Source organism: Molossus molossus, unplaced genomic scaffold (genome assembly GCF_014108415.1).
Source record: "Molossus molossus isolate mMolMol1 unplaced genomic scaffold, mMolMol1.p scaffold_m16_p_19, whole genome shotgun sequence".
NCBI classification, from domain to species: Eukaryota; Metazoa; Chordata; class Mammalia; order Chiroptera; family Molossidae; genus Molossus; species Molossus molossus.
In genome coordinates this window covers 44,576,357-44,819,310 of record NW_023425354.1, presented here as the reverse complement: position 1 = coordinate 44,819,310, position 242,954 = coordinate 44,576,357, and the positions used below count along the sequence as shown (strand labels likewise).

Here is a 242,954-nt window from a genome sequence, read left to right as displayed (position 1 = left end):
TCCCAGAGGCCCCTTAAACTATCTTCATTTCTTTGGATTATTTGGGAGTGAGAAAATGTTTTAGAACTAGATAGAGGTGATGGTTTACACAAGATTGTGAATATACCAAATTGTATGCCTTCACATGTTTAAAATTTTAGCCCAGCCTCTGTGGCTCAGTGGATTGAGCGTCGTCCCATGGACTGAAGGTCCTGGTTCAATTCCCAGTCAGGGCACATGCCCGGGCTGCAGGCTCAATCCCCAGTAGGGGCATGCAGGAGGCAACCAACTGATGTTTATCTCTCACATTGGTGTTTCTATTTCTCTCTCCCTTCCTCTCTTTCTAATAAAAAACATATTTTGCCCTGGCTGGTTTGGTTCAATGATTGGAGCATCAGCCCGTGAACCAAAGAGTTATGGGTTCAGTTCTGGTCAAGGCATTTACCTCAGTTGTTGTTCAGTCCCCAGCCCTGGTCGGATGTGCAGGAGGCAACCAGTCAATGTGTCTCTCTCACATCGTTGTTTCTCTCTCTCTTTTCTACTCTATCTGAAGATAAATGGAAAAATATTCTCGGGTGAAGATTTAAAAAAAAGTTTAAAATGTTATGTGAATTTCACCTCAATTTTTTTAAAAAAACTGTTAAAGCAAACAAATAAAAAACCAGTCTGGCAACATGGCAAGAATTTGAGGATTGCTGTCTGACAGGCCTAAGTTCAAATTCCAATTTTGCTTCTTCCTAGCTATGTGCTTTGGGCAAGTCCCCAGCCTTCTGAGCCTTGGTGCCCTCACAAGTGATAGAAAGAGAAGAAGAATATATATGTCTGAGGAGTGAGCTGTGAGGATGAACTAAGAGGAGAGCTCGTAACATTCCCAGCACAGAGCCTGGCCCACAGGAAGCACTCAGTGAGTGTTGACTGTTGTTAGTGTTGTGATGATGATGGTGGTGGTGATGGTCCTTGGCCTCTGCCATTTGGTTGAACCACATGTGGGTGGTCTTGGGAAACAAAGGGAAGTTCAAAGTCCAGCCCTGGAACATGAGCACATGCAGGCAGTCCAGCATCAAGGCCAAGATCTTATACCCTGGAGCTGGGCTCACCACTCCCTGGCCATTGGATTCTAGGCAAATCAACCTCTCTGTGCCTCAGTTTCCTCATCTATAAAATGGGGGTAATAGTAATACATACATCATAGGGTTGTTGTGCTTAAATAAAATGATGTGTGAAAAATGCGTAGATCTTTGCCTGGTATTGAGGAAGTGCTGTGTGTTCGTTAAATATAACGAGGTTATCCCTGGTACACGCAGATGAGACTTTGGTTTCAGCCCTGTCCTCGGAGCTGACGAATGACAGAGTTACATCCTCAAGTATGAGTCTATTAACACCAACGCAGGCCCACACACACACTCACATTCGTGCAAACTGCACAAGAGCATGGCAGCTAGTGAGTACCAACGTAGAGCTGCCCCACCCAGACGCTGCTGTGCCAGGCAGGGCTTGTCATGGTCAACCCCTTTCAGGGTTCAGCCCTCACCATGCCAGGCCAGAATGCCACCCTGCCTTGGCTTTCAGAGCCAGGCAGAGACCAGGGAGCAGCTCATGGGACTAGAACTCCCAGGACTGGTCAAATCTGGGAGGCTGGGTGTTGGCCAGGAGGGCAGAATCGGAACACAACCAACTTCCCTGAACTCCTTGGCTTCCAAGTGTGGGCTCCTACCAGGATCTGACTCCCTGAGGGGTTCTAGATGAAGAGGCTTTTCCCCTATTCTCAGACGCATCTGGGGAATAAAGCTGAGCAACATCACGGCTCAGGAACAGGAGGCCGGCGGGGGCGGCATCAAGTCATGGATGATCAGATAGGAAGCCTGGGTTCCAACACTATGAGGACACTTTTCCTCTCGGGGCCTCACCTTCCCTGTTTGAACATTGGTGGTCCTGGTGGTGGAGGGATTGCATGATCCTAGAAGGTCCATTCAGCTACAGTTTGTATATATGTCTTCTCTCAACTCCTGGAGGCAGACATCCCATGGCAACTCCTGTGAAAGACCCAGGAAGTAGATCCCATTCATTTTCTAGGAGTCACCAGGCGGGTGCTGCTGCCTTCCGACCTTCCAGGAGTCCTGCTTTTCAAAGAACAGAAAAAAATTCCACATGGACACTGACAGGAAACACTGTAAAGGAGAAAGTGTGGACTGCGGAGGACCACTGTGTGCGTGCTCTGGAGCCCATCACAGAGAACCTGGGAAGGGAATAGGTCACCCCCATGCTGGTTGCAAATCCTTCGATGGCAGCCTCCTCCCAATCACAGCACGATCAGGAGACGGGGCACCGCAGAGTCTGCAGTTTTGGCATGTTGATGTATATGTTTAAAAGGGAATGTGTAGCCCAGCCAGTGTGGCTCAGTGGATTGAGCGTCGTCCCATGGACTGGGAGGTCCCGGCTCCATTCCCAGTCAGGGCACATGTCCTGGTTGCAGGCTCAATCCCCAGTAGGGGGCGTGCAGGAAGCAGCCCATTGATGTGCCTCCCTCACATTGATGTTTTTCTCTCTCTCTCTTTTCTTTTTTATCCTCACCTGGAGGGCAAGCATCCCATGGCAACTCCTGTGAAAGACCCAGGAAGTAGATCCCATTCATTTTTCTAGGAGTCACCTAGAAAAATTTTTCCATTTTTTTGGTTCAGATAGAATGGGAGGGAGGGAGGGAAAGAGAGAGAGAGAGAGAGAGAGAGAGAGGGAAACATCAACGTGAAAGGGACACATCGAGTGGCTGCCACCTGCACAACCCAACCAGGGCCGGGGACAAACCACAACCGAGGTATGAGCCCTTAATGGGAACCGAACCCAGGTCTCTCGGGACTGCAGGCTGATGTTCTAACCGCTGAGCCAAACCGGCCAGGGCCCTTCCTCTCTCTCTAAAAAATCAATAAAAATGTATTTAAAAAAAAAGTAAATATGTACCTCTGGGTATTTTCCCAAAGAATTGAAAGAAGGGACTCAAGTCGTTACTTATACACCCATGTTCATAGCATCATCATCCACAATAGCCAAAGTGTGGAAACAATCTAAATGTCTATCAATGGATGAAGGAATAAGCAAGATGCAGTATATCCATACAATGGAATATTACTCAGCCTTAAAAAGGAAGAAGATTCTGACACATGCTACAACATGGAAACTGTAGAACATTATGCCAAGTGAAATAAGCAAGACACAAAATGACAAATACTGTATGATTCCACATATGTGAGATACCTAGAGAAAGCAATTCATAGAGACCGAAAGCAGAAGGTGGTTGTCAGGGGTGGGGGCTGGAGGAGCTGGCAATGGCATGTTATTTAATGAAGACAGAGTTTCAGTTTGGGAAGATGAAAAAGTTCTAGAGGTGCAAAGTGGTGATGGTTGTGCAACAGGTGAGTTACTTTTGTTACTGAATTGTACTTAAAAATGGTTAAAAAGCCCTGGCCAGTTTGGCTCAGCGGTTGAGCGTCAGCCTGCGGACCAGAGAGTCCTGGGTTCAGTTCCCACTGCTAGGGGCATGTACCACAAAAAAAAAAAAAAAAAGGTTAAAAAATACATTTTATTTTATGCATATTTTACCCCAATTAAAAAGAGTAAATGTGCCCTGGCCAGTTTGGCTTAGCAGTTAGAGCATTGGCCCACAGACCAGAGAGTCCCAGATTTGGTTTTTGCTAAGGGCAAGTACCTTGGTTGCAGTTTGTCCCCAGCCCTGGTTAGGGTCATGTGGGTGACAACCACTCGATGTGTCTCTCTCACAACAATGTTTCTCACTCGTTCTCTCTCCCTCCCTCTCTCCTTCCCACTCTATCTGAAGATAAATGCAAAAAAATTTTAAAATGTCCTTGGGTGAGGATAAAAAAAATAAAAATAAAGAGTAAATGTGCCCTGGCCAGTTTGGCTCAGCGGTTAGAGCGTCGGCCTGTGGTCCAGAGAGACCTGGGTTCGGTTCCCGCTAAGGGCATGTACTTCGGTTGCAGTTTGTCCCCGGCCCTGTTTGGGTTGTGCAGGTGGCAGCCACTCGATGTGTCCCTTTCACGTCGATGTTTCTCTCTCTTCCTCTCTCTCCCTCCTGCTCGGTCTGAACAAAAAAATGGAAAAATGTCCCGGGGTGAGGATAAAAAAAAAAAAGAGTAAATGTGATGATCGTAAAGTAAAAAAGTGGCAACATTCTAGATTCCATGTTTTATGGGATTGGTCAAATAAACAATGGTACCTCTACAAATGTATGACATGTATTCATCATTATAGTATCGTACAGAGTATGTTTCATTGTCCTAAATATCCTTTGTACTCTCCCTATTGGTCTATGTTGATCTGAAATGTGTTCAAGATATGACAGTCAAGTGTAAATAAGAGTGTTCAAAAGGTATGTCCAGTATGGCCCCTTTCAGGTCAAAGTTATCTAAATAAATACAAGAAAAACTTACAGTTGGCCCATCATAATTCACTTGGCCGCTTGTCCCTATAAAGTGACTAATACAGAAGTTTACTGGAGATTATTTTTCATGGAGACGCTTCCAGAGGGGTTCCCATTAGAATTTACATTTGTGTTCTTTTTTGGTTTGTTTGTTTTTATTCCTCACCCGAGGATATTTTTCTACCTATTATCAGATAGAGTGGGAGGGAGGAAGAGAGAGAGAGAGAGACAGAGAGAAACAATGTGATCCATAGAGCCACACTGACTGGTTGCCTCCCACACAACCCCACCAGGGCCGGGGACAGACCGCAACCGAGGTACGTGCCCTTGACCAGAATCGAACCCGGGTCTCATTGGTCCGTGGGCCAGAGGTCTAACTGCTGAGCCAAACCGGCCAGGGCTGTGTTCTTTTTTTTAACAAAATAAATTTTTTGGCCTCACAAAATAAAAGGTGAGAGGAGATCACTCGGGAATCAATCTTCAGAAATTCTCAGAAGTCTTCTTTGGGCGGCAAGCTGCAGCAGACCCAACAGCGCTGAACAAGAACGTTAATTATCTTGAATGAGAAGTCGGGAAGTGGGAGATTTCAGGATTGGTTAACTCAGAGGCACTATGACATCATCGAAGGCTCCAGTGTTTTCCATCTTTCCTTTCTGAACTCTTGACAGCGTTAGCCTTTGATTGCTTATCTTTTACGGCAAAACAAATGCCACCCAAAATGTATGACTTTGAACAACAGTAGACATTTATTACCTCTTGTGGTTTCAGTGGGGCAGGAACCTGCGAGCAGCTTATTGGATGTTCTGGCTCGGAGTCTGTTGTGTGGCTGCCGGAGAGATGAGCAGGGGCTGCAGGCATCTCTAGGCTTGGATGGGGCTGGAGGGTCCATTTCCAAGGTGGCTCACTCACATGGCTGGCAGGTTGGTGCTGGCTGTTGGCTCCTGGCTGGCAGGTTGGTACTGGCCGTTGGTTCCTCTCCACAGGACTGCTTGAGTGTCCTCACAATATGGTATGCGTCCTTGAATGTCCTTACAGCAATGTGGCTGGCTTCTTCTAGAGGAAGCAATCCAGTAGGGACCAAGGCAGAGACTTCACTACATGTCCTGATCTAGCCTTCCAGGCCTGGATTCTTTTTTTTTAAATATTATTTTCTTTATTGATTTTAGAGAGAGAGGAAGGGAGAGGGAGAGAGAGATAGAAACATCAATGAGCGAGAACATCAAATGGCCGCCTCCTGCATGCCCTGCACTGGGGATTGGGCCCACAACCTGGGCATGTGCCCTGACCAGGAATCGAACTGGCGACGTCTTTTTGGTGCATAGGTCGACATCAACCATTGAGCCACACAGGCCGGGCAGGCCTGGATTCTTTTGTGTTCTGTGGGTCACACCGGCCAGCCTGATTCACGGTGGGAGGGACTGCACAGAGCATGAATACCAGGAAGTGAAGCTCACTGGAGATCATCCTGCAGGCTGGCCACACAGCCTCCATCTCGAGGCTGGACACCTCAGAGGAGAAGGAGGGCGATTTCTCCAGCAATGTGTTCATGTGTACGTATCAGGGAGAAAAACCTTTTCTAGAAATCCTCCTCAGGACTCACTGGCCAGCTCAGGGTCACAGGTCGGTGTCCCAGCTGTGAGAGAGGCAGGGAAGGTGGGCACCGCCATGTGCCTGTGTCAGTGAGGAAGAAAAGAAAGGAAAGAGGCCGTTGGGGGAGCAGACATCTTCCACAGATTGCTAACTACCCCAGTGTGAGCCCGTCGCCTGCCCTACGACTGAGCAACCACATTCCCAGGCAATGGGTGTAACTTGACCCTTGATGTTCAGAGGGTTTAAACAAGCTCCTGGTGTGGGTTTCTAAGGGGGAAAGAAGAAATGTTCTGGATGGATCTAGGAGGCCTCAGATGCCAGAGATTGTCCTAATCCTGGGCCCTTGAAGCTAGGGGGCACCCTAGCTAGCAAAAAGTGTACAGGAAAGAGAACTGCTGAACACGGAGCTGCAAGCTTGGGATCTCAAGGCGAGGGGGTGCCGGGGTGCTGAGCTGAGCATGCTTTCAAAAAGACAATCATTCCCGAGCAAGTTCCGGGGACTAGCTTCAATAGCGACACCATGTGGTCATAAGAAGTAACAGCAGTCATGAACTGTTCCAGGTCTGGTGAAAGCCCTCAAAGTTCATGGATAATTCAGGGTGGTCTCAAGATCCTGGATTCCTTGCTAATAAGACACATGCAAGCATGAGTGATTTATAGAGCATCTACACAGGGTAAAAATATGAAGGATATATCCCAAAGGTTTTACAGTAGTACTTATCTCAGGGTCACAGAACTATGGACAATTTTTTCCATTTCTTTTTTCTTTTCTTTTTTTAAATTAATTTATTTTTTATTAATTAATTTTTGTTACAGATGTTTCTCCTTTTCCCCCCACTGATTCCTCCTCCCCCTCCCTCCCTGCCCTGTCCCCAGTTTGTTGTCCATGTCCACTGTTCATGCATACATGCATATAAGTTCTATGGTTTATCTCTCCCCCACCACCCCCTCCTCTGGGGATTGTCAGTCTGTACCCCACTTCCATGTCTCTGGGACTACCCCATTCCTCAGACTGTTATGTTCATTGTATTCCACAAATAAGTGAGATCATATGATACTTGTCTTTCTCTGTTTAGCTTGTTTTACTTAGGATGATACTTTCCAGGTCCCTCCATGTCATCTCAAAGGATAAGAGATCTTTCTTTCTTACCGCTGCATAGTACTCCATTGTGTATATGTACCACAGCTTTTTTATCCATTCGTTTACTGATGGACACTTGGGCTGTTTCCAGATCTTAGCTATTGTAAATAGTGCTGCTACAAACATGGGGGTACATATATTCTTTCTGATTGGTGTTTCAGGCTTCTTGGGGTATATTCCTAGAAGTGGGTCTTTTTCCTTGGTCAATAATAATAATGGCAAATACTAGCATCGCACTTACCGTGTGTTGAGAAAACTAAGGCACAAAGAGGCTAAATAACTGCCCCCTCTGGCTCTGAACAGTATGCCCCTGTCCTCCTGACACCTTCCTGTCCCGTGTGTACAGACTCGTTTTACTGCAGGGCACCGCGTATGTAATAACATAAAAAAAAGAAAAGACAGTGCATGTATAGTTTCTTACCATCACACACACGCAAAGTAATGCTGTGAAACACAACAAAATTAGTATGGCTGTGTGGTACACCTGTGCTCCGGGTCAGGGCTGCCAGAGCCACGTGGTGTGGCTCCATCGGGAAGATCTGGGCTGTGTGCCTACAGAGGCCCCTCCCCCTCTTCACCAGGGCTCTCCTGATTTGGTAGCAGTTTTGAAAAGTTCTCCTTTCCCTTGGCATCAATGAATACAGGGACTACCCGTTAACAGGGACCTATGCCTGGTGAGTTCTGGGCCTGGACTAGGGAAGGGGTATGGATGAGGGAGGCTGGGAAACTAAAGAAAAGAAAAGCAGCCCTGGCCGGTTTGTCTCAGCGGTTAGACAGAGAGTCCCGGGTTCGGTTCCCACTAAGGGCATGTACTTTGTTTGCAGTTTGTCCCCGGCCCCGGTTGGGGTTGTGTGGGTGGCAGCCACTCGATGTGTCCCTTTCATGTTGATGTTTCTCTCTCTCTTTCTCTCTTCCTCCCTCTCTCCATCCCGCTCTGTCTGAAGATAAATGCAAAAATGTCCTCGGGTGAGGATAAAAAAAAAGCAAAGCAAAGGAAGAAAGAAGTGGGCAGAGAAGGATGAGAAAGGGGAAGGGAAGGTGCTAATCTACCCCATCCCTGGCTCTCTCAGCTCCCTGAGCTTTCCAAAGCCACCCCATCTGCTTCATGAAGTCACCTTCCTCTGGTGCCTCCCAGCTCCACGCAGAATGCACCTCCTCCAGGAAGCCTGCATGCCCAGCTGAGTGCTTGTCTTTTCCATGCTACTCACAGCTCATAATGGACATTTCCCGTCTTTCCCACTGGTCAGCGAGCCCTTAAAGGAAAGGCGGTGTGTGAGCGCTTTCTGCCTCCCCGGAGTCTGGCCCCACCTTCAGCAGAACAGGAAGACAGAATGAATGTTCTGAAGGCGGGAATGAACCTTGCTTCTTAGGCCACCTGCCACACCAGCCTGGGAGTAAAAGTAGGCTCTCAGCCCTGGCCATTTGGCTCAGCGGTTACAGCGTTGGTCTGCAGACCAGAGAGTCCCGGGTTCGGTTCCCACTAAGGGCACAGACCTCAGTTGCAGTTTGTCCCCGGCCCTGGTTGGGGTTGTGTGGGTGGCAACCACTTGATGTGTCTCTCTCACATCGATGTCTCTCTCTCTCTTCCCTTTCTCCCTCCCGCTCTATCTGAAACTGAATGCAAAAATGTCCTCAGGTGAAGATTTAAAAAAAAAGTAGGTTCTCGATCTCAGCAAAAGTATTTCTGTCACTGTAGCCTGGACCAGCCGAATAGTGAGAACTCTATCCTCTTTGGAAAATAGGAGGCCATGCACTTCTTTTGGGACCGTGCTGAGGGAGTCTGGCATGTACACCGAATGCTCTCCCAAGTATACAGCACGCAGATGGTCTCTGCGGCCAGGGCCGTGTCTCTGGGGGGCTTGCTGTGTCTCTCGGAGACCTCAGGAGGCCTCACCTGGAGTAAGGTGCACAGCTCCCTCCCCCTTTGGCGTGAGCTGGGGTGTGAGGGGCAGAGCACAGCCTGAAGGTGGGCAGAGCTGTCAGGGCATCGCTCTGCCCTCCAGCCTGGGAGGTCTGCTCCAAGCCGGAGGCCCGGATTCTCTCACGCTATTAGGGTAAATTATTTTCCAGGGGACAACCTAGACCCTTATGCAAATAGACAACAGCTGTCTTTCTCACGTATCTAAGCGTAATAGAAAGCCCCAGGCAGACACAGCTGAAACTCAAGCTTGAGTCATCCCTCCCAGTGAAAGAATTGAGAAACCTGGGGCACACAAGGCTCAGGTTAGTCCCAGCTCTGTCTCCAGGTGTCCCAAGCTCTGGCTGTAAGCTCACGCCACCAGAGAGAAGAGGGAGTCCCTGGCTCCGGGCTCCATGTGAGGCTACCCGACCACCACGCCCCTGGAGCGGCGAGGCCCTTGCAACCTCCCGAGAGCAGAGCACGGAGAAGGGGAAACGGTCTCCCCAACAAATAGACCGGGATAATAGCCACATGCAAAATGATGACGTGGGACCCTTACCTCACAGCACATACAAAAATAAATTCAAAATGGATCAAAGGTTCAAATTTAAGAGCTAAAGCAATAAAACGCTTAAAGTAAGCCCAGTGGAGGATCCACTTACAAAATGTCTCACTCACACGGCTGGCAACACGGTGCCGGCTGCTGGTGGGAGGCCTCAGTTCCTCTTAACGCGGACCCTTCTCCAGGGCTGATGGAGTGTCCTCATGACAGAGCAACCCGCTCCCCGCAGAGGGGGCAAGCCGAGAGACCCAGACAAAACCCGCAATGCCTTTTACGGTCTTGCCTTGTAAATCACTGGCAAACACCTCCACCGTATTCTATTGGTCACGCACACCAGCCTGAGTCACTGGGGTGGGGACTACACAAAGGCCCGGCTACTAGGAGGCAAGGCTCCTGGGGGCCATCTGGGAGACTAACTAATTTCCCCATGTTCCCATAGGAGACCCAGAACCCGTCCCATCCTTCCTCGCACCCCGTGCCCCCAACCACAGTTACGGTCATTCCCTAGAACCTCATCCTCTTATCCTACTCTCTACTTCCCCAGTCTGACCCAACCTCCTGCCCTCATCCCTCTGCGATCCACAGCCACCAGCACCAAATTCCCCTCCACTCTTTTTTATTTTTTTTCCCTTTATTGATTTTAGAGAGAGAAGGAGAGGGAGAGAGAGATGGAAACATCGATGAGAGAGAACATCAACTGGCCGCCTCCTGCATGTCCCCCAGTGGGGATCAGGCCCACAACCCGGGCACGTGTCCTGATTGGGAATCAAACCAGCGACCTCTTGGGGCATGGGTCAATGCTCAACCGCTGAGCCACACTGGCCGGACTCCCCTCCACTCTTAAATTCTTCTCGTCTCCAATCCCTTTACATCTTCTAGCCCCAAATGAACCTGACCGTCACCCGATGACAGTCGAACGTTCAACAGGATGTTGCTTGCTTTGTTTCCCCTCCTACCCCCTATTTCTCAGGACCCTGAAGGCCTTTTTGCTCCCCATTGCCATTCGAAACCATTTGCCTTCCTTGTCTTTCAAAAGCTCAGTCCCTGTGAAGCTCCTGGGTCAGACCCAGCCGTGCGTGGATCCTCCTTGTCCGTGTCTTCAGTGGGCCTCCTCTCGTCCCCTCATTCACTCAAGGCTTCGACGACTGACTCAGCCTCGTTCTGTCCTCCCTGCTCCTGTCACCACTCGGGTGACCACACCATCCACACAGACGCCCCTGCTTCTCCCAGAGGAGTCTTTTCTCCATCTCAGCCATCTCTCCTGTGTAGTCATCACCAGCATCAAGCACACCCTTGAAATCGCAACTTGAAGAGTTCTCCTTTCTGACCACAGCTCCCCCTCACTCTGTTCCCCTGGCTGGGACTCCCTCACCAACCTTCCTCTTCAACCCCGGGGACCTCGAGTCCCCGAACCCACGTGTGTTCACTGGTCGTCACTTCCCTGCTCAGCAGCATCCACTTCATGGGTGTTCGCCATCATCACCCTTTTTTTTTTTTTTATCCTCACCAGAGGACATTTTTCCATTTTCTGTTCAGATAGAGTGGAAGAGAGAGAGAGGAAGAGAGAGAGAGAGAAACATCGACGTAAAAGGGACACATCGAGTGGCTGCCACCCACACAACCCAACCAGGGCCGGGGACAAACTGCAACCGAGATACATGCCCTTAGCGGAAACTGAACCCGGGTCTCTCTGGACCGCAAGCCGACGCTATAACCACTGAGTGAACCGGCCAGGGCCATCATCACCCTTAAGTCCTTCGACCCCTGTCCCTCAAGTGACCTGCCAAAGCTCCGGCCTAACCCTGCATTGCACACTTGTGCCCGAACAGCTAGAGGTTACTGGGAAAAACAAAATAAAAACAACAGAACATGCACCGTGCCAAGAAACTTGTTTTAAATTTACCCCCACAGACCTCCAGTGACCCGTAGACAGCACCCAGAGAGCCTCCTACACCCCTGGGATGTTCTCTTTCCCACCCTCCAAAGTGACTATGTCACATCAAGTCCCCACAGTGTCCCCTCCAGTCTCAACTAACTCGCTCGTCCACACAGTGGGGAGCAGGGGAGACGCAGCGCATGAGAAAGGGTCCCTCAGCTTCTCACTGCCCCGCCCATCACGGAGCTTCCGGAGGAAGAGGCCTGGCTCGGACCGATGGCCGGCCCTCCTTCCATCTGGGTCTCACCATCCGTCCCCTTCTCAGAGACTTTAGTTATCTGCTTCGTCAGTCTCCCCCCTCCACCAGATCATCCCTGAGGCACAGAATCACTACCTATCTTTTTATAAAAGTTATTCTAGCCCTTCTCGGTTTGGCTCAGTGGTGAGAGCGTCAGCCCACGGATCAAAGAGTCCTGGGTTCGATTCCAGTCAAGGGCACGTACCTCGGTTGCAGTTCGTCCCTGGCCTCGGTTGGGCTCATGCAGGAGGCAACCAGTCAATGTGTCCTTCTCACATGGCTGTTTCTCTCTCTCTCCCTCCCTCCCACTCTATCTGAAGATAAATGGAAAAATATCCTTGGTGAGGATTTTTTTTAATTAAAAAAAAGTTCTTCTAACTCACACTTCCCTCTAATCACCAGGCATTTCTCTGAGCCCCTTCACAGCATTACCTCAGAATCACTGTCTGTCCTCACTGTCTCCCTTCCTTGCCCTGAATTCTTGTCCCACTGCCCCTCGGGTTTGTCCTGACCTCTCAGGGAAGACTGCTCCAATCGGCCTCCTTAGAGCCGAACAAATGGTCAATTCTGTCTCGCTGCTCTTGGCCTCTCGGCAGTCCCAGCTGACCCCACCCTCTTTAAACAGTCCCCCGCCCCCCAGCTTCTGTGGCCTGCACGCCCTTCTGGTTCTCCTCCTGCCTCATCGGCTCCTCTCAGCTTCCACGGCTGGGTTTTCATACTCTGCTGCTGCTCTGGGAGCACACCCCAGAGCTCAGCCCTCAGCTGTCTGTTCTCTCTCTCCCTCCCCCAGCCAGCACCACGGGGTCGAAAGTCATCTCCATGACTCCCAAGTCTGAATATCTGAATCCTCAGCCTTGACCTCACCCTGAGCCTCAGATGGACATTTCCAACCATCTCCTTGACATGTCCACCTGCATGTCCTGCAAACATGGCAAACGCATCATTGGTTCCTCGTCTCAAATCCTCCTCCCTCACACCTATTAAGTCGTCATCATTCACCCAGAAGCTCAAGTAAAAACCGAATGAGTCTTTTCCTTCTCTCACCCCCTCCACATCCAGTCCCTCAATAAATCCTGCCAACTCTGCCTCTGTGACGCATTTTGAATCCATTCTTTTCTCCCCATCTCCATCACCAACGGCCGAGGTTTGGACCACGCCTGGACCATTGTAGTGGGATGCTGACTGGCCCCTCAGCTTTCCCATCAGCCCACAAGACACACAGCAGCCAAGTGATCTTTGTCAAATGTACATCAGATAAAGTCAGTCCCCTATTAAAGTACTCCAGGGTGGAGGGAGGGGGAGGGACAGACTTTCCAAAGGCTTTGCACCACACATAGAGTAAAACCAAAGCCCTCAGGCCAGATCTTACCCTGCTGTTATGGCATCACATCTCTTATCACCATCCCCCTTGCTCACCCTGTTACAGCCACTCTGCTTTCTCTGTTCCTCAACAGAGAAACAGAGAGCTCATCCCCATTTCAGGGATGTAAACAGTCCTCTGTTTAGAATGTTGCTTGATGAGAATTTTGTACAGCGGGCTTCTTCTTATTCAGATAGCAGCTGAAACATCACCTCCTCCAAGAAGCCCTCCCTGACCTCTCTGTCCCTGCTCTATAGTTTAAATGCTCTGCATAGCTCTTGTCAACTGTCTGATTGTTTTCTCGCTTGTTTTTCTTTTTCTTCTCTCCCACTATCTCTCTCAGTAGCTGCTGTGTCACCAGCACCATGGCCCCTGGTACTCAGGCCATGTTCATTCACATTTTAGTAAAGAAAAGAATGAGCCCTGGCTGGTGTTGGTTGAGCAATGCCCCATGCACTGAAAGCTTGCTGGTTCTATTCCCGGTCAGGGCACGTTACTGGGTTTCAGGCTAGATCCCCCGTAGGGGGCGTGCAAGAGAACAATGTTCTGTTCTCACATTGATGTTGCGCTCTCTCGCTCTCTCTCTCTCTCTCGCTCTCTCTCTAAATATTAATCAATAAGTAAAAAAGAATGAATTTCTGTGTGGCTCTGGGCAGGTCAGTGCTATTCTCAACCTTTAGGAAATGAAGTTATGCGGCTGGATAAACTCTTTGATTCTGAGGATCAACCAGCCTTTAGGGAGAGTCAGAGTTATGATGATCAGTGACCACCAGATGTCGCTAAAGACTAAGACGAGGGCCTTCTTTGCTAGGTTGCAGTTCTACGGCAGGGCCTAAGGGTCTAAATAGTCAGCTCACCACTGAGAGGATCTCCAAGGACACTTGGAGTCACCACGCTCCTAAAGGCGACCTTGAAATAGGATCTCTCCAGTGACTCACCAGCCAGGCAGAAAACCTGGGACTAGACCCTGGGTTGTCTCTGGGCCTCAGTCTTCCCATCTGTCCATTGAGTATAGACTCATTGTCCAGGTTCTTCTGGTTAAGACCCTTCCTCTGTGGCAGAATCGTGGTGGCAGGAAGGAAGATGAGAAAGACAAAAATGATCCTCTTCTGTTTTCAGGGACCCTTCCTTTGGGGCAGGGACACGTTCTTCTCTGGGTGTCCAAGCATTCAATGAGAAGTCGCCTCTGACAGGGTGTAGCGTTATCATTATGCCTGTGATGAGGTAGAAACAATCACATTTCACAGAATTCCTCTTGTGCAGGTTGGGGAGGGCCTGGAAGAGGAGGGGCAATGTATTTTTCTAAATTAACAAATGTTAAAATTATTATTGGCTAAGGGTTGGACAAAAGTAGGCCACTAGCCAGACTTGCCGGCAGGCCAGAATTTGCAGACCCCATTAGAGGGAACCCTGACAAGCCACAGTGGGTCCCAGGCATCTCGTAACAGAAGAGCCACAGGAGAAGCACTGATCCATCCAATGTCTTCACGTTCTTCTGTCCATAAAACACACACGCAAAATACGACGCTCAACAAACTTATGCGTGAATTCAAGGGAGAGATTAGTTCGGGTTCTGAGGCAGAAGAGAGAGGGAGTTGGAGACGAGCAGAAATTCCTGGGACTTCAGGGTAATGACTCTCAAAAACCCAAAGCTTCAGTAAAAACAAATTTTACTACACACCCCAAAGTGAACCCTCATCCCTGTCCTGAGTCCACCCAGCTCCCAAAAAGAAGGGGGCACCTCTCTGGGGCATATTCGAGTTCAGGGCTAATGAAAGACTTGGGAATAGAGCCTCCTGGTCCTTGTCAAATACCCAAGGGCAAGCAGGGAAGGAGTTTCCTTCCCACGTAGGTGCCATAGTCCAGGCTGGCAGGCGAATTCTGGGGACAGACCCCAAGTCAGACGGCAGAATAAAATGAATGAAGACAAATTTATATACATACAGATATATATGTACATACCCATCTATATATACAAGCATATATAAATATATATATCAATTTTACTGAGATATAATTTACATACCATACAATTAACTCATTAAAATTGTACAAGTCAGCCCTGGCCGGTTTGGCTCAGCGGTTAGAGCGTCGGCCTGCGGTCCGGAGAGACCCGGGTTCGGTTCCCACTAAGGGCGCGTACCTCGGTTGCGGTTTGTCCCCGGCTCTGGTCAGTCGTGCGGGTGGCAGCCACTCGATGTGTCCCTTTCATGTCGATGTTTCTCTCTCTCTCTCTCTCTCTCTGTTCCTCTCTCTCACTCCCACTCTACCTGAACAAAAAATGGAGGAGTGTCCTCGGGTGAGGATTAAAAAAAAAAAAAAGAAAAAAAAAATTGTACAAGTCAATGGTTTTCAGTATATTCAGAGTTGTGCAACTATTACCACAATCACCTTTAAAACATTCTATCACCATTAGCAGTTACTCCCCATTTTCATCCAACTTCTTCTTTCTTACCCCTACCCCACCCTGGCTCTGGTTACCACCAATCTACTCTCTGTCTCTCTGGATTTGCCTGTTCTGACACTTCCTATAAATGGAATCATACAATATGTGGCCTTTGGTGCCTGACTTCTTTCACTTAGCATGTTTTCAAGGGTCATCCATGTGTAGCATGTGTCAGTACTTCACTCCTTTCTACGGCTGAATACTTCACTGTGTGAATACAGTACAATTTGTTTATCAGTTGATGGACATTTGGGTTGCTTTCACATACTAGCTATGATGAATAATGCTACTATGAACATTCACGTATGAGTTTTTGTGTGAACCTCTGTTCTCAACTTATTGGCTATATTCCTAGTAGAGTTGCTGGGTCAAATGGTGACTCCATGTTTAATCACTTGAGGAACTGCCAGACTGTTTTCCAAAGTGGCTGCACCGTTTTGCTTTTCCACCAGCGAAGCGCGAGGGTTCAGATGTCTCCATATCCTCTGCAAACATTTGTCATCTGTCTTTGATCCTAGCCATCCGAGTGAGTGAGAAGTGGTATCTCATTGTGGTTTTGATTGGCATTTTCTTCATGACTAATGATGTTGAACATCTTTTCGTGTGGTAATTGGCCATTTGTTTATGTTCTTAGGAAAACTGTCTGTTCACATCCCTTGCCTATTTTTAAACTGGGTTATTTGTCTTTTTATTGTTGAGTTGTAAGAGTTCTTTACATATTCTAGATACAAATTCCTTATCAGCTACATATTTGCAAAAATTTTCTCCCGTTCTCCCATGGGTTGTTTTTTTTTTCACTTTCTTGATATTTGCTTTATATGTTTTAAGGATATGATTAGAGTTCTGAGAATTGTTGAATCTTAGCAGGTTGTTCCTATCATGACGTAGGCACTCGTTTTCCCTCATAAATATTTTCGGTCTTGAGTAATATTTTGTTTTATATCTGTATAGATACACCAGCTTTCTTTCGGTTATTGTTTTCTAACCATTTACTTTCAACCTTCCATATCCTTGTTTCAGATGTTTCTTTTGTAAACAGCATGAATCTGGACTCTTTTTCAGATTCAGTCTGACAGCCAAGTTGGTGCATTTACAATGATCATGGCTCAGGCTAATCAGAGGCACTGCAGTCTGCCATGGGCAGGACAGGAGGAGGGAAAGGACCTGGCATTTACCAATCATCACTTGGTGCCAGCCCTTGCTATGCATGGCCCACGGGTGGCCTTGCTCAGTGCCCATTACTCCTATTTTACAGAAAAGGGACCAAGACTCTGCACAGTTAAGTCACCTGAAGTCACACAGCTAGTAAGTGGCAGAGGCAGGGCCTTAGCTGGCTCTAGACAGAATCCCCACCGTCTACCGGGGCATCCAAGAACCCTCCCAGAGTGGCAGAAATCCAGCTAGGCCTTGAAGGTCTTGTGATAGAAGAGAAGGAAAAGGGTTTCCATGCAAGGGGAATAGTCACACTAGGTCCCGAGGTGCATTAAGGTCAAGAGAGTGGCCTTTTGTGCCTGGTTTCTTTCACTTAACATTGTTTCCAAGGCTCATCCATTTATAGCATGGGTCAGTACTGTTCCTCTTAACCCAGCCCACACACAGGTGTAGAAATGCTGTTCCCCACGCTCATTCCCGTTCCCCACCTGATCCTCCCTGCATTTCTCCTGCCCATGACATGCCCAGTGGGGTCAGGCTAAGAACTCCCACAGGAATCTGGGAAACAAGGTGATTCTGCACTAATAGTGGGTGGAGAAATGTTTAACAACCCACAGTGGGGGATGGGGAGAGGAGTTGTAGCATTTGCCAATTGCCATGGTATAAATATTCCTACCATGGCCAAACTATCAACATCACTAAACACACAGGGTTGGGAAGATATGCATCCAATCAGCTCTCGGAAGCCCAGAGGAGCCAACTCCAGCCCACCACCCTGCCTACGCCCTCCTGGAGAAGTCTGCCAAATGGAAGGTGGGAACTACACAGGAGGTCATACCTCCCCAGTGGGTACAGACACTTGGTGCCTCTCCTGCTCCTCCTCTTTCAGTAAAGTTTGGCCATCTCTGCCCTTCGGGCAGTGGTCCAGAGACACAGCCTGTCAGAGTTGGAAAAACTGGGGCCAAAAGAGAGCCCAGTGAGTTGCTGAAGACAACTGATGTACCTGTGAGTGTTTGTGTGCCCTGTAGTGTGTGCACAACCCCATGCACCTGTCCATGCCTGTGCATACCTATTTGTGCCTGTATGTGCATGAACACACCTGGGTGCACCAGAAAATGGACCTGTAAGTGGTGATTTTTTTTTTAATGTGATGCTGGCCAGGCCGGTGTGGCTCACTGGTTAAGCATCAACCCATGCATCAAGAGGTCACCAGTTGGATTCCTGGTTAGGGCACATGCCCAGGTTATGAGCCAAATCCCTGGTCAAGGGCATGCAGGAGGCAGCCAGTCGATGTTCTCTCTCATCGATGTTTACATTTCTCCCTGCCTCTCCCTTCCTCTCTCTCTAAAAATCAATAAAGAAAAAAAATTAAAAATAAAAATATGATGCTTATGGCCCTGACCAAGTAGCTCACTTGGTTAGATCATCATCCCACCAAGGTTGCAGATTCAATCCCCCATCAGGGCACATACAAGAATCAACCAATGAATGCATTAATAAGTGGAACAACTAATTGATGTTTCTCCCTTCCTCCCTCTCTCTCTAAAATCAGTACCTTAAAAAAATAATAAAATGTAAATGTGATGCTTTTAAAAAGTACCCACGTGCCAATATGCCCCCATTTGTGACAAGCTATTCATTACGAACGATTCCTCTTTGCCTCAGCTCTTCTGAATCCCTTCCCTGCTTCTGTTCCCACAGGCATGGGGACTTCATCCAGCCTAGGTCCTACATGTGGCCCAAGACAAACCTAGAAACCAGCTCCTGGGAGATGGGCTGGGCCAGGTGGAGGTTCACAGGATACAGCCAAGTCCTCTGGTGAGTGGGAATTGTGGTCAAGGAGGGTGGTGAGTGGGAAGAAGCCAGGGGAATGGGGGTAGGCGATCAGCAGGAGGCAGGTGAGGTGGGGAGGAGCACAGTGGCAGAGCCATGGGTTCAGAAAGGGGCTGCTCAAAACCAATGGAAGGGCCCTTCACCTCCCTGCCTGCATGTGCCCTTGGCCCCACTGCATAGAGGCTTGTAGGAGGCAGTGGATGGACACGTGTCTAAATCAACCCAAGGACCAAAGCCCATCAGCAACCAGCTGACTCCATCATTCAAGTCAAATGTCACTTTCTTGGCTCCAAATACCTTTGCTGGTGGCAGAGCCCCAAGGAGAGGCTTGATTCCAGCTGGCCAGGGAGAAACTGAGTTCCCAGAAGAGGAACTGGAGCCACTGGACCCTCTGGGGTCCCAAATGCAGGCAAATCTCTCCATTCACCTGTCCACAGGACTCTCTGCCCACTCCTCCCTTTTCTACTCCCCCCTCCCTCCCCATCTCCCTGCCCAGCTCATTACATCCATCTCTGAGCTGGTCAAAGTCCTCCCAGAGGATTCTTTGCAACTAGGTACATATGTGTGCCTGGGTGTTCATGTGTACCTACATTGCTTGCACAACCCTGTGTATGCCTGTCCATGCCTGTGCATACTCTTGTATGCCTATATAGACATGAATACATCCGTGGTACCTAGACAATCAGATACATACATACTATGTGTGCTTAGACCATGTGTGCCTAAACTTTGAACCCTCTTTTCTTGGGTTACTTTGCCAATAGTCCATATATCTTATCCAGGATCTGGCCCCAAACCCAAGCATGTGCCCTGACCAGAATCAAACTGGTGACCTCTCAGTGCATGGGAAGATGATCAACCAACTGAGCCACACGGGCCAGGGCAGGCTCCTATTCTTTTTTTTTTTTTTTTTTAATTCCTCACCTGAGGATATTTTTCTACTTATCATCAGATAGAGTGAGAGGGAGGGAAAGAGAGAGAGAGAGAGAAACATCGATGTGATACAGCCACATCAACTGGTTGCCTTCCTCATGACCCAACCAGGGCCGGGGATGAACCGCAACCGAGGTACGTATCCTTGACCAGAACCAAACCCGCGACTCATTGGTCCGCTAGCCGGCGCTCTAATCGCTGAGCCAAACTGGCCAGGGCCAGGCTCCTTAAACGCCCAGAGATTGTTTGTTCTCCGCCTCCTACAGCCACTTACCCATCCACAGGCAGCTCTACCTAAGAGAAAGCTCCACCTCACCAGTCCCAGTTCTTCCCTCGGGGCCACCCAAGTGCAGCCTGTCACTGGGCCTCACAATGGTCCCAGGAGGCCGGGCAGGAGGCAGGAACTGCTGTGTGGCCGGCCTCTCAAACAGGTGCCCGGGTGTGGGCTGGTGGGCTGGTAGGGCTCCTGAAGACTTGAGGAGCTCACCCCCTGGAAGAGAAGAAGCTCTTCTGACCAGCAGAACAGCCGCAGAAACAAAGTAGAATGCTGACATCAAGCAGGTGGCAGCTCTCAGGCCTGAAGCTTCTGGAGACACCGGAAGGAGGGCCTCCTCTCTCGGTGTGGGTGGGTGGGGAGGAGGGGGTCCTTGTGAACTGAAACTAAATGAAAATTGCCCCCCACTGAGGCACAGGTGGGCCCTGCAGCAGCTGGTGTGCTGTGTAGCATGGCTGATGAGGGCGAAGGTGAGGTGGGGGTGCCCTCGCGTGTTGGTGAAGTGTGCTGCCCATGTGTTTTCATGGACCTATGCACTCTGTTCCCTTGGGTACCTGCTGAAGTTGCCGGGTTTCAGGGTGCACTATCTGTAGCTTTGTAGAAACTGCCCAAATGCTTCCCAAGGTGGTTTTCCCAATGTCTCCTCACTGCACTGCCCCACCCGGTGCAGGTCGCTGCAGGTCCTCCAGGTGCCTTTTACAAATGAGACCCAGAGGTCTGGGACCTGCCTGGATTGGGACCCCACTGTGCCAATGGTCCCCGCCTCGTTTGGGGCCGGACTTTTTTGCCTGACCCTTCAGTAATTAGTATTTCTGATTAAAAACAAAAAACAGCACTGGCAGGTTTGACTCAGCGGTTAGAGTGTTGGCCTGCGGACCAGAGAGTCCTGGGTTTGGTTTCCGCTAAGGGCACGGACCTCGGTTGCAGTTTGTCTCTGGCCCTGGTTGGTGTGTGGGTGGCAACTAGTCCATGTGTCTCTCTCACATCCATGTTTCTCTCTCTCTTCCCTCGTCTCTCCCTCTGGGTCTATCTGAGAATAAATGCAAAAATGTCCTGGGGTGAGGATAAAAAGAAAAAAGAGAGAGAGAGAAAAAAGAAAGAAAAGAAAACCCTGGGGTGGGGGCAGGGAAGTGATAAACCAAAGATCTTCTATGCACATATGCATAACCAATGGACATAGACAACAATACTGTGAAGGGGAGGGGGGCGGGAGTGGGGAGGAAGGTGTCAATGGGGGGAAAATGAGAAACATCTGTAAGAAAAATAAATTTTAAAAAATAATAACTAAAAAATAAACAAACAAAAACCCTTGAGTAGTTTTAAGTAAGTTTACTGAGATGAAGACCTCAGGAAGTCACATCTATACATGCAACCAGCCTTCCATCTGGCAAGCAGGCAAACGATGCTTACCCAGATTCTTAAAATCTAGTTTGCCAATGATTGCTTAATATTTTTTTCATATTAAATGTTTCTACCCAGAGGGGATCCTTGGGATCCTTCAACTGGATTTTTCTGAAGTATCTCTCTTTGCAACAGATTTGAAATGAAATTGGAACTCACATGAGCACGGCCTCTCCTGCTCTATTCTCATCAGCGTTATCACCACCATCCTTTTCAACAGAGAAACTAAGAAAAGAAACGACAGTTATCGAAACAGAAATTGCATGGGGGAGACTATCCGTTTTCACATCACTCTGTTTGTTTTTAACTTTTCAGAAAGGTTCCCTAAGGTTCCTTGAACAGCCTCCTTCAACCTGTGGTGGCCTCCAGCGCACGCCCACCTCCACCCCGCCCCCAGCCGCACCGGCGCGTAAAAAGGAGAAGAAAAACTCAAGTATTTAGCAGCCTCTGCCAACTGCAGGTGAGAACTTGAGGTGCAGGATCCGAAAGGATCTTGTGAGTCAAGAGGAAAATAGAGTTTGATTTACATAAGTCTCGTTTTGACCAGATTTTCCCCCAACGTCTTCCCACCACCACCACCCAACCCCCACCGGTCCCAAGTCCCTGTCCCTAACGCGCACCTTCGGGCCCAGCTCCCAGTTCCCTCCCAGCCAGGTCCCACCGCCACCTTTCAGACACTGCCGGAGAGCACAGACGAGTCACCTCCGCCTGGAATACGACCCAGCAGGAAGTGTCAAGAACTGCACTCCGCTCACATGTCCACGGCCACTGGGCTAACCAGAGAGGCTGGAACCCGCAACCCCGGACCCGAGCTCTGGGCCTGCTGCCCAGGTCCGCGGTCCCAGCCTGGGGGTCCAGGTCTCTAACCAAGGATCTCCTGGAAGTCGGCCCAGAGGGTCCACCCCAACCCCACCCCACCCCCGCAGTCCCCCAGAGCCCAGGAAACCTCCCAGTGCCTGCGAAGGGGTTCCACCGGCTGCCCCTCTCCCATCTGCTGTCTTAGTTTTTCTAACTGTCTGCCGGGGACACCCTTTGTCAACTGTAGAGAGCTAAGCAAATGACCGGGGTTGGTATTGTTCTTACTGGCTGGCAGGCGCTTGGTTTCAGAATCATTTGAAGTGTTCTCCGCGCCCGGGGGGGGGCCCCGGGCCGCCTTGGTCTGTTTCCTCCAGGGTGAATTGCAGGTTGGAAACCCCACGGAAACTCCAAGAGGGCGGTTTGCAAGCCGCGTGGGGCGTGCAAAGAGCTTGAACTGTGGAGTCCCGCCGGCGGGCGATGGCTGAGGTTCTTCCTCTGCCCTCCTTTTACCTTAGTCAAATCACTTCACTAATCTGAGCCTCAGTTTTCTCACGCGTGGAAGGGGAGTGAGGACCCTCCTCAGAGTGGTATCATGTGACTATCTGCCCAGAAAAAGAAGGTAAAGCTCGTGGAGCTCCCTTAAGAACGGCAATTGTGCCCGGCTGGTGTGGCCATGCACCATGAGGGCCGGTTGATTCCTGGTCAGGGCACATGCCCAGGTTGTGGGCCCGATCCCCAGCGCGCGGCATGCAGGAGGCGGCCAATCGGTGTTCTCTCTCATCATGTTTCTATCTCTCCCTCTCCCCTCCTCGCTCTCTAAAAGTCAATAAAGAAAAAAAAATTTTAAAGAAAACATTTGAAAAAAAAGAATGACAATTGTGCCTGTGCTCTAAGACAGCAGGACCTGTGAGCGGTGGGGGTGGAGTGGGGGCGGGGGGACCGATGTGGGAGGACTGGCAGGGTTGCCTGTTTTAGCAAATTAAAAGTAAGGGTACCTAGTTCTATCTGAATTTCAAATATGCAACTACTTTTTTTTTTTTAGTATGTTCTGTGCAATACTTGGGATATACTTATACTAAAAAAAAATTATTCATGATCTGAAATTGGAATTTATCTGGCAACTCTAACAGAGACGAAGGCACTTATTATGGGTTCTTTTGCCACCTGAGAGAAGTCTTCGTTTGGGACTGGGGACTCAGGGAGACAGGGTAAGAGCCACTGGAAGAAACGGGTTAAAGCAGAAGGATCTTGAGCACAGAGACCTGAAAAGAGCACTGGTTTCCAGGCCTGTCTGACCACCTTCTGCTCTCAGGCCACACTCCAGAGACTTGGATGGGGGCGGGGCTCACTGGGCCTGGTACCCCGGGCCCCACCTCCGGTTTACCTGCTCCTTCTCCAGCTCCACTGGTCTAGCCACCAGGCCAACAGCCCACTCCCCAACCCACCCTTCCCTGAGCCACAGGGACAGGAGAAGGCTTCATGGAAGGAGCTAGACCAAGGCGGTAAATCAGGAGTAAAGTTAGCTCTGTGTTAATTATATCCCAGGGAACCGGATTGTGTAATTGCTGAAAGCCAGGAGCAGGACACACCCCAAAGGTGGTTTAACCTGCTGTGGCCAGACTGGCCAAATTAACCATCTCTCAGTTGGACACAGGACCACTCCATTCTTATTACCACTGGGAGGACATTCATCCAACAAACACTTCCTCCTTTGTCTATTTGCAGGTAACCTCCAATGTCACCTCCAAGTCACTCATCTTCCACCCTAATGTCCCCTATCACCTGTCTGCCACTCTCCCTCCTCCTCACCGAGTCAGTCCTGCATGGCCACCGCTGATGAATCTCAAGGTCCATATGCCACTGCCTGGCTGCAGCCTCCTCCCCACTCCCCATCCAGCTCTATTTCCAATAAAAGCAGGTCTCATCTTGCCATTCTCCTGCTGCACATCAGTCTGTTTTGCATCAGAGGCCAAGTCCCAGCCCTCAGGGACAGAAAAGCAGGACAAACCAGGGTGCCTGAATAAAACATGCCTCTTCCAGTAACACAGGAGAAACTGTTACTCATCTTAGGAAAGGGGGTGGGGAGACAGCTCTGGGGCGGGCTCAGGGCACGGGCTACTCAGCCTCCTGTCATCTACTGCGGTGAGGGGTAGGGGGACACAATGGCTCAGCCTAGGGTAGGGGCGAGACCCCACTCCAGTGACAAACTGTTCTCTGGGTTTCTATCTTAGATGCTCAGCCTCATTTATAATATAAGAAAGGTAAATTAAAACTAAGAGATACCGTTTTTCACCTATCAGGTTGACAAAATAAAAAAACTAACAAAAGCGAATGCATACAGTTAAAGGTGTCTGAAACAGGCACCAGCACACATTGCTGGTGGGAAAGGTAATTGGTACAACCCCTTTGGAGGACAAATTGCTAATATCTATAAAAAAAATGTACAAGCTCTTTGTCCTAGTAATTCCACTTTCAGAAACTTATCCTGTAGGTATACAGGTGCCCCAAGACATATATAATATGCACCAGAGTGTTCATCAAACCATTGTTTTCATAGTTAGAGTTTGGAACCTAAATAGGAGGCTAGTTAAATAACTTATGTGCTATCAGAAAGAATGAGGCAGCTAGGTACTAAAATTAAGTAATCCTAATATTTATTATGTGCAAGAACAAAGTGCAGAACAGTGGGTACAGCATCTAAAGTTTATGATTTTTTAAAAATGTACATGCTTGATATGAGTAGAATATCTCTGGAAGGATAAATAAGAAAAGTCAACAACAGTGTCCTAGGGTAGTGTTCTGGGAGGCCATGAATAACAGTGGGAGGAGACTTACTTTTTGTGCCTTTTTACAAAAATTTTTACTGATTCATTTTAGAAAGAGAGAGGAAAAGAGAGAGAGAAACATCGACTAATTGTTCCACTCATTTATGCATTCATTAGTTGCTTACTGTATGTGCCCTGACTGAGGATGGGACCTGCAACCTTGGCATATCAGGCTAACACTCTAGCCAACTGAGCTACCTGGCCAGAGCCTTTTTGTGCCTTTCGAATTTTGTGAAATACTAACAAATTAACCAGAATATCATTAAATATATGTATGAGTGTATATAAAATAATTTTAAAAGTAGGTGACATTTCCACCACAGTGTTTCATGAGAGAAGATGATGAGCATGTTAAAAAGCTTTAGGGCTTGGCTGATGTGGCTCAGTAGATTGAGTGTCCTCCCAGGAACTGAGAGGTCCCAGGTTAATTCCCCGTCAGGGCACATGCCCAGGTTGTGGGCTCAATCCCTGGTGGGGGCATGCAGGATGTTTCTCTCTCACACTGATGTTTCTATCTCTCCCTTCCTCTCTTTCTAAAAAATCTATAAAAACATTTTAAAAATAAAAATAATAACATAAAAAGCTTCAGGGCCCTGGATCAGGCCCTGCCCCTCCCCAGACCTCAGTTTTCCAGCCATACAATAGGAGTTTGAAACCAGAAGGCTATTCCTAAATCTTACAGGTAACCAAATAAATACCGGGGTAGTGAGTGGCCTTAAGATGACATTGGATAGCCTGGGGAAGGGGGGCAGCATCAAATGGCATTTATGAAACCAGGAGGCAGTGCCCATCACCTGATGAAGAAGGGTCTTACTCCACCTGAGCAGGTGACCAAGGCAAAGCTGCATTTGCCTGGACTGGAGGAGTCTGCTGGGTCTTTGCCAGCTCCTGTGGATGTGAGTTCCCCGGGGCTTGGAAGTTTCTGTTCTCCCATCACCTGTCTGCCCACCTGTCTCTGCCCACTGAGGCCATTGGCTGGCCCAGGGGAGGAACTAAAGATAGCAGTGGAACAGGTTCTGTGGGGCTGAGGGAAGACAAATCTCTCCTCTTTGACTCAGGTCGTGGCCTCCCTTTGGCTCCCTCCCTACTGGATCAGGCTCTGCCTTGGACTCCTCTCCCCACCTCCCTGTGCCCGTTCAAAGGAGGAAGCTTTCACACCATGCTAGAGTTTGACCCATCCAGCTCCTTCCCCAACCAGGCCTCCTTCTTTAACAGAGGGTGTCTGTGCAGGAGGCTGGGAGACCTGAGATGCCCGCTACACTGAGCCTTCCGGGGAGGTGGAGACAGCAATCCGAGCCCTCGGAGCACACTCAGTGGACGCCATCTCCTTCCACGGGCTCCTGCAGGTCAGTACTGGGCTTTTCTCCTACCATGGGAGCTGAAGAGAAAATACATGGGAAGTGCAGGAGTCAAAGCTGGACATGTTTCCTGCCCCTCATTCTCTCTTCTTTCCTCTCTGTCCTAGATCAGCCATGACTCTCTGACAAAGTCACTCTTGTTCTTGGGGCCTCATAGTCCACCTGTAAAAAGAGGGGCTTGGGCCCAGAAAGCTGCATGTTACCAGGTGCTCTTAGGTAGCTCTGATGCAGGTGGTCAGTGGGCAGGCTTAAAGAAGCCACCCTCCAGTACATTGCAGAGAGGTTTTGCCTTACATTTCTCCTGTGTCCCCTCGAAAGCCAAGGGTCTGAACTGGGCAAGCAGGAAGCTGGAGCTTCTGGGAAGGACGCAGATGATCTTCTTGGTGGGCCTTAACTCTGAAAATGCTGCCATCATTTAGCTTCTACCTGAAGCCTGAGTAAGAAGCCAATGAAAGAAGAATAGAGTCAAGCAGAGAGAGAGAGATAGACCTGCCAAGGCCTGTGGACATCAGTTGAGCCCTGATTTAGTTACCGAAGCCAGCCCAGTTCTTGAAGTCAGGGGACCCAATTCATCCTTAGGCAGTAGGGTTAAGTATTGGGTGATTCTGGTTGTTTGCAATCAAAGGATCCCAATGAATACACAATTCTATTCACATTTTTAATAATAGGAAGATGATGGAGATTATACAGTAGGTAGAGTTGCATACCAATTTCTGTTACAACTTAGGGGAGAGGCCTCCAGCAAAGTACTTAACCTTACTTCATCTGTAAAATAGGCATGATAATACCTACTGCACAGAATTATTGTTAGGACTAAATCAGATGACAGAAGTAATAATAGTACACAATAAATATTTACTATGATCAATAAATCTTGACCAATACCTCACACCATATACCAAAGTTAATTCAAAGTGGATCATAGACCTAAAAATGGAAAGATCTAAAACTACACAATTTTAAAGTAAAATGTATGGGAAAATATTAATGACCTTGAGTTTGGCAAAGATTTCTTAAGTATGAAATTAAAAATACTAATTACAAAAGAAAAAATAGATAAAGTGAACTTTTCTTTTTGTTGTTGTTGTTCTCTTTTTATTATTATTAATTTATTTTTGTTGCAGATGTTTCTCCTTTTTCCCTCCTAAACACCCTCCTCCTGATCCCGCCCCTGATGAAGTGGACTTTTCATCATAATAAAAACTTTTGCTCTTCAAAAGATACTGTTACAAAAGTGAAGAGGTAAGAATCTCCAAAACATATATTCAACAAAGGACTAACTCAATAAGAAGACAAACAATCTAATTTTTTTTTTTTTTTTTTTTTTTTTATCCTCACCCGAGGACATTTTCCCATTTTTTTGTTCAGGTAGAGTGGGAGGGAGAGAGAGGAACAGAGAGAGAGAGAGAAACATCGATGTGAAAGGAACATATCGAGTGGCTGCCACCCGCACGACTGACCAGGGCCGGGGACAAACTGCAACCGAGGTACATGCCCTTAGCGGGAACTGAACCCGGGTCTCTCCAGACCGCAGGCCGACGCTCTAACCGCTGAGCCAAACCGGCCAGGGCAACAATCTAATTTTTTAAATGGGCAAAAAATTTGAACAGATACTTTGTCAAAGAAGAGCTATGGATAGCAAATACACTTTTGAAAAGTATATTCAACATCATTAGTTATGAGGAAAATGCAAAGTACAATCCCAATGACATGCAACTAGAATGGCTACAAACTTAGAAAACTAAGGCAAGTGTTGGTAAGGATATGGAGCATCTGAAACTTACATATGCTACTGGCGGGAATGTATAATGGCCAACACTCTAGAAAGCTGTCTGGCAATTTAATTAAAAAGTTAAACATCTACTATACAACCCAGCCATTCGATCCTTGGGTACCTACCCGAGAAAATTAAAACAAAGACTTTACACAAATGTTCATAGAAGCTTTACTGGTAATAATCCCAAGTTGGAAACAACCCAAATAGCCACCAACAGATGAATGGATAAACAAACTGTGGTATATCCATAGAGTGGAATGCTACTTAGCAATTAAAAGGAACAAACTATTTTATTCACAAACATGGGTGAATTTCAAAATAATTATGCTGATTGAAAGAAGACCAAAAAGAATACACTCTGTTTATTCCCCTTATGTACAATTCTAGAAAGTGACAGCAAGGGAGTCAGTGGTTGCCTGGGGCAAGAGTGGAAGGAAAGAGGGAGAGGTTACAAAAGGTCTCAAAGAAACTTTTAGGTGTGATGGATAGGTTCATTATCTCCACTGAGGCGATGGTTTCATGGATATTTACATATGTCAAAACATAAAAGTGTACACTTAAAATATATACAGTTTATTGCATGTCAATTACACTGTAATTTTTTGAAGTGATGGTAAACATGTGTTGATTACATCTAGGTACAACCAGATACTACAAGTGCACACAGAAATCAATCTGAATGCTTTTAAGCACAAAGAATGGAAAACCCAACTTAAAATGACACAAGGTCAGCCCTGGCCGGTTTGGCTCAGCGGTTAGAGCATCGGCCTGCGGTCCAGAGAGATTCGGGTTCGGTTCCCGCTAAGGGTGCATACCTCGGTTGCAGTTTGTCCCCGGCCTTGGTCGGTCGTGAGGGTAGCAGCCACTTGATGTGTCCCTTTCACATCGATGTTTCTCTCTCTCTCTCTCTCTCTTCCTTTCTCTCCCTCCCACTCTATCTGAACAAAAAATGGAAAAACGTCCTCGGGTGAGGATAAAATAAAATAAAATGACACAATTTCTTTAAACGCATATGTCATCTACCTGGAAGGCCTACAGGCACCGTTGATTAATCCCCTCCTAGCACCAGATACCATATTTAGCTACGTTGTGGAATCCCCATAATTTTCAGGAAACTTAGCTGCAGATAACAGAATCTACTCTTAACTAGTTTAAGAAGCAAAAGAATGTATTTCAAGACATAAATAGATCACACATTCTCTGAAAGGGATAGAAAATTGGGCTTGGAGGCTATATAACCAGGAGCAATATCCCAATTTTACTCCAGGACTGTTATCAGCCAAGCCCCTGCTTTTCACCACCACCAGGCATTACAGCTCACATAAGGGAGAGAGAATCCCTACACCAAGGACCTTTACTCCCACTGCCCCCAAAACTCCATGTCTCTGCCTCTTCCTTATATAGCTCTCTTCTGAGTCAAAATCAGCTGCATCTGCCTGGGTGAGCCTGGACCACATACCTGTGCCCTAGCCACATAAGAAGCTGGGTAGAGATTCCTTTATCTTAAGAAGGCAGAACTCATCATAGGAAATTGTTTGAGTATATAAAAGATGAGCTCTCAAAAGATGCTGGGTGAGCCCTAGCCGATTTGGCTCAGCAGTTAGAGCATCAGCCCTCCGACCAATGAGTTACTGGTTCGATTCCGGTCAAGGGCATGTACCTTGGTTGTGGTTCATCCCCAGCCCTGGTCGGGTCATGGGGGCGGCAACCAGTCAATGTGGCTCTATCACATCAATGCTACTTTCTGTCTCTCTCTCCCTCCCTCCCTCCCACTCTATCTGACAATAAATGGAAAAAATCCTTCAGTGAGGAATAAAAAAAAAAAGATTCTGGGTGACCACAACATAAAAAAGATCCACTATAATCCCTACGTGGAGGAGATGATTACTTATTGCAGTTTACAGTTAAGAAAACTGAGACACGCCCTGGCCAGTTTGGTTCAGCGGTAGAGCGTCAGCCTGTGGTCCAGAGAGACCTGGGTTCGGTTCCTGCTAAGGGCATGTACCTCAGTTGCAGTTTGTCCCTGGCCCTGGTTGGGTCTTGTGGGTGGCAACCACTCGATGTGTCCCTTTCACGTCGATGTTTCCCTCTCCTCTCTTCCTCTCTCTCCCTCCCACTCTATCTGAACAAAAAATGGAAAAATGTCCGCGGGTGAGGATAAAAAAAAAAAATTAAAAAAAAAAAGAAAACTGAGACTCAGAGAAGTTAAGCTACTTATCTATGGTTACCCAGCTGAGCCTTACTCTAGGATTCAAATAAGGTCTTCCTGTGTCTACAGCTTGAAACAGCACAAATGAGAGGAATGGAGAAAGCTTGTGCCCCAGCCTCACCAGACCCTCTCACATGAAGACATTGCTCTCCGTGTGACCCAGAGACATGTCCCATTATTCCAGAAGGGAAACATTGTAACTGTCAGGACAGTCTAGTTCACACTGTAGAGGAACCTGGGAATCAGCCACATAAGTTACAAAAGGTAAGTCACAATTTTCTTTGTCCTGTGATAGTGTAAACATCACAGCTTTTTCATCAAGAAAGAAACTAGAATATAAAGAAAATCCACACCAATGTACCTCTTGATGGAAGTCCCTAATACCACATATGAAGGAGTCTTGGAATAAAATCGAATCCAAATCTGATCAAATCTTGAGATCTGACTACCCCTTTACAGAAAACAGAAGGAACAAGAGAACATGTTAAACATACCATGATGAGCCCTGGCTGATTTTGCTCAGTGGTTAGAGCATCAGCCAGAGGACTAATGAGTCCTGGGTTCAATTCCAGTCAAGGGCATGTACCTCTGTTGCAGTTCGTGCCTGGCCCTAGTCGGGGCAATGCAGGGAGCAATCAGTAAATGTGTCTCTCTCACACGATGTTTCGCTCTCTTTCCCTCTCTCTCTTTTCCTCTCTATCTGAAGATAAATAAAAAAATATCCTCGGGTGAGGATTAAAAAAAAAAATACCATGATGATGCAATCTAAAATCCAGATCTCAGAAAACTACAAGGTGGGGCAAAAGTAGGTTTAGAGTTATCAGTACTTGAAACACAGTTTACTCTTTTTTAAATATATTTTAATTGATTTTAGAGAGAGAGAGAGAGAAAGGGAGACAGAGAGAGAACATCAATGTGAAAGAGAAACATCAATCAATTGCCTCTCACACGCACCAGGACAGGGGATTGAACCTGCAACTTGGGCATGTGCCCTGATTGGGAATTGAACTGGCAACCCTTTGGTGCATGAGACAACACTCAACCAACTGAGCCACATCGGCCAGGACCAGAGTTTATTCTTATGTTATTATTTACTCATTATTGTATTATTTTCCATATGAACAACTGTAAACCTACTCTGCCCCACATTGTATATAGAAACAAACGACTAGGTTTCTTCAGCAAATAAATTGCAGAGAAAGACAAAAAGGTGAAGGGGAACCTATTGATTGAAAACAAAGACAAGAAACATAATCAATCAAAAGATATGGACCTTATTTATTATTTTTAATATGTTTTATTGATTTTTTTAGAGAGAGGAAGGGAGAGAGAGAAACATCGATGTGAGAGAGAAACATTAATCAGTTGCCTCCTCCACTCGATGTATCCCTTCACGTCGATGTTTCTCTCTCTCTCTCTGTTCCTCTCTCCCCCTCCTACTCTACCTGAACAAAAAAAAAAAAAAAAAGAATCAGTTGCCTCCTGCACGACCCCTACTGGGGATGGAGCCTGCAACCTGAGCATGTGCCCTGACCAGGAATCAAACCGGGACCTCTCAGTCTGTGGGATGACGCTCAATCCACTGAGTAGCACCAGCTGGGCAATATGGATCTTATTTAGATCATAATTCAAACAAATTGTAAATTAGTAAATAGCTTACAATTCTAAATGATAATAATAATAAACTAAATAGTAATCGTAATGATGATGAGACAGTGGGGATATGTGAACACTGAACATTGGTGATATTAAAGAATTATTTACTTTTTAGATCTGATAATGATAATTGACTAGGCTTATAAAAAGGATTCTTTATCTCAGTGCTTTGGAGCTGCTGCAGGCTTCAGGAAGATATGGCCAAGTCCAAGAATCATACCGTGCCCAACCAGTCCTAAAAATGGCACAGAAACAGCATCACGAAACCCCAATCACAAAGACACAAATCTCTTAAGGGGCCAGACCCCAAGTTTCTGAGGAACTTGGCTTTGTCAAGGAGCACAACAAGAAGGGCCTGAAGAAGATGCAGGCCAATGATGCCAAGGCCATGAGCGCAAGAGCTGAGGCTGTCAAGGCCCTTGGAAAGCCCAAGGAGGTCAAGCCCAAGGCCCTAAAGCGTGGCAGACATAAGCTCAATCAACTTGCCTACATCGCTCACCAAAACTTGGGAAACGTGCTTGTGCCTGCATGGTCACGGGTCAGGCTCTGCCAACCAAAGTCCAAGGCCTAGGCTCAAACCAAGCCCCACTGCTACAGCTCTGGCTCAGACTCCCAAGGGTGCCCAGGCCCCCATGCAGACTCCAGGGCAGAGGCCTCTGTCTGCCAATATGAGGATGGAAGGACTGGTGTGACCCCTGGACTGCTGTCTGCATGGGACTGGGGTCCGCCTGTGCTATTTGTTTTTCTTTATTGATTTTTAGAGAAAGAGGAAGGGAGAGGGAGAGAGAGATAGAAACATCGATGAGAGAGAACATCGATTGGCCACCTCCTGCATGCCGTCCTCTGGGGATTGGGTCCACAACCTGGGCATGTGCCCTGACCAGGAATCAAACCGGTAACCTCTTGGTGCATAGGTTGATGCTCAACCTCTGAGCCATACCAGCGGGGCCACCTGTGCTATTTGTGTAAATAAAACTGAGGCAGAATTTGTCAGGTTAAGAAAAAAAAAAAGAGGAGTCCTGTGTTTTCGAGATATTGAATACTACAGGTGAAATAATATATCTGGGTTTCATTTTCAATAATTTGGGATAGCCCTGGCCGGTTTGGCTCAACGGTTAGAGCATCGACCTAGGACCAAAAAGTCACGGGTTTGATTCCAGTCAAGAGCACGTACCTCCATTGCAGTTTGTCCCTGGCCCTAGTTGGGGTCTTGCGGGAAGTAACCAGTCGATGTGTCCCTCTCATATCGATGTTTCTCTCTCTGCCTCCCTCCCACTCTACCTGAAGATAAATAGAAAAATACCCTCTGATGAGGATTAAAACATAATTAATAAATACATTAATTAATTAATTAAAATAATTTGAGGTAGAGTGGAGAGAGGTAGCTGGGTATTGGCCATGAGTTGATAGTCATTAAACCTGGTGATGGGTACAGAGGGGTTCATTATTCTATTTTTTTTTTCTTTATTGATTTTAGAGGGATAGGGAGAGAGAGAAACATTGATGAGAGAGAACATCAATTGGCTGCCTCCTGCATGCCCCACACTGGGGATTGGGCCCACAACCTGGGCATGTGCTCTAACTGGGAATCAAACTGGCAACCTCTTGGTGCATGGGTTGACGCTCAACCACTAAGCCACACCAGCCAGACCATTATTCTATTTCCACTTTTGTGTATATCTGAGATTTTTCCATAGTAAGAAGCTATAAACCAACAAACAATGAACTTCATGATGTAGAGAATGGCACCACACAGTGCCAGGTTATACCCAGTCCTCACCCCCAAATTTAGATGTCAAACACTGTTTCTGCTTAAAAGAGTCAAAACTAGCCCTGGCCAGTTTGGCTCAGCGGTTAGAGTGTTGGCCTGCGGTCCAGAGAGACCTGGGTTCGGTTCCCGCTAAGGGCACGTATCTCAGTTGCAGTTTGTCCCTGGCCCCACTCGATGTGTCCCTTTCACGTCGATGTTTCTCTCTCTCTCTCTCTTCCTCCTACTCTAAGTGAACAAAAAATGAAAAAATGTCCTCGGGTGAGGATTAAAAAAAAGAGTCAAAACTAAGTGAAAGAAGTAATAAAGTGTGCACTAAGTTTGCCCTGCAGCCCCCCTTCCTCCCATGAGGTACATAATGAGTGAGTAAACCAGGCTAAATTATTTTATGGGGCAAGAGAGAGCCTGCTTCTGCTAGTGAGTATCAGTTGGATTTCCAAGGGCCTTTGTTAACACTTGGCAGTGTGCCCCTGTCTTAGTTTGAATTCTCCCAGAAGTAGACCCTGAGACAAAGATTTAATGCAGAGGTTTATTTGACAGGTGATCCCAGGAACACCTGTAGACAAGCAGGGATGTGAAGTAAGGAAGTGAAGAAAGCCAATAAAAAGCATTGTCAGGCAGGTTACCACTGTGGGGAGCAGGCTCAATTTTTCAGGGACCTCTGGGGGCCAGCACAGAACATGTCCCTCAGCCCGGGCAGTGTGCTCAGTGACTAAGCGCTGACCCATGCACCAAGAGGTAACCGGTTTGGCTCCCCGTCAGCTCTCATGCCCAGGTCGTGGGCCAAATCTTCAGTGGGGGGCATGCAGGAGGCAGCCAATTGATGTTTCTATTTCTCTCTCCTTCTCCCTTCCTTTCTCTCTAAAAATCAATAAAGAAAAAAAAAAGAAAGAAAAAGGAAAAAAAGAACATGTCCCTCAGAATTTTGATAAACTGAGGTAGCTACCAACTCCCATCAGTCACTAACTGAGAACTGCAGGGCGCCGGACAGGTATGTTAGTTCTCCTACACTTTGGGCCTGCCAATTGGCAGAGCCAACTTCAGCCAGAGAAAGCCCCCCTACAAAGAGATGCAGAGAGTGACATTGGCAGTGCCCCACCTTGGTAAGCCCAGCAGTTCCTTTGGAAGAATTATTGTGTTTTGATCATATCATTATATCAACATATTCATTGCCAAAATATAGCTAATAAGGTAATCAGGTGTGGTTATGCTTTTTTTCGGGGGAGGGGGGTGATGGTGGGGTTTTAGTGCGTTGAGTGTTTATGAGACTTTGTCAAAGATAAATGGGTGTGAACTTGCTCTTGTATAGTTCAGAGTGCTCTGTCCAGAGTAATGCTCGGTGCTGGGAACACCGCCATTCAAGGTGAGTCCTGCTAAAGAACTGAAGTACAGCTTCCATCTCAGAGTCTTTAAGGCACTGGGTGAAATGCTTTTGATTTTCTTTGGGAATGATAACCCCTTAAAGGTAAGATTTCTGTCTGCGTCCAGGGTTGAAATTAGATCCTGAATGTGGCGAGATTGCTTTTCACCGCCAGCCTTTTCTCATTTGCACACACCTGCTGAATGAATGCGTGAGAGATAAGTGAAGGAATGAATAAACAATGAGTGTCTGAAAGAGCGAATAAGTGAATTTTTAACTATGCCAGGAATATTACAGGGTCATCATCTATCAACCTCCTTTGATCCCCCTTGAAGCAAACAATTAAAAAAAAAAATAGGCCCTGTTGTTGGGCAAAGTTAAGTTCAGCAGCCACAACCCTCAGGATTTGAACCATTAAGAAATCAACTCATATCCTGGCTGGTGCAGGAAGCAACCAATCGATGTGTTTCTCTCATATTGATGTTTCTCTCCTCCCCCCCCGCCCCTTCCTTTCCACTCTCTCTAAGAATCAATGTAAAAATATCCTTGAGTGAGGATTAAAAAAATAATACATTTTTTTAAATGAGCTTGGCCAATGTGGTTCAGTGGATTGTGCATCGTCCCACGGACTAAGAGGTCCTAGTTTGATTCCCAGTCAGGGCACATGGCCGAGTTGCGGGCTCAGTCCCTGGTGGGGGGCATGCAGGAGGCAGCCAATTGATGTATCTCTCGCATCAATGTTTCTAGCTCTCTCTCCCTTCCTCTCTCTCTAAAAAATCAATAAAAACATATTTTTTAAAAAAAAAAAGAAAGAAAATAAGATGTGTTAGGCCTTGAAGGACAAACAAAGAAGGGAATTTTTTTTTTTTTAATCCTCATCCGAGGACACCTTTCCATTTATCATCAGATAGAATGGGAGGGAGGGGGAGAGAAAGAGAAAGAGAAACATCGCTATGAAAGAGACACATCGACTGGCTGCCTCCTGAAGGACCCTGACCAGGGCCAGGGACCAGTCGCAACTGAGGTACATGCCCTTGACCAGAATCGAACCTGAGACTCACAGTGCTTTAATCGCTGAGTCAAACCAGCCAGGGCAAGAAGGGAATTTTTCAGCATCGATGGAGTGCCAAGCACTGTACTATGCCTTTACCTGCATTTTCTCATTTGATCTTCACAGTGATCATGAGGTTGTATTCCCCTGTTACTAGGTGAAAAAGCTGAGTTGGCAGGCAGGGTGTCCACATTTCAGAGCCAGCCTTTGGGAAAGGGACACAAGTAAATGGGTGATTCCAGCACAAGTACTCCTTCTCACCAGCCAGTGCTCGACACTCATTAAAAATCCAGAAACCTGGTACCCCAGAGGGGACCTCCTCTGCCAGGAGGACAAGAAGACTTTGGTTGCCGCCACAGCAGCCAGGAAGAGAACCACTGCTTTGTGGGCTTCTGCAGTCTGTGCGGTCTCCAAGAGTGTGGGGTGTTTTTCTTAGTTCAAACAACTGTGGACTTCTGTGCACACTCCAGTGTCTACAGCCCATCTACGGACCTGGAGAAGTGGCATCAGGCTGGGGCGTGCCATTTCCAAAGTATGAACACTTTTGTCACCCTTACCCACTTCAGGGTGACCCAAGTCCCTTATGAGCCATTGTTTTAGTCATCTGCTTGCAGAGGCTGTCTTTTATGGAGAAGTTTGTATTGCTGCACTTGTTACCCACAGCACACCAGGAACTGCTGTCACCAAGACCACACTTGCAAGCTGCATGTGCTGCCTGGAGAGGGTTCTGATCATAAAAAAGCCAGAAAAGCCCTGGCCGGTCTTGCTCAGTGGTTAGAGCATCGGCCCATGGGACCAGAGAGTCCTGGGTTTGGTTCCCGCTAAGGGCATGTACCTTGGTTGCAGTTTGTCCCCGGCCCCAGTTGAGGTAGTGTGGGTGGCAACCACTCGAAGTGTCTTTGTCACATCAATGTTTCTCTTTCTCTCTTCCTCTCTCTCTCCCTCCTGCTCTATCTGAAGATAAATGCAAAAATGTTCTCAGGTGAGGATAAAAAAAAAAAAGCCATAAAAAGATATAGCAACTACCAGGCAATTTGTCAAAGAACGCCTTGGTCAAGCATTTATTTTGGGAGATTTACTGAGGGAAGAACATTTTTCTAATTCACTCATTCATTCCACTTCATTCTTTCATGTATTCATATAAGTAACATTTAAATAGTGAGAACCACACATTGTTGCAGGCCTTGGGGATACATAAGAAAGATGATATGATGTCCCTGTGCTCATGGAATTTTCATTCTTGATTGTGGTTAACTTTCTAAAATGATCTTTAATTACAAATAACAGCACATCTAATGCATTTAAGCAGAAGAGGACTTTATTGAAAGTTATTTGGTAGCCTAAACAATTTCTGAGGTGGCCAGACAGTCACGCTGAGAGGCTGTAGACCCAAATTAGATCGATTATTCAATCCAGTAGCCACGAGCCACATGAGCACCTGAAGTACGGCTAGTCTGAATTGAGGTGTACTTTAAGTGTTAATTACACATTGAATTTCAAAGGCTTAGTATAAATTAAGAATATAAATTATCTCATGAATACTTTTTTATATTGATTACATGTTGAAATAATATTTGGGGTATATTGGGAGTTAAATAAAATATATTATTAAGATGATCTCACCTTCTTAACTTTTTTTTTGGTACGTGCCCCTGGCGGGAACTGAACCCAGGAATGTCCACTGGCCGACGCTCCAATCTCTGAGCCAAACCGGCCAGGGCTCACCTTCTTAATTTTTAAAAAAATGTGGCTATCAGACAATTTAAAAGTATTTATGTGGCTCGCTCTAGATTTCTATTGGATGGCACTGCCCTAGAGCTAGAAATACTATGCCAGTTACACAGGGGTTGGGGAGGAAGAGGGATAAATAAGCAGCGCATGGAGGATTTTTAGGGCAGTGAACCACTCTGTATGACACCATAATGGTAGATATATGCCATTATACATTTTTGTCCAAACCCATAGAATGTACAACACCAAAAATGAACCCTAATGTAAACTATAGAAAAAATAAAATAAAATATACTCATTACACAGCTATTTAAACAGGAGCGGGGGAGCCTGGCCGGGGTGGCTCAGTGGCAGGAGGCAGGAAGGACTCCACCACCACTGGATTCCTGCCCAGGAGCTCACTTAGCAGTGTCTGAGCCTCGTCACTATGCCAGGACCTCTTCCCCTGCTGCCTCTGAGAGCTTTGCCTCCCTTGTCCTGACAATGCCACTTTCCTCATGGCCCGTATCCTGAACTCAGTTCTGATGGGGATACATGTAATTGGTGGCCAGGTCAAATTTTGAGCCCTGGCTGCAAAGGATGTTGGGCAGGCAAGTCCTGGCATCTACCTATGGTAGGTAGGAAATTTCCAAAATATAAGAAATGGGATCAAAAGGTGCTGAATGTCTGTACATATAAGAAATCTCATTGCATGCACCAATCACCGTTCTGGAACATGTGTTTGCAGTACGTGGATCACCAGCTCGCGAAGGATCTAAACATGGGGTATGCACACACATTTAAAGAACCTTGTCTGAGCTTCCACATCAGTCTGAAAGAATGATGCCAACAAGGCAGATTCTCCTGATTTAGAGTGTAGTTGTTTTTTAAATAATAGGAGTTTCTGATCATCACTTCAACCCTTTCGCTAGCATCCTCAGTTCTCTTGCCCAGCTGTCTTTGATACCAGTCCGTAATCATTCCAATTCCCCGTCTTCTATATCTGGCCAAGTGAACACTGCTTAAAAAGCCAATCACACATCTGAGCAGATTGGTACCATTGTAAATGTGTTCCAACATCAACGGGAATCTATGGTTACCTGGCCATCCTTCCTTGTTTCCCTCATCAGCTCTCTCTACTGTTTTCCACAGTGGCTATTTCATAACCCTCCCCACCACCTTATCCCCATGCTCAGCAAATAGCCTTGCTTCCCATTTCATGGAGCACACAGAAGAGAACTCTCCCAGACTCCTGCCCCCACACTGCAAACTCACCTGAATCCACATTAGTTCTTTCCTTCTTCCCTCTAGTTACAAAGGAAGGAGTATCCCCCCTTCTGTTTGAAGCCCACCTGTGCTCTGGGGCACACCTCTTACACTTCTCAGGGACCCTGCTTAATTCATCACCCCCTTGTTTTCCTGAATCATTTTTTTTTTCAATCCTCACTCAAGGACATTTTTGCATTTATCTTCAGATAGAGCAGGAGGAAGAGAGGGAGGAAGAGAGAGAGAGAGAGAGAGACACACACATCGATGTGAGAGAGACACAACGACTGGTTGCCACCCACACGATCCCAACCGGGGTCAGGGACAAACTGCAACTGAGGTACGTGCCCTTAGCGGGAACCAAACCCAGACCTCTCTGGTCTGCAGGCTGACGCGCTAACCACTGAACAAAACTGGCCAGGGCATCTCCTGAATCTTTATCATTTTTCTTTCCACTGTCTACTTACTGTCAACATTCCAGATTATTTTCAACTGCTTCATCTTAAAAGACAAACAAAACCCCAAACCGACAAAAACCTTTTCTCCTTTGGAGCCACTTTCTAGCCATTGCCTTCTATTTTTCAACTCCTTGATAGTCCCGTGTCTTGAAAAAGTCACCTATGTCATTCATTCCACACTACTCTGGCTTCTACCCCGGCACCTCTGTTATCAGCGTGCTTACTCAGGTCAACAACAACTTCCTTGTTGCTAAGGCTGGCCGGTGAGGGAGCAAGGCTGAGATGAGTGGCACCTGGGACAGATAAGGACTTCCTGGAGTCCTAAACACCCAGGATAGGTGAGGAGAGGTCAGGTTTTCAGAGAACTAGATCTTAACAGGCTCTGAGTCTCAAAGTCATCGTCTCTGGCCACACTGTGCTTTGTGAGAACAGCAGGAAATGAGAGCTGAGGCCTGAGTTCTAGCTCTGGGTTTATCGCTGTTTCCTTGGGACCTGGACAGGTCCCTCCCCCTCTCTGGGCCTAGGTCTCTCTGATGAGATCATCAAGGTTACTGTGAGGAACCCAGCAAGCACTCAGAGTACGTGGGCTGCTCTGGAGCCTGCAGAAAACTTGGAGTTCTGGCAAATATTTCCTCTGAGGGATCCAAAGGCCTCACACTCAGGACCTTCTGAAGGGACACAGGTCCCATCCTGTTTTACAGATGGCAAAACTAAGGCACCAAGGGACAAAGAAGCTAATGATCACTTAGGAGGAACTGCAGGCATCTATGCATGCATTATTACTCCACCACGATCCAGAAAGGAATTGATTTGCTGCTCAAACCTATGACAGCAGCTGGGAGAGTAGGCTGCAAGGTAGGATCGTCAATAGAACTTAAGACCAAGTTTCTGTCTTCAGAGTGAAGCGTAGGTATCCCTCCTCTAAGCTATTGCCCTGCCTTTTTTCTCTTTCATAGTCAAATTTCTTGAAAGAGGGGAGACTCCTTCTTCAAACTCTGCAGTGACTTCCCACTGCAGATAGAATAAAATCCACTCGTCACCTTGGCCTAGGAAGGTTTCCTCTAAAGTACAGCCTAGTGTTCTCTCTCCTCTTTCCTTTTGCCCCAGCCCTACAACCTTCTTGATGCTCTTGCATCAGTCTTAGGGACTTTTCACTAGTGGTTCCCTGTTCCTGAATCACTCTTTCTCAGGCTGCCTCCTTCTCACCATTCAAGTCTCAATTCAAAGGTCACCGCCTCAGAGAAACTTCCCTGACCACCTTTTAGTGAAGGTAATCTTTCCAGTCAGCCTTTTCTGATACCCTATTTTATTTTCTTCACAGCATATCTCAGTATGTGCGATTATCTTCTTTAAAAAAATTTTTTTTATTTCTTCTACTCCTCACCTGTGGGTATGTTTCCATTGATTTTTAGATAGAGTGGAAGAGAGGGAAGGACAGAGAAATATCGATGTCAGAGAGACACATAGATTGGTTGCTTCCAGCACCATCCCTATCAGGGCAGGGGATCAAACCTGCAACCCAGGTACATGCCCTTGACGGGGAATTAAACCCGAAACCTTTCAGTCCTTGGGCCAGCACTCTACCGCTGAGCCAAACAGGCCAAGGCTGCAATTATCTTTTTAATTTGTTGACTGGTCTACTGGTTGACTATCAGTTCCCACTAGAATGTACACTCCTTGAAGATCTTGTCTTTGTTATTGTTTGATACTGCTGACTCAAAAGTGCCTAAAATAGTACTGGCACATAGTTGGTCCTCATAAATATGTGCTAACTCACTTCCTCTACTGCCCATTGGGCTATTTGTTCCTCTGTCTCTGCACCTCTGGCTTTGGCCTGTGCCATTCGCTGACCTTGCTCTCACCCAGGTCCCCATGATCTCTGTCACCAAACGACATTTTAGTGCTTTCAATCAGTTTCTTATTTAACCTCCACGTTGACCACTTCCTTCTTCTTGAAAACACTTCTTCCTTTAACCTTTACTACCATCCATTCCCCTGGTTCATCCTCCTTAGTTTCTCCTAAGTCTTCTTGCAGATTCCTCTCCCTCTACCACACCTTTCAAAATTTGTCTTCCTCAGTATGCTTCATACTTTCCTTGAACCATTGTGTTCACCTGTACACCAACTGTTTACATATTATCCAAGTTTTTTCCATTTGAAAGTTTCTTTCTTGCCTTATTGTGTGGGTAAGCATCACCTGCATAGTTGAACAGAAATGGTGATAGTGGATGCACCTATCTTGTTCCTGTTTCTAGAATGTACACTCCTTGAAGATCTTGTCTTTGTTATTGTTTGAAACTGCTGACTCAGAAGTGCCTAAAATAGTACTGACACATAGTTGGTCCTCATAAATATGTCACCATTTAGCCTTACATTGATTTTTTTTTTTTTTTAAATAGCTCCCATTTAACAGGTTAGGGACTTTTCTATTTCTAATCTATTATCATTTACAAAAAGTGGATGTTGAATTCTATCACATTCTTTTTCTGTACCTACATGCCTCTCCCCCTCCTCTTTTAATCTATTAATGTGGCAAATTATGTTAATTGATTTCCTAATAATAAACTAACCTTGTATTCCTGGACATATCCAACTGGAATATGATATACTACTTTTTTACATATTGCTGTATTCAATTCACTAATTTTTTTCTTTAAGGTTTTTGCATCTATGTTTATGATTTATATTGACCTGCAACTCTCCTTTTCTCAGACTGCCCTTATCAGGTGCTGGTATCAAGATTTTGCTACTCTTATAAAATATATCATCTGCTCCTTACTCTACAATAGTTTGTCTAAAATTAGAATTATATGATCTTTGCCCTGGCTGGTTTGGCTCAGCAGTTAGAGCATTGGCCCACGGACCAAAGAGTTGGGGTTTCGATTCTGATCAAGGGGATATACCTTGGTTGTGGTTCGGTCCCTGGCTCTCATTGGGGTCTTGTGGGAGGCAACCAGTCGATGTGTCTCTCTCGTATTGATGTTTCTCTCTCTCTCTCTCCCTCCCTCCTACTCTATCTAAAGATAAATGGGGAAAAAAGTATCCTCGGGTGAGGATTAAAAAAAAAGAGAGAGCCCTGGCCGGTTTGGCTCAGCGGTTAGAGCGTCCGCCTGCGGTCCAGAGAGACCCGGGTTCGGTTCCCGCTAAGGGCATGTACTTCGGCTGCAGTTTGTCCCCGGCCCTGGTTGGTTGTGCAGGTGGCAGCCACTCGATGTGTCCCTTTCGCATTGATGTTTCTCTCTCTCTTTCTTCCTCTCTCTCCCTCCCACTCTATCTGTACAAAAAAAAAAAAAGTAAAAAAAAGAGAGAGAGAGAATTATATGATCTTTGAAATTTGGTAAAAAATATCAATAAAACCATCTGAGCCCTTAATTTTCTTTGTAGTAAGACATTTAACTACCAATTCCATTTATTTAATAGTAATGAGATTAATTAGGCTTTCTGTTCTATAATTCAATGGTTGTTAGTATATTCACAGAGTTGTACGACTATCACAATTAATTTTAGAACATTTTCATCATTCCAAAAAGAATTCTATACCCATTAGCAGTTCCTCTCTATTCCCCTCCCTCCAACCCTATCCCTAGGCAACAACTAATTTACTTTCTATCTCTATAGATTTGCCTATTTTGGGTATTTCATATAAATTGAATCATATACTGTGTGGCCTTTTGTGTCTGACTTTCATTTAAAATAATGTCTTCAAGGTTGATTCATGTCATGGCATGTAACGGGACATCATTCCTTTCAATGGATGAATAATTTTCTATTGTATGGATATACCACATTTTTTATCCCTTTTTTTTTTCTTTATTGATTTTAGAAAGAAAGGAAGGGAGAGGGAGAGAGAGAAACATTGATGAGCCCTGGCCGATTTGGCTCAGCGGTTAGAGCATCAACCTACAGACCAGAGAGTCCAGGTTTGGTTCCCACTAAGAGCACGTACCTCAGTTGCAGTTTGTCCCCGGCCCAGCTGGGGTTGTGTGGGTGGCAAACAGTTTATGTGTCTCACATTGCTGTTTCTCTCTCTCTCTCTTCCCCCTTCTCTCCCTCCTGCTCTATCTGAAGAGAAATGCAAAAATGTCTTTGGGTGAGGATAAAAAAAAAAAAATTGGCCGCCTCCTGCATGCCCCTCACTGGGGATTTAGCCCACAACCTGGGCATGTGCCCTGACCAGGAATCAAAGTGGCAACTTCTTGGTTCATGAGTCGATGCTCAATCAGTGAGCCACACAGGCTGGGCTGTTTATCCTTTCAGTAGTTGCTGGATATTTGAGTTGTTTCTACTTTTTCACTATCGTGACTAACAATGCTACAAACACTCATGTACAAGTTTTTGTGTGAACAAATATTTTCAGTTCTACTAGGTAGATACCTAAGAGAAGAACTGCTGAATAATATGGTAATTCTGTGTTTAACTTTTTTAGAAACTGCCATACGCTTTCATCAACCATGTGTGAGGGTTCCAATGTCCTTATATCCTCCCCATTACTTTTTACAATAAATGCTTAACTCAATAAGTTTTCCATCTTTCTTCCTTTTTATTTTTTATTTTAGGAGTGTATTTATTAAAGCTGGGGGCCGTGAGAGTTTAGGAGAAAGAAAATAAAAAGTTCATGCCTAGGGTAAGTCATGGGCATGCTCCAGAGAGAGCCTCACTTTCTTCATTTAAAAAAATTTTTTTAATCCTCACCCGAGGATAGTTTTCCATTTTTTTGTTCAGATAGAGTGGGAGGGAGAGAGAGGAAGAGAGAGAGAGAGAGAGGAACATCAACATGAAAGGACACATCGAGTGGCTGCCCTCCGCATGACCCTGACCAGGGACGGGTACAATTGCAACCAAGGTACATGCTCTTGACCGGAATCAAACCCACGACTCATTGTTCTGTGGACCGACGCTCTAACCACTGAGAAAACTGGCCAGGGCGCTTTCTTCTTTTTAAATATGTGTTTATTGTTTTTTTTTAGTGAGGAAGGGAGAGGGAGAAAGAGGTAGAAAACATCAATGAGAAAGAAACACTGATCGGCTGCCTCCTGCATGTGCCCATTGGGGATCAAATGGAAACCAGGGCATGTGCCCTGACTGGGAATCAAACCGGCAACCGCTTGGTGCATGGGACGACACTCAATCCACTGAGCTACACTGGCCGGGTTCACTTTCTTCTTTTATAATGTAAACACTGAAAGTTATACATTTTTCTTAAGTATTTTTTTTTACTTTTTAACCTCAAGAAAAGTTAGTAAAATTAATAATCCAAGCCCAACCAGTGTGGCTCAGTGGTTTAGTGTCTACCCATGCACCAAGAGGTTGCCAGTTCAATTCCTGGTCAGGGCATATGCCCAGGTTGTGGGCCTGACCCCAATGGGGGCATGCAGGAGGCGGTCAATCGATGCTCTCTTTCATCAACGTTTCTAACTCTCTCTTTAAAATCAAATAAGAAAAAAAATTTTTTCTAAAGTAATAATCCAGAGAAGCTTATCCTATAGCTTCAAGAACACCTTGGCACACCACTCTGTACTACCTTCTGCCAGATACACAAACCAAAATTTAATAAGCATAGGTCTAGATTAATCTTGAAAGATTATTCTATTATTGCCCAACCGGTGTGGCTCAGGTGTTGAGCGTAGACCCACGCACCAAGAGGTCACTGGTTTGATTCCTAGTCAGGGCACATGCCCAGGTTGTAGGCCAAATCCCCAGTGTGGGGCATACAGGAGGCAGCCAATCAATGTTTTCTCTCATCGATGTTTCTATCTCCTTCTCCCTTCCTCTCTCTCTAAAAATCAATAAAAAAAAATTTTTTTAAAAAGATTATCCTAGCCCTGGCCGGTTTGGCTCAACAGTTAGAGCTTCAGCCTGCGGACCACAGAATCCTGGGTTCAGTTCCTGCTAAGGGCACGTACCTCGGTTGCAGTTTGTCCCTGGCTCCAGTTGGGGTCATGTGGGTGGCAACCACTCTATGTGTCTCTCTCACATCAATGTTTCTCTCTCTCACTTCCTCCTTCTCTCCCTCCTGCTCTATCTGAAGATGAATGCAAAAATGTCCTCAGGTGAGGGTAAAAAAAAAAAAAAAGATTATCCTATTATTAATTTAATAGGATTGACTCATTCATTCAACAGATATTTGTTGAGTACCTATGGTATAGTATCATTACATTAAAATTTGAGAACAGAGGTGAAATAGAGTCCTGCCATCACAAAGCTTAATGACTATTGAAAATTTAAAAAAAGCAATACTTGCCCTGGCCAGTTTGGCTCAACGGTTGAGCATTGGCCTGCAGACCAGAGAGTCCTGGGTTCGGTTCCTGCTAGGGGCACATACCACACACACACACACACAAAGCAATACTGTATGATAAATATTAGGACAGGAGATGTATTACACGCTGGAAATAAGAAACATTTTAAGAGTAAGATTTTTAGTTTTGAGATTGAGAAAGGTTTTCTAAGAAAAATGCTTTCCTTTAAGGACCTGAAAGATGAATTAGTAGGAGTTTGCCAAGTACATACTAGAAAAAAGTGTTCTCGGCCATTGGAACAGTAAATGGAAAGACTCAGAGGTATAAAAAAAACCTTGACCTTTGAGGGAAAGAAAAGAAGTGTATCAGGATAGAAAAGGGTCAGGAAGAGGCACAGGATGAGAGAGTCAGGATGAAGCTGGAGAGTTCCTGGAGACTAGACAATGAAAGGCAATAAAACCATATTGGGGAGCTTGGACTTCATCCTAAAACAGCTGGGAGGCTATGGGAGAGTTTTAAAGTAGGAGTGAGACAATAGCAGGTTTTCATTTTGAAAGTTTTGCTCTGGCTACAGAAAACAGATGAGGGGAGCGAGGGTCAAGACCAGTGGCCCGGAGACCCTTATGGAATTGTAGCCATCATCCAGGCTTGGATTGAGGAGTGTCCACATGAATGGAAACTAGGAAACATTTAGACCTTGGTGGTCAATCAGATGTAGGAGTGAGGAAGGAGGAGCACCAAGGCTGACCCTCCTGTTTCTGACTTAAATGACTGGGCACCATTGGTTGTGACAGAGCAGGTCTGGGGAGATAATGGGTTGTAATCATGGTAGTTTGAAGTGCTCATGGGATACTTCTCTACCTCCTGGATTTATCTGAACCTGGCTGTCTTCAAAGGATTCAGTTTTCTCAGCCCTCTCAGAGGAAGGCTGTCTCCTCTCACATCCCATGGATCTCAGGGCCAGCAAGCTTAGCATCTTCTCCTTGTTCCCTACGCTGCTTTCCAACCTTTCCTCCCTTCTTCCTTGTTCTAACCCCCCCAACCCTAGCTTTTTTTCCCCAATCCTCACACAAGGACATTTTTTCCCCTATTTATCTTCAGATAGAGTGGGAGGGAGGGAGGGAGAGGTAAACAGAGGGAGGGAGAGAGAGAAACATTGATGTGAGAGGGACATGTAGACTGGTTGCCTCCCATAGAACCCAACCAGGGCCAGGACGAAGTACAAAGAGGTACGTGCCCTTGACTGGTATTGAACCCTCGACTCATTGGTCCACAGGCCGACGCTCTAACCACTGAGAAAAACAAGCCAGGGCCTAGCTCTTTTTTTTTTTTTTTTTCCCCTCATGATTTTAGAGCGGGAGAGAGAGAAAGAGAAACAGATTTGTTGTTCCAATTATTTATGCATTCATTGGTTGATTTTTGTATATGTCCTGACTGGGGGTTGAACCTGAAACCTTGGCTTAGTGGGACGATGCTCTAACCAATGAAGCTACCCACCAGGGCTTTGACCCTAGCTCTTTTGAGCCATCTAGCTATACCATTCATCACTCTCTCTTTCAAAAAAATTTTTTAAATTGATTTTAGAGAGAGGAAGAGAGAGACAGAAACATAAATGAGAGAGAACATCAACTGGCTACCTCCTGCATGTTCTCACTGGGGATTTGGCCCACAACCTGGGTATGTGCCCTGACCAGGAATCAAATGGGTGACCTCTTGGTGCATGGGTTGATGCTCAACCACTGAGACACACAAGCCGGGCCTTATTACTCTCTTTATTGCTTTTATCTGTGGACCCATTCACCAATGATTTTGGCTCTTGGTTCACAGTCTTTTTCTTCATTCTAGTCTGGCCCTCATCCTGGGGGACTTAATTACCCACATGGATGACCTATCTAGTACTCCTGCCTGTCATCTCCCTGATTGCCTTCCCTCCCATCCCCACCAGGCAGCCTCTCCCATGTTCACATGAGACCATCTCACCACCCATGGCCATCCCACAACCAAATTCTGGATTTCAAGCCACCCACCCTGACTACCATTTCCTATCCTTCCAGCTCATTTGCTTTAGCTTCCACACCACACAATTCTTTAATCTCATCAAGACCTCATTATTTGTGTCAGTTTTTCACTATTCGACAGCTCCCTCCTGCTTTTCCTTCCTTCTCTACTCAGCTTAGAAAAGCATCCATTACTACACTCTCTTCATACATCTTCAACAAACTTGCCTGTCTCCATCTGGTTCTCCTTTACTTGACTGGCTAACTTCCAACCCTAAGTGTATCTACTATCAGCCTTCACCATGCCTGCACCTGAGCAGATGAACATTACCAGAAAAATTACTAAACTGTACCTATTGGTTCCACTTTCAGTTCATAACCTCAAACCTCATGTAAGCACTCAACACTGAGATCTCTATTTCCTCACCTTACATTGAGCCCACTCTGCTTTGCCTGCTGTTAGCACTGCTCCATCAAAATCTTTCTGTCAAGGTCAACAACTTCCCCGGTTCACAATTCATGAATACTTCTCAGCCCTCATCTTTCTTTACTTCTCAGAAGCTCGTGGTAGTTGACCATTTCTTTCTTTGGAAACAATGTCTCCTTTCTTAGCATTTGTAACACCACACACTGGTTTCTCTCCTTTATGTTCACTCTTTCTCAGACTCCATGGCTGGCTCCTCCTTCTCTACCTGACCTCTAAATGTCTGGGTGCTTAACCCCCCCCCCCCAAACTCATTACACTGTCTCCCTAGGCAACCTAATGCTGATCTCTCTATATTTATATCTATAGCTTTAGACTCCTCTGCGCTCCAGTCCTATGTATGCATATGCTAATTCGACATCTCTGCTTAGATGTCTAATAAACAGCTAAAATAGAATTCAGCCAAAATAGATCTCTTAAAACCACCCCTCCCCCAAAACTGTTGTTCCCTTCCCCCTTTTAGAAATCAAGCCAATCATTCCAGGAATCAGAAACCGAGGAGTCATCTTTCCCCTTCACCTACATTCAATCTGTCAGCAAGCCCTTTATATTTTTCTTCCAAAATTTATCTCAAATCCATTCTCCATCCCCCTCCCCACTCTTGCTTTACTATCCCTCCCCCCATCCTAGTTCAAGCCACCATCTTCTGCAATAGCCTTCTGACTGGTCTTCCAGCAAACTCTTTTCTATAAGCACCAAGAGGAGTTTTAAACAATGTCAATCAGGTCACACCCCTCTCAAAGCTTCCCTTGCAACTACACTAAAATCCAAACTCTTTGCTGTGGTCAACAAGGCCCTTGTAAGATGATCCCTGACTGCCTCTCTAACCTCCTCTTAGCCTCCTTTTCAGCCAGCTCCAGTGGAGCGGCCCCACCCATGCTGACCTCCTTTCTAGTTTTTGGATAAACCAAGCTCTTTCTTACCTCCTGGCCTTAGCATGCCTCTGCTTGAAATTCTCTTCCCTAGAATCCTTAAATGGCATCTCCTATTTGTAATTCAGATCTCAGCCCAAATATAAACTCTTGAGAGGACTTCCCTAACTACCTTTACCTACATAGACCCTTTTTCTCAGTTATTCACTCACTCTATTTATTTCCATCCTATCACTCACTTATAATCCAAAGCTGATTTGTTTACTGTTTGTTTACTTTTTTACTTATTGTTCTTTCCCATTGGATGTCAGTGCCATATGGCAGGCTTGGTCTTGGTTTACTCCCAAACTCCAGGTCTTAGAATTCCCTCTAGTTCATGGTAAATGCTCAGTAAACATTTGTTAAATAAATGAATATAGATTTAGACAGTTAGGTGTGCAGTTATGAACCTCTGGTGAAAGATTGGGGCTGAAGATAAAGATTTGGGAATAAGAAATAAATCTTAATAAACATAGAAGGGAACTTTCTTAACCGGTTAAAAGGATCTACAAAATAATCTATAGCATGAGACAGTCCATTTAAGAAAAGAACAAGAGAGACTACTACCACATTTTCTATGCAAGTCTGCTGGAGATTCTAGCTAGCTTAGTGTGGAAAAAAGAGAAATATTGCTTAAAAAAAAAAAATTTGAACATATATTATTTATGTAGAAAATCAAAATCTATAGAAAAATATTAATTTAGAGTTTAGTGAGATTGTTGGTTAGCATACAAAAAATATTGTTTTTTAAAATTTTGTTACTATACCAGGAAAAGGCAGACTATCTCATTATTCTATGCTTATCTCTATATGTATGTAAATAATTTAAAAAATATCATTGTATCACCTTTAAAACTCACTGTGAACACAGTGAATTAAAAAAAGAAAACACCCGCCTGGCCGGTTTGGCTCAGCGGTTAGAGCATCAGCCTGGGGTCTAGAGAGACCCCGGTTTGGTTCCCTCTAAGGGCACGTACCTCGGTTGCAGTTTGTCCCCGGCCCTGGTTGGTCGTGCGGGTGGCAGCCACTCGATGTGTCCCTTTCACATCGATGTTTCTTTCTCTTTCTCTCTCTCCCTCCCACTCTATCTGAACAAAAAATGGAAGAATGTCCTCGGGTGAGGATAAAAAAAAGAAATAAATAAAAAAAAGAAAAAGAAAACACCCTATAGACTACCAAGGAATGTTATCATGATACTTTATTTATTTATTCATTTTCTTTATTGATTTTGGAGAGAGGGAGAGAGAGAGATAGAAACATTGATGAGAGAGAACATCGATTGGCCACCTCCTGCATGCCCCCCACTGGGGTTCGGCCCGCAACCTGGGCATGAGCCCTGACAGGGAATCAAACCGGCGACCTCTTGGTGCATGTATCGACACTCAAGCACTGAGCCACACCAGCCAGGCTATCATGATACTTTAAAATACCAGACAAAGCAAGACAATTCTAAGATTATCCAAAAGAGAAAAAACAAAACACAATAGGTCACTTACAACAGAACAAGAATCAACAGTAGCACTGGATGCTAGAAGGCAATTGACCAATGGTTTGATATGTTTAAAGAAAATTTATTTGATTTTAAACATAAAATTCTATACCCAGCTAAACTGGCATTAAATTATAGATGTTTAAAATTTTGTTACTTTTGGATATATAAAAACTTAGAAAATCTGTCTCATATATACTCATCAGTTATCTAATATGCTCCAGAAAAAGAAGGGAATAAACAAAGAAGAATTACACTTGAGATCCAGGATGCAGCAGACTCAGTTCAGGAGAACAGCCAGACTTCTATATAACAGGCAGGGTCCAAAGCAACCAGTTCAGATCAGAGACATAACAGAGGCTTCCAGGATGGAGGTTTCCAAGAAAAAGAACTTGATAGAATACAAATTGGGTGGGTTAGGGAAGGGAAGGATATTATTTATAAGTTAATTATTAAAAGATAATTAAGAAAATCAAGTATAATAATGAGAAACTCTCAGCTCACCCCCCAAAAAATCAGTGTAAGGAATAAATCTAATTATAATCCATTATAGTACTTGGATCCTAGTCAACATTTTAAAAGTCACAATAGTATAAAAAATATTTATTGATATAACTAAATATGATGATTTAATGTAGGAGAATAAAGGATGAAAGGTAGCATAAGACAGTTAAATTCTTATCAGTATGGCAAGAATAAATATGTAATGCTTAAATGGATAAATCAAGAAAAAGCATTATACATATGTCATTTAGAATAATGTAGGTAACGACCAGAAGAAACTGCTGAGTTAAAAGGGATTGCTTCTGGCAAGCAAAATTTAGGAATGGGGAAGGAGTGTGACAAAACGTTTGTTTTTTGCTAAAAGGCTTACGATACATTATGGATGTGTGGGACAGACTGACAGAGGTCAGAGGGGAGGGGAATGGAGGGTAGTGGGATGAAAGAAGGTGAGAGATTAGCTAAAGAACATATATGCATAGTCCATGCACACAGATAATAGTATGGTGATGGCCCGGGTGGGGCAGGGGGAGGGCGCTGGGTGGAGGTAGGTAAAGGGGGACATCTGTAGTAGTGTCAAAAAAATAAAAAACAACAATATACCACTACACACCTATTAGGGGGGAAAAAGATACATTATGAACTATGTATTTTCTACTTTGATAAAATTAAAAAAATTTTAAAGCAAGATATTTGTTCGGAAAGGAGGAGTGTTGTTGGAAATAGACTTTTTAATGACAAAGCTAAGGAAGTTTCAGAGCCCCTGTGAGAGCTGGGATTTGTTCTAGGGGAGAGAGCAAGCCATGTTGCAACCAGCAGCATTTGGATAACCTGCCTAAAGTAATTTCAGGGAAAGAAATGGATTCCCAAAGTGATTTATTTTCTTATCCAAATAGAGTAACTTTTGAACCTTATTTAAAACAAAATTTCCCCTTAAAATGTGTTCTTCAAGTTCGATAAACTTTAGGCCTCACAAAACCTGTGTTAGTCCCTGAGGGTTGTGGTCCCCAAAGGAGTTCGGATTCATTCATGTTAATTTGTTCCTTTTAATTCTTGCTCTAGAGAGAGAGTGAGAACAGTTTTTTTGTTTAATAATAAGAATTGTATTGGAACCTACTCCTCCTTTGGCTGTTTACCTTACCTGGAACTCAGAGAGACTTTAATCCCTTAGAAGGTAGGAAAAGAGCTACAGTTATGTATTTCTATAGTACAGGTACAAAGTTAATACAGGTTTTATAAATATGTGTTGAAGAAACAGATAAATTTCAGTGCCATGAGGTACTACTTTTCCTTCTGCTCCATGTCTTTTTTTTTTTTTTTTTTTTAATCCTCACCCGAGGACATTTTTCCATTTTTTGTTCAGGTAGAGTGGGAGGGAGAGAGAGGAACAGAGAGAGAGAGAGAGAAACATCGATGTGAAAGGAACACATCGAGTGGCTGCCACCCTCACAACCGACCAGGGCCGGGGACAAACTGCAACCGAGGTACATGCCCTTAGCGGGAACCGAACCCGGGTCTCTCAGGACCGCAGGCCGACGCTCTAACCGCTGAGCCAAACCGGCCAGGGCTGCTCCATGTCTTTATTGAGACTGTATTATGCAAAGTATAAGGCTGAAGGAATGAGCAGTTGTGAAGTTGCTTTGTCCAAACCCTAGAGCCCACTCTTTGATTTTACATAGTAGATGCCTTTCTGAATGACAATTTGAATTATGTATATCAGATTTTGCTAATCTCAACTCCCCTTACTCACAGAGATTATTTTTAGTGATGTTTAAACATTTCATACTATGAGATGTGAAAGTTTGCTTATTTCAAGAATCTTTTTGTGCATTCTTTCTGTAAAGTGAATAATCAACATATTAAATCTATTTGGGGGATCTGCTTAAAATGGGTCACACCGGTACTAAATTCGGCTTTAACAATGACTAATTCGCACACCACGTGTGGAATTAGATGGCTGTTGGGCACATCAACCATTTCTTTCGGCCCCTTCGCTTCCATACCACCTGCTTCAACCAGAGGCGGTGTCTTGACCCTCCGTGACCTCTTTGTCATGGCGTCTGCGGGGCGTCTACCGCCTGAGGCCCTGGCAGTAAGCCGGGCGTCGACCTTCCCAAGATGGCGGCGGCCCGGGCAAATGCGCGTAGGGGGCGGGATCCCGTCGACAGAGGCGGGGCAGGGAGGCAGAGGGGTAGGGCTTGCTGGCTGGCCGATCCTGAAGTAGGCAGCCCCAGCGCGCCTGCGCGGAGCGGCCCTGCGCGCAGTGAGGCTGTGGCGGGGGAAGGCACCGGTGGGGCGGACGGGCGGGCTGAAGGAGGGAAGCGGGCGAGCGAAATCCCAGTGCGCGCCGCGGCGGCCCGGGTACCCTCCCCTTCCGGGCGTGAGGCTGCGAGGAGAGCTGAACCAAGCGGACTCGCACCGGCAGTGAGGCGCTGCTACCGCCGCCCCAGTCCGGCCTCCCTTGGCTTCGGCGCTCCCGTCGTGGGGGCCCGGTTTCCTCAGCACACCCAGCTCTAGCAGCCTCCAGAGCCTGTCCCCGGCCCTTCGAAAGCCCCGGCGCCAGCCCGGGCCCTTGGCGGGGAGGATGACGGAGCTGCAGTCGGCACTGCTACTGCGAAGACAGCTGGCAGGTGAGCGGGCGGCCGGGCGGCGGGGCGCCGGGCCGCGATCGTGGCGATCCGCTGCGGCTCGCCTCCCTGTCTCCTCGGGGCCGGCGGCCGGGACGGCTGAGGGGTAGCGGCAGCCGCCGGCGAGGCCGGGTGCGGGCTCGCGAGGGTGGGGAGCCCGAGGCGCCGGTCCCAGCCGGGCCCAGCACTTCTTCCCTGGCTTTCGGGGATATTGGGGGCGGGGACGCGCCCCAGCCTCAGCGCTCGGACAGGGCCTGGAGCACAGTGGAAAGGAGGGGAGGCTGCCCCCTCCCCCACTGCTGGGTGGGACGTTGCGGGGGAGGGGCTGTGGATCCCAAGCCCGGTCGGACCCTCCCAGGAGGGGCGGGTCCGGGGCTCAGGTGCTGCGGAGGCCGCCGGACCCTTGGGGGCAGGAAGGAGCGTCTGGGCCCGCCCAGCTGCGAGTCCCTGGCTCGGGTGTCTGAGCCGCGGGCGGACAGCGGGTGGCGAGAGTAGGCGAAGAAACTGGCCCCTGGCGGGATAGGTGAGGCGCGCAAAACTTCTGCCGGGGCAGCGCCGGGTCCGCGGAGTTGTGGCAGACAAAGCGCCGGCCTCCGTGGCCTCGTCACTGGCGCGCGGGGGTCAGAGAACCTGGCGGGGTGCGGGACGCCGCCTCGCCTGCCTCTGCCTGGCACGGGCTCCGGCTGCACCGCCCGGCTGGGGGAGGGTAGGAGCTGGCCGCGGGGAGAACCGCTCGCTGGCCGGCTCGGGGCTTTGTGCTCGGAGCGATTCCGGGTCCTGCTTAGGCCTGCAGAACCGCGGGACTGCGGCCCGCCGGCTCTAGCCTGCGGCGGCGGCCGGGTCTGCCTCCTCAGAGGTGACTGCGTCCCCCCTCCCCCATTGTCCCGGCCTCCGGCCGTTTGCGGCTTCCAGGTTGACTTTTTAGGGGGTTGGCTCCTACTCTGCTAGGACTGTATGAGCGGAGCATGCGCGCTGGAGACGTACGTGTGCGGAGTGTAAGGGGGGAGGCGGGCTGGTGGCTTCACAATGCCGCCCCACGTGCTGCCAGATTTAAAGAGAAATGAACCAGCAGTTACTCCTGCTGTCCAGCGCCCAGCGTGTGTCCTTTTCCGTTCAGGCGAATTTTCACCTCCCCACTGTACAGCCAGCAGCCCTTAGCCCTCGGCAGAAGTCAAAGGCTAGAATTTAGAAATCTGTTTTTGAATTAGATTTGAGAGTTTGAGTTGCTAGTTAAATCACCTTTATGGCATCTTAGAAAAAGGTTGTCAGGGGCTGTTGCAGATTGTATAATTAGGTTTATTATTAGACCATGAGCAAGCAGGTTTGGACAAGTATTAAAGTTACAGATGCTCAGGGGGAGTGACTTGAAGTTAATGGAGAAGTTGTAGTGATACCTATATCCGTCACGAAAAGGTGTATTGGAAAAATAGTGAATGAATGATATTGCATCTTATATTTTCAAACACATTACCTTTCTCTAATTTTTTGTTTTGGACAATTAAGATGTTTGTTTCCCTAAGAATTCTTTAATCAGAATAAGTTTTTGTTACATAGTGAACTATTAAACAATATGAAAATATTAAATCCATATTAAAATAGTACTCAACGCTTACATAATGAGAAAGATATACATTTAAAAAGGTGTAAAAGAGTTAGGCAGTTACTAAGAAAGTGAAGTATGACCAATAACAGCAGTAGCAATATTTCAAATCTGTTTCCTACCTATTTATGAATTAGCTATATATTTTGATAACCACTTGGCTCAGTTTTGCGCTCTTTTTGACTAGATTAATCCCACATATTGATAAACCATTTCCCAAAGTTCTATATTAATGGTTGACATTTTGGTAAGGCACACTATAATATGCTTTAGGATCTGAGGAGAGGATGATTTAGTTTGTAAATTTTTAAGCCTCATTATAAAGTTACTAAGCTGCTTTTCTTGCCTTCTGGATCAGAAATAATAGACTGTTCTTAATTTCTTAAATTTTTGAGGGATTTTAATTAACATGCTCAAAATGTACAAGATAGAGGCCAAGGCAGTGCATTAAGTGAAATGTAAAAATATCAAGTTTATTGGCAAGACTTGATAACTATATACTAAAATAAAGGTTCTGTCGTATTTTAGTAGTACATTGTGTGAGCTTTGTGGCTCTTCAAATATCATTTAAAAACAGGAAAGAATGGTAATCTGTAATCTCTTGAAATCTTTTAGAGTGTACTTTTGGAAGGCATTATAATAGGTACTTTAGAAATCTTGAAATGTATTGAATTTAGTAGACACACAAACCTGTAAGCCATTCTATCTGCTAGAATTTCACAAACTTACTGCAGTGGCCAACAATGGTTACATTTATTGAGCCCCTAGTCTGCTAGTCCTTAAGAATTTTACTTCATTACCTGAGGGGAGAATTTATTGTGTGCTTTGTTTTGTAGGTAACTGAAATGAAGAACCTGGTTACTTTCAGAGTTGAGCAGAATGATCCCTTGGGTTGCAGTTTCTCACCTCAATTCTACTGACTTTTTGGGTGGATTATTGTTGTGCAGTCCTATACTGTGCATAATAGAATGTTTAGCAGCATTCTTGGGCCTCTATCCACCAAATAGGTGCCAGTAGTACACCCCCTCAGTTGTGACAGCCAAAAATGTCTCTGTTGCCAGATGTCCCCCGAGGGACAAAATCATCCCAGGTTGAAAAATTACTGGTGTAAGGTGTTTTAATTAAGACTATTCGGCTATTGAAAAGGAAGTAAGGAACACCCAACAGGTTCCTGAAATCAGATAGGTTGTGTATTTCTTTGTGGATATTATTAGACTGTGACTTTATTCCTTTGCGAATTCAGCAGTGGCAATTTAGCTTTTGCAGTGCATTATGCTAAACACTAAGAAATCCCACAGCACAGATAATTTTAAACATTAAAAAAAAGTTACTGTAAGCACTGGATAAAAATACAGAGAGTATAAGAAGGTACAGTCTTTCCACCTTGCCCTCCAGTTCTTTGCTTGGAAGCAACAGTCATTGATAATTTCTTGTGTGTCTTTTCAGAGATATTCTTTTATATGTTTATATGGGCTAAGGTTTACTGAGGACTAACTGATACCAGGTGCTGAGTGCTTTACGTATATTTCATTTAATCCTCCCAATAAGGAATAGAGACTTAGAGAGGTTAAATAACATGCCCAAGGTTACACAGGTAGTAAGTGGTGCTTCTAGATTCATATTCAGGACCTTCTTATTTAAGGGACTTTGTTGTTTTTAATTGGCTAATTTCTGTCTCAGGGAACAATAAACACAATCATGAAATAGGGTTTTATAAATTTAAATATTTAAAGTTAACTTATCCAGTAACTGCCAAAATGATTGAGAAAACATTCTCATCCTAATAGATTTCTTGCATTAAAATAATGTGTATTAAAATCCAAGTGATATTCTTAAGGTAATCATAGAAAGATATTTTTTTAGCCATTGTGAACTTCAGATCAACATTCTTCAGAATCAAGGAAAGTATCTTTGAATTTAGTGTCATAGACTGAAAGTACTGCACTAAGCTTTTTGGTGTTGGCAGTTAACTCTAAGAAAAAAAATTGGGACTGATTGGACTTATTTTCTATTCTAACCATACTAAATTTTACTATATGACAAGCATTTATAAGGAATAAGAGGAAGTTTGTTTTTTAAAGATCACTTGAGTTTTTTTTTAACATTGATAACATTGTTTTCCAGTAGTTCTCACAGATACCTGTCATTCCAGAAGTAGGAAGAAGAATCTCTTTATGCAGTGAAATAATCGAGCTTCTTTTAACTTAGAAATTTTGATTACATATTTTGGAAAATTCCCCAATTTTTGTCTCCTTGGCTACTCATGTAAGTAGGTTGTTGTGATGAGTGAGTTGTGTATTTTTCAGATATGTGCAATAAAATCACTTGGGAGTTTGTTAAAAATACAAATTCCTGGCCTATCTTCACAGTCTACCTGTCTTGATGGGGGCCCAGAAAACCCCAGTTTTTATAGCAGCTCTTTGGGTGGCTGTGAAACAGGTGTTCTGAGCTATGCTGCAATAATAGGTGCCCTAAGTTATTCCCCCCACAATCAGAACCACCTGCAGGTAGCCCAATTCCCAGTGTTTGTTATGTGCTGTTTCATTAGCAGCCCTAGTGTTCTTAGGATATTGAAAGAATACTCTTACAAGGAGGGGTTTGGATGATTCAGTATTTCTTATTGGCCTTTCTAGACTATATTGGCACTCTGACATATAATTCCATTAACCATCCTTTTTTTTTTTAAATCATCCTCACCCGAGGACATTTCTACATTTATCTTCAGACAGAGCTGGAAGGAGAGAGGGAGGAAGAGAGAGAGAAACGTCGATGTGAGAGAGACACGTCGAGTGGTGGCCACCCACACAACCCCACCCGGGGGAAAAACTACAACCGAGGTATGTGCCCTTAGCAGGAACTGAACCCGGGACTTTCTGGTCCACAGGCTGAAGCTCTAACCGCTGAGCAAACCCTGCTAGGGCTCCATTAACAATTTTTTTTTTGTCCTCACTCGAGGACTTTTTTTTTTTGCATTTACCTTCAGATAGAGCGGGAGGGAGAGGGAGAGAGAAACATCGACGTGAGAGAGACACATCGAGTGATTGCCACCCACATGCAGGGGACAAACCGCAACTGAGGTATGTGCTAATAATCTATTTTTTAAAAATTATTGATTGATTGATTTGAGAGAGAGAAACATTGATTCGCTATTCCACTTATTTATGCATTGGTTGGTTCTTGTATGTGCCCTGAGTGGGGATTGAACCCTCAACCTTGGTGTATCAGGATGATGCTCCAATCAACTGAGCTACCTAGCCAGGGCTGAATATTAATAATCTTAATGTTAATGATTGTTGACCCACATATTTAGAAATGGAAGAAAGGTCAAAGTAAATTTACGTTGCATCAAACTACTAATTGCTTAATAGAGTTTGGGAATTTTTATTTATTTATTTTTTATTTTTATAAAGACAGAGTGGCAGGGAGTGAGAGAGAGAGAGAGAAAGAGAGAAGCATTGATGTGAGAGAGAAACATTGACTGGTTGCCTCCTACACGACCCCCACCACGGCTGGGGATAGAACCGCAACCGAGGTACATGCCCTTGACTAGAATTGAACCTGATGATGTTGTTGGTCCGTGGGCTGATGCTTTAACTACTGAGCAAAACTGGCCAGGGCGAGTTTGGGAAAAAATTTTTTTTTTTTTTTTTGTGGTACATGCCCCTATCAAGAACTGAACCCGGGTCTCTGGCCCGCAGGCCGATGCTCAACCGCTGAGCCAAACAGGCCAGGGTCGAGTTTGGGAATTTTTATATCCACAGACCCTTACACTATTATAGAGAGAATGCAGCTACTACATACATATTCTACTGAATACACTGTCAGAAAAAGAGCATAGATGAAACCCTGTAGTTGAAGGAGGGGTGTAGGATGATTTACAATCCTTTAGTGGAGGTAGCATCAAAGAATTATGCATTTGCTATATTGTGTTACAAAATATAAAATAGTCTTATAATATGTACATATATCAAGTCATTATGTTGTGCATCTTAAATGTATGCAATGTTATATGCCAGTTATATCTCAATAAAGCTGGAAAAAAGTCTTAATTTTTAAAAGTATGTTTTTATTTATTTTTAGAGAGAGAGGGAGAGAGAGAAACATAGATCAGCTGCCTTCCACACAACCCTCTAGTGGGTACCAGGCCCACAACCCAGGCATGTGCCAGTACCAGGAATTGAACCTGCAACCTCTTGGTGCATGGATCCATGCTAAACCACTGAGCCACACCTGTGGGACAAAAATCTTAATTTTTTAATGAATAAGTGAATTTTAACTTTTAAGTTATAATTTTAGTTAATTCAGTGAATATTTTTGATAATACAATGAAATTTAGTTTTTTATAAGTAACAGCAGTTTAATTTTCTATAAACTACATATTGAAACATAATTTCTACATTAGTTGTTTTAAAAAAAAATATGTTCTTGATTTTAGAGAGGAAGGGAGAGGGGGGAGAGAGAGGGAGAGAGAGAAATATTGATCAGTTGCCTCCCTTACGCACCCCAACCGGGGTGGAACCCACAACCTGGGCATGTGCCCTGACTGGGAGTCAAACCCATGAACTTTTTGGTGCATAGGGGACTACATTTAGCCAATTGAGCCACACTGGCCAGGGTGTAGTCTTTTGCCCAGCTGGTGTGGTTCAGTGGACTGAGTATTGTCCCATATACTGAGAGGTCCCTGTTCGATTCCCGGTCTGGACACATTTTGGGTTTTGGGCTCGATCCCCAGTAGGGGGCATGCAGGAGGCATCTGATCCATGTTTCTCTCTCACATTGATGTTTCTTTCTCTACCTCTCTCTCTGGGGGGGGGGGAATATATATATATATATATATTCATGATGACCTCACTTTATAGCCCTGGTTGGGTAGCTCAGTTGGTTAGAGTGTCATCTCCATATACCAAAGTTGGGGTTTGATCACTTGTCAGGCCAAATAAAAGAATTAGCTGGTTAATGCCTAAATAAGTGGAACAACAAATCTCTCTTTCTCCCTTCTCCCTCCTCCCCCCAAAAATCAAGAAATAACATACATAATGGATCTCACTTTCTAAAATGCATTTGATTATATTGAAATGTTGTAGTAAATGAATTTGTAGGTTTTAGTATATTAGTATAATCTACTGTAAAGTAGTACCAAGTATACAGTTTTATTACATAATTTATATAAGTTAATACACATTATATTTGGTGTTAGTCTGTAAAAATTGTAAAATTAGATGTGTTGATTGTGGATAGAATGATATCTAGTATGGAAACCGAAAGTGCATTCACTACCACTATATTATTGTTGCTTGTGACTTCTTTGTCTCAGGTGAAGAGTGTTTGTTTGCATTAAGATGAATTTCAGCCCTGGTGGGTTTGGCTCTGCGGTTGGAGTGTCTGCCCAAGGACCAGAGAGTGTGGGTTTGGTTCCGGTCAAGGGCGTGTACCTTGGTTGTGTTTTGATCCTTGGTCCTGGTTGGGGTTGAGTGGAAGGAGGGCAATCAATGTGTCTCTCTCTTCCCTGTTTCTCTCTCTTTCCTTCCCGCTCTTTCTGAGAATCTGTGCAGGGGTATCCTTGGGTTGGGATTAGGGAAAAAAAAGATACATTTCAATTCTTGAATTATTTGGTCTTGGGTCATTCAGTGCAAGTGTTTTGAGGGGAATACACTAATTTATGGTAAACTGGAGAGAGAGAAAGAGAGAAACATTTATTTGATCTGCTTGATTTTTAAAAAAAATAATAGTTTAAAATTTTTTTTTTTAGAGTGGAAGGGAGAAGAGAGATAGAAACATCAATGTGGGAGAGAAATGTTTATTGGCTGTCTCCTACACACCCCCTACTGGGGATGGAGCCTGCAACCCAGGCATGTACCCTAATGGGGAATTGAACCGGGACCTCTTAGTCCATGGGACCACGCTCAATCCAGTGAACCACATGGGCAGGCTAATTGGTTGATTCTTGTCTGTGCCCTGACTGGGGATCGAACCTGTACCCTTGCATCTTGGGACAACACTCTAACCAGCTGAACTACTTCACCAGGGTCTTACATTATATACTTTTTAAAAAATCTTTGCATTAATCAGTGTAGAGAAAACAGTAATTGGAATTACTTGGCATGACAGACAGAAATCTAAAATTGACAGATTTAAAACAAATAGGTGTTCCTGAAAGACAGCTTACCCTGTTGAAGATTTCCAGTAAAATAGTCTCAACTCAACTTCAAGGGATGGCGTTAATTTGTAATTAAAAAGAAAATTCATAAGGAATCTAAGCCTACTCACTTCATGAATATATAAACTTATCATCTGGCTGGTTTGGCTCTGTTGGTTGGGCATCTGACAGTTTGATCCCCAGTAAGGGGCATGCAGGAGGCAGCTAATGTTTTGCTCTCACATTGATGTTTCTCTCCCTCTCTTCCTCTTTATCTCTAAAAATCAATTTTAAAAAATCAAAACAGCCCTGGCCGGTTTGGCTCAGCGGTTAGAGTGTCGGCCTGCCGTCTAGAGAGACCTGGGTTCGGTTCCCACTAATGGCACGTACCTCGGTTGCAGTTTGTCCCCGGCCCTGGTTGGTTGTGTGGGTGGCAGCCACTCGATGTGTCCCTTTCACGTCGATATTTCTCTCTCTCTCTCTCTCTCTCTCTCTCTCTTCCTTCCTCTCTCTCCCTCCCACTCTATCTGTACAAAAAATGGAAAAATGTCCTCGGGTGAGGATAAAAAAAAAAAAAAATCAAAACAAAAAAGAGGGAGGAGGGCAGGGTAGAAAGGAAGTTAAAATCATTGACTACCTTTCACATGTACATTTAATGATCCTAGGACTTTTTATATGTGTTCACATTCAGTTATCACATCAAATCTTTGAAGTAAAGATCGCTACCTTTTTGACACCTTAAGAGATAAGGAAACAGGTTTATATTATAACTGGTAATTTCCCCAAGGAAACCCTGTTGGAGCTGTCCAGCAGAAATAGGTCTGTCTGCTAATGAAACCTGAGCCCTTTCTTTATCAGTGAGTGGTTTGTTTAACATTTTGGGGGTTCTTAAACTCCTTGGAGAATCTGGTAAGAGTTAAAGACTTTCTCCTGAGAAAAGTGGACACATGCAGTTTGGGTTTGTGATCTTTATTCTTTTAAATTTATTTTTATTTTATCCTCATCCGAGGACATTTTTGCATTCATCTTCAGACAGAGTGGGAAGGAGAGAGGGAGGAAGAGAGAGAGAGAAACATTGATGTGAGAGAGACACATCGACTGGCTGCCACTCACAACCCAAACTGGGGCTGGGAACAAATTGCAACCGAGGTATGTGCCCTTAGCAGGAACCAAACCCGGGTCTCTCTGGACCGCAGGCCGACGGGCCGACGTTCTAACCACTGAGCCAAACCGGCCAGGACACGTTTGTGATTTTTTGAGTGAAACTCATTTATGCACATAATGCTGTCTCTCACAGCATTCATTCAGCAAATTTGCTGCCTGTTTTGTGTGTAAAAGGGGTGCCAACTGAGTTATTGTTTTAATATTTCAGGAATTTGTAGTCTGTAGGAAATCTCATAAGAGGGCTGCTTTAAAGTATTAGAGAAAGTCAGGGAAAGCTTGTTTCTACCTGTCTGGTTCATGGATGACTGAGGAGTTGGTGGCATTTGTGTTTGACAAAAGGACATGTAAACTTTAATCAGATAGAAGTAGAGAAAGTATTTAAGGCTGAGGGAAAAGAACAAGCAGGATAAAAGGCTTATGTTGAAAGTAATTCAGTGTGCCTAGAATATATGATAAACCGAACTAGTAGGAAAATAATACTTGGAAAGGCTAGTATTTATGGAAGATCTTAAAAATGTTGAAGTATAGTATTCTGTTTGACGTGAACAAAGTGCATTTAACAAGTGCTTCCCAAATTATCTGTGGTGAAAGACTAGTTTTTAAAAAATGTCCAATTTATGTAGTGATACTTTGAAAAACAATAAAAATGAATTGTTAGAAAAATGAATTTAAAAAGACATAAATTTGAATCCGTACTTTATAATACTAGGTTCATCATTTAAAATGACTTTCAAATTGTTGTGAGTTTCTAAATGCTTAATCTAACTTGCTGTGTCATGGAGCAGTAACAGTTTGGTGGATTGGCACCGATTCATGGAGTACACTTTGAGTAGCACTGCTTTGGACAAGGTGGAGTATGACATTAGATGATATTCTCTCCATGAGGACAGAGATTTTTGTTTTTGCCTATTGACTGGCATCACAGATGCTTAGAAGGGTGACTGAAGCATAGCAGACAAACGGTAATTATTGAATGGAGCAGAACTATCATACCAGATTTTTTTCTAAGGATTTAAGCATATGTGAACTAAATCTTTTAAGGTAGAAAGTAAAACAATTAGAATAGTTCCATTCAGCCCGGCTGGTGTGGCTTCGTGGTTGAGCATCGACCCATGCACCAAGAGATTGCTGGTTCTATTCCCCCATCAGGTCAGGACACATGCCCAGGTGGTGGGCCAGGTCCCCAGTGGGGGGGGGGGGGGGAGCATGCAGGAGGCGGCCAATCAATGTTTTCTCTCCTCCCTTCCTCTCTAAAATCAATAAAGAAAAAAAAATAGAATATTTCCATTCAGTAAACATTAATTCCTTCTATATGTCAGGCCCTAGGGATACAAAGATTCATGATACAATCCCTGGCTTCCCCTTCTAGTGGGACAGGTAGACTTTTATAAACAAATACTGGTTAATAATTAGAATATAGATACTTTACCAAAGTAGTGTAGACATTCTTGCCCCCTTTACATGTCTGTTCTGTCCCCCTCCCCCATTACTTGCTTAAAGTATAGCTTTGACCAGTGGCAATTGTTGAAAGTGTTTCAACACGGTCTTTTTCTCTCAAAGCAGTTTATCTCCTTATCTGCTATGACTGTCGATTTCTAACTTTTTTTTTTTTTAATCCTCACCTGAGGACATTTTTTCTTTTATTTTCAGACAGAGTGGGAGGGGGAAAGAGAGAGAGAGACATTGATGTGAGAGACACATGGATTGGTTGCCTCCCACGAAACCCCAACCAGGGCCAGGGACTGAACTGCAACCGAGATGCATGCCCTTGACCAGAATCGAACGCAAGACTCTGGTCCGTCGGCCGACGGCTGTAACTGCTGAGCCAAACTGGCCAGGGCCTAACTCTTTATAATTTATAGATTACAACAAATATCATAGGTCCCCCCCCACCACCACTTTTTAAGTTTTTTTATTTTTTTTATTTTTATCCTCACCCGAGGATATTTTCCATTTTTTTGTACAGATAGAGTGGGAGGGAGAGAGAGGAAGGAGAGAGAGAGAGAAACATCGACGTGAAGGGACACATCGAGTGGCTGCCACCCGCACGACCAACCAGGGCCGGGGACAAACTGCAACCGAAGTACGTGCCCTTAGCGGGAACCGAACCCGGGTCTCTCCGGACTGCAGGCCGACGCTCTAACCGCTGAGCCACACTGGCCAGGGCTTTTTTAAGCTTTTTTTTTCATGTCTTCAAAGTTTCTCTCTGGCCCTGTTTAGCTACCTTAGGCTTCCTACACAGGTGGCTGACCACATTTTCCAGAAGAGGAAACTGAGTTTGACTTATTCACAACAGCCGAACTAAGACAACTAGATTTCTTTGCTCTCTGGCCCTTTCCTTTAACAGTATTTAAATTAGGTCCATATAGAGAATATAAAATGCATCAATCCCATTGTCCCTTTCCTACTTAGGTCATAGAATGTCTGTGGGGTCATATGTTCCTTTGATTTTCTCACTTCTTTTGAGGATGAGTCAAATGTATTTAAAATAAATGTCAAGGAACCTAAATCAAGGTATTCTGGAGGAAAATGACAATTGTATGTTTTAAAATATTTTTTCTAATTACAAATAAACATGGAGAAAATGAAACATACATATGCTGCCCTGGCCAGTTTGGCTCTATCAGCACTCTACGGCAGACCAGGACCCACTTCTGCAATGTTCTTGGATTTCATGGTGAGCAAGGGTTGGTTCGAGAAGTTGCAAAAGAGGTATCATCTGAAGGATATCGTTCTCCATGGAGAACCTGCCTCTGCTGACCAGCCTGCAGCAGAGGACTATGTGAACAACACATTCCAGAAGATCCTTGATGAGGGCGAGTATTATCCAGAATGCGTGGATGAGCTGCTGGAGACATATTAGGATCCCTTAACTGACGAGGATCTGTTGAAGATGACTAAGTCTGCGAATGAGGAAGAGGAAGAGCAGCCAGAGGTTCTTGGGGTCAGGAGGAGGAAGATGGTTTTACACTTGAGTGTCTCTCACAAGTCGTGAGAACTATTAAGATAGTACAGGACAGGATTGGCGAATGGGACCCACAAATGATGTGTGCATTGTGGTTCCGGAATGCACTTGATGGAGCACTAGAACCCTACAAAAACCTCCTCATGCATATGAAGAGACAGCGCCAGAAACTGCTGTTCTTCAGCTGTGCACCCAGAAACCCACTCCTAGTACTCCTTCAGGGGAAGAAGATGACGACGCACCTGCTGAAGATACTGCACCACCTGATGATCTACTGAGGTCGTGCCTTCAGAGGAGCAGTAATCTTGCTCTTCTTTGCTCTTCAGTACATCTCTTCATCTTCATTGCTTCATCATCAAACAAGTTGCACTATTTTCATAGGTTAGTAGTTGTGTGTAAGAACTGTGTGTGTATGTGCAATTAAATGTACAATAATATAGTTGTAACATCTAATATGCCTTATTTTCTATTATTTTGTTTAATATATTGGGTAATATGAGTGTAATGGTGACTAAAGGGTGTTATTTCATGTTTAGAGGGCTTTAATAATGTTAAAGACGTATTTAGGAGGTTGTAGACAGATTTTCTATGCTTTAACTGTGAAAATATTCTATTTATAAATAAAGAATCCTACTTTGCGGAAATTTATTTATCGCTGTAGAGTCTGGAACTGATTAACCGCGATAAACGGGGGCCGACTATAAATGTGGTACTTGCCTCCTCCCACAACCACATCAGAATTACAATTAAACTACAGCATAACCATCATTCAGAACTGCCTGAAATTGAGCATAATGGAAGTCCTACAACTAGGAAATTAAAGAAGCAGCCACATTGCCCAGCCAATGTGGCTCAGTGGTTGCGCATCGACCCATGCACCAAGAAGTCCCCGGTTCGATTCCCGGTCAGCACATGCCCAGGTTGTGGGCCCAATCCCCAGTGGGGGGCATGCAGGAGGCAGCCAATTGATGCTCTCTCTCATTGGTGTTTCTCTCTCTCTCTCTCCCTCTCCCTTTCTTTCTCAGTAAAATCAATAAAGGGAAAAAAATAAAAACAAAAAAGTAGTCACATGCAGACTGGTAAGAGGGGTGGAGGCTGTGCCACTGGATCTTATAGGACACCTGCAACAATAGGCCACCCTATGAACCTTAGGAGACATAGCCACTCTACCTAATACATAAAAACAATCACAGGGAAGCAGCCAAAATGAGAAGACAAAGAAACATGTCCCAAATGAAAGAAAAGAACAAAACTCCAGGAAAAGAATTAAACAAAATGGAGATAAGCAATCACTCAGATGTAGAGTTCAAAACACAGGTTATAAGGTTGCTCAAGGAACTTGGTGAGACCTCCAAGGAACTTATGGAGACCTCCTAGGAACTTAGTGAGAACATCAACAACATCCAAAAGGACCAGTCAGAAATGAAGGAGGGAGGGAGGGAGGGAGGGAGGGAGGGAGGAAGGGTAAGGAACCTCTGGGACAACTTCAAGCGTGTCAACATTTGCATCATAGGGGTACCAGAAGAGAAGAGAGAGAACAAGAAATTAAAAACCAATTTGAAACAATAATGACAGGAAACTTCCTTAATTTGGTGAATGATATAGGCATGCAAGTTCAGGAAGCACAGAGAGTCCCAAACAAAATGAACCCAAAGAGGACCAAACCAAGATACATCATCATCAAAATGACAAAGGTTAAATGGAAAGAATCTTAAAAGCAGCAAGAGAAAAGCAGTTTGTTACCTACAAAGGTGCTCCCATAAGACTGTCAGCTGATTTCTCAAAAGAGACTTTGCAGGCCAGAATGGAGTGGCAAGAGATGTTCAAGGTAATGAAAAGCAACGACCTACAGCCAAGACTACTCTATCCTGTGAAGCTATCATTTAAAATCGATGGACATATCAAGAGTTTCCCAGACAAGAAAAAGCTAAAGGAGTTCATCACCACCAAACCAGTATTATATGAAATGTTGAAGGGTTTTCTTGAAAAAGAAGAACAAAAATATGAACAATAAAATAGCAATTAATACTTACCTAACAACAATTGAATCTACAAACAAAATGAGTGAGCAGAACAGAAACAAACATAGATACTGAGAACTTTTTGTTGCTTGCCAGATGGGCTGGGGGGATAGGTGAAAAAGATGAAGGAATTAAGTACAAATTGGTTGTTAGACTGATGAACCTCAAAGGGAGGCGGGGAGGGAGGGCGGGATGAGATAAACCAAAGCACTTCTGTGCATGTATGTATAAACAATGGACATCGACAATAATGTGGGGAAAGCTGGAGGGGGGTGGAATTGGGGAGGGAGGGGGTCAATGGAGAAAAATGGTGGGGGGGGACATCTGTAATACATTCAACAATAAAGATGAGTTAAAAAAAAAAAAAAAAAGTAACAGTGGCCTTGGCATTAATTATAAGTTTCTTTCCGTTCCTGGTGCACATTTTTACAAATAGCTTAATTTGGAGAGTATACCAGAAGGTAACACTGCTCAAATCCAGACATTCTGTGAATGCTTTATTTATTTTGAAATGGTCAAGGTGGCATTTAGTTTTAAAGGTCTTGGCAGTGTTTTCAGCCAAATTTGCATATCAGTAAGGAGATTTAAAAATGTCGGATTCATCCTGGCCGGTTTTGCTCAGCGGTTAGAGCATCAGCCCGTGGACCAGAGAGTCCCTGGTTTGGTTCCCGATAAGGGCATGTACCTCAGTTGCAGTTTATCCCCAATTCTGGTTGGGGTCATGCGGGTGGCAATCTCTCTAGCATTGGTCTTTCTCTCTTTCTCTTCCCCCTTCTTTCCCTCCCGCTCTGTCTGAAGATGAATGCAAAAATGTCCTCGGGTGAGTATAAAAAAAATGAAAAATGTCTGATTTGCTTTTCATCAGCTGTAGTCTTGTTCTTTAGGTAAATGTTTGAATGCTGACTTGAAATATTATTGGGTTTGGGAGACACCGGAGAAATTGATTCTCATAGAAAGCAATTAGTTTAGCAAGGAACACAGTCAAATTTGTAATTACCAAAAAAATCTGAGGATGATATTGCAGGAGGAGTTAGGGAAAGCATCACTGAGGAAGTTAAGCTAAGAAAAGGATAATTAATAGGAAGTAGCCAGATGTTTGAAAAGGTCAGGACATTTGGAGAAACTAAAACGTCCAGAATGGTTGGGGGTGGCGGCTGCGAGTCAATGAAGAGTATTAAGCCATTTTAAGTATCCATTGGGCTAGTCTTCACTTTAGTCATAAGACTTCAATTGGGCTCTTGAGGATGTCTGCTCTACCCTAAGTTTACTCTCTGTTGGCCACATAGAATATATGCCTTTGGCTAGGGAATATAGTCTTAGTTTTGCTGCTATCATATTCAGTTTTGCCAAGATTAAATTATATTTTTAAGGGTTGACTAAAGTCTCCACGGTCAGTTCTTTCCTCTGGGGGTCTTGGATAGATATTATAGTCTAGTTCTCTTGAAATTATATTCAAAATTGTCTGTGCTTTTGTAGAGGGAGGGGAGGATCTGTCCCTACATCTAGATTCTCATAGGGTTTTTTTCCCCCTAATTTTTATTTATTGATTTTAGAGGGAGAGAGAAACATCAATTTGCTGTTCCACTTATTTATGCACTTACTGGTTATCTTCTTGCATATGCCCTGACCAGGGATAAAGTCCCCAACCTTGGTGTATTGGAACGACGCTCTAACCCACTGCACTACCTGACCAGGGCATAGATGCTCTTAGGGTTTCAAAACTACCAGCCTGCTGATCTCTTTACTACCCTTGGTGTACAACAAATTATCATTGGCTTGGGTACCCGAAAATGCAACTTCAGACTGTTGAGTCCTGTGCATCAACCTCACATGGAGGCGTCTTTACTGACTTAGGCTTTTGGTGATTTTGTTTCTATCTCTACCTGTGGAGGTATGCTATCAGTAGCAGCCCTGTGAAATTCATTTTGGGTGTTGTGAAGATGTTACATTACAGTGTCCTTTTTAAGGGGAACTTGAGGAGTAAATTGTTTTTGTTAGCAGTGCTAATGCAGTGGAACCTTGGTTCTCAAACTTAATTCGTTCCAGAAGGCTGTTCCTGAAGCGCTTTGTTGGAAAACGGAATCATTTTTCTCATTAGAAATAATGTAAATTGGCCCTGGCCGGTTTGGCTCAGCGGTTAGAACGTAGGCTCATGGACCAAAGGGTTGCAGGTTTGATTGTGGTCAAGGGCATGTATCTCCGTTGCTGTTTGGTCCCCAACCCTGGTCAGGGTCATGCAGGAGGCAACCTGTTGATGTGTCTCTCTCACGTTGATGTTTCTCTCTCTCTTCCTCCCACCCTCCCTCCCATTCTATCTGAAGATAAATGGGAAAATATCCTCAGTGAAGATTTAAAAAAAAAAAAAAGAAATAATATAAACTGAATTAATCTATTCCAGACCCCTAAGTGATTCCCTGTTTTAACCTTTCCTATGTACAATGCATGTCTAATGTACTATTTAATCTATAAATAAACACTTTAAAAACAAGGACATGAGCCCTGGCCGGTTTGGTACAGCGGTTGGGGCATTGGCCTGCGGTCTGGAGAGACCCGGGTTCGGTTCCCACTAGGAGCACGTACTTTGGTTGCAGTTTGTCCCCGGCCCTGGTTGGGTTGTGTGGGTGGCGACCACTCGATGTGTCCCTTTCACGTTGATGTTTCTCTGTCTCCCCGTCCCACTCTATCTGAACAAAATATCAAAAGGTGTCTTCGGGTGAGGATAAAAAAAAACCAATAATAATAAAAAAAATAAAAACTAAAATAAAAAGGACATGAAATGTAAATGAAAATTTATGTACACACTAGAACTTACTTTAATGTTGAGAGCTATTGATAACTGAATATAGAGAGGAGGGATGAAGGATGGAGGGATGTTATTTGTCTCTCTGTTTCACCGGAAGTTGCTTCAGGCTCACTGGGCCTCTGTCTCACTAAAAACCTATCCAGTGTTTGTTTTGCCTGAGTTTTAATACTTGCCTGAAATGAAACAGCATTGTCATTGAACAAGTTTATTGCATGATTTGCCACTCCTTTGTCAGAGTGATACTTTTGAATAAAACTTTGCATTTCTCTTCATTTCCTAAACATTTCCTTGATTAGTGAAATAGGAAGATCCTCTCTCCCTTCTTCCTCCTCTGAAGAGAGCTCCTCAACTGCCATTTGCTCTGCTTCCTCTGAAGGTCTTGGAGTTCCTCGGTGATCAACTCAGTGTTGTGATCCTCCACTGACTCCTCCACATAATCATCATCATCATCATCCACCTCCAAGCCATGGTCTTGCCAAAAGATACAGTATCTACCACAATAGACCCAGGCTCATCTTCAGAGTCTCTCTTTCAGTAACAGACTCAGGCCACAGTTTCCTCCAGGCTGATTGCACAGTCTCTGAAGATACTTTTTCCGTGCTTTGTTTGTGAGCCTCAAGCAAGTGAGGATATTAAAAGGTTCCTTCTAGATTGATTTTCCTGGAGGTATTCTTCTCCACACTTGGGGCAAATATTTCATGAATCCACTCAATAAAAAATTGCCTGGTTACCCAAGGTTTGCTGTTAGTCCTTCACATCACGTTCAGCTTGTTTTTTATGACATTATTTTTCTTGAAAATGAGGGTTTTCAGAATAGTAGACAAGTAGAGGCTGCAATTTAAAGTCCCCATTGGAGTTCCCACACAACAGTGTCAGCCTGTCCTTCATTGGCTTGAGTCCTGGCAGTAGTGACTTATCCTCCTGTGTGATGTAGGGGTCCTCCTTGGCATTTTCTTCCAGAGGAGACCTGTCTCATCACAATTGAATGTTTGGTTGGGGAACAGATTCTTTGGCCTCTACGTATTCTTGAAATTCTGTGATGAAATTATCAGCGGTTACTTTGTTAGAACTGGCAGCCTCCCCATGCCTCACTATGCTATGAATGCCACTTCTTTTCTTAAATTTATTGAACCACTCCCTACTAGCCTTAAACAAATCACTTTCAGCATTCGTTCCATGGGTGTCTTACAGGAGGTTAGTGTACAGCATCTTTGCTTTTCTACATATCATTGCCTCTGAAACATGAAAATACCTGTATTCACAGCACAATTTCCTGAGATGTTAACAATGCAAGGTTTAGTGTAAACTGACTCATACTCACACATTCTCTCCTTTGTCACCTGAGATAAGCCTGCTTCATCATACAGGTATAAGCATGAAAGGGTTGTCAGGTCAAGAACTGAAGTTTGACTTCCCATCAAGATGGCGGCGTAGGTAAATGCGGTATCACGTCCTCCCACAACCACATCAAAGTTACAACTAAACTACAGAACAGCCATCATTCCGCCTGAAATCAAGCTAAATGGAAGTCCTACAACTACAGAATTAAAGAAGCAGCCACATTGAGACTGGTAGGAGGGGCGGAGGCGGAGGGGCTGGTCCCACACCCAGGTGTGGTGGATAAAAATCAGGAGGATACCTCAGCTGGGAATGTCCTCCCTGACAATTGAGGGGTCCCCATCCCACACCAGGCACCCCTCTTAGGGTTCCAGTGCCAGGAAGATAAGTCCCCATAACTTCTGGCTGGAAAAACCAGTGGGAGCTGAGCTCAGGGAGCCTGAGGTGGCTGGAGCTTAGGCAGCAACTCTTTAAGTGCCTGTGCATGGACTTACTGGACTCACTCCCTCTAAGCTTAGAGGGGAGTCACCTCGAGGGGTGCCAGAGACATACAGGGAAGAAATGAACTGTTCAGCATTGGAGTGAGGGCTGGAGAGGGGGCTTTCTCCGGGACAAATGTGCTGTCAGAGGCCTTTGTTCCTTTGATGAGCCCTTCCCTGGGGTGGCAGACAGCCGCCATATCTGGGACTCCAGCAACCTAGCTCACACTGGTTGCCCCGCCCAGGTGATTCCCTGAGGCCCCACCCCACCCAACTTTCAGGCCCAACCAAGCTGTTGCCAGTTGATTAACCATAGGATTGGCCTGTCTTGGATCCTACTTCAGGTTTTCCTAAATTCTTTCAAACAAGCAGCATCTGGTCTCAGCTAGCCCCATACCTCTAGTTAAGTAATACAAACATGGAGGCAGCCAAAATGAGGAGACAGAGAAACAGGTCCCAAATGAAAGAACAGAAAAAATCTCTAGGAAAAGAACTAAGCGAAATGGAGATAAGCAACCGAACAGAAGCTGAATTCAAAATACTGCTTATAAGGATGCTCAGTGAACTTAGTGAGAACCTCAGTGAACTTAGTGAGGGCCTCAAGAGCATAAAAAAGGACCAGTCAGAAATGAAGGAGGCATTAACTGAAATAAAGAATAATTTACACAGATTCAATAGTAGAGTAGGTAAAGCCAAGAAGCAAACCATCAATTTGGAATATAAGGTAGCAAAAAACACCCAATCAGAACAGCAAAAAGAAAAAAGAATCCAAAAAAATGAGGAGAGTGTAAGGAGCCTCTGGGACAACTTCAAGCGTGCCAACATTCGCATCTTGGGGGTGCCAGAAGGAGAAGAGAGAGAACAAGAAATCGAAAACCTATTTGAAGCAATAATGGCAGAAAACTTTCCTAACTTGGTGAAGGAAACACACATAAGTCCAGGAAGCACAGAGAGTCCCAAACAAGATGTACCCCAGGAGGCCCACACCAAGACACACCATCATCAAAATGCAAAAGGTTCAAGACAGACAGAATCTTAAAAGCAACAAGAGAAAGGCAGCTAATTACCTACAGGGGAGTTCCCATAAGGACTGTCGGCTGATTTCTCAAAAGAAACTTTGCAGGCCAGAAGGGAGTGGCAAGAAATATTCAGAGTGATGAAAAGGAAGAACCTACAACCAAGATTACTCTATCCTGCAAAGCTGTCATTTTGAATCGATGGCCATATAGAGTTTCCAAGACAAGAAAAAGTTAAAGGAGTTCATCACCACCTAAACCGTTTTTTTTTTTTGTTTTTTTTTTGTTTTTTTTTTTTATCCTCACCCGAGGACATTTTTCCAATTTTTGTACAGATAGAGTGGGAGGGAGAGAGAGGAAGGGAGAGAGAGAGAGAAACATCGACGTGAAGGGACACATCGAGTGGCTGCCACCCGCACGACCAACCAGGGCCGGGGACAAACTGCAACCGAAGTACGTGCCCTTAGCGGGATCCGAACCCGGGTCTCTTCGGACCGCAGGCCGACGCTCTAACCGCTGAGCCAAACCGGCCAGGGCGCTAAACCGTTTTTATATGAAATGTTGAAGTGCCCTTTTGAAGAAAAAGATAAAATATATGAACAAACAAAATGGCAATGAATACATATCTATTGACAATTGAATCTACAAACCAAATGAACAGGCAGAACAGAAACATTCTCATAGATACAGAGAACATTTTGTTGGTTTGCCAGATGGGAGGGGGGTTGGGGGAATGGGTGAAAAAGGTGAAGGGATTAAGAAGTACAAATTGGTTGCTAGACTGACAAACCTCAAAGGGAAGGGGGTTGGGGGTGGGAAGAAATAAACCAAAGAACTTATATGCATAACCAATGAACACAGACAACAGTGTGGGAAAAGGCGGGAGGGAGGTGGGAGTGGGGAGAAGGGGGTCAGTGGGGGGAAAATGAGGAACATCTGTAATACATTCAACAATAAAGATTTAAAAAAAAAGAACTGAAGTTTGTTCCACAACTGAGACATTCTGTGAACAACTTGGTTGAGAATTGAATTGTTCAAAATGGGAGACTTTCGAGAACCGAGGTTGGACTGTAATTGTCTTTAATCAGAAAAATAGTGTTTTCAACTTTAGTGGCACTTAGTTATGTGAATATCTGATCATATTTCCATGTCAGCTGCTAGAAATCTTGAATACATTGAACTAGTTATTCATCAAAAATTAATCCTTAGAGCTGAAATTCAAGGCTGTTAACCTTGTAAATGTAGAGGTCTGTGGGCATTTTAAAGGCATTTTTATATTATCAATATTTCTGTTTTCATTTAATGTCTGTCTCTACCTTGTTTCTCTTTTTCTCATCTGTGTATAATTTATTTATTTATTTATTTTTTAAATTTCTTTTATTTTTTATTTTTTATCCTCACTCGAGGACATTTTTCCATTTTTTGTTCCGGTACAGTGGGAGGGAGAGAGAGAAACAGAGAGAGAGAGAGAGAAACATCGATGTGAAAGGAACACATTGAGTGGCTGCCACCCGCACAACCGACCAGGGCCGGGGACAAACTGCAGCCGAGGTACGCGCCCTTAGCAGGAACCGAACCCGGGTCTCTCAGGACCGCAGGCCGACGCTCTAACCGCTGAGCCAAACCGGCCAGGGCTGTGTATAATTTATATTTGTATTTTATGTGTCTCTGTAAAATACTTTATACTTGGGGGCAAGAAAGGACATTCATTCATTTGTTCATTCATTTATTATTTTTTAATCCTCACCCAAGGATATTTTTCCATTTCTGTTCAGATAAAGTGAGAGGCGGAGAGAGGGAGAGAGAGAAAGAGAGAAACATTGACTGGTTGCCTCCTGTATGACCCCGACCAGGGCTGGGGATAAACCGAAACCGAGGTACATGCCCTTGACCAGAATCGAACCCATGACTCATTGATCCGTTGGCTGATGCTCTAACCACTGAGCCAAAACGGCCACTGCAATATCTGATTTCTTAATCCCCATTCCCTTTCTTCTCTCCTTCCTTAGTCATATATAATAATTTGTAGTGATTCTATTAAGACACTTGACAGAATGATTCATGGCAGCCATGTGAAAGACTGGATGCTAGTATAAGTCGAACAGTTATAACCAGAGTGGTGGGTGATTGGTTCATGTTAACTTGGACGGAAATTTTGCTGGTTTGAATCAGGGTTCCTGAACTTGATTGGTTCAATTTTGAGAAATAATCACTTGGTTGAATACTTTAGTGTAGGTACTAAGTTTGTAGAAATCACAGGAATTGAATAACCATTAGGTTAGTTGGTAAAAAGTGGCATTTAGAAAATTTTCTATAGTTGGGCAGAAAATTTGCTAAAACAATTGATAATAGTATTTGTGTTTAAAAAACAAAAACAAAACTTTGCCAGCATGAACTCAGGGAAACCTAGCTTAACCATAGGTGCTTGTGAAAAAAAGACCTATATTAATCACCTTTTGTGTTAGTCACAATAGACCGGGTTATGCTGTAGGTAAAAACACATGCAACCTTAAAATCTCAGTTGTTTAAAATACAAAGGTTTGTTTTTCATCGGTTTAGGTTAGCAGAGATCTCTGCTCATTGAGGTTACACTCTCAAACTTTGCCAGGGAGAGCCATTGTCTTTCTGGAGGCTCTGTTTAACCAATAGTTAACGGGCAGAAGTAAATGGAGGCACTTCCACTTAAAACTCACGGGCCAGCCGAGATGGTATAGCACAGTGGATTGAGCATTGTCCCATGGACTGAGAGGTCCTGGTTCGATTCCTGATCAGGGGACGTGCAGGAGGTGGCCGATTGATTTTTCTTTCTCACATTGGTGTTTCTATCTCTCTCTTCCTTAAAAATCAATAAAAACATATAAAAGTAGACAAAAAAGTCCTGGGCCAAACTTAGTCACATGGTGCCTCTGAACCACAAGGGGGCCAAGAAATGCCTTACTTGTTTGCCAGCAAGGGCGGGGAGGGCAGAAATATTTGGCAACAGTACTAATGATTACAACATTATATTGCTAGCATATGACACAGTACTTGTTGGACAGATAGGAGTAGGCACTCACTAAATATATGTTCAGTGGTGGCACTGTTCAGGTAACTGCTAAATTTAAATCTTTGTAAGGGTTGTTAGAGGGAATGGTTGGCAGATTACATTAGAAGAATTAAGCAGTCTTTTTTTTTTTTTAATCCTCACTCGAGGACATTTTTCCATTTTTTGTTAAGATAGTGTGGGATGGAGAGAGAGGAAGAGAGAGAGAGAGAAACATTGATGTGAAAGGGACACATCGAGTGGCTGCCACCCACACAACCACCCAGGGCCGGGGACAAACTGCAACCGAGGTATGTCCCCTTAGCAGGAACCGAACCCGGGTCTCTCTGGACCGCAGGCCGACGCTCTAACCGCTGAGCCAAACCGGCCAGGGCTAAGCAGTGTTTTTATTTTTGAATTTCTACAATTGTATTTGCTTCCTCATTAGTACCTTTTTCTGTGGCATCTTCATTTTTCTGTGTTCCTCCTTTTTTGACTTCTATTGAAAATGTAAGTTGTATAAATGAAACTGTAGTGTCTTACCTACTTTGAAGGGCCATACAACTATTTTGAGTTTATTGGCTAATCAATATAGCTGTCTAATTAATATAATTTGCATTATTTCAGGTTAGGTCTGGATACAGTGTTCATACTTATTGTTGACTAGCATTAATATATATTTTTAAATATGTTTTTATAGATTCTTTTAGAGAGAGAGGAAGGGAGAGAGAGGTAGAAACATTGATGTGAGCCCTGCCGCTGTGGATCAGTGGTTGAGCTTTGGCCCATGCCACAGGAGGTCACTGGTTCGAATACTAGTCAGGGCATGCGCCCAGGTTGTGGGCCAAATCCCCAGTGGGGGGCATGCAGGAGCCAGCCAATCTATGTTCTCTCTCATCGATGTTTCTATCTCTCTCTCTCCCTCTCCCTTCCTCTCTTGGTGGTGCAGGGGTCGACGCTCAACCATGGAGCCACACCGGCCGGTTCCCTTCCTCTCTCTCTAAAGTCAATAAAGAAAAAAAATATAAAAAACAAAACAAAACATTGAAGTGAGAGAAATATCAGTCACTGTTTTCTGCACACCCCCTACTTGGGATTGAGCCCACTACCCGAGCATGTGCCCTGACGGGGAATTGAACTAGGACCTCTTAGTCCACGGGACAATGCTCAATCCATGAGCCACACCAGCCAGGCCACTAGAATTAATATTTTATGTTTGTTGGAGAATTATCTACATATAAAGCCTTCTTTCAGTAGGTAGAGAATTCCTATGATGAGAATTCAGGTTGATTTTTACATTAATGGCAATAAACAATATTTTTGTATTTTAAAGGTAGTCATTTTTATAAAGAGAGTAAGTTGTAAGTTGTATAGCAATTCTGAATGCTATATCTTCGAAATATCAATAGCAGAGACTAGCATCCTAATATAAAATTAGTTTGAAAAGTGCAGTCTTGAATTAACACTTTATGGGAAATAATCCATTTTTTTGGTTTTGAATAGAACCATAGGTTGTTTTCTCCAAGAAGGCTTGCTGTGTTCTTCCTCCCCCTTCTCAGTTTGAGTCTATGGAATCTGTTCTATTTTTACTTGTGGATCCTCATACCAAAGCTGTCTCTGATTTCATGCTCTGAAGAGCAACAAGAGATCTTCTCTTGTAAGATGAGAATTGTGTAAAGGGGACTGTTAGAAGAGTAAATAAGTCTTAGTAAGTTGGTAAACATTTATTGAATGAGGTGTTTTTCAAAGAAAAGTAATGCTGTACCAAATGTCTCTTGGTACGATGACTAAAAATATATAATAAATCCAGTTACTGGCTTTATGCCTGATATATACTTAATAGAAATAAATTTTTTATGTTGTTGAATAATATGTTTAATTTTTTAACTCTTTAAGCTGCAGGGTAGAGAATGTCTGGCCCGTGGGCCATATAAGGCCTGTGAAATCAACACCAGCTAACATCATGTGCCTTTATCAAATTAGCCTGACCAAATATAGCAGGCTAATTTTTAAGTTGATAATTTTGTATGGCCTGAGAATGATATTACAAATATCCAAATGGCCTTTGGCAGAAAGAAAGATGCCCCATCCTTGCAAAGGTACCATGAAAATAATGTATATGGGCCCGACTTGTGTGGCTCAGTGGTTGAGCATCAACCCATGCATCAGAAGGTCACTGGTTTGATTCCCAGTCAGGGCACATGTCCAGGTTATGGTCCTAACCCCCAGTGGGGGGCCTGCAGGAGGGAGCCAGTTGATGATCTCTCTCATTGATGTTTCTATCTCTCCCTCTCCCTTCCTCGCTCTCTAAAAATCAGTAAAGAAAAAATATATCCAATATATCTATATCGATATCGATATAGGGTTCCCATAGATATATGGGATATTTACAGATTGATAGAAATAAGCTAGGACTGTTGAATTAAAAGCAAGTCTTTCAAATCAGTTTTTTTTTTATTGTTGCCCTGGCCAGTGTAGCTCAGTTGGTTGGGCATCGTCCAGTGCACTGAAAGGTTGTTGTTCAATTCCTGGTCAGGGCACATGTGTGCACTGCAAGCTCAATTACCCATAAGGGGGCCTGCAGGAGGCTGCTGATCTATGTTTCTTTCTCTCTCACATTGATGTTTCTCTCTCTCTCCTCTGTCTAATATTCCTTTTTCTAAAAATCAATAAAATCTTTTTTAAAAAAGTTTGACAATGTATAGTCACAAGTTAAAAAAAATTTTTTTATTTACAGTATTACAGATGTCTCCCACAAATCAGTTTTTATCTTAATTTAATTATAAAATGAGAGTTAGCTACTTTTTAAAATTCAAATTAAGCAACATTTATACCTTTTAAGGCATTAGAATCTGCTTGGAGCTTGGGTTGAAAAGATTATTTGATTGTTAGACGATTACTTTTGCTAAACATTGCAGAGAAGACCTAGTGACACTTTTTTTCCCTCAAAAAAAGTAATGAACATTATGTTGTTTGTTTAAGGCTGGGGCTTGTATTTCTGGCTGCCCATCTGGTGCTATCATTTTACTTGTTCTTTCTGGGTCTCTGGCCTAACATGACATCACATTAAACTTTACTTATGAAGCAATTTGTTTTTCAAAGCTGATGTAAAATTTTCAGATAATTATGTTTTCAAGTTGAAGTTTGATCTTTTATTTCTTGGGCATGAAAATACATATAATAAAGCAAAACTTGTTTGCATTTTGAATTCTAGGAAATTTCAAAAGGCAGATAAAATATTATTTCCCCCCCACCTTATCTCTCATCACTTTTAAAATTCTAGTTTATATATTCATAATTTATTCTTTGAAATTGGTATGCTCAATTCTTTCCTTTATGTATGGTTTTTGTTTTGCTTTGTAAGTTACACTATCTCCCCCCCTCCGAGTTTTGCCTGTTCTTTGCTCCCACTTTTGTCCCCTAATGGGTGTTAAGGTACACTTATTAGACTTTAGCAGGTAGCCACACAGAACTTTGTATATTATTAGCTGGATAGACAGTTGGGTTTACTTTGTACTGATACTGGAGTAATTTAGGAGAAAAAGGATAGATAGAAGATTTGGGGAGACTAGGCCACAGGGTATGATGGCTCATTTATTATTTTTTCCTACTAAAAGGAACCATAAAGAACTTACCAATTTGTCAGGGACTGGAAATGTTCAGAACATCTTGTCATAGCAGAAAACAAGAAAGCCATCAAAGATAACTGGCCAGGGTTCCCATTGGATAAATTACACACTGGGACAAATTGGGTAGATAAAAAGAGTAATAATTATGGGTTAAAACACATCACCTATGTTAAAATCCATGATTTCTAAATACTAAAACAACAAAACATCTTAATGCACCTTTGGAGGATGCTGTGGAACTCATTTATTCTGATAGCAAAGGGAAAGAATGAAGCATTTATCTCTCAAGACTTGACTGGATAACTAAATAGTTGGTGAAGAGATGTTTTTCTTTGAAATAGTATTCCAGATAGTAAATGAAGAAACAAAGAATTAGAATATCATCATTTTGCAACCTATAATGAAATAGTTCTAGGCAATCAATGATCATTAAGAACTATTAAAGCTAATGAGTTGAAAGCCTGATAGCAGTTCAACCCACAGATCATAAAAAGAGGGACAAATCAGACATGTGCCTCTTGATGTGATGCAGTGGCACCACTTTTGAAATTTTCTTGCCAAAAAATTTCAAATCTGAATCTGATCAAGCCTCTAGCAATTTATAGCAAATGCAAGGTACAGAATTAACATGTTCAAAGACATCATTGGTGGATACAATCAGTAAGATCTAGAAGGAAATTCTATAGGACAAGTGTCTTGGTTTCTTCAACAAATAAGTGACAAGCAAAGGTTCAGGAAACCTATAAATTAAGGGATATATTAACCAAATAACAATATGGGGATTTTGTTTGGATGAATCTTGATTCTAACCAATTAATTGTAAAAATAGTCATATGGAACAAAAGGGAAACATTGATCACTGGATACTAACAAATTATTGTTAATTTTTCTTAGGATGTGATAATATTGTGATTATGTTTTAGAACTTATACTAAAATATTGATACATGAAAGTATGACATCTGGAATTTACTATAAACTCTCTAGGTTGAGGGGTCATGGGTGAGGATATATAGATAAACAATGTGGACCAGGGGATAATTGAACCTGAATGATGGTAGATCATTGTACTATTCTACTTTTCTACTGAAAATTTGTTAAGTTTTTGAAAAGGTCACTTGTGTTGATGCTTTGGTCTGATCTGAATTATGTAAAATTCAGTTTTTATGTATTAGCTAAATGAGTTTTCCCACTCGTTAAATTTTTTTCTTGAGCTAAGACCAGTAGAGCTTTCTGGTGATGGTATTTATAATTTGAATGATCTGTGAAGCTTAAATTCATGCCTCATTTCTCCAAATGTAGGGTTACTTGAAAATTTGTCATCAAATTTATGCTTGTCTAATGGTATACATTTTACCATGATGTACCCAAACTTATAGTATAAAACATGGTATAAACATCCTAGAATCTAATAAGTTTACCTGAATATTCAAGAAAAACCATGAATTAAACATGGTTATATGTTATAGAGTTAAAGTGAATATTTTGCCTTAATCTTTAAAGAAAAATTTAGATTTGAAAGAAATTTCTATTTGGGGATATTTATGGTTCTCTCTAGTTATTAGAGTTTTTTGTTTTGTCAACTTCCTAGTTCATTTATGTGTCTTGTGGTTGGGTTAAGGATTTTTTTGTTTTTAATCCTTACCTGAGGATATTTTTCCATTAATTTTTTTTTCTTTTTTACAGAGAGTGGAAAGGAGAGAGAGAGAGAGAGAGAGAGAGAGAGAGAGAGAGAGAGAGAGAGAGAGAGACATTGATATGAGAGACACAAAGATTGGCCACCTCCCTCACGACCCCAATTGGGCCCGGAGATGGAACCTGTAACCCAGGCATGTGCCTCTGACTGGGAATCATACCCTTGACCCTTAGGCCCTAGGACCGATGCTCCAGCTGCTGAGCCATACTGGTCAGGGCAAGACTCATTTCTTTTCATTTGACCACTTGCTTTAGTACTAGGGCAAGCTCTATTGAAACCTTTTTTCATATTATTGATTAGGCTTCTAGGTTGTAGATTCTTTGAGGTATAAACTGTATGTTGTTGTGTGCTCAGTATTAATAGCAATAACCAGCCTGGCCTGTGTGGCTCAGTGGATTGAGCCTCAGTCCCATGGACTGAGAGGTCCCTGTTCAATTTCCGGTCAGGGCACATGCCTGGGTTGGAGGCTCCATCCCCAGTGAGGGGTGTGCAGGAGGCAGCTAATCGATGTTTCTCTCTCACATTGATGTTTCTTTCTCTCTCTCTAAAAAAATCAATAAAAACATTAAAAAAAACAAACCCCAATAACCATACTCTTTATTGCTTGTTTTCTTGTTTTACTATTTATTCCTCACATTACCATGCCTTACTATTGAGGATAACTTTGGCTCTGCCTTCAATAAGTAAAGGATTAAATGCTATTTTAGAAACCTGCTAGAGTACTAATGTATTTGTTTACCCCGATTTTTTCTTTTGGCTAATAGTTATTCCTGTTTTTCCAGAGACATCCCCAGAGTTTTAGTCTCCTGAGTTTATATCTGTTGCAACTGAAGAGAAATTTACCAATAATATATGTATATTTTTTTCCCTTCTGGAAAAAGTTCAAAGAAGAGTATAGTAAGATCTCTTATCCTCTTATAGGAAAGAGGGATTGGCTTTGTTTTAGTTTTATAGCTTTCAAGCAGCAGGATCGTGTAAAAATGATTTTACATAGCACTTTCAATTTCAAGTGCTGGCATATCAAGTTTTAATTCTACAGTCATAACAAATATTTGAGTGCCTACTTTCTAAGCATAGTAGTGCTTAGACACTTTAAAGAACAGAACATAAAAGCTTGCTGGCACAGTGTTTATATATTTAGTGTGAGAAGATAGATAAGCTAGATAATGAAGTTTAAAATGTGGTGTGTTGGTGTGATAAGTGCCCCACAGAGAAAATAAAGTGGGGAATTGGAATGGAAAGGTGGGTGAGGCATTGATGTCGCGGGGCGGGGCGGGGCGGGGCGGGGGTGGGTGGGTGGGTATTTCCAGGCAGAGGCAGTGACAAGTACAAAGGCTCTGAGGAGGGAAGAGGGACCTAGTTTGTTAGTGAAACAGCAAGGTGTAGGGTGGCAGTTTGGTCCTTATAGGTAAGGACTTTGGCTTTTACTCTGAGGAAGATAAACCATTAAAATTTTTCCAGCATAGGAGTGACATGATCTGATTTACATTTTAACAGGATCACACTTTATGATGCCGAGAATATAGACTATAGGAGACAAGGCAAAATAAACAGAGTGGTTATGACTTTAGCAATAAGTCAGATGAGATACTGGCTTGGACAAGGGTGGTGGTAGTGGAAATAATACATGATTGAATTCTGTGAGGATTTACTAATGGACCAGATTTTTTGAGTAATGGTGTGTGTGAGAGAAATGCATCTAGGATGCCTTCAAGGTTTTTGGCCTGAGTAACTGAAAGGATGAAGTTGGCATTAACTGAGATGGAAGAGTCTGCAGGACCAGGAGGAGAAATTAACCCAGGTGCTCGGTTTTGCATATACTGATTTTGAATTGCTTATTAGACATTGAGGTAGAGCAGTCATACAGGCAGCTTATCATATATAATCAGGTATTCTTTTAAGAGGTTTGGCTTAGAGACATAAACTAGGAGATTGTTAGTTTATAGATTGTATGTAAGCCATGAGACTGGATGGGATCAGTAAAAGAAGAGGATTAAGGACTAAGTCCTTGGGGCACAACAGCATTAAGAAGTCAGAATTATCAGAAACTAGGGTAGGAGTATAAGGGTGAGTGTTGGGAGGTAAGTGGAAAACCAGAATATAGTAGCTTGGAAGCCAAGTGAAAAAAGTTTCGAGGAGGGAGATCAGCTGTGTCAAATAAGAGGTGAGGTAATAAAAGGAGTGGTAAATGTTTACTAGAGGTGAATGGTGACTTGAACAGTTTCAGTGCAGTGGTGGAGGCAAAATCCAGACTGCTTATGAGCATGAGAGACTGGGAGGAGAGAATTGCAGGAAATGAAGATAACTCTTAAAAGTTGTGCTATAGCCCTGGCTGGATTGTTCAGTGGTTAGAGCATTGGCCTGTGGACTGACGGGTTTTGGGTTTGATTCCCAGTTAAGGGCACATACCTGGGTTGCAGGTTTGGTTCCTGGCTCGGTTGAGGTTGTGAGGGAGGCAACCAATTGATGTGACTCTCTCACACCAATATTTCTCTCCCTCCCTCCCTCTTACTCTTTCTAAAAATCAGTGGAAAAATCTCTTAGAGTGAGGATTAATCCTCCCAAAAAAAGTTGTGCTATAAAATAGGGGAGCAGAGAAATGGTATGATAACTGGAGCAAGTGTGAGCTTCATGTTTGTTTTCATGAAGGTTGAAGAAATGCTAGCATTGTTGATGAGACTGAATTCCGTAGAGAGGAAAGAATTGGTGACACAGGAGGATAGGAATTTCTGGAGCCATGTCTTTGAGTGAGGGGAATGAGATGGGATCTAATTACTGCCCAGTTTGGAAGCCTTATCGAGTAGCATGGGTAGTTCATCCAAAGTAACAGGAGAGAAGGTGGAGTAATAAGTATATGGGCAGAGATTCAGGGAAGAAGATGGATCAGTGTAGAGTGTGGAAAATTTTAATACTTCATAGGATTTTTGTGAGTGTTAAATAGGTCAATACTATACAGAGATGATTATAGAATATAGTTAAGTGCTCAGTAATTGTTGACTATTAATATCATCACTTGTAGAAGTAACTAATGATTTGGTATATGAAATTGTTAAGGTTGTAATATTTATTTATAAAGTTTACAGTGTTATTTACATGACCAGATTCCTTAAATCACTTGTGTGTATAATCTGGAAATAGTGGCTTTTCACATGAGTCAGATGATAGTTTGGGGACTAGTTGTAAAGGTGGGGCAGTTAATGTAGGAGTATTAGAGGGAGAGTTGGAACCTGGAGATACTTGGGAAATTTACTCAAACTCAAACTGGCTTTAGGTATATTTGTATTTTGAAAATGAGATGGAGAATATTTAAAATCTGTAAGTACATTTTAGGATGATGTGAGGGATGAAGAGTGAAAACAGTAGATGTGGTGAAGCCTTACCTGAGAGCCCAGAACTTCTGTTAGAGACAAGGTTCTCTGATGGAGAGTAAGAGCTCGATGATACAGAATCCTTGGTTCTGACTGGGTTGTTGAGTAAGAAGTAGTAAGACTAAGGCAGTCAGATTTGATAAGACAAGACCAAAGATGTAAAAACCTTTAGGAGGCTTTTAAATGATCTGGGAAAGTTGGAAACTAGAGAGCATGGTTAAAAAGGAGTTGATTTGAATCAAAGGCTAATAATTAAAAATTAAAAATTTACTTTTTGACCTAAGTTATTTTAGTAAAAGTATGCTTTCCAGCACCCCTCATTTGATAACTGAATGTTAACATTTGAAAACAATATTTGGAGATACATAAAATTAATGTTTAGACATAGTTCCTGTACTCTATAAAAGCATGTCAAACTAAGGGAAGTATTACAACAAAGATAAAAGTTTTGATGCCATATATTTTCAAAAGAGGAGGAGACTACCTTTAGTGAACAAGGTTTCATGGAAGAAGTAGCATTATGAGATAGCCCTTGAAAATGGAAGATAGAAGTGTTAGTGAGGACATTTTAGGTAACAGCATGCATTATTAGGAAGGAAAAATCGTGTCTGCACATGGTATAAATAGTTCAGGTTAAAGTTAAACCCAAATAAATTTCTCAAAGTATTTCCCCTCCCCACCCTACCCCCACCAATGAATCCTTTGGAAGGTTGTGGGTGAAGTGAGTGAGAAAAGGAAAAGGGTGAGAGGATGAAGCAAAAATAAGCTATGGTAGAATAATCAACCATAAATAAATTACGTGTTTTTTTTATTATGAAGAGAATATGCTTGAAAAACATAGGAATATAGACAAGAAGGAAAAAATATATAAGCACAAGCAAAAACACTGTGAACAATTTGCTATGTTACTGGTTTTTAAAATTAAAATTAATTTTATTAAAAATTGCAACAAGACAAGCAAAGTCAAATTTTCTTGCAATAAAATTTTCTAAAAATAAATGAGCACAAGGACCCAGTAGAAAAATGGACAAGGGCATGAGTCTATTTAGGGACAATTACAGATGGCTTTGGAAAATATTCAAGATGCTGGACTTCACTCATAGAAGCACAATTTAAAGCTACACTGAGATACTCTTTTTCATCCAAACACAAGCCCAGACCATCTTATAGTGAATGAAACTATCAGTCCTGGAGTCCTACCCACAAATGCAGTTTTTAGTCTCCATTTTAGTCTCCTACTCTTAAATATAGAAAATCAAATTGTATTAATTAAGGGGAAAACTTCCTTATATGAAAGAAATGAATAGAGATAGAAGACAAGTAGGAGGAAATATGCCCCAGACAAGGAAGAAACATTAAAAAAAAATTAAGATAATAATGGAGATTATGTTTGTAAACATGAACAGAATTCTCTAAAAAAGGAAAGGACCTCTTAGAAGATAAACATAAAGACATCTTCAGGAAAGTACAACAAATAGGAAACTGTAAAAAGGAAGAGCAAATGTTTTTAAGAGGAGCGAATACTATGTGTGAATATAACTGATTAGAAAGTTTAAAAAACTTTAGAAGTGTGGTGCGTTAGGAGAAGTTAAGTGGTAATTTCCCTCAATTGTGTCAGTTATTCTGTAGAAAAAATTCCTAAAAATGGAATTTAAAAGAGGGTGAAAAACAAAGTTTAATAATGCCAAATTGCCTTCTATATATTATATCAATAGACATTTCCATCTACTGCTTGTTGGCTTATCTCTCTGCTGGTAAAATTGAGAATCATTTTCCAACCTTAAGATATAAATGACTTATTTGCATTTTTAAAAAGTAGGTTAAATATGCCCTGGCCGTTTTGACTCAGCGGTTAGAGTGTCAGCCCATGGACCACAGAGACCCAGGTTCGGTTCCCACTCAGGACACATACCTCAGTTGCAGTTTGTCCTTGGGCCCAGTTGGGGTCGTTGGGGTGGCAATCACTCGATGTGTCTCTCACGTTGATGTGTGTGTGTCTCTCTCTCTCCCTTCCTCTCTCCCTCCCACTCTATCTGAAGATAAATGCAAAAATAATAATATAATAGGTTAAATAGTTCATGAATATTTTGGACATTTGTATTTACTCCTTTGTGCAGATATTGGATTTAGTCTTAATTGATTTGTCAGTACCCTTTACTTATTCAGGGATTAACTCTGTTATACATGCACATATTTTCCATTCAGGTTTGTCTTTTGGGTTCCTCTTCCCTTCCCCTTTTAAACCTTTCAAAAACATAAAGGTTCAGTCATTTCATTTTTGGCTTCTAGGTTTTTGTATATGATTTAAGACTTTTCCTAAACCAAGATTATAAAGAAGTTTCCACTGTATGCTTCATATTTTCTATTTTCTTTATGTACTTTTATGATTTTGTTTTCTACATTTAAAATTTTTGCCTATTTGAACCTTTTTTTTAGTTTTTAATTTTATTATTATCTTTTGTTAATCCTCACTGAAGAATATTTTTCTGTTGGTTTCTATCCCCCCCCACCCCCCCGGTAAAATAGAATGGAGCTGGAGAGAGAAACATAGATGTGAGAGAGAGATGTGCCCTTGACCAGGAATTGAACCTGCCACCCTTCAGTCTGTGGGCCGACGCTGTAACCACTCAGCCAAAATGGCCTGGGTGACTTTTTTTTTTGTAAGGAATTAGGTAGAGATTGACTTTATTTTCTCTAATTAACTAGTTGTCCTAGCACACCATTTTTTACTAATCCATTCTCCCTATCTGATTGGAAATGCTGTCAAATTCATTATATAACACATTTCCGTGTGCATTTTGGTTTGTTTCTGTTCTCTAGGTCACCAAGTCCATTCTTAGGCTAGATTATACTATCTTAAAGTTTTTCGTATATATATGTGTGTGTGTGTGTATCCTTTTTTGTTAATCACTTATGAGCAAATAGATTAAAAAAAAATCTATTAGAAAGGGTTTATAACAAACAACTGCCTTTCTCCCTTCATATTTGGAAAGTCCAATATCAGTTTTGAGATTTTGGTTTAAAAAAAGTCACTTTTTTTTTTTTTTTTTTGGTCTGGAAGCTTTTAGGATTTGGTGTTTTGAAATTTCCTATTGGGGCTTGTGAGCCATTATAGGGACTTGACCTTCTACTCTTAAGTGAGGTGGAGCGCTAGGGAGGGTTTGCAGCAGAGAAGCATGATCTGACTCTTATTTTAATAAGATCACTCTTTAAAATAAAAGCTGCAGGTCAGCTGGTGTGGCTCAGTGTTTGAGCGTCATCCCATGCAACAAGAGGTCGCTGGTTTGATTCCTGGTCGGGACACATGCCCAGGTTGTGGGCCAGATCTCCAGGTGGGTGGCATGCAGGAGGTGACCAATTGATGTTCTCTCTCCTTGATGTCTCTCTGTCTCCCTTTAAATCAATAAAGAAAAGTTATTTTAAAAATTAAAAAAAAAAAATGAACCCCCCTCCCCAAAAAACTGCAACTTTCAGCTTTACTGAATAAGAGATGGGGTTATTGGAAGATGTAGTTAGAATAGTAGTTAGAGTGCACTTTTTAGTAGCTAGGAAATTTGTCTCTGAACACTTAAAATTCAAATGGTGCAGAAGATGCACTTTTTATTTTTTAATCCTCATTCAAGGATATTTTTTCCATTGATAAGAGTGGGAGGAGCCCTGGCCAGTTTGGCTCAGCGGTTAGAGCGTCGGCCTGCGGTCCGGAGAGACCCGGGTTCGGTTCCCGCTAAGGGCATGTACCTCGGTTGCAGTTTGTCCCCGGCCCTGGTTGGGTCGTGTGGGTGGCAACCACTCGACGTGTCCCTTTCACGTCGATGTTTCTCTCTCTCTCTCTCCCTCCCTCCCACACTCTATCTGAACAACAACAAAAAAAGAGTGGGAGGAAAGGAGGGTGGAAGGCAGAGGGGGGGAGGGGGGAGAGAGAGAGAGAAACATTGATGTGAGAGAGATACATTGATTGGTTGGTTGCCTCCTGCTCGACCCTGACCCTGGCCAGTGATCGAATCTGCAACTGAAGTACATGCCCTTGACTGGGAATCAGACCTGTGACTCTTTGGTCTGAGGGCTGACACTCTTAACTGCTGAGCCAAACCAGCCAAGGATAGATGCATTTTTTAAATCAAACTTAAAATAATTTTTAATGCATTGCTTTATTTTTTAGTAGCTTGTTTTAATTTTATCTACTTTGTTTTTATTAGTATTTATATGTAAGGAAGCTGTTAATTTGTTTACTTTTGTTTAATTGGTTGCTTAGTTCTAGTTTTTCATTTGGTTTTATTAGCTTTCCTAGCTATAAAAGTATTTTTAAATCTCTTTAAATATTTTTTAAACCTGAGTACATTGCTTGATTGTTCTAAAATAATGTTAAATGCTTATTTTTATTTATTACTATTAATAGTTTATTTAACTATTAATGGTGTTACATGCTTTCATTTTTCTTTCAAGGAACTTTCGTTTTATGAGTGTTCATCTTCATTTCCTGTCTTCCATAATAGTTTTCATGGCAGGCATCCTTGTTTTGTCCTCTACCTTGAATGTCCTCTGACTTGAATGGAACTACTTCTGGTTTTTACCTTACTGGCTTAATGTATTATCTGTATATAAATTTTTAAATAAATGTACACATATACACAGCTTAATGTATATTATGTAGTGTGTTTTTAAAAAATATTTATACTTGCCCGACCAGTGTGGCTTAGTGGTTGAGTGTTAATCCATGCACCAAGAGGTTTGATTCCTGGTCAGGGCACATGCCCAGGTTGTGGGCTCAGTCCCCAGTAGGGGGTGTGTAGGAGGCGGCTGATCCATGGTTCTCTCTGACATCGATGTTTCTGTCACCCCTTCTCCCTTCCTCTCTCTCTAAAAATCAATAAATATATTTTTAAAAACTATTTGTACTATATCCACTTCTATTTTATTGGAATTCTCTTTCCTTTTATGAAATATTTCCAACAATAAAAATGAGTGCCTTTTCTCCTTCAACTTTAATATGATGTTAGCTCAAACGATTGAGCCTCTTGAATTTGTGGATGAATGACACCTTTTAAATTTATTATTGGGTTATAATCACTAATATTTTATTTTAGAGAGGTCCTGTGACGTAGAGGTTAAATGCCAAATCTCTGAAATCTCATTGTGTTGAGTTCAAACCCCAGTCTCTGTTATCTAACTTCTGGGTCTGCTTCCTCAACTGTAAAATGGAGATAGGTGGGTTTTCTCAGCTCATAGGAAAGGAGTAGTAAAAAGTTAGTAGGAACTAACACTAATGTTCTGATGTGCAAGTTGTTAAAATACTCGACCCTTCCTTGACTCTGACTCTTCTTCCTCATGACCTAGCCACTCAAAGGGAATAATATGTGGCACAAAAAGAGAATCTTTAGGACTGTGCTTCAGCATAGCCTAGCTCTGGCATCCTTCTGATGGATTGATGACTATTCTATACCTGCTGTTAAATATTCGGAATATAGTAAGTATATATAATAGTGTTTCCTTTATATTAATTTTATTTTTCCATCACCATTTATCCTGATACCCTCTTCCACCTCCCCACCCCACAATTATTCAAAAATTTTTTCAAGCGTATTCTTTGTGCTGTATATGTATGATTGGCCTCATGAAATGTGGAAAACTTTCTTTTCTGGATATAGTTTAATAAAGTTTTTAATGAAGAAATTACCTTTTGAAATTTCCTATGAACTACCTTTTGAATTTACTATGAAAATGCCTGTGTCTGTTGTTTGGAGTGGTTGGGGAGATAACTCTTGACAATTTATTTAATTTGGAGTTTTTGAGGTGTTTATTTTCCAGTTTTCTCGATTCCATTTGATAATTTACATTTTCCTAGAAAACCATCCCTTTTATCTGCATTTTAAAATTTGGTAGCTTAAAATTTACCGGGAACTTATTTATTATTTTTTTAGATAAGTAGAGAGGGAGGAAGGGAGAGAAGGAGAGAGAGAGAGAGAGAAAGAGAAAGAAACATCAATAGGAGAGGGTCACATTGACTGGTTGCCTTCTATACAACTACAACCCCAACTGGAGCCAGGGATTGAACCCGCAACCGAGGCCGACACTCTAACCACTGAGCCAAACTGGCCAGTGTCGTAATTTATTTATTTGTTTATTTAATCTAGCTAATGGTTTATCAGTTTGGTGTGTTTTTTTCCTTCCCTTCAAAATGCAGCTCCTAGGTTTTAGAATTAAATGTATTAGCTTCTGCTTTCTAGTATGTAACATAGGACTTTCTTAAATTCCTTTATTCTGATTTTTAAAGTTTCTTTTATTTTCTAACATTGAGTTGAATGCTTAATAAATTTAATTTTAATTCTTGCTTTATCCATTGGTAATATTTGGGCTGTGGATCTTCCACTGAGTATAGCTTTATTTGTGTACTAAAGGCTTTTATATAGGTAGCTTTTATAATTGTTATTTACTTGATAGTCTATATTAATTTTGATTTTTCATCTAGAGTAATTTAGGAAGAGATAGTACATAAGTAGTCAAGTCTCCTCCATTAAGGAGAGTAGTTTAATTGCTTCATTGTCAGATTGTGGTATCTATTATTTCTATTTATTTATTTATTTATTTATTTATTTATTTATTCATCCTCACTTGAGGACATTTTTCCATTTTTTGTTCAGATGAGGGGGAGAGAGAGAGAGAGAGAGAGAGACAGAAACATTGACATGAAAGGGACACATTGAGTGGCTGCTACCTGCACGACCAACCAGGGCTTGGGACAAACTGCAACCGAGATATGCGCCCTTAGCGGGAACCAAATCTGGGTCTCTCTGGACCGCAGGCCGACGTTCTAACCGCTGAGCCAAACCGACCAGGGCTATTATTTCTACTTTTTAAAATTTTGAGGTGTTAATGGCATAAATAGATGATCAGTTTTTATAAATGTTTCATAAAGATTTCATCTCATTCCTTCATATATGTTCAGCCATTTTATCATTTGTTCTGTTTGATCTTTCAGGGCTGAAATGGTTTTTACCTTCTACTTTTATTTCTGCCCAGTTTTCTTTAAATTTTTGACTCCAGATATATATATTTGTAGGTTTTGGTGTATATAGTTTTATAACCGTATCTTCTTTGAAAAAATTTTTTTTTCTTTATTGATTTTGGAGAGAGAGAAATAGTGATGAGAGAGAACATTGATTGGCCGCCTCCTGCATGCCCCCCACTGGGGATTGGGCCCATAACCTGGGCAGGTGCCCTGACTGGGAATTGAACCAGCGACCTCTTGTTGCATGGGTGGACACTCAATCTCTGAGCCACACTGGCGGGGCAACATTGTATCTGAGCCACACCAGTGGGGCAACATTGTATCTGAGCTACACCAGCAGGGCAACATTGAAGGCGGGGCAACATTGTATCTTCTTTATAGATTGTAATCTTGGTCATTATAAAATGTGACAGACTATCCCCCACCTTTTTTTTTTGGCTTCTCTTAGTGTTCACTTGGAATTCAGCTGGTTTTAAAAGAGTGTTTACACTTGCCTGATATTTTGTCTGACATTTTGCTTTTAACATCTCAAAGTCTTTGTTTTAGATTTGTCTCATGTAGACCCCATGTAGTTAGATAATCTGAGCTGCTTTTAATCAGTTATATTAATGTTGTATGTTTAGTTTTGCTTCTGTAATACTTTGTTGTTGTTGTTAATCCTCACCAGAGAATATTTTTCCATTGGGAGGAAGAGGAGGGAGGAAGGGAAAGAGGGAGAGAGAGAGAGGGAGAGAGGAAGAGAGAGAGAGAGAGAGAGAGAGAGAGAGAGAGAGAGAGAGAGAGAAACATAGATGTGAGAGAGAAACATTGATTAGTGTCTCCTCCCAAACCCCGACCGTGGCTGGGAATTGAATCAGCAACCTATGTACATGCCCTTGACTGGGAATCAATTAAACAGATGACCCTTTGGTCTGCAGGCTGATGCTCTAACCCCTGAGCCAAACTGACCAGAGCTGTTATACTCTTTTTTTTATCCTATTTTTCACTAGGTTTTCTTTTTTCCCCTTTAAACCACATGCTGTATTTTCTTTCTTTATACCTCCTCTCATTTTGGAAGTTATACTGTATTTCATTATGCATAAGGTACCACTGATTGTAAGATGCCTCATTATTTTGACAGCCACTAATATGGTTAAGCACTCAAAGAAACTGACATACTGTCAACTGTAATACACATGCTGATTTTAACACTAAAACATAAAAAAAGTGTATCTTAGATGAAATATGGTAGTATGTCTATAGATCTGTGGCTACTATTACAAAGCTGTAGCTTGAAAATATTTAAATCTATTATGCTTACCAAATAGATTATTCTTACTCTTTTTGTTTTGTTTTGTTTTGTTTTTACTCCTCACCCGAGGACATTTTTCCATTTTTTGTTCAAATAGAGTGGGGAGGGAGGGAGGGAGGGAGGGAGGGAGAGAGAGAGAGAGAGAGAGAGAGACATCGATGTGAAAGGGACACATCGAGTGGTTGCCACCCACACTACCCAACCAGGGCCAGGGACAAACTGCAACTGAGGTACATGCCCTTAGTGGGAACCGAACCCGGGTCTCTCTGGACCGCAGGCCGACGCTCCACCGCTGAGCCAAACTGGCTAGGGCCCAAATAGGTTTTTCTATTTGAATACTCTATTCTTAGGGTTTTTGTGTGTTTAAAAATGTCTGTCAGTGGCTTCCTCAAGTGAAATTATATTTGTCTAGTTATAGAATTTTTAGCTACATTACTTTCCCCTTAATACTTAGTAGACATTATTCCATTATCTTCTGGCATCTAGGGTTACTTTAGAGAAGTCTGGGGTGAGCCTGACTTTTTTTTTCCCCTTTGTAGGTGACCTACTTCTGCCTGGGTATTGGTAGAATTCTTTCTTTATCCTTGAAGTTCAGTAACTTCATCAGGATATATCTCGGTCTTGGTGTGATTCTCTGTTACCTTTTCCTGTACATGGTAAGCCATTTCAATCTGCAATTTAGGAGTATTTTCTTGTATATCTTTTAATATGCTTTCATTTTTATTCTTTCCTCAAGGAATGTTAGTTTTATGATTGTTCATCTTCATTTTTTTTTTTTTCCTAAATGCTTCTTTCTTTGTTCTCTTCTGTTCTATTCTGTGTAATTTTCTCGAGATTATCTTTCATTTCCTAAATTTGTTTTCATCAGTATCAGATCTACTACTTCTTTTATACAGTGTAGTTTTCATTTTGCCAGTGGCTTTAGTACTTCATTCAATTTTACTTATTTATGTCTGTGAGCTGCCCTTTCGACTTGTCTGGTTTCTTTCCCTCTTTAAAAATAAAAAGCCTTGCCCTGGCCCGTTTGGCTCAGCGGTTAGAGCGTCGGCCCGCGGACCAGAGAGACACGGGTTTCATTCCCGCTGAGGGCATGTACCTCGGTTGCATTTTGTCACTGGCCCCAGATGGGGTTGTGTGGGTGACTACCACTTCTCTCACATTGATGTTTCTTTCTCCCTCTTCCCCCCTCTCTCCCTCCTGCTGTATCTGAAGATAAATGCAAAAGTGTCCTCTGGTGAGGATCAAAACAGGTAAAACCACATTGTTTTTAGAAGGTGGGTAAAATTAGTTGCAAAGCAACTAATATCAAATTTTATTCTCCAACGAAACAAAAGAAGTGATAAGTAAAATTGTTTTATCAAGTCATGCTGTAGTAATGGCATGAAATATGGAAAAGCCATTATTCACTTGCAGAGTAAAAGACATTTCATTTTGCAGTTGGGGAAGCTTTTTTTGTATACAGTAGAAATCTGTTTTTGCCATGTGTGCTTTTGAATTCTCTTTCCATTTACTTATTTATACATACATACATACATTGATATGTTCCACTTATGCATTCATTGGTTGATTCTTGTATGTGCCCTGACCAAAGATGGAATTCGCAACCTTGGTATATTGGGATGATACTCAAACCAACTGAGATGAGCTACCCGGCCAGGGCGCCATGTGTGCTTTTTGTATGAGGGAGGAGTTGGTCTCATTAATTGTTGAAATCTATTGATAGTGTCCCCCCCCCCCCATTCAATGAGTTTTAATGTAGACTAGAAAAAAAAATTTATTGAAGTCATGACTGATGGAAGCTCTGTCATTCATGTGTGCCATAATCAAAAGACTTGCTGTGTGACTTTCACCTGAACTCGAATTTGCTCTTGGTTTTATTTTGAAGAAATGAAGGTGATCAACAGTGTGCCTTCTTGATCTTCATTCAGGGTTGAAGGAAATAGTGAAAATTGTGAATGTGTGCCAATTGTGGTTACCGAGAAAGAGACTTTTATTGTGATTTATAAAAAAGAAAGTAGCCCTAAGAGTATCATCCTGAGTGAGGCAAGCCAAACAGAGAAGGACAAGTATCATATGATCTCACTTATTTGTGGAATATAATGAACATAACAATCTGAGGATGGGGTAGTCCCAGAGACGTAGAGGTGGGGTACAGACTGACAATCCCCAGAAGAGGGGATGGTGGGGGAGAGATAAACCACAGAACTTATATGCATGTATGCATGAACAGTGGACATGGACAACAAACTGGGGACAGGGCGGGGGGGGAGGGAGGGGGGAATCAGTGGGGGGAAAAGGTGAATGTGTAACAAAAATTAATTAATAAAAAAGAAAAAAAAAAAAAAGGAAAGTAGCCCTAGCCAGTTTGGCTCAGCGGTTAGAGCGTCGGCCTGTGGTCCAGAGAGTCCTAGGTTCCGTTTCCGCCAAGGGCCGTACCTCAGTTGTAGTTTGTCCCCGGCCCTGGTTGGTTGTGCGGGTGGCAACCACTCGATGTGTCCTTTCATGTCGATGTGTCCTTTCATGTCGATGTTTCTCTCTCTCTCTTACTCCCACCCTATCTGAACAACAACAACAACAACAAAAAAGGAAAAAATGTCCTCAGGTGAGGATAAAAAAAAAATTGTTTTTTAAATAAAGTAAAGCCCTGGCCAGTTTGGCTCAGGAATTGAAGCGTTGGCCTGCGGACCAGAGAGTCCTGGGTTCGGTTTTTGCTAGGGTTACGTACCACAAAAAAAAAAAAAAAAAAGTGAAAACCTTCTATACTTCAAGTATCTTAGCTGTTTAGGGAATAGGTTCTCCTATGTTTTTAAAAATGATGGTTGAGATACAAGCGTTCTTTATTACTGTTGATATTAACAAAGGTTATTTTAATTATTTCAGTAGATTTGCACATTCAATGTGGTACAGTTATGTCAGCAACATATTCAGTACTGTGAATAACCTTAATTTACTACTCCAGAGTCTAATTCATAGCTTATCCTTATAATTAAAATTACCAGAATTTCTTAAGGGTTCCAAACTCTCATGCTTGACTGCCAATTATTTGTCATCTTCCTAAGATTATATATATATTTATAGACTATTCTATTGATTCAGTAGATCATTACTGAGGGTGTACTACATGCCAGGGACTTTTAACAAGTGAGGGGCTAAATTAGTAAACAAACGAATCTATGAGCTTTTAGGGCATGCATTCTAGTGGAGGTAGGGGAGATAAATAAAATTAATAGAAAGTTAGAGGAAGTAAAATGGGATAAAATAGTGTGAAAGAGTAATAAAGAGTAAGGGTATAAAATAGGGAGTTTGTAAGAGTGTGGGGTTATAATTTAAAGCAGAGTGACATTTGAATAATTGAGAGGCCCTGAAATGGGGACAGACTGGGATGTTGGAGGAAAATGAAAGAGCAGTTAGCTGAAGCCAAGTGAACGAGGTAGCAAGTAGAAGGTTGAAAAGATATGCTGGTTTATTGTAATTGGAGCTTTTGAGCCATCATACAAGCCATTACTCTGAGTGGGAACTCAAAGTCAATGGAGTAGTGACATGATCCTAATTCACATTTTTACAGGATCACTCTGGCTGCTGGGTTGAGAATAGACACAATAAGAGAGATTTTACATAGTACCCCAGTACACACATTTAAGTAAACATTTATAACTGAAATGAAAGCAGTTTTCTTTTTATTATGAAAAAGAAATGCTCTTTATGTCTCACTAGATCTATTTCATGACTGCACAACTTACGTTTGAAAAACACTGCTAGCCCTGGCCAGTTTGGCTCAGCGGTTAGAGTGTCGGCCTGCAGTCCAGAGAGACCCGGGTTTGGTTCCTGCTAAGGGCATGAACCTCGGTTGCAGTTTGTCCCTGGCCCTGGTTGGTTGTGTGGGTGGCAGCCACTCGGTGTGTCCCTTTCACGTTGATGTTTCTCTCTCTCTCTCTCTCTCTCTCTCTCTCTCTCTCTCTCTCTCTCTCTCTCCCACTCTATCTGAACAACAACAACCAAAAAAATGGAAAAATGTCCTCAGGTGAGGATAAAAAAAAAAAAAACACTGCTAAATAAAATTACAGCCTCTGCCTTATGGGAAGGAAGTAAAACACAGGATGTTACATATTAAAGGAAAATCAACAAAGTATAAAATTAAAAGGAGTAAAAACTGAAAATCAATATTATATACACATTTAGCTTAATAAATCAAGTAATCAAATATCAAAAGGCCTAATAATGATTAGACCCACTCCCCAGAGTCAACTAATTTTAAAAGTCTTTTTGGTTCAGATTTCCTGGGGCCTAACTTCATGTTTCTGAATAATATGCATATAGTGTTTATTTTTTTATTTATCAACTTTAGACATTCTTTGTTGACTTCTTGCTATGACAGATGTTTTCAGTCCCACTTCTCACTATTGACCTTCCTTGTACAACGGTCACTGAACTGGCGCCTCTCTGGGGTTCTGCCCAGAAGATTAGCCTTCCTCTTTCGCTGCAGCCCCCCTATGTGAGTATTCTGCTCTTTTGCTCCCTCCACTTTGCTTAATCAGTTCATATTCTTCCATTCATTTTTTTCATCTTTCAGAACTGTGAACGATCTAACCTAGTGTTTTAATATTTTATTATTTTTAAAATTTTTTTTATTGATTTTTAGAGAGGAAGAGAGAGAGAGAAACATTGATCAGCTGCCTCCTGCACAACCCCCTAATGGATATGGAACCCACAACCCAGGCACGTGTCCTGACTGGGAATCAAACCAACCACCTCTGGGTGCATGGGACCATGCTCAAGCAACTGAACCACACCAGCTAGGGCTAGTCTTTTAATATTTTAAATTTAAAAAGTTATTTTAAAATTTAATTAAGTTATTAGGAAGGAGAGGAAATAAACACATGTACTTATACTTGCTCCTTGAACTGGAAGATAAATTAGCGGTTTAGGCCAAAATTTTTTGTTTTGTCTCTTAAGTTTGTATGTAATTTTTAAAAAAGAGTTATATATAGTTATAATATTTTACCTTTTAAAAACATATTGTAAATATTTTCCTATGTCACTAAATAATTCTTCAAAGTTTTAAAAATAGATGTATATGCCCTGGCCAGTTTGGGTCAGCAATTAGAGCATGGGCCTGCGGACCAATGAGTTGCAGGTTCAGTTCCAGCCAAGGGCATGTACCTTGGTTGCAATTCGTCCCCGGCCCTGGTTGGGATCATGCGGGGTCCATGTGTCCATTTGCCGTTGATGTTTCTCTCTCTCCCTCCCACTCTAGCTAAACAAAAATGGAAAAATGTCCTCGGTTGAGGATAATAATAAAAAAAATATGTATAGCATTCTTTTATATGCTGGTATCATACTATTCTCCAAATGTTGACTTAAGGTTTTTGTGAATTATAATTCATTTAAATTATAGCTAATGCTTCTGCGGAATTTTTTATGTTAACTATGGTCATCATATTGTACCTTACATCTTCAATACTTATTAAATTTATACCCTGTTGAGAGTCTTAATAAATATCACCAATTACCTGTAAATGGTGCCAATTTATATTTTCACTATCATTGTATTAAAATGCCACTTTTTACGATGTTCTTAATTCTATCAGGGACTTCTAAAAATGTTTGATTTGCTGGGCCAGCGTGGCTCTCAGTGGATTGAGTGTCATTCCATGCACCTAGAGGTCCATTCCTGTTCAGGGCACATACCCAGGTTGCAGGCTTGATTCCCTAGTAAGGGGCGTGCAGGAGGCAGCCTACTGATGTTTCTCTCTCATTGATGTTTCTGTCACTCTCTCCTCTCTCCCTTCCTCTAAAAAAATAAAATAAATTTTTTAAAAATGTTTGATTCTGCTAGGTAAAAAGAATATAATTGTATTATTATTATTTTTGTTAATCCTCACTTGAGGATATTTTTTCATTGATTTGTTGTTTTTTTTTAAGAGTGGAAAGGAGGGAAGGAGGGAGGGAGAGAGAGAGAGAGAAAAACATTGATGTGAGAGAGACACATTGATTGGTTACCTTCCACATGACTCTGACTGGGATCAGAGATTGAACCTGCAACTCGGGTACGTGCCTTTTATTGGAAAAGAACCCACAGCCCTTAGGTCTGCAGGCTGACACTCTAACCACTGAGTGAAACTGGCCACAGCTATAATTATGTATGTATGTATGTATGTATTGTTGAAAGTATTACAGATGCCTCCTGGTTTCCCCATTAACCCCCTCCCCCTTCCTGCTTTCCCCAACCTAATATCTGTGCCCATTGGTTGTGCATATATGCATATATAATTTATTTTTTAAATTCCCAAAACTTGACAGTTTTGAATTGTGAGCTGGTTTGAAGGTTTGCAAGAGCAGTTGTTTGCCTTTTAATTTTTTAATGGCTATTTTGACACATAGAAAATTTTTTTAGTTGTCCAATTAATTAGGCTTTCTTAAGTTTTCTTTCTTTCCTTTTAACACTTAGAATGTTTCCTGTTCCTGCCCTGGCCAGTTTGGTTCAGCGGTAGAGTATCGGCCTGTGGTCCAGAGAGACCCGGTTTCGGTTCCAGCTAAGGGCATGTATCGGTTGCAGTTTGTCCCCGGCCCTGGTCGGGTCGTGTGGGTGGCAACCACTCGATTGATGTGTCCCTTTCACGTCGATGTTTCTTTCTCTCTCCTTCCCACTCTATCTGAACAAAATATGGAAAAATGTCCTCGGGTGAGGATAAAAAAAAAAAGTTTTTTTTTTTTTTTATCCTCACCCGAGGACATTTTTCCATTTTTTGTTCAGGTAGAGTGGGAGGGAGAGAGAGGAAGAGAGAGAGAGAGAAACATCGATGTGAAAGGAACACATCAAGTGGCTGCCACCCGCACGACCGACCAGGGCCAGGGACAAACTGCAACCGAGGTACGTGCCCTTAGCGGGAATCGAACCCGGGTCTCTCTGGGCCGCAGGCCGACGCTCTAACCGCTGAGCCAAACCGGCCAGGGCAAAAAAGTTTTTTTTTTAAAAAAAGAATGTTTCCTGTTCCTAAGATCAACTAAGACTAATTTTTGAAAATAGCTTCGAAATGGGTGGTGGGGAGGAACTTTTGACAACTGTTGCTTTAGAAACAATTTGCCTGTGGCTTTATTGACAAAATCCATTAGGGTAATTTAGATTTTGTATTGTTACTACCTCTAAATATGATCAGTTGCCTTGTACAATAGAGATATTCTATTATTAGACATTTCCATGAAAGCACTTTATAATGTGTAAAGTTTTTTGGATAAATGAGATGTTGTTGGTACTAGTAACTCATTGCTCTAGGTGATCTGGCTAAACTAGTCTTTCCACTCAAAAGAGCTTTCTTTTAATGAATCATGGAATGTCACCAGGGAATGTGTCACTTTTTGGCATAATTCCATTAGGGACTTCTACTGGTGATAGTTTAGTTCTTCTTGGGGAAAAATTAACTTATTTAATTTTAGACTATGAGAACATTACTGACATTTTAAGCTATTTATAAGTAGCAGAATATTATAAAAATGTTTTTGAAAAGCCTAAGTGGAAATGGACAAGGCATTATAGTAAAGTTATATAGGGAAGAGAGAAATTTATTTATGAATTGGCTACAAAAGGTAGATCAATATTATATTGAAAGGATGCCTATTTTCTGAGGTTGTTGAAATCCTTAACCATTATAAAAATAAATTTCTATTGATGAGAAGTTGCTTAGTCATAGAGAGAAATATCAGTCTCATTTTACCTGAACATAATTATTTAGGGTTTTGCTGTATTTTTTCTCCAACCTTTTAAACATGCATTTGTTTATAAATGATTCTGTAGCAGGAGGCTACGCATTGATGTAGAGGAATGAAACTGGAAGCAAAGAAGTGAATGCGACAGCATCCTTTTTGTTTTATCATCTTCCCCTCTCTCTCTAGTAGTCAGGGTACAAGGCAGTGAATTCAGACCAAAATCTTGGGCTTTACAGTATCTTTTGTTAATTCTCTTGAGATATTTATTATGTCCATTAAACTACCCAATACATTTTGGTATGCATAAGATACTAACGTGCTTTTACAAAACAATTTAGTATGTCATTATTTTAAAGAGCATAAAATAATTGTAGCTGTAGATTTACTTTAAAAATTTGTGAAAAGTATTTCTAGTATTTTTTTAAAGATCAAGACTAGCATAGGAGATGTAAAGTACAGCATTGGGAAAATAGTCAATAATACTGTGATAACTATGTATAGTGCTAGGTGAGTACTTGAATTATCAGGGGGATCACTTTGTAAATTATATAGTTGTCCAACCACTATGCTGTACACATGAAACTAATACAAAATAATATTGACTATCAATTGTAATTTAAAAATAAAATTAAAAGCAAAAGACTAGTTTATCTTCATGTTCTCATTCTCGGCTGGGAGAACCAGACTAGTCATTATTTTTCAATTCCAGGCTTGAGTTCCCATTCTGTAAAAGTGATGGCTTGAAATTTGGTGGGATTTATTTTCCCTTCCAAACCTAGGAAGTTTATTTGGTACCGTTTGGGGTTGTTTCTTAATTTGTGTCTTTAACAACGAGAATGAAGGTAGTGGCTTACCTTGTGCCTTATACACACTAAAATAGGCTTTGAATCTAGAAGAAACTCAATCTAGACAGGGGTGGGGAACCTTTTTTTCTCCAAGGACCATTTGGATATTTATAATATCATTGTCAGGCCATACAAAATTATCAACTTAAAAATTAGCCTGCTACATTTGGTCAGGCTAATTTGGTGAGGTGTGTGATGTTAGCTGGTATTGATTTTGCAGGCCTTTATATAGCCCGTTGGGCTGGACGTTCCTGACTCCGAAGGAGAAACACTACAGAAAACAAAGGAGAAGAGGTTCTCACATAGGAAGAGAAGGGCAGATTTGTTTTCAAATGTCATTTATATTAAGGTTGGGATAGCAGATGTTTCATTATGTGTTTGTTTGGCTGCAGTGACTGCTGAGTACTGTATTGAGACATATTCTGAGTTACATGATTGTTTATTAATGGTACATTCCTTGGGTATGGGCAACATAAAGTTTTGAGAGTGATTCAGGGTGGTGGTACCCTCAGTCTATATATACTTCAGGATCTGTCACCCAAGGAGGTAGGAAAATGTTTGTCTTCCAATTGACAACAAGCTCCACATTTGTCTACGTCTTTTCTTATTTTGCCTGTGTTTTGGTGTCATATCCAAGAAATCTTTGCCAAATCTAGTACAGTCGTCCCTTGCCACTTCGCTCTTTGACTTTCCGGGCTTCGCTCTATCGCGACCATGATAAGAGTGAAGCCTCAAAAGTCCAAGCACCAAGTGACAAGGGAAAAAGACCGTGATAGAGTGAAGCCAGGAAAGTCGAAGCGCGAAGTAGTGAGGAACAACTGTAGATAAATAAAGAATCCTACTCTGTGGAAATTTATTTATCACGCTAGAGTCTGGAACTGATTAACTGCGATAAACGAGGGCTGACTATATTATGAATTTTCCCCTATGTTTTCTTCTAAGAATTTTATAGGTTTAGCTCTTAAATGTAGATCTTTGATCCATTTTGATTTATTGTTACGTATGGTGCAAGGTTAAGAGTCAATCTTCATTTTTTTATTTCATGTGTGTATCTAGTCTTAGTATTGTTTGTTGAAAAGACCGTCCATTCCCCAATGAATGGTCTTGGCACCCTTTGTGAAGATCATTTGACAATGTATGCAAGGGTTTATTTTGGGGCTTTTATTCTATTTCAGTTGGTTTATATGTCTGTTTTTGTGCCAGCACTACACTGTTTTGATTATTGGGCTTTGCAGTAAGTTTTGAAATCAGGAGATGTCTTCCAATTTTTGTTTTTTTTCTTTTTCAAGATTGTTTCGGCTATTTAGAGTCCCTTGAGATTTCATATGAATATTAAGATGAGTTTTTTTTCAAAAACATTTATGAGACTTTTGAAGAAATTTCTTACTGTTCCTTTTATGGATTGTATTTCTATTTTAATTGACTTTTTGAATCAGTGGCCTTTCAGTGCATGGAACAATGCTCAACCAGCTGAGCTGTATTGGCCAGGGCCATTTATTGATAGGGATTGTATTGAATCTGTAAATTGCTTTGGGTGGGCTTTTTGTATGTTTAAAGAGAAGATAACAGTTGTTTAAAGGTCTCTCTCTTTAAAAAATTGTTTTATTCCTATTCAGTTTTTTTCTAGTGTTTGTCTTTTTACTCTTATGCTCTATGTTTACATATGCAGTATAGTTTGTGTGTGTGATACATGCAGTATAAAACATGTGCAGTTTAGAGTTGTTAATTATTAAAGTAAGGTGTACCCACTACCAGGTGAAGAAATAGTGCATGAAGTTTTAAAACCATTGAACTAGAACATGGATAATCAAGTGGTTCTGTCAACTGAAATAGGAAAACAGAACTGTATTACTCAGGATGCACTAGGAAGAATACTATATTGGGTATGTGTTTATTAAGTAGGGGTGATTAGAACCCTGGAGACACAAAGACAGGATTCCCAAGAGCAGGGTGGTGTAGCTAGAGTAGGGAACCTAGAGTGCCTAAGTCTGAAAATATTTTGCTGTAGAGACTAGTTAGTTAGAGTCTACATTGGTAGTCTGTTTTGCCCAGAATTAAGAGGGAATGAGATTAAGAGTAATATAGCTAGAAAACAGTGTCTATTGAAGCTGAGCCATAATGTAATAAGAATTGGAGCTGTTTTGCAACCCAGAGTAAGTTAATCTGGTTGTTTCTAATTACTACTGTCAAGCTACAAATTCTTTGTGTAATTATAGTCAAGTGTGATTGTGGATCCTGTTGACTCGCCTAGATTTAAGTGTCATTTTTGCGAACTGTAATGGTAGGTACTTAATAAATATTCTGTCAGTGAACAAATGCTATATGAAATAAGGTGTTTAGCATGGTATTTTTCATTAATCCACGCCTGAGGATATTCTTTCCATTTATCTTCAGACAGGGAAGGAGGGAGGGATGGAGGGAGAGAGAGAGACACATCAATTGGTTGTCTCCCACAGGACTGGGAACCCAACCGCAACTGAGATATGTGCTCTTGATTGGAATCAAACCCATGACTCTTAGGTCCGTGGGCCGACGCTTTAACTGCTGAGCCAAACCAGCCAGGGCTAGCATGGTTCTTACTTAAAAGTATAGGATTTATACTTAGGGTCCATATATTGTAGCAGTCAGATGAGTTTTTGTATATCCCCTTCCCTGAAATAAATGGCTTCTCTTGAGCATCTTATAGTACAGAATTATAAAGACGAACATAAATTAATTTTTATAGCCAGAATGTGGTAAATTCAGCAATATAAAGTGCCGGGAAGCACAGATGAGAAACTTAATTTACATTCCTGATTTGGGAAGGTTCTTAGAAGGCTCAAACATTTGAACCACCCTTGGTAGATTTTCAACAAATGAAGGTAAGGGGTTGATTGAAATATGAATTACTTTTTAAGGACAGGGGATTGACCTGAGTAAAAGGGGTAGGATATGGTTTAGGAGTTGTAGTTCAGTGGTTGTCAGCATATGTACCACTGTTTGTATATTTAGAGGTAGTGAGGATGTATATAGTAAGAGACAGAATGGAAAAGTTTATTTTAAAGTAAGAGTTCTGTGTTCATGACCAAAGTTATATCTAAGAAAGATTAATCTAGTGGCAGTTTGTAGGTTGGATTGTTTGGGAAGACACTATTAGTGGGGGCATCAATTAGTAGGCTAGTTGGATATAGGGAGGGAGTAAGGAAGAGGGAGCAATAGGTAATGATGGCCAGGTTTCACTATTGGGTGACTGAGGGAAGTAAATGAAATAAAGTCAAGTGGAAGAACAGGTTTGGGAGGGAGGATGAGTTTAGGTTGAGGGCCTGGATTCTGAAGCCCATGAGAGGTAAATTTGGAAGTAATTCCCTATAGGCGATAATATTTAAAGACTTTAGTGTGTGCAAATGCCTAGAAAAGATTGTTGGGCAAATAGAAAAGGGTGCAAATGGTAGGATATTCCTAGAAGACTATGTTTGGAGTGCAGATGGAGGAAAATGAGCCATTAAAACACTGAGAAGTGGTGTTCAGAGAGGGAGGAGAAAACAAGAAATGAAAGAGGAGAATCACCAAAGTTTGAGGGAGGTAAGTCTAAAGGGAAGGCTTGGGGAAGTATAATTCATAAGCCCAAGTTGTATTTGGAATGTCAGTGATTCAGGAAAGTAGAGGATGAGAAGGGATTGAATGGAGCTAGATTTTAGAGAGAGGGTTTGTTGAAGATTTGGTTATGTACCATAAGAGATTAGAGGATCAGAAAGGCTGTGTGTGTGTGTGTGTGTGTGTGTGTGTGTGTGTGTGTGGTAAAATGTAAATAACCCAAAGCTTATCATTTTAATTATTTTGAAGTATACAGTTTAGTGACATTAAGTACATTCACATTGTTGTGCAGCTGTCATCATCATCCAGAAAGGTGTTTAAGTAGGGAAAATGATGAGATAAAGTATTGCTTAAGTATTTTTTTTTTGGCTTGATGAGTTGTTGGACTGTTGTTTTTTCCCCGTCTTTTTCAAAAAGTGATTCATGGTGGCTTATGGGGATTCTTGGAATACCTAAATCTCTGCATGCACTCCACTTGAAGGTTTTGTAAAGTCATACCTCCCACCCCTGTGCCATATCCCTATCCTCTCTCCTCTTATCCTGCTTTATTTTTTTAAAGGTATCATTGCTTGACATTATCTGTATTTGTTTGCATATATTTCCCCACCAGAATGGAAGATCCTTAAGACTGTTCTGTCTCAAGAGATAGTAGGGACTATTTTGTTCATTGCTACATCCCCAGTGCCTAACATATACTTACATTTTTTAATAAATGAATAAACTAAAACAAGTTGACATTAATTAGAAGTGAGAGCAAAAGGGAAAAAAAATGGATACAGGCATAAAGTATTTGTAGAATTAGATTATAATTTAAAATATGCAGGAAATAATTCTGTGTACTTACTATTGGTGTAAACTGGCTCTTAAGTTTTCTGGCAGCCAAAGTGTAGAGGCAGATTTGATCAGTTACACAATTCATGGCATAATTAAGATTTAAATAAGGCACTCTGAAGAAGCCTAAATATTATTTATTTATTCATTTATTTTAAAACGTTTTTTTTCTTTATTGATTTTAGAGAGAGAGGAAGGGAAAAGGAAGGAGATAGAAGCATCGGTGAGAGAGAACATGGATCAGCCGCCTCCTGCATGTCCCACAATGGGGATTTGGCCTACAACCTGGGCATGTGCCCTGACTGGGAATTGAACCAGCAACCTCTTGGTGCATGTGTCAACGCTCAACCACTGAGCCACACCAGCTGGGCAAGCCTAAGTATTATTGACGTTAGAAAATTATTTCTCCTGAATACCGTCCATCATAAGGAAGGTACTATTTGAATATAATAAATAACATCCTCAAAACACATTCTTAGTCCGGCCAGTGTGGCTCAGTGGCTGAACGTCAACCCACGCACCAAGAGGTCGCAGGTTCGATTCTCGGTCAGGACAGATGCCCAGCTTGTGGATCTGATCCCCAGGGGGGGCATGCCGGAGGCTGCCAATCGATGTCTGGCCCATCGATGTTTCTATCTCTCTCTCCCTCTCTTTCCTCTCTCTGTAAAATCAGTAAAGGAAAAGAAAAAAAAAAGAAAAAAGAACAAATACATTCTTACAGTAAATACAGAAGAAAATATTCAGTATTATTAGAAAAGCTGGTATAGTTTTGTCATATTTAAAGATTAAACCTAGCCCTGGCCGGTTTGGCTCAGTGGTTGGAGCGTCAGCCTGCGGTACAGAGAGACCCGGGTTCGGTTCCCGCTAAGGGCACGTACCTCGGTTGCAGTTTGTCCCCGGCCCTGGTTGGTCATGCGGGTGGCAGCCACTCGATGTGTCCCTTCACATCGATGTTTCTCTCTCTCTCTCTCTTCCTCTCTCTCCCTCCCGCTCTATCTGAACAAAAAATGGAAAAATGTCCTCGGGTGAGGATAAAAAAAAAAAAGATTAAACCTAGACTAATGATATTGAAAATAGCAGTGCTAAAAGTAGATGGAAACTGCAGATTTTGGAAGGAAGAAATTTCAGAGGTAGATACATAGATGGATATTTACATTGAAAGGATTGGTAGTAAATGAAAGGAGTGATCAAAGATAAGTCTTGAGTTTGCATGATGGATTCAGAAAATGGAATTGAGAAGGGAAAAGATGTATAGGATGAAAATAAACTTAGTGCCCAATGGAAGTGGCTTTATTTTCTAATTATAAAAATAATATAGTTTTACACCTTCCATTTTTTCCAGAAAATAATAAAGGATATTTTTAAAATTCACATTTTAAGTATTGTATTTTCAAAGTATACCAACAAAGGCTTTAGGTAACATCTTCAGTTTTTTTCTATACAAAAGTAATGTTAGACATTTTTTGTGTGTGTGTCTTATCAAATGAAAGTAAAAGAATGGCTTTTATTTCCAAAAAAGGTCTATCTTCATCGAGATTGCACATTTGCTTTCTAGTATTACCATCTTTATTAATAGTTTGCTGTAATTCACTGGGGAAAATTATTGGAGCCTCACTATCAGCAGAAGCTGTTTTATTAATGATACTTAATTTATGCATTCTAGCACTGTTTTTAAACCTTTGAAACAGTTCAGAACTTGCTTTGTAATGCCACTTTGATACATTTATATATATATGTTTATTGTTGACAGTATTACAGATGTGTTCCCCATTTCCTCCCTTTTGCTCTCCTCCACCCAGTCCCTGCCCTACTTCACTATTGTCTGTGTCTAACACAGACTTATATAAGTATATAAGTTTTTTTGGTTAATCTCTTCTCATCCTGCAGCCCCCCAACTTAGATTTGTCAGTCTGTTCCATGTCCCTGGACCTATTTTGTTGGTCAGTTTATTTTGTTCATTAGATTCCACAAATGATTGAGATCATATGATATTTGTCTTTCTCTGACTGGCTTAGTTCACTTAGCATAATAATCTGTCTTTCTCTGACTGGTTTAGTTCACTTAGCATAATAATCTCCAGGTCCATCTATACTATCTTAAAGGGTAAGAGATTCTTCTTCTTTTTTTTTTTAATCCTCACTGAGGATATTTTTCTATTTATCTTCCAATAGAGTGGGAGGGAGGGGGTGAGAAAGAGAGAGAGAGAGAGAAACATCAATGTAAGAGAGACACATAGACTAGTTCGACTAGTTGCCTCCCACACAACCCCAACCAACACTGGGGACGAACAGCAACTGAGGTTCGTGCCCTTGACTGGAATAGAACCCTCGACTCTTTGGTCCACAGGCCAATGCTATAACCGCTGAGCCAAAACCATCAGGGCAAGAGGTCCTTCTTTTTGACAGCTGCATAGTATTTCATTGTATAAATGTACCACAGCTCTTGAATCCACTCATCTACTGGTGGACACCTGGGCCGTTTCCAAATCTTAGCTGTTGTAAATAACACTGCTATGAACATAAGGGTGCATATATTCTCCCTGATTGGTGTTTTGGGTTTCTTAGGATATATTCCCACAAGTTGGACAGTTCCATTTTTAATTTTCTGAGGAAACTCCATACTGTTTTACATAGTGGCTGCACCAGTCTGCATTCCCACCAGCATTGTACTAGTGTTCCCTTTTTCCCATATCCTTCCCATCACTTGTTTATTGATTTATTGATGGTAGCCATTCTGTGAGGTGATACCTTATTGTAGTTTTAATTTGCATCTCTCTGATTAGTGATATTGAACTTTTTTTTTTTTTTTTTATCCTCACCCAAGGACATTTTTCCATTTTTTGTTCAGGTAGAGTGGGAGGGAGAGAGAGGAACAGAGAGAGAGAGAGAAACATCGATGTGAAAGAAACATATTGAGTGGCTGCCACCCGCACAACCGACCAGGGCCGGGGACAAACTGCAACCGAGGTACGCGCCCTTAGCGGGAACCGAACCCGGGTCTCTCAGGACCGCAGGCCGACACTCTAACCGCTGAGCCAAACCGGCCAGGGCTGAACATTTTTTTTATATGTCTCGTTGCTATTTGCATGTCCTCTTAGGAAAAGTGTCTATTCAGGTCCTTTGCCCATTTTTTTAAAATAAATAAGTTTTTATTGATTTTTCAGAGAGAGAAGAAGGGGAAGAGAGAGAGAAACATTCATGTGAGAAACTTCTATCAGTTGCCTCCTACACGCCTCCTACAGAGATTGAGCCTGCAACCCAGCATGTGCCCTCACCTGGAATGATCTAGTAACCTCTTGGTGCATGGGATGATGCTTAACCAACTGAGCCACACCAGCCAGGGCTGTTATCTTCATTTTATTTCTCTTGCATAGAAAGTCTTATGTATGGTAGAGAGGGGTATGGTCATAGTCAAGCTCTTATCTTTTGGTTCTCTTCTCTATTATTGATTTGAGAGAGACATACATCAATGTGAGAGAGAAACATCAATCTGCTGCCTCCCATATGCACCCTGATGGAGAAACAAACCCACCACCTCTTGGTGAATGGGAAGATGCTCCAACCAGCTGAGTGAGCCACACTGGCCAGAGTGGTTCTCTTCTCTTTAATAAGCCTTGTCACTTCCAAATATTTGTTTAAATGTATGTGCTTTTCTAGGCCTCTTACTTAACACCTGTATTTTCACAGGACATTCCATTTTAATTAGAAGCTGTTTTTGCTTAATGTGGAGATCACTATAATGTCTAACAAGCCTCTTAGTAAAGGTTATATTCCATGTATGCCATTTCTAATCAGGCTGTAGCGTTCTCTCCTTTGGCTAATGTGATCTAAGGGGTAGGGGGGAGAACACAAATAAAGTACACAGTAATTAGAGTTAGAGAAACATAATCTGTTAGTATCGTGTTAGGCAAAGGTTTGAGGAGGAGTTTAAGGCATGAGTTAGTAGTAGTATACCATTGATATTTCCACATAATCACACCTGTTATTTTCCTTTCTGGAATAAATCTTGGATTGGAAGTGGCATGGCCTGCGGCTTAGATTATTTTTCTTTCCTGTGCAAGAGAGGTATTGGGCCTATTTAGAGGAAATAGTGGAAGAACCAGGAATCATCTTTGTATTTTAATATGCATTTGTGAATTAGAACATTTTACTGTAGTCCCCTCTTATATGTGGAGGATACATTCTAAGATCCCCAGTAGTTGCCTGAAACTGGATAGTACTGAACCCTATATATACTGTTTTTCCCCCATTGCATATTTACCTTTTCCCTTAAAGAAAGCACTTTACAGCTTCTCTTTGGCATATCCTAATTGCCAACATCACTACTACTCTTGTGCATTAGGGCCATTATTAAGTAAAATAAGGATAACTTGAACAAAAGCACTGTAATTAGTCGATCTGATGACCAAGACAGCTACTAAGTGACCACCCACCTCATATACAGCATGGATACTCTGGACAAAGGGATGATTCATGTCCAGGGCTGAATGGAGTGGAATGACACAAGATTTGACTATGTTACTCAGAATCATGCAATTTAAAACTTATCATTGTTTATTTCTGGAATTTTTTCATTTATTTCTTGACTGAGGTTGACCACAGGTATCTGAAACCACGGAAAGTAAAACTGTGGATAAGGGAGGGACTACTTTGCATTTTATTACCCGTTCCAGATTTTCCTTTTGGCATTTCCTCCTTTTTTTTTTTTTTTTAATATGTGAATTCATGCACTAAAAGTAGATTAACACTTGGTCGTATGTTAGTAATGTTTTCCCCTGTAGTTCAAGTAGTTACATTTTTATGTAGACAAAGTTATCACTCTTTTATGACTTTTGAGTTTCATGTCTTGCTTAGTCCAGCCAAAGAATTAAAAAAAATAGCCCTGGCCCTGGCCGGTTTGGCTCAGCGGTTAGAGCGTCGGCCTGCGGTCCTGAGAGACCCGGGTTCGGTTCCCGCTAAGGGCGTGTACCTCGGTTGCAGTTTGTCCCCGGCCCTGGTCGGTTGTGCGGGTGGCAGCCACTCGATGTGTCCCTTTCACGTCGATGTTTCTCTCTCTCTCTCTCTGTTCCTTTCTCTCCCTCCCACTCTACCTGAACAAAAAAAAAAAAAAAAAAAATAGCCCTGGCCAGTTTGGCTCAGCGGTTAGAGCGTTGACCTGTGGTCCACAGAGACCCGGGTTCGGTTTCCGCTAAGGGCACGTACCTCGGTTGCAATTTGTCCCTGGCCCCAGTTGGGGTTGTGTGGGTGGGAGCCAGTCGATGTGTCTCTCTCATATTGATGTTTCTCTCTCTCTCTTCCTCCCTCTCTCCCTCCCACTTTGTCTGGAGATAAATGCAAAAATGTCCTCAGGTGAGGATAAAAAAAAAATTATTTTGGTAAATGTTATATTACGTATAAATGTATAATGTGAATATAAGTTTTGGATTTATTCCCCTCTCCCCCAATGGACAATTCTCTAACTCCCAAAAACCCTGTTTTTGTCTAGTGTATTCCATTGATCTGTTTATTCTGATATTTATTTCACTTTGTTTTAATTGCTCTATTGTAAAGATTGTAAGACTTTCTGTTTCATTTTGAGTCTATTATAACCCTGATATCAAAATCTGACAGCATAGAAAACACTTTAGCCCAATCCCAGTAAAGATACCAACATCCTTAGTAAATTTTAACAAGTTGAAACTGGAAATATAGTAAATGACCATTGAGATTCTATTTAGGATTACTGAAGTAATATAGTCAGATTATTACTACTACTATATATTAATAGATTAAAGAAGAGCCCTGGCCGGTTTGGCTCAGCAGTTAGAGTGTCGGCCTGCGGTCCAGAGAGACCCGGGTTCGGTTCCCGCTAAGGGCATGTACTTTGGTTGCAGTTTGTCCCCGGCCCTAGTTGGGTCGTGCGGGTGGCAGCCACTGGATGTGTCCCTTTCACATCGATGTTTCTCTCTCTCTCTTTTCCTCTCCCTCCCACTCTATCTGAACAAAAAATGGAAAAAATGTCCATTGAAGATAAAAAAAAGTAGATTAAAGAAGAAAAAATACCATGATTGTGGATCAATAATAATGTACACAAACACTGATAAGACATTTGAAAAAATTCAGCTTTCATTCATGCTTGATCTTTAAAAACAAACCAAACAGCAAACAACTTAGAACCCTAGGAAAGGAATGAAACTGCTTTAATGTGTATATAATGGTGGTTGGGAATCGGTATTAGTTACATGTATGTTTAAATACATATTAGTAGTAAAAGGATGTATATCACTACTTTTGTTCATATTTTTTGGTAATGTTCTAGCCAATGTAGGAAAACAACACCAAAAGTAAAACACAAGTAATGGAAACAAACCAAATGAGATGTTACCAAACAATGATCTATTTTTTTTTAATCCATAGAATCAACTGCAAGTTAAAAACACGCTATATTTAAAACTTGATAATTTCATTTAATACATATTAAGAAAAATATGAAAATCATAAAAAATATAGGTAAATGACAAGAACAGCATGTCATATTGTAATTGGCACATAAAATAAAGGTCACGTCACTAATAAAGTAGCAGTAAATTATATTTTTGTCTACCAGATTACCATATAACATATTATTTGTAGTTGTAGTGAATTTAAAAACAACTATAAATAGGGACTGTACTAATTAAAATTTAGCACTATTTATAACAATATTTTAAACTCAGATATATTTTAAGTCTATATAAACAATTTTTAAAATATTTGCCTGCCTGTTCTGTATTTATGAGGAAGACTATGAAAGCACCTTCTGCTTAGAGTACAAATAAGTACAGGATGGATATGACTATCTTGACTTCTGGAAAGTTTTCATTAATATTAAAAGTTGAATTTGACTAAGCTAGTCATTCAGATTGATAATCTAATATTAACACATAGCTTTAAATTTTTTAAATATTATTTTCGTTTCTTGGTGGATTTTAAAGATGAGTTAAAACACTTTTTAAGGAAATGCTATTATAGATAGGTGGGAAACCAAAGCCAAGATTCAGTGCTGTAATGGAAAAAAGTAGCAAATTTAGAGTTCGATGACCTGCCTCTTCAAGTCTGAGATCTACTAATAGCTTGCTAAACTTCAGACCTTGGGGAAAAGATGGATTTTTTACTAGAATTCTCTGAAACAACTGGCTGATTATATTGAGATAGGTGGATGGGAGCCATATTTATATCTTTATGTTGACATAAATTATAAGGGACTGTGATACTTATTGAGTGCTTACAATGTGCCAAGTACTAGATCAGACACTGTACATACATGAATGTATTCCTCAAAAAGACCTTACGAAATAGACAATTGTCCTCATTTTACAGATGAGGAACTTGACTAGTCAAACAATCAATAGTTGAAACAAAACAAAAGATAATGAGATCATTAAAAGAAACTAGTCAAGAATATTTTAACCTGGACTTGAGGGAATACAGCTTTATTAAGCATGACAAACCAAAGAGCCATCAAGAAAGAATATTGTTTTTTTTAAAAAACTTATATTAAAAGTGAAAATTTAAAGACCAGAATCTCTAACATTAAAAAAAAAAAAAAGGCAATTATAAAGAGCTACAGTGCTTAAAAACTCACCCAAATCAACAAGAAAAAGCCAAATCACTTCATGTAAAAAAGGGCAAAATATATAAATAGGTAATTCACATAAGAAATATAAATTGTCATTGGTCAGTGGGAAAGGATAATTCTCGGTGTTAACAAGGCTCAAGGGAAATAAGTACTTACAGTGTTTCTGGGAATATAAATTAAAATAAACTTTTCATGAATGATATGCATGTTACTTTGACTCACAATTCAATTTACAGGAGTTTAGATTCTAGGGTACACTTCTACAGATGTACAAGGAAAGTACAATCATGTTTTATGAAAGTATTTATTTATAATTGAAAAAAAGAATGGGGAGGGACCAAGTGTCTTAATAGTCATGCTATACTTAAGTGACCATAAGGTATAAAAATATATAATGTAATTTTCTGTACTATATGGTGGTATACTCAAAATCTAAAAGAATATATAGCACAGTGGTTATTTTTGGGATGAGGAAGCAGCATGACTGCTTACATTTTATTTTCCTGTGTTATTTATAATAAATGGCTTTTGTTGTTGTTAATCCTCATCTGAGGATATTTTTCCATTGATTTTTAGATAGAACTGGAGGAAGTGGGAGAGGGAAAGAGAAAGACACATCAATTGGTTGCCTCAGGCATGGCCCTTGTTGGGGGTCAAGCATTGAACCTTCAACCGAGGTACATACCCTTGATGGGGAATCAAACCCCTGAGACCTCTTGGTCCGCAGGCTGATACTCTAACCACTGAGCAAAACCGGCCAGGGCTAATACATGGCCTTTTCATAATTAAAAGTGGGTTTTTTGTTTTTAATCCATAATCTATATCTTAATCTCACTTGGTTTCTTGCCTTTCAGAGGAAAAACAGAAAAGTAATACCTTTGTTTTGTTTTTTATTTTATTTTTCTATCACCATTTATTTATTCCCTCTATGCCCTATACCACGCTCCCCACTCCCCAAATCACCACACTATCTCTTTTGGCAGAATTCTTTGACTTATTGATAACCAGAATGAGAGAATAAAAAACATACATAGATTTCTTCTCTCTTTTATTCTCATTTTGTGTGTGTGTGTGTGTGTGTGTGTGTGTTTGGTAATCCTATTTTTATATTGTATGATTTATAATATATTTTTAATTAATATGGTTTTCAGTTTTAGTTATGTATTTATTGGGGTCAGTACACTGGTCTTTTCTATCACAGAATTCTTTATTTTGATTCATTTCCCTGCAGTTATTTCAAGAAGTACCACTAAGTTTATACTACTTGTGAATGCTTATTGCCATCTATTTTGGCCTCTTCTTTAGGTTTCACATTCTTTGTATCACACTTTTTCTTAGAATTTTTTATTCATTGACTATTACCTGTGTTGAGTGTTGTGGAGAATCTGAGGCTAACCTGATTATACCTGCCCACCGGTATTTGACTTGATTTTTTTCTACCTGGATGCCCATGATTGTTTTTCTTTAATGCTCAGGCATCTTATTTGACAGATGTTTTGGTACTGTTTATTCTGTACCAGTTTTTTCCTGGAGTATACTTTTAACCTGTTTATTTATTTGTTACAGAAGAGTTTTATATATTTATTTATGACATTGTAATATTCTAATCTCTTTAAGAATACCAGTTGGACTTATGTAAATCTCCTTTATCTATTACCTTTACTCTAACTGTATACTTGTCTGTCTTTTCATTTAAGGTATGATTTTTTTTATTTTTTATTTTTTAAAATAATTTTTAAATATCCTCACCCGAGGACATTTTTCCATTTTTTGTTCAGGTAGAGTGGGAGGGAGAGAGAGGAACAGAGAGAGAGAGAAACATCGACGTGAAAGGAACACATCGAGTGGCTGCCACCCGCACGACCGACCAGGGCCGGGGACAAACTGCAACCGAGGTATGTGCTCCTAGCGGGAACCGAACCCGGGTCTCTCTGGACCACAGGCCGACGCTCTAACCGCTGAGCCAAACCGGCCAGGGCTAAGGTATGATTTTTTTAAAAGTTATGACCATGATTTGTTTCTTAAAAAAAATTTTTTTTTTAAATGACAGTAATTCCAGTCTTTGTTTTTTATTTTTGTTTATTTTCAAAGATCTTCTGGCCTACCTTTAAAGTCTCTGTTGCTTTATAATGTCTTCTTTCAGGTCTTTTTTTTTTTAATCCTCACCCGAGGACATTTTTCCATATTTTGTTCAGATAGAGGTGGAGGGAGGGAGGAAGGGAGGGAGAGAGAGAGAGAGAGAGAAACATCGACGTGAAAGGGACACATCGAGTGGTTGCCACCCACAGGACCCAACCAGGGCCAGGGACAAACTGCAACCGAGGTACATGCCCTTAGTGGGAACCAAATCCCAGTCTCTCTGGAGCGCAGGCCGTTTCGGGTTTTTCTTTAAAAAGACCATCTTTCTATAATTTCCTTGAGACTTTTTTCTGAAGTCTTCCTGGGTTTTTATATGTATTATAAAGTGGTTGAAGTGAATTTGAAATGAATTGGACTAGGGATTCAGGAAACCTCCTTATTATGTTAAGAGAAATTACATTTTAAGGCTATTCATGAAATTGAAGATAAAGGGGCAGTACGGAAATAAATGTAAACTTCACTTTGAGGTTGCTGAAACCATAAGCATAGGTGAAAACAAAGGGAAGGAAAGCTAATTCTATGTATTGATATATGAAGTAGAGTAACTTACCTAGTTTTATTATGCAAAAACAAGTGGATTAGAATAAAAAAAAACTGTTAGTAAATAAAAGGGAACTGGTTTTTGAAAATTTTTATATACAGAAACCTTAACTTAGTTTGAGCAATACTTAAGAAAATCAGGATGAAATAAAGTGGTTAACAATTCTCACCCTTAGTTGGTGGCAGTAGGAATAGACCCTCCCATTCACCTACTTTGGGGGTGATCATACCATGCCATCCCTGCTGAGAACCACTTGTATTCCCTGTGTAACTTGGTTGAGGGTAAAAGGAAATTTGAGAACCACTGCTGTAAAGTAATAGAGAGTGCCCAGCCCATGTGGCTCAGTGGTTGAGCGTTGACCCATGTACCAAGAGGTCACTGGTTTGATTCCGGGTCAGGGCACATGCCCGGGTTGTGGGCCCAATCCCCAGTGGGGGGCATGCAGGAGGCGGCCAATCAATAGTCTCTTTCAGCCCTAGCCGGTTTGGCTCAGCGGTTAGAGCGCCCACCTGCGGTCCGGAGAGACCCGGGTTCGGTTCCCGCTAAGGGCGTGTACCTTGGTTGCAGTTTGTCCCCGGCCCTGGTCGGTCGTGCGGGTGGCAGCCACTCGATGTGTCCCTTTCACATCGATGTTTCTTCCTCTCTCTCCCTCCCACTCTGTCTGTACAAAAAATGGAAAAATGTCCTTGGGTGAGGATAAAAAAAAAAAAAAAAAAGAATGATTCCTACATTTCATGTTTCTGTATATGTGTATGCCTGCGTTTAGTCGTTCTGTTTAGGAACTGCCCTACGTCTTCTTATCCGAGCTGAATTAAATTTTAAAAAAAATAGTCTCTTTCATCTATATTTCTAGCTCTCTCTCCCTCTCCCTTCCTTTCTCTAAAATCAATAAAGAAAAAAATAAAAATAAATAAAGTAATAGATGGTACATTGACTAGAAACCAACTGGAATATAAGTTTAGAAAGATGACTCTTTGAATTCAGAAAAAAGTACTCTTATTTGGAAGCCAGAGGAATTGAACTGTCATAAATTTAGACAAAAAAAGAAAATTTGCCTCTTAACCAAATTTTTGGAGGGGAGGCAAGAATGGCACCAGGTGTAAGAAGCTAGACTTCTGTTAGGATTTCTCTTGCTTTTGCCTATTTAACTCTATTTTGGCTTGATATTGGCTATTGGCAGTTCTCAGACCTTTTAAAACATAGCTCCCCCATGATTTGGGACTCCTTTCTTCTATAATTTCAGTTTGAAAAATCCTGCAGATCTAATTCTTTTGACTTTTGTCAGGTATTCATTCACTCATTCTTATAACCAAAGGATCTGGGGTCTTGTTTGGCAGCTCCTACTAGAAACAAATAGTTGGTGTGATGTTGAGATGGGTAGTATTTCCCAAAAGAAGTATTTAAGGTATGGCAGAACACTGTATTCTTTTACTTTTAGAATAGCCTATCGTCTGGTGAGCAATTTTAAAGGAAGAAAATGGGCAGCTAACATTTATGTACTCTAAGATGGAGAATCTTTTGCATATACAATATCTCTCATCTGTCTTGTAAACCCTACCATGGGTTTTACCATATTTTACTGATCAGGAAAATTAGACCCAAAAAAAGAGAAACTTGTTTAAGATGTAAGGCTAGTGAGAAAGTTTGCATTCAAACCCAGCTCTGACTAACATAATACTATGATCTGTGCTCAAAACTATCTCCCAATTTTTTTTAAAATCTTCACCCGAGGATGCTTTTCCATTGATTTTCTAGATAGAGTAGAAGGGGGAGAGAGAGAAACATCGATGTGAAAGAGACATATCAATTGGTTGTCTCCTGCATGACCCTAACTGGGGCCTGGGATTAAACCTGCAACCCAGGTATGTGCCCTTGATCAGAAATAGAACCCTTTGGTCCACAGACCATTGCTCTAACTGCTGAGCCAAACCAGCCAGGGCTGTCCCAAATTTTTGTTGTGAGATTAAATTCAGAATTCCCTCCCAAAATTGTCTTTATCAAATTTGTTTCTAAAAAAAATAAATGAGATCACCAAGTAGGTTGAAGTTTATATAAAACTATAGATTATAGTGTCAAAGCATAACAATTTCTGTATTGCGAGGAATTCTGCTATGGCAAATCTTGGCAGAGATTGTATGATGATCCTAGTGTATTTAACCATAAGCAAGAACATATTTAGGACTTAATGTTGAAGAACCCCTACATCTAAGTATTTGAAGAGGGGATAAGCAAGGTGAAATATTGCAAGCAGCAGACCTTCCATAACTATTGTTTTAGGAATTTGGTCCTGAATTCTGCCAGGCAAATCTTTTCTGAAGCATATTGGCAAAATCTTTGCAAGATATGATCTTTGACCTGTTTTGCTTGTCTGTTTCATATTTCATGTTTTTGAAGCATGGTGTAAGAAACTCATCTTGGCTGTAAATGATTTAGATTAGGAAATCAGCTAGCCCTAGCCGTGGTCCATGGCATGATGTAAAAAATAAAAAAACAAAACAAAAAAACAAATTTTAAGCAAACTTTTAAACTTTATAAGATATCTATAAAAATGATTAAATTGATGCATCTTAAAATCTATAGAGGAAATATAAATATACCTTTGCAGTTATTTGCTAATACATTACTTTTTTCAATAGTAACTTGCAGGAAATAGGAAGCTTGCAGGAAATTTATGTTTCCCCAATTAATTTGGTGACTGGGTTTGTGGTGATTTATATGTTTGTGGTGATTAATATGGCAATTTATTCCATTAATAAGGTCAAAATTATTTTGACAAACCCTCTCAATACTTAGGAGTAATTAGTTTCTGGATAAAAGGTTCTATCTGTGATTTTAAAACTTAAAAATGAAGCCAGTATAAAAATAGTCACTTTATAGAAATGTACCTTACAGCCAGCTGTGTGTTATATAAATAATCTTGACAGAAATGCACATTCCCTAGAGCAGGAGACTACAGCCATCCAGACAGAAAAGAAAATCAGTACTAGGCTATAAATATCAGTTTGTATTTGCCTTTGTAGCTGTTAGACTTGGTCTTGGCATAGTATATTTACAGTGTTAAAGTAGCTTATTTCCTTAGGAGTAAAGTATAAAATGACAGTATTTGGGTCTTTGTTGTTATTCTGAGACCTTGTATTTTTGCTAAGGCTCAATGATTGTTTACTTTCATGATATTGACAAAATATTTTTAAAAATATGTTTTTATTGATTTTTTAGGGAGAGAAACAACTATGCTATTTTGTCAACTTAATCTAGGCATTTTAAAAAGAAAGACAACCAGACATTGTCTCCAGATAAATAAACCACCACATAAAAGGTGATCTCACCTGACTCATAAACCTGAACCTGGTCAAGCCCCTGGGCACAATTACGATTTACAGAAAATACAGACAGAAAAACATATTTAAGGACAACTCTGGGACACAATTAGCAAAGTCTACACTGAAGGATATTGTAAAGGGCTAGGCCTAGAATCTTCAATAAATATACTGTAAGGAGAACAAAAAGAGGACTGAATTCAAATTTTAAAAAAATTTATGACACAAATGAAAATTTGAAGGCTGACTAGATATTAAGATACTAGTTGTTAATTTTTAAAAGTGTGGTAATGTTTTTACCCCTATTTTTAAGAGCTACAGAAATATTTAGAGATGCTGAAATATTTACAAATGAATGATTGCAATGTTTGGGATGTGCTTCAAAATCATAAGGGATAGGGGTAGAAATAGATCAAACAAGAATTGATCATGACCTAATAACTTTTGAAGCTAAGTGAGTACATGGAAATTCATTACACCATTCAGTCTACTTTGGTGTTATTGTAAGTTTAAAACTTTTCTCAATAAGAGTTTAAAGAACAGTGCTGAAAAAGAATTTAATGTAGTCTAAAATAATGTCTTAAAATATTTTGTCTCCTTGACCAGTGTGGCTTAGTTGGTTGAACTTGTCCCATGTACCCAAAAGTCGCTGATTTGATTTCTGGTCAGGGTACATGAGCAGGTTGTGGGCTTGATCCCTAATAGGGGGCGTGCAGGAGGCAACTGATCCATGTTTCTCTCTCACATCGATATTTCTCTCTCTCCCTAAAAAAAAAAGTTTAATGGTGCTAATATTAACAAGCATATAAATTATATAATACTCCTAAAGAATTTATATAAACCAATACATTGTCACTTTAAGAAATATAAATCAAGCCTGGCTGGTGTGGCTCAGTGGTTGAGCATCGACCCATGCACCAAGAGGTCACCGGTTTGATTCCCGGCCAGGGCACATGCCCAGGTTGTGGGCCCGATCCCCTGTGGGAGCATGCAGGAGGCGGCCAATCGATGCTCTCTCTCATTGATGTTTCTTTCTCTCCCTCTCTCTCTGAAATCAATAAAGAAAAATTGAAATATAAATCAATAAGGTCTACAAAAGATTGGAATTCCAAAAAGCAAAACCTTCCCTACATTTCACAAATGAAAAATCAAGGGACAGGGAAGGTGAGAAAAGTATTGCCCTCATCTCCAATATGTAAGAACCATTATTTGTCTAAGAAAATGATGGGTTATTTCTCCCCTAATGGTCAATTTTACTGAAAGTTTGTCCTTTCTGTATACATGATCCTTAAAGAAGCAATTTTTCAGGTTGTTTAAGTATCAAAAAACTTAGAACAGCCCTGCCGAATGCATCATCATCTGCCATTACAGAGTAAGAGCCACAATTGTGTAATTCGGTGATGCAGGGTCTTGACCTTTGCAATGACTGTATTGGCAGCTTAATTATTACTAAAAAAGTTGCCAGAGTCATAACCTTGACCATTGGCAATTTGCTTTTGGCAAAATAAATCTTAGCTTCCAACAACTTTCTGGAGGTGGTTAAACAGGTTACTTGCATCCTTATTTATAACACATACACATGGTGAATACATAAGCATATAGAAGAGGCCTCCTTAACTCAAGTATATGAATGATATATATCCTTTTAATCTTATTCCCTTTTGCTATTCATCCAATTATGACATCAGCCTGGTGTATCAGCTATATTACTGAGTATTCACTGGGGCACAAATGCAGAATAGAAAACCTATAAGAGAAATGTAGATTTTTTTTTTTTAAATGCCCGTAGTGGGAACTGAACTTGGAACTCTCTCGTCCGCAGGCTGATGCTCCAACCGCTGAGCCAAACTGGCCAGGGCGAGAAATGTAGATTTTAATTAAAGGACAGAAAGTGAAGCATTTCCAAAGGTTAACAATAGAAATGCTTAGATTCTTTACTTGGCTCTTTTCATTGAATTTATTTTTTCCTACTGTGAGATTTAATTTAAAATGTAAAGAAATTTTATTGCCAAAAAGGTTTGCAGAAATTGCTTGTACAATACTTTTTTAAATTTCCAATATATACCCTATAAATATAAGCACAGAGATATAGATGTTTCCACTGGGGGGGGGGGGTAGGTGAAAAATTAAGTCATTCTGAGTCATCCAAAGGACCATTGAACTCATTTATTAATGCAGTTGAGTCATGTGATTAGTAATTGAAAGTTTTTATGCTATACCATTCAACTCACAAGCACTTCTTTTAAATTTTTTGAAATGTCTTTCAAGTAAAAATTGTTTTTACATAAGAATGGTGGGCATGCAGATATACATCATGGGGCAAACGTAGATTTACAGTTGTGAGTACACCAGTTTATTTTTGCATTATTTATTTATTATTGTATTACTTTCCATATGAACAACTGTATACCTACGTTTGTCCCACCCTGTATACAGTAATACCAAGGTTACCTTGGTTCCTTAAGCAAAATAAAATGTTAATGTTTCATCTAAGAAAATCTAAATCTTAAAGACCTAAAAAGTTGGACTTAAAAACTAGCAGAAAATAAAACTTTTATGTTAATATGAAAAACTCCTTAATATCCTCTGAAGGAATTGAGCCTATGAAGTCCATGACAACCTGACCATTGGCAACCAGAAACACTTCACAGATTTCCCAAAAAAGGAAAAGCTTAATCTGTTACCACACTCGGAGGTGTTTACTGAGACAAATAGTCATTTATTTTATTATTTTGTTGTTAATCCTCACCAAAGGATTTTTTTCTTCATTGATTTTCAGAGTGTGTGGGGGCAGAGAGAGAGCCATTGATATGTTGGTTGGTTGCCTCCTGCATGTGCCCCCAACTAGGGCAGGGATGGAACCTGTAATCCAGGTACTTGCCCTTAACTGGGAATCAAACCCCTGACCCTTCCTTCTGTGCTCAGGCCAACGCTCTAACCATTGTGCAACACCGACCAGGGTGACAAGTAGCCTTTTTTTTTTAATCCTCACCCGAGCATATTTTTCTATTTTTGTTCAGATAGAGTGGGAGTTAGGGAGGGAGAGAGAGAAACATCAACTGATTGCCTACTGCATGACCGTTCCAGGGCCAGGGACAAACCGCAACCGAGGTACCTGTCTTTGACCGGAATCGAACCCATGACTCATTGGTCTGTGGGCCGACGCTCTCACCACTGAGCCAAACCGGCCAGGGCACAAGTAACTATTTTAAAGTGTATGTTGCAGTAGTATTCAGTGTGTTCACCCATCATCTCTTTTTAGTCAGCCTGAAAACTTTTTCATCAGCCTTTAACCCCCAACCCCCATACCTGTTAAGTAATCACACCCCATTTCTCCCTTGTCCATCCATTGGTAAGCTCTATTCTGCTTTCTGTCTCTGTGGATTTGCCTTTTCTGGATATATCAAAGAAGTCATACACTATGTGACCTTAGTGTCTGGTTTCTTTCACTTAGCCTGATGTTTTTGAGGTTCGTTTAAATTGTAATGTGTATTAGAACTTCCTTTTTATGGCTGCTAATATTTCAGAGAGTGTGTGTGTGTGTATACTATAGTTTATCCATTCATTTGTTGATGGACATTTAGGTTGTTTCCACCTTTTTATTATTATGAGTAATGCTGCTGTATAAACATTTGTGTGCAACTTCCTACGTGGATAGATGTTTTCATTTGTCTTGGGTATAGACCTAGGAGTGGAATTGCTGGGTTATATTGGAATTCTATGTTTAACCTTTTGGGGAATTGTGTGTGATTTTTGACTTATTATTTTATCCCCCACATCACCAAGCTTGGTTGATTATTCTATTTCCTAAACATTTGTTTTTCATCATTGTTCCCACTACTATATACCAAAGGTACACTTTCCAGAATTAACTTTACTAGCTTCTTTTTTATTTTCCTTGTCATCACTGTGGCCTCATTCTGTGTCATCTTTCACATACTGCAAATTGGTTTTCGAAAATATAAATCTTAGGAGGATACCTCATTAAAACAAAACAAAACACAAACCCAGAGGCTCATCATCATAGCCCCTCTGGATAAAGACTAAACTTACGCGTCTTATAAGGGTGTAAGTAAGACCAGCTGTTCAGCTCCTTCTGTCTAATTTCAACTTAATGCCTTCACTTTCTTCTAGCCATATAGTGATGTCTGTATTTCCAGTTTTTGTATATGCTCCTCTGTCTAACTCTAGCACCTCCACCACCCAAATCCTTTGTATTATTTCAGATGTCTCCTCTCTATTTAGCAGCCCTTTCTGTCTCTTTATAATGTGCCTTCTTTTGTGAACCTCCAAATTCCTGTACTAATGTTGGAGCATTTACAAACATTGTGCGAATCAACTGATTATAGCCAAGTGAGATAGTACAGACTAAAAGTATAATTAGTAGGAATTCAGAAGTCAAAAGAAGATTTTGGTAAATTACTTAAGAAAGGCCTCATGGAGGAAGGTGTTACTTGAACTGGACTTTGAAGGAAGCATTCATGAAGGTATGGTAATGATCTGCAACTACAGGTAGATGAACCTGTTGAATATCCATGCATCTAGACCTACGAGAACTCATGCTAGGGGCAAAAGCCATGACAAAAGTGAGACATTGGACATTCTTCAACATTACTTTTGTGTTATTGACACGAAACTAGCAGTGGACACAATTATTTCTATGGAAGAAACGCATGGAAAGAATGTGTAAATGATTTTAAGAACTTAACGATGTATTGATAAAAGTGAGAAGCAGTGATATACTTTATGGGAAGTGTAAGAAAACTTTCAAGGGTAATTCTTGACCATATATGCTAATTTCAGATCTTACCCACCTACATTTATAAAACTCCATGAAACTTCTGACAGAAAATGCAACAACTAGGTGATTTCTAGATACATTATAGAATCTTCCACAAGAATTTTGTGTACAATGTTGGAGAAATGATCTGTATTTATCTAGAAAAAGATTGGAAATTAGGTAACTCCACATAGAAAGTAACTGTTTTGCAGTTGTCTGTGCTCTACCCTGTCCCTCAATTGACAATAAAAATGGGACTTTCAGCTCTTCTTGTAGTTAGCACTCAGTAAATGTTTTGCATGCATAAACTAAACTCCTGTGCATTTTCAGTATCTTTTATATTATAATAACTATGTAAAGATAAAAACGCATTTCTTGTTTTTTGAAATACAATACTGATTTAAAACTATGTATAAAAGTCTACTTTGCCTGTTAGGCAAACATATTAGACTTATTTTTAAAAATCTCCCCTTAAATTTTGAGAAAAGAAGCCATTCATGTTTAAATATAAACTTTCACTTTTGGCTCTCTCTGCATACCCTAGTATTTTGGGGTGTTAAATTTTAGTTGAAAAAACACCACCTCTGATTCCTCAAAAATATTAATATTTTCTTCTCAGTTACCAACACACTTTGTTCAGTCTTTTATAGCACCTTGAGTTGTAGTACACTTCGTTTTACCATTAAACCTAGCTCCTTGAAGAGGATGGCAGGAATTACGGGAATTACAAACCTGTTTAAATTCCCAGCAAGTGTTTTCTGAGCTTCTCTTGTGTGGGCTTTGTTTTCAATTCCCAGTTTCAGCCAGTCAGTGCTCCCTGTCTGTACTTACCAGTTGGTGATATATATACATACATTTATATACTATCATGATTGTGGTGATAGCTTCAAAGGTGTGTATACAAATATCATTATGTATCAAATTATATAATTTAAATATGTGTAGTTCACAGAATGCAAATTATACCTCATTAAAGCTGTTAAAAAATTTCTCACATGATGCCCACCATCAATAGATCATTACTTTATTACGCCCTGTGTCTCCAGGAACTGTTTAGACTTTGCACTCCTCACTTGTTCTAAGGTCCCATCTTGGCCTGTGTCCCCCAACCTCACTAGTCCTTTGCCTCTGTTCTTGTCCCCAGCCTCCATCATCCTCCATTCATGCCAGAGCCACTCTCTCTGGAAGAGAAAAATCTCATGATTATAGGCTCCAGGTATTATTCTTAAGCCGCTCCTGTGTGCTGGAAGCTGTGGCCGACAGAGGGGTCAACACACACAGGCAGGACACATGGAGCCTCTGCTCTCTCCGAGCTCAGAGTCTGATGGGCCACACATGAACATCAACTGTAGGTGTGTATCCCCCAAGATTACAGAGGAGTTGTCAAATAGATATACAGATATTAGTATAAATGAAGGTTGGTTAAGCTCAGCAAATTCCAATGAAAAGGTATTAGGTACTCTGTTGGTGTCTGAACGTGCACCCTAAAGACCACAGCATAAGAATTGCCGAAAGTACTGGTTTAACTTCCCTCTGAAACAGTTTCTGGGGGATGGGCCTGGGTATCTGCATTTTAACAAGCTCTCTACACCACTGTGTCTCTATACCACTGTAGAGCTACCTAGAGTGGTAAGAACCTAGCTGGAAACCAGGGTATAGAAGTAAGAGGGCTGTAGAAGCTGATCTTCTGGGCAGTTTGGTTTACCCTTGTGTTAAAGAGTTTGAAATGTTTTGGTCATCAGGTAGCATTTTGCTAATGGATACAGGTATATCCATTTAATAGTTTAGAATTAATAAGGTGTATATTCAAGTTTTGTAATTTATTAGTTGGGTGAAAATTGTGTGTTTTAATTTTAAAGTTTTGATCAAATTTTTCTTTCTCCACAGAACTCAACAAAAATCCAGTGGAAGGCTTTTCAGCAGGTTTAATAGATGACAATGATCTCTACCGATGGGAAGTCCTTATTATTGGTCCTCCAGATACACTTTAGTAAGTACAGTGAAACTGACATCAAAGTGGAACTCTTTTAATTAATTGAAATGTAGACTATTTGGCCAACTGAAGTGAATTTTATTTTTAAAGAGCAGGTGAAATGGCTGTATTTAGTATCATTTGTATGGAATGATCCTGTTTAGGGTTTTTGTGTCCTGCTGGAAACTTTTAATGTCTAAAACCTGTTACTTTCTTAATATATAATAGTTTCAGAAATTCGATGGTCTCAATACCTAGGATAAATTTATTTTTTATTAAAAAAATTCTTTTTTCCTTTATTGATTTTAGTGAGGAAGGGAGAAGAGGAGAGAAAGAGAAACATCTACGAGAGAGAACAGCGATTGGTCGCCTCCTGCACGCCTCCCACTGGGGATTGGGCCCACAACTTGGGCATGTGCCCTGACCAGGAATCGCGACCTCTTGGTGCATGGGTTGATACTCAACCATTGAGCCATACCAGCTGGGCCCTAGGATAAATTTTTACAGAAAAAGCTGTCTTTAAGGTGAAGTTGTATATAAATAATACATTTTTTTATGTGTATCCTAGAAATTTGATTGGTTTTATCAGGCTAGGGAAGAAGAAAATTCTTTATTGAAATGTTTCTCCTGCTTAATTTGCCTTGTCTTCAAAGGGAACATTATAATTTTAAAGATAAGGCTTTATCATTTTAAATATTTTATCAGTTTAATTAAAGGATACTATTAATCCAGGAGGTTTCATACAGAGCGTAGTGTATACAAAAGTGTCATAAGCAAGCTGAAAAGACCTTTCAAGATCATCAATATTAATGGTTCTCTAATTGGGTCCCTACAGAATACTGGTTAGAATGAAGGTGTTCTAACCCTAAAATGAACTCATGGTCATCTTTTCCCAGTTTATAAAAGTGTTCATTATAGTTAATCATATTTAGCTAATCACTTACAAACTGATGTAAAGATAGACAACAGAATGTAGTGGTATTAAAGAGCAATAGAAAAAGATGGAATTTTAAAAATATTTTATGTAATACATTTCTAGATTCAAAGGTCACAGTCTTGTTTTCTGCTTGAAGTGTTTACAGACTAACTTAAACTTACTAATATTTAATGTTCTATAAGAGGGATCATGACTACCTTGTACCTGACTGGTACACGTTTCATATTTTTTATAAAAGTTGAGGTATTGGAAGAAAATACAGCGACCTTTTCAAAGACATACAACTGAAGGACAGTAGGGACAGATTTAGATCTGAATCTTTTGGGGACTAAGCACTCAACTGTGGTCCTTGATGGTACTAAGCAGGCAAGGATTTGGGTACATCACACATTATTTTTTGTAGTTTCATTTTAGGTGTTCTAAGGTGGTAACTCTTCTTCACCCCATAAAATACGTGATGGAAAAGAAAACTCAGAGCTACTTCTGTACCAGAGTAGACTGGTATATGACATATAGAGCTGAGCTGTAGTGTGGATTTGGGGTTTTCTGTAGTCTGAAAAAAATTGTTCTGTCATTTATTGCCAATCAAAATTTTTGCTGGTGTATTTCCCAATGGTATCTTTGCATTGGTGGTTGTTGCAAATTAAAATAACTCAATTTAAAATAACCACCATGTTAGTTTTGTAGATTATAGTAGCCCTTAAAAACCATCCTAGCCTAGCCAGTGTGGCTCAGTGGACTGAGCATCATCCCATGGACTGAGAGGTCTCCATTCAACTTCCAGTCAGGGCACATGCCCAGGTTGTGGGCTTAATCCCCAGTAGTGGGCATGCAGGAGGCAGTTGATTGATGTTTCTCTCTCACATCGATGTTTCTGTCTCCCTTCCTCTTTCTATTTAAAAAAAAAAAAAATCAATAAAAACATATTTTAAAAAAGAGGAAAGAAAACCATCCTAGAAATATTCCCCCACAATCTTAATATTATTTGAAAGGTAATTTCTTAACCACAGTTAGTACACAGAACCATACATATAACCTAGTTTATGAGCTTGATGAAGTTCAGGTCTATTCTTCTAGGTTTTGCAATCAAAACACATTGCAGGAAAGTTTACTCAGGGGAAACAGCAATATTTCAGTGATAGAATCTTGTTATTCTTACAGTTGATATGAGATGAAAGAAATTCTTCTAAACTGATTCTATATAGAGAATTGATTCTGCATCTACACTTGAGCTTCTGTCAGGACCTCACAAAATTCTTACACTGTTTTCATGCAATGGTGGCAGTTGTCTCTGAATATTATTAGTTGGTTCATAAATTTTGTGTACCTTCAGCTTCACCAAAGAAAGCCACTTTTGATATGTGTTGTACCAATTAACAGGCCATCGTTTCCACCAAATAAAAACCTATTTCTGGCCTTCAGCATACATTTAAAAAGTGCTGACTGCTTGATATGAGATGTGGGTAGCAGAAGCATTTGTAGCAGCTCCTTTGGAGTATGGACCTACTGATGAGACCATTGATGGCCACTTCTATACTGTCTGTTCCTGATGAGAGCACCGGCAGCACCTGGGCTATAGTTGAACCTCAGTGCCATGTGTATTTTGAGCATCTTGTGAGTAATGAAGCCTTAATGTGGTTGACACATATTAATCATACAAAATTACCTGGATCTGATTCCTTAGATCATTAGATCTTTTCTAAAATCCATGTGCTGGAAGTTATAAACTTGTGTTTTTTTTTATCCTCACCTGAGGACATTTTTCCATTTTTTGTTCAGAGTGGGAGGGAGAGAGAGGAAGTGAGAGAGAGAGAGAAAGAAACATCGATGTGAAAGGGACACATCGAGTGGCTGCCACCCGCATGACCAACCAGGGCCGGGGACAAGCAGGAACCGAACCTGGGTCTCTCTGGACTGCAGGCCGACGCTCTAACTGCTGAGCCAAACTGGCCAGGGCTAAACTTGTTTTTAAAGCCCTCAAAAAAGAGGTTTAAGATTTATTGAGGTTAGGCCATTTCTTTTGGCAATGTCCTACTTAGGGTGGTTGCAAAAATAAAGCATTACACTGGCATTTACATTACTCATTTATTTAGTTCTCAAGAGTGTGTGCGTGTGTGTATTTTTTATCCTCACCCAGGATATTTTTCCATTGGTTTTTTTTTTTAGTTGGGGGGGTGGGTGGGTGGGAACATTGATGTGAGAGATGCATTGATTGGTTGCCTCCCTCACAACCCCAATAGGTGCTGGGGATTGAACCTGCAACTGAGGTCCTTAATCAGGAATCAGACCTGTGACTCTCTGGTCCACAGACAGACACTCTAACCACTGAACAAACCAGCCAGGGCAATTCTCAAATTTTTTGAGCACTCTTCTGTTAGATGGGGACATGACCTTAAGTTAGCTAATAGTCACTGCTCCCAAAGAGGTTATACTTTAGTTGACAAAATAGATCATTGCATAGTCATTTAATACACTTTAGTGATAGCTATGATGCTGATAGGTATGGGGTATTATGAGAAGTTACTGGGAACATGGCAGGTATTGAATGTGTCATGGAACTTTTCCCAGAGGAACAGATGTCTAAAATGGGAACTGAAGAGTTGGTAACTGTATTAGTTACTAGGCTTTTTGGCTGTAGGCAACAGAAATCTGATTTTAACTGGCTTAGAATACTTTGAATAATTTGTTGTCCTGACACAAAATGGTTACAGCAGTTTTAAGCATTTCAGAATATCACCCAAGAAAAGAGAAGATAGTTTCTTCAGCAGACTGCCTCTTGTCTCATTTGTCATAGTTGAGTGACTTCCTCATTCCTTACCCAATAACTGGCAAGATGAATGAGATGGCCACATCTGGTTTAGATTAATTATTCTGGGCTGGAAGAAATTTGGGACTGTCAACAGCAAGGTAAGAATTAACTAGACTGATATTCTGACAATGACAGTGAGGGGTGGTGGTAAGTGAAAGTGAAACTAGGGATTAAGCATTTCATAGGGAGAACTGTATACATAGGGGCTGGGAAAAGGGTGGAACAAGGGTATGACAACTGAATAAAGTAAGTATAAAGAATTTTAAGAAATGAGGTTGGGTAAGGAGTTGAGTGCCAGTTTAAATTTATAAAATACTGTTAAAGAGTTTGAATTTATCTTTTGTCCTAAGAACAAAGCACAACCATTGATAAATTTTATGTCAGGAGTTAAATTTATATATATAATTTTTTTAATCCTCACCCAAGGATATTTTTCCATTTATCTTCAGATAGAGTGGGAGGGAGGGAGCGGGGATGGGGGGGAGGAAGAGAGAGAGAGACATCGATGTGAAAAGAGACACATGGAGTGTTTGCCTCCCCCACGACTCCAACCAGGGCTGGGGATGAACTGCAACCGAGGTACATGCCCTTGGTCGCAATTGAACCCGGGACTCTCCGGTCCATGTGGCGACGCTCTAACCTCTGAGCCAAACCGGCTAGGGCTAAATTTATATTTTTAAAAGTGTATTGAATTACTAAGGATTATAATTTCAGAATTATGGATTTTATTTTCCCTCAATTTACTTGTACTTTATTTCTGCAACAAAAATATGTTTTTAACAATGTTTAAAATTTTTCTTTGTCTATACCATAAAAAATGGACTGGGAGTTGGGGGCTGCTCATGGCTGCTTGAAATAGGGAGATCAGCATCCTTTGCTTAGCGGATAGAGAGAGAGCGTATGTGCCTAGGGTAAGGTGATGAGAAAGGCAGAGTAAGTTAGCCAGGAAGGTATAAGGAGAGGAAAAGTTTTATGGAACTAAGTTTTCTAAAATTCTACGAAGAATCAAGTATCAGAAATCAAGTATTTAACAGTGTTTGTTTATTTAACAGTAAGGAAATTACTAGTGTTCTTGTAGTTATTTCAATGGAGTGAAGAGAGTAGGGCCATGCAGTTGTTTTTGAGGAGTGCTATTGGGAGTGAATGAATACATGGATCTTAAGTATAAATAAACTGCCTCAGAAGAGAAACAAGCTGACAATAGGGGTCGGGGTAGTAGGGACAAAGGATTGAAAGTATGTTAATGTGGGCTTACATGGTACCCAGACCTAAGTGATTAATTCACCACTTAATAATTAGATAATGTATATAGTTATAAAAGAATACTCAAGCCCTGGCTGGCTTGGCTCAGCGATTAGAGCGTCAGCCTGCGGTGTAGAGAGACCTGGGTTTGGTTTCCGCTAAGGTCGTGTACCCCGGTTGCAGTTTGTCCCCGGCCCTGGTTGGGTCGTGTGAGTGGCAGCCACTCGATGTGTCCCTTTCACGTCGATGTTTCTCTCTCTTTCTCTTTCCCTCTCTCTCCCTCCTACTCTCTCTGAACAAAAAATGGAAAAATGTCCTCGGGTGAGGATAAAAAAAAAAGAACACTCAAGTTCTTGAAAAGCTGTTGTGGTATTTCATGGTGGCAACATTAGCCTTCATTTAGTCACTAGAGGGCAGTCCACACTGTATAGTCTATGTAAGCAACTGGTATATTTAAGCATTACTTTATTTGAGACTGTGATAGTTGCCATAAGTATTAATTGAACCATTATGTTTATCTTTACACAATATTGAGTTTTTATTACTTCTCTGTCTATTAATCTTTCTAGTGCTGTTAAGAATTGGTTCTTGAGGCTGTCTTTCTATGAAAGACATTCTGAAACTGGTGTAATATATCTTCTGTTTTTGTTTTTGTTTTTTTTAATCCTCACCCGAGGACATTTTTCCATTTCTTATACAGATAGAGTGGGAGGGAGAGAGAGGAAGAGAGAAAGAGAGAGAGAGAAACATCGACGTGAAAGGGACACATCGAGTGGTTGCCACCTGCACGACCAACCAGGGCCGGGGACAAACTGCAACCGAAGTTCATGCCCCTAGCGGGAATCGAACCGGGGTCTCTCCGGACCGCAGGCCGACGCTCTAACCGCTGGACCAAACTGGCCAGGGCTATCTTCTGTTTTTGTACAACTGATTATCAAGTAGTATGGATAGACTACTATCCACAGAAATAAAAAAATTCAGGTAGGAGTGGCAGTAGGTTGGTTTTTAAAAAAAGTATTTTTTCTTGCCCTGGCCGATTTGGCTCAGTGGTTGGAGCGTCAGCCTGCAGACCAGAGACCTGGTTCGGGCCTCTCGGTTGCTGTTTGTCCCCAGCCTTGGTTGGGGTTGTGTGGGTGGCGGCCACTCTATGTCTCTCTCACATCGATGTTTCTCGCTCTCTCTTTCTCCCTCTTTCCCTCCCGCTCGATCTAAAGATAAATGCAAATATGTATATACATATATATATTGTTTTCTTTATTGATTTTAAAGAGAGGAAGGGAGAGGGGGAGAGAGAGAGATAGAAACATTGAAGAGCGAGAACATCGATTGGCCACCTCCTGTGTGCCCCCCACTGGCTTTGGGCCCACAACCTGGGCATGTGCCCTGACTGGGAATCAAACCAGTGACCTTTGGGTGCATGGGTCACTGCTCAACCAGTGAGCCACACCGACCGGGCATGGCAGTAGGTTTTTAAAGAAAGTCTCAGAGTCCCAGATAGCACTGTATAATTAATTCTATGTTTATAAATTTGTATTAGTGAATGCTGAATGTACAGTTTTCTATCTCTTACTCTCTTTTTTTCTTTCATCACTAATGGCTGGTCTGTTCACGTAATATGCTGTTTTGTTTCTTGCCACTGGCAGTGGTGTAGAAAAATTAGAGAACCTTAAGATTATATGTATCTTTTACAGTATTATCTTACCTTGAGACGATATAGAAAATAAAGAGTTGGCTAACCAAACTAAATTCTCTGATTAATATTCTTTTACAGTAACAATTTTTTAAATACTTTTGTTTAAGACTTAGAGACACAAGCCATATATTCTGCAATGAAATTTTTGAGGGGAATGAACTGTACGCATGTATTACTTAGAAATTGATTGATCACTGGCAACTGGCAACGCAGTGTCATTTATCATTTAGTGCTTAAGAATATGGGCTTTGGAGACTATCTGTGTTTAACTCCCTGACTACCATTTTTATTAGTTGTGTGACTTTGAACAATTACTTAAACATTTCCTTAGCACTTTTATTTCTAGGGTTAAAACCCTATGGCTAGGAAGTGTTTGGAATATTCAATGTTCTATTGCTTGTAATAGCAAATAAAAAAGGGAAGCAATCAAATGTCTTATTATTATAATGGATAAATTGTGGAATGTGGCAGGTAAAATAAACAACAGTCAAATATTAACAGGAATATATGTAAAAGAACAATGTTGAGCAACATTTCAGATGACAGCATACAGTTTATCATTTAAATACAGTAAATATGGCAGAATGGTGGGATCTGACAAAGAAGAATGATAGGGTCTCTGTCCTTGTAAAATTTTTATGATGTAATACAAAAACAGTAAGGGAGGCCTCATGGAATAAACTTGAATTAGGCCTAGGTTTCTCAACCCTTTCAAATGGGAAACTCCTGGTTGCATACTTTTTTTTAGCATCATGCTAGTAATTGTACTATTAATATCTGTGATGAAGAGAATATACAATGGAAGAGAAGATATTTTCAATTCATCGATGCTTTTTCAATATACTCTGAATTGGTTCATCACAGTAGCATCTTTGTATATTTGAAAAACATTGAACATGTGACATATTACTATTTAGTTTAAAGTGTTTTGCACCCTGTGGATCTTTTTTGCTAATTTAGCTGTTCACTATAAGTTTACTCCCACAAGTTGGGACTACTGGACAGGACTTAAAAAAACACACACACACAACACAAACTTCTACAGGTAAAGGAGATGTCAAGGAGTCCCCCTTAGGAGAAAAAGTATAAGGAATAACATGGTTTGTTCAGAATGGGAGAAGGCATTGCAGACAGAGAAAAAAGTGTGTGCTTTAAATGTTTTAGGATAATCCTAGTAATTGAACTTGATTGCCATTTTAAAAATTGAAAGTAATATGAACTAGGTAATTTTTTATGATAGGGATTTCAGTCAGCTAATATAAAGCTTTTAAGGAGATCTAATCAATTAAAGCTTAAGGAAAAACAAACTGAATATTGAGGAGTCTCAGCAGTGGAAAAAAGAGCTTGTGCTTTGTGGCAGTGTTTTGATGTCCTTTTTACATTGATTCTTGGCTTTTTTCATGAAATTGTGGCTTTCATACTTATTTTTTTTTAACCATAACCCATAATCAGAAATAATTGACATCATGACCCCAATGTATACTTAGGTGTATACATCTTAGTGAGTAGAAATGTGTGTAGATTATAAAACTGAAACAAATTACTTGTGATAAGCACCTTTGTTTTCTATTCTTCTTGTATTTGTTTAAGAAGAAAACTAGTTAGTGACTCACTTAATTGGTTTTTAGCCCCAGTTTGAAAAACTAGTTCATATAATTAATTATGCCTAAGACCAGTTTTGGCACTAACTTATACAGTTGGGGTAACATAGGCTGAGAAGATAGACATTTCTATCAGTATAATGCATTCTTTACAGGTTTTTTATCTCTTTGATAAGATAATCTTACAAATTATGAAAGTTAAGGCCAGTAAGGCAGGCATAAAATTTGTCATTTTTCTTCCTTTCTGCCCCTCGATCTCTGTTTTCTTCCTGTGCAGAAGGAAAAGTTCTTTTTTGATTAGGTTCTTTACTAACCTTATTTTCTTTCTTTTGTCTAATTTCTCAGTTGTTCTGTGTGTGTGTGTGTGTGTGTGGTGGTGGGGGGGGGTAATCCTTACCCGAGGATATTTTTCTATTTATCTTCAGAAAGAGTGGGACAGAGAGGGAGAAAAAGGGAGAGAGAGAGAGAGAGAGAGAGAGAGAGAGAGAGAGAGAGAAACATCAGTGTGAGAGGGACACATTGACTGCTTGCCTCCCACACGACCCCGGACTGGGGATGAACTGCAACCGAGGTATGTGCCCTTGGCCAGAATCGAACCTACAACTCATTGGTCCACAGGACTACGCTCTGTTGCTGAGCCAAACCAGTCAGGGCTCAGTTGTTCTTTTTAATAGTATATCTAGTCTTTCTGCCAGCACATTTCCATTTACTTGCAAACAAATTAGTTTTTCCCTTTTTTAATGCTTTTCATTTGTATTATTTCCCATCTAGTTGCCATCTTCTTTAACTGTTAATCTCATATTGTCCTGTTTGTAATGCTTATACTTTACCATTTCATTCTTTCTTTAATTCTTGACAGTCTTTTTCCTATTGCTTTAACCAAAATTGTATTATCAGGGTTACTTTTTTGAATTTTTAAAATATTTTTTCTTTATTGATTTTTAGAGAGAGAGAGAGAGAGAGAGGAGGGGGGCAGATAGAAACATCAATGAGAGAGAACATCAGTTGGCTGCCCTCCTGCATGCCCCCCACTGGAGACTTGGCCCAAAGCTTGGGCATGTGCCCCGACTGGGAATCGGACCAGTGACCTCTTGCTGCATGGGTCAATGCTCAACCACTGAGCCACATTGGCCAGGCTCAAGGTTACTTTTTATACTCAGAGTCTACTGCATTTTCTGTGTTCAGGACAGTTTGGTGTTAATGATCTACCTCTCTTTTATTAACTCTCTCCCCAATTTTGCTTTTATGATCAGAAACAGAAGATAAAAATTAATACTTGCTATGGTTAAAAAGGGAAGCAATATGAAATGTACAAAGCAGAAAGTAAAAAATTCCATAATCCTGTGCTCCAGAGTTAATGTATTGGTATCATGTTTCTATACATATTTCTAATTGTATATAAACATACTCCCACCTTTTCATCTTTTAGAGATAAATGGGCTTATCCAATAGATACTTGTGGGGTTTTTTTTTTTTAAATTTAACAATAAATTGCTCATGTTATCCCAGTACTTATTACTGATATTTTTCTTGATATTTCCTTCTGCCACTAGAATGGTAAGTATCATGAAACCAGTGCCTTGCACAAGTAGATAACCAATGTATATTTGCTCAATAAATGAAAACCATTTAATGAGTGAAGAACTTTATTTCTCACTGATCTAAAACAAACACAATCATATGACCCTCCTCTGATGGTATGTACATTGAAAATAAAATAATCTGATATGCAAATGGCTGTTGCAGTAAACTGGTCAGTGTGATAGAGGGACACAATGGCTTGTTAAAATTGGATAAAGTCTTTCTCAAGAGGTAACATTTAAGCTGAGTTTTGAATGACAAGGGGAGAAGGGTATTTCAAACAGAAGGTATAGTAGTACCAAGAACACAAGGCAGGAGCTTAGTCATTTTTGACCCATAAGGTTGACTTCTTCTTATTGTTTTTTATTTTTAGCATTTACAACACATTGTATTATTTTGACAGTTCTTTAACAACACTTCCTAAGTAAATGACAATGCTCTGGAACTGCACTAATACAGCAGTCACTGGCTGCATGTGGCTATTAAAATTAAATAAATTTAAAATTCAGTTACTCAGTTTCACTAACTGTATTTTAAGAGGCTGGTGGCTACCATATTGTGTAACACAAATATGGAACATCTCCAATGTGTAGCATGTTTTTTTATTGCACAGGACTGCTTTGGAAAGTCACTAGCATATAAACTCATTGAGTGACTAAATGCTTTTTATTGCTATACTCCTAGTGTCTGGCATGTAAAGGCTGAATAAATATTTGTTAAATGATGAGATAAGTAAGTGGATCGATGCATGGAAGGTCAGCACATCTGTTCCTAGACAGGGCACAACAAAATGTGCATAAACTCTGAGATGAGAAACAGTTTGTTATGTTTGAAGAACACAAAGAAGACTGGCTAGAACAGAAAGAAAAGTGGTAATTTGAGATCAACATTGAGATTTGGCAGCTTGACCCTTATGGATAATGTTAACCTTCTAAATTTTAAGTGCAGTGGGAAGTGACAGAAAGATTTGTAGCACAGCAATAGTGTGATCTGGTTTGGATGTCTTTTTTGAGCTCTTTCATTTTACTAGCTTTTTGAGAGTTTAATAAGGTGGTAGGTATGACAGTTTTTACCTGGGTATTCGAGTAAGTAAACTGTCTGAAATCCAGATTATTCATGTATTTATACTGTCATCACTAGCACCCTTGATTTTATGTTTGTTTTAATAATTGTCTACTTATAAGCAGGAACTTACAGGCAAGGACTGCCTTATGTTTTTGTTTTCCAGTGAAGGTGGTGTTTTTAAGGCTCATCTCACTTTCCCAAAAGATTATCCCCTCCGGCCACCTAAAATGAAATTCATTACAGAAATCTGGCACCCAAATGGTAAGTTTATTTAGTTTTACATTTACATTTACAAATATAATGGCCTGTCACTAAAGTTTTCAAAATCAATAAAAAAAGATGTAGTTCTCAGTGAAATTGCTTTGGAATTTTTGTACTAAGTTCATTGTGTTTGTTATGCACAGTGGCCATGCGTTAGATTCTTTAGACAAGAAGGAGTAACAGAGAGATCACATGAAAAAAATAGTTTTTTACTTACTTACTTTTCAGCTCTTTTGAGTCTCATGATATTCCAAACTTGAGGCAAGTTTGGTGGGTGATATGATACTCAGCATTGATAGAACTCTTATAATTGAGATAATTTTCAAGGCATTAGGTAACTCATTGACTTTTACAAAGAGCACAGACATAATTAAATCTCGATTGTTTAGTTATTTTTTCTCATCTTAGCTCTTAGACCTTTTAATCTATATTCTTAGTTATAAAAAAGGGAATGTCCTACCTACTTCATAAGGCAACTGAAGGCATCGAATAAGGTAAAATACTGTATGTTTTAACCTTTGGAAAGCATCTAGTACCGCTGTTCATGGAATGCAGACATTGAATTTTTTTACTCAGAGATGTGCTACCATTTAAAATCCACTTTGTGAGTCAAAGGTTAGGCTAGATAAACTATGTTTATTATACACAGTCTCTTTGATGAATTTTTGGCCTTGTTTTATATGAGCTTGCAAGGCTTTGTGGCTTTTTTATATAAGTTTTTGGACTATCAGTATTTTGCAACCAGCTATCTTTTTTCTTTTTTCCTTTATTGATTTTTAGAAAGAGAGGAAAGGAGAGAAAGAGAAACATCGATGAGAGAGAACATCGATTGACCGCCTCCTGCATGCCCCCCACTGTCCAGGATTGGGCCCAGAACCTGGGCATGTGCTCTGACCGGGAATCAAACCAGTGACCTCTTGGTGCACAGGTCGACACTCAACCACTGAGCCACTCTGGCTGGGCTTTTTATTTATTTTTATTTATTAGTTTTTAGAGAGAGAGGAAAGGAGAGAAAGAAAAGTAGAAATATTAATGAGTGAGAACATCGATGCAGTCAGCTGTATTTTTAAACAACTATACTCATTTGCATTTTGTTTCTCATAGTCAAGACTCGGTTGCAAGGAAGAAGAACCCTTATTTATTAGTTTAAACAAAAATCAGTGACACAGTAATGGCGTTTTGACTACATTAAGGCATATTGCATGGATAAGGAAGTACGTATTAGAACCCAAATGGCTTGAAAAACAGGTGGATCTTATGGGAGGCTAGAATTGGCAAACAGAAAACTATTGGGAATCAAGGGAACCACCACATTTCATCACATTTAAGGTAGCAGTGATTACAAAAGGCACACAATTATTTTTGTTCAGAAGGGCGAAAAGTATCTCTAACAATTTATTTGTGGGAGAATGCATTAACAATAGTCCTACATGAAAATCGATACATAAATTGATGACATTCACCTTTTGTTTCTTTGACATTTCTTTCATCTCTTCCTAGGCTTTTGGCAGTTTTTCCTGCTTCACTTGAATTATTTGATGTGTAATAGCAATCTCTTTACACCAAAGAAGGTGTGACAAAGCTCCTCACTGTTGGCTACACCAGACTAACCATAGAATTTTTGGCAAAGCCTCTTTGAGCCTTATTTCTCTATCTGTGAGAATTAAATGAAAGCACGTATGTATGCAATGCGTGGCACTTCTTTTCTGTAAAGAGGCAGTATAGCAATGGCCTAGGTAGTTTGAGAAGATAACTGATGAAACAGTGGTTTTTTTTGTTTGTTTATTTTTTAATCCTCACCCCAGGATATTTTTCTATTTTTGTTCAGAAAGAGCAGGAGGGAGGGAGGGAAAGAGAGAAAGATCTACGTGAGAGGGACTGAAAGGCAACCAAAGTACATGCCCTCGACCAGAATTGAACCCTTGACTCATTGGTCCTCAGGCCAACGCTCTAACCGCTGAGCCAAACCAGCCAGAGTGAAACGGTGGTTTTTTTTCCCCAAAGGTTGAAGAGACTCTTTTGTCTTGCAGGCCATAAAGGAAGAGGTATTAGAGAGTGAAATAGTTAAAACTTGTAAAGAATGGATACCTGAGGTGGTAGTGGGGCAAGGATAGCAAGTACAGGAAAAGTTAGACTAGGAAAGAGTGAAAAGTCATTTTGAAATAGGAATGAGAGGAAAAGAGCATTTGAGTATCTTCTAGGCACTGGAAATATAAAGATGATTGATAAGTTATGGTCTCTTTCTATAAGGATATTATGATCTATATAATAAGGCAAAAGTGGCCCTGGCCGGTTTTGCTCAGTGGTTAGAGCGTCGGCCTGCGGTCCGGAGAGACCCCGGTTTGGTTCCCGCTAAGGGCATGTACTTTGGTTGCAGTTTGTCTCCGGCCCTGGTTGGGTCGTGTGGGTGGCAACCACTCGATGTGTCCCTTTCACATCGATGTTTCTCTCTCTCTCCCTCCCTCCCACTCTATCTGAACAAAATATCGAAAAATGTCCTCAGATGGGGATAAAAAGTAATAATAAGGCAAAGGTGGACATGTAAACTTTTTTTTGTTTTTAATCCTCACCTGAGGATATTTTTCTGTTTATCTTCAGATAGAGTGGGAGGGAGGGGGAGAGAAAGAGAAACACTGATGTGAAAGACACCTTGATTGATTGCCTCCCACATGACCTGGACCAGGGCTGGGGACAAACCGCAACTGAGCTATGTGCCCTTCACCGGAACTGAACCCTCAACTGTGGTCTGCAGGCTGACACTAACCGCTGAGCCAAACTGGCCAGGGCTGGACATATAAACTTAATGATGAAACTGAGAGATGACAGTGATGCAGTTATAAAGCTTATTGGTAGCATAGAAGAGGAAGTTAGAGAATATGATTCTTAAACAGAACTTTGAATATATAAATGCCTGCCTTGAACTTTCTTCTTTAGGCTGTGGGAACTCATTAAGTTAATGAGTTTTGAAGTTGTATAAAAGGTTTAACTTGACTATGTTTTCGGCTAGAAAGATTATACTCATGGAGGAAAGATTAGAAGGGGAAGGCCAACTGATAGCCAGGAGATAGGGGATTTTTTCAGTGGTTCCAGTAAGAGACAAATGAAAACTTGAACTAAGAGTAGTGGCAGGGAGGAAAATTTATTCTTACTTGTTGACTGCCAGATGTGGGTAGTAATGGACAGGTAAGAATTCAGAATAGATGGCCCGTTTACAAAATAATTGTAGAATTAAAACTACAGTGAAATAACACTTTCTACCCACTGGGATGACTATAATAAAAAAAGACAGATAATAAACAAGTGTTGGTGCGAACATAGAGAAATTACAACCCTCCTACACTACTGGCAAGAATGTAAAGTGGGACAGCCACTTTGGAAAACAGTTTGGCAGTTCCTCAAAAGGTTAAACATAGTCAGTTACCTTATATTCCAGCAATCCCACTCCGAGGTAACCAAGAAACTTCAAAATATATGTCCAGAAAATACTTGTACATGAATGTTCTTAGCAGCATTAGTCATAATAATCAAAATGTAGTAACAACCCAAATGTCTATCAATTGATGTATAGAAAAACAAAATGTGCCCTGGCAGGTGTGGCTCAGCAGTTAGAGTGTCGCCTGCGGTTCAGAGAGACCTGGGTTCGGTTCCCACTAAGGGCACGTACCTTGGTTGCAGTTTGTCCCCAGCTCTGGTTGGGTCGTGTGAGTGGCAGCCATTCGATGTGTCCCTTTCACGTCGATGTTTCTCTCTCTCTTTCTCTTCCTCTCTCTCTCTCCCACTCTATCTGAACAAAAAATGAGAAGATGTCCTCGGGTGAGGATTAAAAAAAAAACAGAAAAATGTTATATCCATAGAACAATATGAGATACTGATACATGCTTCATGATGGTTGAGCCTTGAAAATGTTATACTAAGTGAACAAAGCCAGTCTCAAAAGATTACAGTGTATGATTCTATTTATGTGAAATGTCCAGTATAGGTAAATCTGTAGAGATAGAAAGTAGGTTAGTGGTTGCCTAGGGCTCCGGGGAAGGTTGGTTGAAATGCGGAGTGATTGCTAATGTGTACAGGGTTTCTTTTTGGGGTGATGAATGCATTCTAAAATTGATTATGGTGATGGTTGTACAACTCTGTAAACATACTAGGAAACATTAAATTGTGCAATTCAAATACATAAACATCTCAAAGCTGTTATAAAAATTACTATAGGGTAAAGATTAGCATTGTGTAACTTAGGTGCATTCAAATTTGGACTTGCCTTGAAGTATACTTCTCATATATGCAATAGATAATTAGATAAAACTAGTCCAAACAAGGCTCAGGAGTGAGCTTAGGGCTTTGGAAGTTATTGGCATTAAGATTATGGATGTAACATACAGCAAATCATCACTTAGTACACCTTAAACTTACACAATGTTATATGTTAATTATATTTCAATAAAGTTGAGGGGGGATATGATGGGTAAATTGTGATAGAATGAATGAGTTAATTTACCCATGGAAAAGATGATTAATATGGGAGATAAGGATAACATAAAAGTCAGACCAAGGAAAAGGAAAACTAGAAAGTGACTGAGGACATCAGCCAGGGCTTGTGGCTTGGATTTTAAGATAGTTTTATAGAAATCTTTATTGATGTTGATGAATTTTCACTGGCAATATGGCATGATCCTTTTGTGAATATGATCATACTCCTTTCCCCGAAAATATGTGATTTTAAAAGTACATTATGATGTTACTTCTCATTTTTTTTCTTAGGTAAGTCTCTGGACCTTTGACTGTCACCCATTTAAATCAGTAAGTTAGTGGGGAAACTAGGAAATTATTACATAGAAACTTATTTCTGGTATTTGGACCATATACTTTCTACAAGTGAAGAACAAATTCAATAGTTGCCATTTATTTATTTAATCTTACCTAAGGATATGTTCTTATTGATTTTGAGAGAGGGAGAAACATTGATCGGTTGTCTCCCGCATATGCCCCAACCAGGGATTGAACCTGTAGCCTTTTGGTATACTACCTTCCATGCTCCAACCAACTACGCCATCTGGTCAGGGCTCATAGTTGCCACTTATTCATTTCATTGTACAGTAAGTTCTCACTTAACGTCATCAATAGGTTCTGCAACTTGAAGCAAAATGACGGATAGTGAAACCAGTTTTTCCATGGGCTTATTCAGATAAAAAAGATTTAAGTTCTTACAGCATTTCATCTATGTTATAAAGAAACAACATTGAACGGAACAACATTATTGGAGGACCTGCTGTATTTACTACATGTAAATGCTAAGCAACAACATTTGTCAACATGCTAGGTATCTTGAAGTTTTGCACAAATGAAAAAGATAGCTTACATTCCTATTGAATTTGTCAGATGGATCCTATTTGATAAAATCTGTGGTCTTCCTAGAAGGTTATTTAACAGGTTCCATTTTGGAAATTAACTTCTGTATATATTTACTGTTTTATACAGGTACTGTGGGAGTTAGGACTACATCTATACTAGATAATCTTACGTATAACCAAATAATCGCAAATACATATTTTAAACAGGACTGTTTTTCTCTAATTTTGCAGTTGATAAAAATGGTGATGTGTGCATTTCTATTCTTCATGAGCCTGGTGAAGATAAATATGGTTATGAAAAACCAGAGGAACGCTGGCTCCCCATTCACACCGTGGAAACTATCATGATTAGTGTTATTTCTATGCTGGCAGACCCTAATGGAGATTCACCTGCTAATGTTGATGCTGCGGTAAGGTGGTCACATGTACATCTCCCTTCCCCTTTAAGTAAACTCAATTAGAACCATAGCATCTTTATATGTGTAGCTCTGTGTGTGTGTGTGTGTGTGTCTATATATCTACTTATATCTGTTTGTTTTTCTTCTGAATCTGTTACAAAAATAAGTTGTAGACACAACTAAGCTTTACCCCTAAATACTTGAACCTTTATCTTTAAAAAATAAAGACACCGCCCTAGCCGGTTTGGCTCAGCGGTTGGAGCGTTGGCCTGCGGTCCAGAGAGACCCGGGTTCGGTTCCCGCTAAGGGCGCATACCTCGGTTGCAGTTTATCCCCGGCCCTGGTTGGTCGTGCGGGTGGTGGCCGCTCAGTGTGTCCCTTTCATGTCAATGTTTCTCTCTTTCTCTCTCTCTTCCTCTCTCTCCCTCCTACTCTGTCTGAACATAAAGTGGAAAAATGTCCTCAGGTGAGGATTAAAAAAAAATAAAAATAAAGACACCATCTTGCATGTCATACCTAAGAAAATGTAATATCAAATCCATGTTATTCCGATTTTTTATATTTAAAAGTTTCAGATCTACAAAAAAGTTGCATGAGTTAAATAAATACTCCTATCCTTCACCTAGATTCACCAGTTGTGGAGATTTAACTTTATTTTCCTTTTGCCAAACAGAATACTTTAGAGATATCCTAACTCTTCATACTTGAATACTTTAGCATGTATTTCCTAAGAACAAGGGTACCTTTCCATATAAGCATAGTACAAGTCTATCACTGATATAATATTATTAGTCTTTTTTAATAGTCTTAGTTCCTTAGCTGTCTAGCCTTTTTTGAAAAGGCTTTTGTTCTCATTCTTATTCTTGGTATATTATTCTTTTCCGTTAGTATATTTGAAAGTCAGAAGATTAAATTCACCATTTTTCTTGGGTTACTTCAAACATATAAAAACTTGGGTGAGATCTTACATGTAGAAAAACACTACGTAGATAACCCATTTTCATATCTATGGCTTTGAAGTTTTACATTTAGTAATTAAATTGAAGTAAAAACGGGTAGGGCACTATTCTAATTTTCTATTTAGTCAAGTATTAGGTCAGACAATATAAAAGATGGTAAGGGAGAAGAGGTGAAAGATGTTTTAAAACAAAACAAAAAGCCCTGTAGAATCATTTTGAGAAGTAATTACTATTTCATACTCAACTATCAGCTCTTTTTATAAGATTGGAACTGACAAGTTGAATTTTAATCTTCAAAAAGGAGAGATTAAGAACAAATAAATAGCCCTGGCCGGTTTGGCTCAGCAGTTGGAGCGTTGGCCTGTGGACCGGAGAGTCCTGGGTTTGGTTCCCGCTAGGGGCACATACCAAAAAAAAAGAGAGAACAAATAAATACTTGACAATGTGAATAGGCAAAAATGATTAACTCTTCAAAACAGCTGAGTCCTGTAAAACAGAACCTACTGAAAATGTAGTCATTTTCTTGATGCCAAACATTTTCATAAGGGTAGAAATAGGCTTTTATTAAAAGGTTGAAATATGCAAACTTGACTTCACAGACTATGCAAAATCTATCCATTCTGTTTTTTGAAACCCACTGCTGTTTTTTCTGATTTGAGCAGTTAGTTGTCTCATATTTAAACTGGAGCTTTCTTGTAAATAGTTTTGTTTACCTTTCTTACTTGCTTTTTCCTCTTGCATTGCATAACTTTTACCATATTTTCACATTTTCTTGTTTGTTTTTCTCATCCCTCAATCAATGGTACCTATTCCAGAAACTCCCATTTTTCTTGGAGATCTCTGTCCTGGATCCCCTCCATCCTTTGTTTCCAAATTAGATTGATTCAGCCTGTTGCTTGGCTGCTTTCCTTTAATTTTCCTTTAATATTCCTTCCTTCCCTTGCTGCTCTTCTGTATTGAATCATCTGTTTCCTGGATCACTTTGTTTACAGAATTCTAGAGGAGAAAAATCAAATTTCTACAGAATCTCTTTCGTATTTATTGTTACTAATGAGAAAGTTAATGCTAGGTTGATTCTTCTCCACTGGTAGGTGACCTTTTTCTTCCTCTTTTTTTTTTTTTCTGGTTCCCTCTAGGTCTTTTTCTGGATTTTTGGTCTTCTAAAATTTCACATTATTATGTAAAGTTATTCCACCTCTCTAGTTGATATATACTTTGTGTTTTTTGTTTGTTTGTTTGTTTTTTTCCTCACCCAAGGACATTTTCTATTTTTGTTCAGGTAGAGTGGGAGGGAGAGAGACAAAGAGAGAAACATCGATGTGAAAGAAACACATCGAGTGGCTGCCTCCCGCACAACCCCAACTGGGGCTGGGAACAAATTGCATTCGCGGTACGTGCCCTTAGCGGGAACCGAACCCAGGTCTCTCTGGACCGTGGGCCGATGCTCTAACCGCTGAGCCAAACTGGCCAGGGCTCTAGTTGATATATACTTTGAAGACTTCAGCTGTGGGAAATTTTTCTTTCTTTTTTATTTTGAGAATTTTTTTCATGTTTGTCCTTCTTTCTTGTTTTGAACTTATAGCTATAATCCAGATTGATCCCTTGTATCTGTTTCATCTAATAGTGCTGATTTTGAATTTTCTATCTTTGTTTAAAAATTTTTTTTTCTTTATTGATTTTAGAGAGAGAGGAAGGAAGAGGAAGAGAGAGATAGAAACATCCATAAGAGAGAATATTGACTGGCCGTCTCCTGCATGCCCCCCCACTGGGGATTTGTCCCACAACCTGGGCATGTGCCCTGACCAGGAATCAAACTTGCGACCTCTTGGTGCATGGGTCAGTGCTCAACCACTGAGCCACACCGGCTGGGCTTTTCAACAGAAAATTCTGTTGAATTTTCATTTTGACAGTATTACTTTTAATTTTAAATGCTTGGTCTTTTCCCCATTAATTTCTTTTTCATGAAATTCTATCACTCTTTAATGAACTTAATAATTCTTTTGGGAGTTCTTATTAGAGATTTTAAAAAGTTAAATCCTGAAGTCCTTCTCTGAAGTCAGGTTTTCTTTTGTATTTTGAAGACTACTTCAGAACTCTTTAGGCCTTCTACACAACTCTTCACACATGATAAAGAAATAAAAATGGCCCAGCCATTGTCGTTCTGTGAATTGAGCTCTTTCCTATGGATTGAGAGGTCCTGTTTCAATTCCCGGTCAGGGCACATGCCCAGGTTGCAGGCTCCATCCCCAGTGGGGCGCGTGCAGGAAGCAGCCAATCGATGAGATGTTTCTCTGTCTCACATCCATGTTTCTATCTCTCTCTTCCTCTCTCTCTCACAAATCAATAAAAACTTTTTTAAAAAAAGTAAAAAATGAGATTATAGGGCCCTGCCTGGTTTTGCTCAGTGGTTAGAGCATCAACCCAGGACCAAAGAGTCTCAGGTTCAATTTCAGCAAGGGCACATACATCGATTGCAGTTCACTCCTTGGCCCTGGTTGGGGTACGGGAGGCAGCTGGTCGATGTGTTTCTCCTGTATTGATGTTTCTCTCCCCACCACCTTCCCCCTCCCACTGAAGATAAATGGAGGAATATCCTTGGGTGAGGATTTTTTTTTTTTAAATGAGGGTATGGGAAAGCAGATTGGAGCTGTGTATCTATGTGCGCACCCAGAATTTGTTTCACTCGAGAGTGTGTGGGTAGCGAGCCAGATATTAAACTAAGAGTAAGAGTTGGAGGAGGGGTGTCATTTAAATGCCAAAATGAAGTAATTACTATGAGTACCAATACTCAATGGTGGCAGCTGTAATTCTAGTACTCTTTAGCCCAGTATACTTATGTAAAATCTATGTATTACTATCATTGTTATTTTAGGCAAGTATTAAAATTTTGGAAATAGTTGGGAGGAAATGCCGAACGATTGAGTTATACAGGTTTCCTATTTCTTTATTTTCAGTACTACTTCTTACTAACTCTTCTCAGGTTTACCGTTTTCAAACTTGGACTTCTTTAGAGTTCTGTTTAATAGCTTCTCTCCCTTCTTTGCTCTGGTTCCATTGAGATGTTTCTAAGCTGTTACTTTTTCTTCTCTATTGCTTGTTTCATTGCTCTTCCATCTTCTGGTCTTCCAGCAAAAATTGCCGCCCTTTAAAATTTTCTTTTTTTTCTTTATTGATTTGAGAGAGAGAGAGGGAGCGAGAGATAGAAACATTGATGAGAGAGAACATCATTTGGCTATCTCCTGCATGCCCCGCACTGGGGATTTGGCCCATAACCTGGATATGTGCCCTGACCAGGAATTGAACTGGCGACCTCTTGGTGCATGGGTCGATGCTCAACTACTGAGCCATACCAGCCGGGCAAATTCCCCCCTTTTATTAAATAAGTTTTCTGCCATTTTCTTTGATATTGAGGATTTACATCTTTGGAAAAGAACCCCATACAATTATTTTAATATGGTTTCAGGAGAGCAAATAGATAAACATATGTGCTTTTTTGCCCTGTTGAATTTATAGGTTCTTCATTTATATAAAATGCGGATGGCCTGGCCAGTATGTTTTCTTAATGTTCCTTATGATCTTTTTTCTTTTTTAAGAGAAATTTGCTTGGAGAGGTGATATGCATGGGGGATGTCTATTCTATTATCCCTGCAGAGTGCCTTGCAAAAGTATTTTTAACTACTTTTTTACCTTATTTCCAAAGCATTATATTCAAAAGTAAAATTAGCGCCATGGTTGGTTTGGCTCAGCGATTATAGTGTTGGCCTGAGGACCAAAGGGTCTCAGGTTTGGGCATATGCCCTCAGTAAAGGGCATATACCTGGATTGCAGGTTCCATCCTCAGCCCCTGTGGGGGTCATGCAAGAGGCAACCAATCCATGTCTCTCTCACATTGATATTTCTCTCTCTCTCTCCCTCCTTCCCTTCTACTCTGTCTAAAAATCAATGGAAAAATATCCTCAGATAAGGATTAACAATAACAAAGTAAAATTAGTATTTCAAATTATAATATAGGAATTTGCACAAACTCAGTTGATCTATCACTTGTGTACCTACAGAAAGAATGGAGGGAAGACAGAAATGGAGAATTCAAAAGGAAAGTTGCCCGCTGTGTAAGAAAAAGCCAAGAGACTGCTTTTGAGTGACATTTATTTCATAGCTGTAACTTCACTTATTTCAGGGTAAGTTCATTTTAAAAATCATACTATTATTTTGCCTTTTTATAAATGTCATACATATTTTGGGAAATTATGTGATTTATTTATTTGCATTGCTTCTTTCACTGGCTTCATTTTCTAGTGACAGTATCCAGTAATTTGCAGTTTTTCAACAGAAACAGTATAACTTACTTGGTTTTTCCTTTATTAGACCCAACTGTTTTTAACTAGATGTACCAAACTGGTTAGTATGGTAGCAGTCTATTTCTTTTCAGAAATGAGAGATGGTAAAATTTCTAGTGATAAAGTGCTTATTTCAACAGTTTCTTCCATTTTACCTTTTGGTTTATCATCTTGACCACTGCTGAACACTGAAGTTTTTTATATTTGTCTCTTCATATTTTATATTATGTATGGTAAAGGAGAATCTAGTCACTTTGACTAGATAATGCCAAATTATTTTCTAAGATGTTGCATCTGTTTATACTCCTGTTGGCAAGGATAGAATTCCATTTGCTCCATATCCTCTCCAACATTTGTTATTATCAGACTTCTGCAAAATTTTTTATTAGGAAGGTGTAAAATAATAAATTATTATTACTTGAAGTGGTTGCCCTAATTACCAGTGCAATTGCACATTGTTTCGTATGTCTGACCATTGATGTTTCCTCTGTGAAATTGCCTGTTCTGGTCTTTGGACTGTTTTTCCTATTAAGTTATTGATTTGTATTCTTGTCAGTTCACTTTCTTTATGGTATCTTTGCACAGAGGTTTTTCATTTTAATGCAGCTGAATTTATTAGTCCTTTCCTGTATGAATTTTACTTTTTGTATCTTAGATTCTTCCCTGCCGTCACAATGCTACTATTACATAATGTCTTCTAAAAGTTTTGTAGGTGCCTTTTATATATGTGTTGAATCCACTGAAATTTATTGGTACATGATATGAGGTAGAAGTTCGACTTTACCCTCTCATCCTCCCGATGTACAGCTCTTGACTACGTCATTTATTGACAAGTCCATCTTTTCAACACCAATATACAGTGTTGGTTATGTTATAAAATTACATTTCTGTGTATGTGTTGTTCTATTTCTGGCCTTTCTATGTTTCATTGGTTGGTTTGTCTGTCCCTGAACCAGTATCACACTGTTTTAATTTTTATTTATTTTTTTATGAATAAATGTATCAAATCCAAAGGTTCAAATCAGGAGTAAAGCTATTCACCCTCATTCTGCTTTTATGTTTGCTATCTCTAATTTCTTGAAAGACTCAGGTCTACTTTTAGATCTCTATAATAACCTGAAATGCTGAAAATTAACTTCTTTCTGTTACTTCTACCAAAAAAAAAAATTATTTGTTTTTCATCTTGTTTATATCTATCCTTATTTGTGATACCTCTAGTACATCTATTCAGTGTTCCGTGTCTTTTCCCTTATTTGACTTGCTTTCTACCACCTTAGATCAAGCTTTTGTTACTAGACTTTGCCTTAGTCTGCTGGTATTGAACATCCTTCAGGCCTTCCTGTACTTCATCCTGGATATTTGTCCTGGATACAGCTGACATATTAGTCTTCACAAAGCTCGCTCATTGTATCGGTTGGTTTATGGGTATGACAAAAATCTTAGGAACAACAAACATACTCAGGACTTGTTTTCCTTATTCATACCATTTTCAAATCCGAAAAGGGCTTGGTGACAACAAAGAATTGATGAGGAACAAAATAACATATTAAAGCATAAGCTTATGTATGATTTTACCTTATATAAACAGTGCTTTATAAATTTAGGAAATAACCAGGAATTTTATTATATTTACCTTGATAGTATATTGTAAATTAAATAAGTACTAATGAAGTGTCATAAACAAATTTTTAAGGAATTATATATTATCTTCTTTGCTAGTAGGATTGGAGTTAATTTATACTTGATCATAACATTCACATGTCTTTGATATTTATCAAGATTAAAGTTCACTTATCAAAAAGAGGCAAAAAATAATGTTGAATCAAAATACCTCATTGCATAGAATAGGTTAATTGAAAAACAAAATATACTGTTAATCATGAAGCTAAACTAACAAGTTATAATTAAGGAGTATGGAAGCAAAAATTGAAAATCTTCACTAACATAAGTCAGCACTGTTCACACATTCATAACAAAGCATCCTTCTTTAAAGTTGCAAGTACATACTCCAGATACATTCAGCATGCATTTTAACAGCTTTGTACTATTGTGGCATCTGGAGTCCTTAATAGAACAGAATTTTAAATGAGAAATTAATACACTCATTTTTTTCAGTGATTAATTTTAGTTACTGTTTCTTATGTTACCATTAAGCTCAGGCTTTTTTCTATATTTTTTATTTAACAGTATCTTTTGATATTTTGCTAGCTCAATAATATATATATCTGCTTCCCTTTTTTTGTTAATCCTCACCCGAGGATATTTTTCCATTGTTGTTTTTAGATAGAGTGGAAAGGGAGAGTGAAAGAAAGTAAAACATCAGTGTGAAAGAAACTCATTGTTAGGTTGACCCTGACGGGGCTGGTGATTGAACCTACAACCCAGGTAGATGCCCTTGACCAGGAATCAAACCCAACGGGGCCGATGCTCTAACCACTAAGCCAAATCAGCCAGGGCATATCTGCTTCCTTTTTGAACAGGTGACACAGAGCATTTCAATTCTTATTAATGAATATTTGTTAATTGCCTACTTTTTGCAAGGGCACAATAGCATTCTATAGATAAATTATCCTGGCCACCCGGCTGGTGTGGTTCAGTGAATTGAACGTCGTCCCATGGACTGAGAGGTCCCACTTCAATTCCCTATCAGGGCACTTGCCTGGGTTGCAGGCTTGATCTTCGGTGGGGTGTGTGCAGGAGGCAGGTGATTGATGGTTCTCTCACATCAATGTTTCTATCTCTCCCTTTCTTTCTCTCTAAAAAATCAATAAAAACATATATATTTTTAAAAAAGCTGTTAATTTAGCCAGTTAGATCAGGCATAAAAAAGGTAGGGTAGGGTTGCCCTGGCCAGTTTGGCTCAGCAGTTAGAGCGTCGGCCTGCTGTCCAGAGAGACCAGGGTTCGATTCTTGCTAAGGGCACGTACCTCAGTTGCAGTTTGTCCCATCCCTGGTTGGGTCATGTGGGAGGCAGCCACTCAATCTGTCCCTTTCACGTCGTTGTTTCTCTCTCTCTCTCTCTCTCTCTCCCTCTCTCTCCCTCTCTCCCTCCCTCCCTCCCCCACTCTATCTGAACAAAAAATGGAAAAACGTCCTCGGGGGAGGATAAAAAAATACCACATTAAGAGCTCTAATGGGAGTAGAAGCAGAGCATGGCTTAGAGAAGTCATCCAAACTAAATGGTTAGGATGGACAGAGGTTGGACATAGAGCTGCTGGTGAAATGAAAATTCATTTGGTGCATAACCAATGGACACAGACAACAATACTGTGAAGGTGGGGTGGGGACGGGAGCGGGGAGGAGGGTGTCAATGGGAGATAAAGGAGAAACATCTGTAACAAAAATAAATACATTAATTTTTTTTAAAAAAAAGAAAATTTACTTGTTATAGAGAGCAATACTTACTAGGGCCAAGGACAGCACGTTGTACTGTTTCCACACTGAGGGACAGAAGGAAGAAACAGACAGAAATATGTGGGCTGGTTGGCCACAAGGAGAGTGAGGTATTATATACCTCAGAAACAAAGTGGATATGGATGGTCAGCAATGCCATGACATAAGAAAAAGAATAAGACAAAACAACGAGGTAACACCTCACACCTGTCAGAATGGTCGCCATCAACAAATAAACAAGTGTTAGCGAGGGTATGGAGAAAAGGGGACTCTAGTACACTGCTGATGGGAATGCAGACTGGTGCAGCCACTATGGAAAACAATATGGTGTTACCTCAAAAAACTAAAAATTGATCTGCCATTTGTGACCCAGTGATCCCATTCCTAGGAATATACCCTAAGAAGCCTGAAACACCAATCAGAAAGAATATATGTCCCCCATGTTCATAGCAGCACTATTTACAATAGCTAAGATCTGGAAACAGCTCAAATGTCCATCAGTAGACGAATGGATAAAAAAGCAGTGGTATATATATACAATGGAGTAACTTGCAGCTATAAGAAAGAAAGATCTCTTATCCTTTGAGACGACATGGAGGGACCTGGAAAGTATTATCCTAAGTGAAACAAGCCAAGCAGAAAAAGACAAATACCACATGATCTCATTTATGGAATATAATGAACATAACAGTCTGAGGAATGGGGTAGTCCCAGAGATGTGGAAGTGGGGTACAGACTGACAATCCCCAGAAGACGGGGGGTGGGAGATAAACTACAGAACTTATATGCATGAACAATGGACATGGACAAAGCTGGGGACAGGGTGGGGAGGGAGGGGAAGTGGGGTATCAGTGGGGGGAAAAGGAGAAACATTTGTAACAAAAATAAATTAATTTAAAAGAATAAGACATAAGAATCAATTTTGGGGCAAAAAATGAATTGGTGATGGGGGGGAGAGTTGTTGTCTCGTAGTATACTAAGTGGCAGTTTAGTATGAATTGGAACTTTTGGTAGCATCTGTGTGAAAGTGATGGGGAAAACTTCCTTGATACTAAGCTGTTTAACTCATGGACTTGCTTTCGATTCCCGGTCAGGGCACATGCCTGGTTTTGGGGCTCAGTACCCAGTAGGGGGTGTGAAGGAGGCAGTGGGTCGATTTCTCTCTCTCACATCAATGTTTCTATCTCTCTTTCTTCCTTTTTCTCTAAAAAAAATAATGGTTGAGATTATTTGAGCACATAACACTGAGTGGTTACTTTTATTGTTGTCTATGACATCAAAAAGTGATTTTTATTTGGAAGCATACTTGTCTGCTTTGTATTTTTAGAGCCTTTTAAAAAGATTAAGTTGTATGTCCACATAGAAAGTGAATGATTTGATTGTAGTTTTAGAAATAAATGGAACAAGACACATTCTTTTGAGGAGAGCCCTCTCCAGATTTGTAGGTTAAAGTCAGGAATAATAAGAGAAGGTTGGAATCAAAAAACAGATACTCAAATTATTTCATAAAGACATATGGTTGATAATCTCAGTTAATATAAAAACTGTGATTTTTAACAACAGTTGAATATATTTTAGGTTAGAAATGATATATGCTTACAAAAATGTAAATGACTGTTTTAGGTCAGTGCCATTTAATTACAGTGTTCTGCAGGTAATTAATTTTCACATTAATCTTTATATAAAAAAGAACAACAAACTTTTTCTCTACTGAGGCTTTTTCTCTGTTGAAATGCATTTTATTGAAAGGGGGAAAAATAGATATTTCTGTTCCTGCTGAAGGAAGCTAATGCTATTTAAAGCTGGGATCTGCCAAGCAGGTGTGGCTCAGTGGATAGAGCCTTGTCCCATGGACTGAGAATTCTCTGATTCCCTGTCAGGGCACATGCCTGGGTTGCCAGCTCGATCCCCAGTAGGTGGCATGCAGGAGGCAGTTGTTCATTGTCTCTCTCTCTCACATATCGATGTTTATATCTCTCTTCCTTTCTCTCTTGCTTAAAAAAAAAATCATTAAAAACATATTAAAAATAAATAAAGGCTGGATCCTCACTATTAAAAGGGTGGATTGCCTGATTTTAGGTATTTAATGACTTTTATCAGTTAGTCCTCTCTGGAGTATTTTTCTTTAAAAATCTCATGAAACAGTTTTTAATTGATTCTTTTGTGGCCCTGAAATTTCTTGTTCTTGTCACAGGGGAATGATTACTCAATGCCCAAGCTCTGTACCCAGTTCTGTTTGAGCACTAAGAGATCAGTAGGCTGGGGATTAATTTGAGCACAATATAGTCCTTGGAAAAACATTCAAATAACATTACCTAAAACTTGTAGTGCCTATTCTATAACAGTGTCTCTTGAGTTTCAGTAGGTGTCATATGTCTTTAGATTTTCTAATTTAAGAAGTATGCAGATATATGTATTTGTGTGCAGATGGTAGAACCTGATTCTGCTGAAGGTGATACATTCATATTTGGTTCATTCATTGCTTTGCTAGGGACCATTTACATTGATTGGTACATCCCTTTGGAAAAAAATTTAGCGGTACTTCTGTTCAGGAGCCAGGCACAATGTAGGGCCACAGACAGGCCTATAGATCTTTTTCTACCCATAACAGAGCTTTGGTATGGTTGAATTTGGGTGATTTAAGATTGATACTTTAATCAGGGCTTTAGAAGACATACTGAAGTGAGTTAAATATATCCATAGTTCCAAGTACATTTGACTGCTTTATTAGGAGTTTAAAGCTACATGTCTTGAATTCCGAGTCATCTTCTATTCAAGTTCTTTGTGCCCATCTTTGTGCTTGGCACACAATACAGTTTTCTGAAACACTTGATTTGGTGTTAACATTAGTAGGTGTTCTCCTCCCTGCCCCCTCCCCTTGCTCCTCCTATATGTTCAAAGCACATGTTAATATAATAAAGGCTCTGAGACGTCAGTCATTAAAAAGATACTTTTTTTTTTTTTGGTAATTAGTGTTTTCTTAACTTTTTGAGCAGGAAGATCTGCCACTTATTAGCTATGTGGCCTTGTCTCACTTTTCTCGGTAAAATAGGGCAAAACTCCTTCATGTGGTGATTATGAGCATTATATAAGTTTATAAAGCACCTTGTACACTGCTTGGCACATAATAAGCCTTCGATAAGGTGGTAGTTGTTTTTCTTTAGATGTGGTTATTGACTTCTGGGCTAATAGAGGCATGAGACCAGCAGATAGAAAACTAATTGGAATAGGCTTCATGGAGAAAATGTGTTTGGACTGAACTTAGAAAATTGGATAAAATTTAGCAAGTTGAGAAGTGTGGCAATCTTAAATTGTTTTTGTTAATATTAATACTTGAAAATTTCTAAATCACTTGACATTTTGGCAATTCTTCTATTTTGACTCTAGATATAATATATAGGTTGAAATATAGTTGGAGCATTGAAAAATCTAAATTAAGGCCCTGGCCAGTTTGGCTCAGTTGTTGAGCGTCGGCCTGTGGATTAGAGAGTCCCGGGTTCGGTTTCTGCTAGGGGCACATACCACCAAAAAAAAACCAAAAAGGAAACAAAAATCTAAATTAAGGCTGTACAATAAAAATTTCTACACTGATTGAAAATATTCTATATCTGTACTGTCCAATATGGTAGTTACTGGCTATCTTGAACACTTGAAATGTGGCTAGTGTGACCAAGGAACTAAATTTAAATTTTTATTTACTGTCATTTAAATTTAAAGTGAAGTAAGTGACCATATGTGACTACCATATTGGATGAGCACAAAAGTCAGCTTAAAATTAAATTCAGAATTTGTTTTTAAAGAAATAGCATTAGCATATGAATAAAATTTATAATCGATTCTTTTGTAATTTATAAACTTATTATATAATGCTGTTTGTTTTATTGTAGGTCTCCAATTGAGAAACATGGCACTGTTTTTCCTGCACTCTACCCACCTATTGCTGGACTTCTGGTGTAACAAGTTGGCAAACACTGGCTGGAACTGGGCTGCAATAAAACATGCCAGTATCAATGCTGACAAGAGCCTAACAAGTGCCAACTTACAGATGATTACGCATTTTGAATTCTAATGAACTGTTTTAACCTTCAGGAAGAATTGTAAAGACCTGTACATAGCACAACATGATCCGGATAATATATATACTATTCATGTACATCCACAAATACACCTTGTACCAAATAATGCTTTCTTGTAGTAGAATAAGAATCGTGTAAATTCCAAAAGATTTTAGCAGGTTTTCTTCCCCTACTCATTGTTTCTTATGTTTTAAAAGACTCATTAAAGCATGTCAGATGAAAAGCAATTAGGATTAAAAGTTTCCATTTAATTTCCTTTAAACCATTGAGGCTTCATTAAAAACTCTTTTCATTTACTAAACTTTTGTATCTTCTTTGTTTTGACACACTCCCCTTTGTGTTTATCTCTTCTATCTGCCAGAAAGTTTTCAAATCATTTAGTTCCAGTACTGAAATACTTAATAAGCAGCTACTTGATTCTTAATGATGACTTCGGAGAAGTGGTCATCACTAGGTGCTTTGTCCTTTTTGTATTCTAGTTGCACCCATCACTTGGATTGGATGAAGCAATAACATTTTTTGGCTGTTGAGAGCTCTTGAACTGTCATTATTCCCAAGAACTAAAAAGAGTTGGTTCTGAATTCAACTTAATGAAATTTACCCCAAACTATACAAAATTCTAATTTGGTTTTATTTTTGCCCTCCAGTTACCTAATGTTAAGGTTCGATGAATAAAGCATGCACAGCTACAGCTTTCTACTTCTGGGTTTGCTATTAAAAATGCCATTTACCCGCATACCCTTCTCAGACCTTCATATTTTCTTTGCCTCTATTCTTCTATACTGCAGATTTTTCTCACTTATTGTACAAAGAAATTGCAATGTATATTTTCATGTAATTTGATTTTGGAATTCTGTCACCCTATGTAGTGAGTTCTTCCAAAATATAATTTTTTTCCAATAATTGTCAAGTTGTTGGCTTTTATTGTATTAAATGAAGGTTATAATACTGAATGCCAGAGAAGTGCAGTTTAGAAAAATCTCAGGTTGATTCCTTATGCAAACAAACGTTTGATACTTGAAAATCACATGGCCATGGCAGTATATATATTTGTCTCTATCTAGATTCTTATGTGAATCTCAAAGCATTATTATTGCTTTGCTATATGACATAAATTCTGTCACTGACATAATGCACTTGGATTTTATTAATGTTTGAGCATAAATATATTTCATACGTTTTCTAAAACAGCTTAAGGAAATGGTAAAATGAGCACATACAGTGTTAAAGGCAGGTCCATATTCTTCTCTGTTTGGTATGAGGTTGGGATTGGGAAGTAGTCTTTGGCATATAAGGGATAGAACTTGAGACAGTACCAGATGGAACATGGTGTTTAATTGTGAGAATCAGTGAGAATTGGTGCATCTCTGCTCTGTGGAGTTTGGAGAAATACTTCGGCAGAAGAGTGAAAGAATTCCTGCAAGTAGCCTAGTTCTGTACTAACTTTGCATGTCCTTTTTAATGCAGAAGTAAAATGGTTAAGGGTGTAGTCACCGTAGAGAAATGATTTTTCTAAATCCCAGGCTGTTCTCCTTTCTGGAGCATTATAAAAATCCATAAATGTGGAATGACTGAATGTGAAAATCTTTTATTTTATTCATTGTGGCCCAATTTCTTCAAGAACTTTTTTTTCCCCAGACTTAAGAATTGTTGCCCCAAAGTGCCAGTAATGCATACCTACCTGGGATTTTGAACATAATCCCTTTACTCTTAAATCAGAAATTGTTCACATGGTGGTGGTCATGACAAAATGGAGTCTGAATACTGCTCTCTGTTAAAATTCTGCCTAGCAATCTGTAGAGTGAAAACCTAGCAATCTGACTCTTCAGGGAGTGGCAAATGGCCTAGTAACTCAGGGACAACTATTCTTGAACTTCACGTGCCACTTTAACGCAATTACTTTGGTATAACCATATGTGTTTAGAGTTTAGATCTAGGGGAGTAGAAGGGAGAGCCGTAAATGAGTGCACCTCTCTTCACACTCCTTCCCACCTGGTGCCCTGACCATGCTACATAGGGAAACACAGGCCTTGATAGATGTTTTCACTTCTTTTCCTCTGTCAGAGGTGACTTCTGTGCCTTTCCAAGAGTTCATCTGACAGTGTGAATTTAAATGTCTCTATATTTGTTATTAAATCACACTTGGGTGACACTGATCCAGGTGGCTGTTGTCCCACCAGTGCCTTGCCATTAGTGTGAAGGTGAGTACTCTCTGCTTTAGGAAAAGGATTTTTCTTTCTAACTTTGTGCCAACTATCGACTTCTCCACAGTCTTATGGATTATTGAATTTTGGCTGCTTCCTAAATTTATTCCCAGTTCTTATAAAGGCTTATAGATTTCAGTCTGTTCATAATAGGACAGATGATCTCAGCGGCTTTTTGGCCCCTTTGTGAGTTTAAAATCCATATGAGGTTGGTTTTCTTGTCATAAGGTGTAATGTCTTTGTGAGGTTATTCCACTGGTTCCACTGGATCACTTGGGTGTGTCATAGTATTTTTTAATGGCTTTCATTCCTGGTTGTGAAATTTTATATACTCACCCTTTACAAATCTGCCCATTTTGGGTTGTGGTGCCTGTGTATCTTTGCCCGTATGGTCTCCAGTTGGTGGAATTACCTTTTTTGTACTGCCACTTCTCAGCGTCTTTGAAATCTGACAAAATGTTGCTTCGTTCCAGTTTTTAGCTCTGTAATTTGTTGATTGTATTTAACTATGTGAGTTCTGTTGTGATGTTTACTGTATTGTAAAGCACCTCGATCATGTGATGGGGCTCTATAAATCAATAAATGATGACTTAGAGGCTGTATCATGAGCTATTTTGGTTTTAGGATGCAGGTCTCCAAAGCAAGTTGTGGGATTCTTTCTATATAAACAGCACATGATACCAAAAGGTCCACAGGGGAACCTTGATAAATTATTTTTAAAAGTTCATTTAAGGAGGGAACCAGAGAGTGGGAAGTTAACTTCCAACCTGATATAATGGTCTTGAATTTTCTAGTACTCTTTAATCAGAGTTTTCTGTGATGCTGATTTAGAATCTAAATAAAATGGGTATACATTAGAGCATTATTGGAAATGTTGTCTTCAGCCTAAACTGATTCTGTTATGAATATAATAAGCAAAAGGTGAAGACCCAGACTCAAATGTGAACTGGAAGAGACCACAGGCACAATCTTATCTCAATCATCACCTTCTCTCCTTTATTTTTAAAATATGTTTTTATTGATTTTTTTGAGAGGGGGTGGGGAAGAGAGAAATATCGATGAGAGAGAAACATTAATTGCCTGCCTCCTGCACGCCCCCCACCAGTGATCGAGCCTATAATCCCAGGCATGTGCCCTAACTGGTCATCGAATTGGGACCTCTCAGTCCATGGGACGATGCTCAATCCACTGAGCCAGGCTCTGCCTTCTCTCCTTTAAACAGATGGGCACACTTGGCCCAAATACCTGCCCAGGACCACTTAGTGGCAAAAGAAGCAAAACAGTACTTTACTTTTTTGTTTGTTTGTTTTTAATAGGATGTTAATATTCAGCTTCTCACCCGGCATCCTTACTATATTTCTTAGAGTGTTAGGTGTTGCAAGCTCATTTGTCTTGATTAAAGTTTCGAGTGTCTTCTATTAGGCCTCTTCCTTACAAACTGAGAAAAGGACATGGAGGTGAGTTAAAAACGAGAAAATCCTTGAGAGCAGTTGGGGAAGATTGGGAGTCATTTTCTTTCTCTCTCTCTTTTTTTTTTTTATGATTTAAGCTTGTTTAAAATTTTTTTTTTTATTGATTTATTTAGAGAGAGAGAAAGGGAGGGAGGGAGGGATAGAAACATCAGTGAGAGAGAACATCAGTTGGCTGCCTCTTGCACGCCCCCCACTGGGGATCTGGCCCACAACTTGGGCATGTGCTCTGACTGGGAACTGAATGATGACCTCTTGGTGCATGGGTCAACTCTCAACCTCTGAGCCACACTGACCAGTCTTGGAAGTTATTTTCCAAGTTTGATTTCTCTGGTAAATATATTTGAAATAAAACTATTTTGGGAGGGTGTGAATGATGTTCCTGAACTTTGTTTTATGTGTAACCATCTATTCAAAGTACATAGCAAAAAAAGTTTTTGTTTGCATGCTGCTTCTAATGCAAATTAGGTTTGGGGTGTGCCTACTGTGTGCCAGGCACTAACTAGGCTTTGAGTAAGGACCAGTTGATTTTCTCCCAACCCCTCATAGACATAGTGCTGTAACCACCTTATTAAATTAAAATTTTTCATTTTCTGGAGGACTGCAAACCAACAGGATTCAGTTTGCAGAGCAAGTTATTTCCAGGATCAGGTATTTTTGGTTGCTCAGTTTCAGATGTGTGTAATCTGCCAAGGTAGGATTAGGCTTTTTGGCTTGTTGAGTCAGCACATCACACTGAGCTGTAATGAAATGATTAGACCTCTCTGCCCATATCTTCTTCACATCTTTGGGGGTCAAACAACCCTTTCACAGGGGTCGCAAAATTACAGTTATGAAATAGCAACAAAAATAATTTTATAATTTTATGGTTGGGGTTACCACAACACGAGGAACTGTATTAAAGGGTTGCAGCATTAGGAATGTTGAGAACCACTGGATTAGAGAATTTTCAACCTATTCACATAGGTAGAATAAACTGAAGGAGAAGGAAAAGATTCACAAAAGGCAGCCAGACACATAGACATAGAAGCTGCACAGAAAGCCATAGGAAATATACTTGATTTTTCCCTTCCCAGCAGTATCCATTAGTAATAAGTATAAAATAGCACTTGGGACATCTCATTTATTCCTAGAGTACCAGTTCCTATTTATTGAGCTACTTCATGGCTGGCTTGTGCTAGGTTGCATAAAAGATGTAGCCAAATTCTTACATTGATCCTTCAAAATAATAGTTTCTCATGAGGAAATAGGTTCAGTTAAATTTGTCAAGAGCACGCAAATTTCACAACTAGGATTCAGCTCCACAACTTGCCTTACATATTGGGTGCCGTTACCCCTTACCTCAGGAACATAGGGAGTGGATGTGTTGAGGCTGGTACTTGAACCTGATTCACTGGACCACCAGCCTAGTGATTCCCTCCCTCCCTCCTCCTCCCATGATATGGCACTGCCTCCCCAGAAAGTCTGTACCCTTGTACTCAATAAATGCAGTCAGCATTTATCCCTTCTGTACTTCGTGTTCCCTGCCTGAGATAACTCCACATTAAGTTTCTCTTAATCTGATAGCAAAACCTGAATTCGGTCTAAAATGAACCATGTTTTCTAGTGCTCAAGTTTTTCAAGATGACTGTATTTCAGGTTATATCTAACGTAACTCCATCCATGCCTGTTGGGTGTTGTAGTTCACTGAGTACTGCAAATGCTTTATTTTACAGCTTTGTTAAGAAGTCTATAGCTTGGTGGATTCAAGCTAGTGAGAGCCCACTCAGAAGACAAGGGCCCACAGACGATTTTCATCAAATTCTCCAAGGGTCATGACCTTCCAAATCATTAAGAACCATGGATTCTAGTCCAACTCCCTCTTGAAATAGATGGAGAGTCTGAGATGGCAGTGTAAAGCTTGCAAGGACTTGCCCAGGATCAACACAGCAAATCAGTTGCAGAGTCAAACTTGAACCCAGTTCTCCAGACTCCCAGTATAGGTCGCAGTGGTAACAATTCATCAAACATTCTGAACAGCTGCTGTATGTATACCAGATGCTAGCTAGGCTGGTGTTGGTAAAGCAAAGGTAAGTCATATGCTACAAAGCCAGGCATCTGTTATAACAGTCCTTTTCAACCACTTCTATGTCTTTTTTATGTTGTGACCCAGAAAATATTTGTAGGGTACTGTTGAAATAAAACAAATGAGGCTGCTTGTGACCAGAGGAGTCTGGCTTGCTTGGCCACCCTGATGGCCCTAGGGGCTCACATTTGGCACACTTACAACCCATGCTTGACAGGGAAACTTTGAGCTAGGGCACCTCCTTTGAGTCTGGCAAGTACAGTATCCCCCTCCCTTCCTTAGTCTAAGTGCTGCATACTCAGAGCAGCTCCCACAAGCACCTCTCTGCCCATACCTTCTTCACATCTTTAGTTTCCCACCACAAGTGGAACATCATTTCCCTGAGCATACTATTATTCTTACATATTTCAATACCCTCTTCCCTCCCATCTCCCAGAGAACCCTCAGCCAGAATTACTCTTCCTCAAAATTTTAATCCATGACCCTAAGTTTCCATGTTCTAAACCCCGAATTTCTTCTCCACTTTACCTCAGTACCCACTAATGCTTCATCTTGGAAGCACCTAAAACTTTTCCAAATTCAGATCTCCTTTTTCTGTTCTGACCCTCATCCTGTTCTCAGATCTTTCCTTCAACCTATCATCTCTTACCATTGGCTCTTCCCCAAGGCCACCACTTTCCCTGCAGTGCTTAACTGTTGATGCTTCCAGGAATGGGTACATGCAGCATTCTTTTGATTCTCCTTTGACAAAATCTTTTTTGAAAGGTCTCATGCTATTCCGTTTATTACTCTTTAGTTCTCTCTCTTTTTGCTATTAGTCAATCACATGTTCACTAAAGATATTAGCACCTGGTTTATGGTCTCCTTCTTTCCCTAGCTCTAAATTCCAGTATCTAATTTTCTTAGCTTCTCACTTCACTTCACCTACTATAACATTCTTTCCTACTGTTATTTAACTTATAACTTCAGGTTGCCACCCTAACCACAGGGCTCTCACTTCCTTGTTTGCACTGCACTGGTCTTTAATATTACGGAGACCTGCAGTTTTAGGACTCTTTACATCAGCCCTTATACAGTCTGCACCTGAGCTGTATTCTCACAGCATTCTCAATTTATTTTAGGGAATAAACCCCAAGCCCTGGGCAAATGCTATAAACTGTATTCTCTGCTTTTGCAGCCAGATGGCTGAGTTTTGCTAGAAAAAATACAGGTGCCCTCCCCCTTCCCCTTCCTCTTCTCTCTCAAATGTGCATCTCCTAGACTCCAAGCGACCCCATGAGATTTGCAACCAGGGAAGCAATGGGCAGCAGCAGCTCGTCCTGGGCTGACTCCCTGAACCTGTCTCCAAGGCCCCCTTTTCTCTGACTTCTCACTGAGCCAAAGCACCCCCACCTACGCTCTCCTGTTGCTTCTTCCATCCGAAGCTCTTCCTGTTTCACTGTCCTCAGCTTTAACAAACATATTCTCAAACAAAAGAGTACATATAGGAGACACTTGAAACCAGGTCTTCCAACCTGAGTCCTCTCCCAAATTTTCTTCACTCTCTTCTGGTCCCTTTGCCTAGGAACTTCAACTATAAAATTGATGTCATCAAGCGTTCTCCTGATATCTCTTCCCCACCCCTCGCATCCATAGGCACGCAGGTTGTAGTTTCCTAATGTTTTAGTAGAATAACAGTGACCTGCCTCTAGTCTAAAGTGAATCCCTTCTCCAGAATTCCTTGTGCATTAGCTGGCAGGGCGTCCTGCCTCCCAAGGGACCTAGAACGGTCTTTAGCCTTTCCCTCTCCTTTGGCCCTTTTCTCTCAGCCTCTCACATCTTTACAAATAAATCTAAAGAAAACACACACACACATACCCTCTCTTATACCCTCTCACGGCCAAGTTTTTCCAAAGAGTAGTCTACAGTGGTTGTGTCCATCCTTCAGTGCCCTCCCTAGCGCACTGCAATATGCAATATGATAGAGTCCGGTCAGTGCCTGATCAGTCCCGGGCTTCGAAGGCACCAGGAGGCACAAGCTCTCCCTTTTCCCGGCTACCCTCTCCACTTTCATTCACCGTTTTTCCCGTAGTCTCGGCTCCTCCCTTTGCTTGGCCTCCCATAACTCTCGCGAGACCTGGGACCTCTGTTACGCACCGCTCCAGTTGAGCGGCGCACTTCTCGCGAGGCTGCAGGCAGGGCCGGGCCGACATGGCGGAAGGTAGGGTTTTTGTGGAGCGGCGCGGGAAAGCGTGGCGCTATGGGGCCGCTGCTGGCTGGGCGCGGCAGCCCTGAGAGGGAACGGCTGGACGTGGTCGCATGGGGCACAGCGGTGCCGCGAGCCTTCCTCTCCAGCCTGTCCGGGTCGCCTGGGGTGGGGGGTCTTGAACGCTATTCCTATGGCAACGCCCCTCCGGCACTCCGCGACCCCACGGGACCCCGGCGGGCTGTGGAGCCTGGTCGGGAGATCCCGTGCTGGAACGGAGGTGCAACCGCGGGGATCCGAAGGCGGCTGGGGCGGCTTCTTTGATTGCCCGCGGTGCTGGGACGGCGGGGGAAGTAACCCTTCTCCTTAGGAAATCGAAACTGCTGTCCTGGCAGCTCCTGCATCCGGAAGGGGTACATCCCTCGCCTGCGGAAGAGCTTGGGACTCTAATCGGGGTGAGGGGTGGGGAAGAGCCAGGGCTGCAGCTGGCCTGCGCGCTAAGCGGGCGCGCGCCGTCCTCTCCGGACTCCCCGGCAGCGCCGGCATCCGGGCCGGCTGGGAGTCTTTCTCCAGGTTTACAGATGTGGGTGGGAGGAGGGAGTTTGCTTGGTAAGGGAGTTGCCCAAGGTCACACTGCTGGAGAGTGATGTGCTGTAACCCAGACCGCTGCTCCTTTGCCTCTCAGTCTAGTCCTGAGCCTCTTTTCGGATGCCGTCTTTATGACAGTGCAGGTAAAGGCAGATCGGCCTCTCAGGTTCTAGCTCTTTTAACATAACAATACTGGAATCCTTCATTGTCAAAGCCTTATTGTATCTGGGGGATGGGGAGAGAAGGCCCAGATATGGGGCGTTACCTACCAGGAACACTGAGAAAGAGAAACATCCATCACATCCATTGGTTGCCTCCCACATGCGCCCCAACTGGGAACCTGCAACCCAGGCATGTGCCCTGACCAGGAATGGAACCTGCAACCCTCTGGTGCAAGGAGGACCCTTCAACCAACTGAGGTACCCGGCCAGGGCTGTCTGAACACATCTTACCTTTGGGCAGCACATGACATTTTGCAGACTTTTCTGATTTGGATTAGACTTCAGAACATTGTGAAGGAGGCCTGGCATGTGCGTTATTTGCACTTTATAGATAAAGGAATATAGCTGGGTCTGGCACTCACGTTTTTTGTTTGTTTCTTTGTTTTTAAATTAATAATTTTTGTATTGACAGTATTACAGATGTCGCCCATTTCCCTCCTTCCCCCCTCCATCCAGCCCCCACCCAGTTTTTGTCTTTGCTCTTTTTACCATGTTAGAGCCCTCCCGCTGGAGGAATCATCAGATGAATATTGTATGAAGGCAGAGGAGGGATAAAAGCAGAAAGAAAGCTAAGGCATTCCATGAAGCTAGTCTTAGGGTAAATCACAGACTTTTGTGTAACATTGTTTAACACCTTAACACCACAAGCAGCCAGCGAAATGGAGCCTGTTGCTCAGAGCACTGAGGTGGGGTAGAAAGGTTCAGGAAGGCCTTATGTGAGGTAATGGGTAATCCAGCACTTATACACTAAGAAGAGAAGTTGATGAGTGTTTGGGGGATACATTATCAAGGTTGAAATTGTGGAGGCAGCTGGTTTTTCATTCAACAGTTTTACTGGGCATGTGCTTTGCAGTCAGGTTCCAACCATGAGAAGCTGGTAAAGGCTGAGTATGCTGATGGTTATCTTTCAAGTGCCTTGACATGCGTGTTAGGGTGTGTCTTAAACAAGACATCCTTCAGGGTGAAATTGGCAAGGGAGGATAGATAGGTAAGCACAGTTATGAGATTCTGACTTAACAGGTTTACCTTTTTTCTTCCTTAATCCTCTTCTGAGGATATTTTTTCTATTGAGAGCCAGAGAGAGAGAGAGAGAGATACATCCATTAGTTGTGTCCTACAGGTGCCCTGACTGGGGTTGGGGATCAAAACTGCAACCCAGACCCTGGCCGTTTTGGCTCAGCGGTTAGAGCATTGGCCTGTGGTCCGTAGAGACCCGGGTTCGGTTCCCGCTAAGGGCACATGCCTCGGTTGCGGTTTGTCCCCAGCCCTGGTTAGTTGTGCGAGTGGCATCCACTCGATGTGTCCCTTTCACGTCGATGTTTCTCTCTCTCTCTCTCTCTCTCTCTCTCTGTTCCCCTCTCTCCCTCCCACTCTACCTGAACAAAAAATGGAAAAATGTCCTCGGGTGAGGATGATAAAAAAACAAAAAACTGCAACCCAGGTTCCTGCTCTTGACTGGGAATCAAACCTGTAACCCTTCAGTCTACTGGGGGTTGGGGGTGGGGGCATACTCTAATCACTGTACCACACCAGCCAGGACCACAGGTTTACCTTTTTGGCGTCCTAATTTCCTGGCCTCTTCTGATTTAAGGTCTTTGGAAATAATGTTGCAAACTTTGACTAGGAAGAATTGAGTGAGGCATTTTAGTCCAGTTAGCTTGTCAAACTGAAGGTGTTTATTGTGCAAAGGAAGGCAAGATTAGCTAGAAAAGGCTTTGCTGAGGTGTGACTTGTTTAATGCTGCTGTACTTTAATCAGAATTTATCAGGGCCAGCTATACTTGTTCTGAGATACTCATAAATATTTTAAAAATAGCATAAATCTATGTCACATAGTAATTGGATTGTCTTGGAGTACGCTGTAGGGGCATCCCTGGTGGGTTTTGTTTGGTGGTGTCTGTGGGTGAGCATGTGGAAGTAGTAGTTAGGAATAGTAACTAGAACTTGGAGAGTCTGACTATACAGTAACTTCTTTTTTTTTAATTTATTTTTATTTTTATTTTTTTATATGAATTTTTATTTATTTTTTTGTTACAGATATTTTACCTTTTTATCCCATTGGCACCTCCCACCCCACCCCACCTCCGCCCCGTCCCCGGCTTAGTTGTCCATGTCCATTGGTCATGCATACATGCATATAAGTTCTGTGGTTTCTCTCTTCCCACCCCCGCACCCCCCCATCCCCTCTTCTGAGGGATGTCAGTCTGTGCCCTACTTCCATGTGTCTGGGTCTACTGTATTCCTCAGACTGTTATGTTCATTATATTCCGTATATAAGTGAGATCATGTGGTATTTGTCTTTTTCTGCTTGGCTTCTTTCACTTAGGATAATACTTTCCAGGTCCCTCCATGTCGTCTCAAAGGATAAGAGATCTTTCTTTCTTACCGCTGCATAGTACTCCATTGTGTATATGTACCACAGCTTTTTTATCCATTCGTCTACTGGTGGACAGTTGGGCTGTTTCCAGATCTTAGCTATTGTAAATAGTGCTGCTATGAACATGGGGGTACATATATTCTTCCTGATTGGTGTTTTAGGCTTCTTAGGGTATATTCCCAGCAGTGGGATCACTGGGTCAAATGGAAGATCAATTTTTAATTTTTTGAGGTAGCACCATATTGTTTTCCGTAGCGGCTGCACCAGTCTGCATTCCCACCAGCAGTGTATTAGAGTCCCCTTTTCTCCACACCCTCGCCAACACTTGTTGTTTGATGATTTGTTGATGGCGGCCATTCTGACAGGTGTGAGGTGATACCTCATTGTTGTTTTAATTTGCATCTCTCTGATGATTAGTGATGTTGAGCATTTCTTCATATGTCTTTTGGCCATTTGTATGTCCTGTTTGGAGAGGTGTCTGTTCAGCTCCTCTGCCCATTTTTTAATTGGGTTCTTTGTCTTCCTTTTGTGGAGTTGTATGAGCACTCTATATATATTGGAGATTAACCCCTTATCTGATACATCATTGGCAATGATGTTCTCCCATACAGTGGGTTGCCTTTCCATTTTGATGATTGTATCTTTTGCTGTGCAGAAGCTTGTTAGTTTGATGTAGTCCCATGTGTTCATTTTCTCCTTTATTTCTGTTGCCTTAGGTGACGTATCAGTGAAAATTCTGGTCCGTATGATGTCCGAAATTTTGTTGCCTACATTTTCTTCTAGAATTTTTATGGATTCACGGGTCACATTTAAGTCTTTTATCCATTTCGAGTTTATTTTTGTGTATGGTGTAAGTTGATGGTCTAGTTTCATTTTTTTGCATGTAGCTGTCCAACTTTCCCAACACCATTTATTAAAGAGGCTGTCTTTACTCCACTGTATGCTCTTGCCACCTCTGTCAAATATTAATTGAGCGTATTGCCTTGGGTCCATTTCTGGGTTTTCAGTTCTGTTCCACTGGTCTATATGCCTGTTCTTGTGCCAGTACCAGGCTGTTTTGGTGACAGTCGCTTTGTAGTATAACCTGATATCTGGTATTGTGATCCCACCTACTTTGTTCTTCTTTTTCAAGATTGCTGTGGCTATTCGGGGTCTTTTTTTGTCCCATATGAACTTTTGAAGTATTTGTTCTAGTTCTATGAAATATGTCGTTGGTATTTTGATGGGGATTGCATTGAATCTATAGATTGCTTTGGGTAGTATGGACATTTTAATGATGTTAATTCTTCCAATCCATGAACAGGGTATGTGCTTCCGCTTTTTTATATCTTCCTCTATTTCTTTTTTCAATGACCTGTAGTACAGTAACTTCTTAATGTGACTTGGCTTAGAAACCAATTTTCTTTCCTTTCATCATTCATGGGTATTGGTTTGACCATATATAATTGGCTAAAATCTGTCCTAAAAGTTTTCATTTCTACTCTACATCTCTGCAGCTGTCCTATAATCCACATTTCCTTCATCATTCTAAAGAGTTCTTCCTATCTGGTCTTTCTGCTTTTAGTTTTCTCCTTAATTTTGCTTCCCTGCTGCCTATTTTTACAGAGGTTTCCAGTGTTCCCTTTAAAACATAAATCTGATGTGTCTCTCACTCTTCTCAATATACCTACCCCTTCACCTCCCTTTCCTACTCCCATGGCTCTCCATGATCTTAAAGTATATTTCAAAGCCTTACAGTGACCTTCATGTCCCAACAGGGGCTGACCCTGGTTAGCACTGTTGCCTTATTTCCTACTTCTCTTTTACGGTGCTCTTGCCACAACATGTTCCTAACCATTCTTTGTACATCCCAACATGCTTCTACCTCTAATACTTTGTCCTTGTAGTTCCCTTGTCCTGGTACAGTCTTTCTCTGTTTCTCCACACAGCTAACTTTTATTCAGGTGTCTATTTAGTTATCAGCTCTTTAGAAATCTTTACTAATTATTTAAAAATTCCCTTTCTGGAACATAAACCCTATGAGGGCAAAGACTTTTTCTGTTTTGTTTACTGCTGTACTTTCCATCTTAGAATCATGGTTGTGGTTGAAGGAATGAAGGAATTTATTAAGCATCATTTACCAGACATCAGGAAAAATTGCCTGGATACATCCTTAATCTCTTGTCAAGTAAGCTGGCTGGTCCAGCTTTCAATGTGCTCTGAATAACAATCTGCTGGGAGCTACCTAACCTACTTTTTATCCAGCCCATTTTAGTTTTAGCAGTTAAAGTGTATGCTTAAGAGCTCAGTCTCTGCAGTTGGACATGGATTTGAACCTTACTTTTACTAATCTGTATCAGAGGCAAGCCAATGAATTGCTCTCAGTTTCAGTTTCTTCAACTTTAAAAGAGGGATACTCTCTATCTCAAAGGTAACCATGAGGATCAAGAGAAATAGTACACATAGAAACTTTTAGCACAGCTATTAGACATTTTGACCCTGTCATGCAGTCTTTCTCCTAGTCTCTTCTTTATTTTCTTTTCTTTTTTCTTTTCTCCCTTTATTGATTTTAGAGAGCGTGGAAGGGAGAGGGAGAGAAAGATAGAAACATTGATGAGAGAGACCATCACTTGGCTGCCTCTTGCATACCCCACACTGGGTATCAGGCCCACAACCTGGGCATGTGCCCTGACCAGGAATTGAACTGGTGACCTCTTGGTTCGTGGATTGACGCTCAACCAATGAGCCACACCGGCCAGGCTATTTTCTTTTTTCTTTTATTCCTCACCCGAGGATACTTTTCTATCATCAGATAGAGTGGGAGGGAGAGACAGAAACATCGATGTAATAGAGCCACATCAACTGGGTGCCTCCCGCAGGACCCAACACAGGCACATGCCCTTGAGCATAAACAAACCTGCGACTCATTGGTCCTTGGGCGGATGCTCTAGCCACTGAGCAACCAACCAGGGCTCTCCTGATCTCTTAAACCATGTTCCCCTTTCCTTTCTTTGTAGAATTAAGGTGAAAATTGGAAAAATGTAAATGGTTTTTAAATAGGAAATTGAACATGGACTTTTATTAACTTAACTGGAATTTGGTTAAGAAGACGTTTTTGACAACAATTCAAATAGTAAGGCAAACACATTCCATATTCTGGATAGTCACTGGCCAATACTGTAGCCACTGGCCACAAATTTAATTAAAAATAAATAAAACTGCCCTGGCCAGTTTTGCTCAGTGGTTGGAGTGTTGGCCTGCAGATCGGAGAGTCCCAGGTTCGGTTCCCACTAGGGGCAAGTACCAAAATAAGTAAGTAAGTAAATAAATAAATAATAAATAAATAAATCTAAAAATTCAGTTCTTGCCATGGCCAGTTTGGCTCAGCAGTTATCATTGCTTTACAATAATTTTTCTTTTATCTAATAGACATTGTTAGAGCAGAGTAGAGATAAAGTCATTTAGTCATTAAAGAATTATACATACCCTGGGTGGTTTGCCTCAGCATTGAGAGCACTGGTCCTTGGACCAAAGGGTCATGGGTTTGATTCCTGGTCAAAGACACGTACCTGGGTTGCAGGTTCGTTGCCCAGCTCCGGTCAGGCAACCAATTGATGTTTCTCTCTCTCTCTCTCTCTCTCTGTCTCCTCCTCTCCCTCTCCCTCTCCCGCTTTCCTCTCTCCCCCTCTCCCTCCTTTCCACTCTATCAAAAAATCAATGGAAAAATATCCTCGGGTGAGGATTAGCAACAACAGAAAACCCGAAAATTGTATGAAATTCAGTTTTCATTGTCCATAAATACAATTTGCAGGGGCTGGGGCTGGGCAGTCATATGTTCATTCACTTATGCTTTTGCATTACAATGGCAGGGTTGAGTAGTTGCTACAGAGACTGAGGCACAAAGTGCCTAAAATATTTACTATCTGGCCCTCTACAGAAAGTTTGCCAAGTTCTGACCTAGAAGGATCGTTGTGGGTTCCTTTTCTGACTGTCCCATCACTTGCTGATTATTTCTTTTCTTTCCTTCCCTTTCCTTTCCCTTTCCCTTTCCCTTTCCCTTTCCCTTTCCCTTTCCCTTTCCCTTTCCCTTTCCCTTTCCCTTTCCCTTTCCCTTTCCCTTTCCTCCTCACCCAAGGATATTTTTCTGTTTATCTGCAGATAGAGTGAAAGGGAGAGAGGGAGAGAGAGAGAAACATCTACATGAGAAGGACACATTGACTGGTTGCCTCTCGCACGACCCCGACCAGGGTTGGGGACAAACTGCAACCAAGGTACGTGTCCTTGACCGGAATTGAACCCACGACTCACTGGTCCGCGGGCTGACACTCTAACACTGAGCCACCGGCCAGGGTGCTGCTGCTGCTGATTATTATTATTATTTTGCAGTCAATATTGGTCTATTTTAGGCTCTTCATAGTGAAGGAAGAATTTTTTGTCTCAAGCATCATTATTTAAGTCAAGAATGAGGAACTATCAGAAAGCTCATCAAAGTGTCTGACCTCAGACTGCATTGGTGAAGGGCAGTTGGGTATTTTTTGGAAAGAAACATGACAAAGTTATAATACAGGCTGCTGACATTCTTCCCTGATACTTAGCATAGCTCTTTTGGTGAAATGAAAGGTTTTTTAAATCTGTTATTTAAATTTTTAGGCTTATTTTTCAAAAGCAGAGTTGGAGGGAGAGAAAGAAGAAACGAAACCACAGCTGTTCTTTTTTTTTTTTTACTGATTTTTTAGAGAGAGAGAAAGGGAGAGGGAAAGAGAGATAGAAACATCAACGAGAGAGAACATCGATTGGCTACCTCCTGCATGCCCGCCCCCAATGGGGATCAGGCCCACAACCTGGGCATGTGTCCTGACCAGGAATCGAACCAGCGACCTCTTGGTGCATGGGTCAGTGCTCAACCACTGAGCCACACCTGCCAGGCACTACAGCTGTTCTAAGCCAGACACTGTTCTAAATGATTTAACTTGCCTTAATTACTCCTTGACAGCCACTCTGAGATACTATTATTCCAATTTTCCGCATGAGAAAACCGAAGCCCAGAGAGGAGTAGATAACGCCCAAGGTCACACAGCTAGTAAATGGGCAAACTGGGATTCCAACCCAGTCAAGGAAGACTCCAGAGTACATGCTCTTAAGGACTATATTGTGTTGCCTTTCTCGAAGCAATAGCCAGAAACACTTATTGACCACTTACTGGAGGGCAGATACCCTTCTAAGGTCATTATATACATTTAATGTTTACAACACACTTGCCTAAGGGATTACACCTAGGAAGTGGTGAGCCCTGATCCTAGTCATTCTAGCACTGTAGTCTGCACCCTTCAGTACTACACTGGGCTGTAGATTTTCTCTTCATTATTGTTCAGAATGGTACTGTTATTGTTTTTTCTGTAAGAACTGTACATCTTGGTGACACATCAAGGACACATTGCATTGCTGTTTACAAGGAGACAATTTTCCCCACAGGATAACTTCTTAGCCATAGGCACTTTTTTTCCCCATTATGCTCTGAAATGGTGAGGCAATTGATAGGTGCACTTGTGAACTGTGTTTCCCCCTACAAAAGATGCTGGGCAGTGGGCATCTCTAATTTCATGAAAAAAGAGCCCAAAATTATCCTAAAGCCCTTTTTTTATCTTGCCTCATCTCTAATCATAACCTTTGTAGTTTATGTCTTTTGTCAGTGTCCAGGCTTCAGCTGGAAATTTGTGCCAGAAATTCTGGAGCTAGACTTAGGACTGTTGCTGTAGATTTTGAAATAATATGTGTATAATTGATATGATTGAAACAGGACTTTTACGATCTCATTTCAAGGGTTAAATAAAGCAGCCGACTTTTCTACTCTTGAAGGCAGATGTCCTCTTTATTCCCCGTCATTATTCTTTAGATTCTTTGTGACTGTTAATTTTGTTTTCAGCTCTCCTGTTTGTGAATTCCTTGTAGATATTACTTTGATTTTACATTTGATACTTCTTTGGTGCTACATATTTGTTTGCAAGAAGTACAAGTTAGACTGCTTGTTTTCAAAACACTCAAAGAGGCAACTTGTAAACTACTGTAATGCTTAGTGCATAGTGGGTGTGTCATAAATACTTGCAGATTGATAATTTGTTTAAGTGACTTAAGTGACATGGAAATGTAGAGTTAATTACTGATGTCATAGTCTTTTTAAAATTATTTATTTATTTGATCTTTTAGTACATTTCCTTTTAATTTTTTTTAATTTACTTATTTTTTGTAATTTTTATCCCAAGGATATTTTCCCATTGATTTTCAGATAGAGTGGGAAGGAGGGAGGAAGAGAGAGAGACAGACAGAGAGAAAGAGAAACATCAATGCAAGAGAGACACATCGATTGGCTGCCTTTCACACAACACCAACTAGGGCCAGGATCAAACTGCAACCCGAGGTATGTGCCCTTGACTGAAATCGAACCCGAGACCCTTTGGTCCGCAGGCCAACGCATGCTCTAACTACTGAGCAAAACCAGCCAGGGCCATAGTCTTTTATTTTTTATTTTTTATTATTATTATTATTTTCTTATCCTCGCCTGAGGACATTTCTCCATTTTTTGTACAGATATAGTGAGAGGGAGAGAGAGGAAGGGAGAGAGAGAGAGAAACATCGACGTGAAGGGACACATCGAGTGGCTGCCACCCGCACGACCAACCAGGGCCGGGGACAAACTGCAACCGAAGTACGTGCCCTTAGCGGGAACCGAACCCGGGTCTCTCCGGACCGCAGGCCGACGCTCTAACCGCTGAGCCAAACTGGCCAGGGCCAGGGCCATAGTCTTTTAAAAAAATTTATCTTTATTGTCCTGCTGGTGTGGCTCAGTGGTTGAGCATTGACCCATGTACCAGGAGGTCTCCGGTTCAGTTCCCAGTCAGGGCACATGCCCAGGTTGTGGACCCAGTCCCTGTGGGGGGCATGCAGGAGGTGACCAGTTGATGTTCTCTCATCAATGTTTCTATCTCTCTCTCTCCCTCCTTTCCTCTCTCTCTAAAATCAGTAAAGAAAAAAGAAGAAAATAAATTTATCTTTATTAATGAAACTATTTACAGATGCCCCTCCTTTTTCCCCCCATTGACACCCTCCTCCTTGTTCCCCTTACCACACTGCCTTCAGTTCACCACACTGTAGTCTGTGTTCATTGGTTATGCATATACTGATGCCATAGTCTTGATGTGTTCGAGCTTTTGAGCAAAATACTTAGGTTGTCTAGAATAATATATGATTGAAACCAAGATTAAAGGGTCCAGTTTGCTTCATGGAAGAAAAATCTGCACTTCAAAGCCACAGGCTGCCCCCTGTGCAAACGTGGAAGCTATCTCTCCGGCAAGTGGGCTGTACCTTGAACCACTAGGTTGAACTAGCAAGACGATTTATCGTCTGATCATCCTTTTCAGTTGACTTAAGCAGAGGCAGATTTTGCCAGTGAGCTCTTGGAGGACTAGGTCTTGCCTTCTAATTAATATTTGTATTTGTCAGAGCCAAATACTATGTCTTTTTGACCAACTTGTTAACTGATACTAGTTTAAAAGGAGAATGTGACCAAGAATGTAAAAGACTGAAGCCCCCCCCCCCCCTTTTTTTTGGCATTTTCTGGGCCTAGAGTGCTACAAACATTTACAGGCTTCATTTAAATCTTTTGAGGTAAAACACTACGTTTCTGGGATATCTTTCCTTGTACTAACTTAAGGCAGGTGGTCTTAATTTATGCTCTATCTATATTCCCTATCAGAGGGCTCTCAGTTTTTATTGAATTGTTTTGTTTAATAGCTCATCTTCTCCATTACTCTGTAACTTAAAAAAAAAAAGTGCCAAGATGTTTTTGTTTTTGTTTTTGTTTTTAACTTGGACACTGGTGCTGTATAGGTGCTTTTAAATTTTAGTGAATCACTAGGTTATGCAGTTGTCTTCTTAAGACATCAAAATCTTTGAACAAATCAATGAATGAACAAAAACACTGCAGTTCAGTTGGTCTTCTATTTAAACAGTATTCCCAGAGCAGTCTGTGTTTGCTGGAGGCTGAACTTTTTCTTTAGGGCAGTAATTCCCATGTCTGGGGCTCTTTTAAAACTATACTTTTCCAGACCCCACCCCAGATCTACTGAATCTGGGTGCTTTCTAGTTCAAACTGCCTGAGCGGTTCTCATGCAGCTAGCCTGGGAATAATGTATTTGAGCACAGTCTGAGAGGCAAGAGGTGGATAGGCACATCAGGGTTTGTCTCCTTTCTGCTCCTCAGATTCATTTTCAGGGAGTTGATTCAAATGAGATCATCTTTAAGCTCCTTCCTTTTTTACAGTTCCGTGATATATAAAAATGCTTACACTTGTGTATTAGAAAATTACCTATTTTCCTCACAATTGTATTTGTTTCCATAATCTTTAAAATTTGCATAAAAGAGTGTATTTGCCTTATAAATGCACATAGGTTTAAAATTCAAATACTATTGCAAGGCTTATAACAAAAAATAAATTTTCCTACCCCTCAGTCTCACTCCTTAGACTATTTTCTGATCTTCTCTATTTACCTCTGAGTGATAATGTTTATACTGCCATTCCTTGATGATCATTTATAGATGTTGACTGACTTTCTCTACAGTAGATTAGAAGTTGCCTCTTGGACAGTTTTTTTTAAAGGACAGCCTAATTTGCACCTTTACCAAATTAGTAATAATGATGATTTTTAAAGCCTGTTAGGCTTTACTTTTTTATTTTGGAATTGTCCGTGCAGACTTGCTTTGTGAGGTGATACAATATTAAAAGTGGCACATTCAGTATTTAGCAGTGTTTCCATTTTTGTTTTTAAATTTTGTTCATCACTTCCTTCTGATAATGTCCGGTTGATTTGCCATGACTTTAATTTATCAATCTTAGTTCCTAGATCAATAAAACATTTGAATTCCATTATTCTTTTCATGACTCAAAAGAATGTTGTATAAACTGTTATAGTAATTTAAAGTGTTTATCCAGTGGTTATATAATTGTGGAACAGGAGGATGGAGTCAGTGCTGACAGTTTTGACTCCATGCCCCAGGCATAGTAGTTGTTATTTAATTCTCACAACCACCCTGAGAGGCAGATCCCCCTCCCCATTTTACAGATAGGTAAATGGAAGCTCAGAAAGATGAAGTTGCCTGTGTTCTCACAGCTAGTTATTTAAAGGATTTGGATCCCCATCAGTTTGACTTTAGAACCCACTACTGATGTATATTAATTTTGTTAACTTTTTAATTGAAGCACAAGATAGTGGAGAAAAGGACTAATCATAAGGGTAGAGCTCAGTGATTATCAAAATGAAACGTGCATGTAACCACTACCAAGTTAAATTGTAAAAGGATGTTACCAGCACCCCTAGAAAATACCCCCATATTTCCTCCCAATTACCACTCTCTTGGCATTTCTCTGAAGATAACCATTATCATGACTTCTGATACCACAGATTTTATTTTGCTGCAAGTGATAGCAGTTTTTGAACAAAATTTGATATTACATTTTCTGCTACCAACCTAGAAATTCAGTGCCAGTTTTGTTTTATTTTTAAATATGTTTTTACTTTTGTTTGACTTTTTAGAGAGAGAGAAAAGGAGAGATAGAAATATCAATGTGAGAGAGAAACAAGGATTGACTGCCTCCTGCATGCCCCCAGTCAGGGATTGAGTCCGAAACCTGGGCATGTGCCCTGACGGACCTCTCAGTCCATGGGCCTATGCTCAGTCTACTGAGCCACACCATGGCAGTGCCAGTTTTGTTTAAAGAAGCCAATCACCTTCTTTTCTTTATCTATAGAGAAAAAAAAAAGAATGTAAATTTGTACCATTACATGAACTTAATGCTTTGTGTTTTATGCTTCCCCCTTTGCGGTAAATAATTTCAATTTCTTAGCTCTTTAGTCTGAGTCACTGTGAAGAACTCTTCAAAACCAGCGACCTATGTATTACACCAGAATAAAAATGTGGAGCTGAGCCCTACCTGAGGGGTTTGTGTAATATGCAACTTGCTGAGACTCTAAAATGTTATAATAGGATCATTATAAGTACTGTTTTTCTTTAGACAATATATAAATGTGTATATACATATATATTTTATTTTAAATCCTCACCTGAGGATATTTTTCTATTTATCTTCAGAGAGAGAGGGAGAGGAAGGAAGAGAGAGAGAAACATTAACATGAAAGGGACAGCCCTGGCCGATTTGGCTCAGCGGTTAGAGTGTCGGCCTGTGGTCCGGAGAGACCCGGGTTCGGTTCCCGCTAAGGGCACGTACCTCGGTTGCAGTTTGTCCCCGGCCTTGGTTGGTCGTGCGGGTGGCAGCCACTCGATGTGTCCCTTCACGTCGATGTTTCTCTCACTCTCTCTCTCTTCCTCTCTCTCCTTCCCACTCTATCTGTACAAAAAAATGGAAAAATATCCTCGGGTGAGGATAAAAAAAAAAAAAAAAAAACATGAAAGGGACACATCGAGTGATTGCCTCCTGCACGACCCCAACCAGGGCTGGGGACAAACTGCAACTGAGGTATGTGCCTTTGGCCGGAATCGAACCCGCAACTAAATGGTCCACAGGCTGAAGCTCTACCGCTGAGCCGAACCAACCAGGGCTAGATAATATTTTTAAAGAAATATTTTGTTTAAATATTAGTTGGCCAAATAATTGCAGTATTTAAAAAAAAAAAAAAATTAGGCCCTGGCCAGTTTTGCTCAGTGGTTAGAACGTTAGCCTGTGGACCAAAAAGTCCCAAGTTTGATTCTGGCCAACGGCATCTACCTCTGTTACAGTTCATCCCCGGCCCCAGTTGGGGTCTTGTGGGTGACAACTAGTCGATTTATCTCTTTCTCCCCTACACTCTGAAGATAAATGTAAAAATATCCTTGAGTGAGGATTAAAAATATATATATATTAATTATAGGAATTCTTAGCTGATATGCAAATCATGTGCACAGTGATCAGTTCGCAGCTATAAGCACATTTTCATCTTGCAAGTGCCTGTATTTTATTTTCCCATGAATATTTACACCTGAGACTCACATCCAGTTTTTTTAATCCATTTAACATGGATCCTCTAGAAGAGGAGAAAAAAGTTCCCTAATATATATATATGAAGAAGATAGTCTATTAGTGTTTAAACAAGTTCCCCTTAAAATATTTTTTCTAGCCCTGGCCGGTTTGGCTCAGCGGTTAGAGTGTCGGCCTGCGGTCCGGAGAGACCCGGGTTCGGTTCCCGCTAAGGGCATGTACTTCCGTTGCAGTTTGTCCCCGGCCCTGGTTGGTCGTGCGGGTGGCAGCCACTCGATGTGTCCCTTCACATCGATGTTTCTCTCTCTCCCTTCCTCTCTCTCCCTCCCACTCTATCTGTACAAAAAATGGAAAAATGTCCTCGGGTGAGGATAAAAAATATATATATATATATATATTTTTTTTCTAATTATGAAAACAACACAGTTTTATAAAATACCTGAAATGTGCAGAAAAGTGCAAAGAAGAAAACTCTCTCATTATCCCCTCTCACTGAGATGTGCTGATATTTTGGGGTACTGAATTATCTTTTATTCGTCATATTGAATATAATAAAATCAGAATTATAAAATATATTTCACAGCCTTCTTTTTTCTGTTAATATTCTCTGACTGCATATTTAGTATTACATACTTCTTTGAAAACATTAATAGTTGCATGATAACTTCAAACTCATGCACCACTTAGTTTATTTAACCATTCCTACATTTTTGAACACGTTTTTTATTGTATCCATGTTTTGTTTTTTTTATCCTCACCCATGGACATTTTTCCATTTTTTGTTTAGATAGAGTGGGAGGGAGGGAGAGAGAAACATTGACGTGAAAGGAACACATCGAGTGGCTGCCACCTGCACGACCAACCAGGGCAGGGGACAAATTGCAACTGAGGTACATGCCCTTAGCGGGAACCGAACCCCGGTCTCTCTGGACTGCAGGCCAACGCTCTAACCGCTGAGCCAAACCAGCTAGGGCAGTATCCATGTTTATAAAAATTAGTTATTGGACAGCAGATGGGGGAAGGATGCAGTTGAGAGGAAAGGAATCTTTTTTTTATAAAACTGGAATTTTCCTTTTCGACTGAACTGACCAAATATTTAGTGAGCCTCTGTGTCAGGCTCTGTGATAGTCTGAGATGCAGATGTAAATCCTTTCACATTGGAAACAGATATAAATGAAGGTCTGAATTAAAGTCATAGAGATGGGGATACAGAAGACAGGAAGGATTCTCAGAGATGTTTCAGTGAGAAAGTCAGTTTTTGAGTTTGGTTAGCGTTGGGGCCGTGCAAGTTAGAGGGAGACATCTAAGATTATTCTTCAGGTAACTAGGCTAGATAGATGGTGGTGTCAGTATAGGGACTACATAAGGGAAGAGCAAATTTGCTTGAAGTTTTGTTTGGACATAGTGAATTTGAGGTACCTGTGGACCACTAAGGAGAAATGTCTCTTGGGCAGAAAGATGAATAGATGAATTTAGGGAGAGAGATCTGTACTAGAGAGATGGATCTATGCATCACTGGCCCCTAGATTGTGGTCTCAACCACAGACTCAGGACCTGGGGGAGCTGCCTTGAGAGAACATATATTTTAGAAGAGGGCCAAGGATAGAACCTGGGGGATGTCAGTGGTCAAGGGTCGGGAGGGATGTAGGGAAGCATGTGACAGAGACAGGACCAGAATGGGAGAGAGGGTGGCATGTGGTTGCTGAAAGTAGAAGAGAAGGTTGGACAGCAGTATCACATGCGGTGTAGAGGTCCAGGAGAACCACTGGCAAGTATGTCTGTTGGATTTAGCAATTAGAAGGTTATTGGTGAGAGGAGTTTTAAGGGAATGGTGAGGACAGAAGGAGGGAATGATGGGAATAGTGGATGAGGAAATGGTGTGTGGTAGCTAGAGATGGAAGGGCAGACGTCAGATATAGTGTGATAGGAGGGTTTTTAGACTTGAACAGATTTATATGCTGATGAGAAAGACCCTATTGAAAGAGACTGAAGTTGCTTGAGAAGGGATGGTTGATGATAAAGCAAAGGATGGGAGAAGAGTGATGGGTATGGAGCATAGCTGGAGAGATTAAATTTGGACCAGAGGGAGACTCTTTCTCTGGAGTAGGTGGGGGTAGTTGCGGGTAAATTGGAAGTTGTTGGCAGCAGCTCAATTTTCTCAAGGCATTTGCTCAGAATTAGACAGATTGGGTGGCCGATGGGCTTGAAGATGGTGTCAAGATTTTGAATACCTGGTGGGAAGTAGGGGGTAAAGGGACCGTGGCCCAGAGAATGACCATAGCAGCACTGTGGTTCCATAGTTAGACTTTGATTTATGGAGGTACTAATATGCATAGTTGTGTGATTCTTTACCTGGACCCCAGGTAAAGGAGAAGTTTCTTGACTGTTATTTCCTTAGAGAAGCCTTCCCTGACATCCTAAGTTAAATGTCTTTATTATAGGTTCTTACAGCTTTGCTCTTTCCTTCTAGTACTCATTAGAGTTCTAGTTTTGCATCTTATTGTTGCAGTTGTTATTATGTAAAAGTTTATTTTCCCCAGTAACTAGAAGCTTTTGGGAAAGATATGTCTGATTTTGTTTACCATTGTTCAGTGTCTGACACTTACCTAGTAGACACTTGGTAAATATTTGTTGAATTTAATGAATCAAATATAGTGGTTCTTAACCTTTTTAGTCTGTGCCAGCACAATTGTGGAATATGACTTGCTTCCATCTGAAACAGTATTGATTCACCTGATCCTCTCCTTAAGGAGGTCAAGTGTCAGGTAGTGTGGGGTAGTGGTTAATAAATTACAGGTCCTGGAATGAGAATGTCTGGGCTCCTCCCAGCCTCATCTTTCACCAGCTTTGTGACCTTACACAAATTCTTAATCTCTCTGTACCCCAGTGCCCTCATCTGTAAAGTGTGTTAGTAATGGGACCTAACTCGTGGGGTTGTCATGAAGCTTGCATGAAAGGATTCACAGAAAGCTTTTAGAACAGCATGTGACATGTGGAAGTTACTATTACTAGTGATTGAAAAAGCCTCCTAGGTGATTTTGATCATCTTTTTTCCTTGAGACTCCTGGCTTAATGGTCAAGAATTTGTAGGGCAGATACCTGTTAGTATCTTATGTGTGTCTGTTCATTGTCATATATTGAATATTGATCTTCAAAGGGAAACGGAGAGAAATCCCTGGACCATGATGGCTTTTTTAGCCTAGTAACCCAGTGGCACCCTGAAATAAAACCATTCTTGGTCCTGTAGGACTATCATTAAGAAGTAGTAGAAACATCATGTGACTAGTCATTTTGGTAGCCATGCTGTCTGTGGAATGCGGGATTAGTGAATGCTGTCTGCTTTACACCTTCTATGATAAACTTGATTCTTTGTTTCCCTTGCAGAGGAGGTGGCCAAGTTGGAGAAGCACTTGATGCTTCTCCGACAGGAGTATGTCAAGCTGCAGAAGAAATTGGCAGAGACAGAGAAGAAATGCACTCTTTTAGCCGCACAAGCAAACAAGGAAAACAGCAGTGAGTCCTTCATCAGCCGCCTGCTGACGATCGTGGCTGACCTCTATGAGCAGGAGCAGTATAGGTGAGCTCCTGGACACAGGGCCAGTTTGGGGAAGCCAGCCCTTTAGCTTTATTCCCAGGCTACATTGCAGCTTCTCCTCTCTTGTTGACTTTCTTCCCAAATTTATTTCTCTCCATTGGGAATCTTAGCAAACCTTTAGTTGCTAGAATGTAAGTTCCTTGAGGCAAGATTTTGTCTGTTTTCTGCTTATTTTGGACACAGAGCTAGGGAGTCATGATGATAGCATATCTAATGCATATAGGAATTAACTTACATGTCCAGGGATTCAGAGAGGAGAAGTCACTTTCTCTTCGGTTGGTCAATAAAGGAGTCTTGGAACTAGTGGACAGTATAACGTGGTGATTGAAGGTGGACTCTGGAACCACACAGCCTGTGTTAGAAGCTCAGCTGGCCATTTACTGTCCATGTGACCTGAAGGTATATGACATGCCTTAGGTTCCTAATCTGTAAAATGGGGATATGATACTACTCACTTTAGGGTTGTTGTGAGGATTAAGTTAATAAATACAGCCCAGCTAATGTGGCTTGGTGGTTGAGTGTCGACCATGCACCAAGAGGTCACCAGTTCGGTTCCTGGTCAGGGCACATGCCCAGGTTGTTGGCCAGATCCCCAGTAAGGAGCATGCAGGAGGCAACTAGTCGATGTTCTCTCTTGTCAATGTTTCTGTCTCTCTCTCCCTCTCCCTTCCTCTCTCTCTCGAGTCAATAGAGAGGGAAAACATTTTTTAAAATTAATTAATTAACTAAAACGTTTTAAATACTTAGAACAGTGTCTGCATACAGTAAATACTCAACTATTAGCTTTTGTTATTAAGTTAATTTTGAAGTAAATGTTAAAGGCTGGGTAGGATTTATTTATTTATTTATTTATTTAGAGAGGAAGGGAGAGGGAGAGAGATACATCAATGAGAGAGAACATCGATTAATAATGTTCTACTGTGTTAACTTTAGTTTGTAATTATTTCAAGTAATAATAAGTATTCTTTTATTTTTATCTAACATAATTAGTCGCATCTTGATCTTGAGTAGAACTAGAATTGTTGATATGTTTACATAATTACAAAGTATACGTTTGTGGGTGAAATGTGTCTGCATCAAGCATTATATAGGAGCAATATTCTGGTTGGGTCTCCTTTTAAGTGGATTAGTTAATTCATATAATAGTTTATTTTTCTGTTGTTTTTTTTTTGTTGTTGTTGTTGTTTGTTTTTTTATCCTCACCCGAGGACATTTTTCCATTTTTTGTTCAGGGAGAGTGGGAGGGAGAGAGAGGAAGAGAGAGAGAGAGAGAGAGAGAGAGAAACATTGACATGAAAGGGACACATTGAATGGCTGCCACCCACACAACCAACCAGGGCCGGGGAGTAAAAGATGGCCAATAATAGATCTGAATGTTTCTCTTAAGAACAAGAGGCTAGATATTGGGTCTCATATATTTGACTGCTTTATCAAAGCTAATTGTTCCTAGTTTTTCTGTTTTACCTTGCTTAAGCATTAATGTGGTGTGGAGTATAGTGCATGTAGTCTTTTTTTTTTTTTTTTTTAAAGAGAGAGAGAAACATCGATGTGGGAGAGACACATTGGTTGCCTCCCACATGACCCTGACCAGGCCAGCAATTGACCCGCAACTGAGGTATGCACCCTTGACCAGGAATTGAACCTGTGACTCTGGTTTGCAGGCCGACGCTCTTAACCACTAAGCCAAACCGGCCAGGGCTGTCATCACAATTTTTAAGCTTTCTGTCTTTTTCCCCCTGATGATTTATCTGGCTTTATTAAGCATAAAACCTCTTTTCCTTTTTATGTGACTATTAATCATCCTATTTAACTTGTAGGTTCACCACCTTAAGGATCCCATTAGGAAATGTCTTTGAAAGCAGAACATCCCATGTGAACTAAACGTAGAAGTTAGGAGTAGAAAACATGTCTAGCACCATCTTTTTTTTTTTTTATTGGAGGAAACCAAAATATGTTCTGCTTTGTGAAATCTATAAAATTATATGGTCATTGGAAACATTCATTAAAAAATGGTAAGAGCCCTGGCCGGTTTGGCTCAGCGGTTAGAGTATTGGCCTGCAGTCCAGAGAGACCCGGGTTTGGTTCCTGCTATGGGCATGTACCTCAGTTGCGATTTGTCCCTGGCCCTGGTTGGGTCGTGTGGATGGCAACCACTCGATGTGTCCCTTTCACGTCGATGTTTCTCTCTCTCTCTCCCTCCCACTCTATCTGAACAAAAAATGGAAAAATGTTCTTGGATGAGGATAAAAAAAAAAAATGGTGACAGCCTGGTTGGTGTGGTTCAGTGGTTGAGCATTGATCTATGCACCAAGAGAGGTCGCTGGTTCGATTTCTGGTCAGGGGACATGCCCAGGTTGTGGGCCCAAACCCCAGCGTGCAGGAGGCGACCATTTGAAGTTCTCTCTCATCGATGTCTCTCTTTCTCCCTCTCCCTTCCTCTCTCTCTGGACTGATTCAGAGCCAGAACTCTTCAACTTCACCACCCATGCTTTCTCTTTCCAAAAGGAGCCAGATAGCAACTCGGATCCCAGAATAAAAAATGAAGAGATTTTCGCATTGTTCAAACCAATATCCCTAATAACAGCTACTTGTCTTAGTCTACTCAGTTTACCATAACAAAATACCACAGACTGGGTAACTTAAATGCCAAAAATGGATTTTTCTCACAGTTCTGGAGGCTAGAAATTCCAAATCAGGGTGCCAGCAGGGCTGGGTTTTGGTGAGAGTTCTTTGCCTGGCTTGCAGACAGCCATCTTCTTATGTCCTCACATCAGAGAGAAAGAGAGAGAGAGTCTAGCAACATCTGATAAACATGACCTATCAGAATTTATTGCTAACATAGAGAGGTAAATTTGCTGTGATATTTTTTTTCTTTTGCAGATGCATGTTGATCAATCCATATTTATCAGCTATGAATTCTAGCTATACCTATGATGACATTTTCTTTTTTTATGTTTCTTCATCAGTGATCTGAAGATAAAGGTTGGGGGCAAGCACATCAATGCTCACAAGTTTGTCCTGGCGGCTCGCAGTGACAGCTGGAGTCTGGCCAATTTATCTTCCACCAAGGAGCTGGACCTGTCAGGTGAGCCTCTGTCCAGCTGGGGACTCAAAACTGCCAGCACAGGAAGTCTTGGCAGAAGGTTAAGGTGTGTCATTTTAAGATATTTGTGGTTTAATGAAAGTCGAATACTTTTCTTATTGATCAGTGGTGACTATGAACTAGTTAATAATTAGTGAATCAGTAGGTTATATTTTGTAAATACCTCTTTTTACTACCTGGCTAATATAGTAAATATTTGAGAATCTACAGCATTTTTATAATTTATAAAATATAAATGTCTGTCCAGAAACTCTTTTCATATAGTGGTATGCTATAAGTGTGGGAGGATGTGTAAAAAAAAATTTCTTTCACTCCAAGAAAAAGTCCTGCTGTTCAGTTGCTTAAAATTGAACCATAGATGCCAAAGTACTTTTTCTGGTCTGTAAGAACTGAATTCAGAACTAACAGTTACTCCAAAGAATAAGAATATCCCTTATTTAGCCCTGGCTGGTTTGGCTCAGTAATTAGAGTGTCAGCCCAAGGACCAATGAGTCGCAGGGTTCAGTTCAAGTCAAGGGCATGTACCTCAGTTGCGGTTCATCCCCAGCCCTGGTTGGAGTTGTGCGGGAGGCAGTGAGTCAATGTGTCTCTCTCGCGATGATATTTCTTTCTCCCTTCCACTCTATTTGAAGATAAATAGAAAAATGTCCTTGGGTGAGGATTGAAAAATATATATATATTCTTTATTTAAAATCAAAGGATGAATGCCCTGGCTGGTGTGGCTCAGTTAGTTGAGTGTTGTTCCAGGCACTGAAAGTTGGTCAGTTTGATTCCATCAGGGTACATATCCAGGTTTCAGGTTTGATCACCAGTCAGGGTGCTGGGTGCATATGGGAGGCAACCGATTGATGTTTCTTTCTCACATCAATGATTCTCTCCCCCCTCCCCTTTCCCTTCCTTTCTCTGTAAAATCAATAAAAACATATTTTTTAAAAAATCAGAGGATGAGCTTCATTCTTCAGAGCTGTTCATTGAGCTGTTTAAAATTTTTATTTAATTGTTTTATGCCACATTATGTTGTGTAGAACTTGGGTAAATATGGTGGTTAGTAGACTTAGAAACATCATTTTCAAAAGTTAACTTCAAAAATGCATTTTCAGATAGTACTTTTCTAACTGCTGTTAAGAAAAAGCAAATTTTAAATTTAATTCTTCTATTAATAGTCATGAAAATTATAACATACACTGGGTTTTTTTTTTTTACATTTTTTTTTTTTTTTTTTTAATCCTCATCCGAGGACATTTTTCCATTTTTTGTACAGACAGAGTGGGAGGGAGAGAGAGGTAGAGAGAGAGAGAGGGAAACATCGATGTGAAAGGGACACATCAAGTGGCTGCCACCCGCACGACCAACCAGGGCCGGGGACAAACTGCAACCGAGGTACGTGCCCTTAGCGGGAACCGATCCCGGGTCTCTCCAGACCGCAGGCGGACGCTCTAACCGCTGAGCCAAACCGGCCAGGGCACATACACTGGTTTGATTCCTGGGCAGGGTACATGCCTGTGTTGCGGGCTCAATCCCTGGTAGGGGGCATGCAGCAGGCAGCTGATCCCATGTTTCTGTCTCTCTCCCTGTCCTTTCCTCTCTCTGAAATAAATAAAAATAGATTTAAAAAAAAAAGTCTTTTGAAGCCATATATCTTTGATCCCCATATATAACAACTATGGATAGTATTAAAACCCATTAGACTATGAGGTGCTCTTCACAAAATGCATGATAGGATCTTGATTACGTTAACAGATAATTTATAAAGATTCTGAGAGATAATAAAATGTCCAGCTTTGTTAGAAAAAAGTTTAGAATAAGTTAGCATCTTTTGATAGCTACATTATAAAAAATTGATGATCCCAGTAGTGTGGGGCTCATGAAATTGATACTCTTGCACATTGCCAGTTACATTATTTATGGGTGCGACCATTGTAGAAAGCAGTCAGCAGAGCCCCAAAATAGTCTGTGTGTGTATATGTGTGTGTGAGTGTGTGTGTGTATGAGTGTGTGTGTGAATGCTCACTTTTCCATTGATTTTTCTAGAAAGAGTGGAAGGGAAGGGGGCAGGGGAGAAAAAGAGAAAGAGAAACATTGATGTGACACAGAGTGGTTGCCTCCCTCAAGAGTCCCAAGCAGGGCCATGGATTGAACCTGCAACCCAGGAATCGAACCCACATCTCTTTGGTTCACGAGCTGACTGTAACCGCAGAGCCAAATCAGCCAGAGCACAACTTTAATTCTATTAATTATTAAAGAATTTTAGCACATTTTGATGAAGATACAATAGGCATCATATACCAAGTATTTTAAACATTTGTGTATATGGAGGTTTTCTTAAATCATACCTTGTCCAAAAATGTGAAATGTTTTGTGCTGACAGGCACAAACACTTCTGTAGGATTCTTGCCATAAATGCATAACCTCAGTCTAATTAAGAGAAAGTATCAGACAAACCTAAATTGAGGAACATTCCTCAAAATAACTGGCCAGTGTTACTCCGATACTTTAATTTTAAGGTCATGGAAGATAAGACTGAGGAACTGTTACAGATTAGAGGAGACTAACAGCCATAATAACTAAATTCGGTGTGAAATCCTCAGTTGGATTCTGTACGATGAAATGGACATTATTAGGAAAATTTGGAAAATTTATGAAGGTCTGTAATTATTTAATAGTATTATGTAGACCCTAATTTTGATAATTTTACTATGGTTACGAGATGTTAATATTAGGGGAATATGGATAAAGGGTATATGGGAACTCTACAACTTTTCTGTAAGTCTGAAATTATTTCAAAATGTAAAAAAAAAAGTAGACATTTGTTTTTTTCTTATTAAGTAGAAAGATGTAAGTTTTTAAAGAAATTGATTTCATCTGGAATGAGAAACAATATAGCTATCAGGTCAACACAGTGTAACAAATGTTAAGGCCAGGAGAGCCCTATGTTTAATTCCTTATGAAGTAAAACATTTTGCTTCAGGCAAAATGATTTGTTTATACCTCTGGATAGCACTTTAGCAATAGTGGCTAACACTGTGAGGTTCCAATGCATTGGAATGGCTGTTTTGAAGTTAGAGTTTCTTGCGTGCTTTCTTCAGCAAAGATCTTATGGTTCCCTGGCATAAGAGTTTATGGTGAGTCATTCAGCTTTCCTGGAATGTGTCCTCCATTCATGCACAAGAACAGAAAGCATCCTCCTCCCCTCCTTTTCAGTCTGCTTAGGAAAGCTGTACACAGAAATACCACCTGTGAGGTTGCATTGTTCCCAGCCCTGTGCTGAGGCTCACTAAGGTGCTATAGTGAACTAATGGGATCGACATGATATTTTAATTAATTAATTAATTTTTTTCTTTATTGATTTTTAGAGAGAGAGAAAGGGAGAGGGAAAGATAGAAATATTGATGCAAGAGAACATTGATTGGCTGCCTCCTGTATGCTCCCCACTGGGGGTCAGGCCCACAACCTGGGCATGTGCCCTGACCGGGAATCAAACCAGCGACCTCTTGCTGCGTGGGTCTGTGCTCAACCACTGAGCCATACCGTCAGGCTGATCCGCATGATATTTTAAATTTTCAAGAAAAGCAGCAATACTCGACATCTGTTAGATACTATGTAAACTAAGAGTTTAAGGTTGTTAAGTTACAATATTAGATTGCGCTAGGTTCTTTTTGATGATATCCATCGTACTTTTTTTTTTTAACACCCTCACCCGAAGACATTTTTCCATTTTTTGTTCAGATAGAGTGGGAAGGAGAGAGAGGGAGAGAGAGAGAGAGAGAGAAACATTGATGTGAAAGGAACACATCGAGTGGCTGCCACCTGCACGACCCAACCAGGGCCGGGGACAAACTGCAACCGAGGTATATGCCCTTAGTGGGAACCAAACCTGGGTCTCTCTGGACCGCAGGTCAACACTCTAACCACTGAACCAAACTGGCCAGGGCCATGGTACTTTTCAAATATGTCCATAAATTCCTCCCTTCAAAGGTGTCCTAATTCCCCTCCTCTGAAGTATAGCCTGACTACGTTCTAATGAGTAGATTGTGGTAGAAGTGACATATTACTTCAGAGAGAGTTTCTTATAGAAGGCATTGTAACTTCCTTGCTCTGTGTTTTGGGTTACTTGCTTTGGAAAAAGTTAGCTGCTGTGTCATGAGTACACTCAAAACAGCTTTGTGGGCCCTGCCTGACCTGGCTGGCCTCTTTGGCTCAGTGGTTCATGTCAGCCCTCAGACTGAAGGGTCGCAGGTTCAATTCCCAGTCAAGGCTTGCACCTGGGTTGGAGGTTCGATCCAGCCCTCGTGAGGGAGGCAGCCAATTGATGATGTCTTTCTCTCATCAGTGTTTCTCTGTCTGTCTTTCTCTCTCCCTTTCTCCATCTCTCTCTTTCTCCCTCTCTCCTTCCCTCGTACCACTTTATCTAAACACCAATGGAAAAATATGTGAGGATTAAAAAAAAACAGGCTTGTGGCCTCCAGCTAGCAGCTGAGTCCTCCAGAGATCCCCAGAGCTTCAGAAGTGTTTTATCTGTGGTTATATCCCTTAATAAATGCTAATGTTGCCTTATGTTTTTCTCTCTGAGCTTGGTTATGCTAAGTTTGTCTGGGTGTTGGTTTAAAATACAGATTTTACCTGCTATTCGAAAGTAGAGATTTCCTATGAAATCTTTTTTTTTTTTTTATCCTCACCCGAGGACATTTTTGCATTTTTTGTTCAGACAGAGCGGGAGGGAGAGAGGAAGAGAGAGAGAGAGAGAGAAACATCGATGTGAAGGGACACATCGAGTGGTTGCCACCCGCACGACCAACCAGGGCCGGGGACAAACTGCAACCGAGGTACGTGCCCTTAGCGGGAACCGAACCCAGGTCTCTCTGTACCGCAGGCCGACGCTCTAACCGCTGAGCCAAACAGGCCACGGCTCCTATGAAATCTTTAGTAAGCAGAAATGGTATAAAGCGAAGAGGCATTAATTTGAATGGAAAATTATTTTAATGTTCCCAGACCCCCAAAATAACCTACCAAATTATACCAATTAACCCACAAAACCTAAAATAACACTAATAAACTAAAGTAAAAGCAGTGCCACTCTCACTGCTACAGGTGGGCATTGTCTCTATAACGGTGTGCTGTATGAAAGATGCTATTTTCACTTTCTTTCAGTTAGCGAAAGCAAGTAGTACTGCCATAGATCTTTCTAAACTCGAAGTGGCATAACATGAACTTTCAAAAAGTGAAAGTAATCTGTTTTAATAATAACAAATTTTTTGTATAGCATTTATTATGTGGTGCTATTGTTCTCAGTGCTGTCTATGCATTAACTCATGTATCTCTATAACAACACTTTGAAGTAAGTACTGTTGTTTGTGCCCATTGCACAGATGAGGAAACTGAAGCACAGCAATATTAGGTAATTCAGCTGAGGTTGCACAGTAAGTGTCCGAGCTGCACTTTGAACCCAGTCTGTTTGGTTGCAGTATCAATACCATTAACAGTGCTGTGCTGCCTTTCACTTTGGGTTTCTTTTTCTTCCAACTTTATTGAGATATAAAAGAAGTGAAATAAACTGCCTACATTAGGAGTGTACAGTTTGATTAATTTTGATATAACTTGTGAAACCATCACCACGTGAAATGACAGACATTTTTATCTCCCTAATAATTTCCTCACGTCTCTCTCTTTTTTTTTTAATCCTTACCAGAGGATATTTTTTAATTTTTTGTTCAGATAGAGTGGGAGGGAAAGAGAGGAAGAGAGAGAGAGAAACATCGACGCGAAAGGGACACATCGAGTGGCTGCCACCCACACAACCCAACCAGGGCTCGGGACAAACTGCAAACGAAGTACATGCCCTTAGCGGGAACCGAACCTGGGTCTCTCTGAACTGCAGGCTGAAGCTCTAACCGCTGAGCCAAAACGGCCAGGGCCCCTCACGTCTCTTTTTAATCCCTTCCTTTTTCCATTTGTGTCTCCAAGTAACCACTGATCTGCTTTCACTCATTGTAGATTAGTTGGCATTTTCTAGACACTTATAAAAATGGACTAACAGAGCATATAGTATTTTTTGTCTGCTTCATTCACTCAGCATAAAGATTTTGAGAGTCATCCAAAATCTCAGTATGTTGTGGTTTCAGTTGTTTGTTCCTTGTTATTACTGAGTAGTATTCCACATATTAATATAATACACCTGTTTTTTCATTTACTTGTTGATGGACATTCGTGTTCTTTCCAGTTTTTGGCTATTACTAATAAAATTACTATGCTCACTTGTGTAGTCATGTGTTTTTATTTCTCCTGAGTAAATATTTGGGAGTGACGGTTTAATATTAAGTAATTATGAAACTTTTCCAAAGTGGATGTACCATTTTATAATCCCTTCAGCAGTGTACATAAGAGTTCAGTGGCTGCACAGCCTCACTAACACTTGGTGTGGTCAAGTTGTTTTTTTTTGTTTATAATGTTAGCCATTCTAATGGATGTGGGGTGCATTGTAGCTTCTTTATTTTACATTCCTTTGGTGACAATAGTTAATGTGTTATTGACCATTTGTATATCTTCTTTTGTGAAGTGTCTGTTCACATCTTGTCATTTTAAAATTGTGTTGTTGCCTTGGCCAGTTTTGCTCAGTGGTTAGAGCGTTGGCCCAGACCAATGAATCTGGTTCGATTTTGGTCAAGGGCACGTACCTCGGTTGTGGTTCAATCCCTGGCCCTGCTCAGCTTACTCAGCTTATACAGGAGGCAACCAATCAATGTGTCTCTGTCATATCATTGTCTGTCTCTGTCTCTCTCTGTCTCTGTCTCTCTCTCTCTCTCCTTCTCTCTCCCATTCTGTCTGAAAATAAATGGAAAAAATATCTTTGGGTGAGGATTTAAAAAACAAAAACAAAAATCTTTTATGTAAAGTAGATGCAGAAAAAATAGATGGAAACTCAAAGACAATTTAATTAACCAAGAGTCATAGTAGGAGATTCAAGATACCTTTCTCAGCTTTTGCAAGATTAAATAGAGGATAGAAGTGACAAAATTAATCTTCTCAGTATGCTTCATTTAATGGTTAATCAAATACAGATAAGTCTGTCTAATAAAACATTTATTTAAAATAAGATCAAAACAACAAAAAACCCTTGGCCACAGGTAATTGCAATTTCTCCAAAATGTGAGTATATGCATGTTGGACTACAGTGAAGTCAGAAGTTTGGTGTGTTCTTTTTCTTATCCTCGCAGTCACAGTTTTTAACCAGCGTGTTGCTGGACCCTCTGAGGGGGTCCTGCCTCTAGCAACAGGTATGCCATGCAGGTCATGGAGGTCAGCTGGCTTCACTGCTTAGTTGACTCCTTTGAAAAGTAACTCATGGTTTATGGGGTCATCTGACTTTTACAGCCATTTGCTTTAAGTACACTGGAAGGTAGACTATGATTTGCCTACGGGTTCACAGTTGGAAGCACACACCCTCCTTCTGGTTCATTATTCTCTGCCTACCTTATACTGCTGGCTGATTAGTCTGAATCTCAGAATGGATTTATTCTCTGTATATTTTGCAGATTAAGGAAAGAGTCAAGGCAGGAGTGGAAAAGCTTGGAGATCACTTGAGCCTTATTTTATTTGAAATTTTGGGGCTTCCAGGAAATTCCTGCTGGTGGTAGTTTTTAAGAAAATATTTAGGTTTTGATTTTTCAGTTGTACAAGTCAAATTTATTAGGTTGGACAATTGAGGGAGGGTTATTAAAGGAAACTAGCCAAATTTAAAACAGGATTAAAGAACTACCAACAGAGAAGATGTTTGAAGGTGGTGATGTTGGTATTCTGTCATTGTTAGGAATAAGCTATCTTTCCAAGATAAGGCTTCATGAGAGGCATAGTATACACAGTTTTGGCATTTTGGGTGACTCTGGACAAATCACACGACTTAAGTATATATATTTTTTTTTTTTGGTTAATCCTCAGCCGAAGATATTTTTCATTGGTTTTTAGATAGAGTGGAAGGGGCGGGGAGAGAGAGAGAGAAATGTGAGAGAGACATTAATTGGTTGCCTCCCACATGACCCCAACTGGGGCTGGGGAATCAGTATATGCCTTTGGAATTGAACCCAAGACCCTTTGCTCTGAGGGCTGATGCTCTAACTGCTGAGCAAAACTGGCCAGGGCGGTATGTGTGTGTGTATTTTTATTTTTTATTTTTTTTATAAGAGACCACTGAGGTATTAAAACCCAATTTATAAAGCTAGCTTAGAAATTCATTCTACTTCCAAAATTTACTCTATCCTTTAGGCAGATTAGTTGAAATGCTTTTTTAACTTGATTGTTTAATAACCAAGTCAGATTCTTGTCTGATGTTAAAATGTTTCTCTCAAAACATTTCAAAACTTCTGTTACTAATTGCCAGGTAAGAGAGAAAAGAAAAAATAAGCCTTAACATAATCACTATTAGTGTTTTGATGTATTTTCTTTCACTTTTTTTTTTTTTTAATATCTGGCTGTTTTATCTCCCATTACAGTTGGAAGAGAAGGGGTTAATAAGAGCTAATCAGTTGTTGCCTAATTACCAAGTTAATAAAATGTTACTGGTCCATTTTGCACCTTTCCTGGATAATCAAGAATTGAATATAGTTTCTTAAACCTTGGCAAGTCATCAGTATCACATGGAGGACCCTCGAAAACACAAATGGTGGGCCCGCCTCCAGAGTTTCTGATTCATTAGATTGGGGATGGCCTGAGGATAAGAATTTTTAACAAGTTCCCAGATGCTGCTGATTCTGCTAGCCTAGGGCCAGACTTTGAGACCCACTGATGTAGACCATGGTTTTAAGTGATCCTCTAACCATTGCTGTTAATCAGGAGTTAACTCTAGTTGATCAGTTTTGATATTTTATAATGCAGTTTTCATCCCAAGCATTTCCCCAAGTTGCTCTAGAGTCTTTAACTTAAAAATTATATAAGTAGCCCGGCCAGTGTGGCTCAGTGGTTGAGCATCGACCCATGCACCAAGAGGTCGTTGGTTCGATTCTTGGTTAGGGCACATGCCCAGCTTGTGGGCCCAATCCCCAATGGGGGGCATGCAGGAAGTGGCCAATCAGTGTTTTTATCTCCCTCTCCCTTCCTCTCTCAAATCAATAAAGAAAAAAATATATTTTTAATTATATAAGTAAAACATGTTTGTTAAATAAAAGTCAGGGAGAAATAAACTAAAATAAAAATTAATTGAATCCACCAGAGTTGGTATTTTAGTGTATATCCTTCTAATCTCTCAATAGACAGATGGCAGATAAACAGTCAATCTGCCGAAGGCCATACCACCCTGAGTGTCCTTGATTCTGGAATTCTAAACAGGGTCAGACCTGGCTAGTACTTGTTTGGGAAACAGACACAAAACTGTATGTGTGTAGGGTATGTGTATGTTTGTGTGTCCGCAGGCCAACGCTCTAATCACTGAGCCAAACCAACTAGGGCAACGCAGTCTTGTTTTAATAATTAAAAAACCGGAACAAAAATCTTAGAGTTCAACAATGGAGAACAAATTAATTACAGTATATTCACACACTGGAAAATTTGCATCAATTAGAATTTAGATCTATGTTAAGCATAAAAAGATACTATATAGTTGGTTTAAAAGGTAGACTAAAAATACATCTATCATATATCTATTTTGTTAGATATATTTGCATGTGTATATATATATGCATATATGAGTTGTATGTTTCTCTCTCTTCCACCCTCTCCCTCCTGCTCTATCTGAAGATAAATGCAAAAATGTCCTCGGGTGAGGAAAATAAATAAATAAATAAATAAATTTTATTGATTTTTTTTTTTTTTTTTTTTAGAGAGGAAGGGAGAGAGAGAGAGAAATATTAGTGAGAGAGACACATCGATTGGCTGCCTCCTGCACATACCCAATGGGGACTGAGCCCAAAACCCAGGCCTGTTCCCTGACCGGGAATCTCTTGGTTCATGGATTGACGCTCAACCACTGAGCCACACCAGCTGGGCTGTTATTTTCTTAATCTACACATGTAGTTGCTGTGTAAAAGTTTTGAACTTTAAAGATCTTTCATAGTCTGAGAGACAAAGAATATATTCTAGTTTAAATTTGTACTTAATTATTGATAAGATTTATTGGCCACTTTTATTTATCTCTGTGAATTACATATTTATAATATCTATCGCCTGTTTTTCCATTGTCTGTCCATCTTTACATTTTTATATAGTATCTTTTTATCAGAAGGTAAACTCTCACGTTTAAAATATCTTCCCTCGGGTGTTTTTTGTTTTGGACTACATTTTTAGTAGATTCATTTCTCCCACCCACCACCTTTTGCAAAACTTTAATACTTTTCTGGAGTTAGATACTCACAGAATACTTAATCACCATTTTTAACTTCTGTGTGATATTTGTTTGAGTTGGATGTGCCAGAATATATGTTATTATTAGCCTCACATTTTAGGGGTTCTCAAGAAGGTGTGTCATCAGTGCTTTGTTTTCAATTTCTCTACTTTCTTTCTTTAACCAGATGCTAACCCTGAGGTGACAATGACAATGCTTCGCTGGATCTATACGGATGAGTTGGAGTTCAGAGAAGATGATGTGTTCCTGACCGAGTTGATGAAACTAGCTAATCGGTTTCAGCTACAGCTCCTTAGGGAGAGGCAAGTCACAGCAGATATATTCAAGCACCTCAGATGGTGGTGGCTGAGCTTTAATTATGCCAAGCTCTGGGAAAACAGCTTCTCCTGCTAATGTAAATAACTTTTGCAAGGTGTTCTTTTAAAGGCTATAGGGGGGAGAGAATTTTATCTCCCTTGTTTTGTGTTACTTTGTAAGCTAAATTTTGCTAAAGCTTTTAGGTATTCTTTTTTCTTTCACTGGTTTATTTCCCAAGATTACATAATTGTGTGAATTGATAAACTGAATATGAAGTAACATAATCCAGTGTTCAAACCCTCAGCTTTCCCTCTTATAATGTTTCCTTTGACATTTTATTCCACTTTCTGATCTACTATAATGAAGTCCTTGGTCATATTCTTTTTGTTGGAAACACATTAATGTCTAAGTTATCATAGAAGAGGATGGCTCAGTAAGTTTATGAGATCTTACTTCATTTGTTACCACTTTTTATGTTCCCAAGGAGATAGTCAGCTACGTTTTTCATGTTGCATTTTCTCTGTTGCTCTCCCAAGTTGGCCTTTTAGAACAATGGAAAACAAAACATTCACCAAATGTCAGGCAAAATGCCCTTTAGTTTCTGTTGGAGATGTGACCCTTGGTAGTCATGTTGGCTGATGGAGTGCCTTTTTACATCATTTTGTGAACTTTTGTATTCTCCTGGGTATATAAAGAAATGGTTCTTCACCTGAGTAGGTGGTGGGATAGTCTCAGCCATCAAGAGGCACTCCACCCATTGTTGTGTTTCCCTTCAAGAGACCTTGCTACCTAGAGCTACTTGCTCTGTTTTCTCTGTGGGGATGATGTTTCCCATGGGGTGGTCCATTGTGTCCCACATGAGTCAGCACACAGGTTACTCCTGTTTATGATTGATGTGGGCTTGAGTGTATTTGAATACCTCAATTCAGTAACTAAGAAAAAACCCAAACAAGTCTAAGATTTGTAAGCACATTAGGTTACCAAAGTTAACTTTACTGTCAGGGCCTTACAATTTACTCTTTCATTTGTTGTTTATGTGAGTTTTTTAACCATCTGAGAGTGAAATGAGAGTGATTTTATTTATTTATTTTTTGTTTTTTTTTGTTTGTTTTTTTATCCTCACCCAAGGACATTTTTCCATTTTTTGTTCAGATAGAGTGGGAGGGAGGGAGAGAGAGAGGGAGAGAAACAGAAACATCGACGTGAAAGGGACACATCGAGTGGCTGCCACCTGCGTGACCCAACCAGGGTCAGGGACAAACTGCAACCGAGGCACATGCCCTTAGCGGGAACTGAACCCGGATCTCTCTGGACCGCAGGCCGACGCTCTAACTGCTGATTGAATGTTATTGAATGTGATTTATATCTTTTTTGGTTGTTGTTGTTGTTTTCGTTTTTTGTTTTTTTCAGATTTTTCTGAGCTTTTTCTCCCACTGATCTTGTCAAACTTGTTTATAAATTGTTCTGGAGTTGGAGTAGTTTCGATAATTGTAATCTGTGTAATGGATTCTTTAATTAAAATGCTTGTTTATTGATTGATTAGGCTTCATAACTATCAACATTACCAGGCTCAATTTTGTATTGTTGGATGCGGGCATTAAGTTGTCTGTCAGGGCTCTGTTGAGGGCTGGAATGGAAGAGACCCAGGAATGGACGTGCTTTTTAAAAATCTCAGAGCGCCCCCTGCTGTCTGCAAGAGGAATTGCATATTTGAGATAGTGCAAGGGCTCTGACACGTGTGCAGTTAAATACAAGTGGGAGTTGCTCATTTTTGTCACGTAGTGATCTTGGTGGTTTGGGAATGCTATCACCAATTTTATGAAAAGGAAGTTATTTTGGTATTATTAGGGAAATACTCTAAAAAAAGAATTAATAGTATATGCTAAAAATTGACAAATATATTTTTCCCCCTTTATACAATACATGTTCTCTATATGGTATGTGGAAAATATGAAATGACATAAAGTGCCCGCCGGTGTGGCTCAGTGGCTGAGCGTTGACCCGTGCACCAAGAGGTCACCGGTTTGATTCCTGGTTAAGGCACATGCCCAGGTTGTGGGCCCAATCCCCAGTGGGGGTCATGCAGGAGGCGGCCAATCAGTGTCCTCTCTCATTGATGTTTCTGTCTCTTTGCTTCTCTCTTTCTCTCTCTCTAAAATCAATAAAGGAAAAAAAAATTTTAATAAAAAAAATAAATAAAATGGCCCTGGCCAGTTTGGCTCAGCGGTTAGAGTGTCGGCCTGCGGTCCAGGAGAGACCTGGGTTTGGTTCCCGCTAAGGGCACGTGCCTCGGTTGTAGTTTGTCCCTGGCCCTGGTTGGTCGTGCAGGTGGCAACCACTCGTTGTGTCCCTTTCACATCCTCTTCCTCTCTCTCCCTCCCACTCTATCTGAACAAAAAAATGGAAACATATCCTCAGGTGAGGATAAAGTAAATAAAAATAAAATAAAATAAATAAATAAAATGACATAAAGAAGAAGAAAGCCAACTCATCTGTAATTAGATCACTGTTAGCCATTTGTTGTTTATTTTTTCAGGTTTTTTTTGTGTCTCATTTATACACATGGGATTGATAACCAAAAACTAAACAGGAGTTTATGGGACACAAATATATGCTTGATTTTGTATTTTAAAAATCAGGTTTATTGCCCTGGCCAGTTTGGCTCAGTGGTTAGAGTGTGGGCCTGCAGACCAGGAAGTCCTTGGTTCATTTCCCCGCTAAGGGCACGTATCTCAGTTGCAGTTCGTCCCCGGCCCCAGTTGGGGTTGTGCGGGTGGCAACCACTCAATGTGTCTTTCTTACGTCAACGTTTCTCTCTCTCTCTCTCTCTCTCTCTCTCTCTCTCTCTCTCTCTCTCTCTCTCTCTCTCTCCCTGTCTCCCTCCTGCTCTATCTGAAAATAAATGCAAAAATGTCCTCCGGTGCCCTGGCCGGTTTGGTTCAGCGGTTAGAGCGTCGGCCTGCGGTCCTGAGAGACCCGGGTTCGGTTCCCGCTAAGGGCATGTACCTTGGTTGCAGTTTGTCCCTGGCCCTGGTCGGTTGTGCGGGTGGCAGCCACCCGATGTGTCCCTTTCACGTTGATGTTTCTCTCTCTCTCTCTCTGTTTTCTCTCTCCCTCCCACTCTACCTGAACAAAAAATGGAAAAAAAATGTCCTCGGGTGAGGATTAAAAAAAAAAAAAAAATGTCCTCCGGTGAAGATTAAAAAAAAATTAGGTTTATTGTTTTTGTGCATTTGTATGCTTTTTGTACTCTAAAATTAAGAATGTATTAACAACAACAAAATCCCTTCAGAAAAGTTTTTCTACTTTTCAAAGAGAAGACATGAACTGAGAATCTGAATTTTAAAATTACATATTCTTTAATTGTATAAACCGTGTCAGTTACTATTTATAGCCTATCCAAATAGTGAATGGCACTCTGGGGATCCCAGAGTTTAGTGAAAATGAAGTGTCTGCCAGTTGTAACCACACATCTGTCCTCATGAAGTATAGTTGACTATCTTGGTGCAATGTTATTTGGCACTAGAAAGGAAGAGAATGGAATTTTCAGACTCTAAGCTTTGTCTGTAAACATGCTTTATGAAGTGCTCTGCAAAGGTGAGTCAGTACTCCCTGAAATTATACCTGACATGAGGATACTGGGATGGCAAGATGCAGATTATTTTAAAAGTGGTAAATGTTTTATATATTTTATCTGAAAAGAAGACTTTTCTCCTGGAATGCTCTGATTTCATAGCCGAAGTCAGAATGACTACTTCACATTGCTGAGGCATGGTAGGAGTTTGCGGAAAGAAACGAGGGGTTCAGACAGGCAGGCAGAAGAAGCTAAAAAATGTAACATTGTTACTCATTATTACAGTAATTTATTTAGATATTGTAATAATTTGTTTAAAAGTGCCCTGGAGAGATGTTTCTTTACACTAAGGCAGCTATGTTACTTAAAAACAGAGTATTTTCCCTGGCCAGGTAGCTTAGTTGGTTAGAAAGTCATCCTGATACAATTGCAGGTTTGATCCCAGGTCAGGACACATACAAGAAGCAACCAGTGAATGCATAAATAAGTGGAACAAATCAGTGTTTCTCTCTCTCTCTCTCTCTCTCTCTCTCTGTTTCCCCCCCCCCACCTCTGTCCCCCTTCCCCTCTCTCTGTAAAACAATAAATAAAAATTTTCAAAAGTATTTAAGCATCGGTCTTGGAATGAATTAGGTGCCTGCCTGCTTTTATTGCTAGATGGAGAAATGACTCCACGATTATTCTTGCTTCTAGCCTAAGGTCTAATTCGTGAGGTTTTGAAAGTGTGTTCCTCCTTTCCAGGTCTTTCTCATGACTCTTCCTTTCTTCCACCATCTCAGTCCCATGGTATTTCTCCACTCCTGTTAACTAAACTTCACCTGTTAAAATAGGGAATTACGTGCTAGCCAATCAGCTATTCTTTTTTTTTTATCCTCGCTCGAGGACATTTTTTTTTGCATTTATCTTCAGATAGAGCGGGAGGGAGAGAGGAAGAGAGAGAGGGAGAGAGAAACATCGATGTGAGAGAGACACATTGACTGGTTGCCACCGACACGACCCCAAACGGGCCCGGGGACAAACTGCAACTGAGGTATGTGCCCTTAGTGGGAACTGAAACCCGGACTCTGGTCTCCAGGCTGATGCTCTAACTGCTGAGCCAAACCGGCTGGGGCTTATTTATAAAAATGCTGAACCCCATTCATATTAGTTATTAAATAATGCAACTTCCTTGAGAAGGCCCCTATACCTATTATGTACCTTATACAGTACAAAGTTTGTATAGTTTTCTTTTATTTTGAAAAACACAGAGAGATCCTCTAAACCTTTAATATAGAGTATTTTCCTTATTTTGCAGAGGAGGAGATAGGGTCACAGAGGGCTTATGTAATTTGGCCTCTAAAGTTTAGTGGATCTTAACTCGGCTTTTTTTTACCTCACAGTTCATTTTGTTCTCAATGTGTCCTTGTGATCAGAAAAGGTTTTTTCTGGGGGTTGTGGGACAGAGAAAGCAACGATGAGTGTCAGGGAATACCCCTAACACTGTATTAGGCCTCTCTGCTATCCTTGGAAGTGAACCTGATGTAGAGGGAAATATACAGGCAAGGGAGATGGAAGGATCGCGCCACCAGCCTCCTTCCCCCTGGCCCCCAGGCTTAGTTCTAGAGGCTCACTAAGATTTCCAGGAATTCTGTGGCATCGGAAGCCTGGGTCTTCCCTGCACTGCATCTTCTAGGCCAGGGTATGTGCGCCTGTTTTGTGCTACCAGAGGCCTGCTTTCCTGTGTGTGCCCCCTCTCTTCTCTGATGTAGTTGTTCTCATATTAGTGATTGTTGTTGTTACCAGGCTTTATGGGACATCCATTGTAGCCAGCTTTTCACTGTCTTGGTTTACTATGCTTTGTACTAACTCAGTTGTTATATATACATGATAAATTTTTTAAGTGGGCTTTTTAAAAACAGCTTTATTGAGTTATAATTCACATAATAAATAGTTCACCTTTTGGGAGGACTTTTAAGGGTCTTAAAATATGAAGGCATAAGCCTCATATTTGAAGCTATTTCTAAGCCATATTGATTGCCTAATAGAGATGTGCTCGTGGAAACTGCAGTTGTGTCCCTTATGTTTCATGTGATTACTTCTGAGGCAGTTGGGAGATTATGCTTAACGTGTATTTATAGGTTATTTGGATTCTGACCGGAATGAACAATATAATTTCATACTAGTACTTTTACTAGTGTTAGCTCAGCTGTAATTTATTTATAACTACTTCATTTAACCTTACACTTTAGTGTTATTGGACATAGCCACCAGTACACAGGTTATTGCTTTTGTTTGTTAATTTACAAATATATTTGTTCTAATAATACTGTTCATCATTAATATTCTCTTGTAGATGTGAGAAGGGTGTTATGTCTCTGGTGAATGTCAGGAACTGTATTCGCTTCTATCAGACTGCAGAGGAACTAAATGCCAGCACACTGATGAACTACTGTGCAGAAATTATTGCAAGTCATTGGGTAAGTGAGAGATTGAAGGGTGTGGACAAAGCACCCTCGCTAAAAGTCAGAAGACCTGGGCGTGGGGCCTAGTTTCATGCAAGTTACCTCTCTGGAGCCTGGTTTCCTCTTATTACTAAACTGGAGGCTAAGTAGTTGCATCATATGCTCTATGAAATCTTTTTGGCTCTAAAAAGACTCATAGTTCTGATTTTGGAGTAAAGGGCAAGTAGCTCAGGTCAAGAAACAGGCTTGAAACAAAGGTACACCTGCCTTCAGTCTCCATTCACAGAAGCAGGTGCTGCGGTGGGGCCAGCAGGCCTGCCGTGCTTGGCATTGCCATTCAGGGCTTTCCCTTGTTTCTCCATCCTGTGGAGAGCACTGTTCACCTTAGAGTCTCCCTTCTTAGGCAGCTTTCATCATAAAGAACAGTTTTTATATTTCTTTATTATGTTGTCTGTTTTGCATTTTTAAAAAATCATGGCTAGGCCCTGGCCGGTTTGGCTCAGCGGTTGGAGCATCAGCCTGCGGTACAGAGAGACTCGGGTTCGGTTCCCGCTAAGGGCACGTACCTCGGTTGCAGTTTGTCCCCGGCCCTGGTTGGTTGTGTGGGTGGCAGCCACTCGATGTGTCCCTTCACGTCGATGTTTCTCTCTCTCTCTCTCTTCCTCTCTCTCCCTCCCACTCTATCTGAATAAAAAATGGAAAAATGTCCTCGGGTGAGGATAAAAAAAAAAAATCATGGCTAGTGCTGTGTTTTATAACTTAGTTTCTGCATATTGTTGGATATTTAACGACATTGTAAGCAAAAGTATCTAAAAGAATTAGGTTTTAGAGAATTGAAAGAAGAATGGTAACCTTTATGCTAAAATAGGTATAAATGTAGAGATCTGCATAGTGGAGACCAGTTGTGACTCAGTGGAGTGAACTGTTTGTGGAAGTTCGATTGATTCTGAAATTGCCATCTTTGTAGGGGTGGGGAAGACTCTCTTCTCCTGTGGAGGGCTCCTCGTGGCTGTGTCCCTGTTGGCTGTCAGCGTTACAGTGCTTCACTGTCTCTCCAGCAGGCACGGCAGTGCTGTGGCCAATAGTGCAGGCTTAGGAGGTAGGCCTCTGGGCTCTAGATGCCAGCTCAGCCCTTTATCACTGTGTGGACATGGGAGGGTTAGTTAGCCTCTTTGTGCTTTACTTTCTTCATCTGTAAAATGAAAATGATAAGAGTACCTACCTCACAGGGCTTTTGTGAGGATTAAATGAGATGGGAAATGTTAAGCCCTTCAAAGTAGGGCCACACAGTTCTAAGGGCTTCTTAGTAAGTGTCCGTTGTTATTGATATGTTGACTCTGTTCCGTTTTTCACTATCTTTTGAATCCTCAGGATGACTTACGAAAAGAGGACTTCAGCAGCATGAGTGCTCAGTTGTTATACAAAATGATCAAATCCAAGACTGAGTACCCTTTACATAAAGCCATCAAAGTGGAGAGAGAAGACGTGGTCTTTCTTTATCTAATTGAAATGGATTCACAGGTACTGTTGCTGTTTCTTTCATTAGTCATGCCTTTTCCCCAACTATGCTTTGCTTGTTTTTTTCGGTAATGCTCTTTATTTCCTTCTGAGCCTTTCTCAGCACAGTTCTTAATGTAGTCTTTCTGCTGGTGGTTTGTGTGGGCATCTGAGCTTTCTCTGTTGTGCTTCTCAACATTCTTCTAACCTCTGTGTTGCCCAATTCCAGAGCCACTCCCACATTTTCTAGGTAGTTTTTACTGCAGAACCCACTTTCTGGGTACCAAAATCTGTTTTAGTTTTCTTTTGCTGCTATAAGAAATTACCACAAAACTAGTGGCATAAGCAACACAAATTTATTATTTCACAGCTTTATATGTTGGAAGTCCAGTACCAGGCTGTGTTCCTTTCTGGAGGCTCTAGGGGAGAATCCAGTTCCTGCTCATTTGGGTTGTTGGCTGGCTGTAAGCTGAGGGTGGTTCTCAACCTCTAGAGGCTATCACCTTCCTTAGTGCACGGCCCCTCCCTCTAACAGCCAGTGATGGTGGAGCAAGTTCTTCTGTCATATCTCTATGACCTACCCTTCGCTTCTCTTTTTCACTAAAGGGCTCATGTAATTAGATTGGGCCTGGCTGGATTATCTAGGATGTTCTTCCCCTTTTCAAGGTCCTTAGCCTTAATCACAGCTGCAAAGTGTCTTTCATCCAGTAAGGTGACACACTCACCAGTTTTGAGGATTAGGACATGGACATCTCAGGGGGCTACTGTTTTGCCTACCACACCAAATGCAGTTGCTTTTGACAGATGGGAGTGTAGTAGTTTTAATCTGCCCAGTGTGTTGGGGAGACATTAAAAGGCTAGGAGGAGTTAAACAGTGAAGCCACGGTTTTTTATGAAAACGTTAGCTTTTTCCCATCGAGCTCTCTGCACCTCAGCCTGGGCTTGTGTTCCCATAGCACTGTCTGCATTTCCCCCTCAGCCCTTGTACTGTCTTCCATGGTGTTTGCATCCGTCCATTACTTCCGTTCTCCTTGAATGGCCTGTGCCCTGAGGAGGCCTGAGAGAAGTTTGGGAGTTCAGTTGAATTTGAGGGGTAAGCTAAATTTTGACATTTACATAAGAGATGATATTTAAGAGTCAAGGTGGGAGAGACTAAAATCAGTTGTATTCTCTACTGGCTGGGTGCTAATTGACAAATTTATTTGTGCAGCTCCCTGGGAAGCTGAATGAATTGGATCATAATGGAGATCTTGCTTTAGACCTAGCTCTTTCCCGACGACTAGAGAGTATTGCCACAACGCTGGTTAGTCACAAAGCTGATGTGGACATGGTAGACAAGAATGGCTGGAGCTTGTTACATAAAGGAATCCAAAGAGGTAGGAAGAAGTGTATTTTATATTTTTCCTCTACAGGCAGTTTTATTTACATCGAAGTACTTTTTGAAGACTCTCTAACCTTATTCCACAGATTCTTAAAGGCTTCTTGAGTCTGTACTCACAGGGGCTCCATGATTTAGAATTTGTGATCAGTAGGTCAAGAGGGGAATGAAGAGCTATTGCCTGTGCCTTGTTGGTTAGGCTCTTCATAGTGTCAACAGGGCCCCCAGAAGAAAGGCTAGAAAGATGGTACTTTCAGAAGAACCTTTTACTTGTAAGCAATTGATTTGTTTGCTTTTTGTTGTTGTTTGCTTTTTAATATCTTTCTCCAGGAATTGTGCTAGGAAGACTTTACTCAAACATTCTTGGATTCGGAGTTGTCACTTTTACAAACTAGACTTCTGTTCTGTTATATCAATATGATAAAGTTTCATTTTGTTTTAGTAAAGTTATATTTTGTAGCTATAATCAAAAATTATAAATTGTAGCTGTATTTTGAGTACACAGTAGTGGGAAGAATAGGGAGTGATAGAATTAAGAAGAAAACATTTTAATGTTAATGAATTCACTGTTCAAGGGAAAAAAATTATCTTTTGGTTGTCTAGTTTTGTTTTTGTCTTTGTGCCTGTCCAATGTTCCCAACACCATTTATTGAAGAGACTATCTTTACTCCATTGTATGCTCTTGCCTCCTTTGTCAAATATTAATTGACAATAAAGGTGTGGGTTGATGTCTGGGCTCTCTGTTGTTTTCCACTGATCGATATGCCTGTTCTTATGCCAGTAACAGGCTATTTTGATTACAGTGGCCTTGTAGTATAGTTTGATAATCCAGTATTATGACACCTCCAACTTTGTTGTTCTTGCAGTAGTGATTTTTGACAGAGTGTGAAGCTATATAGATGTAGCATTCCATTATGGAATGAAAGTTTTCAAAAATGCCAAAGCCTTGCCCTGGCTGGGTGACTCAGTTGGAGTGTCATCCCATACACCAAAAGGTTGTGGGTTCGTTTCCCAGTCAGGGCACATAACTAGGTTGCGGGTTTGATCCCTGATCAGGGCATGTAGGAGATGTAACCGAATGATGCTTCTCTTTCACAGTGATGTTTCTCTTTCTCTCTGTCTCTTCCTTCCTCTGTCTCTAAAATAAATAAAAATATATTCTCAGGTAAAATGCCAAAGCCTTAATTTTGTAGAGAGATGGATGACTTGATTGAAGTACTTGGCCACTTTTTCACGTATGGACATCAAAGACAGAATATACTGGTTCCCCCACATCTTAATCATGTATATTTATCCTTTCAGTTCTGCATTATTACACTATTATTGTCTCTTCTACACTTTTGCTATTCACAAGTTGTTCCTACTGGGTGGAATGTAGTTACTTCAGATATGGTTCTGTTGCAGCTATGGTTTTGTCCTTTTTGGGCAAAGGTTTTAATAATATAAATATCCCTTTAAGCCATGTGTTAATGTTAAGCTTGCTGGCTAATGGAGAGGAAAAATTTGTTCATCGTTGGGAAGGAAATCCTTAGAGTACATCAGTTTCAAGAGCAGATGCATTTTTCCCAAGCACCACTATGCATTGTGCAAAGCCGTTGGGTGCTTAGCACAGGGTGTGTGTTCAGTGGGGGAAGTTTCCACCACACGGAATTATTCTTTCCCATACTGTTTAGTGTCTGAGATGTTTATTTTGGAAACAAATAGATATGTTACTATAAAAACAGTCTCAGAATTATGTTTCTTTCCTCTTAGAGAGTTAAAGATGAAAACATCTTTGATGAGTTATTAAATATTTTGGTGATTGCTTAGTTACAAGAATTGCCAAGAATTGGTGATGCATTCTTGATGCTTGTTTTCAGATGATTTAATCTACTCTGAATTTATCAGTTGCCTGCAAGCCTGTGGATTGCAATGTGGGTATGGTAAACTTTATTGTTGCTCACTCTGGAGAGTGTGGCATGGGGTGGTGGACACTGGCATTGGGACTTGGATGTACCAAGATTTGAATACCACCTCATCCACTTACTCTGGCCTTGGACAAGTCACTTAACCCCCTGGTCCCCTTTTTCTTATCTGTAAAGTGGGAATCATTTCTCTTTGCTGGTTGTTTGGAGAATGAGAGACAGTGTTAGTAGCATACCTTGCATGGTGACAGCCATGCTGTAGGGTCAGCCCACAATTCTTGACTGGGCCCTGAGTTGGAATGCCGCAACTCAGTAGTTCCAATTCCTGTAGGAGTTGTTTTCACTTTTCTTTCTTCAATTGAGGTGTTAACCTTACTTAAGAGTGAAGATCTTTCATGTATAAGATTTAAGTTTGGTTCTGGACACATCTATAAACGGAAGTCAGTAGGTCATTCTAATAACCAAGTGTACCAGTCAGTTTTTGTGAAGAATGAAATAGGCAGGCAGTGTCTGAGTGAGTCCGTAGGAGGTATGCACATGACCAGATTAGCTCAATCTAGGCAAGAAGGTGAATCCTTGCTTTTAAAAAATCTACTTCTTCTTGTACTGATTTTCCAGAATAGCCAACATTAGTCATTGAGTCGGTAAAATAGGATGCTCCTGTCTAACTATTTGTAGTAGATTTGCACATTATGCCACCAACGGGAGCAGCATGAGACACGGTTTGTATTAATTAAATATTGAAAGTTACTGCCCAGGCCGGTTTGGTTCAGCAGTTAGAGCATTGGCCTGAGGACCAAAAGGGTCACAGGTTTGATCCCCAGCCCCAGTCAGGGTCATATGAGAGGCAACTGATTGATGTGTCTCTCTCACATTGATGTTTCTCTTTCTCCTTCCCTCCCACTCTATCTAAAAATCAATGGAAAAATATCCTAGGGTGAAGATTAACCAAAAAAAGAAAGAAAGAAAGAAAGTTGCTGGCTGTTCCCTGAATAAAACTACTTTTATCAGGAAGCTGCGTTCAAATAAAAATTGTGTGTGGATTTAAAACATTTTCTTCTTCTAATGTTTTTATTTTTTTGAGAGAGAGAAACAGTGATCAGCTGCCTCCTGTGTACCCCCTACTGGGGATTGAGCCTACAACCTGAGCATGTGCTCTGACTGGGATTTGAATCAGGACCTCTCAGTCCATGGGATGGTGCTCAGTCCAATGAGCCACACTGGCTGGACTGTGGATTTTTTTTTTTTTTTTTTTTTTAATGTTAACTGTTTGGTTAAGACTATTTTTATGTGGACAAGTCATGATAATAATGCCTCAGGTGTTGTGAATGAGGTGATGAAGTAACTAAAACTTTTAAGCAGCAGTTTTTATTTTAACTGGTTTTGATAATCTTTCTAAAACGTATTAGACGCTTTCTGTTGACAGGAACTTTATAAATGGTGCTTTAGGTGTTTTCTAGCCCCTCCTTTTATTCTGTTCTTTTTATGTCAGTTGTCTTTTTTCTCCAGGTTGTGTACCTGTGGGCTAACTCTTTTAATGTAAAACATCACCACTTTTCAATTTCCAGTATTTCCTCATTAACATTTTGTGTTGGGGTGCACGTATGTAAGTACATATATATGTTTAAGTAAAAAACAAAATACTTTGGTTCTTACTAATAAAGTAAAAGCTATATAACTCTCTTAAGAGGATTAAAATATGAAAATTTTATAATTGCCTTCCACCTGAATCTAAGCATTGCAAGGTTTTCCTGTGCCCTTATCTCTGTGTGCAGTATTACCCAGTTTATCTTCTGTATGGATAGTATTATAAGTTTCTCATTAATCTATATTGTTTTGGTTTATTATCTGTTTATCTCTTAGTTTGGAATATATGCCAAGCTTAAAGGTAATGAAACCACATTCCACATTCCCTGGTATCTTAGAAATTGAATTTTTCATTTTAAAACTCTCTGTCCTAATAACTCATAAGTTTTCTTCTACTTCCAGATTGTAAGTGACTTTCTCTAGATTATTTTATTCCATTGCCAATGTACTGATTTTACGTATTCTCTCCTAGTCTGAATCTCTGGGGCTTGTTCATACAACACATTGTAGCCCTACTGTGTACATGGATCTCCATCTGTGTATACAGAGGCCTGGTTCAGCCCAGCTCCCTGGTATGCATGTTACCTGCTGTTTTCAGAGCTCTGTTGACATCCTGTTGTCTAGAAATCTAAGCTTTGGTCTTTTGCACATAATGTGGCTAAAGATTGCATTTCCCCCCACCCCCTAAGAAAAAAATTGGAGGCAGAAGAGTGAAAGTATTTCAGAATGGGTCAGTTCGAGAAATTTCAAGTTATCTTAAGTTGTAATTGATATGGTATTAGAGCCGGTCTATTAAGGTGGAACCTAATAGCCTTGACCAGTCTATTGACTTTCTTCTCAAACATTTCCCTGATGTCTGTTTTGTATAAGACAGAGGTGAATATTGTACAAAAACAAATCAGACATGGACTGATCAGCATCTGAAGGGCCTAGCCACCTCAGTGCCAGATCTCACCTTCTCCAGCAAGATGTCCCTTGGAAGAAAGTACATGGGAGGTGTTGAAAACCAGAAGATTTTGAAAATTCCATGTTCACTGAAGACCACATGAAACCCATACATTCAGATGAAAATGAGCACAGGTATATAGATGAGAGACTTCAGAGCTTTGCCACTCCTGAAATCCTAAGCCCCATTCTAGATGTTTAGACTGCATAAGTATAGTTGAAGAAGATGAAATAATATTGCAAGATAGAAAAGAAAACCTCTCATTAGTGACTTTAAGAGAAATTCATCTTTTGGAAGTTGTGATTTAAAGGAGTGTGCATTGCCCTGGCCGGTTTGGCTCAGTGGTTAGAGCGTCGGCCTGCGGTCCAGAGAGACCCGGATTCGGTTCCCGCTAAGGGCATGTACCTCGGTTGCAGTTTGTCCCTAGCCCTGGTTGGTCGTGCAGGTGGCCGCCACGCAATGTGTCCCTTTCACGTCAATGTTTCTCTCTCTCTCTCTTCCTCTCTCTCCCTCCCACTCTACCTGAACAAAAAAATGAAAAAATGTCCTCGGGTGAGGATAAAAAATAATAATAATAATAATAAATAAAGGAATATGCATTTACAGTATGAACAGAATTAGAAACAGATGTAAGTATTCTGCAAAGACAAAACAGATCAACTATGGAAAGAACACCATTGCTTATGATCGATACATTGAATAAGTTCCAAGGCACCTTTAATAACCTGGCATTCATCCCAAGACCGTCAGTGAATTTAAGAAGTACAGTCAATGATCTTGTGACTAGCAAATCAAGCTGGGAGGTTGCTCTGCATTTTTGGGATCTTCCAGCTAAAGAAGGATGTGATTTGCAAGAAATTAATTCTGTATAAACCTTGGTGAAATGGGGATGGAATCTACAGAAGGAATCTCTGAATCCCAGATGAAGCTCTTCTTGGGATGTACTCTGGCCTGTCAGGGAGGATTTGAAAGACTTCCCAGCTATGAGCTAATTGGGCTGCCTGGAGGCTACTGAAAGAAACAGTTACTTCCACCCAGCTAGAGTGTCTCAAAGCATGCATTGTGCATGTGTAACTGGATGATTTCTCAGTTAATAGTTTATTATCTTATGATGCATTGTTGTTCTTGCCTTATTTTCTTAAGAAACATTCATTTTATGTTCATTTCATTAATACATGTTTTGAATTTATAAACGGAACTAAATCTAAGGAATATTGAACTTTAGGTAATCTTACAGCAAACTTAATTGCTTAATCCCTGTCATCCTCCAAGTTAACTTGACAAGATACTCTAACTGATTTTCTACAAGTATTTTTAACATCAAATTGCCCCTTGTTCGGTTACTTGGTTCTGAATTTAACCATGTATTCACAGAGCCAATCAGCTTTTCTTTGTTGGTATATGACAGAATATTTTCAGAATTGTATATCTTTAATATCGTTATGAAAACTTAATTCTTGGCTTTTTGTCTGGACATCTGTCAAGGTAGTTCTTTTCCCTCATACAGAACACTAGACAAAATGGTAGTTTGAGCCATTGAAATGACTGGATCTTATATAAGTTACTCAGTTTCGCTTTGATATTTGTAAATAATCCTAGTTGGCCTCTTCTACTTATAATGTCCAAGAGTTAAGACTTTTATTTTTACATCCAGTTAATTTACCATGTGAATTGTTTTGTAACTAGCAATGTGTACAGATTCTGTGTTCAGATACCCAGTTGTAAACGTTTTGTTGTGTTTGTATGCAATGAGATTGAGAAAACAAAACCTTTGTAATAATAAATCAATCAGACGTGGTCTTCCTCTGGAGAGGAACCGGCATGCAAGTACAGCAGGTTGAGGGTATGTGTTGCTTAGGTGTAAACAGTGGTGAGGAATTGAGAGAGGGAGATAAATTGTGTTGGGAGAATCTTGGAACCCTTTTTGAGAGTTAATGATCAGAAGAGGCTTTTGAAGAATAGAAACCTGGTATATTGAATTGTGAAGTGATACTGAGGTGAGGGGGAAGGACAGATAACAGGTAATCAGAAATTGAATAAAGCCTTTTGAATTCAAGTGTGTAACTTTGTGATCTTAATGATGAGTTCCCACCCACAAGTGTCCCAAAGGATTCTGCTTTCAATAATGCATCCTGTTGTTCCTCTTCGTCTGCAGTTACTGACTGGTGCCTTTTTGAGGCAACATCAGCCAGAATAGCTTGCCTTGGCTTTCATCATATGTGACCATTTCTTCTATTATTTTTTTTCTAGGGGATCTCTTTGCTTCCACTTTCCTCATTAAGAATGGGGCTCACGTCAATGCTGCTACCTTGAGTGCCCAGGAGACACCATTGCACCTGGTAGCATTGTACAGTTCAAAGAAACACCCAGCAGATGTGATGTCTGCGATGGCACAGATTGCAGAGGCCCTCCTGCAGGCTGGTGCCAACCCCAACATGCAGGACAGCAAGGGCAGGTAAGTGGGGGAGCGAACAGACTGTTCTTAGCACATTCCCAGAATGTTATTTTATGGTGGCAGGTAACTTGCAGACAGGGACTTCATGTTCTTTAGTTTGTCATTTTTCAGTCTGATTTTTATTACAGTCACAAACATTCATTTGTTACGCAAATAAGAGACATGACCAAGGCTAGAGACATTTGGGGAAACCATTTCCATCCTGGGTAACTGAGGTCCTTGGATTTGTAAGCAATTTCTGTCATCATCAGAGTGGTCATGTATCTAGTTCAACTCCCACGAACCTTCTATCATCTTTGTTAGAGTTGCTTGGATACATAGAAGCGGAGTGCATCATCTCAAGGCAGTGTGTTTTATTTCTGTGAGGTCTAATGGTTGCGAAATTCTGTGTATTAAGTCCAGTTCTTCCTTCTTGTAAATGCTCCCACTTTAGACAACTCCATCTGCACAGCTTGCCACTTCTTCCACAGCATAGCCCTTTGCATGTTTAACAGTAGAAGTCGTGTTCTTTTTGTCCCTTCCCAGAAGTATTTAGTTGAGGGTTCCTTGTGGTTTAGAATCTAAGAAAGGACTGCTTGTCTTTGGGATAGCAGTGTGGGAGGCAGTGAAGCCACCTGAATCACCAACAACAAGTTGGGCTCATTTTCATCATAGCAGCTCAGTATTTTATACCTTTGAAAACCCTCTCAAAAAATAAGATTTCTGTGAAATTGTTCGAATAGGAAAATAGATTTGTGTGATGGACAAAATATTTAAATAAGATGGCTCTCCATGAACTCTCAGTATTGTATGATAATTATTTTATTTCCCAAAAATAATTGCATACTTTTTGCTTCTTTTGTTGATTCTTCACCTTTTCCCCCTGCTAGCTGCAACAAACTCTGGCAGCCTGTAACTCTGAGACAGATGCCAGTCTGGGGGACCATGTGCTCTGCAGCGGCAGTCTTTTTCAGGGCACTCAAGGGCTAAATAAAACAGTGAAGAGTGCTTACCTGCCACTTTAATCAGCTCCTGCCTGTTGCCACTCTGCGTGCGTTTGAGTATAACAGGATTATGGGAAGAAAAAATTTCTTTTCAGAATTGTGGCAGACAGGTAGGGGGAATATGTTTTTATTGATTTTTTTTTTTTTTTAGAGAGAGGAAGGGAGAGAGAGAAAATTGATGTGAGAAACATCCATCGACTGCCTCCTGTACATCCCCTACTGGGGATCAAACCTGAAACCCAGGCTTGTGCCCTGACTGGGAATCGAACCTGCAAACTTTTGGCGTACCGGACAATGCTCCAATCAACTAAAGTTTTAAAAATAAAAAAATATGTTGTTTTTTTTGTCTTTTTAGAAAGAGAGAGAAAGGGAGAGGGAGATAGAAACAGTGATGTGAGAGAGAAACATTGATTGGCTGCCTCCTGCATGCCCCCTACTGGGGATCGAGCCCGAAACCCGTGCATGTGCCCTGATCAGGAATTGAACTGGGACCTCTCAGTCCATGGGACGTCGTTCAATCCACTGATGTTTTGAACACTGACCAGACAAAAACTGATGTTTCAAAAGCATGAGTATATGCACAATCAGTTAACCATGCACATGGTTAAATCAGTATTTAACTGGAGAGTATTTATATTTCATCCCTTTATTGATTCTTACCCTTTTGGCTACTGAACAAAGGGTAACATATAAGCAAACCCATTTAAAAAATTTGTAATATCTTTTATTTAACCTAGGGTTCAGCAAAGTATAGCCTGTGGGAAAATTCTAGTCCACCACCTGTTTCTTTTTAAATAAAGTTTTTTTTAGAACACAGCCATGTCCATTTGTTTATGTTTTGTCCACAGCTGCTTTTACACTAGAACAGCAGAGTTGAGTAGTTTTGTAATTCATGCTGGATGGCCCACAAAGCTAAAAATATTGTCTGGTCAGTGTGGCTCAGTTGGTTGGAGTATCCTCCTGCACCCCGTGGGGTGGTAGGTTTGACTCCTCGTCAGGGCACATTCCCGGGTTGTGGGTTTGATCCCTGGACAGGGTGTGTGTGTGAGGCGACCAATCAGTGTTTTTCTCTCTCTCCCCCTCTCTAAAATCAATAAAAATTAAGCAACCTCTTTTCATTCTTTGATTCTTGATCATGGTTTTTAGGAAACTGTTTGCCAGGGTAGAAAAAGACACTGTTGCAGAGATGTGGAAGTTCTTGTGGATGGTGATTCTGCCTGGGATTCTAGTTGCCTCTTGCTGTGGTAATTGGAGCCATCCTGACTGACACCTCCTCTCCTTCATCCTACAGGACTCCCTTGCACTTGTCCATCATGGCCAGGAATGAATACGTGTTCAATCAGTTGCTGCAGTGTAAACAGTACGTAGGGAGACATGGAGAAATGAAAAAGCAGTTGTGAGGGTGGGATTGTGAGTGAAAAATAATTTTTAAGTGTTATTTAGTGTTATAAAATGTAATAAAAGTAAATTTTAAAAATAATCATTCATAAAGTATAAAGAGAAAGAATCAGGTTGTTGTCAGTACAGAGTGTCTGAAGAAGGTGCTTGCTATTCACATTGCTTCCTTGTTTCAGATTAGATTTGGAACTGAAAGACCACGAGGGCAGCACAGCTCTGTGGCTTGCGGTGCAGTATATCACTGTGTCATCCGACCAGTCTGTAAACCCCTTCGAAGACCTTCCTGTGGTTAATGGGACTTCGTTTGATGAAAACAGCTTTGCGGCCAGACTTATTCAGCGTGGCAGCAACACCAATGCACCCGATATGGTCACAGGTAAAGCATGGATCCCTGAGAGCTGATGCCCAAGTCTGGAGGCTCCATGAAATACTGTCAGAGTTTACCAAAAATTTAGAAACCAAATGACATGTTATTGTTAAGTATTTTGTACTTAATTTTAACTGTAGTGAAAGTCCAAGTTATTTTTATTTTAATCTTGTGCTTCCAAAAGTTTAGCCAGATTTTGAACTGTGTCCATTAATCTCAGAAATACTTCTGTTTATTTAATGCAGTGAATTTCAGATTTTTTGGACTTAGAACTCCTTTTACCCTCTTAAAAATTGTGTCCCAAAGAGCTTTTGTTTTGGTGGGATATATTTTTGATGTTTATTGTATTAGAAATTAAAACTAAGAAATGTTTTACTCTGACCAGTTTTGCTCAGTGGTTATATGCTCAGTGGTTAGAGCATCGGCCCATGGACTGATAAGTCGCGGGTTCAGTTCCAGTCAAGGGCACATACCTCGGTTGCGGTTCGTCCCCTGCCCTGGTTGGGTCGTGCGGGAGGCAACCAGTCGATGTGGCTCTATCACATCAATGTTTCTCTCTGTCTCTCCCTCCCTCTCACTCTATCTGATAATAAGTAGAAAATATTTTTGGGTGAGGAATAAAAAAAAAACCTGAGAAATTTTTTAAAGATGTATTAAAAATAATAACAAACTACCTTTCTGCCTTTGGACACCACCAAGTAAACATCACTGAAGTCTCCCCTCCCATAGTCATCATGTCTAGGTCAGAGTCTCCCAAAGAGCTCGGACAGCTGTGGACACTCTTTTTTGGAGGTTTAAGCTTTGAAACAACCAATGAGAATCTGAGGAGCCATGTTGAGCAGTAGGGACGCTCACCGAGTGTGTGGTGCTGAAATCCAGACACCAGGTCTCAGAGGCTCTGGGTTGTCATGGTGCCACTGTGAAGGACATCGATGCAGCCATGAATACAAGGCCACACGAGAAGGATGGAAGACCTGTGGAACCACAGAGGGCTGTCTCAAGAGAAGATTCTCAAAGACCTGGTGCCCACTTCACTGTGAAAAAGATTTTTGTCAGTGGTATTTTAGAAGACTCTGAAGAACATCACCGACAAGATTATTTTGAACAGTCTGGGAAAATTGAAGTGATTGACATCATAACTGACCAGGGCAGTGGCAAGAAGAGAGTCTTTGCTTTGTAACCTTTGATGACCATGACTGCAGACAAAACTGCCATTCAGAAATAGCACACTGTGAATGGCCACAACTGTGAAGTAATGAGAGTCCTGTCTAAGCAAGAGATGGCTAGTGCTTCGTCCAGCCAAAGAGTTTGAAATGGTTCTGGAAACTTCAGAGGTGGTCATGGAGGTGCTTTTTGGTGGGAATGACAACTTTAGTCATGGAGGAAACTTCAGTGGTTGAGGTGGCTTTGGTGGCAGCCACGGTGATGGTGGCTATGGTGGCAGAGGGGATGGCTGTAATGGGTTTGGAAATGGAAGCAATTTTGGAGATGGAGGAACCTTCAATGATACTGGCAATGACAACAATCAATCTTCAGAGTTTGAATCCATGAAAGGAGGAAACTTTGGAAACAAAAGTGTGGTGGTGGAAGCCAGTGCTTTGCCAAACCACGAAACCAAGGTGACTGTGGCAGTTCCAGGAGCAGCAGTAGCTAAGGCAGTGGCAGAAGGTTTTAATTACTGCCAGGAAACAAAGCCTAGCAGGAGAGGAGAGCTAGAGAAGTGACAGGGAAGCTACAGGTTCCAACAGATTTGTGACCTCAGCCAAGCACAGTGGTGGCAGGGCCTCACTGCTACAAAGAAGACATGTTTTAGACAACACTCATGTGAATGGGCAAAAAAATTTGAGGACTGTATTTGTGACTAATTGTATATGTAATACAGTAACAGCGACTTTCAACCACTGTGCTGCAAGAATTTTTAAAACATGCAATACCTGACTTTAGTCAAAGGCACTGACCTTTCTTTCCTTAGATTGCCAAGTAAAAAAAATAAAGATAATAACCAACACAACACTAGCCATCAGGTGTGAATGAATCAAAATTATACCTTTAATTTTTTTTGTCAGATTGGCAAAAAATATATATTTTTGGTGTGCTGCAGGATTTTAGTAATTAGTTTGGGTGCCATGAGATCACAAAGGTTTAAAATCACTGGTGTAACAAGTTTAGTTTCTGTTCTGTGGAAAGTGCAATGCATTCCAACAAAGGGTTTTAATATAGTTTTTTTTTTTTGCACCCATGTTGTTGATTGCTAAATATAATAGTCTGATCAGGACACTAAATAAATGTGTCTTTAAAAATATTAAATAACAAACCATTATATGTTAACATTTTTTTATGAAGAATACCTTTCGAAACAAAATTTCATTGGAAGAATGCCAGTTTCTTATATTTGTATCTGTACTCAAACTTTTGAGATACGCTGTTTTGGTTAAAGTATATGAAGAAAATATACTTCACAAAATTATGTAGCTGGAAAAGGGAGGCCTATTTTAAGAGAGTTTTTAGATAATTGTGGATATATTTCTTTGATACTTCAGCAAGCAAATTTCATCAAGTAATACCTTTTTTAAGGTTAGTTGCAGTGTGGGATCTGAACTTCTTATAGTGTATTATATTAAAATCATGGTCCACTTGTGGTTCGAATGGATTTTTTTCCCTCCGTGCATGATTTTGTAACATCATGCCTTATTTATTTGGAAAATACTGGTTTGCTGAGTTATGCAGCTCTTTCAAGTGTTCGTTTTATTTCAGAATCGTGTTAATACCACCACTGAGATCATCAGAAAAGTCTTTCATTATTAAGAATCTGTCAAACACAGTTGCAGATAAAAGTTTTCCAAAATTCCAGTTTTTACCAACAAGATCGAATTTATCATTCGGTACAAATTGTTTTTTTTAGCGAGACATGTTCAGCCTGGCTGGTGTGGCTTAGTGGATTGAGCGTTGTCTCATGGACTGGGAGGTCCTGATTCCCAGTCAGAGCGCATGCCCGGGTTGCAGGCTCGATCCCCAGTAGGGGGCGTGCAGGAGGCAGCCGATTGATGTTACTCTCTTATATCCATGTTTCTTTCTCTCTGCCTCTTCTCTCTCTCTTCCTCTTTCTCTAAAAAAATTTTTAAATTAAAAAAAAAGAGAGAGACAAGCTCATTTTGTTCATTTTCAAGAAAATGTCTGCCAGATACTCATGTTTGAATGCCGTAGTTTGTTAAGCAGTCATTCTTTCAAGTAAAATGGTGTTCATGCAAAAGGCTGCTAGTTCAGCTTGCAGCTTAACCAGTCACACAAGTGCTTTTCCTCGAGACAGCTATTGTACTTGTTACACACAAATGTAACTTTATGTATATTTCTTATTTTGTCATATAGAACTTTGAAGATGTGCACTCATTATTGAGATATAATAAAGTTAGTAATTTCTAATGCTTTATCAAGGATCAACTTAAGTTAAGGTGGCTTTTTTTTTTTTTACTATGTGCATGCTGGTGAAGATTACAATGACTATGAGTACATTTTGAGGCCCTGTCTTGATTTATATTAAGGCTCCCTAGTTTGAGTCACCATTGCTTTTGTACCATGTGTGCAAATGTCAGCACTGTGGGGAAAAGCAAATAGCATCAAGTATTATTATGAAAATAGTTTGACCTCATGGGCCCTCTGAAAGACTCCCAAGAATCTGTAGACCACACTTTGAGAACCACTGTTTTAATGTGATTATTTTCTCCAGCTGACTAAATAAAACATGGGGATATGTTAAGGAGAGGGATCCCATATAATTCATTATTGAATACTAACTATATGAAGCGTGGGTAGGTGCCACTAATGAGGGAAATTGGCTGAAAAAGATGGATATTAAACAGCCCTTACCCTAAAAGAAGTTACTAACTAACTTTAAATGTTAGATGAAATCATCCCTCTGGATGACTTAAAAGCTGAAAGCAATGGTAAAAAGCTATAGGACAGGGAGTACAGAAGAGCTGTGTTTTAGACTAAAGACCTCTGGAAATGAGATAGTTACTAAGTTACTTTTTATTTATAAATGTGTGTTGGTTATTGTCATAATTGTATTGATTTCTAATTTAATTACACTTATGAGTGTGGTGTGTAAGAGATTGGTTCTTTGATATTGAGGATTTACAATTAGACTCAAGTTTTTATGAAAGTTTAATGTGTACTTGAAAAGAATGTGCATTCTTTGATTGTAGAATGCAGCACTCTCTGTTTATGTCCATTAGATCAGGCTTGTCTGCTGTGCTGTTCAAGTCTTCCTCATTAACACTAACTGCTTGATCTGTCTGTTTCTGGGAGGTGTGTTAAATTTTCACTATGCTTATGGATTTGTTCATTTTTCTGGCTAGTTCTGTCCATTTTACTTTATATACTTTGCTTTGATACATATTCAGGATTATTTTTTCCTTGTTCCATTTTTTATTATACATATATAGCTTTAGACACTGTTTTTCAATATCGCAATGATGTTTTAATAAGTCGCAGGTTATCTTGTTTTGTAGGGAGGTACAGGTATCCCTGCTTTTCAAAACTTTGCTTTATGCCACTTTGCTTTTACGAAAAACCTACATTAGTATCTGTTTTCACTAAAAGAAATATAAAGAGGATTTTTATGTTAACAAAAAAGGGCAAAAATAGCATTCAGCACATTTGTAGCAAGGTGGACATACCCCAAGCAGCAACAGTGGCACTGTTCTCGCTGCACGTTAGTGTTTTGTTTTAAGTTTATGTGTCGCTTATTATGATTTGATAGGTTCTTTTTGGGGTCCAGGAATGCTGAAAATGTTTTTCACATGAATTAATGGTAGTTGCCTTTTCACTTTACACCATTTCAGCTTACGAAAGATTTGATAGGAAACCTGCTTTTGCGTAGCAGGGGGAAACGTATGTGAGGCAGGTCTTGTGTACACCACAGTGACTGCAGAAGTGAAACGGGACTCTGGTTAGGAGTCTGAATTCGAAGACTCAGCTAGAGGAGGAACCACCTTCTCTGAGGGAAGAGGAGAAATGGTATGAAAACAAAGCAGTGCATTTCATTATAAATGTATATCCCATTTCTTCGCCTTGTTTTTATTCCTGGTATTTAATTGAGGTTTCAAATAGCATAGATGTAGAACATGACATTTTGTATTTATCCAAAAAGGAAATAGATTTTAGCAGAAAGAAAAACATTCCTCTGGGCTAAACCATTTCAAGACAAAAAGAAGGAAAACAAATTTTTTTCCTTTTATTTATAAAAGAGTGATAATGCTAAACAAAACATTTCTAAGCCAAGGACATTTAAGGCCATAGGAGTAAAATAAATATTTAAAGGGCATTTTCTGGTAGCACTTTAACTCACAATGTCTTCAAAATAGACATATAATCCAGGCACAGACAATCCCTCCACCCACCACCCCCAGGGACATTTGGCATCACCTCTAATCATTATTTTTGAATCCTCACCTGAAATATTTTGCCATTTATTTTAAGATAGAGTGCGGGGGGGAGAGAGAAACATATCGATGTAAGAGAGATACATTGATTCATTGCCTCCCACACGACCCCAACCCAGACCTGGGACCAAACTGCAACCGAGGTATGTGCCCTTGACACATACCAGAATTGAACCCACGACTCTTTGGTCTGAGTGCCCATGCTCCAAACGCTGAGCCAAACCGGCCAGGGCATCTGTAATTTTTTATTGTCACAGCAAGGTTGGGGGTGCTACTAACATCTAGTGGGCAGAAGCCAGGGATACTGCTAAATATTGTGCTGTGTAGGACAGACGCCTCACAACAAAGAATGATTTGGCCCAAAATGTCAGTGGCACTGCTGTTGAGAAACAGTTCTAATCCAGCCCCGGCAAGGAGACCTAACTTACTTTCCGTTCTGGGTGGTGGCTAGTGCAAACCCAAAGAAGAATGACTGTCTCCTGATTCCAGACCAAGCCTTTGCTCCACCTAGGCTCATCCTAATCTTCGTGGCCACACGCTGAGAGTGCCTGTGTGGACTTAAACGGGGCCCTCCGCAGGTGTGGGCTTGTCAGTTGTGAAAGGCCAGGGTGTGGTGCAGTGTGGAACTGGACCTCATTTTAATGCAAATGGAAGAGTGAATATGCCCATTTTATCCTAGGAAATTGCTTACTGCAACGGGCAGCTGAAGCAGGAAATGAGGCAGCAGCTCTTTTCCTGGCAACCAGTGGTGCCTATGTCAACCACAGAAATAAGTGGGTAAGTGTGACAGGGCAGCCAGAGCAAGCGGTTTTGGTCTATGGAAGAAATGACAGTGGCAGATGTGTAGGGGAAAATGGAATGGATTCTTTTTTTTTTCCAATTTTTCTCAGAGTAATACATACATGTGGTTAAAAAGAAACCAGAGTGAAACAGTTGTTTTTATCCTCAAATATGGGTTGATTGATTTATTCAGCAACCATTTCCTAAGCATTTGTGGTATATCAAGTCTTAAACTACACATGCATATGTGTGTATATCTTTCTGTGAATATTCTGTCACTGAGGGAAACATGAAACTGGTACCAGTGGTTCCTTTAGGGGAGGATCATTGGGTGGTGGGGGCAAGTAGTAAGAGAAAGCTTCTTTTCACTGAATATTCTGGTAGCTTTTTTTTTTTTTTTGGTACGTGCCCCTAGCGGGAACTGAACCCAGGACTCTGGTCCGCAGGCCGATGCTCCAACCGCTGAGCCAAACTGGCCAGAGCTCTGGTAGCTTTTGATATTAAAGTAAGTACCTATAGTAACAACTTAAAATTTTTTTAATTTTAAAAAGTAGGGGTGATGTGTTAATCAGTTCAAAGTGAGGTTGATGGAGCAGGTCAGAGAAATGGTGAGGGTGTGGCGGTGGGTGGAAGAGAGTGATGGTCACATTAAAGGAACTGCGTGTCTCGAGCTGTGATGGTGAGGCCCTTCCATTCTCTACAGTGTTCATCTTAGCGACACTTGGAAGTCTTCATTGTTTAATAATAGTCATATTATTTTTATAACTATAAATAATTATACAAACAAAGGGAAGGGTGGTTAAGAAGGTCATTAGAAATGCAGAAGATGAGGAGCCAAGACGTTTGGAGGGTGCTTGGAAGACCTTGAAGAAACTAGGATAATGGCACAGGGGACAGGGAAGAGAGGAGACCAGGAGGAGTGGGACAAAAGTCGTGGAGGTCAGCTGGTGACAGGACAAGCCAAGAGCTGTGACTGGCACTGGAGACCTGGGTTTCAGCACTTAGACTGTGTAGGGAACTCCCAGCCTGAAAGTGCTCTGATTTGGGTCATTTGTTTCTGTTCAGGGAGAAACCCCATTGCACACAGCCTGTCGACATGGCCTGGCCAACCTCACTGCAGAGCTCCTGCAGCAAGGTGCCAACCCGAACCTGCAGACTGAGGACGCTCTGCCTTTGCCGAAGGAGGCTGCATCCCTGCCCAGCTCCATGGGCAGTGTGTATCTGCAGACACCGCTGCACATGGCCATTGCCTATAATCATCCAGACGTGGTGTCTGTCATCCTGGAGCAGAAAGGTAGGTGGTGGAGACTTAACTGCCTGTCACTGACCTTCGAACAGTGGCTCTGAGTAGTTACTTACAGAGTTGATGTTTCTTTCATTGGTGAGTTTTTCAGGTCAAGCTAGATAAGCCTATAGTCCGGCCCCTGACCACAGTGTACATTTGCAGGATGGGTCCTGCCCATTTCACCCACTGGGTTAAGGTGTTAGGACCTTCGACTATGTCTTTTCTATTTGGGGGTGTTTTCGCAGGCATTTCAGGGTAGGTGAAGCAGAGCTTTGCTTTGGTGTGAGCTCTGTCTTTGAGAACTCAGCTGTGGCAGGTCCTCCATCAGCCATCATTTCTCATCTGTCTCTGGGCCACCCTGGCAGGTGAACACATGAGGTGGGAGTCAAGAAGAAGGGCCAGGGAAGCCCTTGCGGCGGGGGAGGCCCGATTCCCTCAGAAAGTCAGCCTCGGTGGTTCTGGCGTGTCCTGAAATTCACTTTACTCTCGACTGCATCCTGGTAAAGGCCAGCACTTTCTAGCACTGCTATGGAAGGAAGTGGGGTTTTAGGTGGAATGTGCCTTTTTCTTGGTCCTTGAAGGAATTGTAAAATGGTAGGAATTGTGCATTAGGAAAACATCGTCAGGGTGTTAGTTTTGATCCTGTTTTCCACAATCAGGTAATTAACACTTGTTTCCATAGTGGAGTCTAATTTCCTTTTATGAAGAAATTTTAAGTTTAAAATTTTTTCATTTTCTCCATAAGCTTTGCTCTAAAATATTAGATTCCTGGGCTTCCACTCTCCACAAGATTTATCAGTTTGTATTTTAGCCAGTTTGAAACTGAGCTCTTATTCTCTTGGATACTTTAAATGCGGCCCATGGGATAGTGAAATCAAGTGTTCTTTTCCTTTAAAAAAATTTAGCCAATGCTCTTCATGCCACCAACAACTTGCAAATCATTCCGGACTTCAGCCTCAAGGATTCTCGAGACCAGACTGTGCTGGGCCTGGCATTATGGACAGGTGAGGTGGTGCCAGAGGCTGTTGGTAGACAGACATATGTCAGATAGACATATGTCAGGAGTGGGTGAGCGAGAGAGGGAGGGAGGAGGGAAATGTGGAGGCTTGGAGCTAATCATTTGGTTGTAAAATAACCTTCCTGTTTGGGATAAGCCTGATGTGCAGTGGAAAGCTGCCAGCTTTGGGAAGTGGAGAGGGTGTGTTTGTTGTAATAAGATGTAGAAGTGGGGAAAGCTGCATGCATTAACCAGGGCTTATTTCCAGGCATGCACACGATTGCAGCCCAGTTGCTGGGCTCCGGGGCGTGCATTAACGACACCATGTCCGACGGGCAGACGTTGCTGCACATGGCCATGCAGCGGCAGGATAGCAAGAGTGCACTCTTTCTCCTGGAGCACCAGGCGGATATAAATGTCAGGTGAGCCGGAGCAGCCGCAACACCAGGTCACACTTAAGATGGTTGTTGAGCATATTATTGTCCTTGTTAAATAAAGGAAGGGGAACAGCAATGGAAGTGCAGATGCTATGCTGTAACTGCATGTGATCACACAAGCTCTCATGTGAGCCTTTCGAAACCAAGGCCCAGTATTGCACAAGCTCATTAAACAGGACAATCTAAAATCAGTGTTTGAGGAAGGATTTGTTATAGTGAAGAACATTCCAACAAACGAGCTATCAGAAAGGCTTGTGGAGGAAAATACACATGGTCTTGTATCTTCAAAGGAATGTATCTTTATCTCCAACATTAAGTGATCCTGAATGATGGTGAAGCATTTTGTCAAGTAGATGGTTGGGGTAGCATTTTATTAAAATGCTGTTAAAAGCAGCTCTGTGCTCTTAAGATTTCAACACCCTGGGATGTTGGTCCCTTGCCTTTTCTGTGACATAGGATGGCATGGCTATATTTTTTTTAAAGGTCTGGGACAGATGCTATTGACGGGTTATATTTCTCTGAAAGAATATTAATGAATGTGAGTGAATTATTTAAGGGATACTGTGGATTTGGGCTTCTGGAATGCCCAGAAGGGCACCCTGTGTCATTTGGCTTTAGCTACAAATGTTGGTTTTGGTGTGTGTGTCCTATCAGGACTCAGGATGGGGAGACAGCCCTTCAGCTTGCCATCAAAAATCAGCTTCCGCTTGTAGTGGATGCCATATGCACTCGAGGAGCGGACATGTCTGTGCCAGATGAGAAGGGGAGCCCTCCACTCTGGCTCGCTTTGGCAAATAGTCTGGAGGACATCGCGTCGACTCTGGTGAGGCAGACTTGACTGCAGCCGCTGTTTACACCTGGGGATGTTTTGTGTCAGATGGATTTGATATCTACATAGCAGTCACAAGGAGCAGGAGATCTGCCAAGTAACACACTGAGTCAAAGACGAGCAGTAGGAAGCTACACTAAAGAGACCTGCAGTTCAGCATAATCTAGGCCAACTCTTTTCTTCGGCTGTCTTTATCAAGAAAACTGCCAGGAAGCAAGGGAACTGAGGCATTTCCTCAGGAATCTGCTCCTGAGGTGGGTTAATTGACGTGGGCTACCCTGGCTGTCAGCAGAGCGGTCCATGCCCATATCCTTATTTTGTCTCCCTTATTCAGAAGATGGCCTCAAAAGCAGAGGTAACCCTGGGAGTTACTTAGCTTTTTGAAGGGCCTGAAATGTGACAATATGGCATGTTGCACCTGGGGGGTTTACCCAGTTGTTACTGATTTTACGTGTCAATTACAGGTATGTGTTACTGGGGGCTTGTGTGCATGTGTGTGTACGCGCGCACTTAGGTATGTTTTCTATTCTTTCTAGAACACAACTTTAGAGGGCACTAATAAAACATCTCTCGCTTATATTTCCTAAACATGTCACTTCAAGGATTAGTGCACACTTGCACAGATTTCAATCAGTGTTTGTAAAATGAATCACAGATTAAAATAATTATCAGTTAATTATCCGCTGTATCTTGTCTGTAAAACGAATTTAATGATGTGCATGGAGCTTAGAGATGATAATAAGAGTGTTTGTCTTTGCTAGGCAGTGTTTGTGAGTAATGTGTTTTTCTGCAGGTCAGACATGGTTGTGATGCCACATGCTGGGGTCCAGGACCTAGCGGGTGTCTTCAGACCCTCCTGCACAGAGCCATTGATGAAAACAATGAGTCCATCGCCTGCTTTCTTATTCGCAGGTCCGAGAAGCCTAAGTATCTCTTTAAATTTTTTTTATTCCCTTATTGTAGACTGTAACGCTGTAGTTTGTGACAGTCTTGTTGGCTTGGCTTCCTAATTAAGGCTGTCAGAGGGTCACTGTCTGTCAAGTCAGCCAAGAGACCTGACTCACTTGTGAGGAGAGGAGCTGGAGTGCCTAGATTAAAGACTAAAAGCTGTTAGCTTCCTGCAGGCTGCCCATAGCCAAATCAGACCAGTTTACACAGGGAAGTCAGGAGGCTGGCGGTGGGGTGGCAAATGGCCTCTGCAGAATCCCACCAAAATACATGAGCCATAACAGGCTCCATGGCCTCTCAGTACAGGCTGTGTGGGAGGCAAGGTTACACAAGAAACCTTTAGAGCGGTGGTTCTCAAATTGTAAGTGCATATAGATCTCCTGGGGAGATTTAAAGAGTTCTGATACCCAGGCTGTCCCCAGTACCAACTGCAGAAGAATCTGTGGGAGTGGGACCCAGACACTGACTCAAGGACAGCAATCCCTGATGGGGCAGTTTTTTGTTGGATTGGACAAGGCTGCTGCTGTATATTTATCTGCAGGCCTTTAGGCTGGTGGAAGCTTGGCACTTGAAGCTCTCCTGTCATTTCTCCTTCTTTCAGTGGCTGCGATGTGAATAGTCCCAGACAGCCTGGTGCTAATGGAGAAGGAGAAGAAGAGGCCAGAGATGGGCAGACCCCCTTGCACTTGGCAGCCTCCTGGGGCCTGGAAGAGACGGTGCAGTGTCTTCTGGAGTTTGGTGCCAATGTAAATGCACAGGTGTGGAGAGTTTCTCTTTTCTAGGGAGAGGGATGGTAACCCCAGAATTAGGGAAAATCTCCTCATGGCAAAGGGACCTTGCAGATTCTCCAGTCCTGGGCCTCTGCTTTACTATGAGTGAGGCTCAGCTACAGACAGATGAAGTGACTTTCTCTGTGTCATACAGCCTGCCTAGTCATTGTCATGACTTTGTGTTAAGACTTGTCTTCTTTGTGCCTTGGTCCTTCAGCTTCTCCATGCCTCCTATCCCCGTTAATTGTAGATTCCCATTGAGAGTTTGTTCTGGTCCCAAGCTGCATACAGACAGTCCCCAACTTACAGTGGTTTGACATAATGATTTTTTCAACTGTATGATGGTATGAAAGTGATATACACAATACAATAAATTACATGAGATAGTGTTAGGTTATTTTGCCCATCTGTAAGCTAATGTAAGTGTTCTGAGCACATTTAAGGCAGGCTAGGCTAAGCTTTGGTGTTCTGTAGGTTGGGTGTGTTAAATGCATTTTCAACTTAGAAGATTTTTCACTTATGATAGGTTGTTGGAATGGAGCTCCATCGTACGTTGAGAAACTTCTGTACATTGTTTAGGAAAATGTTCCAGTAGCTCAACTGAGCATCCCTGAGTTATGTTCCTTGATGCTTTTCAACGATCTACTATGAAGATTTATGTACTCTGCCCTGTAGCCAGTCTGATAAGGAGTGGTATAAATTAGCGGTGAGGTCAACTGCAGATCTTCTAAACAGATGTGTTTGTGCCCCTAGGTCACTGGAGCATGGGCTGATGGGGTGTGGCTTTTGTAATCTGTGCTTGGCCTAAGCTGATTTCAAACACCGGGTGGCAGTATTGATTCTCAGAACCACATTTGATTTCAAAGTTATCTCCCTTTATATTTTTCCTGAGTTTTATTGTTTGTTTGGACATTGAGATCTGTGCCTTGTCCCTGTAGGATGCAGAAGGAAGAACGCCTGTCCACGTGGCCATCAGCAACCAACACAGTGTCATCATTCAGTTGTTGATTTCTCACCCTGATATCCACTTGAATGTACGAGACAGACAAGGGCTGACCCCTTTTGCCTGTGCAATGACCTACAAGAACAACAAGGCAGCCGAGGCCATCCTGAAACGAGAGTCTGGGGCTGCAGAGCAAGTAAGTGGCCAATACCCAACATCCTCCAAGGCATCATGAACACAGCAGAACCTGTTAGGTGAAGACCAAATGTATGCTTCCAGTTATACAAGTCTCCTCTATATAAAGACATTATTTTGAAATTACACTCCCCTGTCTTCAAACCTGACCTTGTAGATGTCCTTTCAGTGCTGGAGGACATTAGACTGTTCTGCCCTGTGCATCAGCCACCTTACGGTGTCACATAAAGAAGGAAGCTGGGGTGGCTGGACCCAGTTATAGGAATTCTGTCATATGTGCAACTTGAGGTCATTCTTTGCATTTTGCTTGGTTGTTTAATTGCCCTAGTAACGAATCTCTTTAAAAGATTGAAATTGGCCCTGGCCAATTGAAGTTTGGCCCAGTGGTTAGAGTGTCAGCCTGCGGACCAAAGAGTCGTGGGTTTGATTCCTGTCAAGGGCATGTACCTTGGTTGTGGTTCTGTCCCCGGCCCTGGTTGAGGTCGTGCAGGAGGCAGCCAGTCAGTGTGTGTCTCTCACATCAATGGTTCTCTTTCTCCCTTTCTCTCCCTCTCCTTCCCCCTCTTTCTCTCTGTCTCCCCTCTACTCTATATGAAGATAAATGGGGGGGGGGAGAGTATCCTCTGGTGAGGATTACAAAAAAAAAAGATTGAATGAGCTTTTGGTGTGATATTGGGGCAACTTTCTGAGTGTTTTAGAGGAGTTATCATTCAGCTTAGCAGGCTTAATTGTCCTTTTGTTTCTGGCTGGTGAACTGTTGACCTGAAATAGCAGATTGGATGGGAAATGACAGCAGCAACTGATCTGAGGTGGGAGCTGGGATGGGTTTGTGAAGTGAATCCTACAGACCCTGAGTCTCCACTTAGCTCTTAGAATATCACCAAGATTTTGAATAGCCGTGTATGAAGATAAATGGAAACTTGGGACCTGAACAAAATGCAGTCTGACATAGTTGAAGACTATTGCTTGATATTTCAGACTTGTGTACATCGTATTTTTCCGCATTTGCCCGAATTGTGTAGGTGTTAACCTCATCGTTGCTCAGACATGTAAAATGTTCATGAATGGACAGTCTTCTCATGTTTTCTCTCAGGCTAGTATGAAGCTGGTACTGTCAATCAAAGTCCTTTACAGATCTGTTGCTGTGACACCAGCATATGCCGTGGGAGTGTATGTGTTAGGGAATGTGGTGTGTGTGTAGTATGTTGGTGTCTTCCTCACTTCTCACTGAGCACTCATACTGATAGGACAGCTCTTGCAACGGCAGTAGTTCCTGCAGCTTGAACTGAGTGAGTTTTGTCTGTTGTACATCAGTGAGGCAGTCGGCAATATACTGTTGGCTGCCTCCCCAGTATGTACTAGTATCCTGTAAAAGAGGCAACTTTCTTTTTTCTGTTTTGTTTGATTTTGTTAATCCTCACCCGAGGATATTTTTCCATTTATTTTTTTAAGATAGAGTGGACAGGACAGAGGGATAGAGAAAGAGAGAGAGAGAAAAAAAAATATTGATGTAAGAGAGACACATTGATTGGCTGCCTCCCACATGACCCTGACTGGGACCAGGGATCAAACCTACAACCCAGGTACGTGCCCTTGACCTAGAATCAAACGCAAGACCCTTTGGTCCGTGGGCTGGTGCTCTAACTGCTGAGCCAGCCAGCCAGGGCAAAAGAGGAAACTTTCTGATGATTTGTTTGACTGCTCAGGGTCAGGCTGGCATTGTAGCCATGGTGTTAGGATGCTGAGTGCTTGTTCTAGCCAAAGCAAGGGACTCTCAAGGCTAGTCTCCACCTTTGCCAAGTATCCCAATATTTTGGTGCCTTCCTTTCCCTCTCCTTTGGGTTGTCACTTTCTTGGCTTTCCAATTGTAGCTTCTGCTACAGGAGGCTGTCGGCACAGCATGGGTCAGTGCCGTGACTCCCTTTCCCGGCCCGTGAAGATGTGACCCTGCATACATGGTCATGTGCACAGATGCATCAAGTGGTCTGTTTGGGGATCAGGGCTTCCTGGCACTGAGGGAAGATTACACCATGACTTCGCCAGTGGTCAATGCAGCCTGCAGGTGCTCAAGGTACTCTTGTACAGGGAGCCCGCTCATGTTGTGGTTCCTTCTTGCCTCAGGTGGATAACAAGGGCCGGAATTTTCTTCACGTGGCAGTTCAGAACTCTGATATTGAAAGTGTCCTGTTCCTGATCAGCGTCCAGGCTAATGTGAATTCCAGAGTCCAGGATGCTTCCAAGTTGACCCCTTTGCACCTTGCCGTCCAAGCAGGCTCAGAGATTATTGTCCGCAATTTGGTAAGTGTTCCTGAAACATTATTGCATATAACGTAGACAAAGTATATCTCTCGTCATGGGTGTTCTCCAGTTACTGGGAAAGGCCAGTGTGAATTTGGAGAGTGAGCCACTACACTCAGAAGAGCAGATGTGTCAATGGGCAGCAGCAGGTCAAGTGCCCAGTGGGCTGTTGGGGCAGGCAGGTGCTGGAGTGAGGCCTTGAGAGGAAGCAGGGTTTGGGTGGTAGAGGCAGGGGGGAGCAGCTAGGAAAAGGAGATCCACTAATTTTGTTTGTCTGCTCTTTGGCACTCAACTGGCTCTTTCTCTCACACCTTTGTTTTTTTAATTGAGGTATAATTAGCATAAAACATTAGCTTCAGGTGTACAGCATAATCTATTATTACTTTTTTGTTAATTCTTACCAAGAATATTTTTTCTGTTGATTTTTTTTTTTTTTAAGAGGGAGAGAGAAACATCAATGGGAGAGAGACACATCAGTTGGTTCCCGCACATGCCCTGACCGCGGCCCGGGATGAGAATCGAACCTGTAACCCAGGCATGTGCCCTTGACCAAGAATGGGAATCTGAGCCTCAACCCTTCAATGTGCAGGCCGATGCTCTAACCATTGATCACACCAGCCAGTCATATTTTTCTGAATTAGTGTTTTATTTTCTTTGGATACATACCCAGAAGTGGAATTACTGTCATACGGTAGTTCTATTTTTAACTTTTTGAGGACCTTCCATACTGTTTCTTGCAGTGGCTGAACCAATTTTTACTTTCCCACCAACAGTGCATAAGGGTTCCCTTTCCTCTTCACACCCTCGCCAGTGCTATTATTTCTTGTCTTTTTGATAACTGTAATCCTAATAGGTGTAAGATGATATTTTATTGTGGTTTTGATTTGAATTTCTCAGATGATTAGTGATGTTGAGCTCCTTTCATGTACCCGATGAGCATCTGTATGTCTTTGGAAAAATGTCTGTTCAGTTTCTCTGCCCATTTTAATCCAATTGGGGTTTTTTGCTACTCTGTTATATGAGTTCTTTACATATTTTGGATAATAACCCGTATCAGATATGGGATTTGCATGTTTTCTTCCATTTAGTAGGTTGCCTTTTAATTTTGTTGATTTTCTTTGCTGTGCAGAAGCTGTTTTGTAGCCCTACTTGTTTATTTTTGCGCTTGTTGCCTTTGCTTTTGGAGTCAGATAAAAAAAATCATTGCCCAGACTGATGTCAAAGAGTTTACTGCATCTTAATTCGCAAAACCACCCAGAGGGGTGTAGGAATTCTGCCCCCTCCCAAGATTAATAGCTAGTTAGTAGTGTGGCTGGGATTTTAGCCAATTCTACTTGACTCCATAGCTTGCCCTTTCCAGTACGATATAATGCTCCCCAGGCAGGAGACAGGTCTAAGCAAAGATACAGAGACTGGAAAGTACGGTGCTATGTTTTAAGTAGAAAAGTTTCATCGGAATTTGAGTAGAGAGTAGGAGGTGTGGTTGGAGAAGCAGATAAAGACCAGGCTGTGGAGGGTCATATTTCAGATCAAGAACTGTAAGCAATCGATGTGTCTTTCTCACACTCATGTTTTCTCCCTCTCTCTTTCCCCCCGTTCACTCTCCTTTCCACTCTCCCTAAAAATAAATGGAAAAAATATCCTCAGATGAGGATTAATGAAATAAAACAAAAGAACCATGAGCATCCTCTATCCTTTCGGCAGTGGAGAAATCATTATAAGTATCTGAGCTGAGAGCATGGTTCAGAGCTGGGAGCTGGCAGTTGCTGGTGATTCCCCATGAACCAAGTCACTTGACTGGCATTTGGTGCCCTGCTTTTTTTTTTTTTTTAAATATGTTTTTATTGATTTTTTAAAGAGAGAGGATGGGAGATAGATAGAAACATCAATGTGAGAGAGAAACCGATCAGCTTCTTCCCACACGTCCCTCACTGGAGATCAAGCCTGAAACCCAGGCACGTGCTGAGCAGGAATTGAACTGGGACCTCCTAGTCTATGGGACAATGCTCAATCCACCAAGCCACGCTGGCCAGGTGCCTTGCCATTTTTGTTTTTGAAAAATACTTTCTAGAAAACCTTAATGACTTGCAATGTGTTAGAGCTGAGAGAGCATTTATCTTGGGGGTGAGATGCAAGGGTGTGGGGGCAGGGTCACCAGTGAAGAGCCTAGGGGAGGCAGTGGCTGTTAGAGACAGGCTGGAGAATGATTGAGGAGGTGGATTGGATGGATGCCAGGATAGACTGGATGAGGGGGTAACAGCTTAGGAGGCAGAAGCTGGTCTCACACTGGAATCCAGGCACATGTTCATCAGTCTGCCTACTACACTGAGAGCTTGGGAAGGTTTGAGGATTATCCTCATCAAGGTCACGTCTCTGCCTTGCTACGTCCAGAGCTCGCAGTGATAGGAGTAGAAATAGCTAATCTTCCAAACAAGGACCATCCAGTCCTCCCTCTGTGAATTGGTACAGCTTAATGTTAAAACCTGTTTGCACTGAAGAATGCCTTACCCAAACCTCTTCCCCTCCCCCAGTTAACCAGCCTTGGGGTTAGCTATGATTCCTGACACTTGTGACCATGAATACCCCTCTGTGCTGTGTCCAGTCTGGACCTATGAGTGACTCGGCTGGGCGCCCAGAGGTCTGGGGAGGCTGAGACTTGGAAGTCAGGGTCAGAAGCAGACAGCTAACCAGTGCCTAGCATTTCCCAGAGGCAGAGTGCCTGCACGCAGACAGAAACCAGGTGGCCCCAGCTGCAGGGGAGGCAAGTTGGGCTCTGACTGCAAACTACAGATTATTGTCTGTGAACGGCAGCTGTCTGTGAAACTTGGTCAGAAAGGGGATGATGAATGAATTTCAAATACTGAATGAATAGCTATTATTTAAAGTTCCTTCCTGCCTTTGATTCTATATTTTTTTGTTATTTTCTTTCTTTTATAAAATAATATAAAAATAGTACATGCTTATCCTGGCCAGTGTGGCTCAGTTGGTTGGAGTGTCATCCTGTGCACCAAAAGGGTTGCAAGTGTGATTTCCATTCAGGGCACATACCCAGGTTGCGGGTTTGATCCCCTGTTGGGGTGCATACAGGAGGCAACCAATTGATGTTTCTCTCCCTCCCTCTCTAAAAAATCCCCCCAAAATCTAGTACATGCTTATTATAAAAAATGTAAATCACATTAAGGATATAAAGCAGAAAGTATCTCTTTCATCCTCAATTCTCCTCTGAGTTTGGTACATATGCTTTTTAAACACCTTCAAAGTTTGTGTGTTTGTGTGTGAATGTGTCTACATTTCTCTGTCTTCAAGTGATTCACACTATTACACTGTCTCCTAATTTGCCTTTTTTTAAAAAATTCTCACCCGAAGATATTTTTCTATTTAACTTCAGATAGAAAGTAGGAGGGAGGGAGAAAGAGGAAGATGGAAGGAGAGAGAGAAACATTTATGTGAGAGGACACATCAACTGGTTGCCTCCCACACGACCCCAACCAGGGTCAGGGACAATCTGCACCTGAGGTACATGCCCTTGACCAGGAATCGAACCCATGACAGTTTGGTCCACGGGCCAATGCTCTAACCTCTGAGCCAAAGCGGCCAAGGCAGGAATGGTTTTTTAATGTTTTGATAATCATTGGTTTGCTCCTGGGACAAGTTTTGCTGACGTATGCCAGGAGTGTGTCCCCTTATGCTCCCACCTTTGCTAGCAGGGCAGAGTCTGTGGATGTTAGAGACAGGAAGGCTTGGCCCCCTTAAGTGAGACCTTGGTTGTTTACGGCAAAGAGGTTGCTCATGTAATCAACTTCAACAGCTTCTTGCAGGAGCCAAGGTGAATGAATTAACCAAGCATCGCCAGACCGCCCTCCATCTTGCTGCCCAGCAGGACCTGCCCACCATCTGCTCGGTCCTCTTGGAGAATGGAGTGGACTTTGCTGCTGTGGATGAGAATGGAAATAATGGTAACGCCCAACCCCACCCTTTGTCCAGTGCTGAGTGCCTTAAGCAGTCGCTCCACTCCAGGGGTGAAGGTACATTGCATCCTTGGGTTGCTCCTGCTCAGGGCAACTGGCTTTCATAGAGCAGAGCGGTGACAGGGAAGGCTCTGACCCAGGTGTCCCACATGCTGCTAACCAGGCCTGGGACAGCCCCAATCTGAATGGTAACCCTAGACGCCAAAAGTGGCTTCTTGTGAAACCATTAAATCTCATCTTTGGATAACTGGAAGCAGAAAGCAAAGTCTCATCAAGTTGCATTTATGACTCATTCTTGGGTGTGATGAAGACTGGAAGGGATGGCTCAGAGCAGATGGGGGCTGCTCTGACTGAGTCCCTTTTAGAGCAAAGCTTGTGAGGATGAGGAGCAGTCAAGATTCCCTCGTGTGCTTCTGGGCCTGCACAGTAAGAGCCTTTATTCTCTAGCTCTTCATCTTGCTGTCATGCACGGTCGGCTCAACAACATCCGGGTCCTCCTGACAGAGTGCAACGTGGACGCCGAAGCCTTTAACCTAAGGTGAGTGTGTATGGTCCAGTGCTCCATGAGCTTGGCCTGCCCCTCAGAGTTGGTGGTCACTGGCACCTCTCATTAGCCCCAGGTACACGTGCCAGAACTGGCCACTAGGGCACTTGACCAGCCTTCAGGACCCTGGAATTTTTCTTTTTGAAAATACTTTTTAGAAAAACTTTAATGACCTATTATGTGTTTTTTGATTTGTTCAGCATCACAGAATTCAGAAAATTCCATTTCTTTTGTGGATGATGGCTGTGGCAGATATTACCTAACTTTTCAACTTGTTTTATCAGAGGCCAGTCGCCACTGCACATTTTGGGACAATATGGCAAAGAGAATGCAGCAGCCATCTTTGATCTCTTCTTAGAGTGCATGCCTGAGTATCCTCTAGATAAACCAGATGCAGAAGGAAACACAGGTAGGTAATATGCTGTTTTCGTGTCCTGTCTTGCTTGTATTCCTTGCTTCCTGGAAAAACAAGAGCTCAGCACAGGTATCATTATTGAAGAGCTTTCAGCCAGGCTCTGGGCACCTGTCATGGTGTCTGCCATGGAATTTGGCAGTGTCTGACTTCAGGCACAGCACATACGATGTGTATCTAGCTCCAAAGCCATACTCCTGTCCAGACAGGCCTGCCCACCTGTTTTTGTTGCCCTCATCTACCTCTTATCCAAGCAACAAGGCTCCTCCTGAAGTTTCCAAATCCTAGGAGAGAAATAAAATATAACCACCTCACAGATGCTTCAGAAGGAGGAAGTGGACTATAGCATGTGTTGACATGCTTAGAACAGTGGCAAGTTATATACAAAGAAGGGCTGACATCTTACTGAGCAGGGTTGAAAAATAGGCTTCTCATGGTGTTGCTTTAGCTAGCCACAGTCACTATGTTAATTTGTGTAGCTTTCACAATTTTATATATATATATATATAATACACATATATATAAAATATATATATATATATATATATATATACATATATATACACTTTTACACTTATTTTCTTGTTGAAGATTACAACAACCCAGTAAGGTAAGCAGTACATAGAGTGTGTCCCCATTTTTCAAGTAAGGAAACAAAAATGAAACCCAAATCTCTTCTTCCCAGTGCGGGGCTCCCTGAGCACTCGGCTGCTGCATCCCAGCCATTTGCCCTCCTGCCAGACAGCCTCCACGGCCTCTGGCACAGAGCAGTCTTGAACCCTAGCACGGGACCAAATATTTGTCGTCAGTTCTTGGCCTTGGGAATAGTTCTTGGTCTTGATGCACAATGTGTTTTTTAAGCTGCGGTGATGAGCCTGAGCTTCAGAGGAGTCAGCCCTGGGAGTGAGCTGCTGGACCCAGCACATACTCCAGTGAGCACCATTTTCCAGGAGCAGGTAAACAGGCAGGCAGGCAGGCAGGCGCCGAGTTATGTACCAGACCTGGTTATGATACCTCGCTCTGCCATATTCTAGTGGGTGATTTCTGGAACATGTTCCCCACACAGACTTAGGTGTCTGATTCCTCCTCAGTTCTCTCGCAGCCAAAGCTCTGAATGGGCAGAAGTGTGTCTCTGGGGCTGGAGCTGCTCCGCGTCCCCTGGCTTACGGCTGGGTCCTTGATGGGAAGATGCTGCAGGTCCCCTGTGAAGTCTCACTAGAGCCACAGCACTCCTATGTATCAATGGGGACTGTCCTAACAGATGTCCTCCTAGGAGTCTGTCCTACCCTCAGCTGTCCTCTGCCAGCCCTTTGGCAGTGCCAGGCTGGGCTCGAGTGGGAAGTAGTTCTGCCTGTGGTTTTGTTTTCCAGTGCTGCTCTTAGCATACATGAAGGGGAATGCCAACTTGTGTCGTGCCATTGTCCGATCTGGGGCTCGCCTCGGGGTGAATAATAACCAAGGAGTCAACATCTTCAACTACCAGGTTGCCACCAAGCAGCTTCTCTTTAGACTGTTAGGTGAGTGGCCTACTTTCTGTTCTTTCACTGTAAGCAGCTACAGTGTAGATTATCTAGCTATATCGGTAAATTTAGATCTCGTACTGACTTGCTCCAAGTTCTGAACCAGTAGTTTTCCAGACAGCACACGGGACTTTTCCTATGAATGCCATAAAGGGCCTTGGAGCAATGGTGGGAGGGTCACTATCAGTGCCTGTGTTCAGAGTGCTCGTTGGGGGGGGGCCCTGTTGGTTTCCCACTTTCCCTGATGCTACCAGAACTCCATAAGCTTCAGGCAGGTCACCCTTCCCTTGGGTCCTGGCTACTCATCTGCACCTTCATCCTTCAGAGTAGCCTTCTGCTTTAGCCCCCTCACTGTTCTTTCTCTGTTTCCTTTTGTGAAGAGGAGCGCCACACTCTTGATTTCATATTCGCAAGTCTTTGCTCATCCGTCTGGGCTGCAGAGAATCAGAATGCCTCAAGTGCCTGCGTGTCACTGCACTGTCATCCCCCACCATGGACACAGAACAGGGATTGAGCCCCGTGGGTTAGCAGAGAAATGAGTTCAGAAATACTTAGTTGCTATGTGAATTTGATGTAGGTAACTTGCCCAGGTCACAAAGCTGATTGTAGCAGAGTGAGTGCTACATTGTTTCTGTGATATCTGGTCTGTTTGCATGCACTTGGTTGGCCTTTTGTGGCTCAGTAGTTGAGCGTCAACCCATGCACCAGTTTGATTCCTGGTCAGGACACATGCCCAGTATGGGTGTCTGATCCCCAGTGAGGGGCATGCAGGAGGGGGCCAGTTGATGTTCTCTCTCATCAATGTTTCTATCTCTCTCTTCCTCTTTCTCTCTCTCTCTCTCTGGAACCAATAAAGGAAAAAAAAATTTTTTTAAAAAAGACGTCAGAATAGCCCTGGCTGCTGTTGCTTAGCGGGTTGAGCATCGTCCCATGTACCAAAAGGTCACCAGTTCAGTTCCCAGTCAGGGCACATGTCTGGGTTGCTGGCTCGATTCCCAGTGGGGGATATGTGCACGAAGCAGCAGATTGATGTTTCTCTCTCATCACGGTTTCTCTTGCTCTTTCTCCCTCTTCCTCTCTAAAATCAATAAAAATGTATTTTTAAAAAAGAAATCAGAATTTGAGCCCACTGCAATGCCGGTGTGTAGAAGATGCTTGGTAATGACGGATATGTGCTATGTCCTCTGCTGTGTACAAAGCACTCAGAACAGTACCTGGCACACAGCCAGCATTCTACAAATAAATACTCATGATTGTTGCTATTATCTACACCGATAACTCTCAGTCAAAATGCCCCATAGCTTCCACAAACCAAAAACTGAATTCATCTGCTCTGGTTCTTTTTTTTTTAATCCTAACCCGAGGACATTTTTCCATTTTTTTTGTTCAGATAGAGTGGGAGGGAGAAAGAGGAGGACAGAGAGAGAGAGAGAGAAACATCAACGTGAAAGGGACACATTGAGTGGCTGCCACCGCACGACCAACCAGGGCCGGGGACAAACTGCAACCAAGGTACACACCCTTAGCGGGAACCGAACCCGGGTCTCCCTGGACCGCAGGCCGATGCTCTAACCGCTGAGCCAAAGTGGCCAGGGCTCTGGTTCTTTTTTTTAATTGATTTTTGGAGAGAGAGAACATCGACTGGCTACTTCCTGAATGCCTCCCACTGGGGATTGGACCCACAACCTGGGTATGTGCCCTGACCGGGAATTGAACCAGCGACCTCTTGGTGCATGGGTCAATGCTCGACCACTGAGCCACACCGGCCGGGCTGCTGTGGTTCTTTTATGTCTCATCTCTGTTGGTCATCCTACCACAGACTCAGTCACTCCATCTAGAAACCTAATCACCTTTATCTCCTTCCTACTCCCTGCTTCCTTCTCACTCCTCCTAATTCTTTTCACTCACCAAATCTTACAGATTCTGTGTCCTCAGTTTCTCTGGTCTTGGTTCCCTCCTCCCTGTTCCCCTTACCATGTGGTCTGTTTTTAGCTGGTGGTCTCTGCTTTCTCCTCACTGTGTCTTACACCCAGCCACGTATTTCCCCACAGACACTGCGGTTTCACCACCTCGATACTGTCTCCTTCTCCGCTAGTCTGTCTGGCAGATGCTGCTTCTCCATATTCTCTATGAAGCTTTCCCTGACCCAATTAGAGTGTACTGCTCCCTCCTGTCACTCTTCAGTGTGTTGCTTATATATATATATTTTAATTATGTTTTTATTGATCTTTTAGAGAGGAAGGGGGAGAGAGATAGAAACATCGATGTGAGAGGGAAACATGGATCGGCTGCCTCCTGCACGCCCCCACTGTAACCTGTGCATGTGCCCTGACCGGGAATCGAACCAGGACCTCTCAGTCCATGGGACGACACTCAGTCGACTGAGCCACACTGGCTGGGCAGTGTGTTGCTTATTTACTGTCTTGTTGCCTGCTCCTCCGTGAGCTCCGAGTGTTACCTGGCATAGCTGCTGTCTGATGGAGCTCATCTCCTGCCTGTGTTGCAGATATGCTGTCCAAGGAGCCTCCGTGGTGTGACGGCTCCAACTGCTACGAGTGCATGGCCAAGTTTGGAGTCACAACTCGCAAGCATCACTGGTGAGACCCCCCAGCACCACTGGCCAGAGGAGCAAGGGGACTTCTGCTATTGCCACTGCTTCTGCCTTTTTCCATAAGCCATGACCTTGCCAGGGCCCTGCACTCTCCTGGGCAATACGTAACCAAATGGAGTGATGAAATGGCAGGACTGTGTACCCCTGTGATGATGGGGGGAGGGAAGGGGGTGCTCAGACTGGTGGCTTTCCTGCTGCATGCTGGGGTTCACAGGTCCCAGGTAGGCGTCTTTCCCAGGCTCTCTGCTCGCAGCAAGGCTGAGCTGAGTTACTGCCCTCCTACAAGTGTGCTTCCCAGCAGGAGCACCCGCTGCTCTACCAAGAGTGGGGCTGGTCCCATGAAAACGAGACGGTTCTTTGGCTGTTGCTGAGTCTCTCTTGATCTTTAAAGAAAGAGTCTTCTCCAGAATCACTCTAACTTAACTATTGGCTAGAATTTGTTTTCATGGACGAAAAGTTATACGGGCATTGGTGGAATTTGGCTGGCAGTGTCGCTGCCCTGTGCTGGGAAGCAGGCAGCCTGCCCTTCAGTACCCCTCTCACACTTCCTTTCTTTGCTTCCACAGTCGTCACTGCGGACGTCTTCTTTGCCATAAATGTTCGACCAAGGAGATTCCCATTATAAAGTTTGATCTGAACAAGCCTGTGCGAGTCTGCAACATTTGCTTTGATGTGCTGACTTTGGGCGGGGTCTCTTAGTGAGCCCCTAGGAGGGTCCAGGCCACCTCCCCAGTCGGCTCCCCTGCAGCTGCTCTGCTCACCAGCCTGACCCCACCCAGAGCAGGAGCTGGCAATCGTCTTCCTGCGGCAATAGACTGGAACAGACAATTAAGGACCATGGTGTGATAGATCCCGTTTCAGGTGACTCTGTGATTGTCATGTGTCAGACTGTGACTGAATTCACTAGGTGTCTCACTCATTGGACCAGACCATTAGCCTAAGTGGTACATGTGATAGGAATTAGACCCCATTCTGCTACAACATATAAGAACACTTCTAAAGCCATTTTCCCTCCCAGTAGCCTAGTGTCCATCTCAGAGCGTTCGTGAAGCCTCCCTGCCTGGGCAGACTTACTGAAGTAGGGAGCTGGTGTCTAGCTGCTCTGAGGGCTGGCTTTGCTCCAGGGGAAGTGGCTTTGGACTTTACTGCAGTTTTTTCATAAAGATCATAGGATCCTCTTACCTTGAAGAATTTTTTTTTTTAAGCTAAGCTGTATTTATATTGAGCTACCCCTTTAAAAAAGGTGAAATCTTTCTAAACAGGGTTCAAAGATGAGAGCTGAAAAATTGTGGCCTTAACAACTGAAAGCTTTACCAGTATTCATGCTACTTGGGTGTCAGCAGTGCAGTTTGGCAGCTGGACACCTCCTGGCAGCCGTCTCCTCTCACCTTGCTGTGACCTGTCTTTGGAGTCCTCAGTCACTCTGCCACCAGGGAGTGGTGGAGGAAATGCACTTTTATTGTGCTGCACTTTTTATATAGCTGCATTATTGGTGATTGCAATGTAAAAACCCATATTCAAAAATACGTCCATGCATCAGTGATTCTAATGATCAGCTCTGACTGGACCTCAGTTCACACTAAGTCTTAAAGGAGAAACTTTTGCAGAGAATCATTTGGAGCAAGAGTCATATGGGCCAAGGGATGAGAAGTGGGGTCTCCAGCTTCAGGTGGGAGGTCCCATCTCCTTGACACGAGTGCTTCTTGCTGAAACCTTCCCTAGTTATGCTGTGAATGCTGTTGGTCCCAGCTCCCAGTTCTGTGTAGCTTGCTCTGCCCCAGAAGAGCCAACAGCTGAAGGCCCTGGCCAAACATGTGTGACCTGGTTTTGGAAGGCTCTGGCTTGGATGCTGAATGAGGCCCCAGACCTTATTGAGCCTTTGTCGCTGCTAGTACACATGTTAACCCTGAGGTGTTACACTTCTTTTTAAGGTTTGGCCAGTTTTTTTAACAGTGCACATTTAAAGAGAAACTTACCACTGCTTTAAAAAACAAAAAAACTCTGAGATGAACGATATATGTTGTACAGTGATACTCAGAGATTAACAATCTCAAATCATACATACTGATTTTTTTCATTTAATAGCCACTACATGTTTTCTGCATTAATGAAGTATGGATATATGTTTAAAAGGGACTAAATATTTTTTGCAACAGCCTGCTTTTTTATTTGTTTGTGTTTGGATAGTGGTTATGTCCTCGATGTTGCTGTAGATTTTTTCATTCTGTTGCCTAAATATGTGTGTAAAATGAGCTGATAAACCGGAGTGCTACTTTTTTTTACTATTTCTGTGATTTATACAATATATATGCTTTCTATGTTAATATGAGCTTGTGCACAATGTTTAAAAGAAAAATTAGAAGAGTTGGGGAACTAAAAGTCTGTGACATATTTCATATAGAATTTTTATAGAAAAACTAGTCTTGTCAAACATTGACCATGTGAGGCATGTGGTCAGTTTCCATTTTCTGTGGCCCGAAAGGCCCTCAAGGAAAGTAGGGCCTGGTTGATTGATTTTTTTTTTTTTTTAATTATAAAGTAAGATAGCTATGATTCAGATATGGATTGAGGTGGTTGGTACTTTTATACTTGTTCTTTTAACATTCGTGGTGGAGAGAGGAGGATGGGAATTCAATCAGGGATGAGGCTGCCCTACCATACCAATTTCAATAACAATCTTGCCTCTAATTGCACTTAAAATCATGTTTAAAATACGTTGAGTCTAGTAATAGCGATGGTACTGGGCAGCTGTGGATTAGGGGAACATTGGTGAGTTTCGCACTAGTGGTCTTGTAGACCTAGGAAAAACACCTTTCCACAGTCTTAGGAAATCTCCCTGACCATGCTGATGCTCACTGGGCTTCACTCTACAGGTCCCTTGAGTGGTGGCTGCCCTGGTGGGCTCGTCCCATACACTGCCCGGCTGGGACTTGACACCTCTTAGTCCCCTTTGTGCTCTCCAAGATGACAAGACTTGACTACAGAACTCTCTAGCTGTTCCTGTTAAGTTTTAATTTATAACTTAAATACTTGGAGCAAAAACTCAATTTTATTCATTCAGAAAGTTGCCCATTGTGAATGAGTAGAACAGGAAGAATAAACTTCATTGAAATATAATTTGCTGCATCAATCAACATTGTTTTGCGGAATTAGCTTTTTAGCTGCCTCTTGCTCATCACCGGATTTATTATACAGTGTATTTTTAACAGTTTTTTTTTTAAGATGAAGGTACAAACCATGTGCTGTATATAAATCCAATGCCTAAACTAACTTGCTCTGATCCTATAACACAGAAATTTCCCACAAACTTAAGTGCCTACACGTAGGACATTTTTCCAGTTATGTTTTTAGTGGTGTCTCACCAAATGATGTATTAGAACATGTGTTCAATTTGGAGTTTGTTGCCTGTGCACTGTCAACCCCAATGACCAGTTTAGTGGAGGCTGGATTAGATTGCCCAGTTCACCTGCCACTCTCTCTCCACGAGTGGGGTTCCTGTGACTGTTAGTCCTCTACCTCAGAGCCCTGAGTCATTTCTGACCACCCTGTTCAGCGTCCTCACTCTTCTCCCTGAGTGGGGTCCCTGCATGGAGCTCAGCGTGCGGTGGGATCACCACCACTCCCAGTTCATGTTCCCCACCTGTTGTATTGAACGGTGTTGTGCAAATCTTGTCTATAGGCATATAGTGGAGGGAAAGTCTTAGGAGGGGAGAGCCTTGATCTCCATCTAGGTTTCTTTAATCTGGAGAAAAAGAACACTGTTGAACTTCAGAATGTTTAGCTATGAAAGGCAAAATAACTCCCCAGGGACCACCTGAGCAAGTGAATATAACTTCCACGAATAGACCCACTTGGAGTTTCCAGGTTGAGGCTGTGAAGGAGCTCCTGCAACAAGCTTTGTTCTAGGCCCTGGGACTGCTTCCCTCAGGACAAGCCCCAGAAGCACTGGGCATTGCAAGCCCAGCCCCTCCTAATCCAAAGAAGCAAAGCTCCCCACTCCCAGCGGGGAGAGGAGGAAGCAGAGGGGACCCAACTTTCAAAAGAGGGTTGGAAGCCACATTTCCATTTTGTGGAAGTAATTTAGTGAAGAGCTAATTATTTGACAAGATATTAGCTTAACACTTATTCAATTCCCAGAAGTTGTCATAGATGCCTTAAAGACTTTTTTTTTTTTTTTGGAAGATCATTGCCTGTGTTTCTTTTTTGTATGGCATAAATAATATATTAACCTGTTAAAATTGACAACATTGGTTTTCTGTAGCTAGGAAGTCTCAGGTTGGCAGACTGCTTGACTATGGCTGTCCTTTTTTGGCAGATGTGTGGAGTTGGCTGTTACCAAGGGAGAGGGCAGTAACTGGGCAGAAACTGCAGGATCATGTTTGGGTTGATCACCTTGGCTTTCGAGCCGTTTGGGGTGGGACAATGGCATCATGTAGGACCATGGCACTTATCAGCATTGTTTCTTTGGAGTTCGTGTAATGGAATGTATTTTTCAAATATTGATATTTGCATTTTCTGTAACAATTCCTTATAATAAAATGAGGTAAAATTGTGCATTTAAAGTGGAAACTTTAATAAGACATTTGTAGTTACTTTTAATGCAGAAGTACCAATAAGCATTAAAAACAAATTTTTAAAATTCTTGACATCTGAATAAATTTCTTTAACAACTACCCTCTAGGAAAGTGAATTTCTAGCACTTTGCCGAAACACATGGTTGACAGCTGTCAAAAAGTAGCTATTTTAGGCCTAATGACCAGCTGCTTGGATTTACTGTGCTCTTGGCCCAGGCTTCAGCTCAGGGCGACGTGTGCGATCA

At 41.3% G+C, this 242,954-nt stretch overlaps 2 protein-coding genes, 1 long non-coding RNA gene and 1 pseudogene across 5 annotated transcripts; all 4 read left to right on the top strand.

Moving 5' to 3' along the window:
• The first annotated feature begins 53,362 nt into the window (after positions 1–53,362).
• UBE2G1 (ubiquitin conjugating enzyme E2 G1) lies at positions 53,363–156,493 on the top strand. The gene is made up of 6 exons (XM_036268448.1): positions 53,363–53,664; positions 126,408–126,510; positions 137,584–137,681; positions 143,261–143,439; positions 148,442–148,564; positions 156,004–156,493. The coding sequence occupies exons 1-5, from the start codon at positions 53,619–53,621 to the stop codon at positions 148,526–148,528; spliced, it is 513 nt and encodes a 170-aa protein (XP_036124341.1). The 5' UTR covers positions 53,363–53,618; the 3' UTR covers positions 148,529–148,564; positions 156,004–156,493.
• LOC118634133 lies at positions 89,939–101,200 on the top strand. The gene is made up of 3 exons (XR_004960330.1): positions 89,939–90,361; positions 97,570–97,686; positions 100,987–101,200. It is a non-coding gene; the product is annotated as an uncharacterized LOC118634133 (long non-coding RNA).
• A 5,318-nt stretch (positions 156,494–161,811) lies between the features above and the next one.
• On the top strand, positions 161,812–242,736 carry ANKFY1 (ankyrin repeat and FYVE domain containing 1). 3 transcript variants are annotated; one of them, XM_036267801.1, is made up of 25 exons: positions 161,812–161,934; positions 181,690–181,882; positions 184,867–184,985; positions 195,497–195,632; positions 201,534–201,657; positions 203,014–203,163; positions 204,350–204,515; positions 211,205–211,409; positions 213,684–213,752; positions 213,967–214,166; positions 220,278–220,375; positions 221,444–221,672; positions 222,569–222,667; positions 222,929–223,082; positions 223,752–223,920; positions 224,720–224,838; positions 225,476–225,632; positions 226,583–226,783; positions 228,904–229,080; positions 232,889–233,036; positions 233,496–233,586; positions 233,877–234,001; positions 235,375–235,521; positions 238,031–238,121; positions 238,702–242,733. In XM_036267801.1, exons 2-25 carry the CDS (start codon positions 181,719–181,721, stop codon positions 238,832–238,834), a joined length of 3,471 nt encoding a protein of 1,156 aa, XP_036123694.1. In that variant the 5' UTR covers positions 161,812–161,934; positions 181,690–181,718; the 3' UTR covers positions 238,835–242,733. The 3 variants fall into 3 exon arrangements, with proteins under 3 accessions (XP_036123694.1, XP_036123693.1, XP_036123695.1); XM_036267800.1 differs by lacking the exon at positions 161,812–161,934 and adding an exon at positions 164,100–164,130; XM_036267802.1 differs by lacking the exons at positions 161,812–161,934; positions 181,690–181,882; positions 184,867–184,985 and having other exon boundaries at positions 195,613–195,724; positions 238,702–242,736.
• Positions 214,831–216,081, top strand: LOC118633792 (annotated as a pseudogene).
• Positions 242,737–242,954: the final 218 nt, after the last annotated feature.

Coding starts and splice junctions, on each gene's coding strand:
- UBE2G1 (XM_036268448.1), top strand. CDS start 53,619: ATGACGGAGCTGCAGTCGGCACTGCTACTGCGAAGACAGCTGGCAG. Junction 126,511..137,583: donor GGTCCTCCAGATACACTTTA/GTAAGTACAGTG, acceptor TTTGTTTTCCAG/TGAAGGTGGTGTTTTTAAGG. Junction 143,440..148,441: donor CTGCTAATGTTGATGCTGCG/GTAAGGTGGTCA, acceptor GTGTACCTACAG/AAAGAATGGAGGGAAGACAG.
- ANKFY1 (XM_036267800.1), top strand. Junction 184,986..195,496: donor CAAGGAGCTGGACCTGTCAG/GTGAGCCTCTGT, acceptor TTCTTTAACCAG/ATGCTAACCCTGAGGTGACA. Junction 223,083..223,751: donor CAGGCGGATATAAATGTCAG/GTGAGCCGGAGC, acceptor GTGTCCTATCAG/GACTCAGGATGGGGAGACAG.